This window comes from Trachinotus anak, unplaced genomic scaffold, assembly GCF_046630095.1.
Source record: "Trachinotus anak isolate AG129_WGS33_773 ecotype Australia unplaced genomic scaffold, CSIRO_AGI_Tana_v1 ptg000009l, whole genome shotgun sequence".
Lineage (NCBI taxonomy): Eukaryota > Metazoa > Chordata > Actinopteri > Carangiformes > Carangidae > Trachinotus > Trachinotus anak.
In genome coordinates this window covers 6,761,490-7,028,332 of record NW_027273860.1, presented here as the reverse complement: position 1 = coordinate 7,028,332, position 266,843 = coordinate 6,761,490, and the positions used below count along the sequence as shown (strand labels likewise).

The 266,843-nt window shown below is 41.3% G+C and overlaps 11 protein-coding genes and 1 long non-coding RNA gene across 29 annotated transcripts in view; 7 read left to right on the top strand and 5 right to left on the bottom strand.

Moving 5' to 3' along the window:
* Positions 1-5,018: 5,018 nt before the first annotated feature.
* On the bottom strand, positions 5,019-15,884 carry LOC139625159 (uncharacterized). The gene is made up of 3 exons (XR_011691850.1): positions 15,800-15,884; positions 14,952-15,134; positions 5,019-11,117 (listed from the first exon to the last, which is right to left on the bottom strand). It is a non-coding gene; the product is annotated as an uncharacterized lncRNA (long non-coding RNA).
* Positions 15,885-38,458: 22,574 nt separating this feature from the next.
* Positions 38,459-73,912, bottom strand: fam49bb (family with sequence similarity 49 member Bb). The gene is made up of 12 exons (XM_071484892.1): positions 73,754-73,912; positions 64,077-64,168; positions 53,519-53,601; positions 52,272-52,393; positions 51,014-51,119; positions 47,295-47,434; positions 45,737-45,814; positions 41,322-41,438; positions 41,153-41,232; positions 40,941-41,067; positions 40,793-40,863; positions 38,459-39,267 (listed from the first exon to the last, which is right to left on the bottom strand). Exons 3-12 carry the CDS (start codon positions 53,589-53,591, stop codon positions 39,204-39,206), a joined length of 978 nt encoding a protein of 325 aa, XP_071340993.1. The 5' UTR covers positions 53,592-53,601; positions 64,077-64,168; positions 73,754-73,912; the 3' UTR covers positions 38,459-39,203.
* A 1,379-nt stretch (positions 73,913-75,291) lies between these two features.
* On the top strand, positions 75,292-77,549 carry eef1a1l3 (eukaryotic translation elongation factor 1 alpha 1, like 3). Its single transcript, XM_071484891.1, has 7 exons — positions 75,292-75,548; positions 75,629-75,808; positions 75,880-76,176; positions 76,244-76,394; positions 76,552-76,808; positions 76,887-77,121; positions 77,213-77,549. The coding sequence occupies exons 1-7, from the start codon at positions 75,405-75,407 to the stop codon at positions 77,320-77,322; spliced, it is 1,374 nt and encodes a 457-aa protein (XP_071340992.1). The 5' UTR covers positions 75,292-75,404; the 3' UTR covers positions 77,323-77,549.
* An 854-nt stretch (positions 77,550-78,403) lies between these two features.
* asap1b (ArfGAP with SH3 domain, ankyrin repeat and PH domain 1b) lies at positions 78,404-135,898 on the bottom strand. Of its 7 annotated transcripts, none has more exons than XM_071484886.1 (29): positions 135,184-135,886; positions 115,269-115,341; positions 113,514-113,659; positions 111,173-111,247; positions 110,648-110,697; positions 110,278-110,407; positions 104,747-104,832; positions 102,530-102,605; positions 101,503-101,589; positions 100,395-100,495; positions 100,198-100,267; positions 98,173-98,199; positions 97,357-97,444; positions 97,061-97,109; positions 95,025-95,191; positions 92,536-92,669; positions 92,186-92,277; positions 91,916-92,102; positions 89,973-90,058; positions 89,039-89,154; positions 88,879-88,946; positions 88,007-88,114; positions 86,769-86,997; positions 84,331-84,399; positions 81,745-81,823; positions 81,535-81,599; positions 80,889-81,451; positions 79,906-80,028; positions 78,404-79,740 (listed from the first exon to the last, which is right to left on the bottom strand). In XM_071484886.1, exons 1-29 carry the CDS (start codon positions 135,307-135,309, stop codon positions 79,666-79,668), a joined length of 3,345 nt encoding a protein of 1,114 aa, XP_071340987.1. In that variant the 5' UTR covers positions 135,310-135,886; the 3' UTR covers positions 78,404-79,665. The 7 variants fall into 7 exon arrangements, with proteins under 7 accessions (XP_071340987.1, XP_071340985.1, XP_071340991.1 ...); XM_071484884.1 differs by lacking the exon at positions 84,331-84,399 and adding an exon at positions 83,495-83,656; XM_071484890.1 differs by lacking the exon at positions 98,173-98,199 and adding an exon at positions 83,495-83,656.
* Positions 135,899-139,577: 3,679 nt separating this feature from the next.
* On the top strand, positions 139,578-151,991 carry nfx1 (nuclear transcription factor, X-box binding 1). Its single transcript, XM_071484873.1, has 23 exons — positions 139,578-139,823; positions 141,158-142,084; positions 142,648-142,809; positions 143,123-143,200; positions 143,390-143,495; positions 143,976-144,047; positions 144,170-144,309; positions 144,480-144,576; positions 144,689-144,906; positions 145,427-145,524; positions 145,902-145,932; positions 146,026-146,108; positions 146,654-146,762; positions 146,971-147,090; positions 147,193-147,272; positions 147,362-147,592; positions 148,144-148,217; positions 148,300-148,401; positions 148,733-148,870; positions 148,991-149,057; positions 151,133-151,278; positions 151,365-151,469; positions 151,652-151,991. Exons 1-23 carry the CDS (start codon positions 139,805-139,807, stop codon positions 151,725-151,727), a joined length of 3,279 nt encoding a protein of 1,092 aa, XP_071340974.1. The 5' UTR covers positions 139,578-139,804; the 3' UTR covers positions 151,728-151,991.
* A 1,866-nt stretch (positions 151,992-153,857) lies between these two features.
* On the top strand, positions 153,858-191,981 carry smarcd3b (SWI/SNF related BAF chromatin remodeling complex subunit D3b). Of its 7 annotated transcripts, none has more exons than XM_071484879.1 (14): positions 153,886-154,045; positions 172,723-172,943; positions 177,215-177,304; positions 179,435-179,477; positions 181,406-181,528; positions 181,782-181,907; positions 182,617-182,712; positions 185,541-185,642; positions 185,953-186,114; positions 186,423-186,520; positions 187,280-187,415; positions 188,375-188,497; positions 188,984-189,085; positions 189,194-191,981. In XM_071484879.1, exons 1-14 carry the CDS (start codon positions 154,034-154,036, stop codon positions 189,245-189,247), a joined length of 1,488 nt encoding a protein of 495 aa, XP_071340980.1. In that variant the 5' UTR covers positions 153,886-154,033; the 3' UTR covers positions 189,248-191,981. The 7 variants fall into 7 exon arrangements, with proteins under 7 accessions (XP_071340983.1, XP_071340980.1, XP_071340984.1 ...); XM_071484878.1 differs by lacking the exon at positions 153,886-154,045 and adding an exon at positions 164,722-165,058 and having other exon boundaries at positions 181,785-181,907; XM_071484877.1 differs by lacking the exon at positions 153,886-154,045 and adding an exon at positions 164,841-165,058.
* A 2,157-nt stretch (positions 191,982-194,138) lies between these two features.
* On the bottom strand, positions 194,139-199,379 carry chpf2 (chondroitin polymerizing factor 2). The gene is made up of 4 exons (XM_071484875.1): positions 198,058-199,379; positions 196,838-197,402; positions 196,468-196,650; positions 194,139-196,003 (listed from the first exon to the last, which is right to left on the bottom strand). The coding sequence occupies exons 1-4, from the start codon at positions 198,327-198,329 to the stop codon at positions 194,729-194,731; spliced, it is 2,295 nt and encodes a 764-aa protein (XP_071340976.1). The 5' UTR covers positions 198,330-199,379; the 3' UTR covers positions 194,139-194,728.
* Positions 199,380-201,121: 1,742 nt separating this feature from the next.
* On the top strand, positions 201,122-206,849 carry abcf2b (ATP-binding cassette, sub-family F (GCN20), member 2b). Its single transcript, XM_071484876.1, has 15 exons — positions 201,122-201,261; positions 202,080-202,233; positions 202,446-202,658; positions 202,908-203,090; positions 203,311-203,482; positions 203,826-203,921; positions 204,023-204,125; positions 204,345-204,440; positions 204,803-204,922; positions 205,041-205,130; positions 205,235-205,345; positions 205,431-205,493; positions 205,681-205,809; positions 205,922-206,125; positions 206,245-206,849. The coding sequence occupies exons 2-15, from the start codon at positions 202,092-202,094 to the stop codon at positions 206,359-206,361; spliced, it is 1,839 nt and encodes a 612-aa protein (XP_071340977.1). The 5' UTR covers positions 201,122-201,261; positions 202,080-202,091; the 3' UTR covers positions 206,362-206,849.
* A 2-nt stretch (positions 206,850-206,851) lies between these two features.
* Positions 206,852-216,485, bottom strand: LOC139625151 (uncharacterized). The gene is made up of 17 exons (XM_071484874.1): positions 216,324-216,485; positions 215,026-215,132; positions 214,764-214,903; positions 214,325-214,485; positions 214,003-214,161; positions 213,460-213,907; positions 212,226-212,327; positions 211,435-211,525; positions 210,597-210,820; positions 210,241-210,483; positions 210,039-210,137; positions 209,630-209,823; positions 209,337-209,511; positions 209,073-209,229; positions 208,819-208,972; positions 208,389-208,500; positions 206,852-208,271 (listed from the first exon to the last, which is right to left on the bottom strand). The coding sequence occupies exons 1-17, from the start codon at positions 216,342-216,344 to the stop codon at positions 208,096-208,098; spliced, it is 2,763 nt and encodes a 920-aa protein (XP_071340975.1). The 5' UTR covers positions 216,345-216,485; the 3' UTR covers positions 206,852-208,095.
* A 3,271-nt stretch (positions 216,486-219,756) lies between these two features.
* On the top strand, positions 219,757-256,122 carry slc4a2b (solute carrier family 4 member 2b). 6 transcript variants are annotated; one of them, XM_071484867.1, is made up of 24 exons: positions 219,757-219,778; positions 226,899-226,977; positions 231,939-232,110; positions 240,463-240,631; positions 240,754-240,980; positions 242,129-242,253; positions 243,147-243,367; positions 245,419-245,555; positions 247,090-247,270; positions 247,374-247,509; positions 248,596-248,794; positions 248,884-248,992; positions 249,119-249,303; positions 250,061-250,277; positions 250,393-250,599; positions 250,749-250,897; positions 251,131-251,325; positions 251,741-251,965; positions 252,756-252,845; positions 252,971-253,137; positions 253,473-253,726; positions 253,880-254,049; positions 254,600-254,773; positions 255,049-256,122. In XM_071484867.1, exons 3-24 carry the CDS (start codon positions 232,051-232,053, stop codon positions 255,127-255,129), a joined length of 3,678 nt encoding a protein of 1,225 aa, XP_071340968.1. In that variant the 5' UTR covers positions 219,757-219,778; positions 226,899-226,977; positions 231,939-232,050; the 3' UTR covers positions 255,130-256,122. The 6 variants fall into 6 exon arrangements, with proteins under 6 accessions (XP_071340968.1, XP_071340967.1, XP_071340969.1 ...); XM_071484866.1 differs by lacking the exon at positions 219,757-219,778 and adding an exon at positions 219,924-220,066; XM_071484868.1 differs by lacking the exon at positions 219,757-219,778 and having other exon boundaries at positions 226,837-226,977; positions 248,887-248,992.
* Positions 256,123-258,611: 2,489 nt separating this feature from the next.
* LOC139625149 (retinoic acid receptor responder protein 2) lies at positions 258,612-259,852 on the top strand. Its single transcript, XM_071484872.1, has 4 exons — positions 258,612-258,859; positions 259,064-259,168; positions 259,282-259,383; positions 259,530-259,852. The coding sequence occupies exons 1-4, from the start codon at positions 258,668-258,670 to the stop codon at positions 259,617-259,619; spliced, it is 489 nt and encodes a 162-aa protein (XP_071340973.1). The 5' UTR covers positions 258,612-258,667; the 3' UTR covers positions 259,620-259,852.
* Positions 259,853-266,274: 6,422 nt separating this feature from the next.
* Positions 266,275-266,843, top strand: part of LOC139625700 (B-type lectin plumieribetin-like) — a 925-nt gene continuing 356 nt past the window's right edge. The window contains exons 1-3 of the mRNA XM_071485892.1: positions 266,275-266,414; positions 266,615-266,708; positions 266,790-266,843. The exon at positions 266,790-266,843 is cut by the window's right edge and continues 356 nt beyond it. Of these exons, the coding sequence (XP_071341993.1) occupies positions 266,619-266,708; positions 266,790-266,843 (144 nt within the window). The 5' untranslated portion in view covers positions 266,275-266,414; positions 266,615-266,618. The remainder of the gene's footprint in view (positions 266,415-266,614; positions 266,709-266,789) is intronic.

The following is a 266,843-nucleotide window of genomic DNA, read 5'->3' as shown; positions in this document are numbered from 1 at the left end:
AATGTAGGCATCAAAGTATTTTGTAAACACTGTGAATCACAGTGACGGGAAACAAAACTGAAGTTTAGGAAGTAAGCTGCTCACAAAGAGCTCTCTCTGATTGCAAAAATAAATTAATATCAAGGACATATCAGGGTGCAAAAATAATGAATGTCTAGATGAAATGTAGCCTCTTCCTCCTTCTTTGACTTTTACATATATGTGTTATCTCACCTGCATGTGATTCATTTTTAAAAAAAAAGCCTACTTTCCTCTTATCTGAGGTCATTTATCATCTTGAACCATGATTCACAGGAAGTGTGTGACTCCCACATGAATGGACTGTTTCAAGATTTGGTAATTCTGTTGATTTGCTTCAGTCAGCAGTCTAATCATTACCGCCATTCTCTGTCAAATTACTGTGAGAAACACTATTGGCTTGGTGTACGGTACCAGCCACATTATATCAGATACTGCCTCATCTCTCTATTCAAGCACGAGCAGTCTTGAATATGAATTAATCTTTTATGATATTGTGAAATAAAAAAACAAAAGACAAACGTGAGGTGATTCATGCAGGACTACTTTAATCCCTTAAACCCCTCAGCCACTCCTTTATCACTTGTCTCCATCTTGTTTAGCTGCAAACAGTAGATAATAGGAGGCAGCCTGGAAAACGCTCAGTTCCCACGTATTTGGCTTCAAACATGGATTTCAAGTTTCCTGGTCTGTGGATGTGATTACACTTAGTTGAAAGCACCTCTTCCAGACACTGGAAAGACTATTACAGACTGCTATTCAGGTTCAGCTCTGACTCTCAGCAGGAATCGCCAAAGATGAACCTCTTAAGCTGCTTTTCACAGGCCTAACAAAACAGCAATATGTCCTGTGATGAGCCAATGAATCGGTGGTCAATAGATCTACAGGAGGCTTTGGTGATCTAATCTCACCACATTACCACTTGAGAATAGATGAGAAAATGAGTGATAAGAAAAAGTACAGTATCAGTGGGGAGAATATGCCGCTGTGACACGCATTGAAAAGAGCCAGCTGAGAAAATTCAATAAATTAGAACGCACACAATGGCAACATACGCCATATTTTATATGGATCTGCCAATGTGCAAAGCCTGCCAAGTGTCCAAGAGGGTAATTGAATGAATATGTGATTAAATGAGCAAGGCATGAGTTTCGTCACAGTCCCCTAAATTAATCCTTGCACCCTGATTTGCATGCATTCAAATGCACATTGTCATCAAAAAGACGAGTAGAAAATGCATGGAAATGATTGCCGGTGACTTGCCAACGCCAGCCCTTCTCTTTAGTCTCTATTAATCCCCAGCTCCTGGCCTCAGGCCATGGCGGGAATGTGCACTGGAGGATGGCCGCTTGCCCTCTCTCAGCTGCCTCCTAATCTTACCCCCAGCCACAGACTTTGCTCCGACCCCTCGGCCCTGCCTGTGAGGTCCAGCCAATCTTTTCCTCTGGTTCTCTCCTGCCCCCTAAAGCACAGAAAGTAGAATCAGCCTCTAATGTCCAGTCCTGGTGGATCACTGACTGATTTCCTCAGGCATGTTTGTGTAAATCACGTGGAAAATGCAACTTACAGCTTCATATGGATACTTTCCTAATCCATTATCTATGCTATATGATGAACCTTACATTATAATAAATCATTTTGACTGTAATCTTTCTCATTGTTGCATGAATGTCATCAGGAGATAAAAGAGGGAGAAATAGCACTTGGCAATCAAATATTCCCATGTCGTTGGTTTGCTAGCGTGCTTCTTTGAACCTTCTTGATTCACATGCATTCCTCTCCCAATAGGAGCTGTCACTTTGTGTGGACATTGTCCCTTCAGTGTGTGTGGCTATAGGGAGCGTCTGATGTCCACTCCGGGCCACTTGTCTATGATGTGAATGGGAAGACAATGAGACCCCCAGTGGCTCTCTCTCTCCATGACCCGCCTGGGGTCTGATTTGCCTTGGCAAGGGGGACAGAGGCCCAAAACAAAGCTGAAGGATTCTCCGGTGAAGGGGTACAGAGGTCAGCCCCAACGCCCAACTAACAGGCCCGTCCTCTAGTTTGGGCTCCTAAATGGGGAAGGGACACAGAGGCGTAGAGACAATGGGATAAAAGGGACCTCCAAAACCATTAAATTCTGAGGAAGTGATGGCCGTGAATGATGACAGAGACTGAATAGAGACTCTTGAGGTGGGAGGTACGCTCCATTAATGACCATGGATGCTCCATTATGGCAGCCCTGGGAGGTGGTGATGAGGTGGTACATTTTTTCCCATTAGGCCTCTCTTCTCCGAACTAGGAGACAATTCCAGATTGATGCAGGAATCCTGGTCGTGCCTGTATAGACCCCCGCTGTGAACCTGGGACAACGTGACACCACCAGGGCCCCTTTAGGAGCAGGACGAGTCAAATTACTGTTTGCGTAACGTCAAGCCTTTCAAAGCTCCCTTAAAGGACACTTTGATTGACGGACTTTCCCTTTTACATTGAGTGTACAAGAGGATGTGGTCATACAGTTCATGGCTTCAAAGTACGCAAGATAATGGATCTGCTTCTGATTAGTATTAGCAATTCAACTTTGCCTAACTTCTCTAAAGGCTAAAAGGGATCAGTGATGGTAATGATGATTAATTCATTACTCTCTGTCAACACTGAGATGAAGGACAAACTGTATGTAGAACAGCATGTACAGCACAGGATAAAACAACTGAATATCTTCCTCACAGTACCTTGAACACACAGTTATTCCTCTATAAATTAAAGGTAATCCCTGTTGAAGCAGATTTATTTAGGCGTCTGCATTAAGATTATATCAGAAACATATGCTGCTCGTTTATCCTCTACATTAAGTGTACTTACTGTTCACCAGCTCTCTCAAGGGTGTATGCACAATCCCTCTTATATGGACAGATTTATGATTTCTGAGATGTAATTGCTGGCCATTAAGCACAGCCATATGTTTTTAATAGAAGCAATATCAGTAGCTAAACAAAATCGGGACCTAAACTCAAGTGATGACATGTTGTGATCTTATGCATAAATATAACTGCCCCTTTTTATGTCAGTTATTGAAATGTCATTATGCAATCCTCCCCCCACCCTCACCCTCCACTCCTCCACAATGACTTGAAAACTCATTTTCCTCCTGAAACACTTCACATCCCTCCCTCCACCGCCCTCGTACTGTACTTGGACCTGATTCTGCAGCTGTGATGTCAAAAATAAAACTTTTCCTGCCTGGATCTTTTTTTTTTTTTTTTTCCACGCCCAGATTCTTGACCGAATGAAACTCTGGGAACACATGTAGGTGTAAGACTATTGGAAAACAGGGTGATAGATATCTCATAATGATTAACGACATAAGTGCTATACAATGATATATGCATGTGTGTGTTTGTGTATGGGTGTGGTAACCATTTTTAAAAATTTTGACTTGAAAAAGAACTGGGATCAATACGCTGTCTGTTCAAATATTTGTGCTTTACATCCACTGCAGGCACAGTGGCTCTTCTCACTGAAAAATGAAAATATGAAATGTGAAATATGGTAGTTTGTTTTCTTGCCAAGAGTTAGATGAGAAGATCAATACCACTCAGGAGGCGGTTAGCTAACCATCTCCTGGCTGTATTTTCATATTTAACAAGAGTAGTATTACTATAACTATTCAAGAAAGCTAATAAGCATATTTCCCAAATTGAACTACTCCGTTCAAAATCAGTCATAACATTGACAAACAGTTCAATTTACAGCCGCTGCGTTTTTTTCTCCAGTCTTACTGACAAGGAACCAGACTCTGTTTTTACTGCACAGTCTGTGTATATTATCTGTAGATTCATATGCAACTCCAGATTCACGTTAAGAAGCACAGGCATGTCTAGACTATAATTATGTAGCCACAAATAGCTTGATTTAAGGAAGCCAGCCACATGTTTTACAGTAAGAGTCCTTAAAAGCAACACTTCACAGCTGGCTGGGACTGCTCAACAGTGCTGTCAGGAGGGTTTGACTTTCATTTTTTCCATGCAGAAAAATGCACCAGTCCAGCCAAAAATAGGCATTCCACACTGTGAGGAATTGCTTGCAGCATGATATTCTATAGCAGTTCTCCAGAGCCGCACGTGGCTCGAATCTTGGGCGGCAAACTTTGAGCAGAGATAAGGAATGCACAACACATTTAAAGCATACTTTAGCTTATGCATAGATCAGGTCAACAAAACAACCAAGCACAAGGTCCATACATGTTCAAACCACTTCTGCACGCTCTTCTGGTCCTCCGTCTGATGGCACTTTCAAGAGAACAGGCACTACAGACTGAAGTGCACTGAAGTGAATGGCTTCTATAAGGTTAAGTGCTTCATATGTTGTTGCCTCCTCTCCACAAGAAATAAGGAGATGCTCTGATGCCAGTGCATTTCTAGAGAAAGCGTGGGTTAGCAATGTGTCTGTCTTCCAGATTTGGTTCAAAATGCAGCAGGGACGGAGGAAGGCACAGTGAATTCACTGGCATGAGGATTTATCTGATCAAAGCAAACGCGCTAAACCTTTCACCAAGGGAGCGCTCAATGTCTGCAGATGGAGATCCCTGCTGCTGACCGAGTTAAACAGGCTGCAGTGGGAATAACGGAGGGGATTGCCAGGACTGTTAACTAGCAGTAAGCATGCTAATATGCTAATGTTAATATGCTCATCAGAATTCCCACACAGGCGTAGGGATTTATCCGGGGCAAGGAGCAATTTAACAAGGGTCAGGTTTCACCTCTGGGACAGACATGAATGATAAACATGGCTGAAGTTAAAACCATTGTGATTGACAGAAATGATGAGGTCTGTTCAGGTAAGAAAGAGAGCTAACGTAGGGTTGTGTGTTATTGTATTGCAAAGAACAAATGGTGACTGAAACTTATGGGTAAAATACAGATTTTGAAGGAATACTTCAACATTTTGGGAGATACATTTTACAGGTTTGGGTAGAGACAGGCCAGGTATTTTGCCCTGTTTCCAGCGTTGATGCTAAGCTAACTGTGTCACTGAACGGACAGATACTGTATGACAGTCGTACTGATCTTCACAACTCTTGACAAGAAAGCGCATAAGTCTATTTCGAAAAACGTGGAACCATTTCTGTAGAGGTTGTTTTTCATGGAAATGCTTCATAGGCTACAAAACAATGTTCTGTATTTGTTATAACCCAACTACAGTGCATGCTTCTTATTTAAGGGTCTTTGTTTGTTAATTAAATTGGGAATTTGCTTTTGTGTCCAGTGCACTGCAGCATGCATAATTCAATTTTCTATCCTTAATAACCCCCAGCCCCCACCCCCCACTCATGGTTGGTGTCATGGCCCTGGAAAGGGTGAACTAGACTTTCTTTTGATTCAGCTGTAATTAAAGTGGACTGATGGACAATTAGTTTGGTCTAATTTCCAGGATGGCACTGGTCTTATTCTCACCTTTGAACCGCAGGGCTTGACACCAGTCAGACCCTCCAGGCTGAATCTATAGACGGCTGTGTTGGGGTCAGCAGGGCAGAGGGGTCAGCCATACTTTGATAGGCCTTTGCTTTCTTAAAGACTTGTTTGCAGTGATTTCACAGAGGTGCATTCATTGGTTTTGTTGTTACTTAAATGTTTAATGTAGCATCGATGACACGGGTGAGGTTACGAAACACAACTTGGACTCCACTTGTAAACTTTCAATCTGCATTTTAAAAGAGGAGGAATTTCAAAATAAAGGGTCAGAGCAGTAAACATTATCATAATATGTCACTGTGTTTGGAGGCTGAGCAAATGCAGTTTGTTATCGCAAGGACGTACCAAAAACTGCAACTTAACTGCACATTATTCTTAATTTATGCAAAGACCCAGATTAGATCCTGCAGTTGTCTGTGGTGTTAACCTCCAGACGATAGAGGTTAAACCCTTGATCAGAAGCTCTGGAACCAGAAGCTTCTCTTAATACATTCAGCTGTGCACATTTTAACAGTGTTTAATTAGTGTTTATTTCAATTGGGTGTTGATTCCATAATCGCTAATTTGAGCAATTATCTAAAAGAGTAAAGATTCAAAATGCATCACAAGGCCCATGACTTGAATGTGCACAAGTTAAGTCAAATGCCCAGTGACACCCTTTTTGTTAGCAATGAAAATGCCCTCACTAATAAAGACAGCCCTTTGTCTTCATTAAGGAAACCTGACCTATTTGTGTTCCCATTGTTTTGGCAGCCTCATTAAGGTCTTCATGTCAACTCATCTCCTTTTAAATAAAGGAGAGACTCCATTACCTGAAACTTATTGTTTAATCTTTAACTAATTTAATTGATCATCTAGATAAAATGTAGTACATTTAATTCAATATTTATGAGATTATAACATGCTCATTAGATTTTTTTTCATATTAAATCATCTCAAACATCTTTTTAACATCCTTAAAGGAAATCATCTCAATTCTGGAGACTTGAACAGCAATCGAGACAATCAGCGTGCCCTTGACGCAGATTGTTGTAAGCACTTATCTAAAATAATGTTTGAGGAAGACACTTTCAATTAAAACCAGCCCTGTGGAGGTTTGGAGCTGTGAGAGCGCAAACATTATATTGTTGAATAGAAAAATTGGATCTTAAGTTTGAAACAAATACATATTTTATGATAAATTCACATAAAAGTGACAACAGTGTTAACACAGTGATGGTATATGGAGCTGATAGCGATAGGTTGTCATGGCAACCAGGTGAATCTCTCACATTTTGTATTGTACTCTGTATCCCTGGCCAGACTCCAAGAGGTTTACATTGTCCTGTTTCTATATTTAGGTCTGTTGTGGAAAGTTGCACCACACAGACTCTTGACACAAGGCTTACTGTGAAGTCAGAGCCCATAAAATTAAAATCCACATGACGAGACAACATGAGCCATATCATGGAGGACCAGGCTCACAGTTATTAGCTGTTTGTATTTTGACAAAATGACGTGTTGTTCCAGAGAGAGGCCAGCACAGCAACTGCACAAGAACAAAATCTGACGCGAGCTGTGAAATCCTGACATATGGTGTCACACAGGGAACAAACCCTTCACAACGCTGGAATTTACTCACATCATGTGCGCCTTTCAGCTTTTCTTTTTTTTTTTTTTTTTTTTTTTTTGAGTTATGTATTCTGAGAAAATGTTGAGATACTATACGTCGACATCTGGACAACAGCAGTAACAACAGCAACTCTGTGTCTGAAGATTAGCAGCACAGGAAAGACATTTCTTTGAAATTAAAGAGGATGAAGGATCCCACTTGTATGGCCTTGATTTACGTGTAGTCAGCAACTCTCAAAGGTGCATCGATGTAATAGGTCAGATATGCACCTAGAGGTTCCTATAAAGGCCCTGAAAACATACAGCCAACACAAACAGATACAGATATTAAAAAAATAGAAAATAAAATAGGAGAACATCAAAACTGGATTACAATTTCAACTTTTAGAATAAAACAAGATTGTCAAGCTGCGGCCATTTGCTGCTGATAAATACATATTTGGTCTAGAAAACTAAGTGAAGCAGTAGCTAAATTCAAACATAATGGTGAAAAAATCCATGTTAGCTCAAGTGCTAACAGTAACTAGCTCAGCAGAGTAGCAGTTGCTAACTGCGATGTAAGCGTTTCACTGTAGAATTAAAAGTGATTTGATGTGACCTATAAGTCACATAATTGAATGATCAGATTTATTTATTATTGTTAGTTGAATCATGTTATTTGGTGACATTAAGTTACAATTAAATCACATACATATTTTAATAACAATTTAATTGTAGAGTAACTCATTATTGATCTCACCGGCAACAGAGACACTAGCAAAAGAGATGCTTAATCCCTGTAAATATGGAGTCCAATACATGAGATGTACTTTGAATGGATAGAAAAAGGAGAAAAGACACTTGTTGCTCATATATTTTCATTATCCAGAGGCACAGTGCTACATGCATTTTTAGGTTCTTAATCAGCCAGGTGTAAAATTAAGGCATATCTGTTACACAGTTTCCTGGCCAGCCTGAAAAGTTAAAACCAGTTACTGCTCTCTACCTTTAATAGTTGTCCCACAATAGTTTTGGATGTGGCCCTTGCGTGTTCAGTTTGAACAGCACGGCTTAGATCCTATGTGAGTTCTGAGAAGCAGCTAGTTTGTGTGGACTGACAGCTGATTGCACTATGGTTTAATCTTGTTAGGGATTTTCAAAAGTGCTGCGTCCACTCAGATCTGGAGATAGGAGCGCCGCACAGCCTTTGTGTGCAAAATTTCAACGCTCCCAAAAAGAGGGACAAAGGGCCCCCCTGGTGATGTCATTCCCCTGTCAGCAAGCAGGCCCTCGCTGCAGGAGAGGGGCCAGGACAGGACATACTGTGACCATCACTCCCCCACCATCCTCTACTCTCCACCATGGCCCCAGCAGCACCTCACCCTGACCCCCTCTGAACCAATGTCCTAACCCCTGGTGTGAAGTTCAAGACCGAAATCTGAGTTGGACAGGCATAAATTCAAGATATTTCTAACCTTAAATAGCCTAAATGCTGCATATATGTCATGTTTCTTATGATACATGTCACTCCAGCAAACTTCCAGTCGTATTCAATTACCATCAGTGCCATGGAAGTGCAGCTGCCCATTTGGATATGTTCCGTGAACACCTATATTTATCAGCGCAGTGTCCTGTCCATCCACATGTGACACATGCTGAGGGAAACTTGTGTTGTGTAATCCTATCCACATCAGCACATGGATGACCAATTGTGTGTGACCTGCCTGTTAAGACACCAATCATAAGTTACGCTAGCAAAACAGTTCTCCATATTTGGATTTCTGTTGAAATAGTAGCCAAAATGTTAGTATTTAAAAATACAATACATCTAACATATTTAGCGTTTTATTCACTGTAATTTAAGTCATTAAGACATAATGTTGTAATGGATGTTTATAATTAGTAATTATGGTTATTCAACTGTTTAACACACATGTAAGCTGCTACCCTTTAACGACCATCGACTCTGCTTAACCTATGCCTAACATATGACACAAATTGAGTTTTGACCCCTTGGCACTTTTGTGTCTTTTTTAACTTGCAATGTGAGTTGTGCGAGGAATTGTTGAGCCAGCTCCACATTCCACGAAAACAGCTTCATAAATCTCAGCTGTGTCTGTGTGTGTGTGTGTGTGTGTGTGTGTGTGTGTGCGCGTATATGCATGTGAACACAGACAGATGTGTCCTAACTTAGCAAAGTACACTGCACAGCAACTCCTGTTTCCTAGAAATTGTATGTCGCTGACTTCTCCCCATTTTTAGAGAAGCGTATCTGGAGACGCTCTGCTGGCTTATGTTACAGTACATATCACACACACACACACACACACACACACACACACACACACAGTGACAAATATACAGGGGTAAGCTTGTGCCGCCTACAAGCGGACATCTTACACCTGGTTTCAGATATACGGTAGCATACACATCCAAGTGTTTGTGAGTATTTATGGGCATGAGTCATGTATGTTCATCAGAAGCACCATCCCCTCGTTCTCATATACCCCCAAGCCACACATACTGTTTCCCCTCAGAACGTGTCAGCCCCCGTGGTGTCCCATTTAAGTCTGAGTCTTTCCTCACCACTGTAAATCATTTGTGCGGCTGCTACAACATCAGCAGGTCCCTCTGAGCAGAAGGAGACGGTTAAGCAGAAAGGGACCAGCAGCCGCAGCCGGTCCTGTGAAAATATGGCATTTGACAGATGAAAGACACACATCCCTTGGGGCCACGGGGTTTGAGTTGTGAATGACCCTGGTATGCTAAACAAGCAGCCTCTTCCTATGCAGATCACTAGGGTATGGAGGAGCTTTAACTCATTGTGCAGGCCTGTTGAGTTTGTATGATACATTAACACATTAAGATAACTGTCATAATCTAGTTTTCAAGTACTGCAAGGTATTGCACTGTTCAATGTACCATTCAACTTTATCATACATCATCAATTTAAGGGCCTGTGCACCAGCATTTAAAATGGCAAAATATGAATAAATATAATTCAATGCAGTGGAACTACCGCAATCAGTTCAAATAGCTCGCAAGGGTGAGGTAGATCCATGCAGTTTTCAGCTTTGATGATTTTTGTTTTGACACGTACGTTCACATCACTGACCAAAATAGCAAGCCGTTTTCATGGTGCTGACCTTTGAGGGAACAATTATTTATTTAACCATGCTCTGTCCAAGTATAAACTGCCCTGAAAAAGAGTCTGAAAGAAAATTATGAGACATGGTGCAGCTACATGTACATGTTTTGAATAAACTGTGTTCATTTTGTCCCGTTAGCAACAAAGCTACGCTAATCAGCTTTCTAACTTACTGTGTTAGCAAGCTCATTTGCAAGCAGACATCATTTTTTTCACTCTTAAATAACTGAATTGAAGGAAATAATGTATTGACTAGCTAGCATCTTCCTGCTAGGCTATCATTAGCAGATAGCTTACCAGCCTCTAAAATCACAAATTTTGTGAAGATGCGGGCCGAAGAGCCTTTATATATACTTTTCAAGGCAAAAGCACAAAGCAAGGTGCAGTAAAATCAAGTGGAATAATACAATGTAAGGTACCATGGGCATAAAAGGAATAAGCAACAAAAACAAATAAAAACAATTGGAAAGATTTCCCAAAAAATAAGGTAAAACAAACAAATAATCATATAAAGCCAGCAAAATCTGAAAAGACAGCCAAACCAGATAAAAGCTTAAAAATGGGAAGAAATAACATGTATTTTCAAGAAAATAATCATCAAACAGATAAATCTACCCACATGACATCAGGATTTTTTTTTCATATTCTCTGTTTAAACACACGGTTAACCAGGAAGGAAGTCTGGCCAGAAGACGATACTTCAGAGCAGAACCATCCTCCTCATGGAAACCTCCTCTGCCTCAGAAAGCTGAAAGCCGGCACGCAGCTGCTGTGACGTGGGCGAACAGACAGACGCTTTGACCACCTGTAATGGAGTGTTGGTGGATGACTTCACGGCAGACCGCAGAGGAAGCCATGTGAAATCCATTGACGGCAGAAAAAGGCTGGCCTGGCTCACCATCCTGAAACTAAGACGCAAGAGAAGAGGGTGTTGAAGCCTACCATTCTGATCATTACTGAAGCGGCAGAAGAGAGGAAGCATCGTCTCAGGTTCAGCATAACAGGGAAGTGGTGGGTCTGTGGTGGGTGTTTGCACAGAGCACCAGCTTCAGTCTGGAGGTGTAGAAGGTGCAGTTCACTCTGCTATAAAAACTGTTTTCCATAAGGATAGGCAACAAAAAAACAAAAAAACACAAGATCACTAGAGGCATCTGGACTGAATGATGACATAGCTCAAGTCCTTTATCGACTGCAAAGTGACTGATGTATTGAGACAACCATAACGCAGAGGCCTCTGTTTGCAATAAGTGCCTTTCATTTATATGAGAAACGAGGGGCTTTTGAAGTGGAAAAAACACCACCTTTGCAATGTGTTCATTAAAAAAGTTATTATACTTTTACCCTGAAAGTTCATCATTCGGGTACTGAGTCACAGCAATTTTAAGCAGGACCCCTGCACTGCACATTTAGCCTCTACAAAGAGCTTCAATAAGGACAAAGCACACGTTTTCCCATAAATACCTGAATTTGGCCAGTTAATGATGCCTGCACAAATGGCCCCCAACCAAACTAAATAGCCTCGATTGCTGGTTAATTTATTGGAGAAAGGCACCATACTGAGATCAAAAGAGTCGCTCTCGCTTGTAGCACCTTCATTGCAATGAATTTGCTGACCTCACAACCTTCTGCATTTTTCTATAAGGGGCATGAGAGGCCGGAAAAGAGTAGCCCCAAGGAAAAAAGAGGGTTAGCCCACATGAGGTTTGGGTTTGTATGATGCCTTTTGTAGCCCAATAAATCAGCTAGTTAGGAAATTTTCTGTACACACACAGTAGCTGAGAAAAAAGCAGCAGGAAAACCAGGTAGTAGCTGCAGGGAAAAGGAGCAAACTCTCCTCTAAAGCACACATGACTGACAGATGCATGGACGTCATGTCCGTCCTTATTGGTATACATGTTGCTTTCTAAGAATGTGAAGCTGAAACATTTACACCTGAGATAAAAATAGTGTATGCGCATGCACACGCTCTCTAACACTTTCTAAGCACGTCCCGCTTGGCTTTTTTTTTTTCTTTCCTGGGACTATCCCTGAGTCAAGGTGAGGCTTGAGTTTCATTACAAGACAGCTTTAATGACCAGGGTGAGGGCTTGGTTTTCCCACAACCTGAACATATGAGGAGGATTTAGTTTGGTTCTTTTGTTCCTGACATGAAACAGCACATTGTTAACCATGAAACAGCACATTGTTAACCATGGCCTGGAGGCAGAGTGGTCAGAGGGCACAACAACAGGTTAGAATCACAGCTACTATTTGTGCCAAAGATCTTAACAAGTCATTGTTGGCCCAGCTTAGTAATGACTGGACTAAACTTTTTAAAAAACCCACATCGACAGTTTAAATAAGGAGGATCAAAATCATAGCAGGAGAACCAGCGATATCATCTTCTTTATTCCACACGTTCTTCTCCTGGCGCCTACATTACCCACAGTGCAACTGGTCGAGAGTTTGGTCAGAGATTCAGGTGTGTTGCTAGCAGCAGCTATCGTAGCTTTGAGCTGCTAGGCCCAGGCAGAGATGAGAAGCGGGCTTTATTAGATTATGTACAGCTCCCTCCGGAGACACAAAGGGCTTTGTATATGGTGTTCTGTACTTCTTCTCACAAATGCAGCCCTGAAGACCTTTGTACAGACTACAGAGAGGTCTGTAGTTCCCCTTTTGGTTTGCTATGTGTTACCATGACTGTGAGGCAGCATTTCAGTGGTGGTGATCTACTCTCCTTGGACCACTGATGTTTCATATTTCATAATGTTAACTTATTACAAAACTTCTCTTAAACTTCCTCTAAAGTAAATGCCAAAGGCCTTTACACCAACAAGATTCCTTGACAACTGGCCTGGTTATAAAAGACAGAGCGTGGCACCAGCTTATCCAAGAAGATCTTACAGAACTAAATAAAAAGACTGGAGGCAGAAGTCAAAGAAAAGTTGTGCACACTGTACAGACTCACAATATCTTTAATTTAGCAGAGCAATGTTTCAGTTAGACTGATCTACTCCCAGACTGGACCAGACGTACTTAAAAGGTAGAAATACAGACGAAAATATTGAAAAAAATGAATTACAAATATTACAAGAGTTGTTTACGTGAAAACATACTTGGCAATAAACCTGATTCTGATTCTGATTCTGATTTACATGTTTGCAATCATTTTTCTACAATGAGTTATAGATCTTACTCTTCTTTCAGTGATTTTAAGATGATATACGTATTTCTTTCTCTAGCACTATCCATTTTTTCTTCATTTTTCTCTTTCTCTCAGCGTTGTATAATTTTTAGGTTGACTATTAAACATGCGGGTTGCAGTTAAATTAGATGTATTTGGGGCAATAAGTACAGTGCAGATGTTTTGTCTGACCTGTGCCTGGTTTATGAAAAATACTCTGTGGCCTCCAGTCTTTTCTCAGTGTCAATAAAGACTGACTATCACGTGGACTGGCCTGTCGATGGCTTAAAAAAAAAAACAACAACACTAAAAGCTTCCCTCTGTATAGCAACGGCCGTGTGTTTGTCTGCAGTTATTTGATGTGGGTGAATGTGTCAGGGTCACAGTCAGGAGGTCTCCACCCCGCTGGCGATGGACCCCATTGTTCATGGACGACCCCCCTCTGTGTTATTGAGACATGCTAGTCATCTCCATTATGAAGTGTAATTAGGTTGTTGTGCTTATTAACTCCTATTATCAGAGGAGCCCTGAGATGTCTACATGTGGCTGGTGGTATGGGCTGGATTTGCAGATGGCTGCAAATGTGTGTTGGTATCTTGTCCCCAGACTGACAGAGAGACACAGATCAATGCATATTTTATTTAAAATAATGTTTTTCCTTTAGTTGTTTCACATTTAGCTTGTTTTATCCCATTTACCACCATTATTTTCATTTAGCCCTTATATTTTGTTACCATTTAAATCCAGGTTTCCCTTTATTTATGTATGCTTTGAAAATCTAATTGCATTGACATGTAACATGGTACTTCAGCACAAATAATATTGTATTTTTGTGAAGGTCACATTATTGTTGCTGGTAATGCATTTGCAATAGTGTATTTTGTAATTTCTCCATGGTGGTGCATTCAAGGACAATGATGTTCTGATATGATAGTCAGCTGCCGAACAGGTAAGCGATCATGAGATTTTAGGAGACAAAAAGTAAACAAAGGATTCTGAGAATAATTAAAGGATGATGTGAATCTTTCAGCTTTTACCATTAAAAAAGTTTCTTTTCGGCAGCCATCTCTAAAATATCTCATATCAAAGCAATCAGCTCATATTTAAAAGGTCAATCTGCTTTCATGAAGTTGGGTGTCTTGCAAGAAACAGATTAAAACAAGAACTGTAAAGAATTAACGCAGCAGAGGCTGAGATATCCCAACTTGTAATGGTTTTAAAAACAAATGCCCATATCTTTTAAACTCCACAAAACTCCTTCAGAGCCACAGAACAGCAGACAACAGGAGTAAACTTGTGTAAAATTAAGTGAAATACACCTTTAAAACAGAACTTGTTGGTCCCACACCATGATAACATACTGTCTCTATATCAAGCAAAGTGTTGAAAATCTAGTCAAGTCTGTTCAGATGAAATGAAACTAATACTTTGGAAAATGTCTATTAATATTGAGAACAGAAAATTAGGAAACTCTAGTTTGATCAGAGCTTGTTCAAATGAGTCACGCAGTTTTCAGACATGTCTGCTCTCAGTTTAAATTTAGACACATGACAATCAAGTAAAGCAGAAAATAACTTACTTGCATATTCTGCTACATTACACCAATAACAGGAGCCCTTCATTTCATGCTGAGATAAATGGCCAAAGCACTGGACCTCCTCCTGGAGTCACCGACCTGAACCACGGTGGCCCAAACATCCTAACATCTGGCCAGCTTCCAGAGTTCAGTTTCTTTATGTTCCTCAGTGCAATTAAGGAGAAACTAAAAGAATAAGAGAGGAAGTGGGGGTTATGGATCAAGCTGTGTCTGTCTCAGGTTCTTTGACCCTTTGCTTTTAAAACAAAAGATTTGCTACAAGATTTCAGATTCTCAAAGGAGAAGTAGTTTGTTTGTTTTTTTCATTTAGCAGTTATATAGTTACCATCTAAACCAAAAGTGGCTGAAACACATAATGACATGATGACAAACCATTGCCTCTGGCAGTCTGGTAATTCTTTTCAATTCTAAATGAATTTGATAGTGTCAAAATTGAACTAAAGATTTGGTTAATGTCAGGGAATTTCTGCACTGGTGCTCATATAGCTAGCAGCTATCTAACGCTGTCCTAATGTAAACACTTGATTTGGTCTCTGTGTATTTAGAGGAAGAAAACATTAATGCCTTTACACTGGCTAATTTGCTAGATTACATTTTTTAATTAGCTGACTAATAGCCATAGCTAATGAATCTATAGCCTGTCTCCACTTATTAACACAGACTTAAAACATTTTTTTTCTTTTGGGGTTGCTCCTGGGCAGAGAAAAAACTACAGCTCTGCATGAAGCAACTACAGCTCAGATACGACATCATTGTAACTTATCTAACAATAACTGGATAATTTTTCAAAAGCTACCGTCTTAATATATGAAGTGAGCCACACAACATACTGTTGAAACCCTCTGTCCCAGTGCTGGATTGTTGGTTATTAGCTTAGTTACAAATGTCAGTGAGATTTTGAATGAGGTTTTCTACTTCTGGGACAAAATCCGGAAGTTCTGGTTCCACATAGATTCACTATTAACACAGAATGTAGCATTGTGCTGACGATTCTCTTTTTAATCTGTTATATGCGGTGGTTGTGGTGTTATCAAGACTCATAACTTCCTCAGAAATGCTTTTATTTGTATTTTCAGTAGCAACAAAACTGAAAATAGAACCAGTAAAGAAGTGGGTGGGTCAATAAGGGCAATAATATTGTGACACATGTTCATATTCAGATTTGGATGGAAATTTGGTTCTCACTTGGTCAGAGGTAAAGGGTCATCTATGGCAATGTAAAACTGTGTGACCCTCCTCCCTGTGGATGACACCATAACATGTAACAAAAAGTCACGGGCCAGAGTCAAACCTGAAGAACATGTATGCTCCGCATTCCTCTCCGCTGCAGGACGTTCTTATCAGCGAAGTAAGAACTCCATCGGATCCCGGGACTGACCTCAGTGGAACCTGAGGAATGAGGAGCTGGATGGCAGGTGAGGGGATGGGCAGGGGAGGGACACGTGAATCCTGATGGTTGAACTTAGTCCTCTCAGGCATTGAGCCCAAATCTCAAAGGGGAATGTGCAACCATAACATACCCTACAAGGGAGCAGTAATCTGAAACGGTCTCTTTATAGACCTCTGTAACCAAGAATTTATTTATCTTGGAAATGGTTGGGATGAGGTGATGGTGTCTGAGATCCGTTTCAAACATCAGGTCAAAACAGATTTGAAAACAAGCTAATCGCAGTAAATTGTTAATCCAGGAACTGCATTGCAACTAATCTTACCCTATATGTTGCATTAAAGAGAAATGGATGCAGACAACATCAGCTGTGTACGAACACCAGATCAAAACCAATCGCAGCATCAACTGGGAACAACCAAGAGTCGGTGGGTGGCCCGAAAAGGACCAAAAGGTCATTCAAAGCCCCCCACACCAAACAGAACAATAAAATCGTCCAATATCAACCTTATCCAGTAAAAGGGTTGTGTTAACATAACACCAAAGTTTCACACTTACTGTAGGTCACTGTAGGACAAATGACCAAGTTCTATTTGCCGAAGAAGGTCATGAGATTCAGTCAAAAGCTCTCCCGTCAATTGTTTTTTAATCTGTTTTATTATGTACTAAATTTTATGTAATCTGCAACGCACCTTTGAAGCCATTATATGAAAATGTTCTTTATGAATTACCTTGCAATTCTGATTTTTGCTCAACTATCGTATGATTTGTACATGTACATGGGCTTTTCTTAACTTTCTGGTTCTCCTGTATGTTTTCTTCATGTCCCATTTGGGATAAAACATAACACATGAGATAAAACTTTTTTGTGAATTGTGAATACCAAATGTGATGTTCAAACTGAATGTGAGCGCCTCTGCACGATGGGATTCAAGGTAGCTGCTCGCTGTTTGATTTCGCCGTGCTACCCTGTGAAAGGTCCCTGTTGGCTGGCAGAAGGAGATTGAGTGCAACATCAGTGCAAACCACCAGGGTACTCTGCTCCGTCTGATGGAAATACTGTTTAGTGTGGAAGAATTCAAGGTTAAAAGGCTCGTGCCACAGTGGGAGCAGAAGATGTGGGAGTGGCACTCGACAACAAGCCTCCTCAGTGTCTCTCAGACAACAAAGAGACACTTTTGACATTGCTGATCTGTCATTTACCGAGAATCACCCAAGTGGTTCAAACAATGAATGGAAATGTTGAGTGTAATTCCTGCTTGGACATAAACTGAATTTAAGCAGCAACCCACCACAGCTGCTTTTGGTGCACAATTCGTTCTCCTGATATTATTTCGTAAAATAATTTAAAATGCATCTTTGTGATGATGAGGATGATGATGAGATTGTGTTAACCTCTAAATGTTCAAGCAGGGTTAAGATTTCCAGATTTTATTTTCTAGTACCAGGCTGCACAGTTAGCTCACTGGATTTCAGTGCCTGAGAATCAGAGTGGTCCATGTTGGGTAAACATTGAAGTCTTATGGCCCTGCAAGCTTATAATCTTTAGCCTTTGCTCCACTACATGTTACCTTGAAGATACAGGAAATGTTGTTATTAAAGGCTCCTTAAATATCTGGACACAGAGCAGGAAAAATAGCCCACTACCTTCACCATCACTATCAGTGTATTTCAGCTGTTGTCCAGAAAAGGTGTAAGCAAACTGATGGACTCGTTCACAGCTATTTTGTTCTTTACCCTAGATAGAGAATCTGACACAATCTCATTTACAAGTACGCCCAATTTAAAAACTTTGTTAAAAACAAATGAATAAAAACCTGCATTTCAACTGTATTCATACAAATTCTACTGAGCGCAACATTTAATCTCTGTTTGCTGTTCACTCTCCCTGGACGTCTTCAATTAAGACGGGAGGATGGATTTGCAGAGAGGGTCTCAGATTCTGGACTAAGGCTTTTGAAACCTTGAATCTCTCTGGAGCCCAGGCTGTTCCTGTGGCCTTTACTCTACATAGCCGCCTCGTGGATGAGGTGAAGGTTCATCTGAAGTGGGAAACGCTTAGATACACTCACTCAATTGCATGAGGTAAGGAAACCATTTCTGGGGGGCTATGAACATGTCCATACATTGCTAAGTTCCTTTTTTTGCCTTTGTCAATTATTTATATTTGAATATCCAGATTAGAGATTATAGACTATATGATAGGATTTCCAATCACCTGTTTTTATGTACAGCTTTTATTTGAGCATAAAAAAAACATAAGTGTAAATTATGGCAATTTAAAGAAAAAAGAACCATCTCCTAATGTTTCCATAGCAGTAGTGGATAGAAACATATGTTCATTTACATTTTCTTTTGATGATTTTCTGGCGATTTGGTTCAAATTTGTGCTTCATTTAGATGGAAATCTGACCTCACACTAAGTGTTAAGTATATTTTTGTCTCTTTTTGCTTGTGAGTGTGTTTCTGTGTGTTGGCCAGGACTCCAGGGCATGAGGGTTGGTGGGACATCGGTCTTACATGTCAGTGTTTTGAAAACCCAATAAAAATGTGTGAACAACAAAGCTTATCAGTGGCGGTATCATCGCATTAAAGAAGTGAATCCATCTCTGTCCCCTCTCCACACTCACCACCAGCTGCCCATTACAGTGAAAGGCCCTAAAGAGTAGAGAGCTTGAGATATTGGATGAAATAGGTTTAAAGCTTCAGGCCCCTATCTGTCTTTTACTTTACTTTTCCCTGCACCCCTTTAGCCCCACTGAGCAAATAAACATTAACGGAAAAAAAAAGACTCTGATGGGGCACCAGGTTGTTGTTCCCAAAAACTGGAAAAGTAAATTGCCAGTGGGCACCACCACCCATCAACCACACTGTTAAGTATCCTCTGCCCCGGCCCAGACAGACACATCAAACAGGCAGAGCCCTCCCTGAAGCCCTACTGTACTCTCTCTCCATCTGCCTCACTGAGCATCTTAAATGGAGCTGCCCATTGACCTGGGTGCGCTCGTACATCACTGTGGCTTTCAGAGGTGGGTTCTTCACAAGGTAAGAAGGTCATCAAATTTTTCACTTTTTTTTTTCACTCTCTCTCTCTCTCTCACTTCACATTTTTTAAAAGGGGGTAATCCTACTGTATTCTGTCAAGACGGAAAACATGCATGGAAAACGTGTCAAATTGGGAGGTTTGGTGATGGTTAACAGTGTGTGCTATTCCTGTCCTGTTCATAGAAAATTACACTCACACCAGTCACACTATCATATGTGCTGAGGCGTGTATGCATGTGTGGATCAGGCTACAGTTTTGTGAGAAATTTGACAAAGTGTGTTTTGTGCTGCTGAATTTTCTGAGCAGAACAAAGACCCAGTGTTGGGTTTGTGCACGTGCTAAGGTGAGTCAGAGCTTGTCAGAAAGGTGCTGAAATATTCTCGCAAATGGGTTTTACTGTTTTGCGGATGAACAATTTTCTACAAGACTGAGCCTGCCAACTGCAAAGGGAACTGTTTATATGATAATAAATAACCACATAGATTTGGAAAGAAAATTTCTGTTGAGCTTTTCAAATGTAAGTTTTTGGTGCACTTCCCAATCAGCTCTACTGAGTTAGACAGACACCTTCACATCTCAGTAAATCACACCTGGATTGATGCATTATACTTCAGGTAAGACGAAAATTATTTTTCACGTTTTTCTTTTCTTAAAAGCTCAAGCTTTAAACCAGTTATTCTGCTTTTTGAAGGGATTGCTGGTAAGGTTACACACAGGTTTACAAAGACAGGTTTTCAAAAACTGACAGTACCTGGCTTCAGACAAAACCTCTGCAAGAGGCACCTCCACAGTTAATTAGAGTTAGATGAACAACACTGAACAAAACCTTAGAAAAACCATCAAACTTTTTAAAAGACCCTTAATAGACTCTACATTAAGACCAACTTCTGCCGCAGAGGTCACATGATTTCCTGTCAACTGCAGAGGTCCATCATTCTGTCTGCAGCCAAGTGCCTCTCAAATCTGATGTATGATTGTCAGGTTATTATGGCGAAAGCTGGTGACTGGAAGGGCTCGCACATTTCTGGGAGAGGTTTTGTGATTTTCTTTTGTTCTGTTTTAGGGTGAAGTTTGAGAAACAATTTTTGGACAATCGTTTTCTTTGGCTGACAAAAAGATGGCATTTTCTGATCCTGCTTTTTTTTTGTTTTCTTCTTCTTTTTTTTTTTTTTTTACGGATGGTGATGTTTTTTGTTTTCAAAATCAATTCTAAGCATGTTCGAGTTATTCCCTCGAAGTTCATTTTAAAGAATACATCAATTGAGACTTTTATGTACAGTTCAGTACATAAAATTACTACTAAAATTATTTTCATGCAATAAGCAGCCAGGAAAAGGAAATGAACTTATTACAGAGGTTCATACAGTACATATCTGGTAACACGGCCACTGGGTCAGTTTCCTTCATCATTATTTATGAAAAAAAGTGATAATTTTAGCTTGGAGACTCCTACCAGTCAGTTTGATGCTGGCGCCCACGCACAGTATTACCCAGAGTGCCCAGCAGAAGGTCAAAGCCTGCATTGAGGCCAGGTCCGAAATACGCCTGTGTTCAGCCTAATGACCCACAGCACAATTAACACTCTGCAGCTCAGCAGGTCAGCGTGTGGATGCGGAGGTGTTTATTGGCTGTTGGCTTAGGTTCCCTGGCGGACTCTGTCACGCCCAGCTGATCATCTTCCAGACTGGAGCTGGAGGCGCTCCAGTCTGACACATGCACAGTACAGTGGAGCCCAGGAGCCACACAGAAGGAGGCTGACACACATAGCAGCACAGAGGGACCAATGAGACGCCAGAGAAGTGATGTTCGAGTGCTATTTTCATCATAGTGTGATGTAGTGAGGAGCTTTGTTTCACTCTCCTCAGTTTCCTCAAAAAAAAAAAAAAAGGGTCCGTCAGTGAAGTCTAGTTTTTAAAGTGACGGTGTGAAGATATTAAAATCATGTAAGCTGCTAAAGTTTTCCTGCATGATAGCGTGTACAGGAGACCAAGGCAGCTGTCGGGCCCCAGCTGACTGGTCAACAGTAAAGTAACTGGAGATTACCCTAAAGCCGAACCTCCAGTTATATAATCACACATTCAGTGCTTTTATCACCTCAGCTCACGTCCAACATGAGATGTCTGTGAATTATAATGCAGCTGACCCATTTTTCACACAGTTAAGTAGTGACTATTGCATCCTTACAGGCCTAATGGAGATCAGCTCTTCACTGTGTGGGACGGCTTTCAGCGAGAGAGAGAGGATGCTCTGCTTGGCTTCAAAGTCACAGAAGCTGCATGATTTTAAATCCTTTTGTCCTTTATTGACTCGTGAGCTCGTGCTGTGTTTACTCGCTCGCAAAAGACAAAGGAAGGACATTTTGTAGTTTGGGGAGAGCATGTTTAACTGTAATGTAGAGTGCAAAAGCAGAAAACACCTGCACACATGCACATCTGTCCCTGAAGATTTTACCCAACTCCGCTCAATTATCTAATCACGAGAAGCAGGACAGAAAACAAGGGAACTCCCCCCAGATTCATGCAGCTCAGATCAGTTTTTTTTCCCCCCCATGTGTTGAATGTGCAGACGCTGAATGCACCAGACCCCGTGAAGCAGGTGCACCTCATCGGAGCCAGATTTTAGACCCACCGTCTCCTAGCAACAACACCAGAAGAGAAGAGCGCCACCGGCTCCAAGGGCTACTGCTATTTACCGAAACATCCTCTGGCTTTGTTTAGCTGTTTTGGTAAAAAAAAAAAAAACTAGGCCACCGGCTCCTGTGCACTAGCCTGAACTGGTTAATAGACAGGGGGCATGCTGCATAACACAGATCAGCATGTACTGGTTTGTGTTATGCAGCAGGTGTGAAGTATAAATGAGTTTAACGTGCTTGTTCCAGGTGATGGTCAGGTAATGAAAGTTTCTCCAGGCCAGAAATCCTCCAGGCTGCTGCTGGCCAGTCTGTTAGTGCACCTCAAACACACACACACTGTTGTAGGATCATCACAATATTTACTTTTCCCAGGTTTTCATTACTATATATGTTTATATTAAAACAAAAAACATCACAGAATGTAGCACTTCATTATGAATATTCATTTTACAGACCTTTCATTAATATAATTATTAATAATAATTAATATAATTTCTGTAAAGTATCCGAGATCTGTGGGTTTTTTTTTTTTTTGGAAAGAAACATTAGACTCTATCATTAACATTCAAATTAAATTGAGCATATTATTATTGTTATTGCGCAGTGGGAAATATGTACCTCCAAATTAGGTGGTACTTATGAGAAACTGACCAACAACATTTTTATTTTATGAGTCTGCAATTTCCAAATAATTTCCTCAAAGTTTCTGGGGGGAAAAAATGTAATTTTGTACAAATTATTAGGAAAGTAGAGATAATTGTCTCTTCCAAATAAGTGATTTGAATTCCTTTCTTGGGTTACACAGACATGTCCACTGAACCTGCAAAAATGTGCCATTTTTCTACAGTCTTGCACAGAATTCAATATATATGAAGAAATAAGATTGTGATTGAGTTCAAGGAAAAATAGATTTTCCCACTAATTAGTACCACGCTATATAGATTTAGTAAACTTTAGTAAACTTCTTGAATTATCCATTTATTGTGATTGAGGAAACCTTCCTAAATTGGCAAGTAAAGTTCTGTATAAACCCTCTTGATAATCTCATAATGTATTTTGTGACAAAGTTAAAGACGCAGCTGCTTTTCTTAATTCATGAATCTGGCTAACATCAGTGGCTTATGATTCTCCAGTCACTACAAACCACAGACGTTTACTTCAGATGTTTCCTATTAATGGGATGATACAACGATACAAACATGGAGCTTGGCTTTGAATATGTCACTAAGTGTAAACTATAAATACATATGAGGAAACAGATGGAAGCTGAATGTTAAGGGGTTTAAAATGTTGATGACTTAGGGATAATACAGTTTGTTAATGTAGGCTGAAGAGCAGACACGTCTGTGCTGCAGTGTTATGTAAACAGAATCACCTACTGGCAAAATATACGCTATTGTATGTTGTCATTAGTGTAGTTTGTGTTGAAAAGTAACACAAATGTGTACCAGTTAGATCTACTTATATCATCATCCGTCAAAAAAAAGACACATGAAGTCATTATCATATGACAACAACACACACTTATTATCAAAGGAATGTGGTTCTGAGGCATTTCACGTGTTTTTAAGTTTCTGGCAGCACTCACAGACGAGGCAGCCCATGTTATACCATGAAATGTTATCCATTGTCATCGTGCCTTTATTACAGAGGCCAGCGCTTGATGAGAGTGGTAGGCTTCCTTTCTTATAGTGGGCCGTCCCAGCAGAGATTAGGGGCCTGGGCTGCTGAATGGAGGCGAGAGGCAGCTCTTTTTTCCTCTGGATGCTTTCACTCATCATGAATGAGTGTAATTCTGGGAAATGTGCCCCGTGAACAGTGGAGGAAACCCCTAAATCCAGCAGAGCTCCTGAGGGGATCTGTCTTTGACAAACGACTTCCCCCATGAGGGGAGCGGAGCCGTGGATCAGTGAGTGCCTTTAATAAAAAGGGCGAAGGCGTGATCTTGCCAGCATCGTGAAGCTTCTGGCTTCTTCTGTCTGCTTCTGCTTTCCAATCTTAAAGGTCAATGAAAAGTGAGGCTGAAGGTAATTTATCTGCTTATGCAGTAAAATATATATATATTTTCAACATCAAGTCATGTACTGTACACAACAGGGTTTAAGAGGACATTTACAGCCATGTCAAGCAGTAATATTCCCTCATAGCACCTGAGCGGGGACAATAACAATAAAACAAAGTGTTCACAGTCTTAGCACATTCTCATCTTAAAAGGTCAAATATCAAAAAGCTGCTGAATGAGTGACACTGACAGATGCTGTCAATCCTAGTGGGGGCTATACTGCGGGCGGGGGTTCAAAACAGGAACAGACAGCTGAGTGGGGCCGATGCTCTCCAGAGCCTGAACAGCTGAGACCACGAGGGCCCGGGCAGGCAGCGGAGAGCGGCCTCTGGGACGCTGCTTTTTGATGAGGAAAGCCCGTTGAGGAGAGGAGATGAAATCTGTCTGCACACTCTGAGCTGTTCCTTAAGCTGAGAGGAAGCCATTACCTGAATCTCCACAGAATTGACAAAATGCTGAGAGCAAAAAAAAAAAAGTGACTTACAGGCACTCAGCTAATAGACAGCTGTGCTGAAAATAGAAGAGAAATGATAGGAGTTTCTGTGCTGTATCTGGAGAAAACAATGCACAACTGTTGCACATTATCACAAACAAGCGGTTCTGCATCTATTTCACCCGTAACGCTCCACAACGGTTCATGCTATCTGCAGAGACAAGCATGGTAAGATTAGACAGACTGTGGCTGTGCAGTACTTGACTCAGTGCATTTCGGTTCAACAGTCTAACAACGTACTGTACGTTCAATTCAGGAAAACCGTTCACCGTGAGGACCTCCTGCTCCCGCAGACAAAAAAACTTTCTGACTGATTTCCAGAGTCAGGAATGCTAAAAGCTCTAAGTCATACTTCATGGTTGGGCATCAAAGGATCTTGGGGGTACTCGAATGCTCAACCTTTCATCTCCACTCTGCTGGTGAAGTAAGCCTTGAGTGAATGATGGGAACACTTCGTACAGGGAGGAGAGGGGAAAGATTGAGGCTCAGCAGCTCCACATTTTATGAATTTAACATGAGAAAAACACAAAATTGACCTTAGCTGAAGCAAAAATGCTCTCCCTTTGAAGCTCTCCCTTGATAATAATATCAACACCTATAGCTGTTACACCCACAAACACAAACTACCCTCTCAGGACAGTCTCTAGCACCACAGGTAGCGTGGGATGTAAGTGATCTAAGTGGGGCCTCCCTGCAGACCAGATCACCTCAACACGATAACTCACCAAGGGTCAAGTTGAGCGTTCAATGATGTGCTCAGTTACTCTCCCACTGCAGAACATGACCTCTGCCAGCCAGGATTGCTCCACCGGGCCCACTCTGCTTCCTCCTGATAGCTATCTGAGCAGCGACATCTGTTTTCAGGCTGTATTTACTAAACTGGGACAGGAGCATATTCAGAGATTCCCAGGAGGCTCTTCCTTGGGTCTAAAGGGCATTTCAGCATCCACAATCCATAAAATGAGGGATGTTAGACATAAATGAGTGCTTTAAGGGTCTTTAAATTAGGTCATATTATGTGTGGTTTGTAGCTAATAAAGTCAAGAAAATATTAGGGACATCCTCTACTTTTACAACCTTGTCTCACTGTCCTACACACACACACTGAAGAAAAATATAATAATACACAACAACAAACAATCAAGGTAGCATTATGTAGATGCCAAAACGTGATACCATATGGCTGCATGTGAATATTTTTTCTAATCTTTTGATCTTATTTTTTTTATTTTTATGGATTACCTCACCAACCAGTCAAGTTGTTATAAATATGATCTGAGTGACAGTGTTGAATAATAGCCAGCAGTGTTTTTTAATGTTATTATGATGTCACAGTGAAGTTGACCTGTGACCGTTTGCATATGTAATGTCATCACTTCCTTATTTTATCTTATCAGACATTTGGTCAAAAATGTGTTTTGTAAGGTCACCGTGACCTTGATCAAGTGAATGTTTGTGCCAGATAGGGTTATCGTGTTTACAAGAATGTGAGGTAACCATGTCCTTGACCTTTGACCTTTGACAACTGAAATCTAATCAATTCATCCTCGAGTCCAAGTGAATGTTTGTGCCAAATTTGAGAGGATCCCCCCGAGGCATTCCTTGTGATATCACAAGTCCAATAACATGTTTGTGAGGTCACAGTGATGTTGACCTTTGAACTTTGGCCACCGTATTGTATAAGTTCTTCCTTGAGTCCAAGTGCACATTTGTACCAAATTTGAAGAAATTCAGGACGTAAATATAACTTAACAGATGTAAGCCTAAGTGCAGAATACGTTAGCCTGTTGGCTAAGCTAACATTCAGGTTAGTCATATTAAACCATGTGTAAATAGTAAACAAATAGTAAACAAATTCAACATAGGTGACATTTGTTAAAGTAAATATGATGTTAGCCTGTTTGCTAGCCCTATCGGTATCATTGATGATAGTATTTTTTAACACCTTGCTAAAATACTAACGTTACAAACATCTCCACAGAAGACAGCTAGATAGAGTTAGTACTTTAATGACATTTTATTTATTTCTGGATTTCTTACTGATTGGATCTTTGTTTACAGTATATTTTCAGTCAGAACTTAGACTATTGTTACTTCATCATTCTGAGTGAAGAGCAGTTAAATAAACCATAAAATATGCCATAAATATACCAACAGTGAGACAAACAGTGTGGGAGTTTGTTTTGTTATTTTGGGGGTTTTTTTCTTTTCCTTTTTAATACAAGATCATCCCTGGTAAAAGGATTTCACTGGTGTTTTTTTCTTTTCAGAGTCTTGGGTTTGAGAATGAGTTACTAATGACTTAAAACAGAAAAACGCAATGATACAAAATTTTACCTTTTACCCACTTCCTGGGTTACATACGTCAATGTTTTAATCATGTTTGTCATCATGAAATACTCCTATATACGTACTCTGCATTGTGATGAAAGTCTTTGTTGTAAAACAAAACAGAGTATTATCTGTATGTGGGTCAATGAGGCTGTCTTTATCAAACAGGTTCAAATGAGGAGATGTGAGTGAAAATATTCTACAACTTTATATAACTAATGTGCCTGAAAATGAAAATATAATAATAAAATGAAATTTTTCATTATTTGGGATAATAAAAGTGATTGTATTCTTTGCTAAGAGAAATAATGGAACAGTATTTGTGCTTGGTAACAGCCAAACAAGCAGCGTTTAATAATGCTTCCAAGGATGAAGAGGCTGCCATGGTGGACCATCTGGACACTGGACGTTTCACCATTCAGAGGTGAGGGATCATTTTTTGGGGATGCATACTAAGGAGAGACGGGATGATGCAAGAGATCATTGTTGGTAAAAGCAGACACAAAGAGTCGGCTGTACCATCTGTCTGCGTCCTCGCCGTTTAACTTTTTAGTGGCAGAGTTCACAGTTCACATGGTTATTTTTTACTGAAAATATTCTCAAGTCCTTCTGAGCTGAATGTCTTTGGACTGTGGGATGAAACAGAATCAAATCAGCACAGAAATCCATGGAATTGAACCAGGGTCCTTCCTGCTAATGACCGTTCAAGGCCAAAGGGAACACAAGTGAATAATAAATCAAGTACTTCAGGAAGGTGTAGAGACCTGAGTCCTGTAAGGTAACAAATGGTTCATCAAAGTCCTGTCATCGCCTCTAACGTGGCCATGGAGGGTCAGTAATGCATGACCAAAGCAGCTCTCAGACCATGCCATAAGACAATGAGCAGAGGTGATCGGACTGTCAGATAAGGGTGAAAAACTCTGATGTGGCAACACCGTCAGTTAGAGTAAGGGAAGCGTGTTGTTTTGAAAACAGGAACACAGGTGGTTACTCATGAGTGCATGAATGTTCAAATAATACACAAAACAGTGTTTTTGGGATGACTCACCTTCAGAAAAATGGCCCAGGTAAATACTGATACAGATAAACATTGTTTACACCTATTGAGCAAATCTTGAGTTTCCAGGATGTAAAAAAATCATTTGGCTGGTGTTGGGAAAAATGTTATTTTATCGGTTACTAAATTCTTTATAAAGTGACAATAAAGGGTTTTTTTTTGTTATTTTTCGCACCACATGCAAGACATTTTTTACAACCCAAAATTGCTCTCAGTAATGTCACACAAGAGATTGATGGTATATCGTTTTTTATTAGTAAATGTTGAACTTGTACACCCTTTATAAAGGATGCCTTATCAGAAAGTGGTACAGGTTCAATCGTAAAAGCCAAAGAAAGTTTTAACGTAAGAGGAAAAAGGGGGTTTGGATATATAAAAAGCATTTTAATACATATTTGGCAAACAACCTGAACGGTCCAACCTGAACGACCATTAAGGCTGTTTTTCCATAACCTCTGATGCGACCTACAGGAGAATCTCCCGAAATAACACCCCCATGGCAGCAGGCGCTCCGGACCTTTGTCGTCATGGTTACAATAATAAACACGTGGTTAAGGTTGTGGAACAGTTACGGTTTGGTTGGGGTTCAAGCTGCAGTCTTCTGGGTCCATCCACCCCATCCTTCCTCCCAATGTGGACTTTGTTATACTACGTCACTGCACTTCCTCCTTTGCTCCCATAACTACAGGTCATAAAAAGCTGCTTGCACAGACAACCTGTGGGCTCGTTTTTTTACAGGAGGACAGTCTCCAGTTGGCACATAGGAAAAGACAGCAGAAAGGAGTGTTGCTCTAAGTATAGAAGATGATGCCACCTTGAAAAGACACAAACAAGCAACAACAACAACAACAACAGACGACAGAAGGCAAATGGGATGGAAAATGGATGACTGAATCGGGAGCGTTTATTTTCAGCAGGATGTGACAGGGTGTCTAGAATTAAATCCAAATATTTACTTCCAGCTCTGCGCTTCAATTTAAAACTGTGGTGGCTGTCCTCTGCAGGGATGTGCAGGTCAAGGAAACGGAGCGGGCAGACACGCTGAGCCAACGCCGATGTCTTTGAGGATGGCGGGCGGCTCACGGGTTCTGGGCAGTGGTGAGGGGAGATCTGTCTGACTTTGTTGTGAATAAAACATGCCATGGCATGTTGGTAGCGACGATCGAGGAGGCCCCCTGCATTATTCATGTGGAGTTGCAGACGAGGATGAGGGGCTGGCGGTTGAGGGGGGCGAGGAGGGAGGGGGGAGGTGGCTGAGGAGGAGTGTTGTAAAAGAGGAAGAAGAGGAGAAGGAGGAGGAAATGGGTGGAAGGCGTGATATGCTCTGCAGGGGCATGAGAAGGTGTAAGGGTGTTGCCAGGCTGTAGAGACCAGAGAAGGTCGTTCACCCAGCAGGCGGGATCAGTCACTTATCATCACCCTGAGGCCACTCTCACATGCTGACAACCATCTCCCTCTTCAATACTGCAAGCTGAAGTAGTAACTGTGAACAGCAATTTACGGTTTTCACACATTAGTCGAGCCTAAAAATCAAATTTAGCTTCTATATCAGAGGAAGCTAAATATATTTCATTTAAGAAACATGGGCAGAAAAATCATCAGCATCGCCAGAGGTCAACTTTGATTATGTGCGGCTGATTAATAGATTTAGCCACGTTTAACGGCAAATCAATACCTGTGTTGTATTAAAAATCTTCACGTGTGTGCTCTACTGTGTCAGAGAGCGATGCGAATGGGATGGGGGTGTCTTTAGCAGTGGTGGTGTTATCCCAACCCCACTAACCCCAGAGACTGGGCTCTCCCATAAGAGCTGAATCAGTGTTTTCCCTCTGCAGCGCAGAGCGGAGCGGAGGAAATGTGTTCCAGTCAGCAGCTCTTCTTCCAGTCAGGGAGAGGCCCGACAGACAGAGCTGCGAGCCAAAGCTGATGCTACTGCACCACCTGCAGGCTCACGACCAGACCAAGTGTGTGTGTGTGTACGCATGCATTTGTGTGTGTTACGCAGTGGGTGTGAATAAGTCCAAGTTATCATGATATTGGGAAGTTCTCTGCCACGTACATCATTGCTGCATCAGTCAAAATAATGATGATGATGTTATGCTAAGCAGAAATTAAGAGACGCAACAGGACAACACTGTCAGAGTCTCATTCTGTGACCTTGTTTGTCCGCTGCAGAAGATGTGAATTATGAGGTGTAATGGGGTTCAATCTTAATTTAAAAGAAGAAGGAGAAAAAGACGTGTTCCAGTTTGTTAGATACAAATATTGCAGGCAAGACCGCAGCCAGAGTTGCTGGTGTCCATTCATTCCTCATGTGACACGCCCTGCGGAGTAATAGGTCAGTGATGAGAGAGCTGCTGGTGAAGGCTCTGCACTGCCAAAAAAAAAAAATGCATCTTAGCAAGTCATATACAGACTTTAGATTCTAAAAATGAAGCAAGCAGGGCTGCAACTAAGGATTATTTTTCTTACTCATGTATGATTGAATGAACAGAATGTGAAAAGATGCCAGTAAGGACTTTGCAGAGCCCAAGGTAACATTTTTAAATGTCTTGTTTTGCTCGACCAGACATCTACAACCCAAAGGCTCTCAGTTTATTATGACATATGACAAAGAGAAGCAGCCAATCTGACTATTTAAGAGGATGGAAACTGTGAATGTGTATTTCTTTTCATTATTTTAGCTTGAATATGGCTGAAAAGATTAATTAATTATCAAAATTGTTGCCTAATCTATTAATCAACTAATTGTTACACCTCTAAAAGCAAGATCATTTCACTTCTGCTTGAATCTATCTTGTTTCAGTTGGAGTTATCTGCCTTGTCTTTCCTTTATTTATTTATTTTTCCATAAACTTGCTGATGTAAATCTCTTGAAATAAACTGGGCAACGAGTGCAACTATCAAACCTCACGTGCACAATCTGCTCACCCAGAATTCTTATTAAAGCCGGGCATCTTTAGCAGCGCCCTTTCTAGTAATGTAACATGACTCTGAAGCACGAAGGAGGTGGAGAGGAGCAGTGTAACTGGTGCCAACAGGGCTTGATTACAGTAATGTGAACGCTCAGTAGCAGCTGGAGCTTCTCCGCTCAGGCTAAAGTCAGCAGCGCACTGCACCGGCTGACACGCCCCTCCCTTTCCTCAACACATACACACACTGCCTGGTTTGTAATTCAATAGAAATACACTTCATCAGCCTTTGGATACGAATGACTTTCATGTCTCTTCACCTTGTTAAAGGTCCATACTAGTGCCTGACATGATGTGGCTTTTTGATGGCCAGCTTATCTGCTTATCTGCTTAACTGCATAGATACCACCACAGTGATGATTTACAGCATCTGAGTTTCTCTCTGTGTGGAATATATGTGGTGGTGGTGCTGATTCCCAATCCAGTACCACTGCTCTCTTACACTTTTTCCTAATTCAACACTATATATTTCACTGTGTGGAACTTGGGATTGCAGTGGCGCTAAAAATGGAGTCGGCAACCAGCTGTGATTTAATGAATGAAACTGGTGGCGTGACCACTGAATTTTAAAACTGCGTTTAATGTGGATTAGTCCCATCTGGTTGTTATCCGATCCTCTTAATAAGGTCAACATAAGCACTGAAACCGATCTTGGTTAAGTCAAATTTATTTATATGGCCCAAAATCACAAATTGCAAATTTGCTTCAAGGGGTTTTATAGCGTACAACACCTTTCATCCCTGAACCCTCAGTTTGGAAAAACTCCCCAGAATAAACCTTCAATGGGGAAAGACCACTGTGGTGAATCCCTACTACAGAGAGAAAAATAATGTGAAAACTTTGATCATTTGAAAATTAGTGAACTTTAGTGGTGCTGATGGGCAGACTTTGTTACCTTTGGACAAAGCCAGGTTATATGTTTCCCCACCTTTTCCAGCCTTTATGCTAAGCTAAGCTAACTGGCTGCTGTCTCCAGCTTAGGTGTCACAAGGGTCTCAGACATTTCCAAACTGTCGTACTCAAGACTTCCTGTTACCAAGAATAAAAAACTGAAACTATTTCACCATTTTGGCCTGAACAGGACAACCACTGAAACACAACAACTTGCTGAGACCACACCAGCAGATTTCACACATGGCCCGGCCTCCCATTTGATTGTTGTGCCGTTCTGTCGGATATTACTCAGTCACAGGATGGCTGAGGACAAACCTCCATTGTGGAGACTGTAACCACAGTTGCACAGTCATCAGGACTCGGAGCTATGATTTATGGTCCTACAGAAAGACAGAAAACGGTTGACTCCCTCCGTCAGGACCTCCGTCTGAGGAAATTGCAATAGACAGTGTATCAAAAATGCAAGTGGAAGTGAATGTGAGCATGATAGTTTTGAATACACATACAAAAACATCTGGATGCTCAAACCAGGCATTAATCTGAACCAAGCTTTGAGGTTATTCTTAGTTTTGAATCAGGACACAATTAGTGACTGGCCTGTCAAAATGGGAAAACATCTGGTGAAATTTCATGAATGGACAGATTATATTTTAGTACAATTTTCTAATAAGCAAATTTGTAACTAATGGCTTTAATAATGGTTATTAAATCATTAATTAGATTGGCAATAACTTTGGCAAACCTGTCTAAATTTGTGAATAACCAGATAATATTCTAGTTTATGTTCAAATAATTCCTGCTTCTTATAGGACAAACTTTATGAATGAATTCTAAGTTGCTAATAATGTTTTAATTAACGGTGAATACACATGTATTAATGCTTTATGTGGTGTAATACACTGGGACAAAATCTGTCAGAATTTGTAAAAGATAAGAGGACATTTTGATATTGCTTTATTAAGAGAAATGCTTACGAACAATATAAGTAATGGGTTTATTGATTATTGATATAGTATTCATTTGTGGGCTGGTAATAAACACTAAATAAAGCTTTTGGGTTGCCAGGTTGTGAAAAATCCATTTGGTTGGTGTATTCACACCTAATAAAAGATCTATTAATGCTAATTAAATGGAAAAATAAGAACAGTTTGACAAAATAATCTCCAACTGCCATTTTTTACTTAAGTAACTCCACCTGCTCATGAAGATTGTTTTGACTTAGACCATAAAACAAACAACATAGAAATAAAACAAAATGTAAATAACATATTGTAAGTGTACCAGTGTTGTTTTTTTGCGTAAGTAAAGTAAAATTCACTTCTGACTCAAGTAGAATAAAAGCTGCTATCTTTGGCCTAAATGAACGTGGCGTGCCCTGACGAGATGTTTGCAGTTCGGCCACGTGTGAATGGCTAGTGTGTCAACCTGCGAGGTTCAACATGCAGAACGTTTCTACTGTTCTAACAAGGAAATGACAGCCACAGAAGGTGCATTTCACACTCACTTCTCACAAAGGTGTGAAGTGTGAACATGTGTATAAAATGTAAACAACCCGCAAAGTGTCATTCAGCAACAACAACGGGAAAAACAATAAACGCCACAGACGTTATATTCATCATTACCTGATCGCTCAGACTAAGTCACAATGCTCACAGTGATAATGCTAACAAGCTTATATTTACCACAGTTTAGCATGTTAGCATGTTAACATTTGCGAATTGGCGCTAAACACAAAGTAGAGCGTCAGGTCAAAAACTTTCACAAATTTCTAACATGATGCCAAATGGACAAATGGAAATATACTAAATCTACTGTTTGAAGGCAACGTTGCAACTCCAGCTTGTGAGGAAAACTATGTGATATGATTGAAAGCTCCAGAACCAACCTTCCAATGGACATCTAGGCAAGACTATTGTTACATTACATTGTAAAAGAAATAGAAAAGCAGCAAATCTCCATTAATTAAATGATTCACTTTTATTAGTAATTTGACCAAAGAATTAAAAAAAAAAAAAAAAAAATGTTTTATTTGAATAATTAAAAAAATGTGAGATTTTAAAACAGAATTTTCTGGCATGTGATTATTATGCATCACTTTGTACAGACTGTCCTCCTAATGCGTCTGAACTCTGAATGTTTTTCAAGGTGTTAAAGTAAGTTTATCAGCAGACTAAAAATAAAAAGGGCAAATTTCTTGGTGCAAAGTGTCCATTTTCTTTGACAGTGTTTTAGAGGAACTTGGCGTGGGCCTATGCCCTCTCACTGATGTGTAGCAATACTTTCACTGACTCTTAGTTCCTGATAAAACACTGATGTTTTGCCCAAGCAAATAGTCCTATCTGCCCAACGGACCGAGATTACAGCACCCTTGGTTCAGTTTTGCTGGCGTGAAATGTGATCCTCAATGAGCCGTTGATGTTTTGACACGACTGATTAACTAAGACTCCCCCGATTAAAGCAACGTACAGAAGGAAGTGGGATTTTGGGGGGGGGGGGTCTGCATCTGTGACAGTGTGTTTGTGTGCGAAGGGGGTGGTCTCAGAGGATAGCCGTTGTCTTTCTCAGAAAAGTGAACTTGTCTCACCCAAGAGACAGATGAGCAATGTGTTAGGGCCTTGTGGTTTATGGACAGAACTCAGTTCTCAGGCTGCTTGGGTTTTCACCGGAATAAAAGAAGAAACTCTCTACTCAGAAATAACTGACAGTTGTGCCAGTTCACTGTGGCACATAATAGTCCAAATGTCAAACTGTCAAGCAACGTGAGAGGCACATCATTCAAACGGAGTGTGTATTCAGAAAAGGCCTCATTATGATCAGAAAGAGGAGGCAGATCTGTCCTCAGAGAACTCAAAAACTTGGCTGTTTCTGATGATTTCCGTATCCAGCGCTGTCTTTCACCCCTTCCTGTCCTCTCACTCTTTGCGTCTTAACTTAAGTCATCATAAAATTTATAACAGCCACAGGTCCTTTCTGTCCAAGCTGTGATAATATAAACCACATGATGGTAACCGTGCTGTGTTCATGAGAAAGAAGTTGTCTGTGAGGTGTGACCAACATCATACTTGACTCAAACAAGTAACAAAGTGAAATCAGTGAAGTGAACTTCAGTTTTAGACTCCAACAGTAAAGGTTCACGCAGACTTCAGGTTGAGCACTTAATTATGGAAAACCTTTTGTGGGGACCAACTGTTTATAGGGTTTGGGAAAATAGAAAACACAGACAGGTGACAAATCAAAGGAAAAACCTGAATACATGAATGGAGAAAAGTAACAAATGCTCCTCCGTACAGCACTCACTGAACGATCATGAGTATGAAAACGATGTGAGGCCTTCACAGTCTCTATATCGGAAACACCGACGGACAGACCTGGACCAATGGACCGATATCACTCTCACCACCGTCATCAAAATGAGGGAATTTCACCAAACAATAGAGGTGATCCCCACTGTGGAGATAAAGAGGTGTGGTTTGTGGTGACCCAACACATTACCAAGACATAATATAATGTCTGTGTTTCCCAAAAACAGAGTTAGGGAACAAGGCAGGTCTCCAGATGTGTAACAGCAGTGAGTTTTCTTTCTTAAGGACACATCAGTTAACAGAAAGTTGCACCTGTACACCTGCAAGGAGATCAAATAATAGTAATAATCCTTGTATTAATCTAGAGACACCACTCTTGGTTTTAACGAATAATGTGTCAAAATAAAAGCATTGAATTGGTTGATTGAATCAGGGTGATATAAATCAAATTATGATAAAGATTCACCACAAATTACTCAAAACATGGGGCAGAAATTGTATTAATTCATTGGGTTTGCTGATATGAAGTGTAAAAGTAAAACAGAGAGGGAGCGTAGTCAGCAAGTCAACGCACAGCATTCAAAAATAGCTCCTGATCATACATTCAAAGGAGAAAAGACAGAATCGACACGTTCAAGGTCAAGCTCTCTGTCAGGTATGTACAGTAGACCTGATGTAATATTTGCCTGACGAAAAACTCTGAAGGTCAAAATGTTGCCTCATTAAAATTTTGGATGCTTGCAATCGCTGCGGGACATTTCTGTCCTCCACCTCCTCCACCTGCACCTAACCCAGGGCTGGAGGTGATGTACTGTATATATTGGTGATCTCCAACAACAGAAATTCAATAAACATATGCGCACAGCCTCACATAAACATAAAAATAAACAAACATAATCCAAACACAACAAAATCTACATTTATGCACCAGTTCATGTTAAAACTTAGCCTGTGTGCTTCAGATCATGAATAGATTGTAATCCATATGAGGCTTTTACATTTTTTTCCTTCTCTTACAGCCCACACTTCAGCGATGAAACCTGACCTTTTTTTAAACAATGTTAAGTGCAGAGCATGCTGGGGGATAATCTCTGAATCTGTCAGAATCACTCTGTAACACCACCTGTGTACAAAGTGCACTTTGGATATTTGATACCCTTTTTTTTTTTTGACTTGATCAAAATACAACAGCCCTCCGCCTGCAGCAGCTGATGAAGCAGGATGAGTGAGAGCGTCTGCATCGAGGGTCACAGTGGGAGATCAGCCGGCGCAGCCCAAGGTTGCCGCTGCCCACTGAGAAGATGTCACAGAGACGATCAGGCAGCTTTTCTGCGAGTGTAACATGCTCTGCAACCACGTTCGAGCTGCATTCTTCCACTTAAAAAGCTGCAACAAAAGCTACGGGCGGCACTTTCCATTTTTACCACTCTCTCCCCCCACCCAAGATTGAACCACTTTCTTCCCCCCATGTCTCACTCCTTCACTCCCTCCCATTTCCTTCCTTTCCCGTGTCTGTTAGTGCAGTGATGCTGCAGAGGACACACCCATCCACACTCTGCTGCCTCCCTGTCTCTCTCTCTCCTTGACCCTGAGAAGTTCTCCAACGCACTGCTGATAGTGCTGCAGTGCCCACCCAAGAGTAGCCCCCTTCGCACTCTGAAGAACATGAAAAGAGGGAAAAAACTGAAAGGTTAGAAGAGTGAAAATGAATTGAAAGTGTTATTTCAATTGCTTTCTCTTACTGAAGGATGGATTCAAAAGAAAAAAAAAACCTTGAATGTGGAGGGAAAGAATAATGGATCCAGAAATGCTTGTTACTATGAAAGGGAGATGACCACTTGTCATTGACATCATGCAATCACGCAATTATATTTTTTAATGAGCCCTTAGGTAGCCTATAGTAGACATGGTGTGATCGGAAAAGACAAAAAGTACATGGATCTGATGAAAAAGAATATTCATATATCATAGAAACAAATACATAAATGGATATTTTTCTCTAGCAGAGAGAAACAAAACATTGTTTTCTTTTCACTTTTATATTCTTATCTATTTAAGTTCTCTTTCACAAAGCTGGAACTAATCTGTCCCAAATGATTAATGCTGGCCCACCACCACTTAAAGGAATAGTTCAGTATCACATTTCCAAAGTTGGGAAGTCGTTCTTCTTACATTGGTGTGTTCAAGACAAAATGTGGAAACAACATGGACGCTGCAAAAAAGATGTGCTGTATTTTACTGCTCAGAGTGTAACATGAGTATCGTTTCCAGTATTTGTGTTACTTATTATCAGGGTTACTGCTAATAAATAACTTTTCTAACTAATCCAGGCCACACTGTGCAAATAGCAACTAATACCATATTGCAAATAAAATGTTAGCCAAAAAAAATAATGCAATACATGAATTTGTACCATTAATCAAAATTAATCATTAATCAACTGAACATTATTTTCTGTCCACCATGTTTCTGCATATGATGCCAACAACCAGTCGGGAACTAATTTTTCCAATTATTCCAAGTCAACATGAAAGCACGGTTAGATTAGATGAATTCACACCAAATTATAGCTCTTAAATATGAAGCTACAGCCAGCGGCTTAGCTTAGCATAAAGACTGGAAACAGGTGGAAACCAATAGCCTGGCTCTGTCAGAAGGTAGCTACTATTAGTAGCATAACATAAAGTACATGGGGTCATTGTGTCTGACTGTCTCTTGGCTAATTGTTCTTATATGTGAATGAGTGAAAATTTACTTTTGCAAGGCTGCTTGGTGAGCTGCCAGGTTAGCATTAACAGTAACTACAGCTAAGATAACAAGCTTTCATGGTCCATTAGCAAACTTGTTAGATTAGCTTGCTAAGTTGCTAACTGAACAGAGCTAGCAGTGTTTTTTTTTGCCTGGAGGTTAAATAAAAGTAAATGTAACACAGATAATAAACTAGATTTCTCCATTTTGGACTCCACGTCTCTCTGTTGTCTCAACGGTCAGCACCATGTAATCTGTGTCATTGTAATTAATTGATTTTGTCACTACATTTAGCCGTTTTAAATCCTGGTATGTCTAATCCTTTATTTATCTATATTTTGGTATAGGTCTGCACAGCCAACTTAGTAAACTGCTTCTCTGTGTGTCTTCGTGTTTATTTAATCAAGATAGAAGATCTAAAACATTCTTCCTCACTGTGTGTTTAGTGATCAAGCGTGAGAATGAACATTCACAACTTTTCACACAAAAAAAAATTAAAAATAACAATGAAACTTCTCAGTCATGCAGCAACGACAATGAGATAAGATCAAACCTGACGAGGCAGTTGTAGAAAACAAGACTTCTCCTTTTAATTTCTCCAGCCACAACATACTGTCCATTTACAGTACAGAATCCCAATTTTAATTTGATTTTGCACAAATCACAGTTTAAAGTTTTCAAAAGAAAAATACAACACAACTATGAAAAAAAAAGACATATGCACAAATTAAAACCTATAAAAAATATAAAAACAGTACTCTTAAATCTCATTTTGACAAGTACCATTTCAATAACAAAACATTTAATAATGCACAACCGAGCAGACAAATGAAACTGAACCATTAGTTTTTTAAATAGAAGGAAAAGACATAATTTTCATCATGCAGAAGATGTAATATTAAATAACGAATCAAACAAAAATAATATATACTTCTCTATATATCTCTCTCTTTTAAATTTTCAAGTCAAAGCACTCCCGTCCCTTATATAGGGAAAAACAAGATATTTTTTAAAAACACCAGAGGATCCACAATGCTTTCATTAGCTGCCATTGTTGCATGGCCTTTTATCGAAAACATTACAGCAACATCTTTTTGGCACAGAAAAAGACGTTCATAATGGCAGTAGCATTTTGTAATATAAAAGAGGGCGGAGCTGTAGCTCTTTTTTTCCATTTAAAAAATTCAACCAAAAAAAAAAAAAAAGCCAGGGAAAAAAAAAACAAAAAACATTCTGTGCACCGACATCAGTCAGGGGAGTTGCGTCTCCCCCCAGCAGGGTGTGAGGCAAGCAGTTTTAGCAGCTCAGTCCTACTGCAGCATGCTCTTGATAGTCTTGTTGGTTGTTTCATCATTCAGATGCTTGGTTGTGTACCTGCAGGAGAGAGGAAAACTGCATCAGTGACTGGGCCACATATTTCTCTACATACAGCAGTGGAAGAAGTATTCAGACCCTTTACTTAAGTAAAAGTACCAATATAATAACTAAAATACTACAATTAAAAGCTCTAAAGAAGCATTATCTGCAAAATGTACTTGATGTACCAAAAGTAAATTATAAGTATATTAATTATATATGACATTATTCACGTGTTAACTTATGCTGTGTGTATTTATCTGTATTCATTTCTGGACTTTTCTTTAATCTTTGCTTTTCTTGTGAAATATTGGATAATTTGACTTTGGCCTCAGATACTGATGGGAAATCGTTCTGATGTACAGTAGATCTGCAACAATTAGTCTATGAATCAATAAGTCAAACCATTAAAAAAAAAAAAAAAAAAAAAAAAAAAAATCAGCAAACATTTTTTGTGTTAATTGATTCACCAATTTTAAGTGATTTTTTTCAGAAAATGTTCAAAAATTCTCTGGTTCCAGCTTCTTAAATTGCAATATTTCCTGTTTTCTTATGAGTTTCTTATTCTAGTACACTGAATACCTTTGGGATTTGAACTGTTGGCTGGACAAAACACTTGGAATGGGATTTTGCTATATGCTGGCATTTGATCAACAGAAAATAATTAAAAGATTAATCAGTAATGAAAATAATCGTTAGCTGTAGCCCTCCTTCAATGTAAGTGGCGTCTCAATGATGGGCCCCAATTAGAACAAGCCAAAAGGGCTGGGAACAACTTGTTAAATCTATGCGTTTTATAAATGTATCATGTTTTTTGTCACATGTCAAATCTTGAACTGAAAAGTAACAGGTTAAGATAGCTGTCAGATAAATGTAGTGGAGTAAGAGGTACAGTATTGTCCTCTGAAATATGGTGAAGTTGAAGTATTAAGTGGCACAAAGTCAAGCACAATCTGTCGAAATTTGAGTTAATGTACTTTGTTTCTTTCCACCACTGCCACAAACTAAAATATTTTGTCATCCTCTGCCAGATCAGAGATGTAATCACGAAAAGAATATCTGGCAGCTTTTGCATGAAAATGACCTAATGTGACCGGGTAGTGCCGGCCTGCCTCGGGCCCCCGGTACAGAGGCAGAGATACAGATGTGAGATCGACGCAGGAATGACCCTGTCAGCTCGAGCAGCTGTGAGCGCTAGACGAGCCGGGTAAAATTTGGGCGAGTATGAGGGGACGAGGTGTCAGAAGTAATCGGCCTCTCTGGAGAGGCTTCGACACCCAACCCGAATCCAGCGCAGAGGGCTCGCAGCTGACCATATCCTCTGTGGACTGTGGAGAGAATGAGCCGCTGTGCTGGGGGGAGGAGGGGGTGAAATAAACCAAGAGGTCTGTCTGCTGCTGCTCACGAACAGGCACCAATATCATCCTACTCACAGCACGAGCAGCCTTCTCCCCTTCAATGAAAACCACAACTGGTGTGCGACAATCACATTACATGCTGAGCTGTAGGGAAAAGACGCAATTTGATTTCAACATGAGCTCACCTGAGAGCGTTGAGAAGGCCTTCTACACTGTTCGGAGGCTGATCTTTGAGGACTTTGATGCAGCCTTTCATCTGTGGACCAGAAACAGGCCGTTACTGTCAGAGCAAGCTGTGAAGTGGGATAGTGGAGCGAGCATGGCTGTACTCACATCAATTTTGGACGACTTGGCGAAAGCCCCTACAGGATGGACATAGTCGTACAAGATGATGACTCCGACCATGACCCGGAGGCAGAAAGACACCGTCTCCTCGCTAGTGAATCGGCTGCGGTACTCCCTGTTAGCACACAAGCGAGGGGTTACATTCGCGAGGGTAATGAACAGAAAGCGAAACGGCTGTGGCAGCACAAAAAGTCACTCACGGTGTTTCCAACATGACTTTACACACTGTCGCCATTGTGCTTAAGCAGTCTGTCGTGTTCTCGATCGGCAGGTTCTTGTTCTGGAAAAAGACAGTGAGGTAAAAAGGAATCAGGGCGTGTTTTCACATGGCTGATAAAAAAAGCTCACCGTCTGTCCTCTCAGTCTTACCTCTGAGACAAACTTTGTTGTGCCATCACTTAATGTCTTCAGCATGGGCGTGGCATCGGCGTAGAACAGAGATATCCGATTGGCCAGTTCGTTGTTGACTTCATTTTCACCCTCCGCCTGCAAATCATAAAAAAAAAATAAAATAAAATAAAAAAAAAATGAATACATAATTGTTTTTCATTGATTAATTCTGTTCTTTCTTGCATCACTTCAGGTCGAAGGTCAGAGTCAGCTACAGAACAGACTTTGGAGTTTCGTAAATATTTGAGAGCACATAGGATGAAACCCTTTTCACAATGATACCGGTCAAAGACTGACAGAAAACCAGTGGGGGACATGAGGCATAAAATTAAGTACATTAATTAACTGACACTCACAGTATCACAGTTTTGTAAGTACTGCCCAGCTGTATATAAACATAATTGCTTGTAATATATTCAATTAACATGACCTGGACCCAAACAAGCAGCAGAAAATGGATGGATTAACTCATTAAAAATAATAACTCACTCCATCTCCATTCAAATGGACAGTTTTCAAGTACGGTACATTACATATATACAGGAATAAACCTCCATTATTTTAATTCACTGATTAATTTCCCCCACCCCTTATGTTATGTAGGGATATTTTCTCTTGTGTTTGAGCATCGCCTGTAAGAGTGGAGATTCCCACATGCTTGTTCTTTGTGTATATTATGGGTTGCACAGGTTGCAGGCAGTGTGTTTGTAGTCAGTCAGTGTACGCGTGGCTCATCCAAGACATGTCAATGAGCTGTCGCCGCCATTCAGTGATGTGCAAATGTTTTGATATTCATATGTAGACATTTAATAAAAGATACAGACAGTAGAAGATTTGTTTGCTTTTAGTGGCTGCAAACAGAAATTACACTTCAGGTCAGGTGTCGGTGGGTAAAAACATGTCTGTGGATTGATTGTCGGTGTGGATTGATGCAGTTGTAGAAATAAAAGCTGTGAGTGACATATCCAAACTGCTGTAAAAATGCTGCAGGAAGCTGCTGCTGTTGATTGCACTTTACTTTACTGTGATGATGTTGTTGTTGAAATGGTAATTTTGTTATTAAAATGTATAATAAGCCAATTTTGTTTACACCCTCTTGAAGAAAGGAGGCACAAAGAATAAATGTTATCTGGAAACAGGTTTTTTTTTGGTTTGGAACCACACTCATCACTTTGTAGCTTGACTAGATTGTGATTGTGCACATGAAAGCCATTTAATTAAAAAAAAATCCTGACAGGAAAAACACTGATATGAATCATATCAGTGACGCTCCTGCTCCTCCAGGTTCCCCAGCTGACTAACACATCCTGCTGCTTTACAATTTCAGACTGAACGAGACACTGAAAACACCTGGCGGATAACAAAGAACAAGGTGTCTTTTGAACAGCCTGTTCTAAATTTGTCTGCATATTCAAATGATAAGAACATTTCGTGCCTTTATTGTTTTGTTTTTTTTAACGAGAACAGTGACAGAATATGAATAATCTCCCCAAAATTTCAAACCAATTCGTGCTTTAACAAACGATGACATATGCGCTCAAAGACTGTTTACCATGGGGACAGATGCATTTCATCTCAGATGTCTGAATGACTCAGTTGAGTGGTGACTAAAACGCTGCTGCTGTGTGAGACCGAGCTACGAGGAAGAACGGCAGCCTGAGCATCTTTCAAAAGTGACAGGTCCTAACGACAACTTGTCTGCGCCCATTTGCCTAATGGCATATTCTGGTTTGGAGAAGAAAACCTCCTGTCAGACGGGTCAAAACTAAGAGCAGTTTCAGTTCGTTCTGCGCGCACACACGGGAACACTGAAATCTCACCACTCCCTGCACCAGCTATCTTTAACATGGCCTTGAAGCCACCGAATATAGATGCATATGTGAGGAAGTGCAGCATGCATGATACCAGAGAGTGAATGAGTCTTTAAATTTTATATCTCAACACCTATTGTTCACAATTAATACAGGAGGCATTTATGAGACTTACAAACCAGTATTGATCGAGCTGCTCCCTTTTATGACTGTTGAGTAAAGCTGTTATTGTGGTTTAAGGTGCACCGGCAGGTCTTCTGACTTTTCGGTTGCCTTCACATCTGTGTTTGGTTAATTTGGTGAGGAAACTATACATTGCTGCCTGTTGGAGTTGTAGACAGGAAGTAATTTAGGGTGGCAGGTAACTCATTGGTTGGAAGGTTCTGCTGGCGCTACATGGACCTGCGTTAGGAAATCAATCTCAGGGTCTGACAGCAAGTTATGCTGCACTCTACTGCTCCTTCTTTGTGTATTTATGTTCACTGAGAATCATGAAGAGCTCACGAGGAATAGCCGATTATGAAAATTATTAGTCGAGACTGCAGGGTGAGCTTCATAAGTAGTGATGAGCGGGTAGAGGCGTCTTGTACCCTGACGATAAGGGGAGGACAGTTACTGTGTGGTAACTACTTTGCACTCATTTCACTCACTTTTGAAACCCGCAATAACTGATTTTTTTAGCCATTTGGGAGCAGCAGAAACAAGCTGTCATCACAACACTGACATATTATTTTTTTAAATATTAGCCTTTAAGTTGATATGGTGAACTTGTCAGCAAACAGTTTCCTGAGCAGGTACAAAACAGTGGGTTTGTAAAGCTGTTACACAAAACAATGTGTTGGCTGCAAAACCGAAACAATGAGCTGAAAGAGGCTAAAAAGCTCTATAGAACTGAGAGGAGCTGCAGAGTCAGCTGAGAAGTATATGCAAGTTTGTTACCATAAATGATACCTTTCACATTTTTTACATTTTTAATATAAAACTATTGGTTATAGCAGCTTTAATTAGGAAACGTATAAATATACAAAGTAAGAAATAAGATAATGTGGTTGAGCCAAAGAAAAATCAGTCATCAGATAAATTAAAGAGTTTCACTTTTAAGTCTAAAATTACACTCATCTATAAGACAACATTTTTAGTGGGTCTGCTTTGCTTCCTCAACACAAATAAACCACACCAGAGTTTCCATGGAGTCAGACCAAGACCCTCCTTTGGTCCAGACCAGACTTCGATCCCAGGCAGTGTCATCTGCTCAGAATCCACACCAAACTGGAATCAATGTTTTATCTCTTGAGGATTTGGGCCATGTTACTGATTTGGGATCTGAGTCTCCCACCAGGCGCTGCTGCCCTTTGTGCTTCAAACTCCCTCAAACTACCTGTGGGTCTCACTGCGTGTTCTGACTTTATGTTGTGAGACGTGTCTTTACGTCTTTAACTTAATCCATCCTTCCTGCCTTTCTACTGATGCAGTCTGAACTGTGCTGGGATCATAATAATGAGAAGTGAGGCTCAGGTCTGAGTATAGATGAATCATGATGACTCACATTTTTGAATTTGATGCGTGCAGCTCAGACTGCCTGAACACGAAGACTTTTATTTTAAATTAATTCATTAGTCATCTCTGCTGAATATACTGATAGCTGATGTAAATGCTACCATGTTTGCAGTGGTACACAAGAACATTTGTACACAACTGTTAAACATGCTGTACATTAATCAACGACAATAAGAGTTGTAAAATTATATAACACTTTGTGGCAATTACCTGAAATTGCAGCCAAATTCAACAGTGTTTAAATTTTGTGCAATGTCTCCGGTGTAACTATTTTCGACAAGATGAAGTAATTGGCCAACATATTATGCAATTACACTATCAGTGACAAACTGCTCAATAATATGTGGCATGTATGTTTTGTGCACTCATTCCAGGTACAGAAAATCTTAATGCTGTAGCAGACTATAAAATTAAATGGTTTACACTTGTAACCATTTAAAATGACTGTAATCAATATTTATATAATAATGTAGAAATTGACAATGTGAAAACAATTTGAAAGGAGTCACTTGCAATGATAATTTATTACTAGAATGTGCGGTTCCCCTCTGCTTTATGAAGATTTAGTGAGTTTCAGCTCATTACTTAGTGGTTTATAATTTGCTTTATTATCTTGGTTCACCTCTCACCACTCTCATAGTTTCACTTTCTGCTGCAGGAGGCAAAAAAAAAAAAAAAAAAAAAAAAAGCTGTAAAAATCCAACGGTATGACACCAAATGAATGGTGATGTTTCTCAGTAACTGCTTGATGTGTAAAGAACTGTTTGCCAACACATTCACCACATCACTTTAAAAGGTGATGAGATTTCAGTGACTTTTTCAACTGCAAAGACCAAAGCAGCCAAAAAGGAAGACCCCCTTGTGAACCCAGAAAAGAAGTTATGAGCTACAAACAGTTCACAGGACATTACTTTCATTCAGTCTTTTAGCATTGTTTTTGGTCTCAACCAACTCCTGAGGGAAACCAGTTTTCTTTACTCACAGCCTCCTCACCACCCACAGAGCAGAGGGAAATAATGTGCTCACCGGTACGTTGTTGATCCGCATGCGGCTCAGTGTTCTCCTGTAGTAGCTGAAGTCATTCTGAATGGCGGGATTCGTCATCTGCAAAGAAAAAAAACAAAACAAAACAACAACTGAAATGCATCTTAATACAGAGAGAGAGACTCTGCATGTCTGTAGGTGGGACAGCCTGCAGCAGGACATTCAGCTCCGGATCAAACACACCATCGTCATGACAGAATGCTTTAGCCAACAAGGCAGAAATGTAGCTTTAGGGGGGTGTTGACATAAAAAGAACACTGATACAATTACAATTTTATTTGCTGAACTGGATTTGAATCCTCTGACACTCATCCCCCCTTTAAATCCACATCCCTGCCCCTCCTGTCAGGAAATATTTGGTTATTTTCCCATTAAAGTCTGGCTGTGCATCTGTATAGTATGTGACCAGAGGGTCAACAATTATGTAGCTGTCAAAAAGGTATAAAGGGTCTCATTAGGGAGAGGCAAGGTCAGAGAGAAAACCCCAGAAAAAAAGCCACAGAAGTCAGTTGACTTCTTGACACCACCTCCTCCAAATATGAATCATGTGGTTTTAACATGAAGTCAAAGTGAACCTTTAAAACAGAAACCAACCAACCAGAGAGCTGCTTTCAAATGTCACCACTAGTGAGAGCTCATCGTGTGGCTAATTACCGTCATTCCTGTATGAGCCTGTCACATTCAAAGCTGTACTGGCAGCATGCTAATCCTGCTACAAAAGACTGGTACTCAGTCTGTGTCCACTGTGTCCACCAGGAGAGACAGGCTGCTTCGCCAGGGAGGGGCTGCGCGCCGCTCAGACACTTTAACTAGGTCAGAAGCCCGTGCATGGGTGTGAAAGATTGATGACTAGGCTTGGCATGCCACCTTGCACCCCCTACCTTCGTGTTTTTATCTTGCCAGCCTGGCTAGTGGGCACTAATTGGGACATTGCAGCAAATCGCCTCTGGGTGTCAGGGAGCGGGTTTTTTTTTTTTTTTTTTTTTTTTTTTTTTTTAAGTTTTTGTATCCAAGGAGCGAGGGTGTACAGGGAACCAGTTCACCCACTGTCTGACCATGAGTGCTCACACAATTATGTTTTTGACAGTGGGCATTCAACCGACACCCACGTTTGATTCCTGGTGTTTTCTGGGTTGCACTGAATGCAAGCCAATTCACTCCTTGAAGTTTCCTCCCTCCATCATTATTAAAAACCTGACACATTATGCAGAGCTCGGCTCAGGACGACAACAATTTGCAGACCTCTTTACCCGCAATAACCCTTATTAGCCATTCCACTGACATCCACTGTATTATAAACAGCAGAGCAGTATCAGGATTCTAATTAAATGCTAATTATGCGCTCACTGGCTGCAGTTTAAAATTGCACAGAGCAAAAATCAATTCAAGGGCATCAGCAGCTTGTAGGGCGACTAAGAGGTCTGGTTTGCATCACAGAGGAAAAGTGCAGAGTCTACATCAACATCTAAAAAGGTGCGTTTGGGGGTTTAGATGCAGGAACTGGTACTTCAGGAAACTGTTGGAGGGACGAGTGTCTTACTTTGAGCTCATCAAAGCGCAGCGTGAAGTGCAGGATCTCGGCGAACTGCTTGGCCAGCGCCTGCTCACGCTCCAGGTGCTGAGTGGGGTCGTCGTAAGTCTCGCTGGTCAGAGCTCCCAGGAGGCTGTGCAGCGCCGCTTCTGTGAGGAAAAATACGATCTCTGTCAGAGGATGGGCACAAAACCGTCAGCTCTTTTGTGAAAAATATATATCTGTGCTTTTATTCAGTGTGTAAAGACCATGGTGGAAGGCCTTGCGCTGAGACACTTTGGTTGATATGAGTATAGTCCTCAAGGTCATCAGTCAGTGTTGCTACATAATATTTCACATTCAGGTTTTTGTCATTGAGCACCCAGTGAACAGCTCAAGTATGAGCATTATATTGCAGAAATGACAGCTGCAAAGGTTGTGAGAAAGAAGAAATACTGTACATAGCACAGCAGAGTGACAATTATTCAAGTGCAGCAGCAATTAGCAGAGAAAACAACATTATTTATTCATCTGCCCATTATTTTCTCAATTAATCATTTCTTTAGTTTATGAAATGTCAAGAAAACATTGAACAAGAGCCCAAGGGCCCAAAATATGTCCAATTTATTATCATATACAACAAAGAATAGCAGCAAATCCTCACAATTGAGAAGCTGTTGCCAGATGATGTCTGGTCGAAAAACAACTGAAATGATTATTCGCTTATCAAAATAGTTGGCAGTTAATTTTCTGTCAATCAACTAACCATTACAGCTCTGCATAATTAATTAACAACAATTCTCATAACTATTTTTTTCTGTTTTATACAGTTGCAAATTTAATATTTGTAGGTTTTTGAAGCAAGCTGCATGTCGTGTTTGGCTGTGGGGAATGGTGACGGACATTCTCCACAATTTTTAGACATTTTACAAACCAAACTCTTCATTAATTGTGAGTGGTTGTGACTTTGCTGCTTCCCTCCGATTTATATTATTGGAAACTGAATGGGTTTGGAGTGTTAGACTGCTGGTTGAACAAAACAAGAGAGCTGAAGACGTCTCACGTGACTCTTTTTTCACTTTTTCTTGGCACCTAAACCTATTAAATAATAAGTGGTTATTTGGAAAAATAACTGACAGATTTATCAGTGATAAAAATAATCATTAGTTGCAGCCACAGTGCAGAATATCCAGGTATGAAATGTGCAGCAGTGTGTTTGTGTCCGCTGTGTTTTCATACTGTATGAGGCCAAAGATTAGTCCTTAAAGTGGATCATAACTGCAGTTAGTGTGTCAGCCGGCTGAAGCATCCTGATTAGGACACAGACAGATAATGGGGAAGCGGTGGTGCCCAAACTGCCCAGGGCCCAGTGCCAGTCTGCGGGGAGAGGGACAGGGGGTTTGAGGGGGTTTGAGGGGGTCTGGGGGGGGCCAAGAGGCTTTCCTGCTCAGATGCAGATGAGACATGGGACTAATTATCTCATTGGCATGAAATGGGGGGGGGGGGGGGGAGACAGGATTTCATTCAAGCAGAATTACACTCATTGTTTTGACACTAAGTAAATACAAAGCCTGTGCCATGCCTTGACATTGCATACCCATAGACCAATAATTAAGCATGCAAGAGGAGCCCCGGCAGGGAAATGAGGAGAAGATTAAGTGAAATGTAGTGAACAACTTCAAAGCAAGTAGCATTATTAAAAAAAAACACGTCTTATTCAAACACCTTGTTTTAAAAGAGAAGAATAGAAAACCTTTCAAGCCCAGAGGGAGTTTTTATTTATAGATGCAGACGGTGCTCGGAATTCAGTCTAGACACTGGAGAGACGTCTTAGTAATGACATAACCCAGACGAGCACAACATCTGATGCTGAAAGTCTGCGTGGTACCAAATGAGCACTTTAGATAGATTTGGTCGGAGTGTATTTTACAATTCTTGTTGATTACATATGACCAAGAGCATGTCTACATAACCCAGAAAAAGGCAGATTCAGATTCAGAGAGAGGTCTACTTAAGATAATCAAACAGGGGACTCTAAAAGACAGACAGAGCGCTGGCAGTGCAGTGCAGTAAATTGAGCACGTTTGCCATTCAGTAATGACTCCCATCTGCTTGGGCCAGCGTTTGCAGCGAAGCGAGCCCTCGTAGTGCTTTTTTTTTTTTCTCCCTCTTTCCCCTCCTCTACGTCCCAGTCACAACAGAAGTTAAGATGGAGCAGCTTTCAGGACCTCAGAAATGAGCCACTCCTGTATGTCGGGAAGTTGCGGAAGGGCGGGGCGCGGGGACATGTCTGATCTCATCAGGTCACGGCAGAGCAGGCAAGTAGAATGCGGGCATGTAGGCGCTTTACTCGCAGAGAGGGGAGGGCTCGAGGATGGTCTAGACGCTACAGTCTCCGATGAATCAGACTGACTCAAATTCAGACCCATTTCTCCAAATAACAGTAAAATCTTGATTAGTAAAAAGGATTCGAGGGAGGTCTGTCGCTAGTTAAAAAACATACTGCTCTGTCAGCAATGTTAGGTTTAAATGAAATGTGAGTGTTCATGCAAGAACTAATAGATTGAGGGAGAGAAATGTGTCCCTTACATAACTGATTTCAGCTGCTGTTTCATAAGGACATGGAGTGAAGATTTTGGTGTTTTTGACCTCTGGTCAGACAAAACAAGCAACATGACAATACCACTTTGCATTCTGGGTGGGTCTGTATTTAGAAAATGTGTATTTTTCTGTCAGCAGCTTCACATTTAAGTCAAGCGTGGGCGTCAGTAAAAGAACGAGTTGTGGGAGCAGGAGAAATATGTCCCCTCAGTTCAAATGCAAAGCGAATTGCATAATCTTCCCTCCATAATATCTTCGTGCTCTGCAGATCACTCCACCTGCCTGTAGTGAGGGACTTTCAGCTTCATGCGTATCAGGCGGGACAGCAGGCTGCGGAGGCCGTCATGGCCCCTGAAGCCTAAAGTCAAGGCAGTGAAATAGAGCAGCAGCCGAGGCTGGGTGGTGACCTACTTCGTTACATAACAGCCATCGCCAGGCTGCTGCCGCCCACTGCTCCCATTGACTACCTTCTGCATCGCCACTGGGATTACGGGGTTGAGGGCGTTGAGGCATGGCGGGCTCCACCCCCCCAAACCCCCCAACCACCCCAACCACATACCCCCAGGGTCATAAGAAGATCAGGGAGCAGTAAGCCTACTTCCCCCTCCCCCCTGTATCTATGCTAATTAAACAACCTATAGCCCCTCAGAGGTCGGCGCACACTGCAACGCAAGCAGCATGTTGCGAAATGTGCGGCTGTGGGGGTTTTCAAAGAGAGTTTACATAAGGTTGGGTGCATGTAGTGTGTCTGTGTCGCATGTCTGTTGACTTTTGCAGTTCAGCAGTCAATACTGCAGATGCGCATGCAAACAATTAAGGTCACATATGAAGGTTGTGTCTTTGTGGGGTCGCTATAGAAGAGTTTACATGAAGGACACCGACTCTCATCCTTCATGGTATCAAGTCTGACACCTTGGTGATGCTCAGATTTTCAAATTCCATTAAAAAAAAAAAAATTCTTGACAGCTCAAACACGCTGAGGTTTTGCACACATAACACCGCAAGTTATTTCAGTAAAATCTCACAGGGCATCTGAACTTGCTCCGCTTGAAACAGTGGATGTGTGAGCTTCAGTCTGAGAAGCAGTGATGTAATCTTTTTTTTTTTTCCCTGCCCACATAAACATGTTCCTGTGGACACATGCATACCTAATCTCTGGGAGAACTCATAGAACTTCTTCAGTTTCCCCACTAAAGGAACCACAGCGGCCCACGCCTGCTCCTGTAACGCCTCATCGCTTGGGTTCTGGATCGCCTGGAAACGCCAAAAAAGACAATTAGTCAAGCAACAGTAGACAAAAGATGCTTTCAAATCATGATATTATATGTCATAGGTATTCACAGTTTAATCAAATTTAAAGGCACCCATAACTAGTATATTACTAGCACTTATTTTATACATCAAATTCTGTTTACAGTTTTTGGGGGAGTACTACTGCATATCTGAAAACATTTTTCATGGCTCCTGTGGGAGCTGCATGAATTCTGGTGGATGTCCTTTTCTTTATCTTCTTGACTTAGCATTAGTTGGTCTGAGGACTACAAGTTTGAAAATAAAGAAAACTCTGGGGAAAGTAGAGTCAGACATTAGTGAGGTTACCTCTGTAGCCTGCTCCTTATCTCTGCTTGAGGGAGCCACTAAATAGCAGAACACACCTGAATCTCCAGCTTAACTCTCAGTGATTCAGTTGCATTGTGGGTAAAGTAGCCTGCTGTTATATCTGTTTCCGCTGCCCGATTTGGATTTTTTAATGGGTTTTTTTTTAAACTGAATTTCATGACTCTAACAATGTTGTAGAAGTACACTTTAAAAAAGAAAAACTTTCCCTTTTCTTTCACATAAAGGACATGAAAACATTTGCTCTCTGTGTTCTTGAGCTCGCCATAAAAATGTTTAATAATGTGCTACAGCAGGCATTTTTCTGAACCTTGTGATTCACAAAACCACTGCTATTCACTCTTGGTCAGTGTGAAACCAAAAATGGGATGCCAATACTTCTTCAGTTGGAAATTTAATAAAAACGTCTCTCGTGTCAGGCTTCATTTGTGGGTCCGGGCTTGTAAACAGACTGAAGCAAAGAATCAGAACTGACTTAATCATTCATTAAAACCCTTGTGAATTTTTCCCAGTAGCCGTCTCTTGTGAAGGTTTTTCTTTTGACCTTTTTTTAATCAAAGAAAGATCCACTGCTACACCATCTTAGATAGAATGGACTCGCCAAGAGGGTGCAGTCAATTAGTAAAAACAATAACGCAACAGGGCAGGAAACATCTACACAACTCATGAGCCATGAGCTCTTAATAAGACCCCCTAAGAACTAGTGCAGCATTTCTTCACAGTGGAGCAGATTCTCCAAACTCTGCAGCAGCTCCGAGGATCGGAGGTGGATGTTTGTTGAAGGTGTACCTCTCTGATCTCCTGCCCCGCTCCCTTGTACGCCTGCAGCTCATCCAGGATCGCCCTCGCATCCTTCAGCACCACGTCCACCTGGTCCCACACCTCTCGCTCTGCGTCTGTGGGCTGGGCATCTGCAATGGACGACGACGACGACGACGACGACGACAAGGTCAATGGGGCAAATCTGATTGGTAATCAGTATTCACACCAGCTCTAGGAAATCTATCAAAATCCTCTGATATGATAGAAAGTTTTATGTGCAACTTTCAATTATGTAAATGAAACTTCACTGAAATAATCATCTTCCCAAAGCTTCCCGTTTAGTTTTGACACCACCCACTTTCCTGGCTGATGGGAGGAAAATGGAGCGAGATAAGAGAAGATAAATGAAAAGGATTACGCGTACTCTTGGTAGCTTTGGAGCAGCTCTGGGTATAGAGGCGGTTTCGTCTCTGAGTTTTTATTTTGCCTTGAGAAAAGTGGCAATGAAGAACCGCGACACTATGAACCCTTTCCCACCACCTGAAGCAAGAACACCTTGCCAAGTGTGATGACTGTAAACTCCTGCTCCCATGCAGAAGAAATACCTAAAACTCAGCTCATATTGGCAGCTACAGTATAGTCTTTTTTTTTTTTTTAAACTGCACACCATAATTTTTAATTTTGCTTTTTAATTTATTTTCTTTTTCTTTTTCAAGTCATTTCAGGGATAGAAGTTGTCTAAAAATGCAAATACAATCCTGAAAAAGGTGGTTCTTTTCGAGAAATCTTTACAATATTTATCAATCTTGCATAAAATATATTTTATATATACAATTGTGATGTTCTTTCAACATAAAAAATTTTACCTAGAAACAGTTGGAGCAGTATGAGGTATTGTTTTCTCTAAAGGTATGACTGAATCTCAGGGTTTGCCAAGTGTGAGGAGAATACTACAGTACAGGATCAAGCCATGTTGAGGGGCCTTAGGCTACACAGCAGCTGAACTTAAGCGCTTTATATTTGAGAAGGGGGCTCTGCTGCAACTCTGCTCTGATTGATATTCTGCACACGCCCCAGTGTGGAAGAGGCAAGTTGATGGAGAAGAGCAGAAGCTCTAGTGGTAGATTTGATTCCTTTTGCCGCCGGGGGAAACATAGTGTAAAAGATAAGTGAGGGTGAAAAGACTTAAGAGTTTCAGAGTTGATAATGTTATGGTAAGATATTCATGTGATCAATATCAGAGGAGAGGGAGCAATTACTTCAGAAGAACTCACTTTCAAAATCGAGGAAAAAATTGGGCTCCTGTTCCAGATCTGTGCATGTCAAAACTTTCAGTAGGTTCCCCATGTTACGATACCTGTTGAGAGAAAAGAGGGAGAGCAAAAAAAAAAAATCAATAATAAAAAAAAAAAAAAAAAGAAAAACAGGAAGAGTTCAGCAGGAAAGTGAGCAGGTGGTGATACACTACTGTATCCACCTCACTCCTGCTCTGCTTCACTGCTCTGGTGCCTGTATGAATTCAGTGGTGCCCTCCCCCCAGATGTGCCCACTGCTCATAGACACCAGCGTTCCCCTCGGACCCCCACAATGTGTGTTTCCTGTGCCCGGGCTCTCACCCGCCAGATGTCAAACTGTCCCAAAAATACAAAAACTCAGTTTGAGCTTTTTTCTGCTTTGTTAAGTTTCTTCCCAGCAACCATGAGCATTTGCAGGCAGTTGTATGCAAAGTATCTTACAAGCCTCCGCGGGGAAATCAAATATAATCTATGTTCACTTCTACACATGAAGATGTTTCCTGCACACAATGGGACACATGCAATTAAACTTTTATAAAGGATGCCCGTGATGCAGAAACATAAGAAGCTGTATATGATTTCGACCTCGTCTGCCTTGCTTTGAGATTCACTTCATCTTCTCGGCAGAATCACAACATCTTCAGGAGGTGCGGTGCAGAATCACGGTCATGGGAGCTGAAACTTTACATCAATATTTTACATACCAGCAAACCAAAGTACTAACAGCCCATGTGATGCTGACACAAAACCTAATCTGTACCACAGGAGCACAGTGCGTGGCAACAAAACACAACAACAGCCTACGTAATAGCGTAACATAACGTATGCATTCCATGAGTCATGTTGGACAACATCTCGCTCTGTGAAAATGCAAGTTTGACTACAACTAATTACCGATTACGAGGCTGAAATGATCCATATTCAATTATTGGGATAATTTATTCACAGTTTTAATTCATTTTCAAACAAATATGCATAGAAACAGAAACAGAGAGCACTTGAGTAAAGAGACTTCAGTCCCATGACTTTCTACTGGAAATGACAGCTGCACTGCGTCTGGATTAACACTGTTCTCCTTCTTATCAAACTTTCACACCTTAAACGAAACTAGATTTTCATGACTGTGCCACATGTTCCATGCTGATAGTTGCTGTGTAAGTGGCCCAACAATTGTGCTACATCACTCTACAGTTCAGGCAGTTATCACAAATACTTTGCTGCTGTTGCCGTAAATTCGACTGTGTCTTCAGCTGACGTGCAGGTTAAGGAAGAGGATGATGACCGAGGAAGACTGGTGTGTCCCAGGCTTTGGCAGTCACACTGACTTCACTGTCACACCCATACCTTCCCTGCTGAGGTTTACACGCCACTGCTACACACACACACACACACACACACACACACACACACACACACACACATATACCGTCTAGCTATACACGGCGTATACATCAGCTGGGAGTTACGCAATGAAAGGTGACAGTCTGACGGCTTTCCGCTCCGTCGTTCCTCTGACTCCTGGAAAGCACAGAGCCGATCTCTCTCAGAAGCAGAAGTCAACAGACATATGACAAGTCAAAGATCTGTGGCAGTTTGTAACGGTGGCGGGCTCCATCAGCGGAGACAGATTTAACCCTCAGTGATGGAGCGGTGATGGGCAGCTCGCACTCTGGGAGGGCGGAAGGAGGGTCGACGCAGGACAGTGACAAAGTTAAACTTCGACAGGCAGATTGTCAGCTGAGATGAGTGACAGGTGAAAACCTGAAGTGACTGAGTGAGGGCCAGCGGTGACAGGGGAAATCATGCCGACGCAGGTAATGTGGGGAGACAGGGAGGTGCTGCGACAGAGCATAGTACACACTCAGCAGTCAGGAGCAGAGGGTTAAATGGAGTGGTTTTAATATGCATGAGGTGCAGGTGCATGAGGGGAGGGGGTGATGTTCCTGCATCTCGAAAACCTAGCAGTGGGTCACGCCTAGTTTACTTATTCATTTTTACACCGAGAAAAATATCAGACACAATCAATTTTTACACGACTGTTACATTCGAGTGCAAACCGATTTTATACAATCACTTTCTTTGTATTCAGATAATCAATTGACAATTAAGACACCGAGCATGTTCACTCTGTCTCACAACAGCGAGTGAAGCTGAAGAAACTAGAACATATTTTTGACTGGGCCTGAGGTGATTAGCTGAGTGACAAAAACAACATCTGCAATAGTTTTTATAGTTGATTATCATTTGTTTTTTTTAGGAAAAAGCGAAAAATTTTCTGATTTCAGCTTCTTAAATGTAAATATTTGCTGGTTTTCTTAGTCTGCTATTATATTTTCAGTACTAGTAGTGGTGTAGTTAAATATGTCACAATTTTTCAGTATTTTCACATATTACAGACTATAATAGAAATGTAATTATTTTGCTGTCCTATTTTTGACTTACGTGGTCTATTAATGAAGGATGTCAATTAAATATTTGGTGAGCAATTGACTTTTATTTCTCATTTAGGACGATTTTCACTCCGATTTATCCTGCAGGACAGTTTTTCTTTAACTGTGCACAAACAGTATTTTTTTTTACTTTCACTTATTTACTTGAAAATCCTCCTGAACAACTGTTTGTCACGACTAGAGCCCGGTGACCACCTGCAAAGACCCACCTGCCTTGTCCAGCCTCGTCTTTCTGCCCTCCACTAATGTGACCTGAATGTCTGACGGCGCCAGCGCTGGCACCTCACTGGCTGTCGGAAAGCAGCACCCGATCCAGCATCAGGAGGGATGAGAGCTGTCACTGTCCTCACCCTGCTGGATGATGTAGGCACTGCCCATCACCGCCAGGCCTCCGCCGGTCCTCTACTGCCACCTTTCAGCCGCCCTCAGACTGAGGCCAACGGGCCGGCCGGCTGGCAGAGCTGCCAGGGCTCACAGCGCTTCAACGCAAGCACTGGCAGCCTTGTGCGCTCTGCGCTACCCCCTTGTGCTGTTTGAAATGAGGTCATTTTAAGGACAGGGATTTGCACGGCTGCTTTTCAAAGTCCAACAGAGAATGTTAAAGTGTACCAGCATTTTGCAGCTTTTTATATCTTACTTTTTCACTCCAACTGCAGCCTGAGAATCATTTATTACATAAACATGAACCAACACTGACTTTGTAGCTCACACAGACTTTTTATGATGAAAACCTTCCCATTAAAGATACGTTTTTATCCAGTGCGAGTTGCTGTGTGTAAGCTGGTCTCTTAGTGATAGTGTAGTAAGAGAAGAGAAGTGCTGGCTGAGAGTACACTAAATGCAGTATCAGAAAGAGATAGAGGAATTGAAGCCCCCCCTGTCACACCCACCCTGTTCTTTAGTGGCTGTAGGAATACCCAATAGTGCTGGCATGACCTGGGCACCACAGAGAGCCCGACGACAGCCTTGTTGTTGTTTTGAACCCCCCCACTGAGCCATCGCGTGCTCACAGTGAGGGAGGGAGGGCTGCTTCTAAGGCCAGGGGCAGAATCTGACAAGCAGGAGCCCGCACAGCTCTCCTATTGGCTGAGCCGGTCTACCCAACAGCTCACTGTATCCATGGAGTCAAAAAAAATTTGGTGCCATTGAAAACATTGCAGCAGCCAATCCGGGGCGAGCTCCGGCTGAGGAGCGAGTACAGTAGTAGTAGGACTTGAAAGCACATGAATATATTAATACAGATGAGGTAATGCGCCAAAAACGGTGGATTAGCAGTGGAGTGAAGAGAAATATTTAATTCCACTACAGAGCACTTTGTGATTTAATGTGATTTGATTTATGTGCAGCTCAGCAAATTCACATTATTATGATCAGTTCTTTCTAAATGGAAAAAAAATATTGCAGAATCAGTACAGTGATGAATTATAATGATGCAACAACTGAAAAAATATCAATAAAATATGAACATTTTTAACAGTAAAAGTCCACACCCCGAGTATTTGCAGATTGCAGATGGTGCAGGAAAAAAAAAAAAAAAAAAAAGGTTGAAGCTTATTTTGGTGAAGACACCAAAACAGCGCCACGCCCATGCAGCAGCCTGACCTCTGGATGGCACTGCCTTTTAACGCGTCCCGGCTCCGGGCCGCCCCTTTCAGAGGCACCGAGAAACCGAGCACTGCGGCAGCGTCCCTGCAAGAACGGCTCCGGGGGTGGAGGGGGGGTGATGGCTGGCTAATGCGAGGGAGGGATAGTGCTGACATCCCACTACCCGGCTGCAGCATGAGGATCCACGTGTCCTGCTGCTTTACTATGAAGGGAAAAAACACACACACACCCCCTCCCCCCCCACCCCTCGGTTCGTCACATGGGCTCCGCCGTGGAGAGGCTGCGAGTTTGCCTGAGGTGTGGAGGGGGGGGGGGGGGGGCAGTAGAGACTGTGTGTTTATGTCTGCAGTAATAATAATGTGGGTCTGCAAAGAAAAATGCATGGCTCATATTTGTCTGTGTATGAAATTAAAATTAAAAAATAATAAAAATGTGGGTGAGGATGTGCATGTGTGTGTGTGGTGAATATTATTGCGTGTGTGGAAGGGGGAGGGATCTGAAGCGTCACACTGCGGCAGAGGCGGGCAGAGCCAGGCAGCTTTAAACTTGACCTAGATTCCCCGGGTGACACGCCACATCGCATTAGCCCACTCGGCCAGACCTGGACCCGCTGGAGCTCGCTGACACTGGCCCGTTTCGACAGGCAGAAAATGGGGGAGCACTTCCCAAATGGGGACTGGCATGTGCCCCCCCCCATCCCCGTTCCTCAACCCTCCTCCCCCCACTCAACTTCTCCCCCCTCCATCATCTCCTGCCAATTCAACCCAGCTGACTAAAAATGGCTTAGAGGGCACATGGCGAGGAGGAAAGTGGGCAGGGGGGTGGGGGGGTGGGGGTCTGCCATTTGTTTGTTTATGGGGGTGAACTCGATTACCTCGTAGCCACGCCTCTGTATTGTTGCACCGGGGTAAACATCAGCTAATGCCCCCCTCACCCAGATTCTGTCAAAATCAAAACAAACCCACAGGAGGACTGAATCACTACATGTCTGAGGTGACATCCACTACGAGCCGTTTCATCTTACTCCTGCAACCACACAGGCGGCTAAAAATACCCCCTCCCTGAAATACAGCAACTCCTACAAAAGGGCCCCCGCATCACATCACATCACCGCGGCCGTGATGAACCCAATCAGCACGGATGGAAATGAACGCATGAAGCCGGCAGTTTGTCCAGAGAAGCAGATCAGAAAGGAGGATGAAAGTGGGAGCGCCTCATCCTCGGCTAAGCCCCTCTCTTTGGACGGCACCTGATGAAAGTTGGAAACCATGGCAACAGGCACATACACAAGAGTCAGCTAAAACGCTGGCTCCATTGAAATCGAGCTGTATGAAGAGGCTCTTAGTGCCACTCTTCAGTCACACCAATAAAACACTTTACACCATCAAAACACACGGAGAGATACCAACAGCCTGTACAGTGTTAATTTCAGATCAACGCATTTAACTGATGGAAAGGCTTAGCAGGCTTCTACGTCGACGCCATAAGGGCCTCTATGATGCTTCAAATTCACAAAAGGCTGGAGATGTTTTGTGACTAATCTATCTAAGTAGTCCAGCCCGAGATGTTTGTATGAACTCCACCAAATTCAGCACTTTGATTCTCCTTTTGCATCCGCTGAACATCTGCTTCAGAAGGAAGCCCTCCCCACCCTGCCCTTGAGAGTCCTCTGACTTCCTCCTAGGATCTGTTGGAAATCATGGGGGGGGGGTTGTATTGACTCACTGTCTTCAGTCTAAGCAGCACCTTCCTTAGGGCAGCTGCCTCCTAAACCCATTCATACACAGATCTCCCATTCTTCTGCTAGAAACGGCCCCGAACCATCATTACTCGACTGACCTCCTGACTGTGACTCACCAACATCCCTGCATCCTAAAGTCAGGCTCGCTCAACATGCAAAGACAGACTTTTTTTTTTTTTTTTTTTTTTTTACAATTGCATGAAAACAAATTAAAGCCTGGTTTAAAATGAAGAAATACAATTGGGCATCACTTTAACCATTTCTTTCTTCTGCATAATATCACCCTGACAGGGTTTTGGGTGGGGCACGGTGGAGATTTTGGAGGGATGATGACTGTCAGATTGAAGAGTACCGGCGATTTCACTCAGTAGGAGATGAGTGCCATCTGGAGGATGAACACAGTTGTGCATGGATGGTAAGGAAGACCACTCCCAGCCCATACACCATCACATAGCAGCTTTAGGGACATTTATACTTAAACATACAAACACAAGTGACAACTGAGAGCACTCAGAGTGAGTAGTTGGTGGAAAAAAATCATAAAAATCATAAAAATCATGAACCTGTTATGTGGGAAAAATCTTTGCAGCAGATAATTGCAAATATTATGAATTTAAAACCAGTAAAATATCAGTATCAGAGATGAGGAGCAGCACTGAAGACTGATAGAAGAGCACCATCTAGTGTTCACACACAGACACATCAGAAGGTGCAAGGGAGGAATTTCATTTTATAAAAAAAAAAAAAAAAAAAAAAAGGCACAGAATTCAAATAACATTTCTGTAGACTGAATGTTCATTCCATGTTCCACGCCACTGTGCCAGACATTACGGCTATCAAACATGTACGCCTGCAGAGGAATGACAGCGGCCCGACGCTCTCCTCAAGGAAACCTCGGCAGGAAGTTACAGTGTCAGCCCTCCAGTGGCATAAATAATAGATAACTGAGGAGAAGCTAAGAGCTTTTAGCTGACATAACAAGCCACTTTATATGTTACACCCACTCAGACGTATCATCTCAAATTACCGATGCAGTGGGTGAGGCTGAAGGGGGACTGGAGCGTCCATATGCTGACTCAAGGGTGGAGCAAGTGAAACGGACTTATGACCATGCCTCGTAGGTTAACTGCTTAAATGGGCAAAAATACACTTTTTTTGTAATGTATCCAAGAAAAGAAAAATTATTCAAAGGTCCCATATTTTCACTTTGCACTACACATGTTACAAATATAGTAAATGTCAGATAAACACTCACATACCAAATCCTGAAAGGTTGGATGGAAAAACTAAATATCACATTTATATTTATATCTTTACTTAGTACTTAATTGAACCTTTGGCAGCAAGAACAGCCTCCAGTCTTTTTTGGTATGATGCGACAAGCTTTGCAGAGATCCTCCCCAGCTCTGTCCGTCTGGACGGCCATTTTCAGCCATTTTCAGCCATTTTCAGGTCTCTGCAGAGATGTTTGACTGGGTTTAAGTCAGGGCTCTGTCTGGGCCACTCAAGGACATTCACAGAGTTGACACTAAGCCACTCTGACATTGTTCTGGTTGTTTGCGGCCCCGTTGGAAGTTGAACCCTGGGCCCACTCTGGACCAGGTTTTCATGAAGAATATCTCTGTACTTTGCTCTAGGATGTGTCCTGGTTGTTCCAAACTGCATCCATGTAAGAATGACAGAGGCCACTTTGTTCTTGGGAACCTTCAATGTAGCAGAATTTGTTTTGTGACATTTTTGTAACCTACTCAGATCTGTACCTTTACACAATCCGGTCTCTGAGCTCTGCAGGCAGCTTCTTTGACCTTGTGGCTTGGTTTTTGCCCTGATATACACTGTCAGCTGTGAGGCCTTACATGGACAGGTGTGTGCCTTTTCAAATCGCATCGAATCGACTGAATTACCACAGGTGGACTCCAACCAAAGTGTAGAAACATCTCAAAGACGACCAAGAGAAATGGGAGGCAACTCTGCTAAATTTCAGGTGTCACAGCAGAGGGTCTGAATACTTCTGTCAATGTGATGTTTCTGTTTTTCCTTTTTAGTAAATTTGAAAAAAAAAAAAAAAGAAAGAAAATCTGAAAAAAATCGAAGGGTCCTAATACTTTGTGAATGCACTGTACATTTTCTGCACATTACTAGGCTCCACCAGCCGAGGGCAGTATTGACCCAATTATGATCCTAGCAACAGGAGAGGTAAGAAAAGCTTCACCTCAGGCTGCTGTACCACACCTCCCCCTGGCTTAGTGGCTAATCCATCCTGTATACATTCACACAAAACTCAGCCCGCTGCATTAACTCAGCTCCATTCTCCATTTATAATGCAACACGTCCACTGCTCCCCTGTACCGCCACAGGCTTGTGTACTGCATGCTAACTAAAATAGCTCACCATTCAAGCTATTTTAGTGAATGGATTTGAGTCTTATTAGGGCACCACGGCAGCTTTGTGTTATACTACACACAGCAGCTCTCTCATGGGGATACACTGACTTAGTGATCCTATATATGAACCACCTGAGGCTTAGCTGTCAAAACGGCGCAGCATTCCAGCACCAGAGCTTAGCCAATCAAATGATAGCTGTGTGTCATGGTAACAATCTCCAACGGGGGAAAATACAACAGGGACGGGCAGACGTGCAATCGGTCAAAATGATGGGAGGTGTAATAGGTTGAGGTGAGAGCAAGACAAATAGTTCCTTTTGCTGCAAAGGGATGCGTGAACAGGAAACATGAGTAAATCGATAGCTGAGAAAAAAAAAAGATGAAACCTGCACTGAAATGTCACACTGCTGCTCTAAAATGAGGAACATGTAAGTCGACCATGGGACTAAAAACACTAAAAGGGCAAAGAACAAAGACGTTAACCAAGATTAAAAAACGTGCAACATGTGATTGTACAAGACGTGATGAGTCTCAGGGGTGGGAACAGGAAGCTGGGAGCACCTACATTACTCTGCTCCTTTTTATGGCCCACAATACAGTTCATTTCCTGAGCCAGCTTTACACATGCTCCCACAGCACGGCACATTAAGACTATAATAGGCATAGGTGCACCACACGCAGTCTTACATAATGATATGTCTGTATTGGTGCACACTACTGAGACTATAACTGAGCTGTGCCTCAAAATGTTTAAATTTCAGCGTCAAAAAAGTAGTGACTGCCAATAAAGTCGTAATTCGTCATTTTATTAATACAGGCCATCACATGAGAAGCTAACATAATCTTGAACGCTAAAAGCTAGAGGTTAAACTTAGCAAGATTTTCAAAAGAAAGAAACTGTCTGTGCACAAACAGCTTATCTACAGTTTCTATAATGATTTTATTTATTACGAAAATGGATCAGTTCCTCTTCAAGCTTTTTTCTTTGTTAAAATTCAGACTGTAGGAGGTGAAAAGATACAGGATGGACAGGATGGACATTTTTTTGCACAGGCTGGGGAACAGTGTCCATAGTGAGCAATGTGACGTTAAGCCAACAATGTCCATGGTTACAATTTTTTCCCCTAATAGATGACATGGATCCCTTTTCCTACTCGGTCTGAAAACTGAAGGAGCTTTGTTTTCTGAGCTCTAGACCAAACATATATGACGTGAAAGATCAGACCACAAGGTGTACAACATGCAACCTGTATTTGGATATCACCTATTTAAACAGAATTTGTATTGACAGCAAAGGAAGTAAGACAACAGTTATACAAGTTTTCCTCCCACATATACTGAGCCCACATCAGCGTAGAAAACACCACCAGTGGAAAGAAAGCAAAGTAACTGACTCAACAGCCATTTTAGAGAAATGCCTCCATTGATTCAAAGTCCTTCAGTGTGCAACGTGACCTAAATGACTTTAGAAACAATAGGAGAAATGCAGGCGCACAAACACGAGCGGACGTAGTGCACGTTGCTTGTTAATCTCAATAACCTGCTTTTTTAAGCATTGCGGCCAATTCAAATTAGGACAAGATATGAGTTATGTCCCTGAATAGATATAAATAGACATGTAAACAAATAGCTGTAGATGGTAATCTGGAACACAGAATGAAAGCTTACAGTATTAAAAAAAACCGGTCTAAGGGGCAAATTTGCATTGGTGAATGTAATGCACACATGCAACTTATGGACTTGGGAAAGAGGAATTAAATGATAAGATCACATTTAACTGTCACACTGGCTGTGAAGAGATCTCTTCCTAACACTATTCCAATGTAAGAGATGGGTGACAAAACCTCCAGTGTAACAAACGGGGAAAAAAATGCAAGTTCAACCAAAGCTAATACAGGCTTCAGAATATTAAATGTGCATCATCCAAAGATAACAGCCTTTTTATTCTATCTTACCATCTTCCATCTTAAAAACAATGTATGGAGACCATTTATTTGATTTGAGAACTGCCACTGCTGAAGCCTCAAATTGGCTTTTCCTGACCTGTGAAATGCACTGTTTCACAGACCAAGGGCTGCAGACTATGTCCCCCATCACCTACATTGGAGCTGCATTAAGTAGGGACTTCTTCACAGCCAGCACAGAGAGGATGAATGACCACAGCGACAGATTACTGCACATATAAAGTTGAAACAGTTGGTCACAAATGAATTAGCTGACCAACCAGAAATGAATCAGAAACTATTTCAATATTCAATTAATTTTTCTTTTTTTTTTCTTTTTTTTTCAAAAATTGAGACGTTTATCTGCAGACTCCGCTGTAGCCCTAACCCGTGAGATTTGGTATGAGGACTTACCAGCAGTGGAGCTGTGTGACTGTCAGTGAGGAGCAGGGAGGCCCGGCCTGGTAGGTGGCCCCGGGTCACAGTCCTCCAGCAGAGGTCAGCCTCTGAAACACAAGTCAACAGTCACACAACGTTAACATTAAGCTCTTGAGTAAGTTTTAACAAATCTAGGGCCTGAAAAATACACAATTTGGGAGCTGGAGACGACCTGTGGCATCACATTTCTTAAACACACAAGCTCTGAAAATTTACTGCAATACCCGAAGGTAGGAGCAAATAATATTATTGGTGCACACTTCACTGGTTACACCCATTGCAAAAGGCTACATGTCATTTTGGTTCCCTTTTACCCAGAGTAATAACTCACTAAAATCACACAAAAGGGAAATATAACATTACCAGAGATGTGACAGTTATGGTGTTGAGTTGCTGTTATGTCCTACTGTACCTTCCTTGTGAAATATGGGCAACAGCTAAGAGTTAAAAAAAAAAAAAAAAAACATGGAACAAATAGACATACTTTAAAAAAAAAAAAAGAAAAAACAACACACCACTTCCTATTGTGCAACACTTCCTCTGATTCACTTCAGGTTTCTACAAGCCTCCCTGCTTCCTCCTGTATGAGCACCACCACCTAATTCACTCAATCCAGCTCACGTTTATGACTTTTATTTCAAAAGGCAACCAGTTCAAAGTGCTAACTACATAGGCAATTTAAAGGTTATCTTTTAATCAAATTAGTTGATCTAAAACACACCTTTCAAATGCCGGAACCTAGGGTCTGACCAAAGTAGGACAACAGTCACCTCACAAATTCTCAGTTTTAAGATTCAACACAGTCTCTGAAAGCCACAAGCTCATTTCACAAGTTGTGCAGCCCTAATTGAGCTCAGCGGCGTGTGAGACCATTAGGAGCGAGGCACTCCTCTGTTCACCAGCCTGCATGCAAATGCACAGCAGTAGCGGTGGTGTTGGTCATGCATGAATGTGATCAGACTTCTAACCCTGAAAGTTCACAACCCTCAAGAATGGTGAGGGCTGAGGGAGAGTCGGCCGGGGGAGGCAGACATGATCGAATACGACACGGCGAAAAGGGCAAACTACAAAAATAAAAGCAAGAGTGGACTCTATGCTGAAATTTTAGAAAAAGAAAAAAATATTCTTCTGAACCTGAAAAGTTACAGTGGACCAGCCTCTTTTCTTATCCCTCGGTGTGTCGGAGGCTTTCCTTCATGCACCGCAACCTGCTCCTAATCCAATAGAGCTGACATGTCACAGGGGACATTCTGGGTGACATCTGTGGCAGGGCATCATGGGAGTCAGCTCTGCATCACGCCTACAGCTGGAGGGCCCAACATATGGCCAAATCATCCCCCAGATAAGCACATGAGGTTGCAGAGGTTAATGTTAGAGCCACAGTATGTGAAGCTTCATAACGGTAATGATAGATATATTTTATTAAAAGGAAACAGGATCATTAGAACAATGGAGAACTGGCCTTGCTTCTCTAATTTGATGAAAAAAAATCTGATGAAAAATGTTTTTGACCTGACGATGGCGCTAGATAAAAAGTTAAGTGATCACCAAAGTTATTACTAATCATCCTGACAGGGCCACAAATGCATGAACCGCATTCCATGACAGTCAATACAATGGTTGTTAGGACATTTCACTCAAAACCACAAATATGAACCTCATGATGGGGCCAGAGGAAAAGTCACAGGATCCAAAGGCCAAAGTTATCAACATACATCCTCAGGGGACAATGAGTGTGTGGACAAAAGTGTGAGGCAATTCATGAAACAGTTGTTGAGATATTTCAGCGGGGGGCCAGCTGACAGACGCCGTCATCCCTACAGCCGAGCCACCAGCGTGGCTAAAAAGGCAGAGATAATCAAACTTTGAGGTTGGTGCTTTTTTTTTTCTACAGTGCTTCCTTCTCTGCAGCTACCTGAGCCTCCATCTTGTCTGTGATTCTTTCCCACCGTCTGCTATAAATGTTTAATTAAAGTGTTAACTGGACTGTGGCAAATGGATCACGATTCAAACCACCACCGTGCTTCTGAGGTTTATGGCTCATACTGTATAATATAGGACCACTGTCATTCACTGCAGTGGTGATGTGGGAGAGGACCCACATGATGAGATCATTCAAGTGTGTGCGCATGTGTGTGTGTGTGTGTGTGTGTGTGTGTGTGTGTGTGTGTGTGTGTGTGTGTGTGTGTGTGGTGATTCAACTTTGCTCATTCCTCCAAGCAACAATTAAATCCAGGCTATCAGGGAGAAACTACAGCACAGTTGAGCAGTGTAAGAGCTCCCTGTTGGGTGTTTCAAATGCCCCTGGGGCGTTTACTTGTCACGTGAGAAGTTCTGTGTCCCGGCAAAAACTTGAAAGAGCTCATTTAAATAAAGATTAACTCAGGGAAACAGGAGGTGAATGGCAGCAGGGTGTTTAGTTTAAGAAATCAGAAATTCAAAACCAAACCCTCAGTAAACTTCACACAGTTTACCAATGCTGATGTTGCTTCATTCCCACAGGATCAGAGGCAATAAAACCAACGCTGCTCAGCGTATTTGCTCTGAACTAAACGCTCACTTCCTGCCGTTTTGATTTGTCACTACCAGAGAAGCAGACAGTGGCTGGATCTGAAAATGCTGTGTTCAGGAACTGCGTTATGAGGCTGAAACATCACGAGCCCAGTCTGTGAGGAGCAATAATAATAATAATAGTAAGTCAACATACTGCGTATATTTATTAAGGTTTCATTCGCTCCACCACACAAAGGGGTCAATAATTGTGGGCCAACATGGGTGGGCCTGCTGCAGACTGTGTGTGGTACAGGCAGCAAAACAAGGGCTGAATCTGTACAGACCAGAGCACCGAGGCGATCGATAGGATCTATATGTGGAGCCTGTCCATTTGTCACACACACGGATAACATAAGGTTTTACACACCTGAATGTACAATATAAATGAACTTGTTGGAATAGTGGTTCAGTCCCAGTAGGGCATGGATCATTCCATTTAGCAGCTGTCCTGGAGCTTTCTATCATATCTTACCGTCTTCCTCAGCAGATGATGTTATCCAGTTGTTTTTATGTAGATGCTCCATTTTTCGAAGCAATTTAAGGACTTTTCATCCGCACTGGCTTAAAATCTGAAACTGATGAACTTATTTGTGAGGCTGTTTCGTCAACCCGCTGTTTCCACCGTCGAGAATGGCTTTTAAATCTTAACCTTCAAGGATGAGAAGTCCTTGAAGTGCCCAGAAACATGGACATTTGAACATCTGCAATCACGTGACAGCTGGATAACTCCGTCTGCAGAGGAAGACTGTGTGATACCATCGACACCTTGTGATGAGACTGTTCTGACCAGTCTAACACGTTTAAGAGTCAGTTTCAAACACTAATAATCCGATATTACTGTATATTATAAACTGTAGCTGTTTATATGTGAACAATTGTACAGAATTGACACATTTGATGCAAATCAGTGCTTTTTGGTGTTGGTTTCAACGTCACCGAATAAAACTTCCATTAAAAACTCAGGTTGCCATGACAACTTGTATTCCCCTCTCCCTACTGGTGAGCGGGAGCTGAGGAGGGATATCGACTGAAGGTGCTGAAAGCCAAAGGAGCACAGTGGAGCCTCTGTGGAAAAATCATTTCATTAAGAAAACTCCCACAGCTCAGTTACACGGACTGGAGATGCTCCAACTGAAATGTCGCAACAAATGACTTGTTAAGGACTCGTTCCTCTCAGCTGGATTCAGACACGGTTTACATCATGTCAGCCAATTACAGCCAAGCAGACAGTGGCACTGACGTCTATTATTAGTATTACTGCCTTTTTTATTATTATTATAGTCACTGTGAGCTTTGTTAAGGGGCAGTTTGAAGTGACTCAGAGTCAAACATGTAGACAAGTATATAATAAATACATTTTAACATGGAGGAGTAAATGCAAATGAGCTAAGAGTGTTTTATAACCTAATTTTCATTTGGAGATTAACATTCAAATTATCTAAGGCTACAATTACTTTCAATTATTCTCAAGTTTGTTTGTTTTTTTGATTAATCAATTAATTGCTTGTCATCAGAAGATGAAAATTTCTATCACCTGTAGACCACGGTGACATCTTCAGATCGCTTGTTTTGTCTAATCAACAGGGCAAAACCCAAATATAGTCAGTTTAAAATCATATATAACAGAGAAAAGCAGAAGAAAAAAAATCTCACATCAGAGAAGCTGAAATCAGAGAAAAATATAGTATATACTTAAATAAATCAAAAAATAGTTGTCAATTAATTTTCTAACAATAAACTAATCACTACAGCTCTAAAATAAAAGACAAAAACCCTAATAATAAACCCTATGTTCTCTAAAACAGTACTACAGCTTTGTCAAACAGAGCAATGTAATAATTTATCACTAAAATAAATAAATATCACAATATATGAAATATACATATACATATATCAGGATGTTACATGTTTCTCATACAGCCTAGTAATGGGTGAATATGAATGTACAGTAAAAGTTGCGTTAAAAAGTGGGGCACAATTCCACCTCGGGTTTATGTGACAGTTTAACACTACGAGGAGTGTGAGGATGAAGGTTTGGTGCGGGGGCAGCACGGCAACAGTTTCATGCAAAAAAAAAAAAAAAATACAGAATTTCCTGCTGGTCTGCCATCTGTGGCAACACCCCTCCTCTATGTGTCCACTGACATGTAGGCGGCCACATGAGGATCTCATGGCCGCCTGCTTCAACATGGTACAATAAAAATTAAAAAAATCACAGATTTTTATCTTCTGGCTGCAACAATCAACACACTTTTCCTTCGACCAATTCGCTTGTTGTTGTAGTGATGCAGTAGGACTATCAAAGAGAGATCTCAACCCTGAATGTCTCTTTTCTCTGATCTGAGCCTGGAGCAGTTCTCTTTGCATGTGTGAAAGGTGTGGGGGCACACAAAGTCACAGCTTTGTTTCTTGTGAGTGGGCCATGTTATTTATAGCCTTATGTTAAGAGATTCAATGCAAAGCACATTTGCCCCACACACACACACACACACACACACACATTTACTCTGAGGATGCTGCTGCTGCACACAGGGGGCAACGAATGAAAGCATCCTGTCAGAGGCCTTTGGATGGGCCGCCTGCAGGATCTCTCTTCTCATTATGTGCATGCTCCGGGCTTCAGATAAGCCAACATCACAGGACGGTAGTGAGAAAGTTGAGAGGAATGCTCGAGTCTACCAGCACAGCGAACACCGCTGCAGATCAGAAACTGGCACACACACTGACTCATACACATCAGAGACACACACATCAAAAGTATATTACTCTCTGCCGCTAAAGGCTACGAACGCACACCACCACGGCTAGGACCTCCACGGCTCCGGATCGTCTTTCTCTGCTCATTTAACAGCAATCAGCTGCATTAAATAAATCTGTTTACAGACCGAACAGCAGGGAAGGTGAGAGAGCGCTTCCTCATATCCAGACTCCTCTTTTAAGTTCAAAACACACACACACACACACACTCGCTAAATTCATATGCTCATTTTACAGCATGCTGCAGCTTTGCAGATTAGCAAATGAAATGAAGACATTATATAACCTTATTTAACCATGGGATGAGTCTGACTGAAATTAAAAATCTCTTCTACAGGAGTGACATACGAAGAGAATAAGCAAGTGTCATATAGATGTGACCAGAGGGATAATGCAGAGTCAGATACGTGATAGAAAATTCTGCTCTCTAATAATTCAGCTCTGTAAAGAGGGGTGGCTGAGGGTGGGGGTGGGCACAATCAGCCATTCCTTCTGACTAACTCAAGTATGTCATCATTTCAACTATGATCTGCTTTTGGACAAGAGCAGGCATGCAATGGCAATGGAGGAGGGAGAAGTACGTGTACTCGAGGGGCAAATGAGATTACACAGGAGACGTCCAGGATTTGTTTCTAATTGTCGAATGACACCATTTCTGCAACACTAAACAAAGTGCATCACTGAGCCAGACGGTGAAGAAACACTGCGCTTGTGTGTCGAGTGCCTCTAAAAGCATATATTCAAAAACAAGAAGAGAACAGCACCGCAGGAACTGAATGATACTGAAGTTGCCAGCTCCTCTGGATTAAGCCATGTCATGATCACGGTGTTAGAGCAAGATGCTGAACAGGCCAAGTCAGTTAGAGGAAGTTAATCCAAATAACTGCACAAACAGCATTATGCTATAGAGAGGGATCAATACAGCTCTGTTCTACATAAAGCTAAGACAGCAGCACCTGACCTGGCATGCTGCCTGCTGCATGGAGCAAACAGCCCTGCAAATATGAGTAACTTACAAATCCTTTTGTTTGTGTCAGAAATTTTTGTTTTTTTTTTTTGTTTTTTTTAAATGAGCAGATTTTAAATGAGCAGTGAATAAAAAGCTATAAAAGAAGGTTCTCACTGTAGTAAATCATTTTCTGTTTTAAGGCAAAGGGGTGAAAAGTGCTACAGTGATTAAACGCATGCTGAGCTGCATGAAACGTCAGAGGTGCAGCAACTGAATGCGTTACAGCAATGACTCAACTAGACGAGACATACCGCCCGCGTGTATGTGTGTGTGTGTGTGGATCCACTTGCCACCGGAAATGTAATAAAACAGTCTGACTGTCAGCAGGACACTTCGATGAACCTCATACCGAGTGTAACTTAACCTCAAGCCAGCAGCTCAGCAGCACTGGGTGTGTTCAGGGGAGTGGCGCTGCACAGAGGGGTCCGCGCCCCTCGGCAGCTCGGGACATTCTTGTGAAGTCAACAGTTTATTCACCATAAATGAGCTAATATCCAAAGATGTGTACTATAGTCGTATGTTTTATTCTCACGTCTGTTTTCCTGATCACTGCATGGACAGTTTTCATCCTTCCTCCCTCTGAAATGATGAATGTGGGCTCCGTTTGCAAGTCTGTGACCATAAAAATGTCTGAGCGGCTCTGTCCTTGAGAAGACTCCTGGAAAAATGATTAATAATTCAAATGACCTACCATTACACTCACTCTACTCTCGTGTTATCACCCCCAGCTACAGTATCTACAGTTGTCCCAACTAGAAAACACATTTGCTGGAGAAAGTATGTGGAAAATCTGCCCTCATGGGATTCCTCTGGGGCTTACTGGTCGCAGCGGCTCACTGAAAGCATCCCGGGGGGTCGAAACGACACAGTTTTGTTGTATCTTATCTGCATTAGCTTAACACAATGAGGCACTATTGTGGCCATATTTCACATATGTCTGTTCCTGTTGTTATTCAAGCACCCGTAATGTAAACAGTGATGTGAAGCACTGATGAAAGTCCTATCTAATGCCAGCAAAAAGACTGGGAGTCAGAAGCGGTGCGACTCCACGACAATTTACAGCCACATTATAACTAAACAGTAATAAGTAAAAGCTGAGAAATGACAGCGTCTTGATCTGGAAGTTCTTAACATTTGCTTTGTTTGGCAATGTTGCTACACAATATCCAAGCAATGTTTAATTTCTAAGAAAGGTCATGCCTAACAAACCGTGCCTCTACCTGCATTAGCCTGTGATTTATGAGGGAATACATTGTGCCAAATGAGCCACATTCACATGTCATGCTAGTTTCACAAACCAAGGCTGTGAGAAAAAGGCTCCTGTGCGCTACTTCCTGGAGCCACAAAAAACGCTCGACACTAGATTTCACTTTCTCGTCACAAGTATTCCTTTCCCCTCACTTTTGAAATCTTTGTAACTGCTGCTGTAACTTTTTCACACTTCACTGATCAGAATAAGGAAGAGTCAGCCGCAGACTTCAGAAGTCTATTGTCCCATCTGTTCACACTACTGCGGAAAGGGTTTGACACACAGCACAACAAGTTGTACCATGTCTCTTTCTGCTCTAGCTGTGGGAAAAGTCAGGTAGTTGTATCGTCGTTTCCAGTGCGAACTGACAGGTCGACACTAAATTGAACTGAGAGAGCAGAAATGTGTTTCATCCACGGAAGAAAATGGCTTAACACAGACAGAAAGGTGATATTTCCATCTCCAAATGTACAGCTGTAGATGTAAGGCAGGCAAATAACGTGGGGAGGTCTGCCTGAGATCTTCTTACACTGGTTTAAAGGTAAGAGTATACATCTCTGAACTAATGGATGGGTCTACAGACTCTGACCGACAGGCGATGAAATGACTTCTGCCATGTTAAAGGGAGCACTGCATCCCAATGTGTCAGAGCGTAAGCCTCAGTTACACCTGAACGTTTATCTGTCGGCGGACTATTCCAGAGCATCGCTGCTCTTCATAGCACATCTAACCACCTGTGTATCAGAGCTGGCCTGATTTGCACAAGCAGAAACCGAGACAACACTGAGACAAATTTCTTGTAGACATTACATCACAACCACAGCTGAGTCTCGCTCGCCTAACACAGCATCAAATCCTCTGAATGTTTCACTTCCACTTTCAGGGCCTTTGCAGAGACTGAGGAAATAACATATATTTCCGTTCTATGGTTTTATGGGTGTGTAGACAATTGATGCAAGTAAAAAAAACATTCAACAATCAACTCCAGTTAGTTATCTGCTATCTGCTATCTGAGCTAATGACTGGTTTGTTAGTGGACTCTTGCGAAGAAAAGAGTTAGGCATATAAATTTAGTGCAATTTTGACGTAAATCCCCTCAAATATTTCCATTTTATGCCATTTAAGACTATACTACTATACTATACTTAATATACTATATTAGCTGACAACTATTTTGATAATCAAATAATAGATTTTGTTATTTTTTTGTTGTTTGCAGCTTGTCAACTGTGGGAATTTTCACTATTTTCTAACATTTTACACACAAAACAATCAAAAAGTAATCAGAAGTTTAATTGAAACTTGAAATTGAATTATTTGTGTAATCCAATAACACAACAGGAGTAGTGTTTCTGATAATACTTTGCACTTTTACTCAAGTAAGATTTTTTTTTTAATATGTAATGCAGTATTAATGGAGAGAATAAAGTGAATAGTTGATCAGAGCTACTTACAGGATCACAGTTTGAAAAGCTCTGGCCAAATCTTTTTATCATGCACTGATGAGAATGAAAAATCATCAGACAAACCGGCTCTAACCACGTCCCAGCTGTCAGCGTGTGCATTTCCTTTAATGCATCTTTAATGATGCATCACATCCAGCCTGTAGAAAGCCAGCAGTCTTGGTCCAAGCCATCAGGTTAGTTTTAAAACTGTCCAGATCATCTAACACACTTTATAGCGCGGGGGAGGCAAAAACACAGCTGATAACGTGGCTTTTAAGTCATATATGGGTCAGGCATGTAACATTCAAAGCCTTTCGCCAAATAAAGGAAAAAAATTTGCCCTGAGAAACCTACCGTTGATCTGAAAAGAGGAAGTTAACGGTGCATCGAAGATGTGACCAAAACAATGCTGATACTTCTCATTGTTTGAAATTTTACAGCAACTTGACGACAAGTTGCCGGGTTTGATTTCGCCGGACACGTTTATGATTCATCATTCATTTTTTTTTTTTTTTCTCTCTCTCTCTTTCAAAATCAAAAACTCAAAACAAGCTTCGGTGAATGGCAACCGGTGGACAGCAAAGGCGAGAGGGTGAGACGGCAGAAAGAGGATGAATAAAGTGATTATTTTCTCTTTTACCTTGATGCTCGCAGAGGAACAGGGGAGTCGACGGGCTGGATACCACGCTAGGAGCCAGCGGTGCGGGCTGAAAGGAGAAGAAAAGCGATTTGCGGTCGCTGTTTCCGGGTTAGTTATCGAGCGTCATTGTGGCCGTTAAGCGGGAGGGGAGTTCGGTTTGTGCCACCGCTGTGAACGGAGGGAGGGAGGGAGGGGCGGGGGCGGGGGGCGGGGCGGCTTACACACCTTTCATCCCTAACTGAAGCATGGACCCGCCCGGTCAGTGGAGACCCGCTGATGTGTTTCAACGGCGGTTTGAAGCGGATTACTTCTGACCCAGCCTATTAATATGTTTCAGCCGCTGCTTTAATGCGGATTTGCGGAAACGTTTAGATGCACCGTCCTCGAAGCAGATATCCCGAAGTTCAGTCCCTCTGCCGAAGCGTCCTTGAACATGAAGCTAATACAGAGCTTTTGCAAGCTCCAGAGGGCGCTGTTGGGTTATTTGACCCCCCACTCTGACCTCAACATCTTTATATGTCATCCTTAAAATATGCAAATTATGCATTGGTACTTGTAGTGTCCTAATTTCCATATGCTATGTGACTTCCTGGGTCTGGTACATTTAATTAGGGGCCCTAGATCAAAAGGACATAGGAGATGAGTGTTTCTTTGTCTTAGGAAATGAGGTCCATTTAGATATGGACCTTAAATCTTGTCTCAACTACATGACACCAACCTATATAAGCGGGTGGTTAGAGCTGATATACAGGGGAGATTCATATTGGCTTGTAATTTCTGGTGCTGTAGGAAGGTAAAAGGAGACGCTGGCAGAAACACCTCTATAAACTCAAATTTTTATATCAGAAAAGGCAATGACATGTAAGTCAACATGTCATCATGTTCATGGTTTTGTGAAACACACTTGTCTAAACACCGGAAGAGACAGGAAAAGTCAACCGACCTCGTAACTGTCTGTACTCCTCTAACAAGAATATATGACTTGTCTTATTCTGATAACAGTAACTACACCACAAGCCTGTTTGAACTGCTCCTGGTTTTCCCATTTAACTCAGATAAAGTTCCACAATCAGCAGTATTTTAGATATTAAAACATTTTTATTGCCTGTCAGCTGTTTTTCTTTCGGTCCCTGTGGTTAATCCTAGTTTGTTTGATATATAGACAGAGGCTACTTATTAAAGCTGCTTCAAAGGGTGCGACCTCCAGAGGACACACCTGGCTGTAATTTGAGATGATTAGGTGATCCATAGTGGTGGACTTGAAAGGACAAACTGGAAGGGCTTGTTGCTGCCCGCTGATGAAAGCTACAGCTGAAACATTTCTGGCCACATACTCAGTTATTCGCAATCAAAAGCAGCATATCTGAAGAATTCCTAAAGCATTTCAGCATTTTATTCTCCTTCTTTCCAGACTACTCTGTTGTTTAACAGTCATTTTCCAGCAGAGCAGGACTGGCACAATTAAGCTTAAATAAGCAGCACACCTGTCTTTAATCATCTGTGCTGCGTGGGCCCCTGGGAGCCTATAAAGTTGACGCAAAGAGGCTGCTCAGATCCATTTGATAGAAGAATAAGGAAAAGTCAGTAGTGTTGTTTCATCTCAGAAGAAGCCAACAGTTAATTCGTTTGCTTAGCAGATCTGCCTTCAAGTATGGGAAAAGAGAAGACTCATGTTAACGTGGTGATCATCGGCCATGTTGACAGCGGCAAGTCAACCACGACTGGACACCTCGTCTACAAATGTGGTGGCATCGACCAGAGAAGATTGGAGAAGTTTGAGAAAGCTGCTGCGCAGGTGAGGTTGGAAACCCAATATTAAAATGTCCTCAAAATGTTAAAAGAAATGTTTGACTTTTTTTAAACTTTGTTTTACAGATGGGCAAGAGTTCCTTCAAATTTGCCTGGGTGTTGGACAAGCTGAAAGCTGAGAGGGAGCGTGGGATCACTATTGATATTTCACTGCTGAAATTTAACACACAGAAGTACACCATGACTATAATTGATGCTCCAGGCCATCGTGATTTCATTAAAAACATGATAACGGGGACATCACAGGTAAAAAGCACAAGTTTACAATTTTCCGCGAGCATAAATTTGTCCTGACTGTAACAAAAATTGGATTTCAGGCTGATGTTGCCCTCCTGGTGGTCTCTGCAGCTAAAGGAGAGTATGAGGCTGGTGTATCAAGGAGTGGTCAGACCAGAGAGCACGCCTTGCTGGCATATACTCTGGGAGTCAAGCAAATCATCGTCTGTGTGAACAAAATGGATCTGACTGAACCCCCTTACAGCCAGAAACGCTATGACGAAGTGGTGCGAGGTGTGAGCGGCTTCCTCAAGAAGATCGGTTACGACCCCACAACTGTGCCCTTCGTGCCGATTTCTGGCTGGACTGGAGAGAACATGATCACTGCGACCCAGAAGGTAAAGACGCTTTTAGGCTCAATCACTCAGAACTAACATGCAACACGTTAAAGTGATATCTGTACAGATGCCCTGGTTCCAAGGCTGGAAAGTCAGACGTAGGGAGGGAAATGCAAGTGGAAGAACTCTACTTGAAGTTCTGGACTCCATCCACCCGCCTGTGCGCACCATCAACAAGCCTCTACGATTACCTCTGCAGGATGTCTACAAAATTGGAGGTCAGGAATGATCCTATAGTTGACTTAATCAGTGCTTTGTCTTAATTCAAGTTCTCCTTCCTTGATTTCCAGGCGTTAAAATGCAAATGATTAGCTCTATTGAATCAAATGAGGGCTAGGACTGCAGTGGGTAAGTGCCCTTTGTTCATGCTTCCAGGAGTTGGGACTGTACCAGTGGGCAAGATTGAAACCGGAGTCCTAAAACCTGGTATGACCCTGATGTTCTCCCCTGCCAAGCTTACTGCTGAGGTCAAGTCAATTGAGATGCACCACCAGGGGCTGCAGACAGCTCTACCAGGACACAACGTTGGCTTCAACATTAAGAATGTGGCTGTCAAGAACCTTCGGCGTGGGGACGTTGCTGGCAACGCCCAGCAGGATCCTCCATCTGACGTCAACAGCTTTGAAGCTCAGGTTGGTTCACTGCAGCCAAAAAAAAAAAAATGCTAACCTTAAAATTTCTGTGTCTGAACTGATGTTTCCTGTCTTTAGGTGATCATCCTCAACCATCCAGGGAAGGTCAAAACCGGCTACTCTCCCGTCCTGGACTGCCACACCGCCCACGTGACCTGTCGCTTTGCTGAGCTGAAGGAGAAGCTTGACCGTCGCACAGGCAAGAAACTGGAGGACCAGCCGCAGATGTTGGTGTCTGGAGATGCTGCCACAGTCAAAATGGTTCCCATCAAGCCCATGTGTGTGGAGAGCTTCTTCACATACCCTCCTTTAGGTACAGTGTCAATCCACTTAAGTCTCAATGTAAAACAATTTCACCCATGTCGACTTGTGCAGTGTTTAACAGTGATGTTTGTGCTCCACAGGTCGCTTTGCGGCCAGAGACCTGAAGCAGACGGTCGCTGTGGGCGTCATCAAGTCGGTGGAGAAGGACCAAGGGTCAAAACTTCCACACAAAGCCCAAGTGTGCAAATAAGTTTTTTTTGTTTACCAATCTTTTGGTAGTACTACTTTATGTGAACAGTTGTATTTAGTAAAATACAATTTTTGTGTTTTGACACACAGTATTTATTTTGTGTTTGCAGTGTATAGTATTCCTGTGTTAATATTAAAGCTGAAAGAAGCTGAAGAGTTGGATATTGTTTTGGTTAAATGTGAAATCAGAATTGATGAGATAAGAAAATAAAGAATTCATTTGGAGAACTTCTTGTTGAGACCTTTGATTTTACATGTTTTTAAATTGCATTTGATGTAGAACTGAGTTCTACATTAGTTCAACTGCAAATTGCCAAGATATATTAAAGAGCATGAAAATGGAGTAAACCTCCAGACTTGAACAATTTCCCATGTACATTAATTTTGGGTCAAATCAGTGGATGTATTCAACTGTGTTAATACAGCTAGAAGTTTTGTTCCTAACCTGGTTGACCCTCAATGGTCAATATTACTGGGAGGAGACGTGAAAATGGTTCTACACTTATTTTTCAGGTTTTGACATTTTCCTCATTGAGACTTTAAGGCTTAAATAAAATTTAAAAAAAAAAAAAAAAAAAATCATTTAAAATTAGATATGTTTAGAGGGAAGATCATCCTTAGTGGAAAAACTAACAACTCAGACACCTGAAACCTCTGACAAGGAAGCCCAAGAAGACTTGTGTAAGGGTTTGGTTGTATTCTGTTTTTAAATATAAAAATTAAATTTCAAAGGTAACTTTGTGGAGTAAAGTGCAATATTTAACTTGGAATTGTAGTGAAATAGAAGTAAAGCATAAAATTAAAATGCACCAACACCCCAATTATAATACAGTACTTGAGTAAACGTACTTAGTTAAAATAAACTGCTGCTTGGCTTTGGTTTTACCTATATGATGGCTAACTCTCCTCCATAATGTAAATGACCCAATTTATCCTGAGTCTAACAGTAACTTCAGTAAGCTGCTTAGTAAAAATGAACTTTTCCCTCTAATGCCAGAGTTTTTGAAATTCCAGGGGGAGGCACAAACAGATCATGAAATCACATGGCATAGTGGCAACTAAGTAAAAGAGCAGACTGAGGGTTGAAGTACAGCACTTTTAATGATACAATGGGTTTGTTCCTTAACATGGGAAGAACTGCAAGTCAGTGAGGACCGGGTGAAAATACATCGGCTCTCCAGCCTTTTACAAAGTCCGCCCCTCATCTAAAAGACATCTCTAGTTCACAGGCAAACCTGGAAATGTACTGATTCCAGTAACATGGAATGATATTACATGACTCAAACTAAAAAAAAAAAAAAAATTCAAGCTCATGAGGTTTTACAAGACACTGAATTGTGAACACAGGTTGTTGTGAGACTTCTAGCCTGTCAGAAAATCAAGTTATTGCTAAGATGTCCTCTTGAGTTTCCCGTACTTGTCATTAATAGTGGCTTCAACAACAGGATACCATTTGTGTAGTCCTGCTTAATTAATAGTGGCTCTTCAAACCCTGAGGTGAGCGTCTTTGAACGCAGCACTCCACTCAATTCCAGTCATTGTTACACCATGCACAGAAAAGGTCAACGGACTGTGGAGATGGTGTCCAGTTCACACACAGAGCATACACACAGTGAACAGTGTAACAAGGAGTAAATTAGTGACCTACAGTGAACCACAGGCTTTGATATTCCACCACACAGTAGCAGCAGGTTTCTATACTGTAAAACAACCATAATACGTGTACACACAAAGCAAGCAAGAACAAGGAGTACATTTAATGAAATTCTTTTCATCTCGGGAAGATCAGTGGGAGACTCCTGCCTCTTCAGTCAATTATGGTGGTAAACAGGGATGCAAGACACAAATAGTGACATGACCTATTTCACATTCCTTTTCTTATTTGTCCTTTTTCCAGAAATATAAGCTGATAATTACTTGAGGGCCAGTAAAATTAATACAGATAAAATTCAAACTCTACCGCCCTGATGCTTAATCTGACAGGTAGAGAGCAATGGTACATGTTTTGTACAATAAAACATGTATATACACTCACACACAAATATATATATTTACATACATATATACACAGTAACAGCATAAACATAGACTTTAAGGTAAGTGCTAGGGTTCTGAGAGTGGCTTTATCACAGCCGTGCTATAGGGTTAAGATAATACTGGTAGAGGAAGAATACACACATTCTTTGTACAGCATGGATGAGACATCCATGGCAAGATGATCCTTCTTGGGTTTCTTCATTTTTTTTTTTCTTTAGGACACTTGTCGTGTGACAAGGGGTGTTATGATAGCTATTTACAGGAGCTCCCATTTTTGGGAGAGGCGTAGTGCAAGTCTTTCTGGCTGTCAGTCACTCAGGATGTGCACAAAAGACATGGGGAACACCCCTTTTCTTTCCGGATCTCCCTCAATGTGCCCGATCTGGAAGTAAAAAGGGTAAAGAGAACATGTGAGGAAAAGAGTATAATGTGGCATTCAGTGTTTTTTGAGGTTAATTTTTGTGTCCGTGTGGTGGTTCAGTGAACTGTCTGAGGACCAATGGTGAAAAATAGAAGGACAGAGTGGAAGTAGTGAAGCTGCACTCACCCACCACTCCTGGTCCTCCTCTCCTGTAACTATGATCACCTCTCCTTCAACAAAAGTCAGTTCGTCATCGTTGTCAGCCTGGCAGTCGTAGATCGTCTTCACTCGGCGGGCTTTGCTCTTCCCCTGGATGTACAGATATCAAAACTGTTATAATGGCAAACAAAGACTACTTTTGTTTTGTTTTAACCTTCATTTAATTTGTTAACCCACTGTGACCAGAAATGTTAATTTCAAAATGCAACTGTGTGGGGAAAAAAAGCATCAAAATCCTTTAAAAACTAGTTGAAAAGTTTCTGCTCTCTGTGTGAGCTCCCCTTCAAAGTTCAGGAAATACCTGTAAAATCTAAATAAAGGAGCAGATCCCATATTCATAGATCACTGCCTTGGGCTACAAGGTGATTTCCAAGTGTTTCTGACAGGTAACCGTTTGTGGTGTACTGTATCTTGAGTGAGAAAATTTGGAAAAATATGATCTAAAAACAACTGAATACGCAGCCTGAAGGGATTGTAATTACAGGCACCACACTGTTAGCTGCAGGGGAAAATATCAACAGTACATCATTAGCATTAAAAACATCTAACATTTTTTTAACTAGTAAAACAAAATGTAGCAGAGGGATGAAATATGGAGCAATTAAGGATGTCAGTCAAACAAAAAGGACGTTCAAACAAACCTTAGTGCCAACACCAGAATGTTAAATAGCTGATAGCCATACTTTTACAGTTTTATAAAAATAGATCCTTGGGTTGATTGTCTGATGACAGCCTGTATGATCCATTGAATGAAGCCTTTCTTTCCCTGTTGGACCTATTTCCAGCAATGTCCACACATTCTGAGATCTTGTTACTTAAATTAGTACAATGTTATCTTAACTGATGGAACTGATGGCTGGAGCACTGAAAATAAAACTCAAGTTCTCAAATAAATAAAACTCAAGCAATGGTTAATAGTTGACCAGCTTTAGAAGTGAGTGTGTTTGTACCGTGTTGATCTTTCTTGGGAGCGGCACCGGTGTCTCTGTACTTCCTGCTGGGGTCCCATTGGTGTCTTCAGCAGGTTGGTGGGAGGGGGTCGCTATATTTGCCTGCTGATTAGGTGACGGTGAGTCTTGAGGTTGAGGCTGAGGCTGCGGCTGAGGTTGAGCCTGAGGTTGAGTTTGAGGTGGAGGTGGAGGTTGCATTTGAGGCCTTGTCGTCTCTCCAGGAGGCGGCCTGGGAGCAGACTCGGCTGTTCCAGGTTTGGGGGGGATGTCTGCGAGATGAGGCTTGGGAGGGAGGTCTTTGAGCTGGGGTTTGGGCGGTAGGTCTCCCAGCTGAGGTTTAGGAGGGAGGTCAGAGAGCTGCGGCTTCGGAGGAAGTTCTCCGGGTTTAGGAGGAAGTTCAGACGGCTGTGGTTTGGGGGGCAGGTCTCCCAGCTGAGGCCTGTCCGCCAGAGGAGCCTTCTGCGGGGTGTCACTTGCTGGCGGGGACTTCTGGAAGACCTCTGGAGGAAGGCTGGGCTTATCCATAGACGGGTGATGTATGGTGTCAATCTTCCGCAATGCCACTGGAGAGAACAGTATATAGACACTCAACCACTTCCTTATTTGAACAGCTTACATTAAAATGAAAACTGGACAAAGACTGTACCTTTTTGAGGTAGTTTGGGAAGAACCCTTGGACCAAGTGTAGACTTTGTGTTGCTTGACGTAGTGCTGCAAAGAGATTTTCAGATGACGTTAAATGACAACAAAATCTAAGAAGTTGCTTTCACCTCATCCACTGCAATACTTTTAATTGATGCAATAAATTTCAGACCAATAAAGCTTCAAATTTCACAGTGGTGTTTGTTTTTGGTACCTCTGCTGTTGAGGAATGCCTTCAAACTTGTTAGAAACAGGAGACATCTTGCTGACAGGGGGTGGGGTGGAGTCGCTTCCTAAAATATTAACATCAATGATGACAAACAGATTACTCAACACCATAACAGAGCAATAAGAAAGGGATTAAATTGATATAAATGTGGAAATAAATTAACATGCTGTGATGGTTAAAAAAAAATCAATGAGGGAGGTGTCATCTGGCTGAGCTTTCCATGAGCCCGTGGTATTTGGAAACTGAGGTTGTGCAATACAGAGTGCCATCATTTAACTTGTGGTTTGGTGTTACAGTATGTGTGACACAAACACCACAGAGGACAAACAATAACAAGTGGAATAACAGTAAAAATATCACCATTATACACATATGGGATAAAGGTACAATGACTGAGGTGCGTTTGATTTCATTCTCTGATACCTGCTTCAGTTTTTGAGATTTTGCTTTTCTCCTCACTAACCCTGAGTGAGACCAACTCATGAATGTCTCTACAAACAGTTTAAAGCTATGAATGGTGGATTTGCTTAATTTGTGGGTGTTAATTGCATAAATCGTCTCTTTAAAATTGCAAAATCCATCCTGAAAATGTTAATGTAATGTTAAAAACTCAACTTTACAAGCAAATACAAAATCCTTACAGTCATATCCAACTGTAATATATCTGAAGCAGCTGTGCCTGTGTGTTTTAGAAATGTGCAATAGTAGTGAAAAGTTTAACTTAATATATGAATTAAAATGTGTAGTTATTTGGGAGGAGCTGTTTTTTACTTCTATATTAGGCTCAGATCATCATTGAACAACCCTTTAAACTGCAAAAAGAGACATAAAAAGGCACCCATGATCTGTGTAGTCAGGGTAAAACTAACCCCCACTAAACCATTCAGAATCGAAACATCTCTGAACATTTGAACATTAAAAGTCTGTTTACTCTTTGACAAAATAATCTTAAAGCTGCTGATATTCTATACTCAGCAATTGTCAACAAATCCACAGACCAAAACCAACAATAAATTGATCGCATTAACAAATATTGTATGTTTATCCAAACCTTGGTACTGTATTTCTTATTCCTGTGTCACGGACTACCAAACCATTAAAAACACATCAGTGACCCAGGTCATTGCACTGGATGACATGTTCCTTCATTACAATGAACATCAGCACTGTAGTTTACATAAAAAGCCCTGGTTACATAAATACTCATTAACATGCATTAATCTATGACTGTACATAGTCCCCAACAAATGCACTAATTACTCTTATTTTTTAAAGAAACTATTTGTGAGTTGTTTTAAAATATTAATGCCTTCAGTAAACACCAATAGACTTTGAGAGGAAGACCAACATGTTGCTGGTTTTGGTCTTTTTGTGAGATTTCCTAACAATCTGAAAATATAGAATAACACCAGCCTTTTCATTTAACTCAAGGTCCATTTACAAGCTTTTTCTGGAGCTTTCAATATCATATCATAGTCTTCACCAGTAAATGGAGTTGGTTCAGTTGTAATGAAGTTGGTTAAGTTGTCATCATGTGATAACAGGTTGATAAATGGTTGAAAGCTCTGGAAAAAAAGCCAGCAAGCAACTTGAGTTAAGATTATTTAATCAAACTCTTTAGACATGTTTTTCTTTCAGTGTAGAACTGTTAAAATCCTCCTGCATCTCTGGAGAACCAGGATATTCTCGCAGCAGGCTGGAACCAGCCCTACTGTTACGAGTGCTTGCGTCTCACCCCCAGTCAAGCCCCCTTTACTGTGTGGACTGTGAGAGAGCGGGCTGGGTGGGTCAGACAGGGTGCGTTTGTGTCCAGGAGGTGGGGGCGGAGGCCTCTTCTTGGACAGGGTGGAGCTGCCTCCTGGTGTGAGTGTAGAGGGAGGGCCAGATGGGGGAGGAGCTGGAGGAGCGATACACAAAACACATGAAGTGATGAGGCCCCCAAAAAAAAAATCAGACTGTTAACCCCAAAAACCCAGAGAAGCTAAAGGAGAGGAGAGGATGATGAAACGTGGAGAGGAGAGGAAGAGCTGAGGATATGGAAGAGGTTGTGTTTGCTGTCAGGAATCAATTTGTCAGGAAAGAATGGGGAGACAGGTTAATGCAAGAAAAACTAAATACCGTGTGAACAAATAATTAACACAGATGACTGGGTGGGAATGCAAAATAATGAAATGGGATACTACGATTTGAGGTATGGGCATGTTTTTTGTTGTGTTGATGAATATGCCTTTCTGTCTGTATTGGGACACCAAAGCACTCACTGGTCACTATTATAGAGGAAAGCAGAGCGAGAGCAGCTAATAGAGAGCTCAGCCAGAGAGGAATCAGCTGTGGTAAGAGTTTACAGCTCAAGGATGGCGGGACATGATTGTAGAAAGATTAAAAAAATAATCATGTAGGCAAGAAATAATTTAATGGAAACACAGCTTGCCTACATGGTCCCATTGTTTTACTTAAAAAAACGACCACCACCCTTTAAATAAGAGCTGTAAAGGAAGAAACAACTGAGCGATAACTGTATATGGGGCACACAGCCGAGTAAGGGGGAGAACGTAAAAACAGGATATTCACTGATGTATGGTCGAGTGCCAGCCAGTGTGGCGTAGTGCGAATGAGAGCCAAGGAATGCCAAGTGTGGAGCTGAAAGAATAGAGAAACAAAAAAGAGAAAGAAAAGAGAGCGAGATGAGGAGTGTGGGAGAGAATCTACAGTATGTCAGTCTTTAAAAGAGCTGCTCCCACACACTGTAAAATAACAAGATGAAATCTTATCAGTGGCAAGCAAAGCAAAAAGAGGAGAAACGGCGCGAAGCTGGCCCCGGGGGCGAGCTCTTCAGCACCCACTGAGAGAGAGCGCTGTGCTTCTAATCAGGAGCATCTGAAGAGTTAGCATGTTATTCTATATGTATGTATGTATGTCATTTAGCCTCTTATTCAGGCTTTCAATCTTATTTTTGCACAAATAAAACTGAAAAACCACCTGTTTCCAATGCTGTTTTAAACATGTATGATGCTTGAAACAAAGAGAAACAAAAACTTTTACTCCTGAGACTTATATTATATTATATTATATTATATTATATTATATAATATTGTATTGTATTGTATTGTATTGTATTGTATTGTATTGTATTGTATTGTATTGTATTGTATCATATCATATCATATCATATCATATCATATCAGTTTATGTTATGTTATGTTATGTTATGTTATGTTATGTTATGTTATGTTATGTTATGTTATGTTATGTTATGTTATGTTATGTTATGTTATGTTGTATTGTATTGTATTGTATTGTATTGTATTGTATTGTATTGTATTATATTATATTATATTATATTATATTATAGCTCCTTTTCAACACTGTTGGTGGACCAGGAACTGAATTTAGACCCTGGTTCCTGTGGTATGCAGGAGTTCCTAAAAGGGTTCATGAAAGCGTCCCTGATAAGTGGCAGGTTGATGAAACAGTTCAGTTTCATTTCAACATTTCTCCACAAACCAAAGTGATGTGGACGGGGCAGTAATAACAGCAGTATCAGTGGAGTTTGTAGGGGTGGTGTCTTTTTTATCCGTTCCACAGCAAAGCAGGTAAAAGTTGTAAACGAATAGATTAAAAAGTGTGTCTGTGCTTAAGTAAGCCCCAAGTATTAGCATGTTGGCTAACTAGCTTACTACCAACAGTGCTAGCCTAATGTTATTTCCATAGTCGAGGCATTAGCCAGTTAGCATTAGCTAAAAGCATGATTTTGTTGATTAGCAGCAGAAAAAGCCCAATTGAGGACCAGAACATCCACTTACTGGAGCCGAGAGCTTATTAACGTCAAATCAGAGTTTGATTTGGTCTTTATTTTGTTTAGGAAAAGTTTAGACTCCAGCAGCTGCAGTTTGTTTGTCCAGTTTTTTGATAATGGGCCTCCAGAGAGGGTTATGGATATAAAGTACCCTTTAACAGTGTTTTCATTTTTTAGCAAATCTGCTAGAAACAGTAAAAGTCATTTGGAGACTGAGTCAGTGGTAATTAGCTAGCTAGCGACAGCTACTAAAATGGGCTATCATGTGTGAATTTGAAGACCCACTGTTTTAAAAAATTACAACAAACTTTCATAGTTAGTGGAAACAGCATATGTGCCGTGCTAGAAAGGGAAAGCTTGACATTAGCAGTAACTAATTGGAGCTAAGGGGAAGGTCAAATCAAACATGTTCTTTTGCACTGGAAACAGGTGAATTTCGCTCGTCTTGTTTTCAGAAAAATAAGATTCAAATGCTGAATAATGGATTAAATGACTTGTTAGGATGGATGTTGTGCAGTGTAAGCTCTTGCAATGTTTTAAACCACTGACTTAAGCTGTGACCGTCAGTGTTTTAATTCCCTCCACAGAGGGAGGAATGTTATTTTTAATTCTAATACTGCAGAGACAGCACGCCCACAGTATATACTGTGTGTGTATATTGTGTCGTGGCTTATGATGAAGTGTGTATCCAGCTTCCCTTTCACACGCCTGACTAACCATTGCCACCCTGCCCTCTCCTGCAGCCATGTTTTCCTGAAGGTTTACTGTGTAAGCAATCTTAATGACACCTGCTTCCCGCCCTCTGATCTGTGTGTTGACAAATTGCATACCACTGCAGGGTGTGTGTGTGTGTGTGTGTGTGTGTGTGTGTGTGTGTTTGGACTGACTGACAGCCCAAAGAAGAAACTTTCAAGAAAAGTGATTACGAAACATTCCTCTGTAGCTAATCCTGCCCTGAATATAATCAAACATTAACAGACATAATACGGTCGATTTCACAGGCTATCTTCTCTCTACAGTAATCAGACACAGTAAAGCATAGAGACAACCTTTATACCATTTGCATCATATGCTGACATTTGCAAAAGAGATAGCAGAACATGATCTCCTGAATTTACAGACTCTCATGTTTATAAAAAAAGAGACTGATAAAACTGAGGGTTGTCTGAAAATGAATGCAGGTTTAAATGCGCTTGGAGCGGGCAGTTCTGACCTTTGCCCTGGTTCCTGGGTGGCAGCGGCGGCCCGTCGGCCACAGGGGAGGAGGAGAGGTCGGTGGATGCGCTGTACATCTGGTTGGTGAAGGCGCTGTAGGACAAACGCTGCTGCTTGTCCCTTTGGCTGATGAAGCCCGGCAGGGAGAGCTTGTCGTGGGGGGAGAGGCTGGAGGAGTGGCAGAAGCTCTGAGGCCTTGGGGAGCGGTCCTTCTTGATGGGACTAGGCTGAAGAGGAACACAACAGATGAGACTGAGCTGACATCAGTATTTAGACGTCTAGGTCGCATATAACCATGGTTTCAGCAGCATTTCAATGGGTATTTCAACATGTAGCTGGAATCTGTTTCTACTGATATGGTGATTCAAATGTAGTTAATAAATGTCTGAAACCCTTCACTTTTCTAACAAAATGAGCCCCTTTTTGAACTACATCACAAAATCAATACCAGTTTTCTGGCTGTATTGCACTATGATGTTTTGAAGTATAAGAAACTGGTACATTTGCTTTGACCGTGGATTTCTTCTTCTACATAAATTAAGTTCAGTCAGTGCAAAACTGAATTGAAAAGAGGCCCTTGATCTTTGACTCTGCAGAACTGACACTGTAGCATGACATGCTGATGCTTTAAAGTGGTGAAAATCCATTTGCAGCTAAATCAATTGAACCCCAGCCTCAGCCACCTTGGGAAATACATCCTTGGATGCTCTTACACTGTGTGTTGGTGCTGTTCAAACAAGCATTTTGTGTTACCTAGACGTCTTTTGACTGTTTCCTTCATTTTTCTTCTACTTGTATCATTTAATTCTTTGCCTGGTTGCCTCTCCATATGCAGAACTGAAGCTACTCTGAGACATATGTTAAGTCAGTCGGTGCAAAATTATGAATCTAGAGAGAAGCCTTTGTTCTTTCTCTGTATATTACATCAAATGCTGACTTGTTGATGCTTTAAATTGTTGGAAATGTATCTGTATTCCTATTTATGTTACATTTGCTGGAAATGTCTTACCATATTATATAAATATGGAATGTTATCCATTAAAAGGAAGATGTACCACAAAAAGATGACAGGGGGCTCAAAAATATACAAAAACCCCAGCAACTGTTTTTTGGGGGGTTTTTGTTTTTTTTTTTGCTCATTCATATCTGGTTAGTAGTTTCATTCAATTGCATGGTGTGCAGGGTGTTAAACCAGACTGAATTCAGGTTCAAGTGAATTCAAAGATGTGTTTGAACCTTATCATCCAGGTCGTCATCACTCTCATCCATCTCCTCCAGTCTGAGGCTCCACTCATACTCCACATGGATGTGAGGGTTGAATTTCCCCTCTGCAGCCTGCACAAGCTGACACACACACAAACAAAAAACATACAAACATTCATCAGTTAAACTCATACAATCTAAGGTCTACAATCTAAGGCTGCAACTGATGATTATTTTTGTTATCAATTTATTTACTGAGTATTTCTTCCAAATATATTCAGTTTACAAGGATCTATGACAAAGAAAAGCAGAAATCTTTCATTTGAGAAGCTGGAACCAATGGATGTTGGATGTTGTTCTCGATTTTTGCTGACAATTAATCCAACAAAACACTATAAACAAGTCACAGGAAATACAGCAGAAATAAAAAAAAAAGAAATAACAGTCAGAATAACCATACAAAACCGTACATCAGTCATTATTCTTCCCTATATATGAGCAATTACCTAATAAACAGAGGTACCACAATGAAACTGAATCACTCAGGTACATTACAAAATAAAATTTGCCACAACATTCATTTATCTGAGATCCTACCCTGCATTTGAAGCTGCTTTTTTTTTTGTCTGCACACTCATATTAGCGTTAATAACAGACATACATCAACAATTATTTCCACTCTGCTGTCCCTGTTGCCTGAGGCTGGAGACAGACCTTTGACTGCCATCTAGTGTTATGAAGAATCTGACCAATCACTGGTCAACAGACGTCCAGTCAACCACAGCCTTTTGTTTAATTTATCTAATTTGATCTGTTGTTTTTTTTATATATATTTATAAATCTTAATGAATCATTAAAATCGACTGTGATGTCCAGACGCTCCAGCTGGGCGGTGCTGTACTTACTGCCTCCTCACACTGAATGTTCCTCAGTCGCCTGGCAACATCCAGCGCCGTCTCTCCGTTCTGATTGGCTAAAGGGAGCAGAGGGATAATCAACAGTTAGGGTCTTATACGTGCGCACACATGACATTAACGAGAGGATGAACCTCGACGTGTGACTCACTGATGTCAGTGGCTGGCTTGCCCCTCAGGAGTAACTTGAGGCACTCGGGCTTCTCGTACATGCAGCAGTAATGCAGGGCGGTGTTCCCCCAATCCGTCTGCTTATCCAGGTTACCGCTAGGAGAAAACACACACACATACATACACACAACTAGTCAGGACACAGGTCATGAGCCTGAGGGTGTTTTCCAGAGTCCTGTGGCTTCAGGTTAATGTGTGAGAGAAAACGGTTGGAAACAACACAGATCTCTCTTTTCCATTAAAAGTCTGACGAGAAAGACAAAATAAATAATAAAAACTTGGATCTGGGTAATGAGATTAAAACAAACAAACAAAAAAATAATAATGCAAGACAGAGATGCTTTGAAAAACAAGCTTAGCTTGTATTAGCTGTGCAAAAACCAACTTCACGCTTCACAGTTACAGCAGGTAAATATTCCCTTTTCGATCCTCTGCAGCTCCCACAGAAATACTTTAAATAATGAGGGCGAAGCATGACATCATATAAGAACAGCTATTAATTAATGAGAGGGTCCCACTTCCTCTGTGTGGAGGCAGGGTGCAGTAGGAGCAGTGGTGGGTAAACAATTGAAAAGAGAGGAATAAATTAAGGCAGAGAACAAGTGCTTGACCCATTTCTGTTTGCCTTGTGGGAATCTGAGCTGAGCAGTGCAGCACTAAGCTTTCCTCTGCACTTCCACTGCTTTATCACAGACTGGAGCACAGAACAAGACTCACAGCAGACAGACAGATCATATTTAATATGGTGTTTTTCCACTAAAGTGCTGTTTACTACATAATTCAGCTGTAAACCACTGATGCGTTTAGAGACATTTTGACAGCTGTTTAACCCACGCACAAAAAGCCAAAGCCGGTGCACAAGCTTATACAATACTATTCTAACTTTCTCATGCAAGTGGCTCTTAAAAATGTACCTGTTCTGCACAAGGAAGTCCACCAAGTGCAGTGAGGTCTGGTCAGCAGTCCGTACAGAGTAGTGCAGTGCTGTCTCTCCGACTTCCTGCAGGGGGCCATCAAACACAGCAAAGACACGGTGAGACAATCTTGGGCAGCATCCATTCTGTATGCTCTCCCTCTCTGTGTCTCTTTCAGCATTTAAACAAGCTGCAGTAAACAAAATGGCTCCTTAAAATAATATTTCTGCAGGCGCGAACCTGCAATTTGCCCATTTTTGTGTTAATTTCATGTGCTTTGGTGTTTTAAAATTGGATCTAGATGTCATTTCTTTAGATTCGAAGTTAAAGATGGAGATAAAAGATTACATTTATGGAAGAAACGGTTACATGTGCTGTGTATTTGGTGGCATCTTGGTATCTACAGAGTCGTGTATGAGCTGCATTTAGTCCTGCATTCCTGTCAGGCTATCTGTGTCTAGGTTTAGTGGGGGAGTGGGATGTCACTGTGCTGTCTGCAGCCATTCAGATGTACTGACAGCAGCAGATTAGATATCAGTGAGTCAGACTTCATAGCGCACACAGCAGCAGCAGCAGCAGCAGTTCCCTCTGTCACCAAATGATATCCGTTTTTATTCTGCTGCAGCATTGTACACTTAATTTTTCATTAGAGAAGAACCGCGTCTGCGTTATAAAACCATCGACCCATTTATGTCAGATTAAGTCTGACCACCCATGCTGTTTACGTTACGGTATCTTCACCATCTACTGCCTGTTATTCAACTTTCATTTATGCCCAAAGCAGTGGTGCAACAGCAGAGGAAACAAAGGGAAAACAGGCTGAACCACAGAATAAAAAACAGGCACATGAATTGAGCCACCACAGATGCCGTCATTTAAGTAAATATGGACTCAGCGGAGACGATGCCCTGCAATGTGGTGGAGGTTACTGGATGTCACCACCTGCTGGTGAAGTTATCCGGATGACTCAAAAATTTTCCAACTGTTACGCCCATTTCTGCCCACCAAATAATTCACCAACTGGCAGAAATGTGTCAGCGTTGGTGGATGGGAATAAACCTCACATGAGGATGAACCACTGCAGCTGCATGTGTGAGAGCTGTGGGGAGGAGGAGGTTTCCTGGCTTTGTAGTTTAGCATGGGATTGCTGAGTGTGATAGAAATATACTGTAGCCATGCATGTGGAGGTTATGGGAGGAGGCTGACATGAAGCCAAGATTCCAGGCAACAGAGTAACCAAGAATGTCGTGGTTACATGATATGTATTTTAGTCAAGGCCTTCTGAGAAATATTCAAAATTGAAAGGGTCAATTCACCCAAATAACAAAAGCAAAAGACATACATCTGTACTGGCCCCAAGTGATATTAAAGCATGCAGATTCTGGACTCTATCTGCCGAGGTGCCATTGATATCTACATTTGAAAAACTCCAAAGTAATGAATCATCCGCAGATCTCACTGTCAGCAGTTTTCATTGAGGCTGTTTACTTTGGTTGGAAGTAGTTTCAATTAAAACTGTAGCTGTTTTGCTTTGAGAAACTATGAAAATTTCATGTGAATCTCAAAACCTTAGCAAAAAACAAAACTTTCAGCATGTCTAGATACCTGACAGCAGGGATCACAACCTTTTGCATTGCAGCTGTTTTTACATTGGTAATGTTGCAGACCGTCTCATTAAGGATGTTGAAACAGGTCACTGTACTATAAGTCAAACATCTAGATATTATAACACACGCGTTCACCTCATCTACACCCGGTATAAAAACAAATTTTAACTCACTGCAGCTACAGGATCACAGCACAAACAAACTAAGGAGCTAAGAGGTTGATGACTTCAGTTGTGAGCATAACAGGGAGTGATGAAAAAATTCAGAGAATTCTAAGGCCCAGTACCGCTCCACGGCCACGGGCTCGGAAACCACCGCCTCAATGGTCAGACTCACCGGCCCCGCCTCTGGGAGTGGCTCCATAAGCTCCACCCCCTCCGCATAGACCTGAATGAGGGCCAGCAGGTCCCTGGACTGGACCGCCTCAAACAGCTCAATCATTTTAGCTGCCGCAGACGTGCATGTCTTCCTCGCATACTTGTGGTCCACGTACTTAGCGTTGATGAACTCCTTCCTCACCGTCCTGTTGGCAAAATATCGCATTTTCAAAGTGTGTTTTAAGAGAAAAGGAATTCAGTTCGGACATAAAACTCAGAGAGTGCTTACATGTCACTGGAGGGAGTGGGCTTTGGTGAAGGGGAAGGGAGGTTTCCCTCCATGATCTCATTGAAACTACTGTTCCCTACATTCTTGGCCAGCTGGGGGAGAAAGAGGGAAAAGTCAGTCATCAGATCACAGTAATGTGAAAAAGTAGAGCAGCATTTGCTTCTGCTCAGAGACACACGAGCGCATTGGTTCTGCTTTAGGGATCAAATTCTGCACCATCCTGTGTTTCCACTACTCTTTCATTATTTCTAATATTTCACTAGAGATGAAAATAGTAGAGGGTGTGGACTTGTGCTGCTTCTCCAAAAAAAGACTATTTATTCACTCTGCAGACCGGTTCTCTGACTCACCAAGAGCTCTGAGGTTCCCAGCTTGTCGAGCTCCATGGACTGGATGCGCGAGATGTGGACCCCCATCTCTCGGTGGATGCCAGAGCACTCGATGCAGGTGAGGATCCCCAGGTTGGTGGAAAGCCACTTAGGGTCTACAAACATAGACAATATAAGAAAACACATGTTAGCCATTGAGCTGGTGTAGATCCAGTAAAATTAATTGGATGAATGTCGGATACATGTCTCAGATTTAAGCCTGGAGCAAAAACCCAATGAGACATTTTGATTTAATATGCACCAGGTACCACTGAGAGCTGGTAGCTCCAGATGCAGCATGAGGTACAGGACTGCATTACCCAGAAACCGTGCATATTATCAGAAAATAAAGGCAATAAATAAATACCATAAAAGTCATATTTAAAAAGAGATTTTTCAGCAATAAAAACCATGAGTCATGTCCTTTACTGAAAATAGATTTTGGGTGGCCACACTGTGGTCTAGCTCTTTAAGGCTGCTCTGACTAGAGAAAATGGTTTCTCTGTGTCTGTGTCTCTACAATTGATTCATTCCTGTGTGATTGTTGAACCTGCGAGAAAAATGTTGAGCCTTGACAGAAGCTATTACTCTTGAAGTGTGGGGGACTGACATCAAAACCACAGACATCGATGTTTAACGATAGATGAAACATTTTCCGTTTCAAAACTCACAAGTGTCTGTACATGACTTTACATTGTGTACATTCACTCGCTTCTCTGTGTGAACGAGAGAAATACATTTAACACATGAACAGAAACAGGTTTATCAGCAGTATCTGTTTTTATTTCACTGTTAATGTGTTTCATATTTGCCACGTCCTGCAGACAGAGATACATTTCTGGTTGCGCTTACATGTGATGTGCATATGAGACGAGCGGATTTTTACATAAGGACTTTGTTGAAGTGGATGCTTCAAACAAATCTCATTTATTAATTTTTACTCGCAAATCAACAATACACATTTCAGACAACTAGAGGGCTGTCGAAGGCACAAACAGTGACCACAGCCACATCGTGCAGCAGGAGGCAGATAAAGTCCATTGCATAACCTGCAGTCAATCAAACGGCACAAGCACGCCGAGATGTACCAGCAGGGACTTCACGCAGCGCCGCCTGAGCTGCTGCCGCTGACGGGCATCGCTGCCTGATGTTCTGATGCAATCTGGGAGATTTAAGCTTAAACATACAGCTCGGCCAGGTTGGTTGTGAGCTCAGTGATGCTGCAAGGCGAGGGATGTCGTTCTGTCTGAATCTGACGTGTCAACACTGGGCAAAGGTCGGTGGAAACGTCAGACAGAGCCCAAAAACCAGTGAGTCATACACAGAAACACAAACCGCAAGCAGGCAGGCACGGGCGCACACACACACACACACACACACACACATTTACACAGCACAATGAACAGATGCAAGCTGGTGATAGGTCACAAAGTGCATGTTAAGCATGATGAGTGGATGCACGGTGACCTCCATAGCTGTTTAACGCTAATGCTGCAAAGCTGGTTGTTATGGAGGGAGACCCTGGGAGAATATAAAATAAGATGGAGTTGTCCTCTTTCTGCTCAGACCAGAGGGAACAAAGACGCGACCTTTCAAAGTCATTACGGCGACCTTTCAAACAGGAAGTTAATTTTAGGCATGGAGAAAAGAGCTGGGTGTCATCTCCCCAGCAAAAGCTGAAAATTGATTGTTATTTAATAAAGTAAAAGAAGGGGACTCATACAGCTTAAACGCACATCTGGTTGTGTTACTACTGAGGCCGTGTATACTGCAGCAACAAGAGTATAGACATGACAAATTACCTCCTCCCCTCTGCAGATTTCAGGGGTCGCCGGAGCGTGTGTGACTTATGTAACAACGTGATGTAATGATGTTGTTTCTCAAAGCGAAGAAATGTTTTTTTTTCCCTCAGAGCATAAAGTCCTCCCGTCGGTCCGAGCTGCTGTGTGTGTTTGTGTAGACAGAGGAGATGTGTGTGTGTGTGTGTGTGTGTCAGAGGGCCTGAATGTCTACGCCACTCCTGAGTGCTGAGTCTTTGCTTCCCAGTGTGGGGGAGGACCAGGATCAGGTTGTGTCCTGAATGCTAACAACTCTAACGCACACGCACGCACACGCACGCACACGCACACACACGCACGCACACACACACACACACACACACACACACACACACACACACACACACACACACACTTGTTCACTGAGGGCTGCTGGGAGATTTTGCAGTGCAGCTTGTTCAGTTACCATCTAACTGAAGGACACAGTTCAAGGTAGCTGCAACGCTGCGATGAAATCAAGACTGGTGCGTGGATTTAAATAAAACTTTTGCTCACAGCTGAGTCTGAAAATGCTGAAGTGAAGGTGTTTGTCTCTTCCTGTGACAAGGTCAGAGTTGACTAAGCACAAAACAGGAAGAGGATGTGTATAGTATATCAGGCCTCTCTGGACACACTAACGGCAGCGGCACACACCTGCGGCTCCGCAGTCGCAGCAGACTTCGTTGCCCGGCATGCGCAGCACGTCTTCTATGATGGCTTTAGTGAGGTCCTCTAAACCGTCCTCGCCACCGCTGCTCTGCTCGCCACGGAACGCCATGTTCAACGCCTCCTCCTTACTGTTGGTCAGCACCGAGATCCAGCTGCAGGAGGGAACGTGTCATTAATAGTGTTATGGATGATTTTTTTCACTTGAAAACTATTTTAAAATGATTAAGATCAAGAACATTATAAAGTTAATTATAGTTACAAAAGAATAAGGTGTGAATTTCCATAAACCCAATACAAGACACAGTTATTGACAGATCTTTAAAAAAATTTTAAAGATCTGTCACACACACACACACACACGCACAAAGTGGGCTTTATAAGCCTGACATCAGCATTTCCTCTGTCAATGCCACTCAACGCTGCCTGTAAAGACACAGACCAGACAGGGAGTGGGCACACGGACTGATGGGTTAGATTGTCTGTTTATGTGTGTGTGTGTGTGTGTGTGTGTGTGTGTATGTGTGAAAAAACAAGATATTTGAATCCACAGAAGCGTAGGTGTGCAGCTGCTGAGCCAAAGCAGTTTTGTGTTTACTTATAATATGCATTATAATATGCTCCCAGTCTAATTGAGGGGGAGCGTGATTGCCCAAAGCAGGAGCCCTATGGAATACTAAATATTTCATGGAAAATCCCATGAAAACGCTGCTGCCGCTGCAGTTGAAGGTGCGTGACAGAACCAGCAGTGAGGAGCAGTGAGCTGGATCCCAGAGGACTACGTGTACATGGAGGCAGCAGTGTTCACGCAACACTGAAACAAGCAGCACAACCACAGCAAGGACAGAAGAAAGCTTCCGGAAGAGCACGCCAGCCCAGAACAAAAGTGTCACAAATCAAAGTTGGTTTCAAGAGTGTTTTAGTCTAGAAAGCTCAAGAAGATTCAGAGACACCGAATTCAGTTTCCTTTTAATGATTCAGGGTGTTTCTCCCTCGAGAAGCAACACACAGTTTCCTTTATTGTTTTATTTATTTTCAGAATTTATTTTCAGGGGAAAACATTGTAACTAAGATTATCCATGGAGCTGAAACAATTAATCAATTGACTGAAAATTAATTTAGGAACCATTATAGTAGCTCCTATGATAATGGTTCATTACAATCATTAAAATTAATTGTGAGGATTTTCTTCTTTTGTTTGTATCATTTAAACTGAATGTTTTTGGTTTGTTTGACAAGAATCATCTTGGACTGTGGGAAATTAACTCGAATTTTGCATAAATTCACTTGTTTCATGAGTCTGCAAAAAAAGGAAACGCAGATATTAGCTTCAGGGATTAGCTCTTTTTGCTAACTGCCAAAACTGGGGCCTCCTAATGGGAGCTAACTAAGCTAGCTGTTTGGTTAGCCAACTAACAAACTACCTATTCACCTGCAGCAGTCACAAACATATATCACTTCTTGCAAATACCCTTACAGTATTTACTTTACTCTGAGACCAAATTAAACCTATATCATGTGTAGTAAATGTGAAAAAACAATTAGCACAACTACTGAAAGTCTACAAAAGAAACAAATTGATGGTGTGTGATAATCTGGTAAAGCATTTGTTGAATTACTACTGTCCCAGTAATCTGTGTGTGTGTCTTTCTGCCTATTGCCATGCACGTGTGTGTAAGTGGATGGGAAACAACAGTTTGAGGGAACCGTGACCTGAATGACTACAGACCACAAATGCCACTGTTATCCTCTCTGCCACCTACTCTCAACAGTCTCTCTGCTCTCCACAAAGTTAAACACATCCTGTTTTCAACAACGACACAACCAAGCATCCGCCAACCAACCTCCCATTAATAAAAAAAATTAGGTGACAGGGGTCTAAATCCATAACTAGATTTATGTGAGGGGCTAGGAAACGTCTCAATAGGAAGCAAAACACACGAACCTTTAGAAATAATGATAAAAGCTTTCTTTACTGTGGTCATAAAGCACAAATACTGGCACAGTTACACTGAAGTACTCACATAACAAACTCTTGTTCATCTTCAGCTTGGAAATGATATGTCCGGTTATCTGTGGGAAAGCAGAGACCGGGATGTTAAATAAGCAAATGATCTTGCATTTTAATTAGAAGCAGCAGGAGTGTACAGTAAACTATTCAAATACATCATCTGTCATGTGATACCCGCTGTACAGGTTCTTTTCCCTTGATGTTTTTCTTCATTGAGCAAGAATTCCTAATCTTTCAGCAAACTTACATCATAATAGCTGATCCATTCATGTACAGTAGTGAAATATGAAGCATGTGTGCAAAACTTACGAGAAATGAGATCAAAGCACTTCCTGTCCTCTGCGCTCGGTTTGACCTGGCAGGTGAGCAGGTTGAGTTTGACCGGCTGCCTGTTGGACTGCAAACAGAAACACGTTTAGCGTTATAAAGGCAGTCCTTCAGGTTAGCTGCACAATATTACACAATGAGGTCTCTATATGATTATTATATATAATGTATAATATATCAACTGTTTTTATTGTATGAAATGAATACAATAAAGCCCCCTCACAACTTCCCAGGGAAGTTGTCCAAACCCCAAAGAAAACAGAGAAAAGCAGCAAATGGTTGACATTTTTCTTTTTTAAGGAATTTATATTAATCAATTACCAAATTTTTTTAATGAACATATGTTTTATTATTCAACAACACAGCTGCTGTGATCCAAAAATATTCCTCCAAAATTTGAATATTCACATAAAAAGTGCCCTGAACACTTCTCTAGTCCCCATTAAGGAACTTGGCCGTGCTGGCTGGGCTGTGCACTGTAATAATAGGCCCAGTTGGCACATGTACACTGAGCATTGTCTCCTGCCAGTGCTCGGGCAGAGGAGGGGCCGGTGCACGTGCTAATGAAATGCTAACAGGCCGTGATGAGCCTTGGAGCTCGGCTGGCCTGCTGGCATCTCGCCATGTCAACGAGAGTCACCTAGAGTTCAGCTGCCACAAGGGCTGGAGGGAATAACACTTGGAGTGGTGGTAAACTGCCCCAAGGGGTGATTACAATGTCTGGTCAGACTAAATCAGACAGAGAGGTTAAAGATTTAGTCCCTTCAACAGAACAGAGGTAAACTTTTCATATCATACCTGAGACAACCACTTCCCCTGAGCCTCCTGTAGCAGACAGAAATGATATCATGTTTGAGGCAGCCGCTGTGTGAGGGTTCAAATCATGCTCACACCCTAACACTATAAAAACAGCAAATGTGAAAAATGAAAATGTACAGGCTCACGATCACGTCAGTCATGAGCATTATCCGCTGTCAGAGCTGACCCCCCCCCGCTGCGTTTCAGCTGGAACAACTGAGTCTGTTGGTAAACAAGCCTGCAGAGGGCCAGCTTCACCAGCTCAACCAACAAGCTGACTCATTGCTATTCCTTTGTCCCGACCTCAAATTCAAATATTTACATGGATATGAGATAAAATGTTCATTTATAAAAGGTACAATCTGTTATCAAAATGTTACAAACACATAGCAGTCGTACCTAAAAATTGTTTACGTGATAGAATCTAATTTTAAAAATTTGAAAAAACAGGCCTTTATTTTAAATTACAATCATTTGAGAAGCTCACAAAACGCTGCTTTTTCATTTCCAACTCCTGAATTATACATGCGAAAAAAACCTATTTAAAGTGAAGAAATCTAACATATCTTGAACCACACAATGCATTGTGGGTTTTAACCTAAGTCTGAGTCGAGTTTCGCTCACAAGACAAATAATGAAGAAAAGATACCGCAAAAGGTACATAAACCAGAGCACTTTATTTTATTAAATGGACGACATTCTCTTACTCAAGGCTGCAAATCAAAAAGGTAATACCTTTAATATAGAAGGTCATGTGATTGATAACCAGTACAGGCTGGTAAATAAATCCCCAAGAGATTGAGATTGTGTTTTTGACGTATAATCTTCTTAGGTTGTCTCATTCTGGTTGATGTAAAGAAATTACATCAAACTGTAGAGAGTGCACATAATTGCTGAATAATAAATGTTTGTTTTTTAGACAGATTTTAAATAGATTTATGATCTTTTAGATTCTGATATTTAAACACAGCTGTAATATACTGTAGTAACCTTTTATTATTATTGTTGGGGTTTGTTTATTCATATAAGCAACACAGCCTGTTGACAATTTGTTGCCTTTTGTCCAAGAATCAAGGACCTACGACAAATTCTCTATTTTCTTTTTCTGTTTTTTCTATAATGATCTGCACCGGGTCATCTTAGTTTGAATGATGATGACACCGACCGCTGTGTTGGTTTGTAGGCCTGAGGAAGATCCACATCAGACTGAAACTTATTCTGTTTGATAAATGAAGACTTAATTATTTATCATATGCTGGTTTATTTCCAACATGGCTTCCCCCCAAAATTCAGCAAAGATCGCAGAGGAACATCTTTCAGATCCACTCAAAAAATAACAGCATTTTAGATTATATATTTTAATGATTTTAAAGTAGAGTAGCACAGCTAAAATGCACAGGGTCTGACTGTGAACAACCCTGTTACAGCCAAATGCAATGTTCCCTGTTTTTCACCAGTTGGATTTACTGATGAGACACCTGCCACTGCCCCGCTACAATTAGCTCAATTTACTGATTGGGGCTAAGCTCCTCATTGTTTGAGGCTCAATGGGAGACTGCAGAACGAAGAAGTGTTGCAGAATGAACTCAGATCTGAATTCAGTTTTGGAGTTCTGCAGTCCAGACAGGAAAGGAAACATCACACTGAGCTGCTGCTGCTGCTGCTGCTGCTGCTGCCGCTGCACAGGAGAGGAGACGCCGCCGCATACGTGCCAGCATATACAGTACGCTCACACTCGCTCTGAGATGAGTCACCGAGGCGCAGCAGGCAGAGGCGGGGGGGGGGGGGGGGGGGGGGCTCAGTGGTTGTGGAAGGGGAGTGGGGAGGGGGAACTGTTGCCATGACAACCCATCTATGTCAGCTCCGCTCTTCCAGCCTCCAGATTGAGAAAGCCGATCACAACCTCCCCACATGATGCTCTCCCTTTGATTCACATAGTTACTCGTGAGGGTCGGGGAATTCATGTGAGCGAGTGTGTGTGTGTGTGTGTGTGTGTGTGTGTGTGTGTATTCGTCTTGTACTCACTGTGGCATGAGAGATAGTGAGGATGCCCCCCTTCACTGAACACTGCCTCCTCTGCCACACCTTCCTCAGCCTGTTGGGGGGGGGGGGGGTTCCACACATTAGCTGAAGAGGTTGTCATGTCTTTCTGCTTTAAATCTTAATGCAACATGAACGGTGCACTGCTGTGTTTTTAAACAATGGCTGTGTTAGCAGCTTACCCATCACTCTTCTTCAGCAGGTAGCCTTTCTTCTCACTGCCAAACTCCTTGTTTCCCTGCAGCTGGTGCATGCTGTATCCACCCTGCTTACTCTGTGAGTCCTGTGCAAGCCCACACAATAACACACACACACACAAAAACATAGTTTAACACATAGCATAACATAGAAAGGCTGCATAAAGACATGCATCACAGACACAAACACACAACAAAGTGTCTCTCTGACATCAAAGTACAGGGTCTACTGTTTCAAAACTGAAGTGAAAGTGCTAACAGAAGAAGAAAGTCTACAAGGCATGCTCTCCAACACCTCTAAAGGGCCAAACCACTCTACTGTCAAGCATAATAGACAGATGCCAGCATGCTCAACATGCACCAGCACTTACTCTTCTAGACTTGAATCCAGACAAGCAGAAGGCAGAGGGGGGAGATAGAGGGGAGAGGTGTGAAAGATCCAGCTCAGGTGCAAGCGGTGGGTGTGAAAGAGTGTGTTGCCTGTTGTCCGTGAGCCGACCAAAATCAACCACAATCTCAAGTGTTTACTTTCGAAAAGTGGTGCTTAGCACGGGTGCTATTAACAAGAGAAGCTACAGGACGTGTGAATGAATTGTGAAAGACTTCATAGATGGTTTCATGCAGAACAGCGGACTGAGAGTGTGAATGTGCGAACAGAGATGACGCTGAGAACCTGACGTGCGGCTACATCAGCCTGTGTAGATAAATAAAACCAGGGTTGGCTGTGTTTTAAATGTGTGTGTGTGTGTGTGTGCAGTGTCAAGTCTGGCAGTGAGTGGTTCTCCACTGAGCAGCCAGTGAGGCACAACACTGGTCACCAGCAAAGCCTACCACACACTGGCTACCAGCATGGTACAGCACTGGGCACTCGCTCTGTGCTGCAGGAGACAAACTCCAAACCTGGTAGTGGCCAGAGTGAGAGAGGGGTGTGTAGTAAAACATGGAAAGGGGGTGTCAGTGTGTGGGATGACTGACTCAGGTCTACCCTGGCTCTGTTTAGCCCAATATATTTGTGTTTGCGCTGGTGCAGAAAACATTTCACCTGCCTACAGGTTCAAATTTGGCCGGGTATGTCTGGGTGTGACCTGCCTACCTCCTTCTGGTCCAGCTGGAGGGAGGACTTGATCAGATCTCGCAGGGCAGTCAGCTGCTTCTTCTCCTCATCCTGAGTTTGTTTGATCTGTGGAGAAAAGGGAGAGGTACAACAAGAGAACTGAGAGCTGTATGTACAAAGAGCCATTTATTACACTAATAAAAATGCCTCATATAAATACCTAGAGTGGAATATACCGGTGTATTCCAAAACTAATTTCAGTCACCATACAAAGCCATCCCTCCCACTAGTGTCTAAATTCATTGCAAGCATTGACAACTAAAATGCACAAAACTCAAAAAACAAACAAAAAAAAAAGACATAAGATCCATACACTGCACTGATAGCTCCTGATAAATCTAATTTAACAGAGCATCAGGCACTGTCAAATATCCATTAGAACAAAATGTTGCTCCGTTAATTAGATTTATCGGGAGAAATCAGGGCAGTGTGAGGGTCTTTAGTCTGACATCTACTTTCCCAGGCGTTACCGTCTTCACGTAAGTGAGGTTTACTTGTTTCCAGGATATGATGAATCGCGACTGTTGCTGCAAAACAGTCACTGTCTCTCATATAATGACTGCAGGAGCATTATATTCTGATAAAACTGCTGCTTCAGGAGAAAGCACTGCAGGGCTGTAAATAAGAAACGGTGGCGAGCAGTCACCGTAGTGCTACATTATACGCATAACGTAAATATGATACATTATCTAATATCTCACTTGGGGGTCGTGCAAATACTTTTACTGGAATCCTCATTCTTGACTTAGACCCAAAAAAAATGTCAACTCAAGGACCTCCTACTAGATTTTTCCAGAGCTTTTAATCATGTCAGTCGGAGCAAACTTCATCTGCTGAAGTAAGATGCAGGAAAAAGTAAGTAAGTGGAGTTTGAGAAAAGATTTTTCTTTGTCAAATCATTGCAATCACTTCAGAGAGAAGAAAGTGGCGCCGCTAACTGCAGCTTAAAATATGCTCAAAGTAACAATGAAGGAAGAGGTGAAAAGGTGCAGGGGTGAGTATTTACATTGTAGAGATCAGCTGCCAGCTTCTCAATGTACTGCTTCAGCTTATCCGCTGTCTTCAAGCCATCTTGAAAGAAACTGAGGGAGCAGAGGAACACATGAGTGTCACTGACATTCATTGGAATAAATGTGAGACACAGATCAGCCATTTACGGTAACTACTTTGCAAATGTCAGGTGTCACAATACGCTCTTCTCGGCCACTATGAAGGTCACACGGAGAGAGACTGGTGCAGTTTATGTTTAATGTATAGCCCCGGCTCGTTCTGGCGCCTTTGCCTCTTGGCACAGAAAACGTCTCTGGCCGAGTCCGCAGCAGATTTGCAGAGGTGCTTAGCACATCCTGAAATCCATTACAGATCTGTCAGCGGTACAGACCTCGATGCAGCGCTGCAGCCGCAAATCACTACTAATGACCTCCCCCTCTCTTCACCCTCTGCCCACCACTCTCTTCTTCTTGGAGTGCACACCTCCCTTCTTCTTTTCATTACTTTTACATCTTTTCTGCTTGTTTTCTTTCACTCAGTGCATTTCTGCTCACCCCATCCAGCTCTACATATCAAGTACTGTTGGCCCTGCAGAGTGTATTCAGAGTATTTCAGTCGTTCCGACCTTTGGTCATTGTGACACTTTTACTCTCCAGCTATGTTACAGAGATTTGGGAAACGCAGATTCATCAGTTTGGTAAGAACAGTGTCATTTGGAGCGAGGAGTGGGAGCCTCCAGCGTAACGGAAATCATCTCACACACTTTGAGTTCAGCTGAAAGTAAACGCAGAAAGCAGTCCCCTGGGAATCCCCGTAGCTGATTCGCCCGTCGTCTTCATGCCCGCTCCTCTTAGACTCAGACTCTGGTTCACTTTTGATTCGGCTTGTGTGCAGGCGAGAGAAGTAATAACAAACATTTCTGCAAGTTTCAGAAGAGCAATCACTCCACACCTGAACATTTTACTGACAGGTGCAATGGATCAAAACTTTCTGACTGTTAAAAAAGTAAATGTTATTGGTGTTGTATACTGTATAGTATATGTTACTGTTATACATGTTATTGATCCCCTGTCATGGCCTCCAAAATGAAAGTCACTGCATGCAGTAGTTCATCCTCTGACTCACAAGATCTGTGCAGATCTGAGCACAATTCAAATTGTCTTAGTTCAAAAAAGTGATGGAACATTTGTTAAATAATTTTATTCATATTTTGAAAGACACATAAAATATCTTATCTTATATATCTATATTGTGATATTTAAGTCAAGAAACTCACTAAGACATTTTATTAATGATGTTTTATCTGATTGATAAATAACAATTGATAACAATTTATTTTATTTAATCTGATGATTGTATAAAATGAAATGAAAATGTGCAGGCTTTTACTGCCACTCTAGTCTAGGCTCTAGTCAATTGGCTAATTGCTCTACAATTGCTATGTAGTTTACAACAACAGCTACAAGGATTTCCAGGGACCTATTTCTGTGTTTTATGGAGGTTCATATATCTAGCCCTGATCAATATCGTTCTGGATGGAGTCTGTCTTTCTCAAATCTCTGTAACAGAGGAAATGAGTAAAATGTTATCACAACTAACAGCCAAAACTGACAAAATAACACAGGAGGTTGACAAACACCAAAAATCTGCTTTTAATCACCATACTTGCATAAAATGGTCACAATGAACACAAACAAATTGCTTCCTTCTTTTCTGGGCTGTGAGCAGTCACACACTTCCCTTAGCTCTCCATCCACTGCCTTTATGCTCCTGAGCCATCACCAGTGCAGCTCGTCTATCCATCTAAAGCCCAGGTTGAACAGATTAACTGCGAAGTATATTGTTTTGTCCCAGTGTTATGACAGGACCTAGCAACGCTGAGAGAAAATTTGTCATTCTGTGACAGGCCGTTGTGAGTTGCGGTTCTGGCACGGAGAGCGTCCACTTATTTACCCACCAAACCCCACAGCTGTCAGAACATATCCGTATGATGACCTGTGCATATTTATGAGCGCTGTATATATGTATATATACACACACACACACACAACGGTGCACACTCAAGATCTGTGAGCTATACAGGAGATAGAAAACTGACATCAAGAGCTGCAAAGAAGGAGAGATACACAACTGTCTCCTTCGGCCTGTTCTGAAATACATTTCTCATTGAGTGTGATGCACACAACAGCAGAGCTCCACGCTTTCAGGTTAGGGGGATTAATGTGGTACTTACTTGCACTGTGCGTGGTAATACTTAATCAGGTTCTGGAGGAGGTCCACTCCTTTCTTGGTCTTGATCTCATTTACTTTGATCAGGTACTGCAAAGCAAAGAGAGGAGCAGAGTTCAGCCAGGAGTTGAAATTCAGGATGTTTCATCTGTTTTTTTTTTTTGGTTTAATGAGGCAGACTGTGGCCGTGCTGTTACACAGAGAGAAAAGACTTCGGCTTCGCCATAGACACTTTGAGTATGAACACTCTGCATTATGATAATCACATCTGAGTGCACATATGCCTCACGAAGCCTTTGATGTTCGAGCCAAGACTGCCTTGACACTGTAGGAGTAGGGACTAGACTGGTAAACACAGAAGAAAATGCCTTGTAGTACAAGAGAATATCAGCCCTCTCCCTTGATCTAAATAAAGTTTCAAAGGGATGATGAAAAATACTTTACATTCGCATTATAAAAAATAGGGAACAGCCTCGAGAAGAAGTGCTTTGCAGGCCGTATGCTCTGTCTGGGTATCTGAGGATTCAAAACAAATGTCTTCAGAGCTCCCCCCAAACAAACGAATAAAAGATAATCTTAATCTGAGCTAATCCCACAATGTGCCAATCCACAGAGATTTACAAAGAGTCACAGCTAAAGACCACTTTCAGCTACACAGTAAAATTTAACCTACTACAAAAAAAAGCTTTGTGAAGCCTCTGATGCCATGCACTTTCAATTTTCTCCTTACATCATGCGTGCGGATGCACCGGTGCACGTGTGTGTGCATCTATGTGTGCACGCATGCATGCCTTGTCCCTTTGTCTGCCTGACAGTGCTTGCTGGACGGGAGATTATCCACATTTTGTCTGAGCCTTGTGTGGGTTCAGTGTTTTGGAGAGCGCTGCCGCATGTGCGTGTTTGAACTCTTTTGTGTGAATGAGCAGCGACGCTCGAACTGCTGCCGTGTCTGGGCAGAATATAATGCAGCCTGCTGATCCCTGCCTTTCCACACTCCTTCGCTGACAGCGTAGGATGAAAAGGGTGAGAGAGTGAGAGCATCCTGTAATCTGGTGATTGAGTAACATGGAGAGAGAGAGAGAGAGAGAGAGAGAGGGAGAGAAAGAGCGTGAGAGCGAGAGAGAGCACGCAACAGAGAGAAATGAGGTTAAGTGGGATGAACAGATTGTATCACTGACTGCAGCAACTGTCCCACACACAACAACAGTCCCACTGGTATTTCCAGCCAGGATGACTGTTGATTTAGGAAATCTCTGATGTTTATGATTATTCAGTCTCCTCTATTTATTTCTACAGCACCTTCTAGACATAAAACGTGCTTCAAAATTATAAATGAATCGCAAAAACATGTCTGATGCATAAGATTGGGTCGGTCAGATTAAACAGACGCCTCAGATAAAAGGTTGATTTTCAAGTTACAAGAGATAAAACCCTCTATTGCAGTAAATGTAATTTTATATCACAATATCAGAACTGTTTATCTTAACTTAACTAACATTTTTTCCATAACTTTCTAAAATAATCAAGTAATTGTTTGGTGTATGGAAGGAAAATAGTGAAGAATGTACAATTTCTCAGAGACCATGAAAACACAAATTTGAGTAGCTGCAACCGATAACCTTTAAAATTTCTGACTGAAAAATGATTTCATTGATTCATCAGACATCAAAATTGTTGCTGATTAATTCTCTGTTGATGAGTAATTGATTAATCAACTATTTAATCAGCTCTGATATATTGAGACTATTGAGAGTCACGCTGTACTTTGGTGGTTTGAGCTACATGATAATGCTAGCATGCTAACATTCACTAAGTAGGGCTAAACACAAAGTTCTGCTGACACTGATTGGACAAACTCAAATTTTGACCTGATAATGGAGATAGAGGAAAAGTCAGGAGATCACCAAAGTCAGATGGTTTAGCTTCTGGAAACAAATTGTCGCTGCAATCTGCCTAATACTGTAAATGTAAAGATATTGGAAACACTGTATTTTTAGCCATGTGTAAGCATGGCTAAAAATACAGTTCTGGCTTTCAAAACTCTTTATTTTTGGCCTGAACTGCACTTAACCTTCAGCTAAAGCATCATACTGTACTGTGTATGTATAGAAACAAGTGAATTATGTTCTCATATTGCAGCCCTTTTAATGCTTTTTTGGGAAAATTCTTCAAACCACATAGTCGTCTAACTCTCATTTACAGTGAGGCTGGTCCAGTAACTAGTGGCCAAAACCACAAAGGCCTTTTGTTTTAAGTTTTTAGCCTGAAACAGCCAACAGGCCCCGTTCAGAGGATTCCCACAGCGCTATGAGGATACAACGAATCAGTATCATACTGAGTCATACATAAGTCAGAGCATGAACATGCAAAGCTCTGCAGATGATTAGAAATTTTAAATCAAATCTGCACTTGAGGCAGCCAACAAAAGAGGAAGGCATTGCTAATGTAATGTGGGAGCTACAACTGGTTTTTGGCATCCTGCGGCAACTGGAGGCGGGCTACACAATTGGATGATACAGTGACTGATGAGTAGGTCTTCTGTTTCAAATTCAGGTTCAAACTTAAAACAGCAACAGCAAATTACAAACGTGAAAACAATGAGACAATGTGAAAGGGACTGCTTGTAGTGATGACTTATCAGCTGATTCTTAAGCTGATAAGCTTTATAGTGAATTTCAGCTCAATGTTTACACAACTTTACAGTTTTGTTTCACTCCTACTGCTATTGTAGTGTCGTTTTCGGCCACAGCTGGCAGCTGTTTTCGGCAAAGAAAAAAAGACACTGTACACTAACTACTCAGCACCAAAATGCAAACAGACACAGTGTGCGACCAGCTGGTGAACACAGTGTATCATTTAGCAGCTAAAGAGCCGGATCATTTCCTCAGTGGTTGGTGGAGACCAAACACAGAGCTAAAGGAGAGTAAATATTTGACTTGCATTTACCAGGTGGCCAGAAACACGACTCCAAATGAAAGCTAATGTTTCTCCACAACTGCTTAATGTGTGAATACATTTGAACAAATTTGCCATGTATATGCAAACATGATGATACATCAGTGTTGTGCTCACAACTTGCTTATTGCAAGATTAACTTTATTACTAAAAAAAGGGAAACTGACTAGGTCAATTATTTTACTTCAGAAATGTTTCCAACAAAAAAACAGCTAACGCTTCACAGTACAAGACAAAATGTATAGTGGTCAAAATGTCAGAGATTGAAAATTGTGTCAGCTGCTCCAAAACACCATCTTAAAGTGGTTTAAACTGAGCATCTAAACAACTTAGCAACTTGCATTAGCATCTGTAGAACTATCACTGGGAGGGTTAAAATATTTTTTCTCCATTTTGGATGAACTAATAATAATAATAATAATAAAAACAATACCAACAACAACAACAACAGCAATAATAATAATAATCTTAACTTTGTTGTTGTTAACTTTGGTGAATTTGCTTTTTCGCCATACTAGTGCTGTGGCGCTCTAATGGCAATGTCAGCATGCTAACATGCTAAACTAGTGGACAAATGGTTGGTAAACATTATATCTGCGGAACATCAGCATGCCAGTATTGTCAGTGTGAGCATGTTAGCATGTAGCCCCACAGAGATGCTTACATTGTTGTAGTCTTATTTGTTCCATTTGTTTCATGTTTTTGCTTTCCGGAAAACGTTACTGGTAAGTAAGCCTGACTTGAACTAGCCATACAATGCCTGACCTGCAACACAGCAGGACATTTGAACACATGTGGGAAATGTGGGCAAGGAAATACCTCTGAGTCACCCTGAGAAGAGAGAAGATCAGCCTGGCAGGGCACAAAAGGACTGCAGAAAGTTCTGTAGTTAATAATTCACACAACCAACAGCAGTAGAACAGCCATTGGTCCATTATGTAATTTGAGTAAAAAATCCTAACAGGATAAAAGAGTGAACAAGGCGTAGGCGTCACCACCCACCACTAGAGAGGTTTTTGGCAAAGCAGATTGAGCTCTAACAGTTTGTTCTGATTCTCTTGGGCACACAAAGAGCTCACATTTGTTTTGCACTTAATTCTAGCTGTCACTTTTCTTTAAGTACAGTCTTGGAGCATTAATACCAAAACACAACTCAAACAGTGCTGCCACATACTCAAAGGCAGACAGAAACAATGGATCATCTGAAAATACTTAATGACAAACAGTTTCAGTGTTTATTAGTGGTTAGCAGCTCAAATATCTGAAATATGAATCTAAATCTTATCCACTGCCATGAAATAATTGTAACAACCAGTTGTGGTCCAGTCTTGAGGATGACAGCTAGAGAGTGGTGAAATACACACCATTCTCATGAATTAATTTAGGTACAGCTGCATCTTTTGGGAAAACTGTAATCCCTGCAGGAGTGATACAGTTAGCCTTTAAATTATTAATATAAATCACCTGAGAGAAAAAAAACTAAACTTGAGCTTAAAATCTTTTACATACTATAGGATTTTAATAATAAGTGGGCGTTCAGACCAAAAGCAGCCCTGCGTCGGTGGGGGCTTGTTGCCATAGGTACCAATAAGAAGATGAGCACAATCCAGGAGGGCTGGTTTGAATGATGGATCCATGATTTTGAGGGTTTATCACAGAACAAATCACCGAACAGCGGTTTATAACACTGAGAGAAAGGACTTTACAATTCTGTAAAATGCAACAAAGGCAAAAATGTTTTTAATCTCTGCCTCAAGGATCATGAACTAACAATAAATCTGCCTGGAATGTATGTTTGCATGTGTTTCACTAGCTGACGGAGAGCGCTGTGAGATGATGTCGCTTTAAGCTGCAGCGAAAGTTGAGCCAGACTGCTGAGCCTCTTTGACTGACAACCCTGCTTTTTTTATTGGCCGGAGCAGCTAAATAAATGAGGGGTCTGCATTTTTAGATGCAGTGATGGTCTGAACATGACTAAACACAACACAAATGTGAAGGTATTACTGATAATCCTCAGTGATTCACAATGAGACAGCAGCTTCAGTGATTCATGGAAGGATAATTGGACATCCCTGGCTAATTGCTAGGCTGCTTTGCTGCCTGACTACTGCTCAGGGGCCATATAAATTGTCCTTTTGGCTCCATTTACACTTGGTATTAAACAATGATAATACCATCAGGGGTTGAACAATATGTAAAAAAAAAAAAATCATTGGCAGATATTGCGATTGTGATGAGTCATTATTTCAGCTGGAATGGTCATTTCTGCTTTTCGTTTTTTCAGTTTTTTTTCTTGCTAGCTACTGATACCGCTTGTAACTTTCACTGGGATTTCTTCAGATAGCAAGTGCCGGGTGTGTGAGGTATGGATTGAATTTACATCTGAGGTCCGATCACAATGCAAGACTCCAAGACCACCTCCAGATCACTTCACTTCAACTGCCAGGAGACCAGTATTGGCAGAATTTCTCACAATATCATCAATGTGGTCTGGCAATTTGTCCAGAAAGTATTTCCAGATAAAGATCGTATGTTAATTCCAGCTGTAAATGAGGTAACAGACTCGTTTTTACTACCTACCTCACACATCTGGAGCTGAAAGAGACGCCGCTCCTTCTCCATCTCCTCAGCGATTTCAGCCCCGGTGATCTCAGTACGGATCATCCCATGCTGCTTGGCATGCTCTCGCTTCTCCTTCTCTATCTTTGTACTGACACAGAGGAGAGAGAGGATAAAATCACTAAATGGATGCACTTCTCTTTTTCACATGCTTTTGACTTTGTGTGTAGGTTTGTGTTTTACAATTTGCTCTGTGTGCAGTTACTCCTGCAACGCTCCTGGAGGATCCAAAAATTCTCAGCAGTGTTTGATCCATTATTCAGTACACTATAATGAGCTAGATGATGCAAACATGCAGCATTACAACAGCACACTTTAATCATCCACTTACAACTTGGCCTCGTAGTCTTTCCATGCTTTGTCAAAGGGCTTCTTTATGTCCTGCAGAAACAGAGGAGGACAAGCATCAGCAAACTGCAAAGAGGTCACCGTGGGGACTGGGTTTTTTGCAGAGTTGGATCGCTACCAAAGACACAGCAAATGCCTCACTCCGCTCACAATTTACGTCCTGGACGCCCAGAGAGTGACCACACCCCTCCTTGTACCCCGAACATCAAGGGTTCATGACCCAGTTACTTGCCATTTACCTCAAACACAACACAGAGGCAGTGTTTATTTCTGAAAGATTTACAGTGCGGTCTTAAAAACAAAGAACTGTGCTCCTAACTCCCCCATCTCTCCTCCTCCTAACCCTCTCTTACTCACACACACAGAAACTCAGATAAATAGAGATGTGTGCTGATGAGGTATCTATTTCACCTGCCCCACTGCCAGGACGTATCACGTGGAGCCCGGAGGAGTCCAGTGAGACTGAAAAAAATGTCAGGGAGAGAAACTGTTTTACAGTAAATCTTACCCCTTTCACGCCTTTCAAATCGCCCTTCAGCAGCGAGTCCAGGGTGAAGATCACGTTGTGGCTGAGGCTCTGGAGCTGAAAGAGGACACAGAGAAGAGGAGGAGGAATACAGGCAGTTATACTGTGGCTCTTGTCACATGTAAACATAGATATCATCAACACAGTGTGAGGCAAATATTTGAGGGATGAGTTTGTTATTCTTAAAAAACATTTTCTGTAAATCCTGCTGCCAAAAATACTTCTACTAGCGCACCAAATGTGTATTAATCCACAGCTGAAAATAGTCCCCAATAACTGCAGTATTTGCTCTCGTTTGGGTAACGTTAGCTAAAACCTACAATGTCCAGCTGTTTTATGAAATGAAACTACATATTTGTGATCCCTTTTTAAAGCAGAATGAGCTGATTTTTTTTAAGCCATTTGGGGCCAGTGGATCAAGCTGTAAACACAAAAATGACATATTATCACTTTATAAAGTTGTTATAGCAAACAGTTGCCTATTTACACGTCCACCTTATGAATCTAAATCAAATATTCACTCTTTCTTAGCTCTGTTTTTGATTTCCAACAAAGTTATTTGCATTTGTTGCTGGACAGGTAGAGTACAGTGGGTTTATCACAGCTTTTTTCCTGAAAACAATGAGAGCAGTGAGAGTGAACCAAAACAAAAGGAAATTTGCACAAAACCAAAACAATAAACTGAAAGACACAAAAAAGCTACGCATAACATAGGTGAGAGGAGCTGCAAAGTCAGGTGATGATTCTCTGTGGGTTTGTCACTAAAGGCCACTCCTCCCACATTACATGTAACCATGTGATCTATCGGTAATATGAAAATATTGATTAGTGCAGCTTTAAAGATTTGCATCTTCAGTGGGAATGAGTGAAGCTCGGGGCTCAGTGCCACAAACAAGAAAGGGGAGTCACAAACGACAAGGACGATGTTGGCTTTGGCCTCATCTTTTGACCTACAGAGCGATGCATTAACACATTCTAGCTGCTGCTGACTGAAGAAAAACAAACATAATAACAAAACTCCTGCCAAAAGCAGCACAAGTGCAAGTTAGTCTATTGAAGAATTAGCAAAAGCTTGATGTTTCCAGCACCTCAGGTTGCTGCAGCTATGCTCAGCAGCTCTAACCATCAGGATCAGCAAGGTCATTTACAACAGTACTAAGCATTTAAGTCCCTGTTGCCTTTATCCAAGTCCACACAGACACACAGCACCGGTCAAGGAAGTAAACAACGCTTAATGGGCGCTAATGTGCTTCTTAAGTGCCTGTCTTTGCATATGGCCAACGTCAGAATCAATCTTCCACTGGCTGACTGCCGGTGGGCTCTAACAGCCCATCCTGGAAACGGTCACGGTCTCTTTTGCTTTGTCTTACTACAGGATTCTCAGCCAGGAAGAGAAAGGTGGAGAAAAAAAGAGAAAAAAAGCTGACAACAATTTGACCAAATTTGTTAATGAAATCCTTGATTTAAGCCGATAACACATGTAGGACATCTAGGACAAGCACAATTCATCAATACTCATTTGTTGTGCACGCACATACCAGCGCCCTCAGGGCAAAAGTTATTGAAGTCTAAAAACCCACTCGATAAAATATTCAAAATGGAAAAGACAGGAGTTGAGAGAGAAGAGATGAGCGTACAGAGATCATTTCACTTTCCTGCAATAAGCAGGTAGCCCCTACTGTTGGGTGATTTAATGGACACACACACACATGACACACACTCCTACAAACACACAGTTGTTCCCGGTGCTGCCAAGTGTATTTATGGAGCCTAATCTCTCTGTCAGCCACACAGGAAGAGAGGGTGAGAACGGAGACTGGCTCTTCTTCCAACAACAATCACTCACAGAGGATTCAAACAGGACACAATATTCAAAGGAAACGTCAGGGGAAATCCACAGCAGGCAGATAAGAGCCTCGACTGGAAAAAGAAATACAAGGCTCGGAGGTAGATTTAGCCCCAGTCAGCTATACTGTCCGGCTGTGACAACAGTTTTGAGTGTGTAGGTGATTTTCATACAGTTTTGTTCAAGTGCACAGAGGGATGAAGACTGACCCTGTAGGCAAACAGATACAACTCTGGTACTACGGTTTGATCAGTTTCTCAGCTTGTCCCTTACACACCTAACTTTAACCCTATGTTAACCTAATCCTAATCTTAAACCCAAACCCTAAACCACTTATCCAGGCGCAGACAGGAAAAATAAACTCTCTATGGAGATTTCTCCTCTTTCTATCCTTGTGAGGACAGGAGTGCTCAGCGGGACAGGTTCTCTGAGACATGCATTTTAATGACAAAGCAACTGTCGACATGTTGGACTCACCAGGTTCTTCAGCAGGGCAGACAGCTCCTTGGTGAGGGAGGAGAACTTGACAAAGGCCGTTCCCAGGTCAGGGTTGTCCCGGCTGATGAAGTTGCTGCCAAATTTGTCCAGAGCCTGGGCGTAGTTTTCTTCATTTTGCACGTGGTCTGAGTTGGAAACACAGAGGTATATCACAGCGATCAATATACCTGCCCTGAGCTCTGATGCATCTTTTTTATTCATTCTTTAATCTCATACTTCCTGTTTCAAATTACAATTCACCATCTTTAGATTATTTTAATTTACAGGCACAGTTCTTGTCTTGTTTATCTTTCTCTGGCTTCTTTTGATGAATGAAATCAGCACTATAATTAATAACTGTGATTTTACAATGTTATTGTGCAAATTTCTGTTGTCAGAATTACTTTCATTATTGGTTTTAAGGGATTTTGTTTATTTAAATTATTATTATTATTATTATTTTGCATAAAACTTTCATTTTGTGACACAATGAAATGAGCTAAACAGAATGAAAAAGTTGTGAGTCCTCAGGATGTTCAGATGTGGCAGAAATTCTCAACAGAGAGCAATACAATAACAGACGTGCAACCTTAACCAGTGATTTTTTTATTCAAAACTATTCCACGGAGACTTTTTTAATTTTGAAACAGTAAGTCATAATTAGAAACAGTACGTGTCAGCATAACACAACATGGTTCTCCAGGGCCGTGAAACTCTAAAGGAGCCAAACAGCAGCATCCATCTGTCCTTGTCGTTAAGTCAGAGATGGAGAGGAGCTGGACAGGGAGAGATGTTTAGAGTCCAGAGAGGGAGGTCAGGTGAGACAAGCACCCTGTGGAGCTTCTTCCTGCAGCAGCCATTATGAACTTTTGTCAAATCCGGTCCAAACAGGACTGAGGACAATGAGGACATATCCTCTGTTTATTTATCCACATTCAGTGATTAGCTCTCTAGATTAGTTTTCATTAGTAGTGGTGGGGTCCATCATTCCCACACTGGATTTAAATTAAAATACCAATGCATGAGATAGTCATGGATAATGTGCATGCATGCAATCCAGTGCTGCTGGTTGTAATATTAGTATTGATTGATATCCACCTGACTGTCCACCCAAAGATATCAGAGCTGTATAAAGTTACTGTAATGCAAACCCAACATTTCCTGCTGCTGTGTCACATTAAAAGCATGAGACTGACATTACAAGGAGTGGCTTTTATTGTGAAACTGTCACAAAGATCTGAAAGTATTTGTCACCAGGGTTAATATAAAAAAATGTAAAAAACAAGATAAGTTATTTTTTGCCAACATGTTATATTGAATTTAGGGAAGAGTAGTTCCGGTTGTTTATCATCCTACAGATCACAATGAGAAGGTCAAGTGTCTTTTCTGTGGAGAGCAAACAAACTTCTTTTTTGTGGGACAAACATCTGAAACTGTCAATTTACAGGGAGGAGGCCGCTCTCCAAAGTATTCAGTGGAAAATTACTGAGGATCCATGTCACAGCAACGAGCAAAACAAACTCAGGTGTTGGTTTCTGAAACAGCCTGGATACACACACAAAACACCATCTGTCCCACAAAAGGCAACAGTCCAGACAAAAAAAAAAAAAAAAGCAATCCTCATTTTTATTGAAGATATTTAAGAAATCCTGGGCTTTCCTCTGGGAACTGCTTTTGGAGAGGGCTGTGAGCATGCACCCAACTGCCAGCTAAAGCACATTCAGGCCTGATTAATTTAGAAACAGAATATCTCACCTTGTCCTGAACTGTAGATGGCCTTCACTGATTTCTTCACCTTCTGCAGGGAGGTTCGATCCTGGTCCAACGCCTGAGAAAAGAGGAGGAGGAGAGGACACCTTGAAAATCTTTAAAGTGGTTTCCTCCCTTAAGAAAATACTGGAAACCATCACATCAAAAGACAGCAAAGATATTTTTTTCAAGATTTAAAGATTGCCTTTTGTTCTAGCGGTGTGGCAAACAACAGCTCATATTTGCTGAGTGATTCAAAGCATATTCCATAAAGCTAATGTAGACAGAGTAGTGCTCACAATGCAGTGCTTGACCTAAATGTGGCATAAATCATTATTTCAACACTGCTGACTGCTGGAGAAAAGCCTTTGTGCTCCCTAATAGGCAAAATAAATAGCCTAAGCAGGATAAAATTGGATACACTGCCTATTTATCATGACAATTATTCTCAATGAAACATTTAAATGCTAGAAAAATAAACGCCGCCACTGACCTATTGTTAGAGTGAGTTATCTGTCTCACTTCCTTTGCACTTTCAGAGATTAATGCTCAGAGTTTAGAAACAAAAGTAGCTGAATAACGACCAGTATAAAACAGAGAAAGACTTCACAGACACTATAGATCACGACACTGGAGGTAGTAGCTGTGACAATGTCTTTCTATATTTAGAGAAAATCCTACAAAGCTATTTAAGACAAAAGCTGTGCTAGTGCGACCGTTGAACTGATTTAGACATCGCCGCCCCCTCACCCCCAAAAAGCTGCTTTACGCCAGGAAAACTCATCCTCACAAACATCATCCGAACACGAGAGAAACTCAGCTCACCCCTGACAGAGAACATAACAACAACATCTCAAGTTACACCACTTCCAAGCGCACATCATCATTCGCATACACATCAGACAGAAGTCACATGACAGGCGGAGGCTTCAGGCCTCTAATCTCTGAGCTGGTGAATGAAACTGTGCTGTTTGTGGTTTATTTGTGGCCCGATTCAATCTAAACCCAAGCAAAAGACATCTGGGAGTTTTGTTGATAACCTAAATTAAGTGAAATGTTATATTTTAATGACCTCTTAACTTATTACATATATTTATTATATTATATATGTTTTAGATTTTATAGCCCGTTTTTTCTTTGTAAACCTTTCTTGTTATCATCTTCTTCATTTGTTAGATTTCCTCCCAGAACTGTTTTCTTATTTTATTTTATTTTTTTGTCATTTTAATCTTTAAAATCTTTTTTAGTAACTAAAACTAAATAAGAGTGTTGATTCTTACATGGGAATAACAACAGCAGAATTTGCTATTAGCAGATATAAACCTGCATTTTTTTTTTTTTTTTTTACATGATGTTGGATTTTTAGAAGTTAAACAAACCAAAATCACTCAAAGAATAATTGTTAAGAAATGTCTTTTTATGGTTGTTATATTGCTAAAGCAGCAAACAAAAGTGCTTTATGTACTTTTTATGATGCAAAAAAAGGATCGACCATTCAACCATGACACTTAGTGGAAATGATCATGGAGCCAACCAGAAATATAACAGTGTCCATGCTCCACAATGACCCCACACCCAATAAATAGAGTGAATACTAATCAATGGGTTTTTACTGGCATGCATATCAAGCTGCTATCAATACAGAACCCCTTTCAATTTCGCCACCACTACTATCTGTCCAAAATATATTTAACCTAGTAATAAATCCCTTGAGTATTCCAACACAGCGCTTTCTCTATAATTAAGTTTCTAGCAGTTATTTACCAGACTTATTTCCCTGATTACTATCAGCAGCGACAGAGAGATGAAATGAAAGGAAGATGTTTATTTGTTTACGAGAGGTCAGAGCTGCAGGACCTCGATCTGCTTCGTGCATGGAGAGTGCAGCTACAACAATACTGGACATGTTGGTCAGCGCACAGCCCAGCGACAACATGACTATCAGCTGTCATACTGAACACCATCTGTCTGTGTGACAGCCATTATTGTTTCATTTACTGCAGGAAAGGCTGACACCATCAGGGGACTCGATACCCTCAGGAAAAGTGGACACGGGCGACACAAACACACATGTGCGTTACCTGCATCGGCTAAATGGTTGAAAATCTGGTGAATCCACAATGAATTCATTCTGACAGCACAAGTATTTCACATCCAGCCTGTTTTAACCACAGGGAATGGAACCATAACTCTGCCATGTCTGCTCATAATGGATGATAAACACCAGCAAAAACACCATTACATCAAGGTCAGCTGGTTAAGAGCAGAGGCACACACACACACACACACACACACAACAGTGGGCTAATTAAATTTCACAACATAATTAAGCTGTCCTTGGCCTCCCCTGGACAGTTTTACATGGCTCTTCCCCAATTATGGCAGCAGTAGTTTGTCGCCGCAGGGACATTTCTGCCGGGCCCCGGCCCTTTGATCCTGCTGCACATGGGAGCACACTGCTGCCCAGGACCTACCCACACTGCCGCACTGCTTCACCCTGTGTCCGCATCATCTTGGCCACTATAATCTCTGTATATAAATATATTACCTTGATAATTACTATAATGAAAATCTTCAAACAGTATGAAAACATAAAGGATGAAAAAGCTTCACTCAGAACCTGAGGTTGCTTCTGACCCCTGTTCTCTGTTATCATGAGTTAATGTCTCCCTATGGGCTACGCTGCTTCACTGCTATCCTCAGAAGTCTCTATATCATTATCATATCATCACTCCCATGCTGGCTGGCCGTCGTCAGCTCTGCTACCATAGGAGTTGACACAATGCAATTTCCTCCTCCCTCTCTCCTGGCTGATAACCCCCATGTCTCGCAGTGTCGGGGACGCTGCTTTAAGACTGAAGCTACAAGCTAGTCCTTACTGGAGGCTTAGCCTGCTCTTGACCATAGAGTGGGATTTGAGAGAGTGCATAGGCTGTCAATATACATTTAACAACGCCGTTAGCCTCAGCTAACAAAGCTAACACAGCTAACTAAGCCAGGTGCAACGAGCAAACCACCCAAATTTGCAAAATATCAGGGACACTCATGAGCATATGCACCTCGGGCTGCAACATGCCCAAAAGAAATAAATGAAATAACTTAATCTGTTTTCCCTTCTCTTTAATAAATAATAATAAATAATAATTAAAAAAACATCTCCTTTTCTGTCTTTCAGAAAACCACATGAACCACATGCTTGAAGTAATAATAATATGATGGATTTCTCTTTGGTTTATAATCAGATTTTTCAAAAATGAAGAACGGGAACAGTAATTTAACTGATCATAACATAATAATCTGATCATAGATTCATTGTTTCAGGCCCTTTTCAATTTTCTGTTTCCAGCTACTTCAATGTGACCACAGTCACCACAGGCTCTGGGAAACTGTGATGGACATTTATCATGACTTTAAAGACTACACTAATCGATCGGTCAAGAAAATAATCAGCAGACTAATTGATAATGAAATTAGTTGAAGGAATAGAACCCAGATATTAAAATTAATCCGGCCCATATTTGGGCCACATGCCTGTTTCCTCAGCTCCAGTATGCAGCCATTTCCACGGCCCAAATCTGCCCTGTATATATAATCAATGTAAGATGCTACTTTCATAATTGGACTAATTCTGGCGCACACACAGAAAATCCAGATGAGAATAACAGTATAAGGCATCTGTTGGGGCCTGACTTTCTTCTACAAGCTTAAAGAAAATTCACTGTTTTCTTCTGAGGGAGTCCGAGTTAAATGGATAGACATGTTGTTGCACCACAAAAGTCACAGATTAGATCCCTTAACAAACAACACATTAACCAACAAGCTGTGTTTTCTCTCGAGTCGCCTCTTTGCAACACACCAAACCGCTGCCTTCGTCACTCAGTCCCAGTCAGTCTGCAGTGAAATGCCTCCAAAGTAAACCTGTGGTTATTTGGAGGTTGTGGTCCTGTGTGCTGATTAGAGATGAAGAGCACAACGCGCAGACTGAGCAGGCAGATTGACCTTTGTGAGGCTCATGTTGAAAGCAGCTGACACTGCCACCCAAGGGTCACCCATGACTAACTCTTTCTGTGCTCTTAATTAAATATTCAGCCGTAACGTGAACAAACTCGAGTGGATCCATACATCCACACATTACTACACTGCTTCAGACAAGATGACAAGACTGAGCGCATTCATTCAAAATCCCAACAAATAATCACAGAAGATAAACGATAAATATCTTCTCGTTAGCTGGCACTAAACTTGGAGAGATGGTTTGTTAAAGCTGTTTTCTCTCAGCTTTTCAGGGAAAAAAAAAAATCAATGAAATAGCGCTGTCTTGGCACCCAGTCTTTGCAAGCCCTTGGCAACAAGCAAGAATGCATCCAAACTCTGCTTTCCAAAAGGCTGACAACTATTGAATATAGTCAAAGGATTGTTTTTATCTGCCAGCAACCAATTGCAAGCTCCCGCTCAACCCAGGGGGATTAGCAAGGGTGACGATGCCAAAACATCTGCGGTCGCTCGTCTCTCCACCCCAACAGCAAGTGATGCATACGGATGATTTATTTAATGCTGCTGAGAAAACGAAGCAAAGGATAAAGTAGGTTTCATGGCCATGTGCTATTCCTCTGAGAAATATCTCTCGTGAAGGAGCATTTGTGCTGCGAAAGTTAACATGACAGTGTCAGAATGCTTTTAAGTCCAAGTCTGTCAGAGATGGAGCCAGAGAGGTCAAGGGTCAAGTTAAGGGGAGGTGAAGGGTGGCAGCTGTGCACAGCGTCTCAGTATGAACAGATTCTGTCACGAGTGTGAGCACCAAAGTCAAACATGAGTTGTCCTCGAAACGTCTCATATTAAACATGAGGAGGCACATTTCATCCTGTTCGGACATTTTTCTTGACAGATTTTCACTGGTGGAAGCAAAAAAATGGCCGTCGTGGGCTGATATTTGAGAGGTTTTGATAGGGTAGAGTAGATTGAGATCAACAGATGCTTGCTGTGAATATCAATATTAGCATCTGGACTGAATAAAAATCATATTGTAATTATTTTGGCAGATCAATTTCAGTTTTAGTGGTCATTTTTGCATTTCACTTTCACTGAAAAAAATAAAAAAACGACAATGATGTGATTTTTGTTGTGGCTGATACCAAACAAGCATGTTCCCCTACATCTGTAGAATATGATTTATAGGCCAGGACGTCTCTGTAGCACCACAATTTATGGTATGTTTCGTCACATTTCACCTTTTGTTTTAAACTTTTTTTTGTGAATTTATTAATTGTTTTCCAAAAAAAATGACAAACGCCTGTTGTAATTTTCCCATCTTCAGGTCTTGTTTTGTCTGACCAACAATCCAAAACCCAAACATAATCATTTTACTGTGAGGTATAATAAAGAAAAGCATCAAGAGAAGCAAGACATTTGATGCTCAACTTGGACTGTGGGAAATTACCAAGACATTTTCACTATTTTCTGACTTTGTCTGACTAAAAGATTGATTAAAAAAATAAGAAGAACACATATGTGACCCATGTGACCAATGGGGTTAATGAGGCTGAATATCTGGTTCCCAGAAAACCTCAACCCACAGGGGGAAATTGGTGGCTGCAGTGAGTAGGCATGACTGACTGGAGGCTGTCTCAGCTTCACGCTTCCTGCCCGAGGCCTTATCCTCCCCCAGCAGCCCTGCCGTTTCCCCTGCAGCCGTCCTTTGACAGGAAGCAGGAAGCGGCCAGGCTTGACAGTGTCCTGTCCTGGGTCGGCAGCACTCCGTCTAATGACACCAACTGCTCTCCGCTGACAGCTGAAGAATAACAACAACACGCTTTCGGGCTGTCTGGGAGGTGGTTCTTCTTGATCCACTCTTGAGATTCCTGCTCTGTCACTTTCATAGAGCGTCAAGTCGTCGCTCTCATTTCCTCCCTGGACTCATCCTTCCCCCAGCTCCGCTCCTCCTGCAGCCGGGTGATTTGGCATCGCACCGGCGGGCGATTGTGTGGTTACCAAGGAGATGTGATCTGGCCGTCTCACGCGCTGGCTCAACATTCTTCTCCGTGGAGACTGCGGGAAGCTGCTCTGACTAACCGGCCAGCCCTCTGTTTGTCAGCAGCTCTCTGGGACTCAGCTGTGCCACTGTGGCAAATTCTGCTCCTTTCCCAACAGAGACAGACACTAAAGTTCTCAGAATGGCTAATATGCAAATTATTTCCTAGAGGAAGAAAACAGGAAGGGGTTCAGTTATCAAAGGACTTCCCCTGAGCCAAAACACAGGGCATTTTTAGAGGGAAGGGTGACTGACCAGCGTGCAGAAATGCCTTCACATTTCCTTTCAGTTACACAACTACTACTACAAAGAATAAAAAGTGTAATAGAGCAACAAAGCTGGTCTTGCTTGTTCTGTCAGAATGAAGAAGTGACAGAAAAGATAAGTCTGTCTGTCAAGTCTATGTGGCATGACTCGCAGGCAGGAAGGGTGGGGAGCCGTTTTCATTGGCAGGAAACAAATGCACATCCCTTTCTCTGGGCCCGCGGAATGGGAAAAATGAGAGGATGTAACATTTCCAAAAGCAGCTGAGGTCAGATGGCCTATTTGTCTCCCTCTCTTTCTCTCTCTCTCTCTCACTCACACAACTGACAGAAAGTGATCGACTGCCAGTGGTTTTGGTTTTGGTTAAGAGGTGTATCAGGACGACCACATGACCGTTGTAGTGGATCTGACATGGCAACTGAAATAACCAGGATTAAGTGAGACTACATTTATCTGCGAGTTCTGAAGTTCAGAAGGATCTCGAACATCGATCTACGTGAAACAGTCTTTTTCTGAATGGACTGCACCAACCAAGCTGTTTATTCTTTGTTATACTGTTATACTGTCATACTCTACATTACTGCCGTTGACTCTCCAGAGGGAACCATGCTACTCTGTTTGTACTCTCCAGGTTGTAGTTCATTCGCAGAGACTTGAAACTTGCTTGATAAACCGTAGGTAATAATTCAGAGAGAAGAATCGGCCTGTTAAGTTAATGATATTGGAGCAGTGATACAGTGGGCAGATGATTTGTCCCTCTTGCTTCTGTGCTCATGTGAAATAGTCGAAAAATTTAGAGTTTTTTTTAAACTGTCAAGTTGCCATTATCCTCTTCACACGATTCACATCTGCCAATTGTTTCAGGCCTGGGATCAATATTGTGATGTGAGGTATGTCAATGATTATTCAAATGTTCAGTAATAATAAAATTACATATTGAGGACGAAATAAGGAATTTGCATTGATAACAAAATCAGATTATATTTAAAAGCCCAAGTTTAAGAGCTTCACTCGACATAAAAGTTTTAAAGTTTGACATTTTAGGAAATAAACTTAATCCATACAAGAGCCAAAGTGTCAAAGTGACAATTCACCTGGAACCGTTGTCACTCTGTAAGAAGTTACTCCTGAATAGTGAATTGTGGTTTTCACACTTTGGTTATTATATTGCTTAAACAAATGAGGCATAAAGTGTTTTAGTGATGTGGTAGGCAGATTTTGTAACTTATGGACAGAGCCAGGCTGGTTGTTTCCCCATTTCCAGTCTTTATGCTAAGCTAAGTTAGCAGGCTGCTAGCAGTAACTTCACCACTTATTATGCAGACATGTGAGTGGTATCAATCCTCTTATCTAACTCTCTGCAAGACAGTGAATAAGCATGAATGTCAAACTATTCCTTTAACTAAACCCAATTTCCTGGTGTAATTTCATCCAAAAAAAAAAATTACATGGGAACCCTGTTTCACATATATAACATACCAAAACAATATTGTATTTCTATTACAGTCAGATAATACAAACAACCAGCTGCGGTGCAATTAATGTCACTGCTTACTTTCCACATCCTGTGCTTGACCTACTGATCCACACAGCTTTTAACAAACAATAGCTGGTTGCACTGCGTCAGATCCCATGTGTAATATTACCACTGGCCTACAGGGAACCCACGCTCCGACTTAACAATATGTCCACACAGCATTTGACCTTGAAAATTAACTAAAAGGTCAGGATATATTTTGCCTGTAGTGCACATCCTTCTCTAGTCTTCCAGATGAAGTTCTAGCAACAAATCTCACCAATACGTTGCCTCTCTGCAGCCAACTCTCAATTCCCATTTGTTGCAACCTCCCATTAGCATTTGAATGTCCCACAAGAAAGTTCAAACCACAGTGAAATTCAACCATCCCTGCTCTCAACTGCTTTGCCATGTGGTGATAATGTTACTTTAACAACGAATCGGGCTTAGGTTCATTTTGTGCTGAAATTAACTGAGAGCAGTAGCTGCTAAAAACCTAAGGGACGCTTTAGAAAATGGAATAACATGCTGTTTATGGGCTAAAACATGCAAAATCCCCAGTATTCTCCTCTGATAAACCGTCTGATATACCGGCTTGTATCTGTTATACAAATCTCGACCTGCTAATGTTGTTGGCCACTAACAGAAGTCGATACAAGTCAGAAATGACTCCATTATACCATCATTTCTCTCTCCGGCCTCCCAGAGAGAGAAACGAGCTGCTCAGCTGTGTGCTCCTCCGCGGCGAGCTTGGTGAGGCCACGCGGTGGACGAAGCCAACTCTCTGAGCTGCGAGGACGCCGACTCTTTGCAGCACATCTCCAGAGACCTCAGAACAGGCGCATGCGTGCGGCCAGTGAAAAGTCAAGCTGTGCATGCAGCGGTTTTACATTCACACATGATTTGGCGGCTTCCCCCAGCGATGCTCACTCTCACTCAGCCCACCACTTGTTTCAAGCAACGTGCATGTTTTCACAATCACACCCACACGCTGCTGCAATGGACTATATACTCCCCTAACATCAAACAAGCAGAATACCTTTATGTGTATTATGTGTACAAGTCAGGAAACCATTATTCATGTGAAGCAGCTGTTAGATTATTCTGATTATTAACAACCCTCAACAGGAGAGTAGTGGGAGGAACTCACTGCTGATGATTAAAAAATGACAGCTAGCATCCTCTGTCAGTGGAAAAACAAACAGCAGAGCAAAGAGGCCACAAAACTGTCAAAACACTTTCTATTCAGAGCTGTGACTAACAATTACCAATCGCTCTATTGGTTATAATTAATTATTTAGTCCATAAAATTCCAAATACAGCTGCAATGCTATAGCTTCTTGATTAAACAATTATTTTTTTGGTCTATAAAATGACAGAAAACAGTGAAAAATGTTTGTGGTGACATCTTAAACTTACTTTGTCAAATCAATAGTCCAAAACCCCAAAATATTCACTTTAATACCACGTAAGACAGAGAAATCCTCAAAACTAAGAAGCTGGGAAGCTCAAGTTTGACATTTTTACTTGGAAAATGACTTTAACAGGTCTAAAGATTATTGAAATAGTTGCCAATTAACCTTCCTTCCACCATCAAAACAATTAATCTACTAATTGTTTTTAGGCCTGATGATAAATCACAACATCCAGGCTGAAGTGGTGTCTCTCTGAGCAACGACCAAAAACTAAAAGTGAGTGTTAATTTCTAATAAAAATAAAGCTGAAAAAAGCAGAATACCTTTGCATCTGTTGCTGTAAACAGAAAATGCTTGGTTTTATGACTTTATTAAAAATGATTCATCGCTCATCAAGATTTGAATCTATTGATTACCATATATATCATACTATATTATAGAGGCTTCGTTTAACCTCCAGTTCAAAAAGAACCAAAATGAGTTTCCTTAACCCACAAAACTCAAATGTGTGAAACCACCTGAACAAAGCAATCAACGATGGAGCTCGAGATAAAACAAACCATAAAGACATGACGTGGCTGCTTAGGAGCTTTCGATCATATCACATGATCTTCCTCAGGGCAGCTGTGATGGAACTGTTGGTGTTAAGAATGTCCTCTTTTTGAGCTATGTGAAGATTTCAGGTCTACGCTGAGTTCAAAGTTAGGATTGATTGTTGAGGTTACTAAAAACAGTTAACAAAATGAAAATTACTATTAAAAAAAACCCGATCTGACGAGGAAGATTGTGTTATACATCATCTGGTTCCAGAAGCTCAAGTACGAATATTTGACAATTTTCTTCTTCTTCCTTGATATTAAACTAATTATCTTTGGATTTGGGGGCAGCTGATCGCACAAAACAAGACACATGATTAATTCAGCTTGGGTTTGGGAGAACTGTGATGGAATTTGTTGACAGTTTTCAGACCAAGAAAATAATGGCTGTCATGTTGTCATATTGTTCATCAAAAACACAGAAAACAAACACATTATTATTGAAGCTGAAGCTTTAACAATACAGGTTGAACAATGAGAAAGTCTGGCCTATTATAACCACCATTGAAGGTGTTGAGCGTTAGTGTTTGATCATTTATAACACAATAAAGGAGAAATACTACACTAGATGAGCTGGCAAAAGAACAAGACTTGTCTTTTGTAACAGTGTAGGTCGATCAAAGAAAAACTCAAATAAACTACTCCAGGCTTTCATCACTAATCTTTCGCTTATCATTGATCAGCCGATAAGTCTGCCAGCTACACTTCCTACCAACCAGCCGCCCACGTTGTAAATCTTTAGGGCACATCGCCAAGGAATGTGCTCCCTTGATAAATATGCACAAGGAGAAGTAACATTTTTTTTTCTTTTTTCTAGCCTCTCACTAACGTTCCTGATCCAGTCATGAGTCCTCAGCCAGAGTCACAGGCGAGGACTCTGCAGAGCGCTTTATGGCATTCCTTGAAGTTTTTCTGCAGACGAGTCTCAGATTTCACACTTTATGGGACTCTGCTGGGTGAGAGACCAGCTATTCCAAAACCACAGGTGTATCCACTCCCACGGGCCATTTGGATGTTCAGACATTTGAGCAACTGGACATACAGAGGAACAGAAATAAGCCTTTACTGTGACCACCAACAAAAGCTTTAACCACTCGTGGAGCTGTGTTTAATGCTGTAATAATGGATTTCCCCATTTTCAGAGCGACATTTGCTTTGACAGCTGCTGTCATGATGTAGAAAAGGTGATTAACACTTTTCACTGACGTTAAATGGCATCGGGAAAAGGTGTAAACAACTCGTCTTGAAGGACCATCAATGCTTTTCATGCACGCCTGAATGATCTCAGCAGGGAATTGGCTGTTTTTGGGAAGGTAGCATTCAAATTCGGCATTGAAAGGCTGTATCAAGTTGTTTAGCTTTGGTCCACACACACACACACACACACATAGACAGACACAGTCCAGGGGCAAACACCAACAAAGCAAGCACAGACAGAGATGCAGTGTTTACCCCTCAGGACACAACAAGACAGCCAGCCGTCACAGGACAACACTGTCTCCTGGTTCTTCAGGGCCATCCTTGAGAACAACAATGTTAACACTGCGCTGATATAATCATGGAGGACAAACAAACACAAAAGGCGAATGAAGGAGGATGAAGACAGTCTGTGGCTGCTTTGTTACAGCTGAACGACAGATATTTAACACTCTGTGTATCAAATCAAATCCATTCAATAGTTGTTGATATTGCAGTCTGGACAAAAGTGGTCGACCGACAATGTCGCTAGCATGGCGGCTGAAAATAGTTACATACTGTATTGTACCTGTAATAATATAAATAATAATAAATAATAATAGTCAAACAATAATTTCAATTATATATATTCATATTTCATATTTATATATATATACTTTAATAATTTGAATTATTTAAACAGAAATCCTCGGTGTCATGTAAATGCATCCTGGCTTCATTGATAGCCTGCTTGGAGATTAAAATGGCTGTCGATGGAGGGAGACTTTAACACCATCCATCCGCGTGAGACCGGCAGCAGACAGATGTGAACACTGACCCACTCTTCCTCACCTAAATCTGGGGAAGAGCAGGGGGATCAGAGCGCCAGAGCAGAGTCTAGCCTGGGGCTAATCCGCTGCCGGCTAATAGCCCTTGATGATATACGCAGTGCAGCTGTGGCAGGAAGGTAGGCCAACAGCTGTGGCCCACAGACCGATTATCAGATTTCAGCCACAGACGGCAAACAAGCCAACAAACAAGCGGCACAACACAGTCTCACCTCCTGCTGTGGGAGACAGAGAACAAATTAGAAAATGGCTCAGAGGTTTGTTAGTATTTTCGCGGGGGACTTACGAGTTACATTTCCCTCCTTCGGATGCTCTTTTATTTGATGCATCATCGTTTTGTAACATGCGTTGGATTCCTGGAGTTAATTCTGTGATGATGTGTTGCAATCTACAGCACTGGTCTGCATACCTTCAATAAACACATCACATTTACTCAGAACTTGGAATTTCCTCCAAATTACATTCAGCTGCCATTTTGTAAGGAACACCCAGTTAAAACTGATGCAGTCTAACACAACAGTCCTGCAGTAAACTGCACCTTCATGAAGCTTATAATGTTCAGTTTTGTTGAAACTATATTACAGAGGTTTGGTTCATTAGTTTATGGTGCTACTGAATTATACTGACAGGTGTTTCTATTATTTTGTCCTCCCGTTTATACCAGTGAGGGTAGGCTGAACCGCATTAGTTTTAGCTAAGTGTACCTAATTAACTGGTAACTTGGTCAAACAAAATGAAACTGCTATTTCTCACAATATGCTGTCAAATGCACATGGCTGTCCATATTCTCAAATATAAACAAATACTAATTTTACAAAATTGTAAAATAAAATAATTAAGCAACCAACAGACCAGTATAGTGTTTACTCTCCATATGTCCATGTCATATTGTACAGACTGGGATTATGAGTGGCTGAGATGTAATTCCACACTGCAGATAACTGGGAAGGCTGTCATAATCTATCTCCTATTTGGTCCAAATAAACACAGAAATGTCAGGGGTAAAATGGCAGCAAAGCCACCATGAATCCTATTTTTCAGCTCATTAAAAAGGGTAAACAGTTTATATCTGCTTTTACTTGTCGGCAAACCACAACAAATATTAATATAATAAAGACAGCTAAGGTGGGGTTAATTGACATTTATGTGGTGTTACTACAAGGCCAGCCATTGGGATAACACTTTTGAATCAACGATTTTTGTGCCGTTTACAGTCTGAAAACATGGCGGGAATGGAGCGTTAGGCTGTGTAGCAGCTACACTAGCAGGCTTGACGTAGCTGGATAAAGCTCTTTAGCCTGCACTTTTGAGTTAGCCGCTGTTTTCCTCTGCTAGCACGTAAAAGCAGCTAAAACACAGCAGTGGATTCATTTTCAAATTCAAATTCTCTCCAAAATTTTGCAAATTTCTGCCTTTTCAACGTCCTGTGTCTTATCTTAAGTCCTTTTGCCTTTTCTCTTTCATACACTTATATGATATATATGATATGAAAGTTAAAGAACTACTGAAGCTCTGACTTTGTTCACCCTACTGACCATAACAAGCATCATAAAACAAAGACTCTATGTTTCCACACTCAACTGCTACTTAAATGGAAAAGCAGATCTACGGTGGCAGATTGGGACAAAAACCCCAAAAAAGAAATTACATATCCTATCACTAGAGTCAATCTTATATTAGTGTGTCAACTATGGGAAATGCAGTGAAGAAACACTATGGTGACAACTGTTTACTTAGCACTGAAAATGTCAAAATTGAGACAGAGAATCCTGGAAATGACCATTTAAACTGCTTCTTTTTTTTTTTTTTTTTTACAGTGCAATTTAACTAGAACAAGATGTCATGTGCCAGTGGTGCCAAGGGACAAAAAATGCTCCCATTCACTCACACAGTATGATTCACTGGGTTCGGTGACACAAGGGACAAATGATGAATAAAAAGCCATAACTTCATTAATAATTGAATCTTAACACAGCTGCGCTCCTCAGTCACAAATGTTGCAGAAGGGAGCCTTAAATAGCCAGCACTCAGTTTGGTTATGTAAAGCCAACTATGATAAAAACCTGTCTCATCCTTATGAATTATTCATTGTTTTTGCCTCAGTTCTAGTGGGGAGATACTAAAAGCAGTCCAAAATATCAAACTTAATCAAGCAAGGACGTGGGAGGAAATCTATTTATTTATAGCGTCTGATGATGATGCAAAATGTAATTTACAATGCAGCAAAATATAACAGATTTAGTCTTTTTAATCCATTTAAGTAGTCAACACTTGACTCTCACACAGGCACATGGTACACACAAATGTATTCAGTGTTAATTAAGAATGAGACAGAATACAGGCCCTGACAGGTGAAACAATCAGCTGTGAAAAACGAAAGTGAAAATGAAACTTCCTTTACATGAAAATCAATTTATTTCATCGGACAGTCAGGAAGTTTTCTATTTCATCGGATATTAAGGGAGTTTCCAGTTTCTTCTTCTCTAAATGAGCAAACGCTTGTGAAAAAAGAGTTGTCTGTTCACTCTGTGGTCCTCGCTGGTGGAGCTGATGTTACATGTGACGGAGACAAGGACTCACATGACCTCATGTCATGAAGGCTGCGGCCTCGGGCACTTTTCAGAAAAAAGAACTTAAAGCTATGGTAATTAACACACAGTGTATGTTTTACTCTTCTTTGAACTCAAGGAAAAACAACAACTCTTCTGTGAATCAAGACAACATGTAAAAAAAAATGGTTTTTTAATGGTTTTTTAATGTGTTTCCTACGTCCCGTGGAGGAGCTGGGGGCTGTTTGGGTGAAGACTTTTGGTTACTCTTTTTTTACTGCAGTTTTTGCACAAGTCCAACACCAACATAGCATTTTAATGAGTTATAAGATGGCTTTTTTTCTTTAAGTTCTTGATTTGTTATTATATGTTATTATTTTAGATTTTGGCAGTAGACAACATCTTCTGACCTCCACCGACTGATCAAGTCAAGTTGCAGCGATTGATTAATGGCCTTGATTGTAGGTGTTGAGATTGACTCATCTATTGAGCGTTATATTCGTTACATGACTCCCAAAAGCTGTATTTTAGAGCTTTAATGATTGGTCAATTCATTTCCTGGTTCAAATGCGAAAGGTTCCTGCCGTGCTTTGTCTTAATTGACAGCAAATTGAATATTTTCTACCTTTTAAGCAGCCGGTTGGACAATATGAAAGCTTCCTGAGATGTCGCAGTGGTTTATGGGAAATTGTGATGGTCAGTTTTCTGACTGATTGATTTAATGGGAAAATAATCATCTCAAATAATTAGAATTCATTGTTTAGTTGTCATTGTAGTGAGAGAATTAATTATTGAAATAGTGACCATTGAGCCAACCTGTGCGTTACTGTGAACACTTGTTTTTTATGCTTTAAAACAACCATCAGCTTCAGCTCTTCTTGTTCTTTTTGTCTTTTTACCAAAAGCAATGTTAATATGCATGACGCACCATCAATTGGCAGAAATGTCTTTGCTCTTCACCATCACAAGTGGTTAAAATCTTCAAAGGGCTTCTCACAGAAGAAACTGTTCCACAGTGAGAGATCCAACATTTGATAGGAGCTAGCGCAACTCTAAAATGACATACTGTAAATAAACACCAGAGCTTTTAAAAGAATGGTAGGAATGTTAAGTCCACTCCTTGGACTCACAAACTAGATGAAGAATGACGACTTAAGGCGATGATTTTCATTCCGATGTAAAAAGGCAGTGTTTTGAGATAAAACTTCTCACTCAGCTCTTTTCTTTTCTGAAATGCAGGCTGGCATCAAAGTGTCTCAAGCTAAAAAAAAAAATTAAAAAAAATCTGGGACTGAAAAGGCTCGTTATATAAAAGTAAAAAATATAAAAGACCTCTGCCTATTAGGTCAAGCCCAGCCATGCTTGAATAGAATGACTGTGAAAAGTCAACATTTTTCTGGTCCAGCCCATGTGATGTGGTGTGAGAGGCATGCTCAAAGGAATGCCAATGCAGTGAGGGTTTCCCTTGTATCACTGCTGCGGCTCTGTGTGGTTTAGGAAAGCAAACCCAGTGACGCAAAGTACCATCTGTGGGGTAGAGAGCGAACGACAATACATGCCCCACAGGGGAATAACAAGTGCCTGCTGCTAATTATAACTTATACCAGAGAAAATTGGAGAAAGCAGGAGTAATAACCTGCGACATTTTCAAATAAGCAAATGTCAGATTTGCTGTTTTCTGCTGCTGAACAACAAACACAACCTGCTGAGTAGTTTTTTATAGATAGTCAAGTCATTATGTTTGCTCCTCTTTGGTCTTTGGAAGAAAAATACAGGTGGTGATGCAAACAAATTACAGATGCGCTGATATTTTTGTGTGTTAATATCGAAGTTACTGATACACAGAAGAGAAAATCATGTTAAGAGCATTATTACTATCCTACAGCTGCAAATAAAAATCATTTTCATTATTAATCAGTAAGGCTCTCAGTGTGAGAAAATATTGATAAATGTCCATCACTGTTTCCTAGATTCAGAGATGACGTCTTGAAATGTCTTCACTTGCCCACGCAATAATCTAAACATTAAATATTCAGTTTACAGTGATAAAAACTAAAGAAAAGCAGCAAGTCATCGTGTTACTGAAGCTTCAAACAGACAATGGGTAGTGTTTTTTTCTCGAATAATAACTTAAACGATTAAGAGATTGCCAAAATAGTTGCCAACTAATCAATGAATCAACTAATAGCACCTCTAATTAGCACAAGTGACATTCTCCATAAAAACAATATCACCTAAATTCCACGACAGAGCTGAGTGATCACCTCTCTAAAACTGAACGTTACAACCTTCATGACTGTTGCATTAGCTTTAGCTAGCTGTAGGTAACAAACTGGCCACTGAGAGTGTATTACTACACAACAAACAGTGAACAACATCGGTGTATGTCTACAATCAATGGATGAAATTGGTTCTACCTCCAAACCTGCTGAAATAATTAGTCGATTAAGTTGCAGAGAAATGATCAATTATAACTTGATCATTTGGTTAATCGTTATAAGCTGTTAACCAGTCAACCAGAGACACTGAAAAGAGATTTAAGCTTCAAAACCCCCTTTCCTGGCAGCAATGATCGCAATACTCCGAATATAAAAGTCATACTTTGGAGGTTTTACCTGCAGTGGGGGCAAAATGTGTCAAATTTACTTGGAGGTGGCACTTAAGAAAAGGTCATGGGTCATAAAGCAAATTTCATGGCAATCTGCCAACAGGGTTCTGAGAAATCAAATACGAAGAGAATGAATTAACAAATGAAATTCTACAGCAATATGGTTGTTAAACCTGTAGCTGATTAAAAACAGCAAAGCAGTGTTGAAAGTCCAAAGATTTTATTGCTTTGCTCTGATTCACATCAGTGTTAACTGAATACCCTGAATAAACAGTTCTAAGACTTTGTGTTCCTGGAACATGGGCGGACATTTACCGTTATCTTTGGCAATAATCAATAGATAGATGCTTGTGAGTTGCAGCTGTAATCTCTTGCATCTGGATGAACAAACAAACAAATAATCACCAACAAACATCCAACAGAAAATCCTGGGAAATGTAGCGGGAAAAGAAAGATCACCACAACAATGACTGATTTACACCAAGGATGTCACCAAAATAAAACCCAGACACATCAACCAGCTTCCAGTCTGCCACCCACACACACGAATAACACACAATGCCTCCGTCTCCTGCGTCCCAAGTAATCAGGACAGCGGGTCAGAAAGGATATTTTTAGGGCTTTATCTCCCCATCTCGTGCTCATTGTTTTCCATATTTCTGCACTGATACAAGTATAAACAGTAAACATCTTTGAGAGCTCCGCTGCGGCCCCAGGGAGGGAAGAGCTCCAGGACGGAGCCTGGTGATTCATGGATTCTTCTGTGTTGTTATGCAGAGATCAGTAATTGATGTGCGGAGCTGAATTAAGACAATATGATGCTGCAAGGCCGTTCTTCTCTCCTTTCTTTGCACCTCTTGATGACTCAGTGGAAGCACGCAGAGAATGACAACTCTCCTGCGGAGTCAACTCTCCCCCTCAGGTTACAGCATTAAATATTTACCGCCGTACTTTTGCATAATTTACCTTGTCAACATACCAAGGAAATGACTTGGAGAAAAAAAAAAGGGGTGAATGCTCTCAGTTTGAGGACAGGAACTCGGAGCTCAGCAGAAATCCAGGGCATTTTAAACAAACTCCTCCTCAGGCAAAGTGATGCCAAAGGCAGTTTTGCATCTCTGAAGAGCCTCTTTTGGGTCCCTGCATGTCTGCGCCGGGATCAAACAGGGTAGCGAATTCTGTAAAACAGACGCTAATCTAACAGCGTTCACGACTGTAGGCTGGCTGCCTGCTGCTAGTATTCTGCCACGGCCTGCGTCTGATGGGTGTATCCCGGTTTGAGTTACCCGACTGGCCGATTACCCTCTCCCAAATGTTTCAGGGGTATCTTGCCTTTGTCTAAACACAGAAGAGCATGATGCCTGCTCCTCGGTGCCAGCATAATGGTCTTCCTTGTCATGTGATCCCTGTGCAAAAATTCCAGAGCGGCTACTGAAGCCCAGCGCACATGGCGGCCCTCTCTAACAGATGTTTTTCGTTTGTGCTGCTGCAGTCTCTCGGCTCGGAGGCGCAGAGCCAGAGAGGTGATTCACGATGTGAGCCCTTCCCTTGTTACAGTCAGCAGACACAAAGTGTGCCCCGGGTTCGCAGTAAACACGGCCCCTGGCTCTGTTTTGGTAGATTTTCTATTGCTACGACATAATAAACTTGTAAAGGACTGAAGTTGGAAGTGATGGATGGCACAGGCTGCGAGCTGTGGTGGCTGTTTGAAGAGAGGACTAAGCTTATGTTTTTTTTTTTCTCTTTAAACAAACTATCTGTGGTTACTGTCCTGCTCATGTCAGTGTTTGCATATTAACTCCACGGTGTTTAGCTGCAAATAAACCCTGTTAATCACTTTAAAAAGGAGCATAAATAAAACGTTGGGTAATGTTTCTGCTTTAAGTGACAGATTACTCTCAATACAGCAAGTCTGAAGTCATTCACGTCTGCAGCTAAGTGTGCTTTAAGGAAATGAGGTCATGTTTTGGCATTAACATAGAACAAGTGAAGGTGTGCACCCCCTCCCCCTATTGGATGCTCCATTCAATCATGGCAGGAAGGATGCCAGTGGAGGGTGAGGGGAAGTGGGAAACACACACACACACACACACACACACATATCACAGCCCACCTGCCTGACCTGATTACACTCCTCCTACATAATCAAAGGTGACACAGCATCGTCACAGAGTGCGACTCCGGGTGTGTTCCTGCGCAGCATCTCCCTGGTTTGAGAGGAAATCCGTTATTTTAAAGAGAGGAGGGGGATCTCTATAATCTCGAAACAGCTCAATCCAGATCTGACTGCCAGTGACCAGAGGAGGTTGTTCTCTCTCTCTCTCTCTCTCTGTCACACACACACATTGCTACAGCCTGGCAGCATGCTCTGAAGCTGTGAGTTATGTAATAATGAACACAGAGAGCTGCAGGCCTGAGTGCACATCCTCCTATTCCCTGCACTCTTCCACCAAAGCCACCCCCCCCCACCCCCACCCCACCCGTCTCTATTATATTACTCTACATATCTGGCAAGAAAGAGCAGCAGCGAACACACAAGATGAGAGTTCACCTCCACACACCAGCTTTTGCATAAGCAGTCCCTCTGAGTGGAGGGGGGGGGGGGGGGGGGTGTCCATTTCTGATTCAGATGGGGAACTACAATAGGTGTGCAACATCGGAAAGGCACTGTAGCAGAAACTGCAGCTCAACAGGTGCAATCATTTTCCTGTGCAACATAACATAATAATGCATTTGAGCCTCCAACATCAGCACCAGTTGAATTTACAGCCGAGGCCACACTCAGTTTTCATTCAAATATATTTCATACATATATTTCTTTATATTAGAATCTAGTCCATTTGATTCATCCATCCATGCATCCATCCATCCGTGCATGCATCCATCCATCCGTGCATGCATCCATCCATCACAGGCCTCACCTCCTCCAGCACATTCACTGTGTTCCTGCAGCTCTGCAGCCGAGTGGTGAAGCTGGATGTTGTCGGGGAATTGTAATCCTCTGTTGTCTCCGAGAGAAACTCGGACACCGATATTTGATCCGGCATCCTTTGACGGGGGAAATGCCCACTGGAGGGTTTGGCGATGAAAGCTCAGAAAGACACAACCATGTAAGATTTAAAAATCGAGAGAAAGCAGGGGGAGTCTGGTGGAAGGAAGAGCCGTGCGTAAAACTATCGAGATGATTAAGACGCGTCTTCTTCTTCTTCTTCTTCTTCTTCTTCTTCTTCTTCTTCTCCGGTGACTTCTCAAATGACTTCACTGTTCCCCGGGGGCCATGGGAGGAGGGAATTAACTGAATATCTGCAGGCTGTGTCCCCTCGGTGTGTCTGCTCCTTGAGAGGATGTCTAAAAGCGGCGCATTTATAAATACTGTCACTCTGCGTCTAACTAAGCCTCGGAGGAAAAACCGCCGTGAAGAATAGCGGATGCCCTCATTATGCTCTACAGATGTTCAATACAGCCCGCCGTTTCCAGCCTCTGGTTAAAATTTATCTTAGTCCATGGTCTGCCGAGGTGGTCTCGAACTGCAGCGGGGGTTTGGTCCTCTCTTCTTCAGCCGTAGTTGGTGTTTTTTAACGCTAAACGCTGCCGCAGACACATTCACCGCCGCTCTCTCCTGCTCGGCCGCGACCAGGCTCCTCAGAGGCAGCGTCAAGCAGGGCGGGAGGGCAGACGTGACTTCCGGGCCTGGATTTCAACATAAAAGCCCAGGCAAATACCCGAGTAAGTGTCCGAGGGAAGTATGTTGTAAGAGGAGGTGGTGAATAGGTGTGGGGATTGGTGTAAGGGGTGTTCTTAAAGTTGCAATGTCTGCGTATACATTAATTAAAAAAAATAAAAATAAAAACGGTGCCCCAAAATCTCATCTTTCTTAAGGCACAAGTTTACATCACAAAAAAACATAAATTAAAAAAATAATAATTAATTTAAAAAGAAAGTGTGTATATATATATATATATATATATATATATATACACACACACACACACACATTATGTTAGTTACCCAGGATGTCCTGGTGAAATTGCAAGTATTTTAAAAATCCTATAAAACAGGGAAGAATTACAAGTTTACATCACAAAAAAAAACAAACACATAGATCTAAAAATAAATAAATAATAATAAATATATATATATATATATATATATATATATATATATATATATATATATATACACACACACACACACACACACATATTATCTTAGTTACCCAGGATGTCCTGGTGAAATCACAAGTATTTTAAAATCCTATAAAACAGAGAGAAATTCAGCCGTGTAGCCTGGTGCATATGATTGTTTTATATTTGAACATACCATAATTTATTTGTTGTATAAATACATTTGGGTTATTAATCTGAATCTGCAAAGTAACAAAGGTTATAAAATGTTTGTAGTGGATTTAAAGTTATAATTGTCCCCCTCTGAAATGCAGTGATGCAGATGTATGTAGTAGTATATAATTGAAATGCACAGTTAAGGTACAGCTTGGAGTAACTGTACTTCCACCATTGTGTGTAACACGCCTCCTTACCATTTGCACCAGAGAGGAGGCACTGCTTTATGCTGCCTGTGTATCTTGGAAGTTGAAAGGGCCAATATGTATTACTAGGAGTAACCAGTTTCAAATGTATGCATGTATGTTTTGTGAATTAAGTGTTATATAATAGCAATTCATCGGTATTTAGATTCTATTTGAGATTGAAAATAAAACTTAAGCAGCTATATAAAGTTTCTGCTTATATAGAATCAGATTGTCATCATAATGCACACAAATACTTGCTGTAGATATGTTTTTTTACGACAAAAAGCGAGAAGCTTGTCACAATAAAATTTTACCCTCTTATTTTGAAAACAAAATTATTTCCTTTATTTATATCTTTCAACGGTAACTTGACGCAAACCTCTCCCACCCACCTCGCTTGGTTGACGGGAACGGGGAGCCTTTCTGCGCATGCGTGATCTGGACTCTGACTGCAGGGAGAGCTGTTTGACTGTGGGCCTGATGCAGAAAACAACGATTCACAGAAAGACAGCAGCAGTAGTGTGTCAGTTGGTTCATTTAAAGCTAAAGTTTGCTTGATATTTGCAGTCCTGAGTATTATTTGGAGACTGTGGGCCCATCTAAATATTGTCAGTTGGAAGCAGCTGGCTTGAAAAGCTACCAAATTAAACAACTTTTCCATTGGCCCTGCAGATTTTTGCATCACGTTCCCTTAGAAAACAATTTAGAAAACAGTTTCTCAGTGTTATGTTCTTCTACTTTTACATTTGGTCCACAGTTAGCTAACCAAATGAATCATGATGCACTGTTTCTGGTCATTACTTTCAGGCATGGTTTGATAAAACAGAGCAGTTAGTTATAATGAGTTTGCACAAGTGTCGCCTACTGTCAGAGATGAGTTTATCCTCTTAATTCAGCTGACTTTGGGGGGGGGGGGGGGGTCACTTTTACAATAGGATTCCAGGGAATTGAGTGAGTGGTAATATATTACTGTCATATAGGTGTCCTGAGAAAGTATAACTCGGGTTTTGGATCTCTGAAGTTAGAGCCTCTGATGTTTCTGGCTCTGAGGAAGTGTGTGTGGTGAAGCTATTTGGCCTCTTAAACTGTTCAGTTGAATTTCTTTTAAAACCCTTTGAAATGCAATGCCTTGTTAAAGAGTAAACCAGTGTTTCCCAGCTTTTCTGGCTTGTTATCCCTTCAGATGTCTATGAGTTATTAGCACTTTCACCCCATTAGCACTTTTCCCCCCTGACACTTCTCAGATGGTCTCACTTAAGTAATTGTTCGAGGCCCAAATTGGTAAAATTATCATTTTTTTTCACCACAAAGAGAGAAAGAAAGAAAAACTGAACTTGTTTACAAAAAGTATTCAGACCCATTGTTGTGGCACTCCTCATCGTGGTGCATCCTCCTTTCTTTGATTGTCCATGAGGTGTGTCTAAAACCTGACTGGAGTCCACCTCTGCCAAATTTATCTGATTTGACAGAGTTAAAAAGGCACACACCTGTGTATACAAGATCCCATAATTCACACTGCATGTCAGGACAAAAACCAAGACATGATGTCTAAGGGACCCAGTGTAGACCTCTGTAATAAAATTGTAATGAGGCCTAGATCAGGGCAAGGGTGTAAAAGCGTTTTTTAAAGCTTTGAGTGTTCCCAGATGCAGAGTGGCCTCAATAACTATGAAATGGAAGAGGGTTGGAGTTGGCTGTGCGACCAAACTGAGTAACCAGACAAGAAGGGCCGTGGTCAGGGAGGTGACCACGACAGAAGGATGAAATCAGCCAAATACAGACAGGTCCTTTAAGAAAACCTGCTCCAGAGTGCACGCAACCTGAGACCCGGGCGACAGTTCACCTTTCAGCTTTACAACAACCTGAAGCATGCAGCCAAGACAGAGGCAGCCGTGCCCTAGAGGTGAGAGAGGCTCCCTCGACCAGCAGGAAGAAAGATTGGTGGGGGGAGGGGGGGGTGGATGAACAGCACTGACCCCTTCCTCAATGTCCAGGACGGAGGTGCCCTTTAGCAAAGCACCAGGCCCCCAACTGCTCCCTGGGCCCTGGCTGCAAGTGTGTATTCACCACTTACAGATGGGTTAATGCAGAGGTCAAATGTCCTGTGTGTGTAAAACATACTTGGACAATAAAGGATTCTTCCTCTAAAAGAGACAAAGAAGAAGTGGCTCTGGGACAAGTCTCTGACAGTCCTCCGGTGACTTTCCCGGGTCTATCCCCCTATCTATTTATAAAATCATATTTGTTAGAGCTGTTACTCAGATAACTCTCTTATGGCGTGTTATAAATGAATGATTAAATGTTTATCTACTACTTATATATGCTAAATAAATGCTAAATTATCATTGTTGTTTTCCTCAGAAAAGCCTCTGTATTTTCTGTTATACAAACCCAAGCATGAAGCTCCACCTTGTGGCCATGCTGACAACTTTTTATTATTATATTTTATTATTTATTATTATATTTATAATTATATATTTATTTTATTTACTTATTTTGTCAAGAGATTATGTTTTTTTTTAACCAGGTGTCTTTGGAGGACCCCTCTACACAATTAATAATCTAATCTGATATAATTTCAGTATTATACCTCTGGTTTGGCTTTATCATTGACCAAACCATCTAAATTAGTAATATTGTCAGGTGAGAATAATGGAGGGAAGAGGTATAGGCCAACGTTTATAGGTGTGTTTACTGTATATGGGGCCTTTGATTTTAAAAATCGCATTGAGGAAGTACCTGCCGTTACGTGTTTTATTTAGAAAATCTTAACAGGAAGTGCAATTGACGTTAGCTATATTGTCTGTGCTAGCCTTTCGCTAGCCTGTGCTGAAAAGGGGAGCTGAAGAGATAGTTTGAGATTTTAATAGAGTTCGTGTCATTTGTAACAACCAGGGCACAGGTGAGAAGGTGGATGTTGTCGCTGAGCACCTGGAGACACTTGTCATTTGTCGGAAAACAGTCTGTTGTCCTCAAACTTGCTGCGTGAAAGAAGCAACCACAGTTCAAACTGAATGGCTGAGGGCTCCTCAGGTAAATAACATGCTCTCTAAATATTTTTTTCTAACAAACAACGAACATCTTGACAACTTGAGAGGCTAAAACAAATTCTTAATATTAAGACTGAATTGAATTCGTGTGGTCGCCCACTTCAGCTTCTTTGCTAACGTTTTACACATCATGTTTATGTGGTAAGTTGCACGGCTAAGGTTAGCTAGCATGAACTTTCAGCTAATATGACCTAGCAGCTGATGCTTCTTTTATGATTCACATTAAGCTAGCTAACGGTTAGCTAGTGTTAGCATAGCATAGCTTAGCATAGCATAGCATCTCAGTGTAATCATGCTATTCGTAGCTGACGTGACAACGTGACTGAACTTTGAAGGCCAGGAGTTGTGTAACTAGTGACTGTAATACCAGTGTTTGTTTTAATAGAGTTTTTATGTAAAATCTGTGTATTGATGATTATTTAATGATTATTGGTTGCTTAATAGTTAGAGTATAATTGCTGGCTACAAAATAATCTAAATATGAGTGGCCCTTAAAGCAGGATTATTTCTATTAAAATTTGTAGCTAATCGTTTCCAGTTTTGAGAACATAAACCATTTTTAATGTTAATAAAATCATTAATATTGTCATATTTTTGATGTTGCTCATGCTAGATAAGACCAGAGGACATGTATCTGAGCTCTGGTGACTTTGTATGGGTGTTTGTTATGTTTAACCTGGTGTTTATGTGCTTATTTATTTATATATTATGTATATTTATTATTTATATAATTATTTCATAGTTCTTGTCTTCACAATTCATTTGTAAATATGCACTTTGTCTTTACCTCTCAGATTAACCTATTTAGCTTGTTTTATTTATTTATTTATTTATTTATTAATTGTTTATATTTTTCCAATTTATTTTCTATGTTGCTGCTATGACACATGAATTTCCCTTGGGATAAATAATAATATGTATCTCTCTATCTATCATGATCTGACATAGTAACTGATAGATGAATTAGTATTGAGAATAACCATTAGGGATTACTAATAAGTTGGTGGTTGATATATCCACCAATATTAACTCTCTGCAGATATGTCACCTGACAAATGGTTAGAAATTGAAATACTGAAATGCCAAATGTATGTTTTGAAACTGTGTCTCCAATCTGTAGTTTGTCTGCCAGAGAGCAGTGATGTTTTGAAGTTTATTTTTCAGCTGTATAATGTCCTCGCCCCCCCACCCCCACCAAAACAAACAAACAAACAAACAAACTCTTAAGTACTATATATTTGCTCTAGCTGTATTTGGTTGTGATTGTTGATCACAGAGCCTCAGGCTTTTAACACTGTCACTTTTTTCCATTTGCAGACCCCCCTGACCTCAATCCAAATGGGACATCACATGAAAAACCACATCAGCACAAATCCAGAAGGGCTCGACCCAGACACAACAATGACAGAAATCTGAGTAGTAATAGTTCTGATCCTTCTCAACAACATGGACACTTTCATCAGGGCTTTAACCCCCCATTTAGCCATAATAATTCAAATTATGCAGAGCATCAGCATCCTCCCCACCAAGGAGAGGATGGAGCAAGAAGGCGAGGCAGAGGTAGAGGAAGGAGAGAAGGGAATAGAAGTGCAAATGGGAATTTTGGTGGCTCCAGCTCCTGGTGGCAAAGACCTGGAAGTGACCTGCACAGTGGCAGCAACAGGGGTGCTGGCCACCACTCAGGTGCACATCCCATGGATGGACCTGATAGACCGAACTGGCGAAGAGATGATGTGAGTAGAAATTTGGAACAAACCAATGAAGACCAGGACGCCTGGGCAAAAAAACCCAGGAAGTTTAACCAAGAGCAGAGGAGAAGAGAACAAAAGAAGGGCACCCACTTAAAGGAGAACAACACTTCAGCAGAGCATCAGAGGTCAGATGACACCAAAGGAGAAAATCACTTTTCAGAAAACAGAGAGAGAGCTCACAGGAGCAGGGCAGGTCCAGACTCTCAATATGATGATCATCAGAGGAAACACTCTGAGGTGAAGCGACGGCAAGGGCCAATCAAACCGCCCAAACCACCATCTCAAGAGGAGACGGGCTCAGAGAGGGGAGCCAGTAGCCAAGACCACTCAGACCACAGCAGATCATCTCAGGATCCAAACAGTAAAGCTGGGGGAGGTTCGGCAAGACACGCACCCCTCCAGGCCAGAGGGGGGAGACGAACACACCATCAAAACCACAGACCTGCTCAGAGGAACTGGGACAGGATGCCAGAGAGCAAGGAGACACAGACAGGTTAGACTGAAAGTCCCTGTGAGGTTTTGTGTAGAGACAAAATCGCTGGTAATAATTAGAAAAAAAGACCAACTGTCCACCTGTCACGGTAAATCTATAATCCATTGCTGCAGTTAATTGTATCTGCCTATCTGCCTAATCACTTGAACCCCAGGGCTCCTGAGTTTGCTCTTGATGTTCTCATTGAATAGTTCAGTTTAATAGAAATCAGTGCTGTCACGCTGGTTGACAGTGTCACATATTTTCTATTCAGTTAAGAGCTTGTTCCAGCTCAGTTTTTTTTCAAGTGAAACACGTAGCTTCACTATTATAATTATAAATCTGTTATATCATAAATCTGTAGATGGCTTGCACATCACTGTATACACACCACCCTGTAATTTAGCACAATATATCTTTAGAAACGCTGGATAAAGGTTGATGGGTGTGAACGGGGCTTATCGGAACATGATCTTTCTCAGATGGAGCTGCCAAAAAGGGTCTGTTAGGTTAAAGAGGTTAACTGTGGGTTATTTGTCTGAGGCTCTGCTGTCTTCTGAACCTCCGATCTCTTCCCCCCGCAGGATGTCTGATTGAGCAGCTCTCCGAAGAGAAGTACGAGTGCATGGTGTGCTGTGATATCATCCGGCTCATGGCCCCGGTGTGGAACTGCCAGAGCTGCTTCCACGTCTTCCACCTGAACTGCATCAAGAAGTGGGCTCGATCTCCAGCCTCTCAGGCTGATGGTATGACCTTTTACATCTGGGTGTTGACTCGCTACTCTCTGACCAGTTTGTGCAGCGCTGACCTCGACTGTGGTCAGTGTGGACTTCTCTGGAGGGCTCGAAACAATAGGTCTGCATAGTATAATACACTGTAATGCTATGTAGACAGCATTGGGTACATCTGTCGTACAAAGGTGGTCATTGTTGCCCTGTAAACAAAACATTGCACTGGCATTCCTGCTGCTTCAACACTGTGTTCTGCTGCATAACATTAAACTACATGTTACATTTAAATCAATTTTATATTTATGTTTAAAATGATGCTGTTTTTCAGATTCAGCTGAAGGTTGGCGTTGTCCAGCCTGCCAGCATGTTGCACTGAAACACCCGACTTCCTACACCTGCTTCTGTGGTGAGAGACAGTTTAATTCATCTTGAAACAGAAAGCTCTTTGTCGGGTTAGATTGTTTAATCAAAATGTAACCATGTACTATTTGTTTCACTAAGTCTTCCCTGTAAGATTCCTATGATCTATCAAGCCTGTCACTGAAACTAGGTAACACAAGACCATCGTTAATTTTATTCCACATTTGACTGGCAGGTAAAGTGACAAACCCAGAGTGGCAGCGCAGTGAGATTCCCCACAGCTGTGGTGACATGTGTGGAAAGAAAAGAAGTGGAGTGGATTGCAACCACCCCTGTAACATGTGAGCCTGAAAAAATCACAAGAGTATCATGTTTCTGTGTTTTCATTTGAGTAATGCTGGAGCTTTTAGAAGAGGACCTGTTTTTTTCAGATGTCAAAGGCTGATTAATAAAACACCACGATGTGTTGCCACTTAAGTCATTTTGAAAGTGAAGCTGCAGTTTTGAGGTGATATGTGTGAGAAATTGTTATAATATCTGATTGTATTGTTTGTGAGAATCTTTAGGTTCATCTACTAGTTCTATTTAAAAAAAAAACAAAAAAAAAACTGTAAACATGTTTAAAAAATGATTTTTTTTTTTTTATCCCCTAGATAAGAATTTTGTACAAATTCGACATGACTTGTTTAATAGATCTACATGAAAACATACATATATATGTTTTTAAAATTTACTGCTGCTTTAATTATCATTAGCCATAAACACAGGTTTACAGGAGAGGGATATTTGTGTTAATCAATACTTTATTTTTTATTCTTCAGCTTATGTCACCCTGGACCTTGTCCACAATGTCCCGCCTTTGTAACAAAATCCTGCATATGTGGGAAGACCAGGTATTTAACCTCTGTGTGTGTATTTGCATGTGTGTATTTTTCCACTCCCTTTAATGTCTCCCTGTTAGACAAATATCTCCCTGTTTTGACACCTTAATAATAACTGAACCATCTCTTTCTAGTCAACCAATGCGCTGCGGCCAGGCTGCAGTGCTCCAGTGTGACAAAGTGTGTGGTGCTGTGCTCAACTGTGCCATACATACCTGCACACAGGTGTGCCACAGTGGGGCATGTCAGCCCTGCCAGCTGCAGGTTCAGCAGGGTGAGTCTCACTTTGACAGAATCACCTTGTGCCTGATAAAATGAATCCTGCAGTGGCCTGTCTGTCTCAGCAGCTGTCAGTTATTTTAAGAATAAAAAAAAAAAAAAAAAAAGAATCTACGATTCAAATCAACTGATGACAACCTCTTAAACTGATTTTATTTTCTGCAGTTTGCTACTGTGGAGTTACAACTCGTAAAGTTCTGTGTGGAACCGATGAAGGATTTGATGGATCGGGACATTTCTCCTGTCAGAAAACATGTGGGAAGTGAGTATGAGCGCAGCACTAATGATGTCCATCATCCTTTGATACTAAAGTTCTCATTTCATTTGTCAGTTAATAACCTCACGTGGTGTATTGTTACTCTTTGTCTGTGCAGGATGTTGGACTGTGAAGCTCACCGATGCCAGCAGCTGTGCCACCGCGGCCCATGCCAGCCGTGCCCACGCTCCCCGACCCTGGTGAAGACTTGTCCCTGCGGACAGACGCCACTGGCCAAACTCCTAGAACTGGGCTACTCAGAACGACAAAGCTGCTCCGATGCCATCCCTTCATGTGGAAAGACGTGCAACAAACCCCTGGCCTGTGGCTCCAGTGGTAAGACAAAGGGACAAAGTGTCTCAAGTTTTATGTTGTTTAAAAGATGGTCACTGTCTCACTGGCACATTCAGTCCCTGATACTTTTAACATGTCCTAATAAAGGATCAGTTCAGTCAGTTCAAAGAGAAACCATCAAATGTCATGATGTCAATTTAAAGACTTTAAAGAGTTCTTTTCCATCGTTTCCTGTTAAGGTTTTCAGCTTATAAATTCTCTACATCTTTTACAGCACCCGTCACACTGTGATGTGTCTCTGTTTGTCATTTGCTCTGTATGTCTTAAGTTGTATGAACATGTAATCCTATATTCCTATATGTGTATTTTTCTAAACGTTACTTCCCTGTGTAACATCTCTCTATTTTTCATCAGTGTTTTTAAATTCTGAAACAAACTCCTGCTCAGTGGTCTTAAGTATTCTGTGTGTCCAAACAGGATGTACATTATCTTGATCTGACAGGCAGTGTTTTTGCAGTTTGCGTGTTAATGAACTTGTATTTTTTTTTTTTTTTTTTTTCAGACACCATCCATCTGTGTGAGAATCTGTGCCATGAGGGCAGCTGTGGGCCCTGCTCACTGACCTCTACTGTCAGATGCAGATGTGGCTCCAAGACCAAGGTGGTCAGAAACACCAGCAGAACATCTGTTTGTTTTATTGGTGTCATTTGTTTTGTTTTGTGTGTGAAAGAATGTGGAAAGAATTCTGTTGGGAAAAAAGTGTCAGATTTTTCATTACTAAAGACTAAAAGCATTCATCATGTAGACAACTGTGATGCTGGAGGCTGTGTGGTGAGAAAAATCCAGATCACAGTTGTGTAGTTTGGGAATGTTTGACATTAAAAAAAGTTTTGGGATGATGGAGGACTAGAGCTGACAGTGATACTAGGCTATGAATTACCCAGGATATGATTTTGACACCAGTTTTAGTTTTTGCTCTGTAGCAATTATTTGAAAAGCATTTAATTTAAATGAATAAAAATGTCTTTGTTTTCCAGGAGGTCCCATGTGCAACAATCCAGAAGGAGGGTGAGATTTAAGCTCATTCAGACGAACTTAAACCAACGTGAGATCACCTCGGCCTCCCTGACACACTTTCATTTCTGACTCTTTCTGTTCCAGACGAGCTGGTCTTCACCTGCGAGAGGCGCTGCAACAAGAAGCGCTCCTGTGGCCGACACAAGTGTGGCGAGCTGTGTTGTGTGGTGAGTATAGTCTTAAAATCAAGCGCATCTCGTGCAGTGCTGAATAAACTGATGGTGAAAGTGAAGACCCCACCAGTGTTTTTTTTTTTTTTTTAACTACTGAAAATGTGGAAAAACAAGAACTATTCAGCTCTGTCCCAAAACAACATCTGTGCTTTATTTCTACTAAATGCACTGCAGTCTTGTTTAATTTGACTGGAGTCAAACTAGTTGTGTCACTTTTAATAGAAATATGAGAGTTCCATTATTTTTATGTGAAAGTTTTTTGGAATACATTCTGGTTGTTTTAGGATTTTCTCCTTTAGAGCAGTCAGGAATACCACTGCCTTCCTCTGTTTTCTCTGTTCACAGAGCAGGAATTTCAGAACTAACTGCACCTTGTTTGATTTCATATAAGAGCCAGACTGTAGCCAGTGAGGTGTAGGTGACACCGACGTTAAATTTCAGCACATCTAATAAGAGTGTTGAAAGTGTATTCAATGTCTGTGCAAATCGTCTGGTTATATATGAGGTGGTGTCACTGGTTTCTGTCTGTGTCCATGCAGATTGTGGAGCACAAGTGCTCCCTGATCTGTGGCTACAAGCTCAACTGTGGGCTCCACCGCTGCCAGGAGCCTTGTCACCGTGGAAACTGTGAACCCTGCTGGCAGTCCAGTGAGTCCTGCAGTTGTTTTACCCAGTCCAACAGGATTTATGAGCCATATGGTTATTCTGTTATTCAAACAGAACAACTAATTTGAGGTTTTTTACATCATCTTTTGTTTGGTTTTTCCCTCCTTTGTGGTTTTATGTTTGGCATTAATATGTCATGATGTAGCGACACAGCTGACATCCATTGTGCCATGATTCCCTCTGTTTGTAGGTTTTGATGAGCTGACGTGTCACTGTGGGCTCACTGTGTTGTACCCACCCATCCCCTGTGGAACCAAACCACCTGAGTGCAAAAACCTGTGTACAAGACGACATGAGTGTGACCACCCAGGTAAGATAAAACAACAAGTGTTCACACTGTTGTTATAAACTGAGAATAAGTTAATAAATAAAGTTAATCTTTGTGTCTTCTTAACATTTGCCTTTCATTTAGTGTTTCACAACTGCCACAGTGAAGAGAAGTGCCCTCCCTGCACATACCTCACTCAGAAGTGGTGCATGGGGAAGCACGAGGTAAGTTCCCCTGCAAGGATCATTTGTATCACTTGTTCTCTTTTTTGTTTTTCATCCTTGTGAGTTAAGTCGCACTGTTCTCTTCACAGCAACGCAGCAACATCCCATGTCATCTGCAAGACATTTCTTGCGGCCTGGCTTGCAATAAATTGCTGCCATGTGAAATGCACCGCTGCAGACGGATTTGCCACCGGGGTGATTGCTTGGCAGAAGGCAGCTGCCAGCAGCCCTGCATCCTGCTGCGTCCAGACTGTGGCCACCCGTGCTCTGTCCCCTGTCATAAAGGCAGCAGCTGCCCACGCACCACCTGCACTGCCAAGGTACAAAACACTGCCACAGAGAACAGCTGGACTTCCATTGGGTTACAAAGTTTGTGCAGATGGTCTTTGTTACATCGAGGCCTGGAATTGAGGCATATTTTCCCATCATCAAACATTTCTCCTCTGTATAATAACTTATTACTCTGGTGAAAACGTTTTTCAGTGAATAAATCCAGTCTTATGAATGTGTCATATCTCCTTAATGATTTGAAGGTTATGTTCAACAGCCCAGCTGTGTATTCTCTCTGTTTCTTTTTAGCTACATGGAGGCTACTAGCAGCTGATGACAGCTGCTGTAATAGTGTGTAACTGCCATAAACAGTTAAGTTGGATGAAATAAAAACATGTTGGTGGCAGTCTTCCAAACTCCAGAGCTCAGCAAACAATGAGACCTTTCAAAGCAGCAGCAGTTCCTCACATGAGCAGTGTCAAACTTTCAAAAAGCAACACATGTGTCTGCTTAGAAAAACCATTTGCACCAAGCTGAAGCCAAATCCCTCATGTTTTTGACACTTCTCGTTTAGTCTGATTTTTTTAAATACTTCTCACAGGTAGCTCTACAGTGTGATTGTGGTCGAAGAAAGGAAACGGTCATCTGCACAGAAGCAGCCAGTTCATATCAGAGGTCAGTTCGACTGTTTCTGTATTAAGCTGTTTGGATTTTGAATACGAGGTGGTTGAAATATCCGTCACTCTCTGTACCGCAGGTATGCAGCCATTGCCATGGCCAGTAAACTGTCTGACATGCAGCTTGGCGACTCCATGGACATTGGTCCGTTCCTCACTAAGAAGGAGCTGAAACAAACCAGGTAGAGTGATGTTGTGTGAAAGAGATTGTGATGCTTAATTGTTTCAAGAGTCACACACAATGAGCCAAGCAATAACTCATTAGAGGCCGTCTGTAGAAATGGATTTCCTGATCACCATGACCAAAGACTTGTTGTTTCTGCATTAATATTTAAATCAATTGATCAGAGGTTTGCAGTTAATGGGTTACATCAGCTTCAGGCTTGACTCAGCCCTCAGGACGATCTGTTTTCTAAGAGGTTTTTATTTTAGCAGACAAATAAAGTGTGAACTGCACCAATCCTAATATTCTGATGCAGACCCTGAGTAAATGTTTGTCCAAATGTTTTTCAGGCTTGAATGTGACCAAGACTGCGCTACTTTGGAGAGAAACAGGCGCTTGGCTGAGGCGTTACAGATAGACTCCTCTTCTGACCCCTTCAACGTCCGCTCCACCTCCGTGTACAGCGACAGCCTCAAAGAAGATGCCAGGTCTGTCTTTGATGCTTTTATTTTCTGTGCTGTTCGTCCTCACGGGGAAGAAAATGCAGATGAACCAGTTGACTAAAAAAAACTCCTTTCAACTTTCTGTTTTCCTTTTATTTCTTTCAGAAAAGATCTGAAATTTGTCACAGAGGTAGAAGAGGAGATCAAGAATCTTGTTGAACTGGTTAATAAGGTGAGACGATAAAGTGAATCCTGTATGACCTGTGATATGATGCTCCCTCTGGTGGCTGCATTTACAGCCCACTGCTCTTAGACAGCTGAGGTAAAACTGATTAAATACCTCTGCTTGCACTGTAGTTAATGTTGCATCATCAGAACTTCAGAACCATCAGATAAAGCAAAACATACCCCACACTGAGATTCACAAAGAAAGTGCGATAAACTCGTTATGAGCACCAAATAAATAGGATGAAAGGTTTTCAAGCAAATTTTATTGATAGACCCTGAACCCTCCACTGCCTAACTGAGGTATCACTTCCTTTCTTACTTCTGACATTAATGCCTGACTCTAAACCCACAGCTTACCTCATCGTCATTTTATTTTCTGACCCAGTTGTTGTATATTCAGCTATTTTTGAGCTTGGTCAATTCTCCAGTGGACCTCCGACATGTAACCGTCTGTGGTTGCCTGCAGATTTCTGACAGTGCAGTGAAGCCTCTTTAGTAACTGTTTCTAAGCCAGGCTAAATTAGTAGGTACCTCATGGGGCAGCTAGAAAAACAGTCTTCGTGTTCTTTCTCCAGCTTTGTTCGATGCATTGAGGCAATCAGGAGTGAAGCTGCCAAGGTCACTGCTTTGGCTTCTTTGCCAAATGCAAAAGATTGTTTATCACCTCCTGAATATTTGTTTGGAATGTTGAATCATGAGTGCAAAGCTTTGCTGTCTTGGAGTCTGCTTATGAAAGGTTTTCTTATTTTCTCAGGTCTTGAATTTGCTGCAAACCGTGCTGCTGTTACTGATTTCATTTTCTACCCTTGGTGTTTTTGTTGGGGTTTCTACATACCCAAAAACGAGCTTATTAAATCTTCTCCATCAAAATTTTGCTGTAATACTTTCTTATTAGATTCTGGCAAAGAAGGTGGGCCATTTTTATGGCAGCTGTTGGTTTCCAACTTTTTCCTTTGTTAGCATACTACTATAAAAAGTCAGGTTAGACATGCTCAGTGACCCTGTCTACAGAAATTAGGCCACACATACACAACATACCCAAAAACACTCCACAAGCATCCCCACTTGTGGAAAGGCTCTCCACAAGATTTTGGATGATGGCTGCAGCGATCAGCTCCCATTCAGCCACAAGTGAGGTTGGACATTGATTTTGGGTGATGAGGCCCAGCACGTGGTCTCCGTTCCAGCTCATCCTGAAGGTGTTGGATGGGGTTGAGATCAGGGCAGACGGGTTCTTCCACAGCAAACTGGGAAAACTATTCCTTTATGGCCCTAGCTTTGAGAAAAGGGGCTTTCTCCAAGCTGTTGCCACAAAGTTGGAAGCAAACTTTAGTCTAAAATGTCCTTGTATGTTGTTGCATTAAGATTTCCCCTAATAGGGTTTGAGGGGCTCATAACAGACCTAAAGTACGTGCACAACTTACTGGCAAAATTAAAGAAAAAAAAAAAACATTAGTGAAACAGCCTGTAGTTATACAAACATTCATGTTGTTTTTTTAAAATCATTTTCTATCCCGTTTGCCTCTGTATATGTGGTTTGGAGGGAAAAGACCGACGACTAACTGCGCAGATTACAGCAGTGGATCCCAACCTTCCTGGCTTGTGAACCCTTAAAACAAAGCTATGCCTAATTTCTACCTGTCATTACTGGTTGCGGGTCTATAAATATATATCCATTTATTCATTTGAATGCTTTTTAGAGATTGAAAAAAGAAAAACATCATTTATTTCACAAGAAAAGAGCAACAGTCTGCTCAAATAAATCAGATTTTGTGTAACAAACAATCAGATTTGCTGGGAACCACTGGATTAGAGAATAAATTTTAGATGTAGCTCATAGAAAAACAATAAAAACATGGACATTTTACATCAGCATACTTTAACATGACATCTGTTGATTTGCTGGGTTAATTTCTGGCGGTTTAGCTCACCATGACACCTGACGTTTACCATTAGAATTGCAACAGTATGAACTCCACATGTAAATGTCTGTGGACAGCAGAGGGATGCAGGTCAGTGAGGGCTGGAAATGCTTCTCGGTATCAATCCCTAATGCAAATGCATTACTGATGCCCGCAGGGAAAACAGCCAAAGAGAAGCCACTGTTTCCCTCCCATGAACAGAGAACACCGGAAGATCATCCACGAGCTGGCCGAGGTCTACGCCGTGGAGAGCGTGAGCTACGACAGCGAGCCCAAACGCAATGTGGTCATCACAGCCTACAAGTACGACCTTTTACCAAATATAGAATAAAAAAAAGTGTTGATTGTGGATTTGAGGATGTGCCTGTGTATCTCTTGATTGTGTCCAGGGGGAAGTCGGCCTGTCCAAACTCAACCCTGACATCACTGATAGAGAGAGAGACAGCTGCGAGAGCCCCGCCTCCCATCGCTCATATCAAACAGCACAGTAGCAAGTGAGTCTTCCTCCATGTTTAAAGACATCATTTGGTAACCAGAGGAGTAAGAGGAGTGTCCTTAAGAACCACACTGTACTCTTACCTCCTCAATCATTCAAAGTTTCTCTGGATAAAGAAGAATTAATAACTTACATGCTGCTGCCTTCTGTTGACTCATTTTCTTCTCATTTCTCCTCCAGGGCTGCCAGTGGGAGCTCCTGGTCAAAGATGGTTAAAGAAGAACCTGTGATAGATTATTTTGATGTCCAGGACTAATGTGAGGCCAGAAATAAAAGAGGAAACCTCAGGATCTGCTTAGAGGCATCACTGTCCATCTGCCAAAAACTCTCCATAACCTTTCTCATTTGTGTTCATCGAGATCAATAAGAATTCCACTAATCAAATAAAATCATGTTGGAGAATATCTCAAAAGATGTCACTGCCTTGTAGGAAAACCCCTCACTTGGTAAATCTGGGGGGCTGGAGTGCTGAGTGAAGTCTTCCTCATGAATTTAGACATTAAAGTTGATTTTAAACTTGCTCGGATCCTGAAGATGGAACATTTTGAAAAGCTCGTGAGTGTTGTCTTTGCCTCCCTCATCTGCAGCCGCTCCCTCATCGAAGCCAGTTTAATAAAAAGTGAATTCTTCCTTGTTTAAAGGACACAATGCTTGATATCCATTTAATGCATCAGCTTCAAAATCTAATCACTCTTCATAAAAAAAATGCTCAGATCTCAACAGTAGACGCTTCCCCAGATTGAGCTCTCTTGTTTGAGATTCTGCAACCATATGCCAAGCAATTTTTCAGCCATGGGGTATCTTATTTTTTTCCTGCTGGTGTTGAGCCAAGGCTTCAGTAGTAAACCTCTGCTGATTGAGTTTCTGGGTAGGTAGGAGTGGGCTGCACTGCGGGAAAAAAAAGCTTTGTTTGAAACACAGCAATGACCCAGATGTGGTGCTGCATTTTCTGAAAACTCTACGTTAGTCAAACAAGGAATTTTAAGGTCAGACTCAGCAGATGGGGGATTCACTTCTTGCTCGAGGACACTTGAACTTGGGAGGATGTTGGTCAGTTTGACAGTCCTGACAGTTTTTCTCAAGTTGATGGACCATTTGAGTCAGGTTAGGAGAGAGTTAGATGACAGCTCAGACTTGAGTCGCTTAGCTACACGGCATAAAAGCAGCATATTTTATTCATATGTGGCTCAGTTTTTCCTCTTATATTTGTCTTTTTATTAAGTCAGAGGCAACGGTCCTCTACATGCTGAAGTATTTCAACAGACTTTGTTTGATGGCAACAAGTAGAGCCCGTTCCTGTGTTTTATTTTTCTGCAGTTTATATGCACTATTCAAGAAAATTGTGAATTTGAACTGGATGAACTTTGCAGCTGGTAGTGTACTGAAAGACACTGCAGACAATACAGATGCAGACAGATAGAGCTGCAATGATAAATTGATAAATTCATCAGTCGATCAACAAAAAAAAAACTTTGATAACTCATTAATCTTTTAGTATTTCTTAAAGCTAAGATGCCAAATATGCTGGTCAGGATTTTATACTTTTCTTTGTCATATATGGTAGTTAACTGAAGTGTACCTAAGGATATGTGAAATTTTATCAGCCCGTTTAACTTTATTTTCTGACATTTCATAGACAATGCAAGTGATTTTTCGATGGAGAATCCAATTGGCAGACTAATTGTAAATTAAAGTACCTGTTAATTTTAGCCCTTAGAGCTTAAAGATAAAGATATAAATCTAGGAAATAATACAATCTTAAACATAAGGCTAAGTGAACAACAAACTATATGTATACATGATTATAAAATTATAAATGCCTAATAAGTTGTTAATAAAGGGATTTTGTTCCAGAGCCCTTTTCCAGAAGGTAAGGGGCCTTATGGTCCAACAAGCCGAAGGAATTTTTTACAATCTGGCAACCATAAATTGGCCTTATTAATGGCTGATAACTTCTCTACAAAGCATCGGTAAATTATTAATTAAAGGATTTACAGTTTCAACTCAAAAACCCCTCTTATTAAAAAAAAAAAAAAAAAAAAGGAGGTTCAATTCTTTTGGTTAGGGAGCTGATGGTAAACAGGCTTTGTTCAGTGCATTGTGGCATAATGGCCTAAAAAAAAAAAAAAAAATATTTTTACAACCTTTGCTGGAGGCAGAATAGCAAGTAGTCAACATTTTGAATCTACAATCGGACAGTAGCCCCCCCCCCAAAAAAAAAAAAATCCGTGAGGATAATTTGATGACACTCCCTGCCTCTGGTAATTTTTCATTATATCGACTCTCCGGCTGAGACCGCGCCTGCGCTCCTGCTCCCTTCCCGAACAAGGCTTCACCAATCCTGGCTCTGGCTCCATCCCCGGCTCGGCGTCCCACAGGCCAGCGCTAATAAGTCGCCTAGCTGTCCGGTAATGGGGAAGTGATAGGGAGACGCTGCTGCCTGAAAGCCGTGAGGAAGTTGAGGAGCGAGGGGAAGCTCCGCGCCGCGCCGGACCGCTCCAGAGAGACACATCCTACAGTTGCTGTTGTTGAGTAGCCTAAAAAAAAAAAAAGCGCATAGTGATGGAGAGAAAGGTATGGATATGGATGCTTATGCTACCTTGTGATACATTAGCACATTTGTTTTATTCCTCACCACTTTGCCTCGCTGAGTCTGCGCTGCTCAGTATCCGCATCCACCATTAAAAAAAAAAAACTATTCTTTATATATTTACGCGGATTAGTGCGCCCTGGAGTTGTTGTTTTTTTTTTTTTTTTTTTTCTCTCATCTAGCTGTATTTATTGTGGGTCCTTAAAAAAAAAAAAAAAAAAAAAAAAAAAAAAAAAAAGGATTCATCGTGTTGTATTTTAGGTTTATTCTGAGGGACAGTGGCGTGGTGCACAATGTATTAGGGGATATGGAGCAGGGAGTGGGGATGTGGTGGGGAATATTTAAGAGGGCTATAGGCTACAGTAGCTCTCTCTCTGTGTGTCTGCATCATCACACGGCTCACTGTATAGTTGCACCACCTCCACCTCCACCACCCCCCCCCCCACCCCGTTTTCCAGCCGACGCAGACACCAGCGCGGCTTGTTAACCTTGGCTGGTGTGGGAAACAGACACTTGAGGAGCCGCGGAGGGGATGGGATGCACGGCCATCCTCTCGCTTTCCTCTTTACGCATGCCTTTAATTCATGTCTCCTCTCCCTCCCCATCCCCCCCCCCCCCCCCCCCCCCCTTCCTCCGTTTTGATCCAGGGCGCACACACAATAATGTAATGGTGCTTGCTACCCCCCCTCTTCCCTCCCTCCTTCCCTCCCTTGTGAGTGTGTTTTGGGTCTTGCAGGAAAAGTTTCAGTTTCCCTGCGTTAATCTGCTGGCAGTGGCCGTGGGCGCACACAAGCAGCAGGAGAGGAATTTGGGGTGTGCAGCTGAAGCCAGATCTACTTTTGCTGATCCAGAGGAAAGTCTCATTTCTATATTCCAGCTGCAGCCTGCAACATATTCGCCTCAGCTGTGCCCTGCCTGTATGTTAAATATGAAGCTACAGCCACAGGCCTGTTAGCCTAGCTTAGCATAAAGGCTGGCTATAACCTCTAACTCTCACCATCAAGTTATCGTTGTTTAATCAGTACAAAAACTGAGGTGTAAAAACAAAATGTGTTGGAGTGTTTCTTTGTATTTGCACCTGGCCAGGCTAGCTTTTTCTTTTTCTTGTCTTTTCACTGAGCTAACTGGCTGCTAGCTAAATCTGCAGCTAGCAAACAGGCTAACTTTTTGCTCTGTTAATGTGCTCGTTAGCTGCTAGCTGTAGATTGGTGTTGATTTTCTCTTCTAGCTAATCCTTAGCAAAGAGCTCAAAATATTATTCCCCAAAATGACAAACTATTATGTAGAGTGATAATGGACATTAAGGCTCTTTATTTTAAAGTATTTAAAAAAAGAAAACCATTCTCTTGTCTGTACACTAAGTGCTAAGTGCTAAGCTAACTGTTTACCTGAGCTCAGAATAAAGTGTGGAAACAAGGGGACATAGCTAGCCTGGCTGGGTGCAGGAACAAAGAAATATAACATGTTAATTTGTGAGCTTTAGAGATGCTGGTATGCAAATATTGTTACCTTCGGACAACGTCAGACGAACTGTTTCCAATGCAAAGATAAGCTAGCTGGCTTCTGGCTGTATAGCTTCACATTTACCTTATGGACATGAGTGTATAATCTTCTCAGTTAACTCTCAGAACAACAATACCGACGTATTCCTTGAAAAACAGGCTCAGCATTAGACATTAACATTTTTGAAATCTCATGCCCATGAATTATAAGCAGGTTTTGTGACTGCACTGCTATTTTTTTTTATATCCCATTGTATTTGCTGTATATTATTCTGCCTCTCAAGGTCTTGCAACACTGAGAGTTGCTCTTCCTTTATTTTTTATTTTTTTACTTTATCACATAAAGAAAAGTACAACATCTTGCTATTTTGCTTATCCCATTTTCCTCCGTTAAAGCGTTCATCTTCATGCCATCACTGAAATCATTGAACGCTTTCTTTCTCTTTCTCGTTGGAGTTTCATGTACAAAACTGTTGAGTTATGGTGGACTTGGTGACTCAGCTGCTTGCTCCATCGTCACGCACTTCAGTTTGATGCTGTAGATGAAAAAAACATACACATTTGGGTGCAATTAGTCAACAAAGAATATCGCATAATCCATCTTATTGCTGCTTGTGTGTTGTTTTTCCGTGAGTTGAGTCTCTAATGAGTGTTTCCATCCATTTCTCCAGAAAGGATATACATTAAAATTCCGCACAATGGCGCAAAAACGTCCCACCTCCTCTGCATTTGTTCAGTTTTGCTCTGCATTATAGCACACGCAGAACGCTTGTGAGCTCTGAACTTGAGTTATTATGTGTTTCTTTTAAATTCAGGCCTGAATAGCAAGGTGTTTTTTTTTTTTTTCAACTTAATGTTTGCTGTAGAAGTGGTTGATCGTTGTCGGCGATGCAGGGTCGCTCTCTCTATGAAAAAATGACTAAAATAGCTAAATTTCAAACTCCAGTCTTCCCTGACCCAGCTGCTGGCACAAAAGGAGAACAGTCCCATTAGTATGCAAGGTGCCGTCACAGCTCCTGAGGTCTGATAGAGGATCAGAGGATCAGCTCCTTTTACAGTCTGCTGAATGCTTGACCTGGCTTTTTAAGGAAAGCCACACAGGATCCCCTCCCCTTCACACACACACACACACACACACACATGCACGTACACTCGCACGTATCCACCCCGGTCACTCTGTTCAGTCATGTTTGAAATTTATTTTAGAAGACATATCAAGGGCAATCAATGTTTCACTGAGAGTACGATTTATCTCGGCTGCAGAGTTTCTCACAAGTTTGTCAAACTGTACTTTTCAGCAGCAGTGGGGCTGATTGGACAGACTGGAAGCCGTGCACAGTTGGCTTTGTTTCTCCAATAACAGGTCACCCAATTAAACGTTCCCTGGCTTTGTGTTTCGTGTTATTTGCAGGGATAAATGGACAATGGAGCACTTCCGTTTTTGGCCGGCGAGGAATGTGCTGGCTCAATGGCTGTTTGTTACCCCGGAAACGAATGCGCTTACAGGAACAGTTACGAAAAGTAATGATTTCACTAAATATTAGAGCAGGCGCGACGGGTCAGTCAGCAAAGCGACTGTGATAGTCAAGTGGTTCTTTCAATCAGTCGTCAAGCAAGAATGACATTTTCTGCCATATTTTACCCCACATACGGTTTATTTATGGTCTCAGCACTGAGGATGACTTTTATACAATTTCTAAACCACAAACACATTTTCACGCAGCCCTCTGGACCTCCACTGTGTCATTCCCACAGTGAGATTATAGATTTTTATGGTTTTAAGTAGAGCGCTTTGTAACCTAATTACACATGGCGCCCTCCCTGCCTACTAACAGATTATAACAGTGTTTTTTAATCACTGCTATCTTACTTAAAGCACTATCTGTGTTTTTTTTTCAGTTGCATATTACTCCCATTTATAATGTAGAGTTAGTTGTCTAATGAGATTGTGCCCTCGACTCAGAGACAAACTGTCTGGGTCCTAATGGTGCTACAGTACACTGAGCGGCTGGTTGACCCATTTAGATGTTAACGCTCAATACTGAACCGTATACTCGGATGTGCGGTGTGAGCGGGGTGCACACATTTGAAAATAGATGTCACTATCCTTCCAGTTGCTTCTAATTATTCAGAAAAAGGTGGAGCAAAAATGATTTAAAAGTCTTCTCCTCTAGTCTACATCCTTTCTTCGTGAATATCTGTATCACTGGCAGCCAAATCCTCACATTTAAGAAGCTTTGACTTGACATTTTTACGACATCTGTCATTTTCACTTGGAAAAACAATGAATCAACTGAGAAAATAGTTGCTGGTTAATTTTTTTGTTGATGGACAGATCAGTTAATGCGCTGATCATTTCAGCTGTAGTATGTGTTTCTTACCACTTCAAATGTTCACACAGTAAAGATTGGACATTCTTTCTTTATGTATTTTAACAGGTTGCTACTGTAGATTGAGGAATATGTACATTAGTGTGGTTGTTGGTTTTATATTGTGCTTATTACAACGGGCTGCATGTGAAACTGATGGAGTGGATATAATAAACAAAGATGAGCTAAATTGCTCATCTAAAAATGAAGGTTTTGCATCAGCATTTTGACTCTTGTTTGCAAAGCTTAAAGTAGTTAGTGGTTGACCATACTTGTTGTCTTTTACCTGGAAACTGAGGTCACAAACTGTCTCTAGTTGTTGTTTATTGTGTCGTACACATACAAGCTTCCAGTGCGTCTGGAAACATTGGTCATAAGAGAATATATTTTAATTATAAGCTCACATTGCAAGCAAATAATTTCTCTCCTCTCTCAGGCTTTGCAGAAAAAATCTGCCACAAGTCTGCCAGGAGTCGTTAGAGATGTAGGACACATTACTAAAAAGTCTAACCTTTTAAATTATCATTTAATTAGCAGCAAAGCAAAAAATGATGAATACATTTAACCATTTAATCACTTTGACTCCTGTAGTTAAATTCTGCTTCACATACGATTCTACACTAGTTTAAAAAACACAATATGTTTTTCTTTATGTGCATATGAATGTAGAATATATGTGTGTATATATATATATATATATATATATATATATATATATATATATATATATATATATATATTCATGTGCTGTATTAGCCCCAGTTTGTGCCTCTCATGTATTGCCATGACTTTTGAGTCACAGAGTTTGTCAGAGATTTTTCTGAAAATAAATACCCGGCTGTTATGAAGCTATTTCCAGAATCCTCAAAGACACTTCTAACCATCTGGATAAAAAAATATTATGTCTGCGGCACAATAAAAAAGTTCTCGAGTTTTGCTTCTTTTTCCTAATTCAGACAGTGATGGTAGCTGAAAATGACATATTTCCCTGCGCAACAACAACGTGAGCTAAAGTTAAAATTGTATTAAGATTTCACGCAAAATAACATGTTAGTTTTACTTGTTTTTTTACAGAAAGGGAAAGGATGTGTGTATATATTGTGTGTATATATTTTCTTGCAACAGATAGTAAATACCTTCAGATTATTCTGAGCATTGTTACAGTACCATCTGCTTTTACAGAAGTGGTGGGGTATTTATATTTAGGAAAATCTGATGTTTAGCTCTGTTACTTGATGTAATATTAACACACAAGAGGCTCTATACAGTGTATGCTATAGATTAATTTGTCTAACTGCTTCTTGGATGATGGATGTCATGTTGTTGACATGAAAATGTTGGTTTCATCGTTTCATTCATTCTCCAACCTGATCCCTGCACATACCAATCCTGCCCCCGTTCTGTCGGCTCTCTCTCCCATCCTGCTCGGGCAGAGTGGTGCTGAAAGATCAGGGCTAATACTTAGCTTGGATACAGAGTAGGAAAGAGGGAGGAGGGGGGGGTTTATTCTGAGTATCCTGCCAGTTTTATTTTTCACGGTATTTGGGTTTATTTATAGCGAGTGACTGTTTTTCACTGTATATGTGACCTCAGTGCTGACTCACGGCGAACTGAAGCCGTTTCTGTCTCAAAAATGAAGATTTCTTCTTAGTTTTTCAGTTTAAGCTCTGGAATAGTTCCTCGCTGCGTTCACCAGCTGCTGCTCCAGTTTTGAAGTCACTGCAGTCTGCGTTGCTCTCACCCGATTGGGTGTTAGCTTTGGACGCAGGGCAGATTATCCCGTTGTCATGGCTACAGCAAACAGGAAATGCCCCGAAGCAGGTAATGCTTCAGGCTTGTTCCGGTGTGCTGCTCATTGCTTGCAGGGAAACTCGGCTCATTACTGTTGCTCCGTCTTTCCATCTGCTCCCACAATGCCTCCCTTTTTTTTTCGGGGCGACCGGAGCAGCCAAGGAGCTGAACCATAAACGCTGTCTGGATAAAGATGCTTTGTCCCAAACAAGCCCTGAAATCCAAGGTCGGCCCTAAACTCCTTATCTGCTGCTTCTTAGGTTAGGTGCTTAACATACCTTCGGAACAAAAAAACACGATCCACAGGAGCACTGTTGCTTTGTGCAGCCTCACGATTTCCTCACAATATATTGTACCAAATCACTTTGATCACAAAATATCAGCAGATGCTCTATTATTTTCAGGCGTCATGGGAGACTTTTCTCTCTTTCTCTGCAGGTTTCTCTTCATTACATAGGCCTAGCTGCTCCGAATCGGCCCTGAAACGTACCTCTCCTCTCCTTAATCCCCCTCTGTGAAGGTGCAGGTCCGTGTGCTTTTGTACAGTCCCTTTGATGGTAGCTGATGGCCATTGAGTAGCTTTCCTGGCCTTTAAGCAGCTTGAGCTGGGTTTTGTGTGCAGCTCTTAAACTGAAGAAAGCGGAGAGAGGGGCCCAGCAGTGGGAGGGAATCAGACGTTCTTCATGCCCTCACTACAGCCCATATTCCCCCTAGTGCACCCCGTCTGTCTGCGACAATAATTCTGACGAGGGCAGGTTTGTGGTTTGTGGTATGTAAACGTTGCCACAGGGAACTGTAGGTTATACATCAGCGCTGGTATAAATTTCTACACATGCACATTGCACATCTTTTCCCGCATCTTTTCCCGCTCGATTTTCCTTTCACTCCTGAGCTGAAAAGCAGACAAAGAGTATGGATTTCTTTTCCCCTGCTTTCATTCCGCTCAGCTTATTGTTGTTGCACAGCAGCGTGGACGAGAGCAAGGAAATTAAACAAATGACACTGAACCAAGCTTCTCTTACCGATAATGAACTTCACAATCTGTGATTTTAGAAAAGATGAAAGGAAAATGTAAATACAGTGACATCATTTGATTGATTAAATGCAGCTTATCTCCTCTTGTAACTTTATGTATGTTTTATACACCAGCACTACTCATCCTTTTTGGCTTGAGAGCCCTTAAAGGCCCAGAAAACCCGCCTTCACAACCAGACTTAGTATGAACGATGCTGTTTAGCTCTTTAGTAACATTTGAATCAAAATCTGACGACCGGGTTTCTTTGTTTATGTGCAGTACTGGACAGTCAAATCTGACCAAACCACAGAAGTGATAAAGCAGATTATCTGAGGTTTTAAGTGTTCAGCTCTTCATAAATAACGTTAAGGATGACTTTTCTGAACTTGAACTTTTGCTTATTTAGACATGAGTAGTTCATGTTATCGGGAAATACTCAGAAAAATTGTTTTGTAAGGCCTTTAAAATGCAGCAGCGTCTACATGTGACCCCTCATCACAGGTTGTGGCAGTAGTAGAATGTGAACTGTCATCATTTTCGTCAACCAGTGATTTTTATGTTCGCAGTAGACTTGCAATGATCAGCTGCAACTTAATCTATCTGTCCAACGAGTCATCAACGGCAAAATAATCAGCAACTGTTTTCATAATTGATAAATCATTAAGTCACGTTTCAAATGAAAATGCCAAATACTACCAAATTCCTTCATATCATTTGTAAGCATTTCTGCTTTCCTCTGTTTTATGTCACTGTAAACTTAAATACCTTCAGGTTTGGGACTGTTGGTCAGAAAGAACAGAACAAATAAAGATGTCACTGTGGGTCGCTGCAGTGCTGTGACATTTTATATTAGTTAATTAATGGAGAAAATAATCAGCAGACGAATCAATAATGAAAATAAAAATACTTAACACACTGTGTCATTTTGAAGGATTTATAGAGGATTGACAGCTTCCAGTAGCCTATTTTACACAGTAGATTTTTTAATCAGATTTTTCTTTTTTTTGAGGGGGGGGGGGGGGGGGGGGGGGGGGGGGCTTGATTGTGAACCACTGCTAAAAACTGAAAAGTGATGATTCAGCCAATATTGCAGAACAGAAAACCAGGCAGACAGTTTGCAAACTGAATTGTATGAAGCGTGACCCTTAGTATGAGCCCTGTGTCTCCCTCTTGTGGCCAAGTACGAAAGTGAAGAAATAGTAATAAAAAAAAAAAAACACACAAGAAGCAGCTTAGAAAATCAGATTAGTGATTAGAATTTGGCTCAGAGAAAAACCACCCAGCTGTTAAATCTGTAATCATTATTTTAAGCTCCTCGTGTGCCTTGGTTTCAAATCTTGTACGTTTAGTCTCAATGCAGCCAGTCCCTGAACATGGACCCCCCCCCCTTCCATTCAAACAGTCAGTACCCCCCCCCTCACCCTCCAACCCCCCCACCTGGCTGTTTGCTCCCTCTGTTGGTCATTAATAATACTACTGCTGCTCCCTTACCCCCTGTAAGCCCCCCTCTACCCCCCTGTCTGCTACACACTGGGACATTACCATTTGGTGAGACTGACTGGCTTTGGTGAGGAGACGGTGGGGCTCCAGCAGGGGGTACTCCTGCTCTCAAGGCTCTCTTTTGCATCGCCCGAGCAGCCGGATCTCTTTGTTATCGTTGAATGCCCACGTGCTGTTCCCGGAGGAATGTGGGATTGGCACAATCTCTGAATCTGCACAGATAAGCTCTGCGGGTTGAGCTTTTGACCTTGTGGGAAATTGAGACGGACACCTTGTGTGCCTTTGTGATTAATGTACTTAAAGCCTGTGTGATGTGTTACGCAATGCAGGGTTAATCTGATGCACAAAGTCAGTGTGGATATTGAAGCTGCAGTTTTGTGCCTGCAGAGAGGACGTGGATAAATTGAGGCAGTTGTGTGAAATTTTACAGTGAAGGTTTGGCTTCCTTATGTTCCTCAAAGCCTCTCAGTGACTAAATGACAGCAGCAGTACACGCATCTCAACAGCAGGTGTCACCACAAAGCAGACTAATGCTGAAAGCTGTCTGCAGCGCATGGGAGGGCCAAACATTTGTCTATCAATAAGTCGATTTCAATAATCAGGGGTGTGAAGGAAGTTTGAAGGACGTAGGTTTTGATTTTTTTGCTTTGCTGCTTCTCCTTTCCTTGTTTTTCTTTGCATGACGTGTAATGGGTAATATGCATGCATTTAAAAAGAAAAAAGAAACGCCTTGGGCTCGTTTAGACACCTCAGAGGGACGATGGATCCTCAGGAAGGTCATGACCTCTGGCCTAGAGGTCGCAGACCAGCTAACCAGCTGTCCACACAATAACTGCAGTGTTTTCCTCTCAGTGTTAACCAGAGCTGGAGCAACACCCTCTTTTCTAACATCATATAACATAACGTACCTTATACATCAGGATGGGGTGATAACTGAAGGACAGATTTTCATTCTTTTCCATTAATGGTTTCCATTCACTGTTAAAACTGTTAAAAAGGTAATTTCCTCTCTGCTTTGACACCTGGTTTGACACTTTTCTGCCGTTTTCACACCAGGAGGAAACTGTCGCCTCTTTTAAACAGAGATCCCGCAATTTCGCTGTTAAGAAGACCCCTGATTATGCCGGCTTTGCCTGTTTACACTGAGCCAGTGGAAGTGACAGTACTGGAAATTTGCCATCATGTGTCACAACCCAAGCCCCCTTTTGAATCTGCCCCACTTCAGCTCCTTTGTCATTCAAATAACCTCATGAATATTTCACTGCCCTGATCTGACGGCTGGAAGAGGGGGGGGAGACCTGAAAGAGTCATAATCTTAAACGTGGCGTGCTTTTATTCAGAGTAACGACCTGTGTGGCGACGGGCGAAGCTCAGGCTTGTGTGTAATTGGGAGTGTGAGACGGCGTGTCACATCACAAGCTAAAAGTCACAGCACACACACACACACACAGAGTCAGTCAGTGTGTATAATTCAGCTGTGCTTCTTTTCTTTATTCCTCACATCACATTCTTCTGTCCTTGAAGGGATAGTGTGTTTTTTTTTTTTTAACCACCTTTTTCTTGGCTTTCAGTTTCCTTGCATTTTGTGGAGAAAGCTTTAAGAAAGCAGCCTGCGAGAAATCACAACAGAGCCTAATTACACGTGTCAAGTGACACTGTCACCTTGCTGTGCTGTTTGTTTGCCGTTACTCTGTAGCCACAGCCTGAATTTAACCTCTGGGCCGACCAGTGGGTGAAAGGTAAAGCTAATGAGGCGAATGGAGGAAATACTCCTAACCTATGAATGCACTCTGACAAAGGCCGGCAAAGAAACATAGGAAATGAAGGTGCTCTTGACGTGGCCTTCTCCTTTTGTGAAGTGGCTTTAGAGCACATTAGCTTGTCTATTGTGAGACATGCTTTGCACTCAAAGGCAAACAGTCAAATATAAACCCCCCCCGATTCAAGTGGCTTTGCTTTCAATTGAGAAAATAACGTCACCCTCCACCTCCTCCTCGTCATCACCACCACGTCATAACTCCCATCATACACAGCAGTTTCTGTGTGTGTGTGTGTGTGTGTGTGTGTGTGTGTGTGTGTGTGTGTGTGTGTGTGTGTGTGTGTGTGTGTACACATGTGTTAATGATATGCAGCGTGGCCCCTTTAAGAGCCCAATGTCATTTTTGGAGAATGAGTCCAAACTCTGAGCTGTGTGTGTGCTGACCGTGGCCTCTGGGTTGGTCACCAGGGGGAAGCTGCAGAAGAGGAATGGCTAACTGACTCTAACCTCCCCAGCCCCCGTTCAGACCAAACGGCAGCCTCTCCCCGTCGCATGCCCTTATCTACCAATGGAATGCAACAGCTGTGCGGGGGAGCAGCAGAGTGGGCTGGCTGAAACCCCCCTGCCAGACCCCCGCACGGCTCAACCCCTCCACCACCACCACCACCACCTCCAAGGGACGTGCCGGGCTCCTGAAAGGCAGCTCAACTAAAAAGTGAGCTAGACACAGTGAGAGACTCGGCAGGGCTGCTGCACATTCAAAACAGAGGGAGAGGGAGGGAAGAGAGACAGAGACAGAGAGAGAGAGAGAGAGAGAGAGAGAGAGAGAGAAGGAGAGTCAGGGACAGGCAGTGCTGAAAAGGAGAGCACAAAGAGAAGGAAAGTGGAGCAGGGGAGGGGAACAGGAGGCTGGGAGAAGGGAGAGGGAAAGACAAAAGAAGGAGAGGGGAGACATAGCAGGGTGAACGGAGGGGACTGAGCAAATGGCTACGGAGGAGACGGCGGGGGGAGCCAGGAAAGCCACCAAGAGCAAACTGTTTGAGTTCCTGGTCCATGGAGTGGTGAGTGGCGCTGTCCGTCATTCCCGTGAAAGGAGCTGGGCTCTGGCATGCATCTGTGTGTGTGTGTGTGTGTGTGTGTGTGTGTGTGTGTGTGTGTTTGTGTGCATGAGTCGGCGCAGCAGCAGCAGCAGCAGCAGCAGCAGCAGCGGCGGCGGTCTGTGTGTGTGAGATAGCTGGGTAAAGCTGGCCATGTGAAGGTTATTTCCAGCCCCCTGGATCCCAGCCTGTTAGGAGATGGCTTGAGAGAACAAGAAGTAGAGCAGCATGGATGGATGGATGGGGCTGAGGAGGAGAAGGATGGGGGAGCAGAGGGTTTCTAAAACACACACACACACAGAAAAAAAAAAAAAAAAAAAAGGATAATTGTAGAAATAGAAGCTAAGCGGCAGCAGCAGCAAAAAGCAGCCAGCTCCCCCTTTGGCTAACAGAGGAGCACACTGAGCATGCTTCCCTGGGAGTCACAGACAGAGGGGGGAAATGACGAGTCCACTCATAACAACAGAGTCAGAGTAGCCTTCCAGGCGGCGTGTTGTAGGTTGGTGGAAGGTTTTGAACCTGTAAGGTCACGAGACAAACGGACGTAGTATCGTAGACGGAGGCGAGGCAGACGGCCAATCCTGGAAATCATGCAGAACAATCAGCCCATTCATGTGAAGCTAGCATGAAATGTCAAGTCAAGTGTTGCTCATGGTTAGAGGTTAGGCAACTATTACCATAAGCCCCTTTCTGCACATTAATGACAGAACATGGAGCACAGTAGTGGTTTGTTTTGGTGTCGAGCTGAATGAATTAGAGCGCTGAGGCAGATGTGAAAGTCTTTATAAGTGACACTTTGCTGTTGAAAGTTTTAGCAGATGTGACTTTGACATGGACTCAAGTTCCAGTATTTCGAAACCTTTCTTTTTGCTCGTAACACCCGTAAACAAATCTGTCTAATCTATGTCTTTAATTTTTTTTAAATTTTGCTTAGAGATGTTCAGTGTGTACAGTGTAAAAATGCCCAACACAACTTCCCAGAGCTCAAGATGAAGAGATGAGAGATTTTCGGTTTACAATGACACATAGCAAAGGGAAGCAGCAAACCCTCAAACTGGAAAAGGAGAATGTTTTCATCAGTTTTTGCTTGAAAAACAACTGGTACATCTTTTATCAACATTTTTACTCTGAGAATGACTCAGAGTTTCAGCTCTGGTATTTCTGAAGCTATTAGGGGGCATTTTGTGCCTTTATCAGAGAACTGACAGTAGAGAGATGACTGGAAATAAGGGGAAAGAGAGATGGGGAACAACTTGCTATAAAAGTCAAGGCCAGACTCAAAGCGGGGACATTTCATTTCATGGCCTTAAACCTCTCTGACCAACATTTGGTTTCAGGTAAAACTATACATCACAACATGAAAGAAAAGAGAAAATAAAATTACACCTTTGGAAAGTATTATTTCATCATTATTATTATTTCATGTCCATCTGACTCTGAAGACACCATCTTTTACTTTCTACCTTTCCACACCTTTCCTAAAACCTGGCTCCATGTCCTCAAGTTTACTGAGAAGGTGAAAAAGACTTTGTGGTATTTATTTATTTATTTGCTCAACCGAAGAATCTTTTTCCGTTCTCAGATTGTTTCATTTGAATAACTGTATATTTGGGGGTGTTTATTTATGATTGAACCTGAGGTGAAGAATGATTGAACTCAAACCGCGAACGTTGCGGTCGATGATCTGAACCTTAAACCCCAAGGACACCAGGGTCCCCCCTCATTTGACTAATTTTGTGAGGTTCTGAAAAGGTAGCTGTGAGCACAACTTAGAAAAAGTCATCATCAGAATTGTGTTTTCATTATTTCCTACCCCCCCCAAAAAAAAAAAAAAAAATCATGTGACGACCTCTTGGATTAAGCTCGTGACTGCTTGTGAGGACCTGACTCCTGGGTTAGAAACTATTTCTACAGCTGAAGCAGTTTGTCAATTAATTGCTTTGTCAAACCGTTGTGATAGTTCATTAAATGCTTAACTCGTCTTTTGAGCATTTACTGGTTGTGTCGTCTCAAATGTGAATGTTTGTTGGTTTTTGATTCTTATCTGAATGTTTTGGGGTTTCAAGCTGTTGGTTGGATTAAACAACCAAGAGCAATTTAAATATGCAAACTTTGCTTTTAGGAAGTTATGACGGATATTTTCCCCTATTCTCTGATCAAGCAATTAACCACATAATCAGTAGCGAGTATAGTCATAAGTTGTAAACCTAATTCTTTTGTCATAAATGTCCGTCTCATGTTGTGGTTTCTACTTTCTGCTCTACTGAATTTCACCTTTGCGCTGATCCTGAAACTCGCTGTCACTTCCTCATCCTCAAGTACATTGAGAAGGTCAAAAAAGATTTTCAAGTATTTGTTTGTCAAACCTTCACACGCCTTGAAATCCCGGAGCTTTTTTGGACTGAGCTCTGGTTTCAGACATAACTCCACTTTAATCAGTGCTGATGTTGGACGTAGTGACACCAGGTAGATTTATACACTGAAACACGTTGAGCTATTGTCTCTATGACAGGATCTTTGGCGCTGAATCCTTGCACACACACACAGACAGACCTTAGGATACAATGGACCAGGTGATTGATGAGCCAGATGAGTGTGTCCTCTCAACAGACCAATTAACCTTGATGAGGCTCTGGCTGCTCCAAGCCAAATATTTCCCTCTGCTTATTTTCTCTCATGCGTGCCTCTCCTCTTTCCTCCGTCTCTCCCCCACATTTTAAGATGGAAAAGTCTTGTTATAATAGTTGCGGCAGGTTCCTGGTTGTGTATACTGCAGAATGGAGAAATATTTATAGTATGGGATATGGGGATGATTTGGCGCAGTTTGTTGGCTTGTGGCGAGGGATGACGTTTCCTTTCCCCTCGTGGCTGACTGAAGAAAAGCAAGTTTCTAGACGCGCGCAAACACACATGTAGATGTATTCACACATGCACACACACACGCAAATATATGTAAATACAGTATATGCACACATTGTTGTGGATACCAAAGGTCGTAGTGTTCCAGCCTCAAAGCAGCAGTGTGAGTTCGTGTTGTGGGGGGAGTGTGTGTTTGGCCGAGATCTGGTTCTAGGACTGATGGGTGGTCTGAAGGCCTGGCTGAGGTCTCTTCCTCTTTCTCTCTCATTATCTGCATTATCTCCCCCTGCTGTGTTACTTCTCTGCTTCGTGTGTGTGTGTGTGTGTGTGTGTGTGTGTGTGTGTGTTTGGAGGTCAGTGAGGGCTGCGGTGATGAGAAAAGCCTTCCAGAGCCCTGCATGGGAAACCCCGATAAGCCAAAACATAAGACGACACACTGTAGCTTTGTCATCTGTACTTAGACAGGACCTTTGAACATAAACCTCACCCTCATGGTCACATCTGGGATTGTCTGGATCACTTGCTTAAAGGGTTAGTTCACCCAAATTACCCAAAAACACACACTCCCTCTTTCCTCCGCTGGTGTGTATCTGTGCGGATTTTGGTTTGCTTTGCTCAGATTTTGAGATATCTCAGTTTTCTGCCTCCATCCTAACACAATGGAGGTTAAAGAAGCTTTTGTCTGTGGCGCTCGCAGCATTGAAATGTAATTTTAAAAAAAAAATCAACAGCCACTTGTCTATCCAAAACACAATGTCCCCGTTACTCTGGATAATCCACAGACCTTGTCAGTTGTCATTGAAATTACTTTCTATCAAAGAAATAGTCCCAACAAAAATTGCTCACATTGAGGTCTGTGGATTAACTAGAGTGATGGGGACGTTGTTTTTTCATAAATTTAGTTTCTGATGAATTTTTGAAAGTACAATTTTTAATTTTTTGTATCACAATCGAGGTGAAATCATGTTAAATCAATTAATTAAAACCAACTGCTCTTTATTTGATAGTAGAGTTTAGAGGCAATATGGTTATAATCCTTCCTCTTGGTATACGCGCAAAATTCAAATAACGCAGTATTGCCACAAATCAGTTCTGCTCATTGATCTACCTGCTTATTATTTTCTCAGTCAGTAGATTCATCATTTGGTCTTTAAAGTAGCATGAAATAGTGAAAAAAAAGTTCTTCACAAGGTCCCAGAATCCAAGGTGATGTCTTTAGAAGTCTTGATTTGTTCGACCTACCGTTCAAAACCCAGAATATTCAACATGAAAAGAGAAAAGCAACTAATGCTCACATTGGAGAATTACAGTGATAAGAAAGTATTACTTGGATTGTGGATAATGATGAGAATTGTAAAAAAACCACTGAGACTTGAATAAATGTATCTTTAATGAGATGTATTGATTAACATGGGTTTTTTTGAGATAGTGATTGACATGTGTCACTGTTTCCTGACACTTGATATCTTAAACAATAAATCGATACTGAAAATTATCTTTAGTCTGAGCCCTGGAAGAATGAGTCACGTCTCATTCGAGGAACCTCATCCAGTTTTTAATAGATTTCAGGGTGCCAATCGAAGCCATAGAAGGAACCATCCATGTAACAACCCACAGATTCATATGTTTAGTACAGTGTGGGTAAGTTTGGCCTCTTCAAATCCCTCCAGCCTTCCCCGAGATGCCAACACTCTTCTCAGATATCCATCCACATGGCAGATTCGATTGCTGGCTGGCTGGCTGGCAGAGCTCCGGGCAGAGCGTTGGAGTCGGTTCAGCAGGTCAGATTATAGAGTACCACTCATTGTGTGTGTGGATTTAGGGGAAATTCATCTTACACATTATCCAGCTATGGCTCTCAGTATCTGTTATCTGGAAAGTTTAAATTCTCCAGACAGGCGGCTGTAACTGTAGTGATGTCTGTCTGAGGGGGGGGGGGGGGGGGGGGGGGGGGGTCTGGCTGCTCAAAGTCTGGTCTGATGTCTGTTTGGGTGTTGTTGTCCAGGTCAGGTAGGAAGAAAAAGAAGGGGTTCTCTTAAGACTCCATAAGGTGACCACGTTCAAGAGGGAGGCCCTGACCATATGTTGTTTTATCCTCTCCCATTTGGAGACCCTTCTCAGTTGCTTTGACCCCTGTCGCCCCCTCCCCCCACCGATAATCTCCCGGCCAGAGTGACAGCAGCGCCTGCTCGGCCGTCTTATCACAGGATCTGTGCTTGGTCACCATTTCAAAGGGCACGTAATATGTCAGTATGAGCCTGTTGAATGCTGTTATAATCTTTTCTGAGTTATTAAATCTGCCTGTGAATACAAACATTTACATTTTAACATGATTTAATATCTTTTTTTTTTTTTTTTTAGCTCTTCTCTGTTGTTTATTACTTTGTTCTTTGTTTGATCTCTGGGGTTTATTTTGTGTGTTTGTGGACGGTCTAAAGATCACGTCAGATATGTGTATGTGTGCGCAGTGTAATCCACACTTAGAGGTGACAAATGGTGTGAAATGCTGGAAGAACGTGAGCGTACATGAGGAGTTGAGACTCCTGATTTATGTATTTCAGCTGTTCTCTTCCTCCAACATTTACCCATTCTGTTACCAAATGTACGCGGTTCCTGTGCCAGTTTGGACGGAGGCATAGTCTCCTTCGCACGGTGATGGTTAATAAAAAAACATTTACCACATAAATTCGATTTTGTAGAGAAATTATCACTGGTGTAATGTTAATACATCTACTAAAATATTGTCAGATTTACTAGTTACTTTACAGATTAAGATTGTATTTTCTAAAACCCATGATGACCTTATGAAATATGATGCATCGTTGTACATCAAACCACCCAACAGTCAGAGCTGGAATAACTCAGACTGAGCCACAGGGCTAAAATGAGCCATTAGCTAATTGCATTCCCCCAACCACCATTAACCCACTGGTTTCCCCAAATTAGTTGGCTTGTAATTGATTAAATACAAAAGTCTTTAAGAATATAGATGGATAGATTCCTTGTTGTTATTTTTATGCTCCACATAAAAACGAAATAGTGTGTCACACATGCCACCGGTCGATAAAAACACTCCAGTGCAATTTATAAATATAAATATAAATATAATATATGCAAATATTTGGTTGATAAATGTCTACTTCAAAGTAACGTCAATAATAGCTGGTGACATTGGCTGTCCTGAGTCAGGACAGTCCTGCAAACAATGACAGGAACAGTCAGGACTACATGCACACATGCTGCAGTTCATGGGACTGTCAAGACTCCAGGCGGCGAGCTAGCTCATGCTATCCCGTAGCTGCGTTTACCTGAGGAATAGAGTGAAAAAAGATTGTGCACGCTGGCCTGAGCCGTTGGTCTGTGTTTGCAGACGAGGACGAGCTATCTGGCATTAAAAATCCAATAATATAATATATAGGATGACTTGCAGGAGCCAACCTGCTGTAGTACATTTGCCTTTAATATTCTAAGTACATTTTACTGCTTGAGTACTTCTACTGTGGTAAGACATTGAATGCAGGAATTCTAATGGAGTGCTTTTGCAGTGTAGTATTTCTACTTTAAGTAAAAGGACCTGGTTACTTCTTCCACCGCTGATGCATTTAAAGTAATAACATTTTACCTCTGTAGAGGTGTTTAGCTTTCTGGTAGGAGGTCTGTGCTCTGGATAAACTGAAAGGATTTCTTTCTATCGCACAAACCCCTCCCTGGTTTCAGACAATAAACTGAGGCGGGAGGCAGCTGTTGCCATGGGAGTGACAAGCACAGGTGAGGGTCCCCCAGTTGTTCCCAGGCGTCAAGATGGGAGTGTGGGACTGTGGCTTCTGACACTGTTTGCATTGTTTAGGGTTGTGTGTGTGTGTGTGTGTGTGTGAGACAGAGTTTGTACGCTGCAGAAAAAACCTTCATTTAGTCTATTTTGCAGCCATCAACCCTGATTTTTGTTTAAAAGAGACAAGAGCAGGAGAGAAAACAAAACAGAAACAAGACATTTCTGCTTGTTCTCGGCACAGCTGCTCTTGTTTATTGTCTTTTCTGGAAATTACTCTTAGTATCTTTAAATAAGACAACACAAGGCGGATCCCGGCTCTAGTATCAGTTAATTTTTCGAATGTTAAACAGCTGAAATGTCTGTATCTAACACTATCTCTCAGATTTAGGACTGAAACGTTGCCTAAAATAAATTGCTGCATATTTTGTGTTGCTCTCTCATGTCACTGTCTAACATGACAAATCCCATACTGGATAGCTCTCCATTTAAGGCTTCACAAGACAGTTGAACACAAAGCATTTGAAAACAGAAATCGTGTAAATTGACGTCACTACATTGCGCAATGCATACTCTTGTTTACCAACCCAGCTGTTGTTTGATTGCTGAAAGGTTACCAAAGGTGGGAGGAAGGTAAAATTTGTAACGCGGTGAGTTCGCTGTTTGTAGTTTCAGGTTGGCTTGAGCAACTGTGACCAGAACAGACACCAGAATTTTATTTTGAGTAGGAAATATCTGTGAGGTTTGGAGCTGATGAGACGTTCTTTGTTGCAGCTCTGCTTCATGGTTTTATTGACAAGGTGGGTGTGTTTACCAAAAAATTCTCCCCAGTCCACCTTAAATCCACCAGTGTGAAATGAATAAAAGTTACATTTGATCTAATGTCTCTTTTGTTGTATTTTTAGACGCACTCATTTGTGATTATAATGAATCAGAACACTGAGTAGAGAGTGTCTTCGACACACATGTGACCCCTCCTCTCTTTCTGCTTTCTTCCCAGCGTCCTGGCATGCCGTCTGGAGCGAGGATGCCCCACCAGGGAGCTCCCATGGGCCCCCCCGGCCCACCGTACGGAGGGAGCCCGGCGGTGCGGCCCGGCCTGCCCTCCCCGGTGATGGAGCCCAGTCGTAAGAGGCCTGCCCCCTCCCAGCAGGTCCAGCAGCAGCAGCAGCAGCAGCAGCAGCAGCAGCAACAGCAGGCCGTCCAGAACCGGGCCAGAAAGTGAGTCTGAATCCAGCCGACCTCCAACCACCACCTGAATACTGCATGGCTTGCATACAGCAACTCCCGGTGTGTCTGCTTTTGTGTGAGATTACTTAGACAACAAGAGCTGTGGTTTCACTCTCAACTTAACAAGTCTGGATGAACAACAAATCTGCTCTTATTTCATGGAAATATGGAATTGGCCTTGAATCATGTGCAGACACTATAAAAAGATCTGGGTATCAAGGTGCAATGGGTTTTTTTGGCCAGTGCTGAAATATGTCAAAAATTGGCCAGTTTTACTCAGTCTTTTGTTACACAATTCCTGATTTAACCCATAATTTTGATCATTTTAGACAAGGCAAAGATTCTTAACTGGCTCTTTGTGTTAAGACAATATTAAACAGTACATTTGAGAAGTTTTGCTTATTATGTTAAATTTAAATAAAGGCTTTTAGAAACTCAGGTATTGAAATGGTTCAAACCATACACAACCCCACTAATACGACATAAAATTAATGAACAGTTTTGATAAATAATTGATCATCAGTCAGAAAAGTGATTTATCAATTAACAAGGCTGAGGGTCTGCAGCTGGTTGCTCTGTGACTTTGTACTTACAAAGTGATTCTTTGAGCTAAATGCTAACATTAGCAGAACTAAATAGAAAGTGAAGGTGAGGTTAATAGGGATGTCATTAGTTTTTACAGGTAGTGGACACAATTTTGATCCAGTGATGGCGCTTTATGAAACAGTAGGAGATCACCAAAGTGATTACAGTTCATCCTGAGCAGACCATGAATGTCTGTATGAAATTTCATGGCAAACATGTTGAGATATTTCAGTATGGGCTGAAGTGGTGGAGTAACTGACAGACTGGGGAATAAAAAAATGCCAAATATTTGTTGTTTTCAGTCTCTCAAATATGAGTATTTGCTGCTTTTCTCTATTTTTTTTTCTGTAAATGGAACATTTTGTTTTGGTTTTGGATTTTTTTTCTCAAAACAAAACAAGCTGTATGACATTATGATGGGGATTTTTCTCTATTTTTTGACATTATATAGGTGAAATAATCATGAACTCCTAAAACAAGAGAATAAATGAATAAGTAATAAAAATGTTTAGTACTTACACAGCAGATTTACCTGTGTACAACATTTCAATGCTCCATTTTCATACTTTAGCAAAATCAGTTTTTTAAAATCCGACCTCAGAAATTACACTGATGAGAAGTGAAACCATGACCTTTGTGTGTCTCCTCTCAGCTTTCATTTCAGTTTTTTGTTTGCAGCTTACGAGCGTGCACACTGCCTCTTTCCCATTGCTCCACTTTGTGCTTACTCTGTGCATCCCCTCTGATCATCCCAATCACTGCCGTGCTGAGTGTTTCCTGTCTGCTCAGTCTCTGTGTTCCTTCAGTCTGGTAATCTGTCATATCTCTGTGGCATCCACACAGCTGTCTGCAGACTCTAGTGCGTGCTTTGGCGTATAGTTACACTATTTATTGTCAGCTATTCAACCACCGTGAACAATAGATCTGAACATCAGTATACCAGGCACACAAATACACACACACACACACACACAAACACAGGCATGTCTATAAGGAGATGGATGTCTATAAGAAGACGAGTGTGTAGCAGGTATGGTCATTAGACAGGCGATCAATATGCACACTCAGTGGACCTCCGTGTTTCTCTGTATCACTCTTTCAGTATCTGCAGCACAATTGATCCACTTACAATTAAGCAGGCTTGTCGAACAGGTCAGGGGAAATGTTGTCCTGCGTCAGTGCCTCAACCCCCAGAGCGGCTCGGCTGGCTGTGCAGGGTCTGATCAATGGTCCAGGGTGACCCGTCCAGGTGTCTCTGTCTCTTTCGCGCCCCGTGGCTTTGTGAAAGTGTGCGTCCTTTGGCAAACAAGTTGATGCTCCAGCTCCTCCGTCCAACTCAGACCCCACACTGCTGCCAGCTGAGGGCAAACCACCTGTGTTTGCAGTGTCATTGAGACCTTATGGTCCCAGCTACACTTGCTCTGCAGAGCAAACGCTGTCCTATGCAAAGCTGCTGCTAAAAATAGGATTCAATTCTGATTTGCTTTGCATTAAGTGGTATAAATACTCAACCTTGTGTCCGAGAAATAATTTGATTTCCCAAATGTGTTTTGTGGGGAAACATATTGCTGATGGTACTGGAGGAAGCTCTGTATTTATGTACCGCACATAACTAATACGCAGGTGGTCAGGGTGGATGGTGGACACACTTTGACACCAGGGAACAAGGTTTTCATCCTGAGCCCCATGTTAGGTTTTCTAATAATAGAAAATTCATTATTTACTCATAATGTTGATAGAAGTCAGTGCAGCCTTTTTTCAAAACGTATTCGCTGTATTATATAAATATAATTTCTAGTCAGCTTGATCGAAAAGCCCACAATGAATTAGCTGGTGACTCTCAAAAAGCATTTAAAGAGGAATCATCAAGTGGATTAAGTTTATGCATGCCTAAAATAAATATATGTAAATTTGCTAGGCTACATAATTGATTTGCTTCAAATAATTTTTTTTTTTTTTAAGTTAAAAATGTGTTAAAAATAATTAATTGGATATAAAATTTCAGATACTTGTTATAAAACAAGTGTTTTTTTTAAGCAAAAATTCTGAAAGAAAAAAAAAAGTTATTGATTCCAGTTTATCAAACAAATTTCTTAGTCTTCTATGATAGTAAACTTAATATATTTCTGTATTGTACAGTAGGTTGGTTGGACAGAACAGGAGATTTGAATTAGTCTGTTTGAGCGTTTGGAAATTTCAGTGGTAATTTGATATTTTTTGACATTATATATACAATTAATCAATCAAGAGAGAAAATAATCTGCAGATGAATCTGTAATGAGAATGATTGTTATTAGCAGCTTTAGGCCCAACTACCTTTTTGCAGTATTTCCATATCACCAAAAATTTAGATTGTTTTTAAACCAAATTATTTGTTTTTGCTGTTGAACTTTGTAAGACTGAGCTGAGGGTGAAACACTAATTTAGCTGCATAAAATTTGTTGAAGGTTTGGCACCTTCTACAAAACGGTTCTGCAGTGTCACGATTTAAGAGTCAAATGCTCACACTGCAACAAACACGTGGCATTTTGTAACGTAATAAAAGGAAGTTGTTCTGACAGTGTGTAATCAAACAACAAACTTATTGTTATTTGCTGTGGTCACTCAACTTTACCCCATTCTTGATATTAAATGTTTCATCTCCAGTTCAGTTCCTGTAGTCGTCTCTAAAAATGTCACTTTCTTAACAGTAACTCAACTCCAAGATGACCCTTGATGACCCGAGATGACTTGTTTCAGTCATTAGCTTTCAAGATTTCCAACTGGAGTTGTTACTCTTGAATAATCTGCTGCTTTCTACCTGAGAACCCAGCTTCATCCATCGCTTCATATATTTTCATTTGCACAATAAGAATAAAATATTCAATTTTATCTTCTATTTCCCTTTAAAACCACATAACTTATAAAACCCAAATATTTTATATGAACCTCTGAATCTTTTTTGCTATTTACTTTGGTCCTTGAAGTCAAACATAAAACTTTTCCTCGCTGCTCAGGACTCGTGGTGACTCAGGAGGACACTTGAGGTTTCTTAGGAACATTGTGAGGTTTATGCAGTAATGAAACTGGTTTCTTGGTGCTAGACCAGCAGGTTGAAGGTGCTGATCACAGCTTAATTTTCTGGCCGAGAGCTGGTTTTGGGAAGTAGAAATGCTCAGAAAGGTTTGAGATTTCGTTGTGGGTCTTGTTCATGCTGTCTTCATCTGCTCTTGAGAACCATTGCACATTACAACATCAGTGCAACATTCACATTTGTAATTCAGAGCTGAACCAAAGAGCTAAAGTCACACACTGCTTGTCTACTCCCTTCCCTGTGATCCACCAGTTCACAGTGTGTCCATTATCAGTGTATTGTCTGTCTGTGTGTGTGAAGCATGATTGTTTTGGTTCACTGAGAAACTTTGTTTGATGAGCGTGTCCCTCAGACGAGCAGGACGCCTCCCAGGTCCTCCTCTGCTGCACTTTGTGCGTGCATGGACACAGTTCCACAACCATCCCAGTGCCTGCCCTTGTCTCAGTTTAGAGTTTGCACCTACTAACCGACCCTTGAACTTAACACACATACAGACATACAAACAGCCAGAACCACCAGGTGTTACTCCTCTACTTGCTGCCACTGAGTGTGTGTCTCGTCACAACTCTAATCGGACAACCTTCGAATCCTCACCAATTCTTAGGAAGCCAGTCGGATTCCCTGGAGCCAATGAGATGCCGGCGAGGCAGATGGACATGAGAGAGCCCCAATCAGATCCCACGCTCGGATCAAAGTAGGAGTTTATTCTGCTGCATGTCCGTTTTCTTACATTTGATGACTCTGGCCTATTTAGCCTTTCACCTGAGCCCAGCACTCCCTGAATGAGTTGTTTTGGCCAAACGTAGGTACAGGCCTAGAAGCTGACTCCTAAAATGTAGTGGTGCATGCTTTGGACTGGAGCATGGCATGATGGAAACAGTTTTTTTTGCAGCTAGAACATAAAAATAAAGTAGAATCCCACCTGAAACCCTTTTAAATTAGTGTTAAATGGCGGATTGTTGTGATGCAGGTTTGTGTTTTCCTTTGCAATGCACCCCCGGATCTTCCAGTTCTCCTTGCAGCAGGCTTGTCTCAGTAGTTGGCATGCTGATGTAACATACTGCTTCACAGATCGTTGCAGTGCTCTGTGATAGAAAATGTCCCTACACTGCAAAAAAAAAAAATCCCCTTCTACAAACAAACATAATATTCTGTAATCTAGAAGAATGTTGGTACTATCAAATAGGGTTGGGCGACATGACGAAACATACAGTAAGATGGTAGAAATATAGACAAAAGTATTTAATTGTCAACCATCATAGGCTTTTTAATGTGGTCTATCTATTGCTGTTATAGCTCTGATTTTATACATTTATTGCCATCACTGTTAATCAGAGAGCATCTTGATTTTTCAGGTATTTAATATTTATTTTACTTTCTTCACTAACTTAAACAAAAATAACTGGATAAGAGTTTGAACTAGCATGAAAATCTGATCAATGCAAAAGACTTTAAACCTTTAAATCTGTAGTTTGACATTTTGAGAAATTTGTTTATTGACTTTCTTACCAAGAGTTAGATTAGAGGAGTGATACGACTTTCACGTCTGTATTTTTAAATGTACAACCTTGAGGTAAAAAAGTTATGGTTTTATTGGCAGGACTTACTGCTCCTATCACTCTTTATGCTAAGTTAAGCTAACCCAGCTGCTGGCTACAACCTTGTGTTTAGCATAGCCATGAAGGTGGTACCAACCTCCTCATCTTAGCAAGAAAGGAAATCAGAATATTTTCCATAATGTGAAACTAAATCGGTGAAAACAGACTTGATAAAAGCAATGAAACTTGCCAAATTCACTATAAATGTGCTTGACATTACATTGTGTGTAATTCAGCTAATTAATGTGTTAATATCTTAAAACAGATGCTCAGAGAAGAATCTGAAAAACCCCGAGCTATAAATTCCTCTGCTCATTTACACCTTTCAAAGCTTCAACAGGGGAATGTAACGCTTAGAAGTCAAGATTACTTATTTTTTATGAGAAAAATAAGATAAAATTGTAAGAAAGATACGTAATTCTGACTTTTTGTTTTTAATTGCTCTTTTTGCAGTGTCCTTCTGCTGGCACAGACAATAGTACACTTGCATGAATTTACGTGGGTGCTGCAAATATCACAGGTGTCCACAGATGTCGATGAAATATTTAAGGAAATTTGAATAGAGGAGGAAAGCTGTGGTGTTGTTTTTGTAATCAGTCTCACCTAGAAAGAAAGTTCTGTCAAAGGCACCAACTTGGCACAGGTTGCCTTATTGTTCTCAGTCCCTCCTTGGTAAGTATACGACATTAGTATCAGTAAACGTATGTTGTTCTCACACAGCAGGAAATGCCTGAGATTCGTGAATGAAAATATCTACACACACACACACACACACACACACACACACACACACACACACACACATTCTCCTCTGTGAGGACTCTGCATTCCTTAAAGCTCCTTAACACACATCCTGTCACCATCCAAGTCCTGCTGCAGCAGCCCCAGTGAATCTACAGAGTGTGTGTGTGTGTGTGTGTGTGTGTGCGCGCATAAGTGCAGTGAATACATGTCAGGCAAGAGATGTGTGATGTGACACTTTTTTGGCTGATCGAGGCTCTCGCTCTCCAGGTGGACCGCTGCATTTCAGAGAACACATGAGCGCATACACACACGTATGCACACACACACACACACACACACACACACACACACACAGCTGGGACGCTGGGGTGCTGGATATGGCCCAGCATTTTAGCAGATGGCCTGGGTGCTACGCTATCAGTCACCATAGTAACATGCTCTCTTTTTCCTCTTTCTCTCTGTCTTTCTCTCCCTCTCTCTAGTGCTAAGAGAAGGAAAATGGCAGACAAGATTCTTCCGCAAAGGGTGAGGCTGCATATTTTTACCTTTGTTGCTCTGTTTTTTCTGTATTTGTGTGTGTGTTATTATCTTTTGTGCGCAGAGCAGATAAATCCTGGCCGCTTTTTGATGTCAGGGGTTCTTGGAAGGCGCAGAGGGCCAGACGATTATGTGCTATTTCCAAATGAGAAGAGAGAGCATGAGGGGAGCGATCAGGAGGTTTTAGGGTTTCTTTTTTTAGGGTTTCGTTCTGTTATTTTGGATGGTGGCTTATTGATTTAAATTGGAATAGTCAGCGGGATATGGCAGAGATGAAACCACATGTAGAACCGAAAAGAGGCGGCAGAATCACCATGTTGCCACAGGTGAGTCTGTGCCGACTGAGGTCTGATTTTCATCCCGTGGGCTCAGTTCTCGGCCCTGTGCCATGCCATAACCTCACCACGTCCTGGCCAGCACACAGAAGGCTTTCATGCCGAAACTATGGAGGTCTGGACACTGAGCGTCTGGGCTCAGGTCTTATCCCCTAACATAACCCAGACAGGGAGATAGCAGTAGGCATGGCAGGGGCGCCACTCCACAATAATGAGTCAGGGACAGGGAATGTCTGCTACACTCCTCCGTCTGCTCAGCACCTCAGGCCGGGGAAAGGCACTGAGATTCAGATAGAGGAGGAATGAGAGGGAACAATGAAAGCAGCCATTTAGATAGAAACATGAAAAAGGAAAGAAGAGGGAGGGAGGGGAAGGAACAAACTGTAGGAGTGTGTGTGCACAGTTTGGTAAGCAGCAGCCCCCGAAGCTCCGAGGACTTTCATCAGCATGGTAATGTCTGAGTCCTGGCTGTTTGGCTGCACACACTGCATCTCATTTATATCCGCCAGAGTCTCCAGGATGGTGAGGACCACCGTATTAATAATGGACAGACAGAGGCAAAGGGATATTTCCACTTATGTCACTTTTCTATAAGTGAAAGAAAAATAATCGTTGGAAATAAATAAGTAATTATCTGTGACAGTTAATTCTCTATATACTGCCATAATTTGAAACTGAATACTCCAGAGTAAGTTTTCTTTTTAAAATAGTTGTTTTTTTGTTTTTTTTTATGGACAAGGTATAAATATCTAAGCCACCGAGGTGCCTTGAGTATAACTCATAACCCCCACTGGCAGTACAAGCTGATGTTGTGCAGCTAAAACTTTGTTCAAAGCGTCTGAATTTCATTTCAAATTCTAAACATGATCCAAACCTTCAAAAAAAAAAAAAAAAAAAAAAACAAATATGTCAGGCTGAATTTTGAGAAAATGTGCACAAGATGATACACAACACATCAAGGATATTTGAAATAGATAGGATGGTGCAGCCATATAAACATGTGTTGGGTTTAAAGATTTCAGGCTTTTAGCTCCAAATGAACAGGTTCAATAAATTTTACTACATTAGCTTTACCTACAAGGTAACTAAGTTAGCTTTATCTCCAAGTTAACCATATTGTTTGCTAATGTTATCACTCAACTACTTTTTCATTAGCTACACATCAGCTTATTAGCGGACAGCTACATTAGCATTTGCTCCAAACCAACTGGATCCTATAGGTTAAATGATGTTAGCACTAGCTTTGTCTAGAAGTCGACCATTTTGTTAGATAATGTTAGCTCTATTAGCTTTATCTCTTTACCATCAGGTCACTTCTTACCTTAACCATCAGATGCTAAAGCTACTTAGAGGGGAAATTACAGGATACTGGATGGGGATGGGGCTAAAATGTCCTTGAAACAAGACAGCAGGCCCCCTACCAGCACCAAGGCTGGATGGACAGCTAATCTGCTTAAGGTCTTAAGTGATATTCAGATGCGATATATGAAGAAAATCTGACCTCTTAATCCTGTGTGTGTAAGATTGCAGTTGTCCATCTGAAGATTGTAATGTCAGATTGTCCTCTCCGTCTCTGAGCAGATCCGTGAGCTGGTCCCTGAGTCTCAGGCCTACATGGATCTGCTGGCATTTGAGCGCAAACTGGATCAGACCATCATGCGCAAACGAGTGGACATCCAGGAAGCACTGAAGAGACCAATGAAGGTAAGGAAAGAAATCACAAGGGTCCAAGAGTCTAAACCACCATTTATCCAATTATCCAACATTATTTACAGTATTTTTTCATACAATTGTACATTAAGACTAATTTGCCTTCTTCAGTCTTGTTTTATTAAAACACTTATGCTGTTACGTGTAGCCAATCAGTTCAGGGAGGGTGTCTTTAACATCAATTTAAAGACAGGTTTTTGTTGAATGTCCCTTTAAACTGTGGACTTTCAATATGCCCTTGTGTCAGCAGCAAAAGCGTAAACTGAGGCTTTACATATCCAACACCTTCAACCCTGCCAGACCTGATGCTGATGACTCTGATGGCAGCATTGCATCATGGGAGCTGCGAGTAGAGGGGAAGTTGCTGGATGACGTGAGTTTTGTTACACAATGCATATTTTATTTATTTCACATCCATATTTTTAAAAAAAATGCACCCATAGCTGTATTACAGGCTATTTGGACGTGACATAGCTTGTAAAAAAACGCAGTTTCTGTGACACTGATCTGCTGCACGGTTTGGTATTATGTCATCTCTGGCAGATGAATTCAGGGTGAGGCAAATAGCTGCTTATTTAAATTACCGAAATCATAATCTTCCCATTTAGTGTGAAAGTGTGCCGCTTTTCGATCCTGGAGCTGCTCTGGGGCGTTTTTGGCCTGTTTGCTAATGATGTGCTCAAGACGATTTTTGGACAGTAAAAGTATCAGAATTTAAAATGATTTATTGAGCGTAGATTCAGCATGAAAAACAGAATGATCTGACTCATGTTTCTGCACTGTAAGCTTTGCTTCAAAAAACTCTGATGTTCTCAGCAGTCTGGGGCAAGGCCGTCATTTCACAGCGGTAGGAAGCATTTAGGTTTCACAAACCACAAATATTTCTGGTTGAGCGCGGAGGAAGTGGACCCTGAGAATGTCTAGTGTCTCACTTTCTTTGTGATCTCACGCAGCCTCTTGTGGGTTTTTGATTAGTAATGTTGCTAAGACATGAAGACAAGTGTTTGCATTTGTGTACTATATGTATATGATGCATTTGTCTTTGTTAACTGAGCACGTCTATCTGTCTCTCTGTTCTGCAGCCAGGGAAGCAGAAGAAGAAGTTCTCATCATTTTTTAAGAGCCTCGTGATCGAGCTGGACAAAGACCTGTACGGTCCTGACAACCACCTGGTCGAGGTCAGTTAAACATGGCCGCCGCCCCCTGTGTGCACAGGAAGAGGTTCAATTTAACTGCCACACATTCACCGCCCGATTGACCTTTAACCTCCTCTTACCACATTACTGCAGACATCTCAACTCTTGTCATGATAACCACTATTTTTGTACATAACTCGGATAAACACTCTCTTTAAATGTCATCAGTGGAGCCTCTCTACACACTTTTTACTTTTATATTTGTAGCCACAAATAACACAAAACATATTTTTGCTCCAGCACAGTCAATGTGACTTTAAATTATGAGGGTAAACTGCTGACAATCACCTTTAAAGCAACACTCAACCAAAAATATGTCTTTTGTCTTTTGAGTAACAAATATTCAACCTTGTCAGCTTTAACTATGACTACAAAGTCTGTGGTTTGCGAGGACGGCAGCCATAGTCAGTGGTGGAAGAAGCTTTTTTAGATGCTCTGCTGAAATGAAATGAAATATCTGCGCAGTGAAGAGGAGAAATGTTTCGTCTTCCGACTAGACACTTCTGTGTAAGGAGTCTCAAACAGAAAAGGTTGAATTTTAGAAGCTCATATTTTTTTATGTCTGAAATGTAACTCCATCCGTCAAATAACAGTAGTAGAGCAAAAAGAAATGAAATGTAGTAGAACAGAGATATAAAGTAAGTGGAAACTGAAATAAGTGAAGTGCAAGTACCTGAAAACTGTACTTAATGCCTATTTGCCGCTTGCATCATTTAGCCGTGCGGTGATGAATCAAGACTCTATAGCTTCAGCGGTAGTTTTATCTCTTTAGCCCTTTTAGACAACATTCACATCTGAACAACGTGCCTGCTGGTCACATCGTAGGTCGGTGCTTTCATTTGAGATCGCATCCATTAGTAATAAAGAGCTTTTGTATGCTGCACAAATCAGTGAATCAGACTGTTCAGCCATGCGGTCAGGGTCAGTGACGACCTCTTCATCATGCAGAGGAGCGACTTTCACTTAAAATTGTTTTTTTGTGATGTCTGGTTAAAATTTGAGCTACAATCACCCCAACTAACCTGCTCCTTTGTCCCCATTGGATTAAAAAAATAATAATGAAATAGATTGATTTTTTTGTAACAACAGAAAGGAGAGTGTGTTTTTTTTTTTTTTTAATTTTCTTTATTTGCAGCATTGAAAGGTTGTTTTAGCATGCAGGTGTGAGAGCTGGAGAAAACAAGCGCTTCCTTATTAAAAACAACCATAAGCCGCCCTTGACTTTGTATCTTCACAAAATGTATTGCCTTAAAAAAAAAAAAAACGTACTTTAGCAGTTACAGAGTGAAAATTATGACTTCTCAAGGTTCCTCCTTTTAAGAGCATATTTGAGCAAGGCACTCAGGTGCTTCGCTCTGAATGATTTTCCATCAAAAGAAATTTTTCTCTGCCAAGGTACAATCAGTACTTAATCTGCTCTGAGTCAGCTGAAGAATTGAAGGAAAACATTACACTGTATTGCATGCTAAGTTACTGCTATCCACTGTACTAAAGTGCTTTTCAGTTATGCTTCAGTTACGCTAAAATGACGATGTAAATAAGATCCGTGGTCAGATACATAGGAGTTCCTGGCGTCTGTAAACACAAAGGCTGAAACACAGAATCTTCTGGGAATAGTTGTATTTTGCCAGGCTGATATTTACTTGATATGTAATTTCAGATCTCCGCTGATCATGAGATCCTGGGCATGATCTCATTCAGCTGCACAGCCACATGGTTAACCTTTTGTTATTGTGGTTTCTCAGCACAATGTGCATGGCTAGTTTGCAGAAATCTGCCTCTCACCAAACCACAGACATAGCAATGTAAGATGAGATCAAGGCAAGCTCGACACAGGTGTTTTCTTCTGCATTTATTTTTGCACATTGCCAATTCAGCCTACAGCTCCTTACAGTCTAAGTAACTTCCCCTAAATCCTCTGAAATTCTGAAGTATTTCTCGAGAATATTAAAAATTAAGAAGTAATAATAATTGAAATAAAAAAAGATTTTATTTTATTTTAGGCAACGGACTATGAATGTCTACATAATTTCATGGCAATCCAGCCAATATTTAAAGGAGATATTTGTAAATTTTGCTATTGCTACATTGCTAACGTTAGCATTAAGAGCTGTTTTGTTACCAGTTTGAGAGAAACTTTGCAAGTTCAGCATTAAACTTCATTCCTTTTCTCGTCAAGAGCTGTCTGCAGCGTTGGAGAGCAGCCCTCTTCTATCACTTCTTTTCTTCTACTGAAGTTAGCATGCTAATCAGCTAGCCTCGTTCAGGCCGCACCGTCCTGTCACTCTACGATACAGACTCACTGTAGCGTTCAGTCTGCCCTGAAGAAGTTGGTAAGTAAACATTGGCTATGTAGCAATAGCAAAACTTACAAAGCGACCGACCAACTCCGCTAAAGACGTTTGCAAACAATACACAGCTGTCATCATGGTTTGATTCAAATGTCCTTAAATTCTGATTGGTGCAGGGAATATGTGACATCACCTTTTATCAACCAGGACCTGCCCACTTCAAACCAGAGAGAAAAGCAAGGACAAAAGACACAAATACGAAAATCTGTCATATGAAACAGACAAAACTGTTCTGATTTTGGCAGAAAACTGTGTGTTCTTCTCAGACTCCATCGCTTGTAGTAAGAAGATGACTGAGAAAAATGTTTCCAGGGCCTTTAAAGCAGGAATTAATAAACAACCCTGATTAATAAAGTGTGAAACAAAGCGATAATGAAGTTCAGACAATTCAGTCTGAACAAACCCACTCAGTTTGATTTGTGTCGCCAACATGTGGTGTTTTGTGTTTGCTTTTTTCAGTGGCACCGCACCCCCACCACCCAGGAGACTGACGGCTTCCAGGTGAAGAGGCCAGGGGACGTGAGTGTGCGCTGCACTCTGCTGCTGATGCTGGACTACCAGGTGAGGGCGCCACACAGTCTCACAACACTGTCCAGAAATAGACCCCCCCCCCCCACGTTACAACTGTGTGACTAATCCAAACAATGAAATCAGCTGTTGTAGTGACAGCCTGCAGGCCTCATGTCACTGATAACCACTGATCCACAGAAACACTAAAGTGCATTTAATACTCCATTGCGAACATGACAACCGTTTCCAAGCAGGTGGGGGGGGGGCACAATAGGGGTGTCAGATGTGATGGAGCTGATGTAAAGGCTCTGAGGTAGGTGGTTGTAAAAAGTGTTGAAATGTAATTATATCGTCTCCGCAGCCTCCCCAGTTTAAGCTGGACCCTCGCCTGGCTCGCCTGCTTGGTATTCACACTCAGACTCGCTCCTGCATCATCCAGGCCCTCTGGCAGTATGTCAAGACCAACAAGCTGCAGGACTCCCATGACAAGGAGTACATCAACTGTGACAAGTACTTCCAACAGGTATGGGACTCACGGCCAGCTGCAAATCACACCGTAGTTGCATAAATATTAGTGTTGCTGGAAATATGATTTTACCTGGAAAACATATGAAAAATGTCGGACCACATATGACGCATGCTCCAGTTCTTAAACAAATTGCAATAAACACATTTATTGGGCTCCAGATTTTTTAAATGTTTTTTAGCATTTAAAAATACTTACAATACAAACTTTTTAGTAAAATCCAACAAATCTAACAAATTGGATTTTATGGTAATGTGCCTTTTAGCCCATCTTCTCATAGTTTTTATTTTCACATTTGTCCACAGATTTTTGATTGCCCACGGCTGAAGTTCTCTGAGATCCCTCAGCGTCTCACCAACCTCCTCCTGCCCCCAGACCCCATCGTCATCAACCATGTTATCAGGTAGATTCCTGTTTCACTGTGTGTGAAACCTCATCTCACCAGGAACACCTGGTTGAGGTGAAAAAGCTCCTTTTCAAGAGTGACCTTGCTAAGAGGTTTTTTTTATTCTGTGTTTTGCACATGTTCCCTTGTATTGAATGTGACGTTTTCGCCTTTACAACGTGTGTCACGCTGTATTTATGGTGTTTATTGGAGAGACCGTTTATCCTTGCATTGGAGAAAAAAAGTGCTTTAATTCAAAGAGCTGTAAATGTGAAACCATGGAGTTTTGTTTTCCTTAGAACGACCTCAAGATTTAAGCTTTTCGTTAATAGACAAAAATATATTTTTTCTTTTTATGTTTTTTAATTAACTTTATTACTAAACATAAAATTGAATTTTTTAAGACTTAAATACAATTAAATAAACCATTACCACACCACAAATGGGTCACTCGACACCATAAACAGTCTGTGGCTGCAGAGAGCTCCACTGTCAAAACCTAATTAATGTTTTTGCGAGTTTGTAACAGACACATATTAATATTCAGGACTGTAATATTCACTATGTAATTATAGGGAACAAAAGGTGTGAGGGTGTCATGGATCAGTAACCGTGCTTTCAGGGATTTATTGAAAGGTTTCTTTTCAGCTTCTGTAATGATTTCTTCACCCGCCACTTCTGCATAAATTACTGTTTTACATTTCATCCCTACACTTTGATTTATTACTCATTTTCTTTTTTTCCTTTACATTCTTCTTCGTCCCTGCTTCCTGTCAGCGTGGACCCCAATGACCAGAAGAAGACGGCCTGCTACGACATCGACGTGGAGGTGGAAGACCCCCTGAAGAGCCAGATGAGCAGTTTCCTCCTCTCTACCGCCAACCAGCAGGAAATCGCCTCGCTCGACAACAAGGTGAGATCACCAGCGTCACAAAACACACAGTCCGAATTGATCTTATCTTACTTCGGTGCTGTATGTCACGCTAAGGTGATAAGTAAGCTCCCTCATGGGGTCAGCCATTTTTATTGCATACATTTTTAACAGGCGCTTGTATTTTATTGCAGTAGTTTGCTCGCAGTGGATTTCACACCCTGTTGTTTTAAGAGTAGAAACTATTCATGTTTGACCGAGGCACATTTTAACTTTTCAGCTGCCATTTTGGTCAACAGCAGGTTGCTGTGGGTGGGCAGGAAGGAAGGGAGGGACAAATAAGTGGTTCAGAAATACATTCTCTTGAGATGCTAATTTTACCTGTTTCTGTGTGACACACTTATTCATTGCGTTTACCTATGCTTTTCACCAGAACATCACCACACTCACGACACAGTGCTAAGGTAGAAGATGAAGATAAAAAATAAAGGTGCTCGATAAAAATCTAATACGGAGAGCCGAAGGTTTGCACCCTTTGGTCCAATACAAGTGTTTAATGATAAATCCAAGCTTCAGCCCACTAGACCTTCATCAGGGTAAACATCATGTACCTGTGAATTCAGTGAAAATTTATTCAGGCATTGAAAAAATCTAGTACAGGATTGATGCCTTTCTTTGAAATGTTTTCTTGTTATTTTACATCCGAGAAAAAGTGCATATTTCATTGAAAGGTCTATTCATCAGTTAAGTTATTCTGTTGCTCCTGCTAATGTTTACGTCTATAAGCCCATCATTTCCTAAAGAAGTTGTGTATCTGCTGTGTGTAAATGCATAATTAGTTCTACAAGATTTTGTCGAATTTTTCATCAGGATATATAGATTACACAGATAAATAAACAGCATTAGTTGTTGCAGCTGTACCTCCTTTGTTTTTGTTACAGCTATATGAATAATGGAAACCCTGAGATTTGATGTACAGTATGTTCCTGTTTCTCTTTCAGATCCATGAGACCATCGAGTCCATCAACCAGCTGAAGATCCAGAGGGACTTCATGCTCAGTTTCTCCAGAGATCCCAAGGGCTACATCCAGGACTGGCTCAAATCCCAGAGCAGAGACCTAAAGGTTCAACACCACTATTTCTATTTACATGCACGCACACACACACACACACACACACACACACACACACACACACACACACACACACACACACACACACACAGACTGTCCATCCTCCTATAACTTAAATTCCCAATGAGACAACACACTGCTGCTATTATTTTGAATATATTCTAGATGTTGTTGGAAAATAAAATGTAAAACCAATGGAAATGATGATGGGAGGGTTTCAGAGGGACAATTGTTTTAAAGTGATGATTTAATTTGTCGACTTTTTTTCATTTACACCTTCAGGTAAAGCAGGAGTTAACCAATAAAGATACATATAAGGGATAGTAGAGGGATGACAGGAAATGAGGATAGAGAGAAACTGTATCCATCCACAACATATTATTCAGTCAATATACTCCATGTTTTATTGCCTATAGTATTATTGATGGGTGTGATTTGGTCTTAACATTAATGCTTGTACCTTCTCCCTGGCTGTAGTTAATGACGGATGTGGTTGGGAACCCTGAGGAGGAGAGGAGGGCGGCGTTTTACCACGAGCCTTGGTCCCAGGAGGCCGTCAGCCGCTATTTCTACTGCAAGGTGAGGAAACAGCACCTCCGTGTTTTTTTGCGCTCAGACTAAAACATCATGTTGTTCTGCCTGCTGATGCTCAGGTGATATATTCATGCTTTTCTCTCTCCCCAACAGATCCAGCAGAGGAGACAGGAGCTGGAACAGGCCTTAGCTGTCCGCAACACCTAAACCAAGGCTCTCCTGAATCTCTGCATCTGATTTCAGAGCCGTGTGTGTGTGTGTGTGTGTGTGTGAGAGAGAGTGTGAGTGTGTGTGTGTGTGTGTGTGTTTGGCCTTCGCTGTAGTCTGCTGAAAAAAAAACAGCCTTTGTCTTTGTGATAGCAATGAAATTTCGGAGGTTTGTCCAGTGTTTTGAAAGGAAATTTGAAATCAGAGTGAGGAGGTTTTCACATGACAGCAGCGATGTGCATGTACGGAAGCCAGATCTCAATGCACATATGCATCCCCTGCGTATTTTGTTATGTTTTGTGCAGGACTGTGAAGGACACCCATCGCATATATTCAGCTGCGCGGTCGTCCCTCAGAGGCCGACCCCTCAGACCACAAACATCCTCAGACTCGCTTCCCAATTCGTCACTACTCTCTGCTTTGTAAATATGTCACTAGCGAAACCGCTTCCCTTCACGTCAAGACAAACTCTCAGCTGTTTTTTGGATACTCATCTCAAAGAGTTTGCTGCTGTGTCCGACAGATATGTGCGAGAAGTAACCCGGTGTCGCAGTCAATCCTCACAACGCTCTGGATAAGTCTTCATATTTTATGTTTTCCAACTCTCTTTAAGACTGATTTTTTTTTTATTTTTTATTTTTTTTGAGAGGTGTGATTGTAAGTGTGACTGTGTGTGTGTTTTCATTTGTTCTAAGTAAGAGAGTGCTTTTTGAAAGACTGATTAATTACACCAGCAAAGTTGAGATTACAGTGTGACACATTGGGTGCTTGCAGGGAATCAACACTATCTATAAACCTGAGGTGTGGATTTCATTCATTTTCAGGTTTGAGTGGATCCATTGGACAACTGCCAATGTGTCTCACTTTAGTCTGATTCGCCAGTAAACTGATTTTTCTTTTTACAGTAATTCCTACAACAGTATTAGCTAAGTGAACTGAACTAAAGTATTATCATATTAACAGCTCCTTGTCTGTTTAGAGCAAGAATAGTGTTTTAATGAAGGAGAAAACAAGTATTGAGCATCATAACAATAAGCTTTTCGTCCCTTAATCATAGCAAAATGACAAATATGCCTATACATGTCGAGACTTGTTGACTGATTTGTTTCGTCAGAGTCGCTCACTGCCTCTTCCTTGTGTAGTATTTTGCCAGTTTATGTTTTGAAGGTGTTACCAAAGGTTGCAACATGAAGAAGAGAACATGATCACTGAAACAGAAATGGGGCAAAAATCCCGATCTGGGTTTAATAGCAATTGCAAAAATGTTCTTTTTGGAGGGTTGGGCTCACGAAATCCAAACACTTTAAGTACGTTTCCCTTTGTAGGCAATTGGGCCTCAAGTTCTCTTAAACAAACTCTAAAACCATTATTGCAATAAACACTTAAGCCCAGCTTTGGAGAGCTTTGTCCATTTCTACACTTTTTATGTTACATGAAGAAGAAAAATGAAGTTTTTTTTTCTTTTCTAGAGATGTGAATGTAAATATGTTTTTTTTCTCCCTTTAAGAGGGCCAACTGTACAGTATACAACAGACTATTTGTGTGTGTTTGTTTTGGGGGATTATGGGTAGGGGGTGGGTGAGTTACATGGTGCAGTATGGGAGCTCCATGAGTTTTGAATTAGTAGAGCAGGAATGTTAGTGTTCCTCTGTGTACTATCTTGGGTTGGGGTGGTTTATTTTAGGTCCATCTCGTATCTATCGTGGGAGCTAGAAGCTGCAACAAAGAACGATCTCCCTCACTTTCAATCTCAGTAGCTGTAACACATGATATAATCTGCACCGATCTCATTTTACACTTTTTTTTTTTCAATGACACTCGACTTGTATGTATATGTTGTAATGTCAGATGGAGGATTTTTTTTTTCTTTTTTTCCCAGCAGTCAGTTTCTAGCTGGAACCTTTTCTGGGTTTCTTTGCACTGTGCTGTAACTTTTTGCCGGGACTCTCTTCGTCATGGGTGAGACCCTCTTTGTTATCCCAGCATACACAAGAAGTGATTGGATGATTTCACGATGACCTATGCATGCTCCATGGACATTAACTAATACATCTGATGAGACAGTGTGTGTACATATAAAAAAGCTAGCATAGCAGTCTGTGTGAAGAGCAAAAGACTCATCACATTTGTTGAAATGCCTTCTGGAAACTTTTTTGCCAAAAATGATATGCCCTACCAGCAACTAACTGTAGGTGTGATTTTTCTCAACTGTGTTTTTGTTACTAGGACTAAGTTATAATAACTGCACTCATTAGAGGAGAAACAGTAGTCATTGCTAGTATCTTAGTCCTGTGTCTGACCCAGAGTGATTTTTCTTTGTATCTCCGGGGCTTTCACATTGTTGTCACTGAGTCACTATCACCCTCTTGTGGAGGAAACCAGAAGCTGCAGCTGTGAGCAGCACAGTACCAGAGCATCTGAGAAAATGTTAACAGACTCCTGTGTCCCCTGTTACTAAACCTTGGCCTACAGTCGACCAGTTTCTCCCAACTCCCTGCATGTGTTTCTGAAGAGCGGGAACTGCTCTTTCTCTCTGTTTACACTGTTGTCAGAGGGTCACCGACAGGAAGATTATAGTATACATAATACTGTATATCTGTAAAGAGCAAAACTTGTTTGGTGATTACATTCTACATGAAGAGAAAAACAAAAAAAAAAAAAAGGGAAAACAGCTGTGACATTGCGAGACAGCCTGGATGTAAATAAAGAAGCGCTTGCCAAAGTTTGTAAATGCCATCGTATCTAAAGTGTCTTTTTCTCTCTTTCATGACTCACTGCCATTTTGCTGTGTAGACGCCTTCCTCTGCACACAACACCAGATCATAGAAACTTCACTCCCTCTGTGGGAGCATAATGTGATTATCTTTTTATGCTTTGCTGCAAAAATTTGCATATTAATGTGCTGTATTGAACTGGCCTTCTTAAAGCTGCACATAACAACAGGAAATGCTACTCATTTAACCCAGCAGCTAAATGATAAGATTTTATGTGTGCTACATTTAGAAGAAACTGAAACTAATGTCGCTGGGATGTAAAATCTGCCATTGGCTCACAGTTAAAGAGTGAGCGAGTGACAGGAAGCAATTGGCAACCCCAACTGTAATGAATCTGGATTCTGTCGAAATATTTTCAAGGAATCAGTGATAATATATCTACAGTAAATATCATGGGGATTAAGGTAAGGCACTATGCAGTTGGGAGTGCCCTTTATCTCCACCTCAAAAGGTCACAGTATATATGAGTGTTTTAAAAGGTCATCTCAAAGTGAAATGAGCTGCATTTATCAATATATGAAGGCAAACCTCAAAAGGGGAACTGTTTTATTTATTTTTTTACTGCATACCTAATATGACTATATAAATAATTCTGTGTGTACTGCTGCTGTAAACACAAATCTATATTTGATGAGTAATTTTCCAAGGAAAATCTCTCAGGATTAAGCTTCTTTCTTTCTTCATATTTTCATTTTGGCCCCCAGGACATGTTATTCCCTATTTATCACATGTAGTTGCACAAATTAGTGTTTAAGAGTTAGAACTAGTACTCCACAACAGCTCTTTATTCTCTTTCAATCGGGTGTGTGCAGTTATAGTAAATTACTTCGAAACATAAAAATCTTAAAGCGAATGGAGACACGTTTCCCTAAAACTTCATCTCTACAGTGTAACTGGAGGTTGATGTTAACAGTAAAATGTGATTTTTATTTAGCCATAGTACTGAAAGATGTTGATGAAAACTGTGGCATGATACTTCCAGACTGTCTGAGCTGACTGGGTCTCAGGGCTTCAAAAAAGGGAGTTCATGCACTGGTCTTCCAGCTCTGCAAAGACAGTTTCCCCTGTTGTTAAAACATGTCTTTGACCTGTCCGCTCCAACAGGCACCTGTGATCACGGGGTGTCCAGCCTACCCGGACTCCATCATTATGGGTAAACGACATAACTGATCTCTAAAGAACATGTAATGTGCATTTATGAGGCAATGTTACTGCGTAGCTTTTAAAATGCACCGTCCAATTATGCAAATAATTGTGCACTCTGCTACAGCAGAGTGCTGATTTTGCACCCAGGCTCATTGGTGGGTTAAATTTTCTGCATGAGTGAGGTGTTTGTCAGAGGTGGCAGACAGGCCTTTTATTGTTCACCGACCTCGCCACGCGGAAGCAGGTGGAGGCCTTTCCACTGTGAGCTGCAGCAGCGCTGTAATGCTGACTGCAGTCATGCTCCCACCTCAGAAAGAGCCTCTTTCACTGTGCTGCTCCACTGTTCTCCTCAGCCGACCACCCCTCACATGGAGAAGTCCGGTGGGTGGGTGGGTGGGTGGGGGAGGTTAGGGGGCCTCAGCGTGATCGTCTCACCCCTTCAGAGAGGAGGAGGAGGCTGTGTGAAGCGAGCCATTCAGCATGTTCAACCATCTCGCTGTGAAGGTTAACCACCCACACCACGGCGGACCTTGGCTAGGTAGACACGACCCTCCCACTGGGCACTGGGTTCACTTCTCTCCCCAAAGACATATGTGGACAGAATACTCGCTAAAACTCAGGGAGGCCCAGGCAGGGGTGGAGAATTACTGACTTAATGTGAGGAGACGGGGCGGGGCCGGCTGCTTTGGAACAAACTGTTCACTGCCTTTGGGGCGCTGCAGTAAACCTTTTAGGCAAACTGGGAAGACTACAAGATGTATTATTCTGAATATGAGCACGCCATCACTAGTGACCGCAAGATTTTTCTGCCATATTGCCTTTTTTTTTTTTTCAGCTCTGCCAAGCAGATAACATACCTCCAGGAATAAATGTCCAAGCATGCTGCATACAGATCCTATAAACAGTTGTCTGTCTAATGAGACTGAAACCAGTTCTATTTTCACTCTCAGAAGCATGAATGAAGATATGACTCACAGCAGAAATATCAGTCTTTAATACCTCTTAAAAAAAAGAACATATCTTAAAGAAAAGGCAGCCACTGGCTCCAGCTTGTCCCAGTATTATTTTAAATATCTTCACAAAGGAAGACTTATGGCTCAAGTTTTTTTTTCTCATTGAATTACTATCAATGAAGGCCTTTGTTCATTTATTATTTCAAGACAGAAGTTCATATATTTAATGGTGTATAAATATTGTTCCTCAGCTCCTGTAGGAATACGTCGACTGTGCTGTGTGAGAAGACACCTTCATGACTCATGATTCGTCTAGACATGACAGATTCAAAGACACAGACTCATAAGTCAGAAGTGCTGAGCAGAGAGATTTTCAGCTGGAGGGTACAACCAGCTCTGTTGAACATTGTCCACGTTGCTGTTTTTTTTTTAAAGCTGATCTTCACCTCTTTCTGTTGAATATAAGTGAGAGAATTTCAGTGTACGGATCATAAAAGTACCAAATTAAAATTCACATTATTCTGCGTCAGTGTCCTGTAGTCCAGGCAGCACGTGTGAGGCCTTAACACTCGCAAAGTAGCAAGTCATTCCAGCGATCCAGACAGCCTCTAGGTGCTGTTGGCCTGCTCTTGCTCAAAAAGAGCCATGGCTAGATGTGAGCGCGACCCCAGGCCCTCCAGGTTGCTGAGAACACAGCGGTGGTAGATATCCTCACTGAACCGCGGGTTGCACGATCGCCGCACGTATTTCTGGATAAGTGCCGGCTCTACAGCTCTGAACACGTGTAAGCCCGAGTAGCGGACAAATATGTCGTACACGTCCATGCTTTCCAGCAGCTCCTCGTTGTCCAAGATGTCAGCAGCCATCTTGGTCCGCGCGGTCATGTAATCGGCATTGTAGAAGCAAGCCTCATCAAAGACGTGGCGGTCAAAGTGGCCGTCTCGCAGCGACTCCGAGGCAAAGGAAGAGGAGGCGGCAGAGGGCTGCTGGTCGCGGTAGACCACGGCGGGGCTGTACTCTTGGAAGTGGATGGGGAAGAAGACTTGCCAGTTGCTGATGGCATTCATTCTGCAACGGTTCAGGAAGTCAGCGTTGACTTCCGTCCACACGCTGGACAGGAAAAACAGCGTGTCCACTGGATGCTTCTTCGAGATGATGTCCATCAGCTTGACCTGAGAGGGCACCTCCGTCTTCACGCTGATCCAGGGAATCTTCACGTCCCCGTAGCGTTTCTCCACCTCCCCGATCATGGCCTTGATGCCAGCAAACACGTCAGTCTGGCTGACCCGCTGCGCATCAAACGGATCATATATGAACAAGAACGTGAGTAAAACATTATCATGGGTGTCAAGAGTGTTCATCACGTACATGTCCAGGAAGTTACTGACATAGTCCTGATCCTGGGCAGTGACAGGTAGGATGACCTGCACCCGTGTAGCCTCTGTCACATAAGGCATGGGGATGATCTCAACTGCGCTGAGAGGTCGCAACAGGTTGACCCGTTTTATAATGACTTGACTGTGGCCTTTCTGGGTGTAGGCCTCCAGGGCGAGGTCCAGCATGTACTCCATACCACGTGTAGGATCAAAGCGCCGGTACCCGTTAAGTAGACGCCGTTTACGGAAGCGCAGCTGGGGCTGGTAACGTTCATTTAGACGCTCCACTGCAATCTCCAGAACTGCATTTACGTCGGCACGGTCCGCCCCTCTTATCTCACACTTGGGAGAGCTGTCAACGCACGAGTAAATGTGCTCCTCTGTAAAGTACTCCCAGTTTATAACCTCAAAACGGGTTTTTGGTTTGAAGGGGGGGTTGATTCCTATGGGCCACGTGACTCCAGCTTTACCCTCGGGCGTCAGGTCACTCAGGTTGCTGATCTGCATCTGATGAGTAAACACAAAAATCATGTTGTGTGTTATCAAAGCTAAAAAAACTTCCACTGAAGTGAAACACGCTGCCTGCACCGTGTAAACATTTACCTTCATGACATATTTGATTGCTCTGTGGTGTGAGGTGTATTTTAAGTCAAGTCAACACAGCCTAATTAACTATCATTAGCAGCTACTTTAACTACATAATAAGTATTCTCATGCAGATCATATTCGTGATAAGATAACACTGGAATGTAATATTTCATGTCCAAGTAGGACACCCTACCCCTTCTCTTGGCTGTCAGCCATGTTTAAATATTATATCAGTCAGGAATTTCAGTATTGGTTCAAAATGTGGGTGTGGTAGAGAGGAGAACAAACAGTATACACAGAATGCATCACTTTAGCAGCTTATTGGCTGTAGTCCCAACAGATAAGTTGTTATTGTACTGTTAGCACTGTTTGATTTTACAAACCTGGAGCTGTTGGATCTGTTGGTAAGTCCATTCCAGCTCGATCTGGCTGAAGCGTTTGTGTAGGCGGTACATGAGATTTGGTTCTGATACAGGATGCACTGTGAAGGCATTTTTAAACTGTGTGCTGTCTTCACGCTCTGGATCTGCATTTTTCCCAAGTTCAAAGTAGCGATAGGTCATCTCCTGTGAGCCGCACAAATATTGACAAAGCAAGATAAGCGTTAGATGGATGTTCTGCCAATGAAACTGTGAAACACATAAACACACTTAAACTGATAAAACTACTCTTCTTTTTTTTTTATTTCCATGAACATGTCTATTGATACCCACTTATTAGTCTCTTTTTTATTTATGTATTTTTTTTTTTTACCTGTTGCACCTCCACACAACTGAGACCCAGGTAGTCAATAATGCAGCGGCCCAGCCACTCGTCAGGTCTCACACTGAGGATGTCATTACGGCAGGTGTCAAGATGGGGCTGCAGACGGGCCAGCAGACTGCGAGACAGCAGATAGCCGTAACCCCCATGGCAGTAGCGCGCCTTCTCCTCCCCTCCAATAAACTCCTCCGCCCTGCCCATATACAGGTCCTGACCTGCACTCAGGTGGCCCACCAGCTCAGACAGACGATCTGCCTGCATGTAAGTGTCATCCTGGGCTAAGAAGAACCAGTCGTAGTCTGAGCCATAGTGCTGGTGGAGGTGACGCACTGTCTCGTACATCAACCACACTGGCCGGTCGTCACCGTGGGCAATTACAGTCATGCCATGAGGCACCTTGGGGCTGCGCAAGCCTGTGAAGAAAAAGGTGCGGTGGAAGTGGTGGGCAACTGTGCGGTTCACCGCCACGGCCAGCGTGTTCAGGGTGGCCCGAGAGGTCAGTACACCCACCAGCAGTCGCTCTCTGATGCCCAGTTCAGTGTGGATATATCGAGTTCTGGAGGTGGACAGAGAAACAAAAATGAGAAAATCAAAGCACAAACAGAATAAAGCTGATACGATACCTCCTATCACAGTAATCTCGTTTCCATCACAAGCAATATAGATTGCAACAGACAAACATGAGGTTCTAAAACTATTTACAGACAAAATTGTCAACATTAAAAAGGTAGAACTTCTACTGAGGTTTTTTTCCAGTCAATAATCAGCTGTGGGATATGAATTAAGAAATAAAATGACAAAATCTTTCACATTTATAGATGAATAAATTCTCTCTCTCAAATCTGAGCTGCTGCAAATGTAAACAGATTTCACTCATGTAACTTCTAATCTTTTTCAGCAGCTATTTTGTGTATCCCAGTCTGTCCAGTTTGATCATTGCAGAAGAGATTTAAATACAAGACTATTAAACGGAGAAGATATTATTTTTCCTGGAATCAAATCGTCCCCAATTTCTTAAGATATCAGTCTTTAAATCTGTTGAAAACAGTAAATGTCTGACACAGACTTTTCATGCAGTTCTTTTTTTTAATTATTATTTTTTCTTCAATCTGTTGTACTATAGAGAATATGACTGTGCACCTTTGTTTGCACTTTTTTTTCTCTCCACCAGCACCTGATAATGGTGACAAAGACAAGACTTCTACACTCACCTGAGGACTTTCTTGTGCGGCTTGTTTGGGTCTTTGTGATAGGGCACTATACGTGGCTGGAAGTCTTCATCTCCAGCTCCATCCCGTGCGCCTCTCTGGGCATCTCCTCTGCCCAGGAAAAGCCTCCCATTACCCAGTTCGTCCCTGCAGGAATCATCGGTATCCCCTTGCGTCCAGGACACCATCAAAAGACTCAGACTGCATCCCAGAGACAGCCCGAGGATAAGGGGTAAAGCAGGCCTGAACAGGGCCAAGACCGAGGAAAGACGCATATCTGGCAGTTATGAGCTACACTTAATGATGCTGTTCTGGAAAAAAAATTACCACCTACACTGTGCAGGACATTTGAAGACGTGCCAAGTTTCCTGCCCTGGTTTAACACATTTAAGTCAAGAATTAGCTTATGCTGAGGGAAGCTGACTTGTTCCCACTGACAGAAAATTGCCTGAAATGTCACATAGTGTCTCTTTCCTCAGTCTCATCCGGTGAGACAGTCGTTATGAAGTTTTCATCTAGTAAAAAAAATATATATATTTAAAGCGTTACCACCCAGAGCACTTAATTGAATGACCTACCGTTTTATCTTTAGCCTCATCTTTGAAAATAGCTAACTATAAAGGTGATGCTAAGTTACCGGTATAAGCTAGTTTGTCCCTTTGAAATAACAATTAATTGCAAATAGCCTGACACCATTAAGGTTTATTGCGACTTCACTGCTGCCTAACAAACCAAGCTGGTTATGTTCGCCACTGTTATGTAAACTATGTTTGGTTACTCTGGGCATACATTACCTTTTGAGCTAACGCTGCGTTAATTAGCTAAACTAAATTCGACTAGCGTTAACGCTAATAGCTACTTCTAAAGTGAGCTAACGTAGCTAGACATGTCACCTGGTAAGGTTGACCGTTTGAGTTTTTCTACATCCAGTTAGTCAGTAATTTTATATATATATATATAAAAAAAAAAAGAATCGAAAGCGAGAAGTTTTTGATCGATCATCTGAAATTATACCCCCAAGAGTACAGTAACAGTACCGTATAGTAACGTTATGTGTCGGGGAAACAAACATCAAAGAGCAAGCTAGCATGCTAGCATCGCGTCCGTTGTTTTAGTGCAGATATGTCGCTTCTCAATCCATCTTCAACATTGACTTGAAGGCGTAGATCCCGCTTTTCGTCGTCGATGCAGGTAAAAAGCCTTCAAGCGGAGGCGTACGTATGTCGTCCATGTTCTTCAGTTTCTTTACTTCCTCAAAAAATGCCAGTGCCACATGCACAGAGTAGAAATAGCGTCCCTCTCACGTCGCTTCACCCTCATCATCAATGACCGGGCTTATGCAGCTGCAGCATCACCTCTGACTCACTCAAGGGACCTGTGCTAGTGCGATAACACCCGAGACTGTAACTACAATATAACATCTTTATAGGAGCATGTGTAATGATGATATAGGCCTGTATCAACCGGTATCAACATATGGATCTTTATGATCAGGAACGGATTCACTTCCGAGGAGACCCTGGGGCAGAGATTTAGTGTTGGGCCCCTGGCCCCCCACTATACATGTCAGTTTCATTATGACCTCAGGCACCCAGAAACCAACCAGTACTCTACAGTACTTGATTAATTGACTAGCAGGCAACAATCTTGATAAATATTTAACCCTCCTGTTATGTTCCGGGTCAAATTGACCCGTTTTAAAGTTTGAAAATCTAGGAAAAATAGTTAAAAGTATTTTTTCAGTATGAAACTTCTTCTGTTTGCCTTAATTAGTGTAATCAACATATAATATGAAAATGATTTGCAACCACCCCCTGCATGTTTACATCAAAATTTAGATGTTATGTTTCAATGTTATGTAAAACTATTGTGTTTCATATGTTGGTCTTTCAAAAGCAATAAAGTGGTGAAACATTTAAAAAAAAAGTTTGAACATGTATTTTTTTATGAAAAACAAGTGAATTATCCTAATTGAACCATTACCTGTTAGAGGTAAGGAACACCATTGCACTAAATATTGATAGAATAGTTAGTAATGGAGTTAGTAATGAAATATTCACAGTGCTTGTTAGAAGGTTTTTGGCATCTTTTGGATAATTAAACATGCACTGGGTCAAATTGACCCGGGAACACTATTGCTGTTCCTGACAAATGAACATAACAGGAGGGTTAATGGTTTTTAGTGGTTTCTATCACAGTAAATTTGCATCTTTAGGTTTGTGACTATTGGTCAGACAAAATAAACTATTTGAATAAGTTAACTGGGGCTTAAGGAAAAAGTGACAAGCATTTATCATTATTTTCTGGTATTGTATGACAATCTATCAGTTATTTAAGAAAATAATGGCCAGATGTATTGATAATGAAAATATTTGTTAGTTGTATTTTCCTGTGATGGAATAATACCCTCTTGCTGTATATGTGTAACATTTAATCAATCATTGCAGAGTTGTTTGTTTTAACCACAAAACTAGTGAGCTTATTTAATTTAAACATTTAATTCAGATTAATATATTTATAACTATTCTTTGCCATATGGGTTCATGTGCGATACTATTTGATTTGTTTTGTTTAATTTGGTTATCTAATTTAATTTATGGACATTGCCTACTTTGCACATCTGGTTTTCACCTCTAAATGTTTTAATATTTTTAATATGCACTGCCACTTTAGTGATCATTATGTTGCATAATTTAGGGACAACAGTGTGTTCTGTTTTGTGTGCATATGGAAATTATTTACCTATTTTGTATTATTTTGCATGTGCCTTTTATGCAGCTGCGTTCAGCACTTCTGCTTAACACAAATTTCAAGCTGGGAGAGAATTAAATATGGCTTAATTTGTACTTCAGTGGTATAGATTTTCTAATAAATTTGAGACTGATCAAGCCTGTAGACTGAAATGATACTTAATAAACCCAGCCTTGTTTATGGTGATGTAAAAGATGACGGCCTATCCATCATTGTCAGGCTTATAACTCACAATAAACACCTGTTTTACTCATTTATGAATAGATCTTTTACTAATGTAGGGGTTAAATGGCCATTTTACTGCAATCCCACAAGAAGGGGAGGGCCCATGTGTTGTCCCCGCCCTTCTTGACCATATATGGTTCGTCTGGCGGTTTGGCGAGCGGCTCCATCCACCCGGCGAAAAGTGGACACGAGTCGTCGGTGTGCCCCGGAGACCAGTAACTCATTATCCAGGTAAGAGCGATATTAACGACGACTGACACCTAAGACTCAAATGGATAACATTGACAGATTACCGTGTGAAGAAACGCGGGCCTGAAAGACATGAATTACCGGCGGAATTAGCCGTTTTCAGAGCTCGGCGTAGCTAGTTGGGCCTTGCGTCAAGTTAGCTTCAGCGGCTCAGGCCTGTTAATTGTAGTTAGCTGCCGTTGTTAGCCTAGCTAAAAGGCTAACGCAGCCAACGGGCAGTTTGTCAAAATTGATATGATTTGCCTTTCGCATGTGGCAGTTTTGGCTTAATCCACCGGCCCTATTGTCTGAGTATTGTTACCGGCTAATCATTTTAAAGTGACAATTTATCGTTAATGTGAGCGGCATCAGCTTCCTTTAGCTGCTAACAGTGGGTCCACCAGGCTTTATAATGTGAAGAGCCCAACGTGTGAGCAGGTGGGACTAAAAGGAACCAAAATGCGGTTTTGATTAGCATTACCACCACCACCATCATCACAGCTCTTTAGGCTGTACCGTTGACCGTGTTAGGCCTGTTCTAATAATGTTAGTCCTTCTTAAAATCCGATGTAAATTGAAGTTAAACCGGCACATTTGGACGCTCCTTGGTTTTTTTTTCCCCCCACGCTATTTTATGTACGCGATTGCTCATTGAAACATGCTGTTATAATGATTAACATTGACAAAAAGTGATTTCAAAACTGCGAAATTCTTGAGTAACTGACAATCTGGGTACAGTAATGTTTTAATGACTAATTATATTATGGGAGAGTTGATCTATATTTGTATTTCTCATCCTTTTATTTCTAACTCTTCAATAGCTTTGCACAACCATGCCATCCGACTTAGCCAAGAAAAAGGCAGCGAAGAAGAAGGAGGCTGCCAAAGCCCGTCAGCGTACCAAGAAACCTGATGAGGTAAATGGGGAGACTGAACAACAGCCAGAGACCCAGGGTAACGGAGCAGAGAGCAATGGTGAGTGGAGGACTGATCTTTGAATAAACATTACCATTATAGGTTTGGTAGTAGTGAACTGTCATTCCTGAGATACACTCCGGCGTTGGCATAACACACATATCCTTTATGAGTCAGAATTTGACAGCACACAACATTTGAATTCTGTCGGTAAGGTTCGATCTAAATTGACAAGTATGCAAAAAATGGTAAACAGCTTTTTGGTTCGACAGGTATTGCCAGTTTGACCAAGGAGCTGGATGAGTTTGAGCTGCGGAAGACGGAGGCACGGGCAGTGACAGGTGTCCTCGCCTCACACCCCAACAGCACTGATGTCCACATTAGCAGCCTGTCTCTCACCTTCCATGGGCAAGAGCTGCTAGCAGACACCAGCCTGGAGCTCAACTCAGGCAGACGCTATGGCCTCATCGGACTTAATGGCACAGGTAACTGGTTCCTATTGGCACAGGATGTTTCTAGTCAGTGGTATCTCCAAGACGGCTACACAGTCTTTCCTTACCCTAACACTCTTTCAACACCAAGAACAACATTTACCTTCACTATTCATCCACAACACGCACTTGAAGACATGATGCACTACTCATTTTTAGCAATTCCCCAAAGTAGGAGTGGGATTTTTGACGTCACAGACCTTAAAGAGAAATAGTGTTAATGTTTTTTTTACTTTTTTACAGGAAAATCCATGCTGTTATCAGCCATCGGGCATCGTGAGATTCCCATTCCAGAGCACATAGATATTTACCACTTGACCCGGGAGATGGCCCCCAGCGACAAGACAGCTCTGCATTGTGTTATGGAGGTTGATGAACAGAGGATTATGCTGGAGAAAGAGGCAGAAAGACTTGCCCATGAGGACTGTAAGTTGTGATATACCATGTAATAATAAACTACAGAGGAGAAACACAAACCCAAATATGAGAATAGCTGATCTGAGCAAACAGAAATGCTGCAAAGACAAGTATTCACTGTTTGTTTAACTAAAATTAGTTCAATTGTCATGGAAAACTATCTTTAAATATACTTATGTAGCTATATTTCTTGAAATTATTAGTGAATGTGTCTCCTTTCCCCTTCTAGCCGAGTGTGAGAAGCTGATGGAGCTGTATGAGCGTCTAGAGGAGCTGGATGCAGACAAGGCGGAGATGCGAGCATCGCGAATCCTCCACGGTTTGGGTTTCAGCACTGCTATGCAGCAGAAGAAACTGAAGGACTTCAGTGGTGGATGGAGGATGCGTGTTGCTCTGGCCAGGTAAAGACAAAGGGCTATTATTACACCATTCAGTGACATTGTGTATAAGCTACTTTGCACCAAGTGCAGCTAAATGTGCTTACAGCAAGAGCTGCGTCTTGTACCAACCTCATCTGGTTCACAATGTTCATGTGTTTTTTGGGGGGTTTTTGGATCAAATTAAGGGTTTTTCTTAGTGAAACTTTGGACATTAACTCATAAAATTAACACTTAAGGAAAAGAAATAGCTTATATTTGGACATATTTGTTTAGTTACGTTTAGACTTTTTACTTGTATAGAGGGAATGTTTAACAGTGACAAGTTTTCTGTAAATTCAACTTAATTGAATATTATTTTTTGCAGAGCCCTGTTCATCAAGCCCTTCATGCTGTTGCTGGATGAGCCCACTAACCACTTGGACCTGGATGCTTGTGTGTGGTTGGAAGAGGAGCTCAAGTCGTAAGTTCACACCCTGCTTTCAGTGCTTAAATAGTCCAGTTATGCACATACATACTGTATGCGTGAAGAAGGATATTCATCGACCTCATGGTTCTTTTCAGGTTCAAGCGAATCCTTGTGCTCATCTCACACTCTCAAGACTTCCTGAACGGTGTGTGCACCAACATCATCCACTTGCATCAGAGGAAACTGAAATACTACACGGTAAGAACACTCAGCTGAAGCCACTGCTGGTGTCTTAAAGCAAAATTAAGAAGCACAGTGTCAAACAGCCTTGGCATCCCTTGGAAGGTCTTTAAAAGTATCTTGAATGAACTCGGCCATCTGTGATCTCATAATGCTAAATAAGGAAAGTAGGGGTTGGCTGTTACTAATTATGTGTCAGCCTGTTGGATGACCATGCAAACCTATTTTTATTTTAAGGGTAACTATGACCAGTATGTGAAGACCAGAGAGGAGTTGGAAGAGAACCAGATGAAGCGCTTCAACTGGGAACAGGACCAGATAGCACACATGAAGGTAAAAGAGGGACACCATGTGGTGAAATGCTTTCACTGCAAGTAGTGGGGAGTCATAATGTAATTAATAAATTATATGAAATATAACATGAATCTTAGGAGAAAAAGGGCAGAGGTTCTATTTCACACAATAAAAGCCATTATATTTAGTGTAGCTAATGTTTGGGAAGTTATTTAATAACTAAATTGATCATGTGACAGGGTCTGGGCTACCACAAACCCGACTAAGCAACTTGTGAAGGAAAACCCTCAAAGTGTTTCCTTTTGTGTCCTAAGCAGTCACATGCTCTGAAGTTTCTACATAAAAATCATTATGCTGTCAAGACTTGTGCTAATTGTTCTGTTTACATCCCTCTCCTCCAGAATTACATAGCCAGGTTTGGTCACGGCTCTGCCAAACTGGCACGACAGGCACAGAGCAAAGAGAAGACACTGCAGAAGATGGTGGCGTCAGGCTTGACTGAACGAGTTGTGAATGACAAGGTATTGTAATGTAGTGGGTTACTGATGCATGTTAAAGTGGTTTGGAAACTGACAACACTGGGCGAGGCACTTAAACATTTACTTTCATGACACTAATACCTCCCTCTGTCTCCCACAGACTCTGTCATTTTATTTTCCTCCCTGTGGGAAGATTCCTCCTCCTGTTATCATGGTTCAGAACGTGAGCTTCAAGTACAGTGACAACACAGTAAGTCTAGTTAATTCTGTGGCATGGATACAGCTTTTTTTTTTTTTTTACACTGAAATATGATTCATTTCTCAGTCTCTCCCCTGTTTTCCTTTTTCCTGTAGCCACACATATATAAAAACCTGGAGTTTGGTATTGACTTGGATACACGAGTGGCTCTGGTGGGGCCCAATGGAGCAGGGAAGTCCACCCTGCTGAAGCTGCTGATGGGAGAGGTTGGTACAGTCCAGTTCCCCAGTGTCCTGTAATAACTTGTAATTGCTTTCAGATTATTAAATTTTGATATTTTTCTGTTTGTAGCTCCTACCCACCGACGGCATGATCCGCAAACATTCTCACGTCAAGATTGGCAGATATCATCAGGTAAAACAAACAAACAAAAAAAAAAAACCTCCCCTCAAGCACCACGCCTTAAACAACGAGAACATTACAGTACATTGAAGTTCTATCTGAATCAGGGCAAAATTCATGGAATGCTAGACCTTGGACAGACTTTGAAGTAGCTTATACAGTAAAATTAAATGTCTCCTATGTATGTGCCATGTTACAGCATCTGACAGAGCAGCTGGAGCTGGACCTGTCTCCTCTGGAGTACATGATGAAGTGTTTCCCTGAGATCAAAGAAAAGGAGGAGATGAGGAAGATCATTGGTCGCTACGGCCTGACAGGAAAACAGCAGGTGGATGAATGAAATATTCCAGAGGATACTAAATGGGGAAAGTGCAAAATTTAAACTTTTTTTTTTCTTTGTCTGCAACTGTCACTAAAATGCCACCTGAAATGTCTTCCAGGTCAGTCCAATCAGGAACCTGTCAGATGGTCAGAAGTGCCGGGTGTGTTTTGCCTGGCTGGCCTGGCAGAACCCTCACATGTTGTTCCTTGATGAGCCCACCAATCACCTGGATATCGAGACTATTGACGCATTAGCAGAAGCAGTCAACGAGTTTGAGGGCGGCATGATGCTAGTTAGCCACGACTTCAGGCTAATTCAGCAGGTACGTATTATCATTTGATGGATTCATTTTAATATTTGGTTAAAAATGCCTGTAAACCAAAGGTTTTCAGTGAACCAGCTGTAGCTAGAACCTTCATAATGTTCATCTCCTTTCCTCAGGTGGCTCAGGAGATCTGGGTGTGTGAGAATCAAACCATCACAAAGTGGAATAGGGACATCCTGGCATATAAGGAGCACTTGAAATCAAAGATTGAAAACCAAGCGCATGACATCTAAAGCAACATCACTCTGAGCCACTCCTTTATCTTGCATCATGTATTTGACCTGCAAGCTCCTGAAGGGATGAGCAGGGTTTGCATTGCAGGAAATGTCCCAACAAGAACTGAAACAATCTCTTATGCATCTTATTGGACACGTCTCTTGTACCTGTTGTACTGTATTTCCATCTTGGTTTGACAGTTCTGCACCGTGCTGAACCCAACCCAATCCCTCTTCTCCCTTCACCTCAGGCTGCACTCTGATTGGCTGATTCACCTTGAAGCATCTCAGTGCATTTTGGAACGCATTCCATTGTGCTGTCTTCATAGAAAAGTTTTATTTTTCCAAATGTTCTGTTTTATCCCAACATGTATGCAGCAGCTTTTAGGTCATATTTTATGATATTTAAAAGTTGACTTTTTTTGTCTGTGTAAAAGCAGTTCTGCCTTATTTAACAATGTAATGCAATAAAGGTTTGTCTGAATAAACAGAACATAAAAACAGCATATTTAGACTGAGAAGACTTTATTCATTTAAACTCAATGAATACAGTGCTTGTATCCACAAATCAAAAGCTTTTAGGGAAAATAAACTATTTTACATCTCTGTAAACAAGAGGACAAAACTTGAAGTGATCAGAAGTTGCTTTGGATTCTGACTTGTGAGCCCCATGGCTGCATAGATCCCATCTCATTAGTCACTACACTACACTGTGTATACTGCTCCCCTAGTTTTCCAGGTAACTGAAAATGGCCTGTCCAAAAAAATATTGGCATTTCTTGGCAAACTAACATTAATAAAAGGAGGTAATCTGAAAGGTATTTATAAAACGCATCAACCGAGGCCAATGCATCTCCAGGATGCAGTTAAGAGAAATTAAATTCTGAAGTGACTTGTGGCTTTCTGAAAACTAGTATCCACAAGTTATAAAATCATAATTCTGAAGTCTGCCACCCTTTCCAAAGCCTCTTACAAAAGCTGTGTTCAGGTAAATGTGGAATGGAAATGTGTTGGGCATTAATGTGTTCACATTCAAAACTTTTTGGTGAATCTAAAGCCGCTCATAAACTAACGTCTAATAGTAATTAACATCAGGTGGTTTTCCCAGCTGGCAAATCATTTCTTCAGCTCAAGATTCAATGTTAGTTCCAATACTAACTAACAAAATGATGATTGGAAGACAAAATCTGTCTACACAACCCTCCCACACATCAACAACCATATGTGGTTGAACTGAAAATTTGTTAATTAAGCTGTCACTTCATTTCCGACAAATCAGTCTATTAGTTATTACAGTCTGAAAATACATGCTGTGTTATACGTTACATTTTCAACATAAAGTATATTTCTGCCAGTCGGTTCAACAAGTGCCAACCAGGAGAAACACAGTTATCTCCAACCTATAAGGCTGCACATAAAGCTTTAAAGCTATAAAGTTTGTCAAGTGGACTTTACCAGAGACAAAGGGCTGCAGTGTACACGAGTAAATACTGATTGATTCTATATATGTAAACTTTAAATGGCCTAACTGTTAAACACAAGGCTTCTGTTAAAGGTTTCAACTTAGCGTGCGTGATTGACAGATTAGTGGCACTAGCTGCAGTTGAAACAGTGCAAGTTGAAGGAGTGTTTCGGTCATGCCGCTTCCAGGCGATCCTGGTGGCAGCATGTTTCAGGGGCTAAAAGAGGACAGCAGCAGTCGGAGGCGTACTCGGGTACAATAACGTGTGGGCCAACCAAAGGTATCCGTGCTCACTGGGCTTCCCACTCCTCGTCTGACACCTCATCAGGAGGTATGGTGCGAGTGTTGCTGGCCCGAATGCTGCTGATGTTGCTGAGGGAGAGGAGGCTCGCGATGCCCATCAGACTGACTCCGGTGCCGTCCAGGTTCACCTGAGCCAGACGCATGTGTTTGAGATACTTCAGACCTGAGGAAAATACATAAACATACATTGACATTTGTTCAAGCAAGCATAAGATCACATGTGTCTGTTGAGCTCAAGCCAGATAAAGAAAAGGCCAGTGGGTGCAGCGTTAGACTTTACCGTGGTCTGTGATCCGTGTTCGGCTGAGATTAAGCTTAACAAGCTGACTGCAACGGATCAGACCCTTCCTCACTACTGTGTCTCCCACCTGAGTGCTGGCTAACCCCAACACCTTCAAAAAAACAACAAAGAAAAACAGATATCAGTACATTATCGTGCATACAAAAATATGCAGGGTGGATCTGTGGTCACAGTTATGATCAAGTAGACACAGGTTTGATTATGAAAGCTGGTGGTAGGGGGACTCTGTTAGCTCTGTAATGACCCCTGACCTCTAAGGGCATTAAAATCCTTTAACGTAAATGACCAGGGTAACTCAGGAATAAAATAAAAACCAGCATGATACATTATAAGTTAACCCATAAATATCATTACATAGGGTTAAAATTAAGACCATGCTCAATCAAACATATTCCAGCGGTGAAATCACCTGAAGGTGCGGCAGACAGACAATGAGTTCAGCCACTCCTCTGCTCGTGACTGCTGTTCGGTCCAAACACAGCTCCTGCAGCTCCTGCAGGCCGCACAGAGAGGGAAGCCCTGCATCTGTCACCTGAGTGTTGCTGAGTGACAGCTTCTTCAACCTACACAGAATATATACAATATTTTTGTCAACATCTCTGTTGTAATTGCACTCAAACCATTGTTTGGCTGTAATATGTAAGGTATTGTGTTGTAAATGACCTCATCATGTTGGAGAGCTGTTTGACCCCCTGGTCTGTGACTTGTGTGTAGTCTGTCAAGTCCAGCTCTGAGAGCAGAGACAGATCAGAGAGGTACGACAACCCGCTGTCTTTCACAGAGTGCCGCCCAGGGAGGGTGAGGTGAGTCAACTTTAGGCCTGGAGGGAAAGCAGAAACCTCACTTAGAGTTTGATTCAACACAGATTTGGTCCATTTTGCTTCACTTTGTTTGCTCATGTTTGAATCTTCCTTCTGAGTTACAGACCTGAGATGATCTGCAGGGCGTGATTGCCATCAGCAACAGGAATTCCCGCCAAACTGAGGGAAGACAGGGAGGGGAGGGTGGCGAGGTACTTCAGTGACACCTCTGTCACACCTGTCCCGTCCAGGTTAAGAGTCTGCAAACTGGACAGCTCTGCCAAAGCTGAGACATCCTCGACCTGGGAAAATAAGACACATCAAGACAGGGACAGTGTTAATAACTAAATGTTATGTAAGCTAAACACAATACTGAGACAGTAAATGCTGGCACAACCCCTGTCAGTAGAGCTGAAGTACCTTAGTCTGCTTGATGCTGAGAAGTCGCAGCTGTGGCACACAGGTGGGAAGGACTACAAGCGTAGCTTCTGTCACTGCTGTCTGGTTCAGACTGAGCTGAGAGAGGCAGGATGGAGCTGACTGGAGATAAAGCACCATCCCAGCATCGGTCACTTTGGTCTGGTCCAGCGACAGGAAACACAGATTCTTCAAGCCTTCAAGACACAGGAAAAATACTTTGATACGTGGGAAAATCATAAAGGCAAAACCCCATTTACACTAAATACAAGTACTTAAGACAGAGCAGATTATGTTGAGATCTGGCATTCTTGCACGTAATTGTAACTGCTGGTTAAGTGGTGTTACATAATGTGTTATCCCCCTATAATAACTGTCTGAGCCCTGTTCACGAGACTGTAGAAATCCCAACCTCTGATGTGCTGCAGACAGGAGTCAGTCAGTTTGCTGCAGGAAGCGAGGTTGAGGTACTGGAGTCTGACCAGGCTGGACAGGATTGACAGACCAGAGTCTAGACAGAACAGGTTCGGGAGATTAATGTGAAATAACAAACATGAACAAACTTGTTGCACAAATTCAGTCTAGAATCTGCATTGTAGGATAAAACTTTATACCAGTGATGAGTGGTGAGTTGACCAGACTCAGATGCTTCAGTGCTGTAAAGGCCCTTAACTGCCGCAGGAGCTCATTGGTGGAGTAAGGGTAGCAGTTAAGAACAAACTTCTGCAATGGGCAGCCGAAGAACAGCTCCAGGGTGCGTGGACGAAGGAGCCTTTCACGGGACATGTGGTTGAGCAGAAGCTCTGCGAGCTCCGGGGTCAGGCATGCCAGACTGCTGCTGTACTGCATACTGGGAGCTGAGAGTAGAGACAGAGCCAAGAATGACAACAGTGAGTAAACAAAAACAATGAGACACATCTCCTGGAAAATCAGTGAGTCTTACAACTGGATATTCTACGTGGTCTCTCACCAGTCATGAGGTGCACAGTTGCGCGGGTAGCCAAGGCACATAGGGATGGCACGCTGGGTGTCCTGAAAGGTCTTTTAGGTGGTGATGGCTGTCCCTGGGAGGCACGGGGGTCTTCTTGCTGTGCAGCTCTTTGAAGACGCTCCACTGCAGCCAGACCTGCAGCTACAGGCGCCACCCGACCTCCTGCATCCTCAGGCTCTGCTGCTTCCTCAACTGGAGCCTCCCTGAAATACACACACGCAACTGTCTTTCACATGCACACTGCATTTTATTGCATATATACAATATATTTCATGGTTAAATTATGTGACTATAGCAATGCACGCTGCACTTGAAAATGCTTAATTTGTCCAGCACTTTGGTTTATGAAAACAAACCTGAACTAATGATAGTCCCATCAGCCTCAGCTGCACTTTATCAAATATGACCAACTTAACACAGTAAAGTAAAATGGTGAACAACGTAAAGATTTGCTGAGCATCAGCCTATTAGCACTGTTGTTGTGAGCATATTAGCATGCCAATGTTAGCATTTATCTCCAAGCATCACTTTGCCTGGGTACAGCCTCACAGAGCCAATATCATAGTTGTCGACCATTGGTCTCATTGTGGGATTCACTGGAGTAACATTACATCATTTTACTGTCCACAATAGTTGAATTTTGTCAGAGCCATCCTGGCCCAGTAGTCCTTTCAGAATGGTTCATTACAGGTAGCTGCAACACACTTAAAAATATGTCCAATAAAGCTTTTTTACTGTAATTGCATGTAAAGTATTATCGCCTAAAGTGCATTACAACTCTTACATTACATTAGTCCCATTCTGTCTAGACACCAACCTGAGTCGATTGCCTTGTTCTGGCCAGTGATGCCTGGGCTCAAATCCTCCTCGAATCCTGTTCTCTGGAAAGAAAGGCAGCCTTGGCATTCCTGTGAAAAATTTCACAAGCGACAACTGTAATCCATAAGGAATATCAAGCAAAGCAGCACATAAAGTACATAGAAGTCACAGGTCTGTTAGTAAAAAATCCCTCCATCATTTTTAATGAATTTTCTTAATGAAGAAAAAAAAACCTTGCAATTTTAAATCCCACACCTCTAATAAGCATTTTCTGCTCTGGATCTTTGATTCTCCTATGAGTAGCTCCAACTGTGAATAATACTTTCACTCTTAGGTCAGGCACACAGACAGAAAACTATACTACAACCACGTGCTCTGGAGGATCGAACTTGACTGGCTGACTGGCTGTAAGCACTTAGGGAATTCAAACCTTCTCACTGGTGGGGCTCAGCGGTTCTGACCCTGTGTACTGTATGTTTGACAGAAGGGCCATTCACCTACATATTTCCTAATCCTAATCTTTCTTATTTATGACGCATTAGTAGGGCAGTCGGTCTAAGGTTCTGTACACTTATGCCATGTACAGTAGAAAACTGCATGAAAGTTACTCCAACAGCTGAAAGTGGAGGGCCAGTGTCATCTGTTTATGACATGAGAGAACAAAAAGTTCTACGTGGATGAAAAAGTGGAGCCATGTGGAAACAGGAGGAGGGGAGGGCAAATGGGGCAAAGAAAGCAAAATGTAGGTCAAAGGTGGGATGAGTGTCCATAAGACAAAGGGAGCAGTACCGTTGAGCATGTGAGGTGGTTCTTCCTCTGCTTCTTGTTCCTCATCAACTTCTATGCCTCCAGGTTCCTCGACGTTACCAGGAACCAGCCTCTGGCCTCGCCCTGTTGAGCAACAGAAATGTCATCCTGTGACTCAACAGCTATTTAAGTAACGTGTAAATAATATTCAATGCTCTGGTCTGTTGAAGTAATTGAGCATATGCAATAGCGGCAAACTGAGAACAATTGTAATGTTCCAGAAGTGAAAATGTCCTGAAACAATGTTGGGTGACTCATAGTTGGAACATGTCTGTGGCCTGGAGGGTAATGAAATTCTCCCAGATGATTCATCAGTATAAAAGATGAACAACAGCCTAATAAAAGGTGTGTTGTTTACATAAAAAAGTCAAAAGGTACAAGCCTGTACTGTGATAAGTTAATTACAACTCCCAATGTGCATTTCAGCAAGAAACATCAAATGACTAGGCTTAAAATTTGGTGAAGTGTGATGCTAATGGTGAGCGGATGCCAAATTTTATACTAAAACTGTCACACACAATCACAATCTGATCACAATCTGCAGCTTTAATGGAATCACTTTCATATTTCAGCAACTATGGCAAAGTGTTTTGTTTCCAACTGCAGCAATGACGTGTTTTGAATTTGCTACAGTTCTGATTCACAAAGTTGGCAGAGGCTCATTGGTATTGCAGTATTTTAGAGACATCTGCCAAACTAAAGCATAAAACATATTCTCAGGAATAAAGTAATACTGAGGATTTCATTAAAAGAAAAATATGAAAAATGCCTCCATAACCAGCAGCTCTTTGCACTTTGCAACAAATTATGTTTTGGGTTGTCCGTCCATCTCAGTAATGCCTTGAATTCCTTTTTTGGTACAAATGTTCACTTGTACTCAAGGATGATTAGATTTTGGTGGTCAAAGGACTAAGGTCACTGTGACCTCACAAAATGCTTATTATGACGCAATTTAACACAAATGTCTAACAGGATAAAATGATCAAGTGATGACATTTTAAATCCAAATGGTCAAAGGTCAACTTCACTGTGACATCATAAACTTCTGCAAAAAACCCTTTGCCCATGATTCAACACTGTAACTCAGGAACAGAAGGGAGACTGTGACCTGCTGATTGACTGGTTGGCAGAGGCATACAACCATGAGGTTCAATTTTTTTAATATAAAAATATATATTTCTTTTTCTTTTTTTTTACATAAAAATGTCATACTTACCCCAGAAGTGAGACGGCCCAGACAGAGGACCAGCTCCTGGGATCCCTGCGTAATTCACTGCCTCTTCCCACAGCTGGTTGGGTAGTGGAGGGGGTACAACGAGGTTCTGCTCTCCTGCCCCCTCCAGGACAGGGATATGAGGCTGAGGAGGCACAACACATGGAGATGGCTCATTCTGTCCTGCTAATGGTGAATCTGCAGGACTCGGTGGATCCTGAGGTGTTTCTGGAGGAGTGGTCTGAATACACAGTGCAGCGTTGGGCGTGAGGCCAAGAGAGCGCAATGAGCAAGCAAGCTCTGCCTCCCCAAAGCGTTTCCGAGGGAAACCCTGGAGGAGAGAAAAGGAGGGTAGGGAGGGGTGACGTCCGGTGATGTGCTCCACAACGGTGCGCAGAGGGGCATCAGCTGGGAAGCGTTCGCGCATTGACTCACCGGATGGCAGTCGAATCTGCAGCAAAACACAAAAACACGAGGTTTAAATTTAAACTTTACAACTCTCACACAAATAATCCAAAAAACAGAAAAGGCTCTTAATAGCCTCACCATGAGGATGCAGTTGTTATCAACATTGGTCTGAATCTTTCCTCCAAGCGTCTGCCCTTGACCACTAGGAGAAGACGTCTCTGCAGCGGCATTGGTCTGGATCTTTTCCTGCAAGCTCCTCCGATCCTCAGCTATCCGCTTTAACACCAATTCCCGCTCCTGGCAGTACAAAACACAAGACAAGAATGTTCTCTTCTTTGATTAAAAAACAGACACTTGGCTTAAAAGATTTTGTTCTCTCTATGTGATAACAAACAAATTGCCAGTCTGGCTGAGTTAGCACTGTTTGGTACCAGAAGTCCTTCTTTTCATGACTGCTGACCTGTTTCTTTTGTCTTCTCTCTGCTCTGGCTTCCTGAGCAACACGTTGTCTTTCTTGCTCTTCAAAGTCACTCTTGTCTTGTTTGATGCGCGACTCAACTGGTAGAGGTTCTGGGGACAGGTTGCATGATTGTGATGGTCTCAGCACCAATGAGGGGGATGCTGTTAAATTCAGAGACAGTCTAATGAGATGATTTTGCATCCTAAACCATCCATTCCTTTAGGCCATTTTCAACAGTCCATTGATATGATGACACAGTCATATATAAAGGATATTACAACTATGGAATACATTTACATATGACATCACACTTAAGAGCAAACTGTTTTTACAAGGCCAAATAACAACAAAGCAATACCTTACCTGAACTCGACATCTGGTCTAATTGATGTGCTAAAGTAAGCAAACAACTTTGATACTGTAGTCAAAACTGCCATACCTCTACTTTCAGTGGCCGACATGTGTGACTCTGAAGTACTAGCTGCCTCTTTGGGTGGGTTGAAAGCAGAAAATGCTGTTTCAGCTGGCTGCGGTGTCTGCTTGACCAACCTGTGCCGTGGATACTGACCCTGTAAGAGCCTGTGAACATATGAGAGGGGGGCACAACATTTACTGAAAGGTGTCATCTTTTAAAAATGAAAAGAACATCACTGAATGGTAATAACCACATGGAGCAGAGAAAAAATGCTGGGTCAGCTCACCACTCAGCTGCCTCTTGCACAGAAAAATGCCCTGCCTGCACAGCCGCCTGGATCTGTTCCTCTGTGAAACCCATCTCGCTGAGGATGAGGAACAACTCCCCAATAGTCTGCAAAACAAAATCAAACACAGACCACTGAGCAGCTGTCTAACAAATCAAAAAGGCATGTAAACAAGAGTTGACCAAAATACCTTTGTGGTGGTTTGTTTTTCCCTTTTCAGTGATTGTAGACACAAAGGCTACCGCAGTACAGTTTGTGTGGCTCAGAATGTCTTCATCACTTCAATAACATTCAATGGATGTTTTCAGTATTGTCTAAGAACTAGAGATAATCAAGCTTTCTTTATTCTTACCCTACAATTGTCATGATACATTAAAATGCACATTTTAGACTTTGTTTTTACTTTGCTTATGGTCTCTATTCTCTTCCTTATTACTGCTTTATTTGATCTGCCATTTACACTTTGTAGAAATGCCAATATCGCTATTAAATTAATTTATCATGTAATTATCCAGTTCGTTTCTTTTTCATGGCAGCTTATTCTATTTTTACTATTCACGGATATTCCTGCACTTAATTTTACAACATATAACATCATCTACTACTTTGTGCCACTAATGCACAGTGCATTAGAGAGCACTACAATTGTACCTTAAATCTCATGGTCCAACTTTTAGGTTATACTCTCAGCTTTTATTTTACTGTTTGTATTTAATATTGTCTGGATTTTTTTTGTCAGTTGTGTTTTGTTTCTGCCTTAACATATGAAAGCAAAATTGTAACCAATATCAATATTGTCTTTTACAGCCATTTTACACCTAACTACTAGTACTTTCACATGACATTTTATTGTTGCCTTGAATCTTGACTTATCTGAATATTATCTACCAAAACCATTAACTGTTTTAGCGTGGACAACAGCTTGACTTGATTTTTATTTCTCTTTCTTTTGTCCTTCGATAAATAGGACATGCAGTTTTGCCTTTCCACGTTAATGTTGACTCATGAAGTTTTCACTAGTTGGTTAGCCTGTGTCAGGCTAAATGCATTGATTCACAGTGAAGTCAGCGAATTGAAACTAAAGAAAAGATAGAGGGCTAGCTTACGGCCAACGCTGGGCATGTTGTCATGTCTTTGCTACAGTGAGGGTTGTCAACAAACAACGTTAGCATGACGGCTAACAGTTAGCCGAGAGAGAACGATGGCGAAGCTAAAGCTAAAGCTAAAGCAGCTAGCAAGCTAACATTTTCATGCAGTGCAGTGTCTTGTCAAAGTCGGGCTGGTAATTTGCATCTTACCGGAGAGGCAGCAGAACTCATACTGCTGTTTTCAACTTAGCTGTAGAGAAAAAAAAAACCCCAAAGTGAAACTGATGTTAATTAGCAACTTTGTTGACTTCCTGGGTGGTTTTGTAGTGCAGCCTGCTATGCTAGCCACACTGACCTCTCCCCCTTTGACTTGGAGACTGACAGGCTATCAACAACAAACCAGCCTATCAACACTGCGGAGAAACCAGCCTCTCCACACGGAGGCACAAATCCGATCTGCCTCCCCATGACTGACGTGTCTAAACTCCAACCACCGCCCTAAAAAACAATATTAATCAACCATGACCAAACATATTCATGTAATCTATGGAGACTGTCTGTCTGGACGCAGTTTAGTGGTAAATACTGCCCGACAGACAGGAAAAGCTTACCAAATACTTACCCAAACATTAGGCAGATTAATTTAAATAAACCAGAGATAAAGAAAGATGTGTTAATAGATTAAACTTCTGGCTTTATTAGCAGTAAAACATCAATAGGGGGCACTCTTACTCTGTGCAGGTGCATACTAACATGACCTTTTTGCATTTATTATGTATAAAACTTGACATGCCCAGCCAACTTTAGCAGTCTACGATATTGTGCAAAAGTTCTCAAGTATCTCAAAAATGATTTGGTGTGACCACCATTTGCCTTTGAAACAGCACCGGTTCTCTCACACATGCACACAGTTTTCTTTGAAGCATCTTGGAGAGCTTGCAACTGTGCTTCTGTGTATTTAGGCTGTCTCCTGTTTCTTCATGTGATCCTCGACCGATGATGTTGAAATCAGGGCTCTGATGGGGCCAGAGCATCTGTCGTTGGACTCTTTGTTCTTCTTGTTGGTGAAGCTAGTTCTTTATAACTCTAGCTGTATGTTTGGGGTTGTTGTTGTTGTTATGCTGCAGAATTATATCGGGTCCAATAAGATGCTTCCCTGATGGTAGAAACCGAATATATAAGGTGCCTAAAACCTTTTTGGTTTAAAATGGAAGATTCTGCATGTATATATTATGTTCTGACCGTCTGGCTTTAAAAATGTTGTCAAGATGGGGAAAAAAGGTGAAGTGTGTGAATCCAATTATAGTGTACTTTAAATTGCTGCTGAAATCATCTGGGAAATCATTCTTGCAATAGCTGCTAGAAAAGCAGCTATTGCAAGCATAACAGGTGACACTGTGAGGAATAAACCATGTCATGAAGTGAGATAAGGCCTTCATAAACCCCCCTGCTGAACAAAGTATAACATGTAGGCTTCATAAAAGAAGTTTCTGAGCAATTAGATAAACAGTATATTTGACCAAGAGGCCAGTATTATTCTGGAATCACTATCTTCTATAGGTATTGCAAAATATATTTTTATCTCTTTATCTTAATCCATGTATCCTACTACAATTAGCTTTATAAAATATATTTTCACATCAGACATTTTGACATGAGCAGGAAAAGCACAGGTGTAATAATAACTGCATCCCATTTACATTAGCAGTCCAAGAGCCCTGCTGTTATACGTGTGTTCACTGGAATGATTTAATATTGTGCTGGAGATCTAATAGCTGGATATAGAAGCATAGCAGGTGAGGTAAAAAAAAAAAATTAAAAAAGAGTTTACTTGGTTTTTTAAAATAGAGGCTTGGCAACACACACAGGGTATGGGAGTTTGAAAAGGAAGCAGGAAGATGAAAATCAAAAATCACAGGTCAGGCACTGAAGCACAATAGCCAGTCTGTTATGTAGGAAAGAGTGGGCGCTGAAGGGCTGGTTTATATACTAAGTGACTAATTATGGGAAATGGGCAGCAGGTGTGCATGCAGGTGACTGTCAGCTGACCGCAGAGCAGCAGGAAGGCTTGTGGACGACTACAGGCCGGGCGGGGAATGACAAGGTTAGACAGGGCATGGATACTGTGAAGTGTGAACATATGAGCCTGCGACAGTGTGATTATTTGATTCAGCATATTACTTTACAAATATGCAGCGTGTAAGCCTTTTCCCATGCCAGTTTCCTGACATTTTCAAGGTCAGTTAGCAAAGCAGGACCCACATTTAGACTTTAACACCAGTGGATGTTGCTCAGAAAACCAGTTGACACCAGTAAGCCTGTTGGTCTGGTACCATGAGGCAGAGTAGTCATACTCTGCACAGATTGTAAAGCCCTTTGAGTCAAATTTGTGATTTTAAACTATATAAACAACAACGACTGCACTTGACATAATCCAGCCTTGCTCGCGGGTGACGATGATGATGATGATGATGATCAAGGACTGTGACTAATGATTATTTTCACTGGCAGTGAATCAGTTAATTTGTTTATATGAATATATATTTATAAAATCAGTGAAATGTCCACAGTTTCCAAAAAGATATTTAATTTACAATCACATTAAACTGAAAAACCAGTAAAACTACTGAAAGTAGGAAATGATTTGCATTTTTGCAGGATTAATGACTTAAAAACAACTTTTTATTATTCATCAGAATAGTTAATGTTTAATTTTCTGCTAATGATTAATTGTTTTATCGACTAATTGTTTCAGATGATAACAGTGATAATAATGCATACAGCCCCTCTTCTGTCATTAGGCACACAGTGACATCATAACAAAGAAAATCAAAACGTTTACGTTTAATGGTATTTTAATATGTCTGAGGTGTTGTGAGGTCATGGTCATTATAACGGAACGACACCCTCCCCCAGGCCTTCATCAGAAATATGAATCATCATTTACGCAGGCGCAACGATTTGTGTCTGGAGACAATTTCACAGAAATGATGAGAGTAACACCGGAACTCGATTGGTGTTACCTTCAAAATAAAGGCAAAAAAAAAAAATCCATAACCATATAAATCTCCATTTGCATCAAGCTGTCATATGATGCTTTGGTGTGTTTTATTTACTATAAGATCATCCTTGAATATAATATTATTGTTTTTACAGCAGTACATGTAATCACACACTGCCACTGCGTTTACATTTACTACAGCACTGTACCTTAGTCCAATTTTGATGCACTTAACTTGAATAATTTCATTTTCTGTTACTCTATACGTCCACTCCACTATATTCATCTGACAGATGTAGTTGATTTGTGTAGTTAAATCAGATTGAGGTTTTTAATATTAAGGTTTTGTAAGATTTTACCTTAAAAACATATGATATGCCAGAATCAGATCACTAACAGTAAGAGTAGTCTACTTTTGCTTTTGATACTGTAGGTGCATTTTGCTGATAATACATCTGTACTTTTACTTAAGTAGGATTTTAAATGTGGGACCTTTACTTACACCAAAAATGTGGTATTGGTGCTTACTGGTACTATTTCACCACTGTTCACGGCTTGTGCTTGCCATGGCGGATTTTAATGTGAAAATCTTTACCGGATGTGAAAACGTTTTCATTATAGCGCGCTGACACCAGTGAAGCAAGTCATTCAGAGAGAGTTTGAGGTGAGTACCAGGCACCGGTGAGTAAATAAGCCGTCATCTGTGAGTTGTTTTAAGCCTCGCAGGGATTTCGCTTTATGAAAACGCGTTTTCGCTTTGAACCGGCGTTTTTTTTTTTTCCGAAGGTCGTGAACTGGTCTTGGCTGTTGACTTATTTCCCTTGTGAGGAGAGGCGGCAGTGACAGCCACTATCACTGCCACACATGCATGAATGTATCCGCTGCTGCTGCTGCTGCTGGTGGTGGTGGTGGTGGTGGTCGACTACGGTTTGTTTCTCGGCTTGTTAACCAGGTAATACATATGAGGGGAAGGGGAAATGTGGTTAAAACCTCTGCCGGAGAAGTTTCTCATCCTAGCAAGCTACCGGGTGCTCCTCCTGACAGCAGCTGCAGTGGGAGGATGAGTTTCAGTGGATCCTTTTTTTTTTTTTTTTTTATGTCTTCAGTAACCAAACCAAGCATTCAACAAGGCAATGTTGGAGCCTTGGGTGGGGGGGTGTGGTCAGCTGAACTCATTCATCATTCATTCATCGCTCACCGCAATGAATGAGCAGCCTTGTATGTCTTTTGTTTCCCAGGTCAGAGGTTGACATGTGTACAAATGGGCCTGTATGAATATGAAGGGGATATAATTTATGCCTGTGTAAAGTGGGGACAGTGACAATAGGACTCGCAGTTCAGCAGAAGGTGAAAGCTGTGGTTAAAAAACTCATGTGTTCTGAAGTTTCTTCATGAGAGATGCCAGGGTTTTGTCTCATTTTAAGCTGTGCATGGAGCATGCCAGGCAGAAAATTAATTGGCAGCTATTTTGATGATCAATTAATCGTCATTTTTTAAAAAGAAACTGGCAAAATGCTGTGGCTGCAGTGACTATAATGTCAGCTGAATATTTTTGTCACCTCTGCCAGTGGTAATTTGTGATGTGCATTTTTTATTTTTTATTTTTTTCCCCTCAATTATCTGGCATTTTATAAACAAACGACTAATCAACAGATTAATTGGTAATGAAATGAATCCTCAGTTACAGCCCTGGGTATGTGTTGTGTCTTGGCAATAGGAGACACTAACGATGACTCATTTTATAATGTGTACACAAGACCAGGGGAGAAAATTGTGATGAAGTTGCATGGAGCTTTTTTTTTACCCCACAGGAGACATTTTGACACGGGTGTAACTAATTACACTTTTGATTGCTGCACAGGAGAAATTACTGGAGCGGAGCCATCGTTAATGTTAATAGTTTCACATGTGCTTTTCCTGCTCTATTATTCAAACAGCAAATCAATAGATGTGTAAAGTAGAAGACCGGCGGCAGACTTTTGACTGGATTTTGTGATGCAATCACTTTCCTGGGTTGGGGTTTCCAAAAAAACAAAGTCTGTGAACCACATCACAGTCTATCGTCAAACTTTGATTATTTGTGCCCATTTAAAACCCTCTCCGGGATTCCTGCAGTCTCCCAGTTCGGGAAACCACGGTCTTAGATCTGTTCATGTGGCGAATAGACGTCAGGACATGCCCTCAGGCAGGATGGAGGAAGGATGTGTCTCCTCTGCTGACTCACCACTGCCATCTCCATGTGCACTGCAGGTTATCTGAGGAGACATTTTACTGAGAAAAGCTGAGACACAGGATAAAGGAATTGTCTTTTTATAGAGAATATTAAAACTAAGCAAAACATCCCACCTTACCTTACAAAACCCGAGCAGTTCAATGACCCAGAATCTGCAACGTTTGTCTCGGTGAATCTGACCTGAAATGTGCTTTGAAATTCCTGAGCTGGTCAGCGTTCTTTTGTCGCACAGTCTGGTGCGGTGCTTAAACACATCAGATAGACCCATCTTATCTCTGTGATCACAGTCTTTGCTTTTATTTGTTTTCCTTCGCCTCGGTGGAATTTGTCAAACAGACTTATTGTTAACTGATTTGTGACAAGAGTGGTGTGTTTTGCTGGAGAGGGGGAAAAAAAATGTCAAAGCACAAACAGTTGAGCAGAGCGTCTCCACATTCCTGTAGTGAATTGCTTGGTCATGCAGAAGAGAAGGAAGGAAAAGAGGTAGATAGTGAGCTTTTTTTTTTGTTGTTTTTTTTATCGTGGCCTCTCGGTTCTTCATGTTTATTTTACCTTCCCTTTTGCAGATAAACAGACCCATTATTTTGTCTGTAAACACATCGAGCCTCATAATCCATCTTAACCTAAACACTATTATTTTAGGCCTGTTTATTATTAGTTAGAGATTGTGGAGTCACATCATTGTCTACAATTCAGTTTCCTTGCTTGGCTGTTGCTCTGCTCTAGCCTGCTAAGTTGCATTTAATTACCATTAAGCGCTTTGGCAGTACACCTTGGAACATGCATAGTTTGGGCTGCAGTCCTCTCACATTAAACCTCATTGAGCTGTCTGCAGTTTGGAGTCTCTTTGGAGCATCTAATTATACATCCAACTACGTAAGATGTAGTCAGGCATCGTTTCTGCAGTATTCCCACCTTCACTGTTGTCACCCATTCCCATGGGGGCATAAGGTTAAATTCTCATGCCTTTTCTCAGCCTTCACTTAGCAGAGGTTGTGTTGTCACACAAACGTAATCACATTATGTTGTTTCCCAGGAAATGGATAAATGGCAGATTTGTATTTGACTGTAGTATGAGATTTTAGTCCTTTGTTTGTGTTGTGGGGGCCCAGGGGATATTTTATGCCTGTCCCAGTCTCAGTCTCACGGGAGTAAATACAGTTATTACAAGTGCACCGGGTCTAAGCTTCACAATTACCACATTTCTGTGAGAACTCTGTTTCACCTTTTGTGCAGCCGGTGCAACCCGAGCAGCCCTGGACGCAGTTTTGAGCAGGAGTGCCACACCCTATCACTGCTGAAGGGGGATCTGACTGTCCAGTCAGTGGATGTTCCTGTTCTGTCCACTATGTGCTGTCGTGTTAATTATATACAGAAGGCCCTGGCCAAGTATTTAGATATTTATATTCCACTTTTATTACAGCTGCCTCAGTCTTTTTGGATAGATGTATAATTTGTTTGGGTGATGCACCATGACCTTGTAATTTCTCTGCATATGCTACAATTTTTTAGAATTACAGTCACAGAAGTAGTGTTCTGTTCAGTCTCAGTGTTAGTCAGGGATTTTATTTAATTGATGAATAAAACAAAATCCAATGTAATATAAGGATAGAAAAACAAACACAAATTATTTGTCAACATGTTGCCACAAACCACATCGATTTGGTTTTTAAAGACACAGATGTAATGAAGTTTGATATTTTACCGATGAATAATAAACAAGGATGCAACAAAAGAGGATCTGCCTTTTCATCTCCAGAAACTGAGTCTTGTTTTCACAAATTTGAAATATATGCACGTCACTGCATGAAACTGAGAACAAATAAAAATGAATATGTATGTCATACATGTCTTTATTATAAACTCTACGTTGTCAGAAATCTGTAGAAAATGGTAGATTTGCTTCTGTTTCAAAATGTGTATGAGCCTGCTACTCCATACTCCATACTCCTCTTCAAGGTATAAAAATGCTTGACTGGTGAGTGCTTTTTCTTTTCTGGAGGAGAGGACAATGGGCAGGCATTATGTAAGCTGCCAGGATTTAGCTGCCTCCTCAATCCCTCTTCACCCCAAAGACAGGTGCTGTCCTAGCCTTAAGCACAGCCGCCGCCGCCCGAGGCCTGTGACGGGACAAAGAGTGAGATAAAGATGGCCATACATTGTGCAAGTGCAAGTGCAGCTGTTAGCTGTGTGAGACTGGACCTGCTCCAGCAACTGTGTGCACATAACTTAGCACAGTCATGCTGAAGTGCTGGACTGAGTGAAGCTGGTGTGGCCACTGGGCTGTGAAGAGCAGAGCAGGGAGGCAGAGATGTGTGCACGTTGAAAGGCTCAGGACGTGGCTGGGTGACTTCTAAACTGCTGAGCTATTTCAGGCTAAAACACTCAGAGGCAAGAGAGGCACAGCTATCAACATACACCACCGCCAAATCCCCATAGAGATCCACAAACAGGACAGCTGTCAGAGGTATACAGCTACATTGAGGTCAGCCTTTGCATTGGCAGGCTGCACAGGAGGCTCGACTGGGTGAGAGCACAGGGTATGGTTCTGGTGAGTGTCTCTCAGTTTGAGTTTGAAGTTGGTCTGCACAGTTTTTACACCTTATGTCCACCTGTTCACATGATATTTTACGCTCTTTAAGGGAAACACTTGGTGCGCAGTCGCTGCATTTGAGTGTGCTTTGCTTTAAGTCTGGGAATATGGCCTTGTTTTAGACTTGAAGGGAGAGAAGAATAACAGGAAGCTGGAGGGAGAATTTCCAAGTTGTGTTAACGCTTTAGATAAAAGCTTGAAAAACTGAAGGCGGGAAGTTATTGTGTAAAAACATCTTGTTAAATGTTATTTTTATCTTTTTTTATTTGTCTCAGAAGAGAAACATGTTTTGAGATGTACACGAGGTGGTTTGGATGAAGAACATATTACTTTATTTCACCACATTTAGCCAAGGAAATTCAGCCAAAACCTTCAAACTGGTTCAACAGTGTAATTTGAAATATCTCACAGCAGCAAGAATGAAGACAATGTGTCTATTCTGTGCAGGTTAAGCGTTGTGAAATGAGCGTGTCATCTGTTGGTCACAGTCAGGGAAAAGTTGCACACATGAAGTCACACCTCTTTAGTTGACCATGGTGGATAATGCTATTATCAGCACACTGCTGGGATTGAGGAAAGCCCCAAGACTTTGAAATCATGGACTTCAATTTTAGCTGCTTGTGGCTTTTGACTGTGGTTCTTTTCCCCGCAAGACATGCATGTGACTCCACAGTGAGCCCTCATCCCTGAGGACAAACAATTATATCTCACACACATGCACACACAATTCGGGCTCCTCCGGGGGTTGGGTGTTTCTTTAGCCCTAAGGCTCATGTAAGCTGATGTGGAATGCGGCGCTCGATTATTTGGCGAACGGGTAAGCAACTTGTTTAGATCACAGGACTGTTCTTTGTTCGCTGCAAAACACAATTAATCTGGCGGCTTTTATGACTTTAGGTGGGATTAATTGTGTAATAGCGTTGATAACTCCATGACATGACAAGGTTTTTTTTTTTTTTTTTCCATTGCCAAATACACTAAGAACCTGTGGCATGCCAGTGTGTATTTTGTCCTAAATTTACCCCAAAACCATTATTTTACCAGAACGAGAAGATAATCCAGGTAAAGTGCAACAAAAATGTTTAAACCTGAAATACTTAGGGAGGCTGTGTGGGCATTTCAGCATCCACAAATATATCAAAAGTCATTACAAGTTAATAATTAAAGACATATTAGGCAACATGCTATTGCTTTCCTGCTCATTTCATTAACAGAGCAGACATATTAACAAATGAATAAACATCCTGTGCAGATGTATAAACAAAAACATTCAGATCCAAATGTTGATGTATTTTGAGATGTATGCAACCCCACTATCCGCTGGCATTGCTTTTACAGAACATCAATTTCTTATTCATCATATTAAAGATGCTCAGAAGCTTCCTGGCAAAGTTACAACAAGTTACAGCCCTTCATGAGAAGTTAAGTTGCCCAACGTTCTAAAGAAAAAGCAAGCGCACAATGACTCACTCCCCTGTCCTGCAGTCTGTTTTATTTGAAATGAGAGATGTCATTCATTTTCTTGCATGTGGTGGTAAACAAGTCTTTTGTGACACTCCCTTTCATGTTGCCCTTGAACGTTAAAATCCTCCTCTTTACCAGGTGGTCACGTATGGTCTGTGTCACAACAGGAATTTAAGTCACAGTTGTAGGCTGTAACAGACCTTTTCGGAATAGATACAGTATTTCAGCATGGGAAACAGTGTGTGTAATCCTCATGTGATTAAAGGACCATACAACATTTCTGCATGTTTTAATAGTTTCCAAAGCACCTGTTTAAAAAATAATAGCAGTGTGGCTCTAGGGATGGCAACACCAGTGTGTTGACCATTAGACCTGTCAGTCCACCGCTTTGGTCAAGACTGCAACATCTTAACATCTTACTAAACAGATTGGCACAGACTGTGGTGCCGACATTCATGGTCCCCAGTAGAAAGAATCCTAATGATCAACATGATGCTCAGATTTGTAGTTTTAAATGAAATGTGTCAACATCTATTTAATGGGTTGCCATGGAATTTTGTCCAGACGTTCATGCCCCCCACAGGATGAATTTTTAGTTTATGACCAAATACCTGCAAAACTAATGACATTCATATCTGCCTCAGTTGTTCTTTGTGTTTTGTGCTGAATTAAGATGGTGAACATGGTAAAAGTTGTACTAAATATCAGCATGGTAGTCATAACATTGAGAGCATTTAAACCAGCGTCCTACACAGCTACTAGCATGTAAGAGTCATACTCTTGTAGTAGATGGACTAAATCACTGGTTTTCCCAGGACCCTCACAAGGGGCTGCATGATAAATCTAACTAGTTGTTATGATTAAATGAGTCACTGAGGAGGAAAGCAGAAAAACACTACATGAAATCTTTTCTTCTAACCTGCCTCTAAGTCTTGCTTCTTTTTGCATAATTGTGGATAATTATTAAAAAATCACAAGTCACAACTGGTAGAAATGTGTAACCAGTGATGATGAGTAGCAAGCAGACAGTGATTTCTTAAAAGGTGGTCAGAAACCAAAAAGGCTGGGGACCACTGGTCTAAGACATGCAACGCCACAGTGAAGGTTGTTAGAGACAGATATTGATCACTGGGGTTGAATTTCCACCTTAAGCTTAAGGTCATTTGTGTGTGTGTGTGTGTGTGTGTGTGTGTGTGTGTGAGAGACAGACTCAGATTTGTGTGTCTGAGCAGCAGCCTCTGACTCAGTGTTGAATGGGTCCTGGAGTCACATGGCTACTTGTCAGCAGACTGGAGGAGGAAACATAATCCTGAGGAGGAAGGCTGCTGTTATCAGTTGGTGCACGCTGGTCTGAGAGAGCAGTCAGCTCTGCGAGAGGCTGGACAGCTCATGATCGCTCGGCACGCACGCTCCACATCTCTAACTCTCGTTTCTTTTGTCTCCCTATCTCTCTCTTTTCTCCCTCTGTTTGTTTTTGCCCTGCACTCTGACCAGCCCCGGGTGCCTCTTCACAGCAGAGTTCAGAATTGCACTACAATGTCTGCGGTGGCTTCTCTGCAGTAAGCACACAAAGGTAAGGTACTGCGCCTCTTTTGTATTTCTTGACCAGTTGTCATGTTTTCATAATATTCTGTTTGTCACTTTTGCACTGCTTCCTGTTTTTCTATTTAATTTGTTGTCTATTTAATTAATTGTTTATGTGGGTTAGTCCTTAATTAGGTGACCAGGACCGTTGTTTGCCAGGTCAAGTCTAATCAAACTTAACAAGATTGTTCCTGTCGGTGTCACACTTTCTTAATATCCAGTTGACTTGAAGGAGTGGAGCTGAGTCAGACTTGCACCATGATGATCTGTAGCCATAGGATCATGATGATCTACAGCTTTGGACAGCCATAAACAGATCCTGCTCAGCTCCACACGTTACACAGCAGAAAAACTTTTCAAACACTTGCGTGTTAGTAGGACAAACATGGTTTCCACTGTTAAAAATCCCAAATTAGAGCCTTTAAAGGCGATGACTCTCTCAGTGCTGTGGTTGATTCAGAATTGACCATTTATAGCTGCATCAACACACAGACCTAATTTTCCTTCAGCTCTTACATGTGTCATCAACAGCCGATGACAGTGTTAACTCTGTGAAGCAGAATGTTACATTAGGTTATTGCATTAGATAAAAGGGCCACAAATTATCTCCACGTCACTTAGGACTATCACAACTACGCAATCAGTTTTGTTTCTTTTTCAAAAATGCATTGTCTGCTAAACAGAAGCAAATGAACCACTCACTGGCTCAGCTTTAAACCCAGTTCTCTAATGAAACCTTAAGCTAACCTCTCTGTCATTGTCCTGCTTTTATAAGTACAGGCCAGTCGTCTGGTTGAGGTTTGGACATTGTGATCACGTTTCTATTTCTGGAGAGGCATTTTTATTGTCTGTTTGTATGTTTTATTGAACTGTTCTTTAATTACGCCTTTCTGATAGCATTTGTAGATGAGCGTGCAGTCTGTGGTCGCCACTCACGTGCCAAGCTGCCGTCTGAAGCCGAGGCGTCCTGGTAGATCGCTGGTTTTAGACGTATGTGGGCTTGTGTCGTGAGTTCGAGTCAGGCTTGTAACCTCTGCTCAGTCGTCTGGCTGTCTCACTCCTTTCCCTTAATATCATTACGAGGAGGAATTTTTAACCTTTTGTGTGTCTTTAATCCAAAAGGTCACCTGAGAGGAAGGGAAAAGATGACTGAGAAAAGAACCTTTCTGACATACAGGTCTTACCTTAGGTTCAGGGGGGATTTTGTGCTAACTCATCACCTCTCAAAGCTCCTAATGCAGAGCTCTCCTCAAACTGTGGAAAAAAAAAACACTGATGAAAATGCCAGGCTAGTTTCTGTCCCCCTTTTCTCCTTCAAGTGACTACAATGTGCCTTACATGCTTAATAAAAGGAGGAATTTTCTCCTCTCAGGAAGTAACCAGGGCATTTTTGTCAATACTGGAAATTTACAGCATACCAAAGAGATTGTCAGGTATATTTTCCTCCATGGGGCAGATGAGTCAGCACCGAGGGCAGATCTCAATAATGAAAGGCAGCCCTCTGCTTTAATCTATCACCCACCTGCAAAGATATGACACAAATGTCAACATTTTGGTGACTCCGTTTAAATTAAATAGGTTTATCTAGACTTAATATGATCAGCCTGTAGATACCAGCAAAGGAAATGTTAGTTCCTCAGAATCACTGCAATGTTACTTGAGAGGCTATAAACAGGAGGTTGCACACTATCAGCTGTCAAGTCAGTCAAATAGGAAATATCATGGATTTTGACCTATAAACACAGTCTCCTTATTTCATACTTTAAGAGAGTTGATTTGTTCGTACTTGTATAATAAATGTGACTGATGCATTTATTAATACATTAGATCTCATTTGTGCTTCAAACCAAAATAGTGCTGTAGTTGGTATTTACTTGCTGTAGATGACAGTTTTTGGTATAAGGTAGCATCTTCACACACTTTTCCTGATTGTGTACTGTGTTCTTAGTGTCTTCTCTTTCTGTAGGGGGCACAGATGAAGATGATAGCTTGTTATGCTGTGACAAATTGAGTTACAGGGGCATCATAGGTTAATAATAGATTTTGGATTAACCCAAATTAGCTCTGGAACATAGGTCCAGGTCCATGCATGGGCATAGTTTTTCCAAGGTCTTTCAGAGGTCTGACATTATAGATAGTAGAAAGACTCCCCTGTGTCCTGTGTCCAGCTTACAGCTCCTGCTGACCAGCATCAGTCTGTAGAAGTTACTTCCTGTTTTCAGACGTACTTCCTCCCAGAAGGATAGTTTTCCCAAAGTGTGTGCACATTAGAGGCTGTGGCTAAATCTAGTATGGAAAAGTTTTGAAGTCTGGGAAAATAAATTCCACACTTCCACTGGTTTTCTTGTAGGAACAGATTGTGAGGCGCTGGACTTCTGGATGACTCTGGAAAGACATGATTAACTTCTTCCAGGATAAATACAGAGCATCTTGTCCTCACTTCCTCTTGCAGCGTCAGCACTCATTCGTGTCCTTTTGGGCACTTCGGTTATTACACAAGAACAACCAGTTCCTCTTTATTCAGTCCTTTGACACACTGATTGTACCTGACTTCAGACAAAACACCACAATGGTGGACCATAGTTTGAAATCTACCTGCCTACGAATCCAATTGCAGTTGGTGGTATTGTTTTCTTCTTCTGATCATTATTGTTATCCTAACGGTATTATTACAGACATGCCCTGAGGTAGATAAGCTGGTTCCCATGGTTTTCGCCCAGGATCCCAGGGCTCTGTAACTTTATCCCTGTGTAGCCAGCCCTGCCTCTTCCACAATGGTGGTGTCTAGGTTTACTGAGAAAGCAATCTTCAAGCTAACGCCAGCAGACTCCTTTATCGACATTACTGCACGGATTGCAATGTCCCAAACCAGTTAAAGTTGTTATGTAGCAGTGGAACAGCTGATGGTATGTCATAAACATCTGGTGCAGTGTCAAGCAGTTTGGCAGAGAAAAGCAGAGCATTGCCTAAATGGTGTGTAGTCTGCTCTCAGTTTCAGGTCCCTTTGGTAGGTAATGTCTTTGTTTAATCCAAGTCTGAATACAAGTTCATTCTGTCCATCTCCTACATACCTCTGCATCTCTTGTCATTGATTGTACTTCAATGAAACATTCGTAAAAATCCCTCGCTGTCAACAAGGTCATTGATATGATTGTGCTCAGGCTTATCTCTTCTTTGATAGCTGCTGTCAGAAAGCCAAAGAGCCTTTGGCAGAGCTTGATTTCTTACTGTGACTCTGAGAAGTGAACCAAAAGAGGGCCCTCCTCTGCTTTTAGACCAAAGGACAACCATTGTTCCGTTTGCGATGTTGCTAGTGAGACACTTTGAATAACATTTCAGGGCAGTTTTTCAGTGCTACGTATCAAATAAACTGTAATAAGATAGGTTCTGGTGTTTGCTTCAATTAGGATAAATAAGTTTAGCAATACATCCTCTGTCATTTGGACTTTACCAATTTATATGCTTGTACTAATTCATGCAGATAGTGACTGATCGTTGCAGCCTAACATTGAAGCTCAATTCAATTAAGTTATTTTTATCATCAATTAATTGGATAGTTAGTTTTTAGACACTTAATTTTCTTTTAAATATGTAAAATGTATAGACAATATAATTGATTATGAAAATAGTACAACTTCCAGACAGCATATTCCTTCTGTACGTCACGGTCCTCTTGTAGTACATCTTCATTAACATTTTATACTGTCTTTGGTGGATTCCTGTGGTTATACATCGTTTAATGGAGAGTTTAGCTGAGGCACGTGCCACCGCTTATCAAAGGGTCCTCTGCATAGTAGCACTGTGTTATCTGGCTCTTATCTCACTAATGGTTAATGACCTTGAATGCGGTGAGCAAGTGCCACAGGGCTTCAAATCACGAACCATACAAAAGATGGACTGTCACTGTTTATAAAGCCTTTCGGTATCTACCTCTTCTGACATTGTTGTCATTATGCCTCAAGTATAATGTGATTGTCTCCAGTTTTTCCACCACATCGCAAATTCAAAGGACCCAAAGGTCCTTGAGGCTTCCAGGAAACTCTGAAACCTGATTAGTCCTCAGTTAGACCACACATCGCAGTACAGACAGTGTTCGAACAGCGAGGCATGTTCCTTTGTGGTTCATATTTTGTTGGCTTCAGCACACTGGCTCTGAAATGCAAGAATGACTTTGAGGAAGTGCTGACCCATGACTTTAATTGTAAGATGTATATCCACGTGAGATGAACTGTGTAGGAATCGACAAATTACCCGCAAAATGAATGACATTCCCATCAACCTCAGCTGTTCCTTGTGTTTAGTGCTAATTAGCAAATGTTAGCATTTAGCTGAAAGCAGAGCTGCTAGCATGGCTAAAAAGTCATAGTCTTGTTATAGATATAGGGCATAAATGAATTAGGCAATGTAACATAGTTGTAAACAAAACAAATGATAAATATAGTCTTCATATTATATATATGGTTTTATATCCTTTACAGTCAATGACAGTCTAATGCAATTAACCCAATGACCTTGGCACACTTGGTCTATTTCCAGGTGATGCTCTGCCAGACCTGGACTGCAGCCATCTTTTCTTCTTACTTGTTTCGGCAGGTTTTTGACTTCAGTCTAACTTTCACGTGATCAGTTGAACTGTGGTCATGTGACTGACAAACTGACCCACTCATTCATTGCCTTACTTGTATGTTTATATTATAATACTCGTGCTGCAAAGCCATGAAGGATATTGTGTAATAGACAGTTCACCAAATATAAATGTGGACATCCTTTAAGCTGAAAATAAGTACTAAAACCTCACAGACATCAGAATTTGTATCACCACCCTTTTACTTTGTGGCTGCACTTCATATTCAGAGGTCACTTGCCCGCAGCTATTTCATTCTTGTTTGCCTCAGGTTATAAATCTCCAGTTTCATGTGAACTAACTCCTGGATCTGTGTCTGTCTCCAGGTTATGCTGCCCAAAAGCTGTCTGAGTCCCAGTGAGAAAGAGAAGGGCTAAAGCCGCACTGATCCAAACCAGCTTTCCAGATCCTCTCCAGCAGCGACTCCACTGCGGAGCCATGAGCAACCCCAGCGCTCCCAACCAGGTTACAGATGCCGTGGCAGCGGTTATTCACAGTGTAAGTCCACACGACCGCACACAGAGAGGCCTCAGTCTGTCCGGCCAGGTCAGGCCCCAGCATCGTTAGTATGATAAAATGCATGACGCAGAGTTGGTGACCCTGGTGATGAACCAGGTTAAATGCTGTTCAGGAGGAGATGACGCTCTCCATCAACAGATTGCGGTCTTGTATGTCTGAGACTGTAGCTATTCCGCTCCAAGCTTTCACTTACTTCAGTTCACATTCGCCCACATTTGTGCTGCATCAGCTTTCTCTGTCCTCTCTGGCATTGGAGTGTGTATTTTGGATGTGCCATTCCCTCCAGAGCTATGTGTGTACAAATGAAGTCACATCTCAGAGCCAATTCCCTGCCTATTTACTTCTGACTGCAAAAATAAAAATTTTCAGAATAGTTCAAAAACACTTGAGATCTGCTCAGAAAGCTGCTCCTGCTCAAATCCCCTTTTCATTAGAGCGCCGGAGAATGTCAACGGCTCCACAACTGAAGCACTTTCCTTCGTCTTTTCTTTATTCTTTATAATTTCTTTTTTCGGTGGGTTGCCAGTGTTGGAAACGCTAAAATAATACTGGCACATGATAATAAAAACTGTAATTGCATGGCTGCTGGTGGGATTGATGTGATAAACAGGACTGGCAAAGCCGGGAGGGCAGCTGGGCAGCAGCCAAAGAAAGCTGCATTCCTCGACTCAAGAGCTTCTGAACGAGTTCATCTCAGGATCATTAAGATGCTGAAGCAGAAAATATCACAAGCTTAAAGGAAAAATCCAAACATGAATACTTTCATATTGCTAGATATAATCAGTGAATGAATTCCGGGAATTATTATGCTTGATTTTATCCCAGGAATTACAAGGATTGTGTCTTTTTTTTCTGATTTCCCCCCACCTTTCTCAACCCTTCCCGTGTTCTTTTACTTGAGTTAAGGATTTCCTACCTTCCCCAGAATGGCTTTCAACAATCTGTGTTGATGATAGTTGACTGTTGTGTGGGCTGAATGTGTAGGTGTGTGGAAATAGTGATGTTTGTAGCAAAGCGGGAGCAACAGAAAAGAGATTTTCCACTCAGTAACAAGTGATAGAGGCTATTTGCAGAGACCTCTCATGAGGTTCATCTTTTACTGTACTGTTGAGAGATAAAGTGAGGGTACATGTTCTTATTCAGATAGTCCTGTTCATGGTGTTTAGTTTTCAGCACCAGTGTTGTTCTGTTCTTCACTGTGAAACCAAACTAGGAAATGCCTGCTTTCCCTTAGCTTTGCATTTTTGTCAGCCTTCAGTCAGCTGCTTCCTTTTCCACTGTCGTCCAACTGTGTGAGCTCCCTGGCAACCCCCTGCACATACAGTACCTACGTGAAATCTGGATGGGGCTTCCTCGCTGGACGTAAACAACACAAGTGCTGTCCAAGCTTGAAATCTAATCCCAGCAGTTAAGGCAGAGAATGCAGAGTATTTAGGAGGTGGAAGTGGATCCATGACACATAACTACTCATCCATGAAAGATGTGCAGGAAGGCAGAGAGGCCACCGATTGAACTATTTCTAATGTTTTGTTTTATCCTTTTTTAAATACTAAAAAACAGCTTCTTGTTACATTTCTCAAAAATATTAATGCATGATGCTGTTTATTACCCTTTATTTCTTCTTATTTTCATCTTAAAACACACAGACATCATAAATGGGGGGGAGGACATCTCAACAATAACAATACCCAACCACATTTCACTCCCTAATGCACTGACACACCTAAGCTGGAAAGTAAAAAAATGAAAATAAATAAATAAATAAACAGATTAAGATATACAAATCTTTGATAGTGTGATGTCATGACACAAGTAAGCACACATTGTTGACTTAATGTATAATGGTATGTACAGTCAGTCAGTTACTTTTTGATCACAACAAAACAAGCTTGTTACGCCAAGATTTTTATACCCGTGAGAAATCAAAACAATAAACAACCATATAAAATGAGAGGAATAAAATGCTAAACACTATTAATATGATATATAAACTGGCCTGACTTTATAGCTAAAACAACAAAGGCATCTGATTTAGTATCAAGTTGTATATGTTGCAAATTTAAACAAGATAAAAATAGTGTTGGCTGCCAAAGACATGCTGTTCAGAATCAGTGTGTCTTTATTGCTAATTATAACCAGACAGACAGTTCAGAGATATAGGATAGTGGAATAGAATATGACTCTATTATAATAAGACCTGCCAGCAGCAGGTAGCCTGGTGATCAAGAAGCTCAGTAAAGATAAAAATGTTTGCTGTATGACAGTGCCTCAGCATTTATTGGCTGCTCTTTTGCCTCCAACTCGACCAAGTTAATTATTATCTCCTCAACAATGAGTGTGTTTGTGTGTACGTGGTCAGGGAGAGTTCAGCTAATCCTGTGTAGATTTTTAAGGGCTAACATTGTGAAACTGAGGAACGTCTTCTTCCTACACCGGAGAGCTGCCCTGGTCATGTGACAGGGGCTAAGTGAAACTGGGAAACAGGTTCCATAAAAGTGGTCAGCGGTTTTAACTTTTACTTTTGACTCTGGGAAATCAAATACAGTGTAGCTATCTTGTTGTATTTTAGGCTGCAGCACTACTCCAGTGTGTAATTTGATGGACTATCTGTATGCATTCAAGGTGAGTTTGTTCAGTTCCAGCATCGAGGACTCAGCGTAACATGTGAGTCCAAAGCATGGTTTGCTGTCTGTTAGTGCGCGTGACATTTAGTCTTGCTCTTATCACCCCCAGTCAGTCATTACACATTTCTAAGCCTAAACATAGGCCGACGTTTCTTCTTTAGGTGAATTTAACCTCAGCAGGAACTCTCTAGCTGGTTAATGTTCAGTCTAGTTCTTGGATTTTTGAAATGCACGTCTACTTCGTCAGCAGTTCAATGACTTTTCTCAGGTATTAGAAATCCAAGGTAATAATTACTACCAAATGTTATCTTAATGTGTCACTAGTTACAGATAGTCACCCCCTAATGTCGACAGATGGATTACGAAAGATTTTTTGACAGAGAAGCACTGAACACTTCAACTTGTGGTAGCCATTTTTTCCTTTTTAACCTTAACCCTCCTGTTATGTTCATTTGTCAGGAACAGCAATGGTGTTCCCGGGTCAATTTGACCCAGTGCATGTTTAATTATCCAAAAGATGTCCGAAACCAAAAAACTCCTAACAAGCACTGTGAATATTTCATTACTAACTCCATTACTAACTATTCTATCAATATTTAGTGCAATGGTGTTCCTTACCTCTAACAGGTAATGGTTCAATTAGGATAATTCACTCGTTTTTCATAAAAAAAAAATACATGTTCAAACATTTTTTTAAATGTTTCACCACTTTATTGCTTTTGAAAGACCAACATATGAAACACAATAGTTTTACATAACATTGAAACATAAAATTTAATTTTTGATATAAAGGGGGTGGTTGCAAATATGTGAGATGAACCATTTTCATATTATATGTTGATTACACTAATTAAGGCAAGCAGAAGAAGTTTCATACTGAAAAAATACTTTTAACTATTTTTCCTAGATCTTCAAACTTTAAAACGGGTCAATTTGACCCGGAACATAACAGTAGGGTTAAGAAACATTGATTTTTTTTTTTTTTTTTTTTTGGACAGATTAAACAAACTAAAACTAAAACTATTGACAACATGTTTTTAATTCTGGTTAATCTCATATTCTCCACCCCCAGGTTGGGACCTACTGATCCTAACCATGTCGTGTACCCAAAATATGTTGTCATCGTGGATCCATCCATATTTAGTGCAAGTATATTAGTGACTTTCTGTGAGACATTTGTTGTCTGGAAATGAACTGTCAGACCTGAGAAGGAGGATCAGTACACCACAGTTTACACCGTTATCATTACGTGGTATAACTTTCCTAACCTTATATACATCCTGTAACGTACATCTTGCCGCCTCTGCAGAAACCGTCTTATGCAATAGACTCATAAATTATGAGCTGGACATCTTCCACTTAGATAAAGCTAAGAACTGAAAACACTATCTCAGGTAAATCTGTTCTTGTCTGGCTACTAGAAATACTGTTTGCACAACATGAAATGATAAAGCTAAAAGCTCAGTTTCCAATGCATGTATAATCAAAGGGTTTATCCAGACAGCAATCAAAAACAGTCAATTGGAGACATGTTTTTCCAGTCTGAGACTGATTGGAGGATTACATGGTTAAATTGACATGCGGATTTATATTTGATTTTATTTTTAGCAGATCAGAGTGGAAAACAGGCCTTTTAAATTATGATGTAATAGGAAGGTTGTGAAAATCACTGCTTGCACAATCCAAAATGCACAGTTGGCAGACGACAGAACTGGGTTACAACTCCCTTGCTTATAGTCATAATCAGAAATCCAGAGCATATTGTGCACTTGGATCTCCTTGCAGACTCGTTAAGATATACGGGAATGCAGTGACTCATGAGCCACACAGGGCAACATGGTCACTACAGCATTCCCAGCCTATCTCACCCTTTCCCCTCCAATGCTGACTGTGTGAGATTTGAGCCTACCTCTCGACACAGATAATCTCCTGCAGCCTCCACACGCTGTCGAGTGTCCGGCCCATGAAACAAGACGGCCAGCGACCATGCAAGTATGAACCACGTTGCTTCACAAGATTAGCTCTTGTCATAGCTAATAAATCTCATTCATCAGCTGCTTAAATAAAGTGAAGCTAGAAAAGTAGAACATTATATTATCCTTTTCTCCAGTCTTTTGTGGCTGTGTTCCTTTTGACTTGGGTTAAAATTTCAAATGCATGGTGGTAAACTAATCTAAGCCATGCTAACCATAGAGCTGTTGGGATGCCAGTGCTTCTGTCAGTCCACTTTAGTCCTGACTGAAATATTTCAGCTACTGGATAGATTGCCAAGGCATTTGTGGTCTCCAGAGGACTGACTAAAGGCTCTTAGTCTTGTTCACTGACATTTCTTTAACTCTCACTTGGCATTAATTAAAATACACTTAAGCCAATGGGAAACACCAGTACATTCCTTTTATTGATTTCCTGCACAATCTTTTGTGTCCAGTAATATTTCTGCTGATTTGCATAGGTCATAAGTAATTAAAATTTCAAATGCATGGTGGGAAATTGTTTTTTTTTAATCTTTTGCATATATTAGATAAATGTGATGAATTAGTTTCTTCTCTATAATTCTCGTAAGTGCACATAAATTCAAATTGTGGTTAACCAGCAGAAGTGTATTGATTGTCATTAGTGGAACTGTTCTCAGACATTATTAGGATGCTATGCTGTGTTGGAAAGCTCCCAACATGCCTGCAGTAATTCACCACAGATTGAATTTGTCTGATGGAAGATTTTTGAAATCCTTCATAAAAACTTCCACACACAGCTGATTTATTTGAGTTAGTGGTTTTGTTCAAGTGTCATTTCATCAACCTCAGATATTTGGTTTTAATCACATTTCACTCCAGCCTGTTACTTAACATGTCTTTGGTCAATATTAGCCATGAAAACTGCAGCCTTTGAAAAGTGTGAGATGTTTAGTTCCTTTGCACTTACACTGCCCTTGAAGGCGCATTGACTAAAAGCACCTCAGTCAATATTTAGGCTTCATGTGGCAAAGTTAACATGTGGAGATGAATGTCAATGTGAGGTTTTGTTCCTGGCTGTTCAAACACGGTTTGTCCTTTCAGCCGGTGTTTGTCCTCAAAGCGAGAATGACAGTCTTGTTTATTCTGCCCTGGCACAATGAGCAGAGCGGTGAAGGTGGCAGGTTGGCCGATAGGGCTCTGATTAAGGTATCACGAGGCTTTGATAAGCAGGGGGAGAGGTATATCTCCTGCCTGCAGTTCTTAATAGAGGTGTTGAGGATCAGCGCTCCAGTGTTGTCATGGTGGAGGGCTCTGCCGCTTGTCATCAAAAAAAACCAAAAACCCACAGACTGTGATTAAGCTCACATTGCCATGAGCGAGGTAAGTCTCCGAAACTCCTGACTGAAGTCAGAAAATATTACTCATAATATTCATTGTCTGGTCAGTCGTGTTGTTTTTACTCGGCTCTCCTCGGCTTGTTTTTGCACATGGTTTTGGTTGTGGAAAATTCTCTCACCTCCTTGAGGATCCCTCACACGTCTCTCCCACCTCTAGGGATTCACTGTGAAACCATGATATGAATGAGAGCTCTGTAAAAATAAACGCCTGGATTGTGTAGCAGCGCTCCAAGGATTTCAGTCATCTGGTGAGGGTACGTGCAGTATTGAGATAGTGATGCGGGGTAATACCTAATTACAGACATTTTCAAGGTTTTGATTAAACTCAAAGTTTGGAGTTTAAAAGAGTCACATTTTCAATTTAGGCCCTTTTTATAGTTTGGAAGTCCATTTAAAGAAATCTGCTTTAAGTGTCGGTGTAACCTCTCCTGTGAAGTGCTGAAATGTCTTTGGTGTTTGCTCTGAAGGTCACTGAGGTAAATTTAGTGCGAGTCTCTTGTTGATGTGTCAGTAAAAAATGACCTTGAGGAATTGAGCCTTGGGTTGAACTGGCTTCCATTTACTCATAAGTCTGTTGGTTTGCAACCCAGCGCAGGGCTGTCTGCCTCTGTCACCTGTGTGTGGCATGTAAAAACAGGTCTGAGTAAAAGACTGCACGGTTGTGTGGTTCATGGGAATCATTTTTTCACACTTTGTGTGGACGAGCCTTAATTCTGGACCATCTGTTGAGCCTTAAGTATCATGGCTCCACGATGAACCAGCTCATGTTTTCTTGTCTTGATGGATTTGATGAGCTTAATGTGTTAAAAGTGGAACATACAGGCCCTTCGTGCATGACACTGGCTGAAGCTGCAGAGAATATAGGGTGAGCAATACAAAGCTGGTTGGGTATGTAGCTAGCTTTTGTTTCTTTATGCGACGTGTCGATTTAAGTTGGTGGAGAGACTTTGAGTTTCATTTTAGCTTCTTGAGATGGTTGTGAGGGAGCAGGTTTTAACTGCATTATATACAGCTAGCTAGTTCAGTGGGGGTCAAGCCCTCTGAATGGTCACATGATAAATCTGAGGGATTGTGAGATGATTAATGGGAGAGGAAAGAAGAAAAAACAAAGTCTTGCCTACACAAAGTTGTGTCCACTTTTCCCTTTTATCAAATCTTTGCTTTTTGGTGAAACATTGGAGGAAGTTTACGTCTTTGCAGCTTTTTAAATGTAACCTTCTGAGAGGTTTAGAGGGGAAATCTCACTCTGGTGACAACTCACAGGCCTCTGAAACATGACATGGGGCCCCAACTAGACCCTGCTCTTTTCATAAGGGCTCACAAGCCAAAAAGATGTAATCATTAACAATGTGTTGGATTTTATTAGCTTGTTATGTTTACTTGAGTAAAGTGCAAGTATCTCAAAATTATAATTAAGAACTTGAGTATATGTGTCAGTAACTTTCTCCCACTGCTATTATGAATATATTATAGTTTATTTGTGTGTGTGTGGTCTGCTGTGCATAACGTGAGGAGTGAGTTTGACACTAAACTAAGTAGGAGTTGCATGTGGGAGAGGAGTAATTATATTTCATCGTGTGCTTCCTGTGGCTTCCTGCAGCACCGAGGAAAACCTAATATATGACTGATATGTTGGGTGTCCTGAGAACCGCCAGAGGGAGAATCAGATGACTTATGGCTCCTGAGTTTTGCCACAGGAAGGGTTCGCTGCAGGATCTGAGGCATCTGCACGGTAGTCATAGCAACATTTACTCTGCAGCGAGGAGGCTACAGCACAACCACGTTTGCCAGAGTAGATCCACTTGCTGTATCGCTCCAGACAATCCTTGTCAAAACATCCCACCAGCAGAGCCGGGCGCAGCAGGGCACCGTGTCCTGCTGCAAGAAAACAGATCTCTTATCACCCACATGATCCCTGTCACACCATCGCATGGAAAACGAGGAACTGATCAAAGCACATGGCTATTGTTTTCAATTTGAAAGCTTATTTTCAAGAGTGCATGCAGGAGAGGACCCATCATATGATGCCCTGACTGTGGTGCATTCGCAGCACCACAACGCCCTCTAGTGTTGGTTTGAGTGAAAGGCAGAAGCCAGATCCAGACTGCACACTAACTGTGAGCAGGTTTTGAAATTGTTAATGTCACAATGACGTTGTGAAATAAAATCAGAGTTTGGAAAAAGAACATTTGAAATAAAACTTAGTGAAAGAAAAAAAATACCTGCAATAAACTGCGAAAAGAAAAAAGGAAAAAAAATAACTTTTCATAATATTGAGCTCAAAAAAAGAACAGATTATTTTAAAACTATATTAGTTTTTCTATTTATTGATTTGTTCTGTTGTTTGTGTTGCAGCCAGAGGCTCCTGCTGCCTCATCACTACACGGGACCCCGCGCTCGGAAGAAGAGGATGACGGGGACCTGAACAAAGCTCTGGGCGTCCAGCGCTTCCAGCAGATCCTCAGCCCTGCTTCTGTCGTGCCTGACGAGCAGCACCACAACTACCATGAGGAGGACATCGAATGTAAGCACTCAGAAGTTGTTGTCAACATGCAGCCATAAGAACGTGTGTCAGATGAAAAACAAAAACAAAACTGTGGCAGCAGCTAATCGTGGTGTTGTGTTTGGGCTCCGTCTCCTCCGCAGACCACCGTCACTCCTCTCACCACATCCACCGACCTCTGTCCAAACTGCCTCCCGAGGGACGCAGGAAGAAGGGCAGCAAGAAAAGGAAGAAGGACAAAGATCACAAAAGCAGCCACGTTCCCAACAGTTGCCCCATAGAGGAAGGAGAAGATGAGGAGGAGGAGGAGGAGGAGGCGACGGAGACAACTTCTGCTCCATCTGACTCAGAGAGAGTCAAAGATGTGGAGGTAATCATTCGACTTCATATTAGCTTTAACTGTCTGTTTTGATTTTAGAAAGAAAGTAGAGATATTCTAATATAGATGCATTGGACAGTATTCTTTTTGAGATTATAATTATTATTAACAGTTTTTTGATTATGGATTAATTTGCTGATTAATCATCTGGCCAATAAAACAGCAGAAAGTAGTGAAACATTTCCGTGAGCCCAAAACAAATGTCTTCAAATTGTATTTTTCCTTTTGAGACTTTGAAACCTATAAAAAAAATTCAGCTGCAGATCCTCACATTTGAGAAGCTGAAGATAAAAAAAGACACTTCATCAGATTGGGTTCGGATCATTTTCTGACATACTGGTCAGACTCTAGTGTTGCTTGCTTTTATATCTTGTTTTGATGTATCATGTATTATTCTGTCCAGTGGAAAATGAGACAACCTGCTACTGTGGGTGTAAAGAGGGTGAAAGCGGCTGTTTGTCTGTGGCGATTTGAATTAAGATGTGTGTGAATGAGCGTTCAGGAATGTGCCGCAGTACATGCTCTGATACCCAACACGGCCCCTCACTGTTGTAGCATTAACATATTTTCCTCCATGAATATTTCAGTGTAGTCTTAATCATTCATCAGTGGGTTTCTTGTTTGGCTGTTATTATGATGCTACACAAAACAGGAGCTAATTTAACCTGATCACACTGTAATTAAATAATATTCACTGTTGCAGAATTTATAGCCATTTCATGTGAACCAAGCAGGGTGTACATTTATTGTCCATATTGTCCTTAGATTTATCCACAGTCAGATATGAGTTCATCCTCATGAAGGTGATCTTACCTTATTCTTAATGCGAAAAGTCTCAAGTTTTTGTTGATTATGACTATTTTGTAGTCAATCATTAGATTTTTATATGTACGTGTTACTTTGTAATACTGCTACAATTGAAGAAATGGAGGCATACATACCTTCCAAAAATCTTTTCATATGACAAGAAGACGTGGGAATGATTAGCATCATGAGCCTGCACAACTTTGTCCGCAGGGCTCTCGTAGATTTGTTTGTGCAGTCTTTGAATCTGATGTCAGACGTTCTTTATTTGACTTTGGGGTTCATTGTCTGGTCTTACTGTAAGCAGTGCCTCACACTGTGTGTTCCCTCCACAGTTCTTTGTTTCGGATGACGACCATGTGGCCAGTCGTGGCAAAGAGAGCCCCCACTCGGCCCGAGAGCTCGACATTGTGCCGCTGTCTGGTGCAGCAGCAGATACTGAGGATGCGACTTCCACAGAGTGAGTCAAGCATAAGTCTTGGAACAAATAAATTTAAAAAAAGAGAAATGAGGCTGCCAGGTTCATAATCATGCTGCTATGATTGCATAATGCATTTTTTTGCCATGTTGCTGAAATGTTCGTACAGCTGCTCTGATTGGGTTAGACCGCTCAGGCCCATTTCTAATTGGTCAGTGAAGTACACACTGTACGTTACCATGTCTCAGGCATCCAGTGGGCCTGCTGGGCCTGATGTGATGGACCAGAGTAATCCTCTCCTCAGAGACCCATATATCAACTCTCGCTCTGGACGACACAACACACCTCAGCTGCCCCAGGCTCCACCCATGACATTTACTTTTCCATTTCATGAGGGTTTAATCAGAGCTGGGATAAAGCTGCTTTTATGCACTTTGCTCGTTTTCAGTCAGTTGTGAGGCGACGCAGTTACAGAGGATTTGCATCTAGAAAGCATCCTGATAAAAGGAGAGGAAAATTGAGAGGGAAAGTAGTTTTTTGGAAAAGTCTTGAAATAGAACTGATACCTAAAGGACGGTGAGTTCTGTTTATTTTAAAAGTGCTTTGAAGGACCTGTTGGTGTTTTTTTGTTTGTTTTTTTTCAAGGATTTTCAAGTATTTAAATTTTTAAAAGATGTGTTTTGAGCTGCGAGATGCAAGAGTATTATAGAAGAAGCAGCAGTAAATGATTACATGTTAGGAAAAGAAATAAATTAACTATAAAGAAGAGCAGTAAAGAGTGTGTTTATGCTTTTAAGGCATATAGCACTTAGTGAAGAGTCATCTTACCATTTTTATAAGGTATATTTGGAGAAAATAGTTTATCAACTATAGAAAAATGACAGAAAAACAAACTCTGAGCCACTGCTTTGTCTTGTTTCTCTGCTTTTATCTAGTAAGCCGGTCTTGTCCGACACTTCCAGCCCCTCTCCCCAGTCAGGGCCACCTGAACACATACCGCTGTCCCGGGTGTCGTCCGCCAGCCGCAGCTACGACTTGCAAGAGCGCCGGCGTACAGGCAACATGACGGGTGCTGAGCAGGCGAAGTACCAGCGTATCCCCACTGATGAGAGCGAGGCTCAGACACTGGCCTCCGCTGACCTGGACGGCATCAAGAGTGAGTACAGATGACTGCACTTTTCAATTTTAATGAATGTGCCTTAAAAATGTAAAATATTGTGATTTCAAAGTTTTCTAACCTGTTTATATGTGTCATAACCTAAAGCCTTTATGAGAGAAGGTCATGTTTTTTTGTTTTTTTTAAAGCATCCATAAATCAATATTTTTACGTTAATAATGGATCACATGACTTGAATGGGAAAGAAGTCTTAAGGAACTCCGCAGTTCCTCTCAGCTTGACTCAACGTTTTAGTGTCTTTCTGCACATTGTTTTGGTTTTATGGCCACAACTTTACTGTGCGGTTGCTAAAAACACACAGTATGCTAGCTGCCAGCTGCCAAACACATGCTAGTTGTTGTCACAACAGTTTTTGCAGCACGTGTGGCTTTCTGATGGTGTTTTGTGTACTTTCTAATTTACAGTCTGTTTTTTTTAACTTAATTACTTCTGCTTTGTTGTTGTGGGGTTAGACAGCAATTATAATGAAGTCTTGGCTTTGTTGATGCCTGGATTCCTCCAGAAACATCAGTGTGAGGGCAGGGGCCACCTCAAGTCCCTTCTACATTGCAGTCTGCTCCCTGCTGCCCTGTGACGTTCCCGGGCCCCTGGCCCAGCGTGGGGTTGTGTTCAGGGCCGGAGAGATTTACGTCAGGGAGCTGACCCCTCAGCAAAGAGCAGCAGCTTATCAGAGATTGTGGCAGACAGGCTCACATTATTAAATTAGCCGTTCCCGCTGTCAGCTGAGGCCCCTGGACTTGGGCCCAAGCCATCATGGTAGCTGAACCTGGATCTGGGTCCAAAAGCTTTAATATTTTGTGAAAGAGGGGAGGAGATGAGTCAACTCAGAGGCAAAGTGAAGAGGCTGTGGGTTGAGGTATTGGCTTGATCATGTCCAGATATTTGGTCATTATGAGGCTTCGTGACATGGAGTCGAGCCTCCTTACAGGCTCATCACCCGTTATTCGCTGTCTTCTTTTATCTGCTTCCCGCCACCGTAAATCATCCTGGGAAAGTCCGTGTCTCTGGCTGCTGCTCAACAATAGGAATTATTAGATCACTGTCCCGCCCCTTTTCTTCGACCTGAGCGAATTCACACCTCAGCTCACTGATGCATTCTGATAGTTTCAGCCCTCGCAGGGGTCAGACGCCGGTCAAGTAATTGCAACTTTTTCCGAGTTGTCAAAACTTTAGCACAAGTCACACACTCCAGTTTGAGCAGCGAGGGGGTCACGTAGTCAGATGGCCGTGCCAGCACTTAACCAACGCCCACCACACACCCTCCTCTTCCTTCAAGAGCCATATGCCAGTCAGGGCCCATTTAACTCCAGGGTCTGCCCCAAGCTTCACTCACACACTAGTGAACACATCATGGAGCGACTTGGCAATGGACCTACTCAGTAAAGCTGGATTGAAGAGAGGATAGCAGCTGAAATTCATCTTTTTTTTTTTTTTATCCACCAGGACCGCCTGGTTTTCAGATAATGAGTTAAAACATATGTGGACCCTCAAAAGCTTCACTGTTTGTTACATAGTATTTACAAGCGGTGATACAGGTAAGACCACTGGGTTCATGAAGGGATTTTCTGTGTGACTCTGTGCGGTTGATATTGTAAAAGTCTCATTAGGATGCTCATTCAGTGCCAGCAGGTCCATTGATCTTGATCGTAAAACACCTGCAAGGACACACATCCAGTGTCTCTCTCCACATCCTTTTCAGTGTCTGGTTTGCTGCCAGGTTGAGTAACCCTACCCTCTGCTGTGGGACCACAGAGACAAAAGCAAAGTGGCCTGGCCCTGTGTGACTTGATGGGCTGAGATTTGACCTAGGGGTGAAACGTGTTGCAGGCTGAGGGCTGCAGAAGCAAATCATAACAAACTCTAAACTGTGAATTATCTGCAGTATTTGAACCTTTGTTCAGCCTGACTTTGATGTCATTTTTTTGTGTGCTATTTTTGTCAGAATTACTTTTGACTTTTTTTCAAAGATCTTCTCTAAACTGTATCCTTCAACACGTCTCAGCGCCCTTCTCTTCTCTGTGCTCTACCAGGTCATCGTTTTGAAGATGTCCCCGGCGTGCGCAGACACCTGGTCAGAAAGAGCACCAAGGGACAAGTGGTGCACATTAGTAAAGACCACAAGGAGCCGACCACTCGCAGCCGCAAGCAGGACCGAACCCCACACGAGGTGAAACATTACTCACTTGTCATCCATCCTCTTTAGCATTAAGACAAAACATGCAATAGTTATTGTCGGCTAATGCAGAACTTGGTTGGATTTAGCCATTTTTAAGTCTTATTGGTGCTTACGTTTATTTTGGTAAAACTATACTATGTCTACTTCTTAGTACACACCCAGGACAGGGATATAATTTATTCATTTTGGTAACATTAAAGGCACAAAATTCTTAACTAAGATTGCAATGGAGAGTTTTTATAATTAACTGATTAAGTTTTGGGTCAATTAAATATCAAGTTGTCAGTTTTCCCAGACCCAAAGGTGGTATCATTAAACTGTTCTTTGCAAAAAAAGAAAATTTTTGAAAAAAAATTCAATTTACAATGTCATGAAACAGACAAATTTTCTGAGGAACAATATTCTGAGTGATCAATCGATGAAGAAAAGTGTAACTTACTGATGATTCCCGATACTTTGAATGATTTCCTTTTCCAAATTCTGGGAAATGGTCCCCCTCATTTGGTATATCCCTCTTCTCTTTTGTGGATGCGACCGGGAGGGAAGAAGACAATTAAAAATGAATGAAAGAGTTCTTTCCTTTCACACACAGAAAGGAAAAAAGAGGGGAGAGAGGAGCTTAGGTAACCAGACACTGGGAGCTCCTGAGTGAGGGAGAGCTATGTTTTATTAACACACACACACACACATTCTCATACAGCGCTATGAGCCCCCAGCAGCCGGGATAAACAACAGGTCCCTGTCAGGTGTGTGTATGTGTGTGTGTGTGTCATGTGGAAAAGTTACCTATGGGTATGTGTGTAAAAGTGAGGGTCCCATCCTTTGTGCCGCTGTTTGAGTCCTCTCCTGCACCGTCTCGCTCCTCCAGTCGTTACCGGTGGTTCTGTACCGCTCTGACTCGCGGCCAGAAGGCTTCCTGCTGAACATGGACTCTGGTCAAATGGCTCGGTATCAGAAGGTGAGGCTGGGTGACCGGCCGGAGTCAGGTTTGACTGGTGTGAGCGTGATTTCACAGGCATGCAGCAGGTGTATAATGGCACATGATGGCAAAATAGGGGATTGTCCAGCTGGTTTTTTTCACACAGGACTTGACTGACCTGCATGGTTTTCAGTTTATAACCTGTTAACAGATATTTGATGCTGAGAGATGCACAGCAGATTGTCTCTCTTCTGTCTTTTTTTAAGATGCCATTGGCTGTTTTTCTGTGTTTTTTTTTTTTTTTTATCCAAGTTGAACATCTAGTTAATAACATGAAGAATATCTCTCGTTTGTGTTGAGAGAATTCAAATAAATTACCCGGTAATCATCCTGGTAAGCATGGACGCTGTTCTCTGATGTTGACATGCAAAACGCTCCACTGAAGACTTTGCTGCTAAACCAAGTTTGATTGTCTCAACTGGTGAAATACAAACTGCTTTGAATATCTGGCACATGTGAACATGCATGTTGCTTGGTCCGGACACTATCGCTGCTCTCTGCCATATCTCACCTCCACCTGTGTGTGCTCCTGTGTGACGTTTCCAGGTGTTTGTCGAGCTGAACGAGCTGACCATGGACAAGAACCAGGAGATGCAGTGGAAGGAAACGGCTCGTTGGATCAAGTTTGAGGAGGATGTGGAAGAGGAGACGGACCGCTGGGGGAAACCTCACGTGGCATCTCTGTCTTTCCGCAGTTTGCTGGAGCTCAGGAAGACCATCTCTCACGGTGAGAAAGACAAACTGATTTAAAGTGTGCACATGTAATTTTTAAAGCCCAAAACTCAGTGGTCCACTTCAGAGTCCTGAGCTCAGCGTGTGTCTGGTTGCAGGTGCGGTGCTGCTGGACCTGGACCAGAAGACCCTGCCTGGCATTGCCCACCAGGTGGTGGAGCAGATGATCATCTCTGACCAGATCAAAGCTGAAGACAGAGCCAATGTCCTGAGGGCCCTGCTGCTCAAACACAGGTGACTTGCAGCATCAGTCCAGAGCTGAGACAATCAGTTCATTAATTTATTAGGCAGTAAACAGAAAAATAATATTTTGCTAATTGAGTTAATAATTTCATTCATGCCTCAATCATAAATTGTGAAAAAGAAAATGCTAGATTTGTTTTCTTTCTTTGTCATATTATAAACTGAATATTTTTGGGGATTTTGGGAGCACAAGACATTTGAAGATGATGCCTTAGAATCAGAAATAAATGTGACAATTTTTTATTTATTTCAGATTAATCTATGAATCAAAAAAAAGAATCGGCAGATTAATGAGTCATGAAAATAATCGTCAGTTGCAGCTCTACAGCAGAAATAGTCATTTAACAGAGTTGCCCGTGGAGGGAATTTCAGCAGCTTGTCTCCACTAATCATGTCAGCTCAAACAGACTGAGCTGGAAGTTTACTTTAAAAAGCCAAATATCCCAACACTCCTCCAGTGTTGCTTTTTATGTTTTGTTGTTGTGAAATTTTGGACATTTTCACTTCCTCTTTCAGAGGAAATAATCTGAGAGGAAAAAAAAAACTCTTTTTGGTTGAACTGCTCCGAACTCACATCCGCACTGAGGATGTAACCTGTGATGAGAGGTCACAAGTCAGCAATTACTCATTTTAGAAGGTCATTTTGTAAAATTCGTACCTTTTCCGATAATTGTTGGACATTCCTGCCTTTAATTGACGGCATTAGTTCAAAAGCAGACAGGAAATGCAGAGAACGTGAGAGAGGGGGGTGACATGCAGCTAAAGTCCAGGAGTGGATTCAAACCAGTGACGCTGTGGTTCATGTAGTATGCGTCTCATCTCCTGTGCCGCCATGATGCCCACACTCTGCCCCAACAACAGTGTGCATGTTGATACAGGGCCACACACTGACTTTCAAAGCTAATACTAGTCAGTACTATTGATTATTGGCAACTAAATGTTTCTTGAGTACGAGCCGCTGTTAAACTGTCTTTTCTCTCACTGCTGTACACTTCCTGCTACTAGGTGGCTTCATGCCTGGTCACTACCTCTCTTCCTCCTGCTCACCCTCTCTCTGCCTCTCCCTGCCTCCCCTAGTCACCCGAGTGATGAGAAAGAGCACAGTAGCCCTTTCCCCAGGAACATCTCCGCAGCCAGCCTCGGCAGTCTGATACACCACCACAGTGGCAACCACACCCATCAGCCGGAGCCGTCTGTCACCGACCCGCTCATGGGCACCGTCCACGCTGCGGGGGAAACAGACACGCGCATCGACGTGGAGAAGAACGAGGTACAGGTAAGTCTGGTGCTCGAATGTTTCCAAAAATCATAATTACAACTTTTCCTCTTTATTCTGACTTCATTTCCTGTGTTGCTCGTTTTCAGCAGAAGGAGCCGACCTTGGTTCCCGGTATGCATCGGTCCAAGTCCAAACACGAGCTGAAGCTGCTGGAGAAGATTCCTGAAAATGCAGAGGCCACAGTTGTCCTTGTGGGTGAGTTGCTAAATCCATAAAACGCCTCATTTGAAGACTAACTACTATTTAATCCACACCAGAACAACTTCAAAGCACTTGTGTTCCTTCATCTTTCATCGAATATCATGTCTCGTGATCTTCTAGGCAGTGTGGACTTCCTGGAGCAGCCCACCATGGCGTTTGTGCGGCTGCAGGAGGCAGTGGAGCTGGAGTCCGTCCTAGAAGTCCCCGTGCCCGTCAGGTTCCTCTTTGTTCTGCTGGGACCCCCCACCACCAGCATGGACTATCACCAGATAGGACGCTCCATCTCCACACTGATGTCTGACAAGGTAGCCAGGGATTTGTTTCTGCTTGTAAAATGTATTATTTGAATACAAAACCCCAATCACATAATCACAGTCGCATATAAAAGACACACAGACAAACAGCACCCTGCTGAGAATGTGAAGCAATAATGTGAAGCAATAATGCTGATTTTCTCCTCTCTCAGTAGTCCACATCTATTATTTTATTTTATACATACAATCCTAACACCAAAAAATAATTGGGTTAAGTACATAGATTTATTAAATTTGGTCCCTTCTGATGTAGCACAATTCTTTGTCCATATTCCTTTGTAAATTTTAATGAAATGATCTCATATAATGTGAGGATAATTAACATACCCGTTACCATAGTTACCACATTTGGACTCTTCCATTCTTTAAGGACCACACATGATATGTTTTTGTTTGGTTCAGCCCAAGTACATTAGAGAAATACCACAATAAACTTAAAAGGTACAAGTCTCCAAACCTTCTTCCATCCTTGATAATAAAGATAAAGATATATTGTAAAGAGTCTCTTCAGTTTTCTCACACTTCAAACTATCCTCAGTTATGTCTTGTGTCCCACAGCTTCTGTAATTGTATCAGTTTCAGACTTTATCAGTTTGAGAGTAGATTAGAAAGGAAAGTGAAATAAAATTGATTGTTGGCAGGTAAACTGACGACCAAACCTGCATGCAAGAAACAACAGTAGTATATAAGATGAATATAGAGTAGATTCCTGCATTTTGCTTATATTTTTGGCTGAATTTCCCTCCAGCAATTCCACGAGGCAGCCTATCTGGCGGACGACAGGCAGGACCTGCTGAACGCCATCAACAGCTTCCTGGACTGCAGCATCGTGCTGCCGCCGTCGGAGATGGGAGGTGATGAGCTGCTGCGCTCGGTCGCCCGCTTCCAAAGGGAGATGCTGCGCAAGAGGGAGGAGCAGGGCGTCAAACTGCTGGCCAAAGAGCCAAAAAGCCTGGAAGAAAAAGGTAAACATCTGCTCGTGTATCTGTGGCCTCATCAAAAGGAAATGTCAACTTTTTGTCCCATGATTCTACTGTCTTTTGAAAAGTCATCAATAACCTGCTCTCTGCCATCACCCAGAGGCCCTCCTCACTCCTTCCAAAAAGTCAGACGACCCTTTAGAGCGCACCGGACGCCCCTTTGGCGGGCTGATACGAGACGTGCAGCGACGTTACCCAAAGTATCTCAGCGACTTCAAGGACGCCCTGAACAGCCAGTGCATGGCCGCCGTCATCTTCATCTACTTTGCTGCCCTCTCTCCAGCCATAACATTCGGAGGCCTGCTGGGTGAGTCGAACCACAGTGTGAACTCTGTCCCTCAAATCCCTTCCACGTTTTTGTAATGACGGTTCAGTTAACAGTCCATTGAGGAACCTTTAAACCCTGTTTGTGTTCATTGTGGTGCTAATGAGTTGTGTGTGTGTGCCTGTTGCCAGGTGAGAAGACGGACGGTCTGATTGGTGTTTCTGAGCTGATCGTGTCGACAGCAGTGCAGGGTGTGATCTTCTGCCTGCTCGGAGCTCAGCCGCTGCTGGTCGTGGGCTTCTCCGGACCCCTGCTAGTTTTTGAGGAAGCCTTTTACAGTGTAAGTCGAAGTGTAAATCAATCAGTGTGTCTACGTAATAACAACGGCCTACAGTTTAAAAATCTAGTTCAGATACTTGCTGTGTGTGGTTGCTAAGTGTGGGTTCATATTTATAGGTTCACATATTCATGTTCTCATCTAACTATTTGTAAATAAGTAAAATAATAACAAAATGTTGACTCTCTGACTCTAAAAACTCATAAATAATATTTAGTGCCTCTGTGATTTCACAGTTCTGCAAATCCAATGAGATGGAGTACCTAACTGGTCGCGTCTGGATCGGGTTTTGGCTCATCATCATCGTGTTTGTCACTGTGGCGTTCGAGGGAAGCTTTCTGGTCCGCTTCGTCTCCCGCTTCACTCAAGAAATCTTCTCCTTCCTCATCTCCCTCATCTTCATCTGCGAGACCTTCATCAAGCTTGGCAGGGTACACCTGAGACTTAAAATGACAGCTCCTGATTACAAAAACTTTTTGTTGGCACGCTGGGGGATTACGTCCCTGATGCTAAACTGAACAGACTAATCTTTGGATGATGTTCAAAAGTCGGGGTCGAAATGAATATGTTTTTCTAACAAGCACACCTGAAATCTTCTGTGGTTGACTGGCCTTGAGAGTTAAATGGATTTAGAGTTAAACTATTATCCAGGCTTATGGTTTTGGAAGGCGTGCTATTTTTAGACTTGGAGGCTGTTTGGCTGCCGACTACTTTGATTTTCCAGAAAGTGTGGTTGTGGTACTTAAAAAAAAATGTGATGTAGGATAATCCCTCTAAAGTAAAAGCAGTGTGTGCTCAGTGGTGAAATATTGTGTATTAATTTGAACCCTCTGTGTCATCGGACAGATTTTCAAGGAGCACCCACTGAAACGCTGCTCCCTTGACAACGGCACAGAAGTTGGCACCTCAGCAGGAAATGTCACCCACATGCTGAGCAATGACACCCAGTCTGTGATAAAGGTCCGAGGAGAGCCCAACACTGCGCTGCTCTCTCTGGTCCTCATGGCTGGAACGTTTTTCATAGCTTTCTACCTGCGCAAGTTCAAGAACAGCGCGTTCTTCCCTGGAAGGGTAAGGAGCTAAAATCACTTTAAAAACATAAGTCCTGCGATATCAAGCCCTATATTTTACATTTTAACTTAGCATCACCACACAGCACTGGTACATGTGTGTTTTTAGAATCAGTACAACCTCTCTGCAACCTCTTCAGAGCCAAAACATGTCCTGAAGCATGAGAAAAAATAAGGCAAATTCTTATTTAACCAAATTTAACCTGTTTAGTCTGTTTAGCTGTTTTCTTCTTTTGATCAGGTCATAATTTTTCTCACCTGATAGCGTTAACTAGTTATGGACACCTTTAAAGGAATAGTCCAACATTTTTAGGAAATACTCTTACTCATTTGTTTAATCTGTGCAATCTGTTTGGAAGATTGTGGTACTGTCAGACAGATCCAGGCTTGCTGTTTCCTTCTGTTTCATAGCGCATGTTTATTTTCGTATTTAATAGAGAGACATGAGATCAGTGTCATATTTCCCAACATGTTAAACTTCTCCTTCAAAAACTGGCTTTAAAGTAAAAATTTATATTTGAAATGAGAAACGTCTCACAACAGGGTCCATTCAGTAGCTCAGTACTAGACATTAAAGGTGTCTTATGGAGCGATTATCAATAACTGTTTCAAAGGTTAAAAATGAACATTTAATCTTAAAATGCTCTTATTTATATATTTTTTCTTTTGTTGACGTTATCATATAATAACAAAATTACAGTAGCTGAGCACAGTTATAGTTGTCTGTGGTTCTGACTTTGTTAGATGAATCACCTGCTTCTGCTCAGACTGTCCCATCTTGTGGTGTTAAGTTTCGCAGGGTGATTGGAGACTTCGGGGTGCCAATTGCCATCCTCATCATGGTCCTGGTGGATTACACCATAGAAGACACATACACACAAGTAAGTCTCAAAAGGCTGAATCTCAGTGTAAATGCTCAACCTTTGACTTCAAGTTTGCTGCAATAGCAAAGATTCACAGTGCAAATGTTCATTATCCAATCATACCATCTTCATCCTGTGTCTAGAAACTGAGTGTTCCCAGAGGTTTCTCTGTGACCAGTCCCGACAAACGTGGATGGATCATCAGTCCTCTGGGTACGGACGGCGAATTTCCCATCTGGATGATGTTTGCCTGCTGTTTGCCGGCTCTGCTGGTTTTCATCCTCATCTTCATGGAGACACAGATCACCACGTGAGTCATAACCAAACAGTATAATTATAACATTATACTACTGTATTTACTGAGCAGTTATTACATTATAACAGTTAAATAACAAGTTAAACAATAATATTATTATTAAATATTAATAATAGCCGTTAACGTTACACTATAAAAACATTTGAAGAATGTGTTTAGTCTTTTCAGTATAATTTAGATTTTTATTCACCTGATAAAATTGTTTAATTACATTTTACAGTATATTTTTAATGGTTTTATAGAGAATTTTCATTTCATCTTGACAAATTATTAATTCATCTGCCAAAAATATTAGTTTTAATCAAGTTGCTCTTGCCGACTTCCTGCAGCCTGATAGTGAGCAAGAAGGAGCGGATGCTGGTGAAGGGCTCTGGTTTCCATCTGGACCTGCTGCTGATTGTGGTGCTGGGTGGTTGCTCGGCTCTGTTCGGCCTGCCGTGGATGGCCGCTGCAACCGTCCGCTCAGTGACCCACGTCAACGCCCTCACTGTCATGAGCAAGGCCGTCGCCCCCGGAGACAAGCCTCGCATCCAGGAGGTGAAGGAGCAGAGGGTCACTGGGCTCCTGGTCGCCATCATGGTTGGTGAGTGGGAGACACTGAAATCTCATTACTGCTCTTTTCTTCATCACCTGTTTATTTTGTTTTTTTTCTTTAAACCTTTAACTTCCTTGGAAACAGCGTTTTCTTGCCTCTTATGTTGAAGTTGTTGTTCACCCTGCGCTCCCCTCTCTCCAGGCCTGTCCATTGTAATAGGGGACCTGTTGCGTCAGATCCCCTTGGCCGTACTGTTTGGGATCTTCCTCTACATGGGTGTGATGTCTCTCAATGGCATCCAGCTGACAGAGCGCATGATGCTGCTGCTTATGCCACCAAAGTATCACCCTGACCACACCTACGTACGCAAGGTGAGACGCACATGGCGATTTTGTCATTTTCAGATGTGTTTTTTCATCAAGATTTCAGATCTCAGAAATACTCAAATAATCAAGCGTTACACCTGATTTATTACATATTTTAATGAGATATTGGAACGTTATAATTGCTCTTTTCAATCAATCAACCAAGAACCATTTGCAGTATTTTAAAAAATTTGTCTCTGAGGAATAAAACATAATTTTAAAAGCCTTTATATAAGCCTGCAACTAATTAAGTATTTATTACTCTATTGATTGACTTTTTAATGGTTAAGTGAATTTAGATGTTGTGAAAAAGTTTAATAAATGCCCATCACAACTTCCTAGAAACCAAAATAATGTCTTCAAATTGTCTTAAAAAAAAACTAACGAATAGATAAACAGTAAATCCTCAGATTTGAGGGGCCTGATTTACTAAAGATCAATTGTTTCAGCTTTAGAAAGAGTCTTAAGAAGACAGCTACATCCTTGTCTTTTATTTTTAAGTAGTCTTCCTTAAATGCTGGTGTTAGATCTTATGAATGATCTCTGTTTCCTGCAGGTCCGTACACTGCGCATGCATCTGTTCACCTGCATCCAGGTGGTGTGTCTGGCTGTTCTGTGGGCTGTCATGTCGACACAGGCATCTCTGGCTTTCCCCTTCGTCCTCTTACTCACCATTCCTGTCAAGATGTTCCTGCTGCGCCGCATCTTCACCGTCAGAGAGATTGCATGTGTAAGTTAACCACAGGGGGGCGCAATGTGCTGCTTTATACACCTGCGCCGCTACCCCTGCTGCAGAAATGTGCCGTAATTGGTATAAATCCTGTATCACCAACAAATTCATTCTTTCCAAAATAAATCGCTGTAACAGTACTACTTTAAGTTTATTGACACTGATGCAAAAAAGTAGAAGATACACGAAAACACATGTGTACAATGCACTTTATTAAGTGTTTTTATGTAAAGCTGAAAATGGTGTTAATTCTGACGTCTCTCTGCCTCTTCCAGTTGGATGCAGACGACGCAGAGCCAAAGTTTGATGAGCGTGACTGTCACGATGAGTACTCGGAGATGCACATGCCTGTGTAACCCAGGACGAGCCCTCACGTTACCACTTCAGTCCTCTTATTGGACACCGAAATCTGTCACTCACAGCCACTGACATCTGGGATGCAGCGATAGAGTCCCTCCAGCTTGAAACACTCACAGAAATTTGATGCCACATCGCTGTGCACCACCGGCCTTCTTCATCGTCAAGACATGAGCATACCGTACGACAGAGGTGTGGCTGTTTGTTACTTGGGTCAAAAATGTTCTCTATTTATGTAGCTTTTTATCATTGTAGTAGGCTTTTCTGATGGTTAACAGCACTTTGTGGCACAAACGATGAAATCCTACTGAGGAGCTCAAACTGTCATTGGTTTGTGTTCATCCATAATATACTTTTTTAAAACATATATTTCAGGGGACAAGAGATTCCAAATCATGTGATGTGATCTCAAGTTGAAAATTAAATGCGATAACCGTAGATATATTTGCAAGACTGATTCATTTTTAGCCCTGAAAGGTTGCTCTGATTCACATTGAATATGTGGAGGATATATGGGATACATTCCTTTATATTGTCATGCCTATAGTTTTTGCTATTCTGGTTTGTCGCTTTTTTCATGTTTTAAGCTCACCAAGCGCCTTATGAAGGAAATTAATTAATTTTTTTTTTTCCTCATTCTGTCTTATTGTAGACAGCTGATCACTTTACCCGCCTCCTGAAGCACTTTTTTAAGACACCAAATCTGAACAATGACTGTATTTTATGTAATCATTTTATCTCCTTAGCATCCTCTTAAATCCCTCAAATATCAGTGTTGCTTTAGTTTTCTTCTTAAATGACTGTCATTGATTGTTTTTTAGCCTGTCCTTCTTTAACCAATTCATTTTTTGGACTCAAATGCAGCAGTTTAGACAATAGTTGGGCTTTTATGTCAACTTCTGTACCTGTAGTTAATTAAGATCACCAGCAGAGGGAGATATAGCAGGACTGGGATGATGTTGTCCCAAAAAAAATAAAAATAAAAATAAAAATAGACTATGAGAATGCAAGTTCTCCTGACACTAATGCCATAATATCATGTTTCTCATAAAGACACATTTTTGTAGTAGAAAGATAACACGGTGGCATATTAAATATACTCTAAATGTCTCCACGCACATGCTTAGGGCACTAATGTACTGATGTAGAGTTTGTGTTGAGGTCTCACTTGGTGTGATTGGTTTATTGGGAATCGCTGTAATTTATTGGTTTCTTTGTGCCAAATCATGTGTCATGTAAATAGTTTTGTGGTCAGAACAATAAGCTGCAGTTCAGTCATCTCAAATCTCCTAACTGTATTGTTGGTAAAGAATTTCTGCCTAATTAACACATTTTTCATAGTATAACATTCCTTGGTTTATCACAGTTTTGCTTGTTTTCTTTTTCTTTTTTTTGGTCATCAGCTAACTGTTTAAACATTTCATTCACACTTGTGAACTTGGTCGACCAAATTTCCACACAAGCTGTGTAGACAATCTCAATATTCACGCATTACCGAGAGGGAAGGCTTTTAAAAATATATATATATATATATGTATGTAATTTTTTATGTCATGTTGTATCAGTGTGACATGGATTGGTTATTTCAGACCCTATTTTCCCCTCTGAACTGCCCTATTTCAGCCTGACTGTCACTGTGATCTTGTGCCTGTTTGGTGTCACGAAGTTGCACAAAATCAAGTGCCTGTGGGACCATGAAGTGATCAGCTACAAGTGTCTGTTGTGTTTGTAAGGACGACACACGTCATACTAGTTTTGCACTTTTGAGACACTCATAAATCACAAAAAGAAAAACATCTCTCCCTTATTTATCTGTTGCAATATGAGGCGTTGTTGCTGTTTGTGAAGATTTGTCACAGTATGTCACAGAACCTCTTTCTTCTAATGTACACACACGTTTGGCTGCATCATGGCCATGACAGTGAAGGGGGTATTTATGAGAAGAAGACAGTGGACTACAATGTCAGTTTTGTGTCTGCTTATCGTGCCTGTGGATGGGAATGACGGTAGTCTGTCTACGTCAAAGTATCTGTCGAAGTCATGAAATGCTGATATGACATGTTGGTCCATTTCAAGAGCAATACAAAGTATGAGAGGCTATTGCTAATGTTCCCTTGTACAATAATGGTTCAAATATTGATGACGAATAAAAGTTATTTTCTATTTATCCTAGCTGTTCTGTTGTCATGTTTTCAACAACACAGATGGCAAACTGTGATTTATATAGTGTGATTCATACTCAAGGCAGCTTTTAAGTGCAAACAGACATTTGAATTTTAATTGGACAAACTTTTAAAGACTAATAAAGTCAGTGTGCTAACAATGACAATGCTAACCTTCTGATATTTAATGTGGTAAACATCTTAGCACATTAGCTAAACAATACAGCTTAGACGAGGGAATGTCTCCTGTTTGGCAAGGATTTATTCATTGAGTACTGGAAAGTACATTGACCTAATAAATGAAGTTAAGGGATCACCAATGTCACAATAAAGGGGGTGTGAATGTGTTTATGTTTACTGAAATTTATGGCCCAAAAACCTGCAAAAGTAATGATGCTCCCGTCAGTCTCAGCTGTACATTGTGTTTCATGCTTTTTAGCAAATGTTAGCATTCAAACACACTAAACTGGCACTGGGGTCACAGTAAACACAGCTAATTAACATCAATGTATTAGCATTATGACATGAGCATGTTAGCATAATGTTTTTAGCACGCTTTAGAAGGCTTGTTGTAGCACAGTTAATGTGCTTGCCCAAGTTCAGGTTAAAGTCTATAACTACTCCCAAATGATCCTGAATTCATTTGAGGTTTTAATTGACGGGGAGGTAAGATGAGCACTTATCTTTTGCCCATGTTGTGGACTACCAGTCCCAGCACAGATATATCCGTTTTGCCCCTGTTGTGTTGGAGAATAACAGAATTAATCAGCAAAGAGTTATATGTAGAGTTTGCCCTTATAATTGTAAGAAGTGGTGATTATAAATTACATGGCTGAGCAGAAGCATGTAGAGATAAAATGAAAGACCAAGAATTGAACCTTCTGGAGCCCCAATACAAAGCTTTGTATTTTTTAGACCTGAAATCTCAAATAGAGACAAAGATGAATATTCTGTAAATAAATGACACAAGTTTAAGGATTGTCTGCCACAATATTTTGTGATCCACTTTATCAAATAAAGCACTGAGGTCAAAAGAGCACAGATAGAAGTCTGGCTTCTGTCTAAGCTGCGAAGAGTTCTGTTTTTTTTCTACCAGACTGGGAGATATAACTATAGATTACTTTTGATTCTTTTTCTGCATCTCACTGATGAAATAGAGATTTGCGCAAGTTGGAAGACATCGCTAACAAATTTCCCCCTCTGACATCCACATGAAAACAAGACCTAGCAACAGTCTGTTTTTCTGGCAGTAAAAAGGGGGGTGGATTTTTTGTCCTGGACAACAGCACAGTGGTTGGTTCGTTGCACTGTCACACCACCCCCATTGTTACAGACTAACGCCGGAGTGTGCATCCAGTGTGTCTCCAGCATAAAGATGGCTGCTTTGTTGCTGCTGCTGTTCAGTGTTGGAGCTTTGTTCTCTTCCTCTAATGCACAGGAGGCTTACAATACACTCCCTGAAACCTACAGGAAAGGAGTGGATCTGGCTCTGGAGAAGATCCACTCTCATGCTGGAATCCAGCACCATTTTCTCTTCTTCAGGAGTGTCGCAAAGTCAGACATTGAGGTATTGTACAGTATGACTACTTTTCCGAATCAGTGTTTACACTTTGCTGCTGGTTCATCACTTGGGGGGGTTTTCGGTAAATAACTGAATAATAATTACAGGAAAAGCTCTAATCATCCAAGATGGAGGTGATGTTATCAGGGAAAGTCTCATGGTGATTTTTGTGAGTTATTCAGATCTAACCTTCCTTCTCTTTCCCCTCAGTCTGGCTTTGATGTGTCCTACATCTACCACCACTTCTACCTTAAAGCCACCAAATGCCAAAAAGGAACAGTTGACTCCACAACATGTCAGTTCAGAAACGACAGAGTAAGTTTTATCTGATTATGAGCTTCGTTACTGAATTCAAAAAATTAAGGGCTATGAGGGCAACTGCCTGTCCTAACTTGTCTGTGCTGCTTTGTTTTTGTGCGCTCATGCAGCCTCTGATCGACTGTGCATTGTGTTACAAAACGTTCGGAGGAGAAATTGAAGAAGAGCCCAAACCATATGTTCACTGCTCCCACAAACCGGCCCTTACAGAGGTTCGTCTGCTCCACTTCCACTTTACTTACAATTGCTTCTTGTGTCTTATGTGATTTCAGTCTCTTCTATTTTAAGTACCAAAACCACACTGTAAGAATGAAAACGTTTCTGACATTTGTCCTCCATTTTCTTTTTTGAATGACAGGAGATGAAAGCGGAAAGAAGAGAGCACTGCAGCAGAATGGGTTACAGCAATGGAGCCCCGACTCTACTGGCATCAATGGGAACTGAGTGAAGACTTTCTTTTTGAAGACTTGTTTTAACTAGAACCAGTCACCCACATTCTTGTTTATCAACCTCACTTCATTAGTATTCTTTTTATAGTTTGGTCATTTTTATTACATTTGAGTGAGATTTTTATATCATGTCTTTAGCAATTTGTTGTTTACTTCTATGCTAATCTGTTAAAGTGTTGACTTGGTTACACATAATAATAGTAATAATAAAGTTTAATTTGTGAAAAATTAAGAGTTGAATCGGATACTTTCACCTAATTTGACTGATTTCTTCCCATATCCCATAAACACACAGAAACTGTCTCTTTCCACACTCTGCCATCCTGTCTCTGTATTTCCAACTTTATGAACGGATCACACATTTATAGGTTCATTTATGAAGCCCAAGACATTTTCTGAACAGCTGGTCACTGTAGTTTTCAGCAAATGTTACTTAAAAAAGTAGTAAATATTCAGAACTATTTTCTTCTTCTTCTTCTATTTACTTGTGGATTAATACAACAACAATGGAGCTCCATGACACAAATGAAAATATGTATCATAATACAAGAACAGTAGTAACAATCAGGACCAAATCATTGTCAATGTTTTTTTTCAATTTGTTAGCAGTAAAAAAAAAAACAAAAAACTACACAGTGTCCAAAAGTGCAACGATGCTAAATAAATAGATAAATAAAAACCCTCATCAATCAAAGCTCTATTGAAATTTGGGTTAGCACTCCATGGACCCTCCTGACCTTCTCCTAAATTATTTAGGGCATTGACCTCACTTTTCACTCTTCCAACAACAGCAGAAAATGTGTCTCAGGTTCATCCATACAACTTCAATGGTCTAAATGTGTGCAAAAAGTCCAGGCCCTAGATTATTTTTACACTCACACACACTTCTTCAAAGAGCAGTTAACTTCTCAGATGGTTTCAGTCATTGCCCAAATTGTTCAAAATATTCAATATTTCACAAAAAAGTCCCCAGAATGAATATAAATATTTGTGTAACAGAAGTTTGCTCTTCTTCCCTTTTCCATTAATCATCTCATAACATGTCAGATTTATCATGTGTCCCAATTCCTAGTGTGGGAACCAAAGGTTTAAAGTAACTGTAAGAATAACACAAAGTAAGAATAACAAGCTCCACCTTAACAAGCTGCAACAAGTAAAAGAATGCATCAAAGGTTATTGTATTTCTGCACTTCACTATTGACACTTTGATTTAAGTAAAGCATCTTCTTCAGTCAGAGCCGCTGGCTCTCGTGCATCACAGATGTTAAGATACAGATTGTTTGGCCCGGATGTCATTAAAACTCCAACATAGCGATTATTAGTCACTGCATAGTCAGTTTCTGATTCACTAACCACCCCGTCAACTGAATTCGAAGAAAAACTCAATTTCCCATAAATAAGCTGTTTTCCTGTTAATGCAACAAAAGAGCTGATGAAGCAGAGCCAAAGGAGTTCATTCACCCACTGATTATTGTTGACATTTGTCCTGGAACAAAAGGCTTTTCACCGCATGTTGGGCTTATTTCCAAAATTTTGGATTACCAATCCAAGCCTCCGTTGTAATAACATTTAGGAATATGAGTGTAATTCCACCTCTGGCAAGCTGTTTTTTTCCCAGGGAACCTCCCCACTGAGTGTGAGTTTTGTTAAGACGTGATTTACTCTGTGTCCCCTGGGGTATTTACTGGAACTGGGGCATAGCAAGTAAACAGTTGGAGCAAGAGGCCTGTTGATAGTCAGTGTGTTTAGTTCTACGTGTTACATCTACAACCATAATAGGACTTGTTTTGGATCAGAGCACTCATCTCTCAGTGAGAGGAGGGAGTTTGCCCTGTGAGCCTAGCTGCTCTCCTCACACACACTCAGAGAAAGATGGCTGCTGGGTTGCTGTTGCTTGTTTGTGCTGGAGCTGTGCTATACTGCGCCGAGGCCCAGGATCCTTACAATGACCTGCCTGACAACTACAAGAAGGGAGTAGATCTGGCATTAGAGCAGCTCAACTCCCATGCCGGGGTGCAGCACCATTTTCGCTTCTGGAAAAGTTTGGATAAGTCAGAAATCGAGGTAAACTTGTTCATAATTTCATCATCAGTTCTTGGCTTGAAGAATTAAGGTGGAAAATATTGTTTATTTAATGTTGTGTGTGAAAACTTGATGTTGATGATGACATAAAAAGTCTGAAGTTCTTAAGGTGATCAGGAGTGTATTTAAGTATTTCATTACAACTAAACAGTCAAACATTTAATTGTAATCTTAAAAAGTGAGAAAAATGACTGAAGTTCTGGTTCTTGATTTCACTTTCTTTCTTACACTCTTCGGATCTGCATTAAAGGTTTTGCACTCTCTCTCTGCCCCTGGGGACATTCTGGTTCATACTTGTTTTCACATCTGCTTCAGGTCAAGAGCACTTTGAATCATCAAATGTCAGCATGTTTTGAGCAGGAATTTGACTTTGGCAAAAAAGATCCTGATATTGTGTGTCTTTGCAGAAAAAGTCCACATTCCTACCGTCCCTCTGATGGTCTGATATTTGAAATTTAGTAGCGTGTATGGCTTTAATATTGAAAGCGTTCACTTGTTGGCTTGAAGACAAGCCACCACTGAAATATGAAACAGCTGCAAAACAGTTATTAGGCAATAAAGACAAATATGAGCTGATGCCCAAAGCAGAAACTATTTAGGTTTTTTTTTTTAGGATTTAAACAAATTTGACACTTTTTCACGTTTTTCTGACCCGCTGTGACTGATGAGACTTTCTAGATTACAACAGCAATTAATCGTTAATTCAGTTAATTAATTATTTAACTTTTGATTGGATTTAATTGGTTATACAATTTGAGTTATTTATAGTAAGTACCAGATTATTTAAATTTAAGATTATGTTTCTTAGAAATTTCATGGAAATGATTAGAAAATTACTTGAAAATTAACGAATACTGATTGCTTTGATTCATTCATTTGCTTGATTCACTAAAACATTTATTTTAACATTTATCTTAAACTTTTGTTTTGTTATTTATCTCTAGTTTCATTGTATAAGTACAAATAGATTTTTAATCAATTGCAAATGGATGTTCCTCTCTGTTTCTCTTTACATTTTAGCCTGATATGACTGAAGTGTATTTATATTAAAATTTTTTAATCAGTTTGCAGTTAAACCTAATTTTGTTTTGAAATGAGAATATTCATCCATACAGACTTGAAGGACAGTTCCCAGCCTTTATTGCCTCGCAGCTCATGTTGAAATTCCCGTCTGCTCTCTTGCAGGGTGGATTCGGCGTGAGATACCTCTACCACCACTTTTACCTGAAACCCACCAGGTGTCCCAAAGGAACAACTGAGACGAACCCTCAGAGATGCCCCTACAGGAATGACAGAGTGAGCAGATGTTAGAAAGAGAAGCATTCATTTCGCATTTATCAAGTCACCAACAGCATCCTCATTCTCTTCATGTGTTTTTTTCAATTCCTTCACAGCCAATGATGGACTGTACAGTTTGCTACAAAACAGCAGCAGACGAGATAGAAGCCAGTCCCAAGCCGTATGTCCACTGTATCCAGAGACCGAGACTCACACAGGTATTGCTACTCCACAGAAGCCTATATGTAGATTTTAATTTTGATGAACTTGGACTAAAGCTCGCACTAGTCTTGCACCTCCCTGTGTGTATGATCTCAAAATGAGATACTTTCCTCTGGGGGAAAATTGGTGCGGTCTATCTGCTTCTTCCTACTCACAAATGATCCAGATCCTAATGTGTTTGTGCTTTTGTTTTTCAGGAAATGAGGACAACCAGAGTGGAGCACTGCAAAAAAATGAGTTACAACAGTGGAGCTCCCACCCTTTTGGCTGTGTCGTCTGGCTAAAGCAATCATTCAAACCACAAGTAGCCCGCTTAATAAAATAACCTGCTTCATAACATATTATATCTGACAAAACACTAAAGAATCTATAACCTAGTTAAGCTGCTGCATACTTATTTGACTGCAGGGTAATGAGTCTGACATATTTTAAATCAAAGAGTTCGTTTGCTATGTTTTGTTATATTTTTCTACAGTAATGCTGTCATGAAGTGCTGGTAATTCAACCTCCCTCCAGGCTCCTTTGTGCTGTCATATATTAGTGTTTTCTTTGCTTGTGAAGTCACTGTTTTCCAGAGGTAACACTGTGTAATAAAAAAGGAACCAAAACTGATTTCATTTAGCCTACTGGTCTCCAGGTTCGTTTGCAAGAATACAGTCTGTACAGTGTATTCATTGGCAAGAAAAGCTGTACCTTGCATTCATCTGTGTGTTGTGCAGACTTGTTAGGGATCCAGATTCTTTATAAACTGTGTGTGACTTCTGCACGGGATGAGTGGGCATGGTGACAGTACATGTAACCTGTAATGCTAAAGTTATTAAATTGGTTATGATGACAGTTGTTACAGTAATAATATCACGGCTCCAGCTCCACTCCTACAAAATGACATCCATTTTTTTATTGAAACCATCACTTAGTGCAGGATTTGGCAGCTGGACACAGGAATTTTCAGCCCTTGTTACTTTCCTCCATAAAACCAGCTGCAGACAGCATGGGGCAACATCATGTGAGCATCTGAACAAGCAGCAGCCCAAATTTAGACCACCGACATCTTTATATAAAGTTGAATCCTCAATCAAACTTTTAGTCATTTGAAAGCACAAAGCTTCACAGCTACTATACAGAAGTAAAGTGTAAAGTAAAAATGTGAAAAGGTGAGAAAAAACTTAAATATTGGTAGAATCAGATCTTTTACTCAGGTAAAAATAGCAATATTATTAAAATATCCTTAAAGCACCAAATATAAAGCTACTCTTCATGTAGAATGGCCAATTTCAGAATAATACATATTGAATTATTGGATTATATTTATTATGTGTATGTCACTTTAGTGTTGTATCTGGTAAAGGCTTACTTCACTTCCCCCTGCAGTCTGAGAGGGGTAAAACATTCAACCCTGTAAGTACTGTACATTATTATATGGACTGACTCATACATGACCATGCAAGAGTATTTTAATCTGTAAAGTTATATATTATATTATATTATATTATATTATATTATATTATATTATATTATATTATATTATATTATATTATATTATATTATATTATATTATATTATATTATATTACTGTAAAAAAAACAGGGGTATATGAGCTAAATTACAATAAATAACATAAAAATATGAATCTAAATATTAAAAAACTAGAATTACTGCCTCTCGGGTGTATGCCTCCACCAACCAGCCAAGTCCCCTTCCTGATTTACAGCATTGGCATATTTGAGTTAAATTGTGTTATAATTAGTGTATAAATTAATCTTTGACCAAAAACATGCTTTGTGATGTCACAATGACCTTAATCACTTTAACCACCAAAATCGAATGGAATATCTCAGTTCACCCCTGAGGCCTGATGAATGTTTGAAGAAGTTCTGTCAGGGCGTGACTGAGATATTACTGAGATAGCGTTCACAAGAATGGGAGGGAGGGACAAACAACCCACCTGTCATGTTATATTATTAGGTTTCTGCAAAGGTCAAAAGTACAAGAAGGGAATGTTTTTGAAATGATCAGCATTTGGGTAACTCAGATGGGTGTGTGTTTTCAGAAATGAGGAACACACAATACCTTATTTTGTTCTTTTCTTGTTGCCACCAAGCAAAATTATTCTGACATTAAAACAGGCTTTTTTCAATTTTAAGTTTAATTTGCAACACTCAAAATTGTGTAACTCACACAGACAATAGTGGCTTTAAATGTAACTGCAGTACAAATGTGACTTAGAAAGCCTGAGATATGACTGCACATATAACAAAGGCTCTTTGGAAGCTTCACAGGCCTCAGATCACTTCACATCAAGAGGATGAGAGGGACAAGAGAGCCAAGGCTCTGTTTTTGTGTAGGCATAAAAGTGAAGATCCATCCACAAGAATTACTTGCTATTTTGTCAATCTACAGAAATGTGTTAATATCAAAGTCTCCAGTAGATTTCAAAAGAGGCCAAAGAAATGTGCATTGACATTGTTGAAAATACAGGTTTGTATCCAAAACGCTGTTCACCTCTTCGCGCCGTTTGTTTTTATAGTGACCGAACAGCATCAGTGGGTTGTGCAGGGTTGGCTGCAAAACTCTGGCAGACAAGATCGAAAACACCACCGAGACTTTAAGGCGTGTGCTGCTTTGTTATCTTCTGTCGCTGTTGTGAGGAAAATAAATGTCACAAAATAAAATGGTGAATTGACTGCAACAGCGGCATTAATAGTAGTGAAGACCAATAATCTCCACACATTACATTCAACATTACAAGTCACTGCTTGAAGGTAACCCTTTGTACTGTATTGCTTTGTGGTCAGAGGAGGGTGGAAGCTGGTTCTTCTTTTGGTTTTACTTCTTCATCTAGTTGTGAAACAGGGGTAAACATGATATATTGAAATATATAGACCCAGTATATGGTGACAACAAAAGAGGTTACTATACGCTAAAAGGTCAGCACAGTAAATCCACCCGCCTATACGTTCAGTTAGCCAATCAGCCAACCATGTGGCAGCAGTACAGTACAGAAAATCATGCATACAGAGCAGGGGCTTCATTTAATTTGCACATCAAACATCAGAATAAGGGGGAAACAAGTGTGATCTCAATGATTTTGAAATGGGGTCAAGCCCCTCCTCCAACTCCAGCCCTGCCGATATAAAGATGAAGTGACCAGCTGTGAATTTCACCTCCTTCACCTCTGTTCACAGACCAACCGGCGTGAGACATTCAAGCTTGTAAGTACTTTACACGTCTTTACTCACGAAGTCATGCATTACTCTACAAGAGTGGTTAAATGTAGTTTCATTGCAGGATGCTGTGTGATCTGTTTATTGTAGGTACATTTAGAAAATTACTAGTAGGTTGCTGGAAATGCCAAAAGCTGCGGTGCCATTGCCTCATATTCTTAATTTTTTTTTTTTTTTTTTTTGGACAGAATCATGAGCAGGAACCACTTGTCCAAAAATGATGAGCTCCGCAGGGGAGACTACCTGTTGTCCAACAACAAGGGGTGGAAGGCTATCTTCCAGGTGAGCATATCAGATGTTTTACAGTTCATCAAAATCCACACTGTTTGGATATAGCAGCCTGATGTCTGTTTCTGCCGGCAGGATGATGGCAACTTTGTCATCTACGGCTGGAAGCCTGTGTGGGCTTCAGACACT

Excerpts from the sequence above, each read along its gene's own strand:
- fam49bb (XM_071484892.1), bottom strand. The coding sequence starts at position 53,591 with ATGGGGAACCTACTGAAAGTTTTGACATGCACAGATCTGGAACAGGAG. Across the intron at positions 45,815-47,294 it reads TGCGCTTTGATGAGCTCAAA|ATGACGAATCCCGCCATTCA; the intron begins GTAAGACACTCG and ends TTTTCTTTGCAG. Across the intron at positions 39,268-40,792 it reads GGCCTTCTCAACGCTCTCAG|GTACACAACCAAGCATCTGA; the intron begins GTGAGCTCATGT and ends TCTCTCCTGCAG.
- eef1a1l3 (XM_071484891.1), top strand. The coding sequence starts at position 75,405 with ATGGGAAAAGAGAAGACTCATGTTAACGTGGTGATCATCGGCCATGTT. Across the intron at positions 75,809-75,879 it reads TGATAACGGGGACATCACAG|GCTGATGTTGCCCTCCTGGT; the intron begins GTAAAAAGCACA and ends ATTGGATTTCAG. Across the intron at positions 76,809-76,886 it reads TCAACAGCTTTGAAGCTCAG|GTGATCATCCTCAACCATCC; the intron begins GTTGGTTCACTG and ends TCCTGTCTTTAG.
- asap1b (XM_071484890.1), bottom strand. The coding sequence starts at position 135,309 with ATGCCGGATCAAATATCGGTGTCCGAGTTTCTCTCGGAGACAACAGAG. Across the intron at positions 101,590-102,529 it reads TGGCAGCTGATCTCTACAAT|ATCAAACAAACTCAGGATGA; the intron begins GTAAATACTCAC and ends TTTTCTCCACAG. Across the intron at positions 97,110-97,356 it reads GTGCTTTGATCTCATTTCTC|ATAACCGGACATATCATTTC; the intron begins GTAAGTTTTGCA and ends GCTTTCCCACAG.
- nfx1 (XM_071484873.1), top strand. Across the intron at positions 145,525-145,901 it reads GATGTGGCTCCAAGACCAAG|GAGGTCCCATGTGCAACAAT; the intron begins GTGGTCAGAAAC and ends TTTGTTTTCCAG. Across the intron at positions 148,218-148,299 it reads GCAGCCAGTTCATATCAGAG|GTATGCAGCCATTGCCATGG; the intron begins GTCAGTTCGACT and ends TCTGTACCGCAG.
- smarcd3b (XM_071484877.1), top strand. The coding sequence starts at position 164,981 with ATGGCTACGGAGGAGACGGCGGGGGGAGCCAGGAAAGCCACCAAGAGC. Across the intron at positions 186,115-186,422 it reads GTGACAAGTACTTCCAACAG|ATTTTTGATTGCCCACGGCT; the intron begins GTATGGGACTCA and ends ATTTGTCCACAG. Across the intron at positions 188,498-188,983 it reads CCCAGAGCAGAGACCTAAAG|TTAATGACGGATGTGGTTGG; the intron begins GTTCAACACCAC and ends CCCTGGCTGTAG.
- chpf2 (XM_071484875.1), bottom strand. The coding sequence starts at position 198,329 with ATGCGTCTTTCCTCGGTCTTGGCCCTGTTCAGGCCTGCTTTACCCCTT. Across the intron at positions 197,403-198,057 it reads CCGCACAAGAAAGTCCTCAG|AACTCGATATATCCACACTG; the intron begins GTGAGTGTAGAA and ends GTCCACCTCCAG. Across the intron at positions 196,651-196,837 it reads GTTGTGTGGAGGTGCAACAG|GAGATGACCTATCGCTACTT; the intron begins GTAAAAAAAAAA and ends TGCGGCTCACAG.
- abcf2b (XM_071484876.1), top strand. The coding sequence starts at position 202,092 with ATGCCATCCGACTTAGCCAAGAAAAAGGCAGCGAAGAAGAAGGAGGCT. Across the intron at positions 203,483-203,825 it reads ATGCGTGTTGCTCTGGCCAG|AGCCCTGTTCATCAAGCCCT; the intron begins GTAAAGACAAAG and ends TATTTTTTGCAG. Across the intron at positions 203,922-204,022 it reads TTGGAAGAGGAGCTCAAGTC|GTTCAAGCGAATCCTTGTGC; the intron begins GTAAGTTCACAC and ends GGTTCTTTTCAG.
- LOC139625151 (XM_071484874.1), bottom strand. The coding sequence starts at position 216,344 with ATGAGTTCTGCTGCCTCTCCG. Across the intron at positions 214,162-214,324 it reads AGAGAAGACAAAAGAAACAG|GAGCGGGAATTGGTGTTAAA; the intron begins GTCAGCAGTCAT and ends TTGTACTGCCAG. Across the intron at positions 208,501-208,818 it reads TCTGTCTGCCGCACCTTCAG|GTGTTGGGGTTAGCCAGCAC; the intron begins GTGATTTCACCG and ends GTTTTTTTGAAG.
- slc4a2b (XM_071484867.1), top strand. The coding sequence starts at position 232,051 with ATGAGCAACCCCAGCGCTCCCAACCAGGTTACAGATGCCGTGGCAGCG. Across the intron at positions 245,556-247,089 it reads AGGACCGAACCCCACACGAG|GTGTTTGTCGAGCTGAACGA; the intron begins GTGAAACATTAC and ends TGACGTTTCCAG. Across the intron at positions 253,727-253,879 it reads CCTGGTCGCCATCATGGTTG|GCCTGTCCATTGTAATAGGG; the intron begins GTGAGTGGGAGA and ends CCCTCTCTCCAG.
- LOC139625149 (XM_071484872.1), top strand. The coding sequence starts at position 258,668 with ATGGCTGCTTTGTTGCTGCTGCTGTTCAGTGTTGGAGCTTTGTTCTCT. Across the intron at positions 258,860-259,063 it reads TCGCAAAGTCAGACATTGAG|TCTGGCTTTGATGTGTCCTA; the intron begins GTATTGTACAGT and ends CTTTCCCCTCAG. Across the intron at positions 259,169-259,281 it reads GTCAGTTCAGAAACGACAGA|CCTCTGATCGACTGTGCATT; the intron begins GTAAGTTTTATC and ends GCGCTCATGCAG.